The sequence below is a fragment of the Dama dama genome, chromosome 11 (genome assembly GCF_033118175.1).
Source record: "Dama dama isolate Ldn47 chromosome 11, ASM3311817v1, whole genome shotgun sequence".
Lineage (NCBI taxonomy): Eukaryota > Metazoa > Chordata > Mammalia > Artiodactyla > Cervidae > Dama > Dama dama.
In genome coordinates this window covers 93,171,464-93,459,821 of record NC_083691.1, presented here as the reverse complement: position 1 = coordinate 93,459,821, position 288,358 = coordinate 93,171,464, and the positions used below count along the sequence as shown (strand labels likewise).

The following is a 288,358-nucleotide window of genomic DNA, read 5'->3' as shown; positions in this document are numbered from 1 at the left end:
TAAGCGAAACTGTACTATCTCATGTCTTCCCAGCAAGCTGTGGCAAGCAGCCTATTTCTTTTAGAAAGCTCAAAATCTTGACCAAATTTTTGCTATAATGAAAAAATAAAAGAAACCGAGTGCTTTTCTGACTGGTTTGAGGTTGCAACTCTAGTTTTCCAGGGGGAATATACTGCTTTTGCCATCATACTCCGAAATCCAGGTTTACAAAAGTAACTTTCCCTGTAGTTTCTGAGCAGTGAAAAAGATACCCACTAGGACACACTGCAGTCTTTCACGAGAAAAGATATCTGGGGGGAGTGTTTTATGAGTGTTGTCTGCCATACCTGTTGTTTCCATTTTTTAGATGAAACTGAGCTGTCTGGAGGCCAGAAGCTGACTGTGGCTCAGAGCGTGAGCTCCTTACTGCCAAGTTCAGACTGAAATTGAAGAAAGTGGGGAAAATCACTAGACCATTCAGGTATGACCTAAATCAAAACCCTCATGACTATACAGTGGAAGTGAGAAATAGACTTAAGGGACTAGATCTGATAGACAGAGTGCCTGATGAACTATGGACGGAGGTTCATGACATGTACAGGAGACAGAGATCAAGACCATCCCCAAGAAAAAGAAATGCAAAAAAGCAAAATGGCTGTCTGAGGAGGCCTTACAAATAGCTGTGAAAAGAAGAGAAGTGAAAAGCAAAGGAGAAAAGAAAAGATATATCCATTTGAATGCAGAGATCCAAAGAATAGCAAGGAGAGATAAGAAAGGCTTCCTCAGTGATCAGTGCAAAGAAATAGAGAAAAACAATAGAGTGGGAAAGACTAGAGATCTCTTCAAGAAAATTAGAGATACCAAGGGAACATTTCATGCAAAGAGGGGCTCAATAAAGGACAGAAATGGTATGGACCTAACAGAAGCAGAAGATATTAAGAAGAGTTGGCAAGACTACACAGAAGAACTGTACAAAAAAGATCTTCACGCCCCAGATAATCACGATGGTGTGATCACTCACACTCACCTAAAGCCAGACATCCTGGAATGTGAAGTCAAGTGGGCCTTAGGAAGCATTACTATGAACAACGCTAGTGGAGGTGATGGAATTCCAGTTGAGCTATTTCAAATCCTAAAAGATGATGCTGTGAAAGTGCTGCACTCAATATGTCAGCAAATTTGGAAAACTCAGCAGTGGCCACAGGACTGGAAAAGGTCAGTTTTCATTACAATCCCAAAGAAAGGCAATGCCAAAGAAGGCTCAAACTACCACACAATTACAGTCATCTCCCATCCAAGTACTAACCAGGCCCGACCCTGCTTAGCTTCCGAGATCAGACGAGATCGGGCGCGTTCAGGGTGGTATGGCCATAGACACACTCATCTCACACGATAATAAAGTAATGCTCAAAATTCTCCAAGCCAGGTTTCAGCAATATGTGAACCGTGAACTTCCAAGATGTTCAAGCTGGTTTTAGAAAAGGCAGAGGAACCAGAGATCAAATTGCCAACATTCGCTAGATCATCGAAAAAGCAAGAGAGTTCCAGAAAACATCTATTTCTGATTTACTGACTATGCCAAAGCCTTTGACTGTGTGGATCACAATAAACTGTGGAAAATTCTGAAAGAGATGGGAATACCAGACCACCTGACCTGCCTCTTGAGAAACCTGCATGCAGATCAGGAAGCAACAGTTAGAACTGGACATGGAAAAACAGACTGGTTCCAAATAGGAAAAGGAGTGCGTCAAGGCTGTATATTGTCACCCTGCTTATTTAACTTATATGCAGAGTACATCATGAGAAATGCTGGGCTGGAGGAAGCACAAGCTGGAATCAAGATTGCCAGGAGAAATATCAATAACCTGAGGTATGCAGATGACAGCACTCTTACAGCAGAAAGTGAAGAAGAACTAAAGAGCCTCTTGATGAAAGTGAAAGAGGAGAGTGAAAAGGTTGGCTTAAAGCCCAACATTCAGAAAAGTAAGATCATGGCATCCAGTCCCAACACTTCATGGCAAATAGATGGGGAAACAGTGGCAGACTTTATTTTTTGGGCTCCAAAATCACTGCAGATGGTGATTGCAGCCATGAAATTAAAAGACGCTTACTCCTTGGAAGGAAAGTTATGACCAACCTAGACAGCATATTAAAAAGCAGAGACATTACTCTGTCAACAAAGGTCCATCTAGTCAAGGCTATGGTTTTTCCAGTAGTCATGTATGGATGTGAGAGTTGAACTATAAAGAAAGCTGAGTGCCAAACAATTGATGCTTTTGAACTGTGGTGTTGGAGAAGACTCTTGAGAGTCCCTTGGACTGCAAGGAGATCCAACCAGTCCATCCTAAAGGAGATCAGTCCTGGGTGTTCATTGGAAGGACTGATGTTGGAGCTGAAACTCCAATACTTTGGCCACCTGATGCAAAGAGCTGACTCATTGGAAAAGACCCTGATGCTGGGAAAGATTGAGGGCAGGAGGAGAAGGGGACAACAGAGGATGAGAGGGTAGGATGGCACCACCGACACAATGGACATGGGTTTGGGTAGACTCTGAGAGTTGGTGATGGACAGGGAGGCCTGGCGTGCTGTGGTTCATGGGGTTGCAAAGAGTTGGACACGACTGAGCGACTGAAATGAACTGAACTGTCTGATGACTTCCAAGCAAGTAGGGGAAAGTGGCCTATTTCTTTTTGAAAATTCAAATGCTTGACCAAACTTTTGCTGTAATGAAGAGATAAATGATCCAGAGTGTTTTTCTGGTTGGTTTGAGGCTGCAACTCTCTAGCTTTCACAAGGGAAAAAAACCTACTTTTGCCATCTGATCCCAAAATCCAGGCCGCAAAAATCAGCTTCCCCTGCAGTTTCAGAGCAGTATATGAGACATACCTAGGACACACTGCACCTTTCCATGAGGAGAGATGTATAGGGAGAGAGTTCTGTGAGTGTTGACTGCCATACCTGTGGTTGCCCTGATTAGTCCGAACTGTACTGTGTGATGACTTCCCAGAGAGTAGTGGAAAGCAACCTGTTTCATTCAGAAATCTCATATTCTGACCAAAGTTGTTGCTATAAAGAAGTGATAAAAGAACCAGAGTGCTTTTCAAGGCCCGCTGGAAACTGCAACTATCTAGCTTACAGAGGGTGAAATTAATGCTTTTGCTATCAGGTACCAATATTGAGGCTCACAAAAGTAGCTTTCCTACAGTTTCTGAGCAGTGTGCAAGACACATTTAGGGCAAACTGAACATTTTCATGAGTAAATACGTCTGAGGAGAGTGTTCTGAGAGTGTTGACTGCCATACGTGTTGTTACCCTGATTAGGCAAAACTGTACTGCACTGTTAGGTTCATGAACCAAGGTAAATTGGAAGTGGTCAAACAGGAGATGGCAAGAGTGAACACTGACAATTTAGGAATCAGTGAACTAAAATGGACCGAAATGGGTGAATTTAACTCACATGACCATTGTATCTACTACTGTGGGCAAGAATCCCTTAGAAGAAATGGAGTAGCCCTCACAGTCAACAAAAGTCCAAAATGCAGTACTTGGGTGAACTTTCAAAAACGATAGAATGATCTTGGTTTGTTTCCAAGGCAAACCATTCAATATCTCGGTAATCCAAGTCTATGCCCCAACCACTAATGCCAAAGAAGATGAAGTTGAACTGTTCTATGAAGAGGTACAAGACCTTCTAGAACTAACACCAAAAAAAGAAGTCATTTTCATCATAGGGGACTGGAATGCAAAAGTAGGAAGTCAAGACTTACCTGGAGTAACAGGCAAGTTTGACCTTGGAGTACAAAATGAAGCAGGGCAAAGGCTAACAGAGTTTTGCCAAGAGAATGCACTGGTCATAGCAAACACCCTCTTCCAACAACACAAGAGATGACTCTACATATAAACATTACCAAATGATCAATACTGAAATCAGACTGATTATATTCTTTGCAGCCAAAGACGGAGAAGCTCTGTATAGTCAGCAAAAACAAGACCAGGAGCTGACGTGGCTCAAATCATGAACTCCTTTTTGCCAAATTCAGACTTAAATTGAAGAAAGTAGGGAAAACCACTAAGCCACTCAGGTGTGACTTCAATCAAATCCCTTATGATTAAACAGTGGAAGTGAAAAATAGATTCAAAGGATTAGATCTGATGAGTGCCTGAAGAACTATGGATGGAGGTTTGTGACATTGTACAGGAGGCAGTGATCAAAACCATCCCCAAGAAGAAGAAACACAAAAAGGCAAAATGGCTGTCTGAAGAGGCCTTACAAATATCTATGAAAAGAAGAGAAGCAAAAGGCAAAGGAGAAAAGGAAAGATATATCCATCTGAATGCAGAGTTCCAAAGAACGGCAAGGCGAGATAAAAAAGACTTCCTAAGTGATCAATGTGAGGAAATACAGGAAAACAATAGAATGGGAAAGACTAGAGATCTCTTCAAGAAAATTACAGATACCAAGGGAACATTTCATGCAAAGATAGCCACAATAAAGGACAGAAACGATGTGGACCTAACTGAAGCAAAAGATATTAAGAGGTGGAAGGAATACACAGAAGAACTATACAAAAAAAATTTTAATGGCCCGTATAACCACAATGATGTGATCACTCACCTAGAGCCAGACGTCCTGGAGTATGAAGTCAAGTGGGCCTTAGGAAGCACCACTATGAACAAAGCTAGTAGAGGTGATGGAATTCCAACTGAGCTATTTCAAATCCTAAAAGATGATGCTGTGAAAGTGCTGCACTCAATATGCCAGCAAATTTGGAAAACTCAGCAGTGACCTCAGGACTGGAAAAGGTGCTTTCATTCCAATCCCTAGGAAAGGCAATGCCAGAGAAGGTTCAAACTACTGCACAATTGCATTCATCTCACACACTAACAAAGTAATGTTCAAAATTCTCCAAGGTGGGCTTCAACAGTATGTGAACTGAGAACTTCCAGATGCTTAAGTTGGATTTAGAAAAGGCAGAGGAACCAAAGATCACATTGTCAATGTCCATTGGATCATAGAAAAAGCAAGAGAACTTCAGAAGAACATCTACTGCTGCTTCATTGTCTATGCCAACTCCTTCAACTGTGTGGATCACAACAAACTGAAAAATTCTTCAAGAGACAAGAATACCAGACCACCTTACCTGCCTCCTGAGAAATCTGCATGCAGGTCAAAAAGCAACATTTAGAACCAGACGTAGAGCAACAGACTGGTTTCAAACTGGGAAAGGAGTACGTCAAGGCTAGATATTGTCACCCTGCTTATTTAACTTATATGCAGAGTACATTATGCGAAATGTCGGACTGGATGAAGTTCAAGCTGGAATCAAGATTGCCAGGAGAAATATCAGTAACCTCAGATATGCAGATGACACCACCCTTATGGCAGAAAGCAAAGAGGAGCTAAAGAGCCTCTTGATGAAAGTGAAAGTGGAACAGTGGGGAAAAGTGAAAGTGAAAAATCTGGCTTAAAGCTTAACATTCAAAAAACTAAGATCATGGCATCTGGTCCCATCACTTCATGGCAAATAGATGGGGAAACAAAGGAAACAGTGCCTGACTTTATTTTCTTGGGCTCCAAAATCACTGCAGATGGTAACTGCAGCCATGAAATTAAAAGACGATTGCTTCTTGGAAGAAAAGCTATGACCAACCTAGACAGCATATTAAAAAGCAGAGACAGACATTATTTTGCTGACAAAGGACCATCTAGTCAAAGCTGTGGTTTTTCAAGTAGTTATGTATGGGTGTGATAGTTGGACCATAAAGAAAGCTGAGCACCAAAGAATTGATGCTTTTGAACTGTGGTGTTGGAGAAGACTCTTGAGAGTCCCTTGGACTGTGAAGAGATCCAACCAGTACATCCTAAAGGATATCAGTCCTGAGTGTTCATTGGAAGGACTGATGCTGAAGCTGAAACTCCAATACTTTGTCCACCTGATGCGAAGAGCTGACTCATTGGAAAAGACCCTGATGCTGGGAAAGATTGAGGGCAGGAGGAGAAGAGGACGACAGAGGATGAGATGGTTGGATGGAATCACTGACTCGATGGACATGAGTTTGAACAAGCTCAGGGAGATGGTGAAGGACAGGGAGTCCTGACGTGCTACAGTGTATGGGGTTGCACAGAGTCGGACATGACTGAGCAACAACAACAACAACCAGCATATTTCCCTGCAGTGACCCAGCACTGAAAATACACACTTGGGACAAACTGAAACTTATCATGAAGGAAGTGGTGTGCAGTGATTATTCTCTGTGTGGTGAGTGACATACCTAGACAGTGCATTATAAACCTAGGTGTTCTATTCCCTGAGCTACTAGTCAGGAGATCCAAATACAGTGTTTGCTTCAATAAAAAACTCACTTGCTTGCATCCAGAATTGACTGTACTGAGAAGAGAATCCACTCGTGAAAACCTGCATTGTTTTCAGCCTGGATATAAGGTCTAATTACTGCTTGAATTAGATAGGAACTTGGTATGAGCTCCTAGAATGAGTTGTAAGCACAGAGGCTTTTTTTCACTGCAGCTCAGGTTTCTGCACTGAGACACACGCGCACTGCACTTAAGACCTGCTTGAACTGTGTGTCTGAGGCTGTTTGACACCTGTGGAAGTTTAGCTCTCCAAGGAAGAAGGCAGCACTTGGCTCTTCATTCTGTATACATACAGTTGATCCCAACAGCCTCTGTTTTTTGATGCTTCTCACAAGTTGAAGAAGAGACTTTGGTGTCCATTGTTCTTTCAGGGAAAAATGTGCAGACCAAGAAGCTTTTGATTCTTGCAAGACATACTAGAGTTATTGCACTAGATTTAGCAAGGCTTCTTGGAAACTGCAGCATGCCTAAATTTGTTGGTGGGTAAAGCTGGACCTTAATACTTTAAGGTCACTGATCAGCTTTAGTTTTCCCTTTCACTAGAGAGTAGTGTGAGATAAGATTCTAGCAAAGAGTTGAAAGCACTCTGTTTTTTCAAGAAAACTCACAGGTATTCACAGAAACATTCCTGTGCTGAAGAGAAGACAGGCAAAAACAGTGTTTTTCAGGTAGCTTTGAGGCTACCACTTTCTAGCATTCAGGTGGGGATATAATGATTTTTTCATCAGGCCCCAAATTCAAAGTTGACAGAGCATATTGATCTGCAGTTTCTGACCAGTGAACAGATCCCTGGGACACAGTGAGCCATCCATTAAACTTGTGCCTGCAGGGAGTTCTGCAGGTGGTGAGCGACATGCCTGAGTACTGCCCTAGTTAGGCCTAGCTGCATCTGGATCCTCCCAAGGTCTGACAATGTTCACTGAAAACCTGCATTGCTTTCAGGCTGGATCTTAAGTCTAGTTTCTGCTTAAAGTAGATTGCCTTCAGGTTTGAGTTCCCAGAATGAGTTGTAAGCACAGAATTTCTTTTCACTGCAGCACAGGTTTCCTCACTGAGGCAGACAACTGCTGTACTTAATGGCCTGCTGAAACTGTGTTCCTGAGGTTGTCTGAATGTTGTGGAACTCTAGCTATCCAGGGAAGGAAGCACTGCTTTATTCTTCACTGCGCATACAGAGTGTTGATCCTATTGGCCTTTGTTGTTTGATGCTGTTTAGCAATTGAAGAAAAGGCTTCGTCTCCTAGCTGCTTCCACACAAAACAGTATAGATGTGAGAGGCCTACCAGCCCTGAAAGGCCTGCTAGAGTCATTACACTGGATTTTTATCAAGGTTTCTTGAAAACTGCAGCATGCCTAACTTTGTTGACAGGTGAAATCAGATCTTAGTTTGAGGCTACTGATCATGTTTAGCTTGCCCTTTAGGTGACAGTGCTTTGGGATGAACTCCAAACTCGGAGTTGCAAGTACCCTGTTTCTGTCTAGAAAACTCACTTTATTCTCAGAGGCATTCCTGCACTGAAGAGAAGAGGGGCTCATCAATGTTCTTCAGGCAGCTTTGAGGCCACCGCTCTCTAGCTTTCAAATGGGAAAAATACTACTTTTGCCATCAGGCCTCTAAGGATGACACATACCATACTGACCTGCAATTTCTGACAAGCAAAAATAGACCCTGGAGGTCTGGGAGCTTCTGTGCTTAAACTCTTGTGGGCAAGGAGTGCTGTATGTGGTAGATTGCTACCCTGTTTAGATACTGGTACATTTGAAACTTCCAAAGGCCTATTAATGTTCAGAGGAAAATTACATTATTTTCATACTGGGTATAATGTCCAGTCTCCCCTTGAGGGAGAGAGACATCAGGTATGAGCTTCCAGGATGGCTGAAAACAGCAGTGTTCTCTTATTACTATTTTTTAAATCAGTGCTGCTCAGGTTGACTCTTTAAGGCAAACTGGCACTGCACCTAAGACAAGTGTGTTCTTGACCCTTTTGAAAGCTTTGGAAATCTAGCTATCCAAGGAATAAAGCAGTGCCCTGACCTTAACTCAGCATGAAAAAGAGTTGATCTTAACAGCTAATGTCACTGGATGCTGACTAGAAGCCACAGAAAAGACTTCTGGTTCACAGTGTTCCTTCAGGGAAAACAGTGCTGCAGGGGGAGTCATAGGAATCTTGCAACACATGCTAGTTTTACTGCCCTGGAGTAAGTAAGGCTTCATGGAAACTGCTGTGTGCCTTACTTGGTTGAAGAGAAAAATGGCCCTTACTTTGAGGCCAGTGGTCATGTTTAGTTTGCTCTTAGCTAGAGAGTCTTCCAGGATGAGCTCCTAGCAAGGGCTTGCTTCCTTCCAGAAACCTCCATTGTCCTTCCAGAGGCATTCCAGGGGTTAACACAAGATGGGGAACCACAGGGTCTAGGCAGCTTGAAGGCAATGACTCTTTAGCATTCAAATGAGGAAAATACTGCTTTTGCCATCAGGCTTCAAACTCAAGTTGACACACAGCATACTTACCTTCAGCTTCTGACTAGTGAAAAAACATCTGAGACACACTGGGCCCTTCCACGAATAAACCTGTGCAAGAAGGGAGTGTTGCTTGTAGTGAAATACATGCCTGATCCTGCCCTGGTTAGGCCTAGGTGCCTTAGGCTCTTACAAAGGCCTAGCAATGTACGTGGAAAAACTACACGATTTTCACACTGTGTGATTTCTGCTTGAGGAGGAAAAATATCAGGTATGAGTTCTCAGGATTAATGGAAAGAAGTGTTTTTTTTTTTTTTAATCAGTGCAATTCAGGTTGACTTTTTGAGGCAGGCTGGAATTGTACCTGAGACCAAATACAACTGTATTCTCTGGCTGTTTGGAAGCTCTGGACTCCTGGCTCTCCAAAGGAGAAAGCAGTGTGTTGACCTTCACTCTGGATACAAAGAGCTGGTCCCAAAGCCTATGTCACTTTCTGCTGCCCGGGAGCTGCAAAAAAAGCCTTGTTGTAAACAGTGTTCTTCTAGGGAAAATGGTCTGCTGCGAGAGTCTTAGGAGTCTTGAAATGCAAGCTAAAGTTACTGCACTAGATTCAGCAGGGCTTCAAGGAAACCGCTGCATGCCTACCTTGATTGGATGGAAAAACTGGACATTCCTTTGAGGTTAGTGGTCACGTTTAGTCTGCCCTTTAGCTAGGGAGTGCTGCGGATGAGCTCCTAGGAAGGGATTACAAGCACACTTTTCTTTCGAGAAATCTTACTTGTCCTCACAGAGTCATTCCAGTGGTGAACACAAGATGGCAACAACAGTATTTCTCAGGCAGCTTGGAGGTTGCAGCACTCTAGCTTTCAAACAAGGGGAATACTGGCTTTTCCCATCAGACCCCAACCTCAAGTTGACACATACCATATTTGCCTGCAGTTTCTGAGCAGTGAAAATAGATGCCTGGGACACACCTGACCCTTGCATGAATAAACCTGTGTACACAGGGAACACTGCTTGTGGGGAAATATATACCTGAGTTACTGCTCTGGTTAGGCTTAGGTGTTTTTAGATCGTCCAAAGGACTAGCAAGGTTCAAGGAAATACCGCACAGTTTTCAAGCTGGATCTAATATCTAGTTTCCACCTGATGTACTGCACAGATTTTTTTTTTCCTCCTACAAGGGAATGATAAATTGCATTTGTATTAATTCCTATCTGAAAGAAAACACAAACATTTTGTAGTGCGAAACAAGGCTTTTCTGACACACTATTATGCTTTGAGTTCTATCCTACAGAGCACAGAACTGATAGCATTTGCTCATTCTTTCTTAGAAACAGAGGTCTTCAGGTGTCTAAGACCATTCATCACCTGTGAAAAGATTCTCTCCCATTCTGTAGAAAGAAATGTCACTGGTTATAAACTGCTTTTATCTGAGTTTGAAGAGGCATGTTCTTAGCTTCATGGGGAAACTGACTTCCTCTGCTGTCTTAATGGGTTTCATTCCCAATCACCCTTGAAACACTGGGCTTAAGACAGCTATAACAGAAGCTGTGGAATGGCAGTTTTACAAGTACTACAAACTATTTATGAGCAGCTGAAAACTGTGGGAATAGCTGCCTATTCATAACCACCTTTGTCCTTGACATTGTTTGTCTGGCTTCTTGGGACTTTTCCTCTACCAGGTATAAGCCTCACCAGCAGCCTGAATAGCTTCCACTCAAAATGTTTTTTGAGTGCTATGTCCCGATGAGATTCACTTTTGTGTAAAATATGATGTGTTGTTTCATGTCTCTGGTATAAGTCAACACAAGCTTCTGAAGTCAAGTATATTTTCCCAGGCAAAGAACAATGTGCTTAACATAACCACAGCCTATAAAACAACCAAACTGTCCTTCCTATAAACACATTTAGGGGTGAGGCATGACATTTGGAGGCCTTTGATTACCACTTGTCTTTAGATATTGGAGCTCTGGTCATGTTCACAAGAGCATTAACAAACATTCATTTAAGAGTTGATCAGAGCAGTCCCTAAAGTAATCCCCTTGTGTAGCCCTCTTGTAAAACTGCCAGGACTGCCATGGTATGAGTTCCTCAATTTGGGTATTTCAGAGGACTCCTGGATAATCTGAGAAACTCGCTGCACTCTGCAGATAGAAGAGGTTTTGGCTGCCATTCTCACTTTGAGACCTGGGTACAAGAGAAAATCAACATCTCTCAGGGAAACACCGGGAAGATAGGGTCTTTCCTTAAGGTATTTGGGCCTACAGACAGAGGGTTATGTTTGAGCTCCTACAGGGAAACGATAGATTATATTTCTATAATTCCCATTTTAAAGAAAACACAAATGTCCACATCAAGTGAAACAATGCTGTCCCAACACACAATTAGGCTTTGAGCTCTCCTATCCTACAGAGAATAAATCAGACAGTATTTGCTCATTGCCCCTTAGAAACAGACATCTTTCAGATGTCTCAAACCATTCAAGATTGTCTCTAAGTTCTGTAGAGAGAAACATCCTTGTGTATAGTTTTTTTCAATCTAGGTTGGAGAAGATACTTTCTTCATTCCATGAGACACCTGACTTTTTGCTGTCAGAATGAGTTTCCTTTGAAATTACCCTTGGAATGCAACGCTTAAGGCAGCTATAACACAAGCTGTGGAATGGCAATATTACAGGTCCCTCAAACAGTTTATGAGCTGCTTCCCATTGGAGGCCAAACCTGAATATTCAGAACCCATCCTGTGTCTTTATTGTCATTCCTCTGGTTTGTGAGAAGCTTGGACTTTTTTTCTCCTTGATACAAGGCTTGCCACCAATGAATAGTTTTCAATCCAAATGTGTGTAGGGTGCTGAGTCTAGCACAGGTTCACTCCTGTGTAAATATGGTACCTAGACATCCATGACTGTGATGCAAGTCAATACATGCCTCTGAAGTCAAGTATATTTTTTCCCCTAGCAAAGCTCACTGTGATTAACATAGCCACAGCTTAGAAGATGACCAAACTGCCCTCCCTAAAAAAGTGTCCAGAACTAGAGCATACTCATGACAGGCTTTGATTACCAACTGTCTTCAGCAACTGAAGCTGTGATCAGGTCCACAGGAAAATTAACAAACATTGATTTAAAAGTTGATCAGAGATCTATCAATAGAAACCCTCCAGGCCAGAAGGGAATGGCAGGACGTACTGAAAGTAATGAAAGAGAATAACCTACAACCTAGATTACTGTATCCAGCAAGGATCTCATTCAGATATGAAGGAGAATTCAAAAGCTTTACAGATAAGCAAAAGCTGAGAGAATTCAGCACCACCAAACCAGCTCTTCAACAAATGCTAAAGGATCTTCTCTAGACAGGAAATGCAGAAAGGTTGTATAAACGTGAACCCAAAACAACAAAGTAAATGGCAACAGGACCACACCTATCAATAATTACCCTAAATGTAAATGGGTTGAATGCCCCAACCAAAAGACAAAGATTGGCTGAATGGATACAAAAACAAGACCCCTATATATGCTGTCTACAAGAGACCCACCTCAAAACAAGAGACACATACAGACTAAAAGTGAAGGGCTGGAAAAAAATATTTCATGCAAACGGAGACCAAAAGAAAGCAGGAGTCGCAATACTCATATCAGATAAAATAGACTTTCAAATAAAGGAAGTGAAAAGAGACAAAGAAGGACACTACATAATGATCAAAGGATCAATCAAAAAAGAAGATATAACAATTATAAATATATATGCACCCAACATAGGAGCACCGCAATATGTACGGCAAACGCTAACGAGTATGAAAGAGGAAATTAATAGTAGCACAATAATAGTGGGAGACTTTAATACCCCACTCACAACTATGGGATAGATCAACTAAACAGAAAATTAACAAGGAAACACAAACCTTAAATGACACAATGGACCAGCTAGACCTAATTGATATCTATAGGACATTTCACCCCAAAACAGTCAACTTCACCTTTTTCTCAAGTGCACATGGAACATTCTCCAGAATAGATCACATCCTGGGCCATAAATCTGGTCTTGGAAAATTCAAAAAAATTGAAATAATTCCAGTCATCTTTTCTGACCACAGAGCAGTAAGATTAGATCTCAAATACAGGGAAAAAATTGTTAAAACTTCAAACATATGGAGGCTAAATAACACGCTTCTGAATAACCAACAAATCATAGAAGAAATCAAAAAAGAAATCAAAATATGCATAGAAATGAATGAAAATGAAAACACAACAACCCAAAACCTATGGGACACTGTAAAAGCAGTGCTAAGGGGAAGGTTCATAGCATTACAGGCTTACATCAAGAAACAGGAAAAAAACCAATTAAATAACCTAACTCTACACCTAAAGCAATTAGAGAAGGAAGAAATGAAGAACCCCAGAGTTAGCAGAAGGAAAGAAATCTTAAAAATCAGGGCAGAAATAAATGCAAAAGAAACTAAAGAGACCATAGCAAAAATCAACAAAGCTAAAAGCTGGTTTTTTGAAAAAATAAACAAAATTGACAAACCATTAGCAAGACTCATTAAGAAACAAAGAGAGAAAAACCAAATTAACAAAATTAGAAATGAAAATGGAGAGATCACAACAGACAACACTGAAATACAAAGGATCATAAGAGACTACTACCAGCAGCTCTATGCCAATAAAATGGACAACTTGGATGAAATGTGCGGGGAGCGGCTTGAAAAAGCTGACTCTGGGAGCTGCCTTGATTGATCATCAAGGGTCTGTTCGCAGACATAGCTCTCTGTCCCGCCACCCCTCTGAAATTTACTATCCAAGTTAACTCCTAACAGACCATTAGTGAGCCTTGAATGTACACAAGGTGCAGATAGATGGCTTTGCACGACTGCCCTTAAGATAAGTAGGATGCCTTTGGCGCCATGAGAGAGCTCTGGTTATTGTTATCTTAAAGATGATGTACATGGGGAAGAATTTTCTTTGTGATGCCTCTCTTCTTGGTTTAGTATATATGTAACCCTGAGAAATAAAGAATCATCGTTGACTGCAGCGATCCTCTCGACCCCATCTGTTCTGTCTCCTTTATTTCTTAGCCTAAAGGAACGCGTAGTGTTGCTCGCTGAAATCTTCCGGCTGGCCCGGCAGAAATGGACAAATTCTTAGAAAAGTATAACTTTCCAAAACTGAACCAGGAAGAAATAGAAGATCTTAACAGACCCATCACAAGCAAGGAAATCGAAACTGTCATCAAAAATCTTCCAGCAAACAAAAGCCCAGGACCAGATGGCTTCACAGCTGAATTCTACCAAAAATTTAGAGAAGAGCTAACACCTATCTTACTCAAACTCTTCCAGAAAATTGCAGAAGAAGGTAAGCTTCCAAACTCATTCTATGAGGCCACCATCACCCTAATTCCAAAACCAGACAAAGATGCCACAAAAAAAGAAAACTACAGGCCAATATCACTGATGAACATAGATGCAAAAATCCTTAACAAAATTCTAGCAAACAGAATCCAACAACATATTAAAAAAATCATACACCATGACCAAGTGGGCTTTATCCCAGGGATGCAAGGATTCTTTAATATCCGCAAATCAATCAATGTAATACACCACATTAACAAATTGAAAGATAAAAACCATATGATTATCTCAACAGATGCAGAGAAAGCCTTTGACAAAATTCAACACTCATTTATGATTAAAACTCTCCAAAAAGCAGGAATAGAAGGAACATACCTCAACATAATAAAAGCTATATATGACAAACCCACAGCAAGCATCACCCTCAATGGTGAAAAATTGAAGGCATTTCCCCTGAAATCAGGAACAAGACAAGGGTGCCCACTCTCACCACTACTATTCAACATAGTGTTGGAAGTTCTGGCCACAGCAATCACAGCAGAAAAAGAAGTAAAAGGAATCCAGATAGGAAAAGAAGAAGTAAAACTCTCACTGTTCGCAGATGACATGATCCTCTACATAGAAAACCCTAAAGACTCTACCAGAAAATTACTAGAGCTAATCAATGAATATAGTAAAGTTGCAGGATATAAAATTAACACACAGAAATCCCTTGCATTCCTATATACTAACAATGAAAAAACAGACAGAGAAATTAAGGAAACAATACCATTCACCATTGCAACAAAAAGAATAAAATACTTAGGAGTATATCTACCTAAAGAAACAAAGGACCTATACATAGAAAACTATAAAACACTGATGAAAGAAATCAAAGAGGACACAAACAGATGGAGAAACATACCGTGTTCGTGGATTGGAAGAATTAATATTGTCAAAATGGCTATTCTACCCAAAGCAGTCTATAGATTCAATGCAATCCCTATCAAGCTACCAACGGTATTTTTCACAGAACTAGACCAAAGAATTTCACAATTTGTATGGAAATACAAAAAAACCTCGAATAGCCAAAATAATCTTGAGAAAGAAGAATGGAACTGGAGGAATCAACCTGCCTGACTTCAGACTCTACTACAAAGCCACAGTCATCAAGACAGTATGGTACTGGCACAAAGACAGAAATATAGATCAATGGAACAGAATAGAAAGCCCAGAGATAAATCCACGAACCTATGGACACCTTATCTTTGACAAAGGAGGCAAGGATATACAATGGAAAAAAGACAACCTCTTTAACAAGTGGTGCTGGGAAAACTGGTCAACCACTTGTAAAAGAATGAAACTAGAACACTTTCTAACACCATACACAAAAATAAACTCAAAATGGATTAAAGATCTAAATGTAAGACCAGAAACTATAAAACTCCTAGAGGAGAACATAGGCAAAACACTCTCCGACATAAATCACAGCAAGATCCTCTATGACCCACCTCCCAGAACATTGGAAATAAAAGCAAAACTAAACAAATGGGACCCAATGAAACTTAAAAGCTTTTGCACTACAAAGGAAACTATAAGTAAGGTGAAAAGACAGCCCTCAGATTGGGAGAAAATAATAGCAAATGAAGAAACAGACAAAGGATTAATCTCAAAAATATACAAGCAACTCCTGCAGCTCAATTCCAGAAAAATAAATGACCCAATCAAAAAATGGGCCAAAGAACTAAACAGACATTTCTCCAAAGAAGACATACAGATGGCTAACAAACACATGAAAAGATGCTCAACATCACTCATTATTAGAGAAATGCAAATCAAAACCACAATGAGGTACCATTATACGCCAGTCAGGATGGCTGCTATCCAAAAGTCTACAAGCAATAAATGCTGGAGAGGGTGTGGAGAAAAGGGAACCCTCTTACACTGTTGGTGGGAATGCAAACTAGTACAGCCACTATGGAAAACAGTGTGGAGATTTCTTAAAAAACTGGAAATAGAACTGCCATATGACCCAGCAATCCCACTTCTGGGCATACACACTGAGGAAACCAGATCTGAAAGAGACACGTGTACCCCAATGTTCATCGCAGCACTGTTTATAATAGCCAGGACATGGAAGCAACCTAGATGCCCATCAGCAGATGAATGGATAAGGAAGCTGTGGTACATATACACCATGGAATATTACTCAGCCATTAAAAAGAATTCATTTGAATCAGTCTTAATGAGATGGATGAAGCTGGAGCCCATTATACAGAGTGAAGTAAGCCAGAAAGATAAAGAACATTACAGCATACTGACACATATATATGGAATTTAGAAAGGTGATAATGATAACCCTATATGCAGAACAGAAAAAGAGACACAGAAATACAGAACAGACTTTTGAACTTTGTGGGAGAATGTGAGGGTGGGATATTTCAAAAGAACAGCATGTATACTATCTATGGTGAAACAGATCACCAGCCCAGGTGGGATGCATGAGACAAGTGCTCCGGCCTGGTGCACTGGGAAGACCCAGAGGAATCGGGTGGAGAGGGAGGTGGGAGGGGGGATCGGGATTGGGAATACATGTAAATCCATGGCTGATTCATATCAATGTATGACAAAACCCACTGGAAAAAAAAATAATAATAATAAAAAAAAAAAAAAAGAAAAAGAAAAAATAAATAAATAAATAAAAGTTGATCAGAGTAGTCCCTAAAGTAATCACATACTGTGTAGCCCTCTGATAAAACTGCTAGAACCCCCACAGTACAAATTCTTCAGAGCTGGGTGTTTTAGACAACTCCTGGATAATCTGAGAACCTCATCCTACTCTGTAGCTGGAAGAGGCTTGGGCTACCATTCTAATTTGAGGTCTGTATAGAGGGGAGTGTCAAGGTCTTTCAGGGAAACACTAGGAAGACAGGAACTTTCCTCAAGAAGCTTGGGCCTAGAGTCAGAGAACTAAGTTAGAGCTCTTGCAGGGATATGATGCATTCCATTTGTATGAATTCTTGTTTAAAAACGCAAAACACACGCAAAAGTCCACTTAGTGTGAAACAAGCCTGTCCCAACACACTGATAGGCTTTGAGTCCACCTCTCCAATAAACACAAAGCTGATTCCAGGTGCTCCTTTCCCTTTGTAAACAGAAGTGTTTCAGGTGTCTCAAACCATTCACCTCCAGCTGTAAGACTAAATTTTCTATCCAAATCCTGTACATAGAAACATCACTGTGTATAATTATTTTTTTCAGTCACATTTAAAGAGATTCATTCCTTTCTTACATGGGACACCTGCCTTAGTATGTCCTCTGAATAGGTTTTAGATTGCTGAGTTTAGAGAGCAGGTTCACTTTTGTGTAAATATTGAGATAGTGGCACACGGTTCAGGAAAAAGTCAGTACATGACTCAGAAGTCAATTATATCTTTCATCCAAGGGAGACACACAGTGCTGAATGTGCTTTCAGTTCAGTCGCTCAGTCGTGTCCGACTCTTTGTGACCCCACGGACTGCAGCACGCCAGGCTTCCCTGTCCATCACCAACTCCCGGAGACTACTCAAACTCATGTCCATCAAGTCAGCGATGCCATCCAATCATCTCATCCTCTGTCATCATCCTCTTCTCCTCCCACCTTCAATCTTTCCCAGCATCAGGGTCTTTTCAAATGAGTCAGTTCTTCACATCAGGTGGCCAAAGTATTGGAGTTTCAGCTTCAGCATCAGTCCTTCCAGTGAATATTCAGGACTGATTTCCTTTAGGATGTGCTTTAGCCGACAATACCAAAGTGAATATCTTTCCCATATAATGATCCCAAACTGAAGCCTACCTTCTAAAAATTTTGACATTCACTTGCTTTTAGCCACCAAAGCTGCGGTCAGCCTCTTAGAAGCATTTACAAATACCTCATTTAGGAGTTTATGAGAAAATTCCCTGGAGTAATCATACATCGTGTAGCCTTCTTCCCAATCCTGCCAAACTTACTGTCCAAGTTCTCGTTGTTGGGCATTTCAGAGGACACCTGGATAATCTAAGAATCTCATTATACTTTGTAGCTGCAAAAGGGCTTGGGTTCCATTCTCACTTTGAGGCTGTGTAGAGGAGAACATCAATATCACCCAGAGAAATACTAGGAAGACAGAAACTTTCCTTAAGACTTAAGGGCTTAGAGCCAATAGGCCTAAGTTCGAGCTCTTTCAGGGATATAATATATTTCAGGGATATAATATAATATATTTCTATTATTTCTCATTTAAAAAAATAAAAATTTCCACTTTGTAGGGAAAAAGCCTGTCCCAACACACCAAAAGGCTTTAAGTTCACCTGTCTTCTGGAACACAGATGTGACTACAGTTGCTCTTTTCCTCTGTGGAATCAGAAATCTTGCTGGTATCTCAAACCAGCTACAAGATTGACCTTAAGTTCTATAGAGAGAAATATCACTGTATATAAAATCTTCATCATCCAGGTTTGAAGAGACACAGTCCTTTGCTATATGGGACACTTGCCTTCCCATGCCCTCTGAACGATTTTCACTTCAGCTCACCCTTGGAATACCACTTATAAGGCAGCTGTAACACAAGCTGTGGAAAGGCAGTATTACAGGTCCCTCAAATAATTTATGAGCAACTACACATTGGGGACCCTTCATGGATCACAGCCTTGTTGTGGTGAAGGGGCTTGCATAACTCAATTAAACTATAAGCCATGCCACGCAGGTCCACCCAAGACAGATGGGTCATAGTGAAGAGTTCTGACAAAACATGTTCCAATGGAGAAGGAAATGGCAACTCACTCCAGTATTCTTGCCTGGAGAAGCCCATGAACAGTTGAAAAGGCAAAAAGGTAAGATGCCAGAAGATGAGCCCCCCAGGTCAGAAGATGCCCAATATGCTACTGGGGAATATTGGGGAAGAGCAGAGGGCATTACTAATAGCTCCAGAAAGAATGAAGAGGTTGGGCCAAAGCAGGAATGACGTTCAGTTGTGGATGTGTCTGGTCGTGAAAGTAAAGTCTGATGCTGTAAAGAACAATATTGCATAGGAATTTGGAATGTTAGGTCCACAAGTCAAGGTAAATTGGATGTAGTCAAGCAGGAGGTGGCAAGAGTAAACACTGACATCTTAGGAATCAGTGAACTAAAATGGATGAGAATGGGAGAATTTAATTCAGATGACCATTATATCTACTACTGTGGGCAAGAATCCCTTAGAAGAAATGCATCCTTTTCATCACAGGGGCTTGGAATGCAAAAGTTATCCAGAATAACAGGCAAGTTTGGCCTTGGAGTACAAACTCCTAATATGTCAGCAAATCTGGAAAATTGTCAGAGGACACAGGACTGGAAAAGGTCAGTTTTCAATCCAATCCCAAAGAAAAGCTATGCCAAAGAATGTTCAAACTATTATACAGTTATGCTTATTTCACATGCTAGCAAGGATATGCTCAAAATCCTACAAGCTAGTCTTCAGCAGTACATGAACTGAGAACTTCCAGATGCACAAGCTCAGGTTTAAAGAGTCAGAGGAACCAGAGATCAAACTGCCAACATTCCTTGAAATATGAATCAAGCAAGGAAATTCCAGAATAACATCTACTTCTTTATCATTGATTATGCTAAAGTCTTTGACTGTGTGTGTCACAACAAACTGTGAAAAATTCTGTGAAAAAAAGAGATGGGAATACCAGACCAGCATTCCTGCCTCCCGAGAAACCTATATGCATGTCAAGAAGCAGCAGTTAGAACTGTACATGGAACAATGGACTGGTTCCAAATTGTGAAAGGAGTAGGAAAAGGGTGTATATTATCACCCTGCTTATTTAACTTCTATGCAGAATACATCATGTGAAATGCTGGGCTGGATGAATCACAAGCTGGATTCAAGACTTCTGGGAGAATGCACCTATGGTCAATTAATCTATGACAAGTAAGGCTACACAATTTTGGAAAGACAGTCTCTTCAACAAATGGTGCTGGTAAAATGACAGCAACATGTTAAAAAAGTGAAATTAGATTATTCTTTAACTCCATACACAAAAATAAGCTCAAAATGGTTTAAAGACCTAAATATGAGGCCAGAAACTATAAAACTCCTGGAGGAAAACATAGGCAGAACACTCTCTGACATAAATCACAGCAATATCTTTTTTGATCCATTTCCCAGATTAATGGAAATAAAAACAAAAGTAAACAAATAAGACCTACTTAAGCTCAAAAGCTTTTACATATCAAAGGAAGCAATAAGCAAAATGAAAAGACAACCCAAAGATTGGGAGAAAATATTTGCAGATGTTGTGATCAGTAAGGGATTAGTCTCCAAAATTTGCAAACAGCTCGTGATGCTTAACCACATCAAAGCAAAGAATCCAGTCAAAAATTCTCCAGGCCAGAACACTGGAGTGGGTAGCTTTTCCCTTCTCCAGGGGATCTTCCCAACCCAGGGATCAAACCCAGGTCTCCCACATTCTTTACCAGATTCTTTACCAGTTGATTCTTCTTTACCAGGCAGATTCTTTACCAGTTGAGCCACAAGGGAAGCCCAAGAATACTGGAGTGGGTAGCCTTTCCCCTTCTCTAGGGGATCTTCCTGACCCAGGAATCGAACCAGAGTTTCCTGCATTGCAGGCAGATTCTTTACCAACTGATCTATCAGGGAAGCTCCCCCCAAATGGGCAAAAGACCTAAATAGACATTTCTCCAAGAAGACATGTGAGTGGCCAAGAGGCATATGAAAACACATTCAACATTGCTAATTACTAGAGAAATGCAAATCAAAACTACAATAAGATATCACCTCACACCAGCCAGAATGGCTATCATCAAAAAATCCACAAACAATAAATGCCGGAGAAGGTGTAGAGAGAAGGGAACCCTTCTATTGAGTGTTTATAAATTGGAACAGTCACGATCGAGAATGGTACGGAAGTCCCTTAAAAAACTAGAACTAGATCTACCATATGACCCAGCAACCCCACTCCTGGGCATATATCCAGAGAAAGACATGATCCGAAAGGAGACACGCACCCCACGTGTCACTGCAGAATCATTTACAGCCGCCAAGAAGTGGAAGCAACCTAAATGTCCATCAACAGAGGAATGGATAAAGAAGATGTGGTACATATTTACAATGGAATATCACTCAGCCATTAAAAATAAGGAAATAATGCCATTTGTAGCAACATTGAATAACTTAGTATCCTACAGAGTGAACTAAGTCAAACAGAGAAGGAGAAATATTATAGGACATTCTTTACACATGGAATCTAAAAAAAAAAAAACAAAGACACAAGTGAACTTAATTACAAAACAGAAAGAGACTCACAGACTTAGAGAATGAATTTACGGTTGCCTGTGGGAAAGGGATAGTTAGGGATTTAGAGATGGACATGTACACACTGCTATATTTAAAATGGATAACCAACAAGGACCTACTGTATAGCACATGGAACTCTGCTCAATATTATGTAGCAGCTGGATGGGAGGGGGGTTTGGGGAAGAATGGAGACATGTATATGTATGGCTGAGTCCCTTTGCTGTTCCCCTGAAACTATCACAATATTATTAATCAGTTATACTCTAATATAAAAGAAAAAGTTAAAAAAAAAAATAAAGATTGCTTGCAGAAATGCCAACATCCTCAGATATGCAGATGATACCACTCTACTAGCAGGAAGTGAAGAGGAACTAAAAAGCCTCTTGATGGGAGTGAAAGAGGAGAGTGAAAAAACTGGCTTGAAATTCAGCATTCAAAAAACTATTAAATAAGATCATGGCATCTGGTCCCATCACTTTACTGCAAATTGAAGGGGGAAAGTGGAAGCAGTGATAAATTTTGTTTACCTGGACTCCAAAATCACCACGGACGGTGACTGCAGCCATGAAATTAAAAGACTCTTGCTTCTTGGAAGAAAAGCTATAATAAACCTAGATGGTGTATTAAAAAGCAGAGACATCACTTTGCCAATAAAGGTCCACATAGTCAAAGCTATGGTTTTTCCAGTAGTTATGTATGGATGTGAGAGTTGGACCATAAAGAAGGTTAAGCACCAAAGAATTGATGCATTTGAACTGTGGTATTGAGAAGACTCTTGAGAGTCCCTTGGACTGCAAAAAAATCAAACCGGTCAATCCTAAAGGAAATCAGCCCTGAATATTCATTGGAAGGACTGATGCTGAAGCTGAAGCTCCAATACTTTGGGCACCTGATGTGAAGAACTGACTCATTGGAAATGACCCTGATGCTGGGAAAGACAGAAGGCAAGAGAAGTGGATGAGAGAGGACAAGATGGTTGGATGGCATCACCGACTTGATGGATGTGAGTTTGAGCAAGCTCTGGGACGTGGTGAAGGACAGGGAAGCCTGGCGTGCTGCTGTCCATGCGATTGCAAAGAGCCAGACAGGACTGAGCGACTGAGCAACAGACAACAACCATACTGTTCTCCATAGTGACTGTACCAGTTTACATTCCCACCAATAGTGCAAGAGGGTTCTCTTCTCTCCACACCCTCTCCAGCATTTATTGAAGACCACTCACAGTTTCAGTTGATTCTGTGGTTCATTAGCATAGTCAGAATATAGGAAGACACACCCATATCTAGAGGAGACCATGAGAGCATCACATCTAATGTACTGTGGACAAGACAGCTACAATGTCTAGAGTGATGGTCCAGCTCTTGGACTAGAATTGGGCCCCAGAAATTGTGTCTGTTTCATTCACTGAATTATTTTAGTGTGTAGAAAATATCTGCATGTAATAGATACTTAATATCTTTTGTTGAATGAATAAACCCCAGTCAGAACATTTCAGTTATCCAAGTGGGCTTGGGGCTCCTCTATCTACCCCCAGAGATCCCTAATCTGGCCACATCAAGGATAATGGCTAGGAGTAGCTAGGTAGAATCTCAAGTAAGAAAGCAAGTTGCTTTCCATGAACTTTTCCAAGCTCAGAAAAGCCACAGGCCAAAGAGGGATGAGGCAGAAAGCAACTTCATTTGGGAGAGATATAATAACCATGAAGATGTACTGTCATGACCAGCAGCCTTCACTGCAGAACCAAATAGCAAGTAAGTACCTATCATAGGTTATGCCATTTTCCTACAGTAACCCTATGAGGTTTGTTCTTTCACCACCCTACATATCAAAGAACAAAGTGAAACTCAGAGAGATGTGATGAGACTCCAAAGACACAGTTAAAGGTGGTTACTCACCATGATGCTATGAATGAGGCAGACACTCATCTAATTAACTATTGGTGCAGGACCTGTTGGGCAGTAGTGGAGGCCTCATAGGAGTACAGGAAGGAGGTGAGATAGGTGGTGTTTCTACTCCAGAAGGTTGGTAGCAGTGACTCTATTAGCTTCTTCACTTTGCCTTCATTGAGGATCATCACTGTGTAGGTCTCATCCAGAGACAAAGTTGTCTCCTCTTCGTACCAGGCAGATGATGAGGGACAGTAGTTAGTAGCTTCACCATGAGCCACCAGGAGAATCAAGATCTGGAGCTGAGACCAGAAACTCCTAGCACCTCAAGAACTTGTACAGGGAAAGAACATGAGTATGTACTTTGAAAAAGTTTCTAGTTTTAAAAGCACAATTTGATTTGGCTGGACTGATACACACTTGGTACCTTCAATGCATTCTGTTATCTGAGAAACAATAACACTCCCTGTTTTAAGAGCATTAGGCAGTGAGTCATCAAGAAATGTCCCACTATAGACATGAGAAAACAAAAGATGGGAACTTCAAATGACTGTTCAAATCACACAGGTCAGAAATGAGAACTGTCCAAAGCAGGGATGGCATGACATTCTCTCCAAAATACACAAAGCTTGATTTGCTCCTGATGTGAGGCAGAAGGCTCTGGGGAAACCAGGCTCTGGGCCCTTTCTTAGAGTCCCCCCAGGGAGTTGTCAGGTTTGAATCTGGGTTTCAGGCCCACCCTGATTGTCTCTAGCTCCTGCGAGTTAAGACCCTTTTACATCCATTCTTACCTCAGACCAGCATTGGATGTTGATGATGGCCTGGTTCACCTGTCAATTGTCTTAGGAGATGGAGTGGTTGAACCTGTCAACCAGCTCCTCTAAGATGTCATGGATGGAGTTCTACAAAGAGAGAGCCTGATATCCTGACTAGTAAGCATCAGGGCCCTTTCCAGTCTGTGATTCTATGTTATATCAGGTCTAGAAAACTAATGCAGACTATTAAGATGAGTCTAAGATATTCCCTGCAGCACCAATGAAATGGCAACAAAATTGAATCATTGAGTTCTACTTGTCTGGCCTTATATTTAGAGCCTTAATAAGGAAAACATAGGCAGAACACTCTCTAACTTAAATCCCAGCAAGATCTTTTTTGAATCATCTCCTAGAGTAACAAAAATAAAAACAAAAATAAACAAACAGGGCCTAATTAAATTTGAAAGCTTTTGCAAAGCAAAGGAAACCATAAACAAGATAAAAAGACAACTTCAGAATGGGAGAAAATATTTGCAAGCAAAGCAACTGACAAGGGATCAATCTCCAAAATATACAAACAGCTCATGCAGCTCAATATCAAAAACTAAACAACCAAATAAAAAAATGGGTGGAAAACCTAAATAGACATTTCTCCAAAGGAGACATACAAATGGCCGAGAAGCACATGAAAAGCTGTTCAATATCACTAATTATTGTTGTTATTCAGTGGCTAAGTCGTGTCTGACTCTCTGGGACCCCGTGGACATCAGCAGGCCAGGCCTCCCTGTCCTTCACTTCCATCGCCCAGAGTTTGCTCAAACTCATGTCCATTGTATTGATGAAGTCATCCAACCATCTCATCCTCTGTTCAGTTCAGTCGCTCAGTCATGTCCCACTCTTTGCAACCCCATGGACTGCATCATGCCAGGCTTCCCTGTCCATCATCAACTCCTGGAGCTTGCTCAAACTCATGTCCATCAAGTTGGTGATGCCATACAACCATCTCATCCTGTGTCATCCCCTTCTCCTCCTGCCTTCAATCTTTCCCAACATCAGGGTCTTTTCCAATGAGTCAGTTTTTCGCATCAGGTGGCCAAAGTATTGGAGTTTCAGCTTCAGCATCAGTCCTTCCAATGAATATTCAGGACTGATTTCCTTTAGGATTGACTGGCTTGATCTCCTTGCAGTTCAAGGGACTCTCAAGAGTCTTCTCCAACACCACAGTTCAAAAGCATCAATTCTTCAGGGCTCAGCTTTCTTTATGGTCCAACTCTTACATCCATACATGACTGCTGGATAAACCATAGCTTCGACTAGACTGACCTTGGTCAGCTATTAGAGAAATGTAAAACAAAACTCAAAACTTAAAAAAAAAATAAAAACAGTACATCCTCCATTAGAGAAGTGTAAATCAAAACTACAATGAGGTATTAGCTCACCCCAGCCAGAATGACCATCATCAAAAAAACCTACAAATGATAAATGTTGGAGCTGGTATGAAGAAAAGGGAACCCTCTTACACTGTTGTTGGAAATGTAAATTGATACAGCCACTATGGAGAACAGTATGAAATTTCCTTAAAAAACTAAAAAAAAAAAAAACTAAAAATAGAACTACCATATGATACAGCAATTCCACTTATGGGTATATACTCAGAGAAAAACCTAATTCCAAAAGATATATGCACCCCAATATTTACTTCAGCACTATTTACAAGAGCTAGGATAGAAGCAATCTAAATGTCCACTGACAGAGGAATGAATAAAGAAGATGTGACACATTTAGCCTTTTAATATTATTGGATGTTTCAGCAGCATTAAATTCAGTGATTCAATTTTCAAAAAAAATTTTTTGGTGTACAGTTAACTGCTTTACAATGTTGTATTATTTTCTGCTGTATAGCAAAAGTGAATCACCTATATGTATACATATATATCCTCTGTTTTAAATGGTTGAATTGCTGTGGCAATTGACTGACTTCCTTTATGGGGTATTTTGAAGACAAGTTAAAACACAGCTCCTGAATGCTTGAGCCTACAATGAATTGATGTGTCTGTGACATAACAAGTTGCAGAGAAACTTATGAAACAGCTTAACCCCATACCCTTTTATGTCCCTACTAAGAGCTGATTTGCAAGGCTTGGACCATGTCTGCCAGGCAGTGGAGCTGATGGCTGCTAGAATACCTATGGTGTATACTTGAAAAATCAAAACAGTAGCAATATGCAAGGGTATATATGACCTCCTGGAAAGTAAAAAGAACATTAAATAATTCCTTACAATTTCAACAAATATGTGAAAAGTGTCTTTCTGCACTACTGCTGGTGCAAAGGAGTGGAGATCCAGATTCTTTGAGAGTGGTGCTGGGGGACATTCATATGGAAAAGTCTTAAAAAGGCCTCAAGGAGCCCCCCAGATTTGAATCTGGGTTTTAGGCTTACCCCAGTTATCTTCGGGTCCTGAGTATGGAGCGACCTCTATGCCCTTTCTTACCTTAGACCAGCACTGGATGTTGTTGGTGTCTTTGTGTACCTGCCCCCTGCAGAAGAATTTGGAGTAGTTGAAACCATTTGACCAGCTTCTCAAAGATCTCCTGGGTGGAGCTCTGCAAAGACACTGCCTGGACATTGTCACAGGGAGACACCCTTGCGAGAAATTCTGTTCCCCCATTAGAGGACTGTAGGGGCATTTTCAAAGTCATCTCGCCTGTGACCAGTGGGGGGGAACCAGGTGAACCCTCTGAGGCTCAGGATTAACATATGGGTTAGCTGAACTTGGTCTCTAGGACTGATCGTATGCCCCAGCTATGGCCTGGGGTATGAACATGACACGTCCACTAGGCCTCCAACAACTAACAACCTGCTTTGGCCAGGAAGGACAGTCCCTTCCTCCTCTGCTACTACGCCCCCAACACACACACAATGAAGAAAAAGGGGATTGGTGTCAGGGTGATTACATGTGTGGCCTGGCCTGCTTTGGGCTGCCTTGGCTTATGTTTGGGTGCCTCCTGCCAAATGGCCAGAGTTGTAGGTGATGAGGGCTGAGCCAAAGTCTATAGCAACAGAAAAGTCTCTCATTCCGGACTTTTCTCAGCCCAGTCTCTGAATGTTTGGATACAACAGAACATCTTGCTCTTTTCAGTACTTCTGGTTAAGTGAGTTGATTAGGCAGCTGACTCTAGAATGTGGGTGCCTGGTTCTAAGTTCTGCTGGACCCTATGACCAAGGAAGTAAGGTTTCTTTTCCAAGATTCCATTTCTTATGCTCCATCTTTCAATCAACTCTACTTATTTCTGAAGCAGGGGGACACACACACTCTTTCTGCACCAGTTCCTCCTGTGAAGCTTAATGGGCACCAACGTCATAGCATGCTGCCTGCCTCTTGGTGGCCAGTGCTAGAAATACAAGCCCAGACAGGAACACCACCAGACAAGCTGGCACCTTTGCTTGGGTATCCTTAAGTCGGTGGCTCTCCTTATTCACCAGGGCAAAGGAGTAGAATCTACAGGCTCCACGTGCAATCAACTTTAGGAGCTTCCTTTTCCCACTTTTCTGTCCATCTGTGAGGTGTCCTCTTTCTTCATGAAGTATCACCTTACCCGAAACAATTATACCCTCATATATTTAAATAAAGACCCTGAGGGTCCAACAAGGAGTAGTCTTTTCCCTGGATCCCAGACTTTGATTTCCAGAGTTGTGCTATATTCTTCTCTGTCCCAAGTTCCTAAACCTCCTGGTAGTAGGAAGCATTTTTCCAAAGACTTCAGAGCACAGTGGGTCACAGATTGGTGATTGGTATTGTCAAGGGGATCATGTTTGTGGCCTGGCCTACATTGGGCTGCCCTGGGTTATGTTTGGGTGCCTCCTGCCAAATGGTCAAAGGTGCAGGTGATGAGGGTTGAGCCAAAGTCCACAGCAAGAGAAAAGTCTGTTAAGAGCCAAGGCCAAGAGACAATCTATGAGCATGTGAAACCCCGGGGTTCACCCCCTTTAAGCACCCCTATTGATACGAAAGACACCAAGGCGTTCTCTCCTATAACCACTGTCTCCTAGGGAGTGTGGGCTTGGAGTCTCAGGTGCTCACACCGGTGAACTGCAGAACACAAGTCCTATCCTATTGAGCCTGGACCAAGAATGTCCTGGACCACACAGATCCCCAGGAACCCTAAGAATTCCTCTTCCTATCTCTGGGGCTGTGAGCATGTAGCTAGGAAAACAGATGCCACTGCCCCATTCCAAAGCTACCCCCGACCTTTCTTCTTTCCCTGTTGTTACTACTTCTCCAGCGTCTGCCTTTACTTAACCACACTCCAGTTTGCAGGCTTCTGTGTACCTGTGGGGATGCACAGAGGACCCTGACCCCAAATGGAGACGAGATGGGTAGCATTCTCCCTGGGACCTTTGATCTTTCATTTTTTCATGGTGTGGGCTGAGCCCTGGCCTACATAAAACTGCAACACTTGCTAATCTGAACTCTTACCACCTCTTGGTCAGTTCCGTTCAGTTCAGCCGCTCAGTCGTGTCCGACTCTTTGCGACCCCATGGACTGCAGCACGCCAGGCCTCCCTGTCCATCACCAACTCCTGGAGTTCACCCAAACTCATGTCCATTGATTCGGTGATGCCATCCAACCATCTCATCTTCTGTTGTCCCCTTCTCCTCCCGCCTTCAAGCTTTCCTAGCATCAGGGTCTTTTCCAGTGAGTCAGTTCTTCGTATCATGTAGCCAAAGTACTGGAGTTTCAGCTTCAACATCAGTCCTTCAAATGAACACTCAGGACTGATCTCCTTTAGGAGAGACTGGTTGGATCTCCTAGCAGTCCAAGGGACTCTCAAGAGTCTTCTCCAATACCACAGATCAAAAGCATCAATTCTTCACTGCTCAGCTTTCTTTATAGTCCAACTCTCACATCCATACATGACTACTGGAAAAACCGTAGCCTTGACTAGACGGACCTTTGTTGGCAAAGTAATGTCTCTGCTTTTTAACATGCTGTCTAGGTTGGTCATAACTTTTCTTCCATGGAGCAAGCGTCTTTTTATTTTATGGCTACAACCACCATCTGCAGTGATTTTGGAGGCCAAGAAAATAAAGTTTGTGAATGTTTCCACTGTTTCTCTATCTATTTGCCATGAAGTGATGGGACCAGATGCCATGATCTTAGTTTTCTGAATGTTGAATTTTAAGCCAACTTTTTTACTCTCCTCTTTCACTTTCATCTCTTTAGTACTTCTTCACTTTCTGCCATAAGGGTGCTGTCATTTGCATATCTGAGGTTGATATTTCTCCCAGCAATCTTGATTCCAGCTTGTGCTTCATCCAGCCCAGCATTTCTCATGATGTACCCTGCATATAAGTTAAATAAGCAGGGTGACAATATACAGCCTTGATGTACTCCTTTTCCAATTTGGAACCAGTCTGTTTTTCCATGTCCAGTTCTAACTGTTGCTTCCTGACCTGCATACAGGTTTCTCAAGAGGCAGGTCAGGTGGTCTGGTATTCCCATCTCTTTCAGAATTTTTCACAGTGTATTGTGATCCACACAGTCAAAGGCTTTGGCATAGTCAATAAAGCAGAAATAAATGTTTTTCCCGAACTCTCGCTTTTTTGATGATTCAGCGGATGTTGGCAATTTGAGCATTCTTTGGGATTGTCTTTCTTAGGGATTGGAATGAAAACTGACCTTTTCCAGTCCTGTGGCCACTGCTGAGTTTTCCAAATTTGCTGGCATATTGAGTGCAGCACTTTCACAGCATCATCTTTCAGGATTTGAAATAGCTCAGCTGGAATTCCATCACTTTCACTAGCTTTCTAGTAGTGATGCTTTCTAAGGCCCCACTTGACTTCACATTCCAGGATGTCTGGCTTTAGGTGAGTGATCACACCATCGTGATTATCTGGGTCATGAAGATCTTTTTTGTACAGTTCTTCTGTGTATTCTTGCCACCTCTTCTTAATATCTTCTGCTTCTGTTAGGTCCATACCATTTCTGTCCTTTATTGAGCCCCTCTTTGCATGAAATGTTCCCTTGGTATCTCCAATTTTCTTGAAGAGATCTCTAGTCTTTCCCACTCTATTGTTTTCCTCTATTTCTTTGCATTGATCACTGAGGAAGCCTTTCTTATCTCTCCTTGCTATTCTTTGGAGCTCTGCATTCAAATGGGTATATCTTTCCCTTTCTCCTTTGCTTTTGGCTTCTCTTCTTTTCACAGCTATTTGTAAGGCTTCCTCAGACAACCATTTTGCTTTTTTGCATTTCTTTTTCTTGGGGATGATCTTGCTCCCTGTCTCCTGTACAACGTCACAAACCTCTGTCCATAGTTCATCAGGCACTCTGTCTATCAGATTTAGTCCCTTAAATCTATTTCTCACTTCCACTGTATAATTGTTCAGGATTTAATTTAGGTCATACCTGAATGGTCTAGTGGTTTTCCCTACTTTCTTCAATTTAAGTTTGAATTCGGCAATAAGGAGTTCATGCTCTGAGCCACAGTCAGCTCCCAGTCTTGTTTTTCCTGACTGTATAGAGCTTCTCCATACAGTCTGCAAAGAATATAATCAATCTGATTTTGGCTGCAAAGAATATAATCAATCTGATTTCGGTGTTGACCATCTGGTGATGTCCATGTGTAGAGTCTTCTCTTGTGTTGTTGGAAGAGGGTGTTTGCTATAACCAGTGCGTTCTCTTGGCAGAACTCTATTAGCATTTGCCCTGATTATTTCTGTAGTCCAAGGCCAAATTTGCCTATTACTCCAGGTGTTTCTTGACTTCCTACTTTTGCATTCCAGTCCCCTATAATGAAAAAGACATCTTTTTGGGTGTTAGTTCTAGAAGGTCTTGTAGGCCAGTATTCTGGCCTAGAGAATTCCTTGGACTGTATAGTCCATGGGGTTGCAAGGAGTCGGACAAGACTGAGCAACTTTCACTCACAAGCAAGTGACAGCCAGGAGAGATTGTCAGGCTTCATATATACTGGATGGAATGTTAGAGTGGAGAGCTACTCAGGCACGAATACTGGAGTGGGTTGCCATGCCCTTCTCCAGGGGATCTTCCCAACCCAGTGATCGAACCCAGGTACCCTGCATTGCAGGCAAATTCTTTACCATCTGAGCCACCAGGGAAGCCCAAGAATACTGGAGTGGGTAGCCTATCTTTCTCCAGCAGATCTTCCCAACCCAGGAATTGAACCAGGGTCTCCTGCATTGCAGGCAGATTCCTTACGAGCTGAGCTACCACAGAAGTCCCCTCTCAAGGATAAAAGAGAATAAAAACAGTGGAAACTGTGAGTATTCTCTTACTTACAGGCTGAAGAGGAAGAGAGGATAGAATTGTCGGACAAACGGGATACTTTTTTCTCCTATCACAGCCTCTCTTTTCTAGTTTTTAAATCCATTCACATAAAACAAAAAGGTATCACCATAGGGAGTGGCTGTAGTCTGATGGCTACTAGTTGGGGTATTCTTTTCCTTGCTGACTTCTCTTAGGGCTCACCAGCTCACTTTCCTTGGTGGCTGCAATTACGGATGACTGTGACATCCTTGTTTACTGATATGGCAGTAAATATTCCATTTCTCAGATATATAGGAGTTTTGCAATAAAGAACAGGTAGTTGGGAATATAACAAGATTACTAGTAATTAAAGAAAACCAGAATGAAATATTGAAGGCAAGAAAAGGGGACGACAGAGGATGAGATAGCTGGATGGCATCATCGACTCAATGGAAACGGGTTTGAGCAAGCTCTGGGAGGTGGTGATGGACAGGGAAGCCTGGCATGCTGCACTCCATGGGGTCGCAAAGTGTCAGACGTGACTGAGTGACTGAACTGAAAGAAAACCAGATATAGCAAGCTGCTACCAAGTCCAAGCTCACTCTCCTTGCTGCATGACAGGACAGTTAACCGTGAGATGAGGTGTTGAGGGGTTGGAAAGCTGGCTGACAAAGAATATGGCAGACAAATGTCTCAAAATAACCATCTTATTGGGGTCTGGTTGCCAGGTTCTTTTATAAAACAGAGAGTGAGGGAAATGAGGAAGTTAAGTAAAGTGAAAGTTGTTCAGTCATGTCTGACTTTTTGTGACCTCATGGACTATACAGTCCATGGAATTCTCCAGGCCAGAACACTAGAGTGGGTAGCCTTTCCTTTATACAGCGGATCTTCCTAACCCAGGTCTCTCCCATTGCAGGTGGATTCTTAACCAGCTGAGACACTAGGGAAGCCCAAGAATACTGGAGTGAATAGCCTATCCCTTCTCCAGCAGATCTTCCCAACCCAGAATGGATCCGGGATCTTCTGCATTGCAGGGGGATTCTTTACCAGCTGAGCTACCAGAAATCCCAAGTAAAGTAAAAGGTCATTAATACCGAAAATTTCTCCTGGAGTGGCCAGCCTTGGGGAGGGATGTATTAATTTCTTCCTTCCTGTAGCCATCCACAGGTAGACAGGGTCTTAAACAAGGCATTTCGGTTTAACATTCAGGCAGGGGGCAGTGTACCCTGAGGCAGACCATTATGTATGGACAGTGTGTCTTCAGTGAACAAAAGCAACAGGAAGTAAAGTCAAAGAAACAGATCCAACAGGGCGTCATACCTGGCTCGTCCCTATAACAAAAGTTGAGGAATTTGGCACTTTTCTATGTATGGGAAGATGCCAGGCTTTGGGGACACTGAAATCATCCCATTGATACGCACCTCACCTGTCTGGGGCCAGTATCCCATGTTTTCACACCCTGAGTTTCCTCAGGGCTCACCTCTCTGGGCCCAGTTTCCTGGGCTTTCACACCGGGTTTCCTCAGGGCTCACCACAAGGAGTGGCTCCAGTCTGATGGCTGCTAGATGGCAGACATTCTTTTCCCCCCTGAGTTCCCTCCATGCTCATCAGCTCCCTGTTGGCAGTGGCTGGGATCACATCAGTGACTCTAACACCTTTTGTTTACTGATATGGCAAGCAACATTCCATTTATCATTATGGGCCTCTCAACATATTGCCAGTGGAATGGAGGGCTCTGATCCATGACGGAGCTATCTCCAACCTCTTTCTCCTTTCTCTCGTCACTTACAGGCTCTCTTCTTCCTTACCCTTGTCACTTACAGGGTCTATTCTGCCTTAATCACCCTCTCATGGTGCCCAGTGGCAAAGTCTATTTCAGCACACCTATGTGCTATATCTTAGGGTCTTTCATTTCCAAACTAAACTTAATAGAAGGGATTGAGTACTGGCTGAGGATGATGGAATTCTTACTTTTCTTCTGGGTTCTGCCCATATACTGTGCCCTAAACCAGCACCTCTTTCTGGGTCTCCGCTTTCCAGTTATACAAACAGAGTTTATTTGGATGCAAAATTGCTTAAGCGTGTGAATGAGTGTGAATGTGTTAGGCTCCACCAACACCAGGCGGGTTGTTGGTGTAAGGGAGCTCAGGCAGGCACAGGCGCACAGTTTTCCTGATGTGGACCAGAGTAGGTGGACATGGAGCAGGAGAGGCTAGGACTCCTGTCACCAGCACCATTAGCATCATGGCATCTGGTCCCATCACTTCATGGCAAATAGATGGGCAAACAGTGGAAACAGTGACAGACTTTATTTTTGGGGGCTTCAAAATCACTGCAGATGATGACTGCAGCCATGAAATTAAAAGGCTCCTTGGAAGGAAAGTTATGACCAACCTAGACAGCATATTAAAAAACAGAGACATTACTTTGTCAACAAAGGTCCGTCTAGTCAAAGCTACAGTTTTTCCAGTAGTCATGTATGGATGTGAGAGTTGGACTATAAAGAAAGCTGAGCGCCAAACAATTGATGCTTTTGAACTGTGGTGTTGGAGAAGACTCTTGAGAGTCCCTTGGACTGCAAGGAGATCCAACCAGTCCATCCTAAAGGAGATCAGTCCTGGGTGTTCATTGGAAGGACTGATGCTGAAGCTGAAACTCCAGTACTTTGGCCACCTGATGGGAAGAGCTGACTCATTTGAAAAGACCCTGATGCTGGGGAAGATTGAGGGCGGGAGGATAAGGGGTCGACAGGATGAGATGGTTGGATGGCATCACCGACTCAATGGACATGAGCTTGAGGAGGCTCTGGGAGTTGGTGATGGACACGGAGGCCTGGCGTGCTGCGGTTCATGGGTTCGCAGAGTCGGACACGACTGAGCGACTGAACTGAACTGGGGACACTGACGTTGAGAGATTTATGATCCGAGCACCCAGCGCTGCCTTCAGTGGCCAGCAGGCGGCGCACGAACCCACCCTTCCGTCTGTGTGCAGGGGCTCAGGCGACACCTGCCCACACGCTTGGTAGCCACTCTACTCTGAGCCCAAGAGACATTCCCCCCACCCCCGCTCAGGACCGGCTGAGGGGACAAGTGGCTTTGGGACAGGTGCCTGCATGTGGCCACATCTGCAGGAAAAGAGTGCTCCCTATCTGTGCCCTGACGTCTCAGGAAAGGCCCTGCCAACTTTTATCCAGGCTGGTTTTTTTTTTTTCTTTTTTTCTTAAATAGCAGCATAGAATCAACCTTTTCTGGAAGTTCCTACGTGGGTTACTTTATTTTCTTGGGTAATATTTTAACGGAGCTTATTTTTCAGCAGGCCCGGGTCTTTAAAGGGCTTAGTGGGAGGTAATGCATGTTGTGGGATTTGTCATAGACTCAGAGTTGTTTTGTGGGAGAAAACTTTGCACATATTTAGAGAGACAGAAAGACATGTATAAGGAAAATGCAGGTTATAAACCTTCTAGTCCAGTGAATTGAATCATCTGGGGACAGGGATGTGCCTCCTAAGATCTACAGTATCTCTGGGTGAAAGGAAAGTTTATAACTATGAACATGCTTTCCTCATTTTCTCCTCATATGACTTCTGGAACGTTATAAATAGTCAATCTCATTAGCGGCATAGAAGAGTATTTGCCTCCCCTTATCATCACGGGGCACTGAACACATGTTCATTGGTGCATAGATCACTAGTAAAATACTTTTTATGAGCAAGCAATATAGAAAGACTGTAAAAGTAGTTGGAAAAATAATGAAAAAGTAAAGAGGGAGTGTATTAAGACACATTAGTTTAAGTTTCATATCTTAAGTATGTCAAAACCAGAATTTACTACAATTTTACTTTCCCGGCTTTAAAGGAATACCAGTTATCTATAATATATTTAAAATATTCTTCTTATCTTGTTTTCAAATTAAAATATTGCCATGCTTGATATTTCTTCATAACATAGTGACAATCTTATATATTTATAAATATTAGCCCATCGAAACTTCTTCTGTATGATTTCAGTGTGGCTAGTATTATTAAAAATAATAATATTCAGGTCACTACCAAATTTTTTATGAGAATGTTATAAATATATTGTGAATCACCTTTAGAGGATCGAAACACAATTGTTATTTTTAAAATACTAGCCATTGCATACTACTTAAGGTCATTTAAGCTGAATATATTAAAATCTAAAACTTCTACATATTTAAGAACCAAAGCAATTGCTGCTTTTTGTAAATTAGGTACATTCATTGCAAATAAACTTTCTCCTAACAAATTCAAAATATGAAGACATTTATCTTAATTTTGTATGAAAGTGTGTTAATCTCTCTGTTGTGTCCAACTTTTTGTGACCACATGGACTATATAGCCCGCCAGGCTCCCCTGTCCATGGAATTCTCCAGGCAAGAATACTGGAGTGAGTAGCCATTCCCTTTTCTAGGGGATCATCCTGACGGAGGGATTGAACCCAGGTCTCCTGCACTGCTGGCGGATTCTGTGTTTGTCTCTGTTCAAATGGTACAACAGATACCTATGATTTCCTTTTTTAAAAATCAAAGTCCTTTCCCCATACAAATTGATATTTTTCTTTGTTGATTTTTTAATTGCCCATTTCTTTACTTTTCCTTTTTGCTCATTTTCTATTAATATACCAGAAAGTATATTCCTGTATCTTGTTAAAGATTTTTGTTCCTATAACGTATTTCAAAGGTACTTTTTCCCATTGTAAGCCAGAGGAGAGAGCTTCTAATAAGCATGCATTTCATATGTAGTTGGGCTTCCGCAATGGCTCAAGTGATAAGAATCTGCCTGCAATGCAGAAGACACAGGAGACGTGGGTTTGAAACCAGTCCCGATGTCATGAAGTCACAGAGTGTAGGCTGTACCTGAGCTCATGGCTCTTGCGAGGAGAGAAATCCCCTCACTGAGCCAGGAAGATCTGGGCAGATAACAGAAACCACTCAAGACCTGTGGTTAAGAAAGAGAGTTTATTGAAAGGAAACAAAGAAGACTTCTGACATGGACCTAAGAAGGGGATAAAAGAGAATACACCGCTTGTTAACTGGAGCAGAGCTTTATATACTTTTTGATTGGTTACGAGCAACAGTTCAAAAGAATATCTCAAGGTTGTAAAAGTTTCACCAGATCCCTTTCCCATGGCCTACATCCTGAGATAACATCAGTACAAGATTAGCCAAAAGGAACAGATTTCTGTTAAGAAGGAAAAACATGCCCTCAAGCCAGATATATTGTTGTCATATAATCATTAGCACAGGACTTAAGGAAAAACATGTTCTCAGGCAAGATATATTGTTCCTATATGATCATTAACACAGAGCCTAAGGAAAACATATCCTTGAGTAAGATGTATTGATTGGTGTTTGTGGGGCCTACGCCACTCAGGCAAAGACTGTATACCTACCTCTTCCTTAAGGGGGCCTTGGACTACTTATCAACCTGCCTAAAGTTAATTATATGAGGTTCAATCCCTGGGTCACAAAGATTTACCCTGGAGGAGAAAATGGCAACCCACTCCAGTATTCTTGCCTGGAAAATCCCATGGACAGAGGAGCCCGGCTGTCTATAGTCCATAGGGTTGCAAAGCTTGGGATGTGACACACTCCTTATATATAGTCAGGAATTTTTCATGGAGAGTTTTCTTAACAATTTCCACTTGGTTAACAATACCATCCCATCATGAAGCCTGCATAAATATTTGTAATCTATTTATAACATGATGCTTCTGATTTTACCATGGTACAACACTAACATGATTTTATTTTAAATATTATTATAATGATATAGTATTAGATTTTATGTATTATATACTTACATATGGTTTTAATATATGGATACACATATTAATATTTGTTAAATGTCATTAATTTGCATGGGACAGTAACTGGTTACATTTCATCTTGATGATTATTAGGTATTCTTAAAAGTGTTTTAAGTACTTTTTAGAATGGACGTGAAAATATTTAACTTACTTGTTGAATTCAAAAAACATGTTTATAAATTGTACAATATTTTAAATGTTATTGTATACTAACTTATAGGAGCAGAAATTTTGTCTCTTAGGAATATGACCTGAACAAGTCACACATTTGTCATTTTCACATATAGTTGAGGAATAATGGCTTCTACTTCTTTGTACAACTGCCACTGTTACTTACGTACAGTAGTTGTGGTGATAATTATTTTTATGTCAACATTATCTTTTTTCCAATTTACAACATTTTGTGTTTTTTTTTTTCTTTCATTTTAATACAATCAATAAATCTTTCTTCTGTGTTAACTGAGGTGTTCTTAAAATTAATATATCTTGCCAGGTGACATATTTGTTTAACATGGGCTATTTCTTTTGTACAATCAAAGCAAGGAAAAATATTTGCTTTTTATACTTTCAACAGTATTTGAGATCTAACTTGATTTCTTAGGAGCACTATTTATTTTTTTGAATTATATTAATCATATAGGAAGATATCACTTTTTTCTTAACTTATGTTGCTAACTATATGGACATTGCCATAACATGCAATTTTGACTAAGTAAAGAAACATACCAGGGTTTGAAAGTTGAGTAATTCCATGTGATCGTCTACCAGGCAACTTATTTCTGACAAAAATACAGCAGCATCTGAAATCACTTGCAAGACGAAGTCTGAATCCTAACCTATATCTGTGGTAACAAAGTTTTTAGAGAGAGAATCCAAGACACAGCTATAACAGTGAAACAACAACAACCAGGAAAACTCCTAAATAACACAATTTATGACAAATAATTATACACTGTGCATTAATGATTTAAAATGAAATATGTAATACAGATGCTGCTGGAAATTATGTATTAGCCTGCATTATTTACTTCACTGTATTATAAATACAATTTTTAAAAAAATAAAGCACTAGAGCTAGGTGAAAGGGGATATTATAGTGATAATAATAAATAGTAAGGGATAGAAATAGTACTTGCTAGGAGGCAGAGCCAAGATGGAGGAGTCGGAGGACATGGGATCTGCATATCCTCAGAACTAGGGCACCTACCAGACACTGGTGGGGGACCTCGACATGCACGTGGATGGGCGGAACCCCTGAGCAAACTCGTAGGACATGTAGGGGAGCAAAGAAAGGGGGGAAGTGGAGGTAGGATGAGACAGGCACCTCTGAGGGATGGCTGGGGGATGTGAGGGGTTCCTACACCTGGAGAGGCCCATGTACCTCAAGAGGATCAACAGGAATGGGGAGAGACACTCTGGGATTTGGAGGATTGGAGGGGGACATGGCTAGCTTCTCCCTCTGCCCACTTAGGCGCCATGGAGCCTGCCAGGGTCCTGAGGCTGGTCTTCTGCCCTCTGAGGCCCTTTCTGGCTCCCTGGATCTTGGGGCATGAGGAGGGGAGGGAGGGAGAGCTAAGGCAGATGGAGAGGGACCTTAAGGGGTCAGAGGATCATGAAAAATGCAGCTAGCATACCCCCTCAACCTCCATCCATGTGGGCCCTAGAGAGCCTTCTGAGGTCCTGGGCCTGATTCTCTACATTCTTGGCCGAGGGCCCCCTCCAGCTGTGTTGAGCCTAGGGCCTGCCCCCCAGGCCCCTCAGGGCCTTTTCTGGCCACGTGTTCAGTGATGCTCAGCCACTCGGTTATGTCTGCCTTTTCGTGAGCCCACGGGGAGCTCACCGGGCTCCTCTGTCCATGGAATTTTCCAGGTAAGAATACTGGATTGGATTGCCATTACCTACTCCAGGGGTTCTTCCCTACCCGGGGATCAAACCTGCATCTCTTGCATCTCCTGCATTGACAGACGGTTTTCTTTACCACTGTGCTACCTAGCAAGCCCCTTTGGTCAGAACAAAGGCCCACCCCCTCAGACCCTACCCTGACTGAACCCCACAGCCCCGCCTGAGCTCCACTCCCACGCCCCACAGATAGGGACTTTTCAGGCTGTGTATTTGTTTGTTTGCTACTGTGGCTCTGTCTTACCTTCCAATGGTTGTTTCATTTATACTTTCAATTTTCTAATGTCTTTGCTAGTTTTCCAAATTTATGTTTTTTAATTCTTTGTTATTGTTCTACTCCTTTTTTTTTTTTTTTTTTTAACAGCACCACATGACTTGTGGGGTCTTGGTTCATGGCCTGGATGTTGGGCATGAACTTCCATGGTGGGAGTTCTCAGTCCAAACCACTGGACAGAGAACCTCAAACCACAGGGTATATTAATCAGAGTGAGGTCTCCCACAGGTCCTCATTTCAGCACCAAGACTTGGCTCCACCCAACAGCCTGTAAAGTCCAGTGCTAGAAGCCCAGGAAAACAACCAGTAGACAATATTTCAAGTTTCTCTAGCTCATAAATTGATTTTAGGTTCAATTCATTTCACTGTAGCTATTTTCTTATGCAGTGGAAACTCAGCACACAGTACAGACATTCTCATGACTGCATGAGAATTCGAATGGGTATGTGGGCTCATTTAACCATTTGTAAAAATTAAAGAAGTATTTGGTTTTTTTGGGTACTTAGTATGTTTTGTCAACTATTGGCCATGTTACAGTTTCATTTGATTTTTGGTCTTGAACTTCTTAGTTACAATATTATTACAAAAAATGATGATTTACAGCTTTGCATAAGACCTTGATTCTGTTTTGTTTAAGTAAATATTTTCAGAATACTTTTCTATCATGCATTAGAAAAGTAGGTCTGTTCCTTTTAAGATAAAGAGTGTTGTGCCAGACTGATAGGGAAGGAAAGAACAAACAGCTGGAAGCCATCTAAATTGTTAGAAAAGAGGTTAATTTTATGTAAATGTAAGTAATTAATCAGCAATCACCTCAAAAATAAATACCTGATGTGAGGAGCTTTCTTCTGAGAGGGGAAAATTGCTCTCCTCTATTTAAAGTAGATTGTTGGACAGAATTTCAGTAGAATGTGTTCCCCCTCCCACCCTGTTCTGATACAAAGAGAAAAGAGAAGCTGCAGGACTTGAGCTGACATCTGGCTAAAGCCAGGGCTAAAGAGAAAGTAAAGAGCTGTCCAGGGAGCTCAGAGCTGCGGACTACCATCAGGGACACATGTCACAACAAGTAATAGAACATGCAAAACTATTAAGAGAAAGATCTAGCATGTCTATCTTCCCCTTTGCCTGACCCAGTATTCATTTCCTTTTCATCCAAGACAGACTCTCCAACCTGTTGAGTGTGAACGCTGGTGATGGTGGAGGGCAGCTGCTCCATATTTATTCTGCTAATGGGATGTGAATATGTCCTGGGAGTGGAATCATCTTCCCCTCCTCAGGACTTGAGTCACAAACGGGTTGATTTGAGCCCTCCCTGGTGGATTTACTGGGATTCCTGGCTGGTAGGCCACCTACACTTCGAGCTGCCATAGCTGTATTTCCTAGCATGGGAAGAGGTCCTGACAAAGAACAAAGCCAATCTGCAAGAAAGAAGATTTAAAAGATGAAATGAAAATGATAGGATCCTGATAACAATTTTTGTGATCCTGACATATTTGCAGATGAGCTGTTCAATGCACAGACCCTACCCCTAACCTCCTTCTATTTTCTCAAACCAATTTGAGTTTCTATTACTTGTAACAACTGTTACAGACAGAGTTTTCCAAAGATTCCATGGGCATCTGAAGCTGAGTTGTCTATTGGTTGCTTTTTTTGTGCTTAATTAAAATTTTATGTAAATGTATGTGCCCATACCTATGAGATTCTTGGAGGATACAAAAAATATAAAGGTTAATTTTTTGCTTTCATAGTATGGGGGAAGAAAACATTTTTCTCAACTCTCTTATGGTCTCTGGCTGGGTCTGAAAATTAAACTGTCAGAAACAGGGTAATAGGAAAAAAGAATACAAATTTGTTTAGTATGTTTCACATGACATAGGAGCCGTCATAAGGAAATGAAAACCTGAAGAAACATTTAAGCCTGAGTATTAATACCAGTTTGGTGAAGCTGAAACTCCAATACTTTGGCAAAGAGCTGACTCATTGGAAAAGACCCTGATGCTGGGAAAGACTGAGGGTGGGAGGAGAAGGGGATGACAGAGGATGAGATGGCTGGATGACATCACCAATTCAATGGACATGGGTTTAGGTGGACTCCAGGAGTCAGTGATGGACAGGGAGGCCTGGCGTGCTGCGGTTCATGGGGTTGCAAAGAGTCGGACACGACTGAGCGACTGGACTGAACTGAACAGTCCATGATAGGCCAAAGAATAAGTAAGTATATTAAACAGAAAGAAACTTGGCTAAGCCCATTTGTTCAGGTCCCTGTAGGTATCTATTTGTCTTCAGATATGAGGCTGCTCTTTTCTTCCCCATATAGGGAGAACGCCTCTCACATGAGAATTTTATGACCCATTTCAGGAATGTGTGTGTAGGGAAGGGCAGAGTAATCTTCCTACTTCTCTTGTTTTCTCAAACTCATTTAGCTTAAAACATTCCGTATGCCAAAGTACCATATTTTCGAGTAGCATGTTCTTGACCCTCATTAACATGTTACACAATTGGACAAAATAAATCAGCGTAATCAGAACAGCAAAAAGAAAAAGCACTTTAAAAAGAGTTTAAGAGACCTCTGGGACAATACCAAACATGCAAAAATTTTCAACATGGGGTCCCAGAAAAAGAAGAGAAAAAAGTAACAGAGACTCTATTAGAAGAAAAAATAGCTAAAAACTTCCATACCCTGGGGAATGAAACAAACATACTCGTCCAGGAAGCATAGAGGGTCCCAAACAAGATACATTCAAAGAGGTCAACACCAAAACACATTATAATTAATATGTCAAAAATCAAAAGACAAAAATTTAAATGCTGCAAACGAGAAGACAGAAACTTAAATGCAACAAGTGAAAACTAGTTATATAAAAGGGAACTATCAGCTGGTTTTTCAGCAGAAATTTTCCAGACCAGAAGGGCGGGGCGCAATATATTCAAAACAATGAAATGGAAAAACCCTAAAATCAAGAACACTTTGTTTATAAAGGCCAACATTCAGATTTGTAGGAGAGATTGAGACTTTTACAGACAACCAAATCTAGAAGAGTTAAGGAAATGGCAACCCACTCCAGTGTTCTTGCCTGGAGAATCCCAGGGACGGCAGAGCCTGGTGGGCTGCCGTCTATGGGGTCGCAGAGTCGGACACGACTGAAGTGACTTAGCAGCAGCAGTAGCAGCAGCTAACTGGCTTTATAATACATGTAAAAGGGAATCCTCTAGGGAGGAAAGACTACAACTAGATACTTGAAAATTACAAAAGTAAAATCTCATCGGTAAACTGAAACACAATAAAGGTAATGAATAGCAGGGAGGTTAAAAACAGAAGTAGCAGCATCACCTACATCTGCAACAAATAGTTTCATGATAGAAAAAAAGCCAAGAAAAGAAAAAAAGACAAAATACAATGCCAACATATTAAAATTGGAGAGGGAAGGAAAATGCAGGGTTGTTAAAATACATTTAAACTTAAGGTAACATAAACTCAAAATCATCGTGTGTGTGTGTGTGTGTGTGTGTGTGTGTAATTCAAGATAACCCTAAACCAAAAACTTTTAATAGGAATGCACACGAAAAAGGAGTAAGAATCCAAACAACACTAAAGAGAGTCATCAAATCACAAGAGAGCAAAAGAACAAGAAAGTAAACAATAACAAAACAAATAAAAGAAACAGCAATAGTACATATCTATCAATAATTGCTTTAAGTAAAGATGGATTAAATGCTCCAATCAAAAGACATAGAATGGCTGAATGGGTAAAACACAAGAATCACACACAGGCTGCCTCCAAGAGATTCACTTCAGATCTAAAGATATACAGAGACTGAAAGTGAAGGTCTGGAAAAGGTATTCTATGAAGCAGCAATGAAGAAAAGTTGGGGTAGCAATGTTTGTTTCAGATAAAATAAACTTTAAAATAAAGACAGTAGCCATAGACAAAGAAACTACATAATGATAAAGAAATAAATTAAGTAAGAAGACATAACAGTTGTAAATGTGTATGCACCCAACACAGGCTTCCCAGGTGGCTCAGTGGTAAAGATTCTGTCTGTAATGCCAGAGATGTGGTTTCAACCTTTGGGTCAGGAAGATCACCTAGAGAAGGAAATGGCAACCCACTCCAGTATTCTTGCCTGGGAAATCCATGGACAGAGGAGTCTGGCAGGCCACAGTCCATGGGTTGGCAAAAGAGTCAGACACGACTTAGTGACTAAACAAAAAAACAATGCACCCAATATAGGAGCACCTAAATATATAAAGCAAATTTAACAAACACAAAGGGAGAATTTTACAGTAATAATAATATTAGTAGGGGATTTAAAAATCCCACTTATATCAATGGACAGTACATTCAGAGAAAATCAATAAGAAAACACTGACCTTAAATGACATCTTAGATCAGATGAAATAAACAGAAAATGGGTTGGCCAAAAAGTTTGTTCAGGTTTTCCCATAACATTTTACAGAAAAACCCAAAAGAATTTTTTGGCCAACCCAATATAAGCAGAACATTTTATCCAAAAGCAGAAGAATGCACTATTCTTTTCAAATGCACATAGAACATTCTCTAGTATAAACCACATGCTAAACCAAAAAATGACTCAACATAAAATTAATATTTATAAATATATATTTATTTCTAAACCATAAATTTGTGTTTAGGAAGATTTAAATCATGTCTAGTATCTTTTCTGACCACAGAAGTATAGGACTGGAAATAAGTACTGGAAATAAACTGCAAAAAGCACAAACACACAGAGGTTAACCTATGTATAAGCAAGCAATGAGTCACTGATGAAATTGAGGGGGAAATCAAAAACTACCTGGAAAGATAAAGCACCAAACAGGGAATATAAAAATATTTTATAATAACTTTAAATTTAGTATAATCTGTAAAAATATTGAATCACTATTTGTACATCTGAAACTAATGTAACATTGTAAATCAACAATACTTCAGTAAAAAAAAAAACAATACCCGAGACAAACGAAGATGAAAACACAATGATTAAAAATTCACGTCTGTGCATATGCTCAGTCGCTCAGTCATGTCTGACTCTTTGCGACCCCATGGACTGTAGCCCACCAGGCTCCTCTGTCCATGACATTTTCCAGGTAAGAACACTTGAGTGGGTTACCATTTTCTTCTCCAGTGAATCTTCCTGACCCAGGGATCGAACCTGCATCTCTAGCCTACATTGGCAGGCAGATTCTTTACCACTGTGCCACCCTGAGACGCCCAGGGTTGTAACAAAAGCAGTTCCAAGAGGGAAAACTATACTGATAATAGCCTACCTCAGGAAACAAGAAAAATATAAAGTAAGCTATCTAAACTTATGTTTAAAGGAAATAGAAAAAGGACAAACAAGACATAGAATTAGTATAAAGGAAAAAATGATAAAGATCAGAGCAGAAACAAATGAAGACTAAAAAAAATTAGAGAAGTTCAATGAAATTAAGAGCTGGTTCTTTAGAAAGATAAACAAAATGGAAAACCCTTTAGCCAAACTCATCAGGAAAAAAAGAGTGGGTAAATCAAATAAAAGCATAAAAGAAAAGAAAGTTGGAACTCTCAGAAAAGAAATAAAAGGATCATAAGCAATTATGGTCAATATAGACCAATAAAATGGACAATGTAGAAAAAAATGGATCAATTCATAAAAATGTACAAACTCCCAAAAGTTAATCAAAAGGTAATACAAAATATGAACAGACCAATTACCAATAATGAAATTGAATCAGTAATAAAAATCCCAACAACAAAAGTGTAGTAACAGAAAGCTTCACAGGTGAATTCTACCAAATAGTTAAAGAAGAGTTAATGTTTAGCCTAATGAAACTACTCAAAAAAATTGAAGAGTAAGGAACACTTCTGAGCTCATTTTGTGAGATCAACATCACCCTGATACCAAAAACAAAGACATCACACTAAAAAGTAAATAGACCACTGTCACTGATAAACATAGATACAAAAATCATCAATAAAATATTAGTAACTGAATTTAACAATGCATTTAGATGATTATAAATCATAATCAAGTAGGATCTATCCCAGGGATACAAGAATGGTTCAATACCCACAAATTCATGTTCATGTGTTATACCACATTAACAAATAAAGAATAAAAATCATATAATAATCTCAATGGGTTTCTCAGGTAGCTCAGTGGTAAAGAATCTGCCGGCCAGTACAGGAGACATGGCTTTGATCCCTGGGTCAGGAAGATCCCCTGGAGAAGGAAATGGTAACCCATTCCAGTATTCTTGCCTGGGAAATCCCATGGACAGAGGAGCCTGGTGGGCTGAAGCCCATGGGGACATAAATGAGTCTGACATGATTTTGCAACTAAACAATAATAAAATCATTTCAATAGATGCAGGAAAGGCTTTTGACAAAACTCAACATCCATTTATGATAAAAACTCTCAAGAAAGTAGATCTAGAGAGAACATACTTCAACATAATAAAGACTGTATAAGACAATCCCATAGCTAACCTCTCACTCAATGGTGAAAAGCTGAAGTGTTTCCCCTGAGATTAGGAATAAGACAGAGAATAACACTTTCACTTCTATTTAAGATAGTATTGGAAGTCTTTGGGGCTTCCCTGGAGGCTCAGACAGCAAAGAATCTGCCTGCAATGCAGGAGACATAGCTTTGATCCCTAGGTTGGGAAGATCCCCTGGAGAAGGAAATGGCAACCCACTTTAGTTTTCTTGTCTGGGAAATCCCATGGACAGAGGAGCCTGGTGGGCTTCAGTCCATGGGGTCACAAACAGTTGGACATGCCTGGGTGACTAACACTTTTAGTTTTGATTTTTTTGGAAGTCTTTGCCACAACAACCAGACAAGAAAAAGAAATAAAAGTATCCAAATTGGGAGAGGAAAAATAAAACTGTTACTGTTTATAAACAACATAATAATATATACAAAACCTCACAAATTTCACAAAAAAAACTATTCAAACTAGTAAATGACGTTAGTGAAGTTGCAGGATGCAAGATTAATATATAGAAATCTGTTGCATTTCTATACACTAATAATGAGCTATTAGAAAGAGAATTTAATAAAACAATCCCATTTACAATCAAATCAAAAATAGTAAAATACCCAAGAATAAAACTAATTAACTAAGAGTAAAACTAAGGAAACACCTGTACTCAGAATTCTGTAAGATGCTGATGAAAGAAATTGAAGAAGACAAGAACAAATGGAGAGATACATATGCTCATGGATGGAAATAAACAATATTGTTAAAATGACTACACTACTCAAGGCAATCTATAGCTTTAACACAATCCCTATCAAAATGCCAGTGGAATTTGTCAAAGAACTAAAACAAATAATTATAAAATTTGCATATTTTCTATAAAATTTGCAAATAATTAAAACATTTGAAAAACAAGACCCTGAAGAGCAAAACAATCTTGTAAAAGAAGAAAAAGGTGAAGATATCGTGATCTCCGACTTCAAACTATTCTACAAAATATAGTAATCATAAGAGTGTGGTATTGGCACACAAAAAAGTGCGTAGAACAATAGAACAGAATAGAGAGCTCAAAAATAACTCACAGTTATATGATGACGCAAGTATGCAGCAAGGGGAAAATCTTCTTCAGCAAATGATTGTAGGGAAATCATTTGTTGAACTGGACAGCAACATGCAGAAGAATCAAACGGGACTGCTTTCTTACACCATATACCAAAGTGAAATCAAAGTGCTTTAAAGAACCAAGGTAAAATCTGAAATCACAAAACTTTTAGAAGGCAGCATAGGCAGTATGCTCTTTGAAACTAGTCTTAGCAGTAATTTGTTGGGTATGTCTCGTCAGGCAAGAGAAGCAAAAGTAATAATAAACAAATGTGACTGCATCAAACTAAAATGCTCTTGCACAGCACAGGAGACTGCCAATAAAATGAAAAGGAAGCCTACTGAATGTGAGAAAATATTTTCAAATGATATGTCTGATAAGGGATTAAGCTCCAAAATATAGAGAGAAATCATACAACACAACATCATAAAAAACTGAACAACCGAATTTAAAAATGGGCAGAGGAGAAAAATAGACATTTTTCTTAAGAAAGCATACAGATGGCCACCAGTCACATGATAAGATGCTCAACATCACTAATTATCAGGGAGATACAAACCAGAACCACAGTAAGATACCACCTTACACATGTCTGAATGGCTATTATCAAAAACACAACACATAACAAATATTGGAGAAGATGTGGAGAAAAGGGAACCCTTGTGCACTGTTGGTGGGATTGTAAATTGGTGTAGCCACTCTGGAAAAGAGTATGAAGTTTTCCAAAAAATTAAAAATATAACTTATATATGATCCCAATACTCCTTGTTATTATTTAGTTGCTAAGTCATGTCCAACTCTTTTGTGACCCCATGGACTGTAGCCCACCAGACTCCTCTGTCCATGGGATTTCCCAGGCAAGAATACTAGATTGGGTTGCCATTCCTTTCTCCAGGGGATCTTCCCAACCCAGGGATCAAACCTGTGCCTCCTGCATGAGCAGGCAGATTCTTGACCATTGAATCACCCGGGAAGCCCAACAATTCCACTTCAGGGCATTTTCCCAAAGAAACAAAAACACTAATACCAAATGATATATGCATCTCTATGTCATTGCATTCACAATAACCAAGATATGGCAGGAACCTAACTATCTATCAACAGAGGAATGGATAAAGAATATGTGAGATTATACATAGATGTATAAATAAGAATACTACTCATCCATAAAAAATGAATGAAATCTTGTCATTTGGAACATAGGTGGACCTATAGGGTATTAGGCTAAGTGAAATAGTCAGACAGAGAAAGACAAACACCATATGATTTCATTTATATGTGGAATGTAGAAAACAATTCAAATGAGCAAACGCAGAAAAAACAGAGTTACAGACACAGAGAATTAACAGTTGTTGTTAGAGTGAAGGGCAGTAGGGGGATGAATGAATTAAGTCAGCTAGATTAAGAGGTGTAGACTCCCGCTTCCAAAACAAGTGAGTCAAGAAGATAAAATACACAGCATTTTGGAATATAGCCAACAATAATATAATATTTTTGTATGGTGACATCATTTTAACTTAACCAGTTAAACTTTATAGGTTTAGACTTAGCATGGTGATCATTTAGTAATGTATAAGAATATCAAATCACTATGTTGCATACCAGAAACTAACATAATGTTATAGGTCAATTATACTTCAAGAAACAAAGTCACAGAAACAGAGATCAGACTACAAGTGGGCTGTAGGGGAAGGGGACCAGGGTGAAGGTGGCCAAAAGGTACAAACGACCAGTTACAAGGAAGATAAGTACTAGGGAGGTAATAGATAATAAGAGTAATATAATTGACATAGTTTTATGTTATAGTAAAAGCTAAGAGAGTAAATTATGAGTTATCACATGGAAAAAGTATTTAAAATTTTTTTCTTTCATTTTGTGCCTATATAGATGACAGTTCACTAAACTTATTGTGATAATCATTTCATGGTAAGTCAAATCATTATGCTATACATCTTAAACTTACACAGTGCTTTATGTCATTTGTATCTCTAAAATTGGTAGAATATTTAAAAATACAAAAAGACTTGAAATTAAAAATATAGCAAAATCATGTAATTTTGTAAAGTTAACACTTTTCCCCCAAATTTATTTATTCCCATATTTTTCGGTTGAAATTCTAAAGGGAGAATTTAGAAATTTGACATACTTAGATCTTTCTGAAGGAAGAAAAAGCCAAGACTACCTAATAACATTTTGAAAAGAAAACTAATAAAATGATTTGTCTTACAAAATAATAAAAGTTCTTTTGAAAATAATTGTTATTATGGATTTTAAAATATTTTTAATCTACAAGTAGTCTATTCATACTATAGGAAAGATCACTTTTATATGAAGATCATTTTTATATGAAGATTATTTTTATATGAAGGAAAGGAAGTTTTATAGTTTTATATTTATACTAATATAATTGCTTTAAGCAACAATTGTTTTAGTAATTTTTAAAAAGGCCTTTACATTTTTCACATCTTATATTTGATAACAACAACATAGGCATTGTTATAAGATTTTCACATTCTGAAGTGATTAGATTAAAACATGCTTATTTTTATATATATGCTTACATATATATTTTTCAAGAATCAAAGTACAAACAGAAACCACAGCAATGATTTTATTCTTTTTTTCCTGCTGACTAAAGTACTCAGTTTCCTCCAGCAATTTAAAGAAATATTGGCAGTTCTTTCAGGGCTGGTAAGAACTTGAAGAGGGAGATAGATTTATGAGAATAATGCAAATTGTCACTCTTTCAGTATGTCTTTAAAGTTCATTTTGCCTGTTGATAATGGTTGCACTTTCCAAAGAGTCCACTTAGAAAACTGTAAAAACTCTTTCTGTGAAAGGATGCTATTCTATTGACTGTCCCTTTGGAGATAATGAAACAAATCACTTCTTTTTACAGGGAATGATTTACCAAACAAGGCAATAAAGCATATTCAGAAGAAACTAAACTCAGCATGCCCAGTCATCACGGCTTGGCTCTGCAATTTCAAGTCTATAATTAGATATACTGTTAGGTTTTTCCAGGCTTTAATAGCTTCCATTCTGTTTATGACAAATGCTAGAGAGCCACCTCCTAGGGGAATTGCTGGGGAGCAGGGCAGGGTTGGGGGTGGTGAGGAGAAACAAGAGCTGACGAGAGATTGTTTTATTGGAGATGCAGTTTCCTCATCTTCAGGTTGTTCAGTATTCCGGTAGGTCAGAAAAAGTGTAGGTGCATTGTCTGTGGATGTGTGTGGTGGATAGCATAGGTGGAGAATGTGGGATGCTTAGGGAGTTGTTAAACTGAAACACTAAACAAAGCAAAGTATGGGATGGAAGTTTCACCTAGATGCTTCTCCTTGGGGCTATGCACTTCACTGTTGTTCTTTCATTCTCATGAGGTGGTTAATGAATAGCTGGGCACAAATATGTTTAGTTATGGCTATTAATAACTTGACAAACATTTATTGAGTACCTAGTACATGTGAAGTTGTGTGCCGGAAGTTTGAGGGACAAAGCAACTCTTCATAATCTACTTGGAAAGAAAACACTGTCGAAAACAAAATCAATAGTGGTGAAGCAGGCAATGAAAGCTGCTCAGGGGAGCTGACCTCTCTAGCCTCAACCAAATCTTTGTCCAAGTGTTATTTTGATGCTTCGTACACTGAAATGACTTTTTTTTTTTTGTACACTTGCTTTATTCACTAGACAGTGAGGTCCTTGAGAATGGATTGGTTTTATGGATATTCCACTTCTTAGTGTCTTACATGATCCTGACATGAAGTTTGTACTCAGAAAATGGGAGTGAGTGTGTCAGTTAATGAACATTGAATAGAGCCTCCTCTGTATTGGAGAAATGGTACCAATGGCTGTTGGTAGAGAAGCTCAGAGAAGGAAGTCTGTGAGGGCGGCTAAGGATGCACAAGGAAGTCTTTGTATCCACTCTAGATGAAAGTGCGCTGGCTAAAGGAGTGATATAAGTGTAATATACTTTCAATTGTGTGGAGTTGTTGTGTTAAGTCACTTCCGTCATGTCTGACTTTTTGTGACCCTATGGACCTTAACCTGTCATGCTCCTCTGTCCATGGGGTTCTCCAGGCAAGAAGACTGGAGTGGGTTGCCATGCCCTCCTCTGGGAGATCTTGCCAACCCAGGGAATGAACCCACGTCTGTTAACTCTCCTGCTTTGGCAGATGGATTCTTTTAGTGCCACATGGGAAGCTCCCAAAAGAAGTGAAGGTGTTGGGCTCACTGAAATCTTTCCTTTCATACGCATCTCAGCTATCTGGGGGCCAATATCCTGCATTTTTCACATCCTGAGTTCCTCAGTGCTCACCATAGGAAGTGGCTGCAGCCTAATGGCTGCCAGTTTGCAGGTATTGTTCTCCTTCCTGGGAGCCCTTAGGGCCCAGAAATTCACATTTGGAAAGTCAGAATCACTGATTACTGTGACATCTTTGTTTACTGATGTGGCAGGAAATACTCCATTTCTCAATACACGAGGGCCCTGTCATTTGGGGGTTTGTACTTAAACTCTTGCCTAAACCTAGAGATAAGGGAAGCTATATCAGACAAAACTTTCTGACATTTCTTTTACATCTCCATTCCATCTTTACAGATAACTAATAAAAGTTAGTAAGGAAAAAAAGAGCTTAATTAAATAAGGAAAACATCAGTTTAAATAAGAAACCAGAAATAAATAAGTAAATCCTAGTCTCACCACTGCCCAAATCTCTCGTATCCTAGATCTCCTCTGAGACAAAAAAGAGATTTGGGTTCAAGTCTTTTTCTTTCTCCTCTTGCTTCTCCCTTGATTCACCTGCAGCAGAATATGCTTCAGGAAGCAGGAAGTAGACCGTTACATTAATGAGTACAAGTAGTTACTTAGAGATGGGAGGAACTCAGGCAAAACCTTGACACAGAAATGAGAAGGCATATAGAGAATGGGGTCTAAGCTTTGGAATCTGGAATAGGGATAAAAGAAGATGAATAAAAGAACTGAGGGATTGAGAGGGAACTCCAGAGTACAGTGAGAAAATTTATGGAGTTCCTGAGGTGGGCTAATAATTTGACACCCTTTCAAATGAATGTACTGGCTTTAGCTCACCCTGATGTAACCCACTCTATCTGAACTTAACAGCTCTTGTAACATGTCAGCAAATTACACTTGTTTATATTTACAATTTCATTATATACTCAAATAACCTCCTTTTTTTTTCTCAGTTACAACTTCAAGAAAGCCAGTGACAGCTCTTGAAAACCCCACAGAATGGTTTCAGCAAATTCATTCAAAAGTCTGCCTTTGCACCTTGATGATCATTGAGAAAACAAAGCAGACAAGGTGTTCTTTTGAATAAGGCGAACATTTTTGCATCACACCTTGAAATGCAAAGTTCATGTGACAGGAGAGGATTCTCCAAGCCCACCTCAGCGCTTGTTCTTCCAGCCCTTTTCTGTTATTTCTTCTCTGTTGATTACAGACAGTTGGTTACTTATATCTGTTTCTCTTTTGGAAAGGGAAACGGAAAGTCTCTCAGTTGATGTCTGACTCTTTGAGACCCCAGGGGCTATACAGTCCATGGAACTCTCCAGGCCAAAATGCTGGAGTGGGTAGCCTTTCCCTTCTCCAGGGGATCTTCCCAACCCAGGGATCTAACCCAGGTCTCCCACATTGCAAGCAGCTTCTTTACCAGCTGAGCCACAAGGGAAGCCCAAGATTACTGGAGTGGGTAGGCTATCCCTTCTCCAGAGGATCTTCCTGACCCAGGAATCAAACTGGGGTCTCCTGCATTGCAGGAGGATTCTTTACCAACTGAGCCATCAGGAAGCCTCTCTTTTTAATCAACCCATCACATTTGGTGATTCTTTTCAGTTTTGATGGTTCTTTAGTTTCCAGTTTATCCTATTTTATAGAGTCTTACTTTATCACCATGTTCTATTTTTCACTGGCTCATCATTTTCAGTGCTTGGTAGTGAACAGGCACAAGTGTCTGAGTAATCATGAAAAACTTTAGGCATGAGACATTATGCCTAAACTTTCAGGAAGCATACCAAACCACTTGGTATGTACAGATAGTTATTCAGTTTTTAAAACTGAAGGTGAGGTAAATTTACCACTAGTACATTGCACCCCATTTTTTATTTAAAAATAAGAAATTTATTGCAAGTCATTTGCATATTAGGCCTATTATGATTTTAGTTAATAGAACTTATCACTTTAACATAGGTATGAATCACTCAGTTTCAGACTTGCAGTTCACCTGAATCCTGGCTTTGTTGATCTCTAAGTTAGGGGTGCAGCCTTAGGCTACCCCATGCAACTCAAATATCTGCTTTGTAGAAATAGATAAGGACAACAGGAAAAAGTGCTGGAGAGAAACACTTTTCTAAAACTTTCGTGAAGGCTTGTGGAAAGAGATTCCAATCTAGATTTCCCTACTTGGGAATTTGAATTAATTGACATCATTGTTCAGATTTGCATCAGCAATTTTTTAGAAAGATATTATCTGTCAAAGTACTGCTGAAGTTGACTAACTGTTTTATCCAAAATATCAGTTTTAATTAAATACTCCACCAGAAAATTAGTCTCATCAAATCACCTTTGGTTGACTCCAGTGGATTTTGTAAAGTATAGAAATATTCAGCCATTTCAACGTTTTTTATAGAAAGACTTCATGAAAATATTTGAAAAATTTTCCTCCCTTTTAAAATCATCATCTCCCAATCCTGAACCAAATGTGACTACATTGATTTCAAATAAAGCTTAAATCTCTTGGAAATGTAAACATTTATTCTTTAACACAGTGAGGAATTAGCAGCTGCTGATTCTGCATATTTAAACTAAATTTAAGATACAAACTTTAAATTTATTGCTATCTCACAGCTACCTCAGTGAGTGATGACAAGGGGCCAGTCACCTTTTACTCCCATACTGTCCCTATTTAGGCTGCCTACCCAATGGATTTTACAAATAAAGAGGAGAAAAGAAAAAGAAAAGAGATTCAGCTCATCATTGAAAAGGTTTGTGAGTAAATCTGGTTGACATCCTTACTTTCTGATCATGTGTTGAGCAAGATTGAGTTCCACTATTGAAAATGGTAAACTATCAATGGAGATGGGGTAGGGTGGGGGGTGATGTGATTACGCTCTTGGTGTGTGCTTGTTTGGGGAACCTTTTGGTTCTTTCAGCAAAAATCAGGTCCTGTTGCTGAGAAGGTGTTTACCAATGCCACTGTAATGTGAAGGTTGCAAAACTGGTGTTTTGGGGTCTTTGTCCAGCCCATCAGACTTGCTTGTTTGACCTTCACAGTCTTAAAAACCTGATCCCAGACTTACAGATCAGATAATTTTATATAAAAACTCTCATTTCTTGCTCTCTTGGAAAATCAAAATAAGATAAAATTTGATAAGACAGCAATGGTCTGTATTTCCCCAAAATTTGAATTGCATAAAACTGAATAGCAGTTGTATATCCCAGTCTGTCCTAATCTCATCATTCACGGCTCTATCCTTGACACTGAGTTTCATTTCTATTTAGCATCATGCTTACACTGCTGTTTTTCACAGTAATAGTGAAAAAAAGCTTGAAGTGGAAAGATGAATAGCAGGCTAAGAATTTTTTTTCCACCAAGACAAGCAACAAGCCATGTTTATTTGTGCAAGTGAAAAAAAAATATCCATATGTTTAATAAGCTAACAAGGGTCTACATCATAAGAAGACAACTCAAGCTGCCAAGCCATCATGTTAATTTATGTTGCCTTCATGCCCTGTATAGGCACTGCAGTTGGAACCCCTGAATTTATTACATTCTTTACATCAGTGGTTCTCAACAAAGGGTGTAGAGGAATATTGGAATCACAGAATGACTTTTTCAAGTACATATCCTTCCACATGGGCATTTCTGGGGTGCCAGTCCTTTCTGGAGGACTTATCTCATTGCAAAAGCTGTCTAGGGAATTCTGATATGATTATCTGGTGGAGAACTCCACATCTGGTGTATTGAAAAGCATCATGATGCTTTTATCATAATTTCTCTTCCCTGTCAATCCAAAAATAATATGCTCGACAGCCCTAGTGTTCAAGCCTCAGGCTCAATGCCCTTAATAGAGCTAAGATTACGTGTATACAAGTTGAGAAACTGCCAAGAAGATGCTTCTGACTGTGAAGTTCTTGCTTAAATGGTATTTGCAGGTTAAGATTGGTGTAAAAAGTACCTGACATCTTTGAAAATGCATTAGAATAGTTAGCTTGAAGTCAGGATCTCTCTAGATGGGGGGTTCACAGATTTTCAAAACTGAGGAGCTTATTACAATACCAATGTCCAGGCCTCATGTCATTGCTTCTGCTTGGTAATTTTGTGTGGCTGTTGAGAGACAACTGACAACATCAACATCAGCCACAATATATAAAAATAGAGCTCTGACCCACAACCACTGCAGCAACCAGTCCAGGAAGCCAAACCATGACTTCTTTTATGTCTGCTTCCAACTTAACAGTAACCTGAGAATGCCAAATATGCTCTCCTAAATAACCTCATAGGATGCCCCAGTTCTAGTTAGATGACCTCCAACTTCCCTGTGCCAACAACTTTCAAACAGCTTATAACAGAATCTTTCCCTTTTTCACTATAACCTTTTACATTGCCCTGCCTACCTTTGTGTTTCTGCCAAATGCAAATGATGGTGTCTAACTTCTTTACTACAGTAAACTCTGAACAAATAACCTTTGTTTGTTCTGAGAAATGGAATATTTCCTGCTGTGTTAATAAACAAATTATGCCACCATCATCAGCAATTGCAGCCACCATGGATGGTGAACTTGGTGAGCCCTGCGGGAACTTAGGAAGAAAAAAATATCTGCCATCTAGCAGCCATTAGACTGCAGTAATCCCCATGGTGAGCCCTGAAGAAACTCAGGAAGTAAAAACACAGAATATTGGACCCAGGTAGGTGAGGTGCATATCAAGGAATTATTTCAGTGAGCCCAAACTCCTGCATCTTCCCATACATAGAAAAGCACTGAATTCCTTAACTTGAGATATCTGGTTTTCCTTTATTCACAATGATCTTTTGATGTTCAGATTACTGGTCTTTGTTGCATAACATCTATATAACCTTGCTCCCCACTCACATCCTTGGAGCGATTCTCTCAGGGTTACTTGAGATGCTGTCTCCCAGGCTCAAAGTCTTAAAAATTCCCACTGAATAAAACATAACTGTGATGCCTTTGAACTGTGGTGTTGGTGAAGACTCTTGAGAGTGCCTTGGACTGCAAAGAGATCCAACCTGTCCATCCTAAAGGAAATCAGTCCTAAGTGTTCATTGAAAGGCCTGATATTGAAGCTGAAACTCCAATACTTTGGCCACCTGACACAAAGAGCTGACTCATTTGCAAAGACCCTAATGCTGGGAATGATTGAAGATTGAAGGCAGGAGGAGAAGGGGACAACAGAGGATGAGATGGTTGGATGGCATCACCTACTCAATGGAGATGAGTTTGAGTAGACTCCGTGAGTTGCTGACAGACAGGGAGGCCTGGCATGCTGTGGCCCATGGGGTCGCGAAGAGTCAGACATGACTGAGCGACTGAACCGAACTGTCAACTATTAGACTGTGAATATTTTTTAAGCCCACTGTTCTCTTTATTTTTACAGGTTCCAGATAACTAACATTTCAGAATCTCTTGTATGTATATGTGTATGGAAAGGGGGCACTGATTCTCATGTGCCCCAAACCCTACTCATAGTCTCAATTGATACAGAATCTCTGGGAAGAGAACTGGTAAGTAAAAAAAATAAAAATAAAAATCTTTCTCCATCATAATGATCAAGGAAATTAGGGACACTCTAGACTATGCTGCTGTCCACAGGTTTGTGCCAAGTTGGTGGGATATAAAGCACCTAGAAAACTTATTCCAAATAGAAATTTCCAGGTTCCATCCTTGGAGATTCTAATGTTACAAGTCTAGGCTCCCCTAGTGATTCTGATGAATAGCGTGTTTTGGGAAGCAACACTCTACCTATGTGATTCTCAAACAGCAACATGCATACAAATCTCCTGGAGATTTTGTAGAAAGGCAGATTCTGATTCCATAGGTCGGAGGTAGGGCTGAGATTCTGCATATCTAACAAGCTCCCATGTGATGCTTCTGTTGCTGGCCTGCTAACTCTACACAGAGCAGTCAACGTTGGCTCACAACAGAGCCAAACAGCCTTGGGGGTGAGACTCAGGCCCCAGCAATCCCAATGTACAACCAACAATAACACTTGTTCATCTGCATATCGCTGAGCCACGCGACTGGAGCAGTGTTTCCACAGGACTGTCAGCACAAGCAATCTGATTAGTGTTCTGTTGAAATCATCACTGACATGTCACTCACATTTCAGGACGGTTTTGTGGTTCTTGCAATTGCCTGTAGGCATGAAGGTGCCTGGAAGGCCACCAGATGCGCTGAGGAAAGTCTATTTCACAGAATACCTGTTCAACGACCTGGTTTTGATTTTTGAGGGACTTCCTGCTAAGGGGAAGGTCTAACAGTGATTTGAAATATCCCATGTGGGATTTTGAGAGATTTCCAGAAGTTAAATTTTGTTTTCATCTCAGAGTTGGGTGAGATTGGGTGCTACCAACTTAGACACACACACACACACACAACACTGGTGATCAGATTTTTCATTTTCCTTTTCTAGGGTTTCATGCTTGTAAGGATGAGGAAGATGATAGTGTGGTAGTGTTGTCGACGAGAAGGAACATTTGCATGGGTTATAATTATAATTTATCGTTCACCAGATGGCTTCATCCTGTTGCCAGGCATTTGATGAGCTATTTCATGAATACTGTTGCTGGGCTGTATTAATGCCTGAGAGATTGCTCATTTAGTAGACAAATGTGAAGGTGCTTAACAGATCTTTGGATGCTTAGCTCGTTTTTGCTTAGAGGATAAATGAGCTCACGCATAATTAAATCTAAGAGAGCTACTCCAGAAGAAAAAGTACCTCATACCAAGGATTGTATGGGTTTCAAGAAAGCATGGATGACAAGAGAATTGAGCAAATTTGTGATAACAGTCTTGGAACCACTTTATCATGAGTTAAATGGACACAAGATTTTAAAAATCATCTATTCAAAATGCACCATAACAGGTCTCATGGCTGATAAATATTCTCACCTGCCTGTGCTCTGTAATTATTCAGAGTTAAACAACTCTGTATAATGAATGTCTGTTATTTTCAATCATATCTTGGTGTATGGACAGAAGATACCTCTAAGAAATATTCAGGCATCTGAAAACTGGGTCTCATTAGAATCAACCAAGATGAGCAAAAGGCTCTGTTTAATTACTGTGATTTAGTACCCAATTCTCAGGCGGAGGCTGGGAACTCAGCAGGAAGAAGGCAGCAAAATACCCAAGTGAAAAAAATCTTTATCATCGACAAACCAGAGCAGGTCTGCTTTCAAAGGATAGAGTTAGCTCAGTGGTGTGCCTAGGGGCTGTGAGTCTTGTCCATGAGTCATGGACAGTTTTATATGTATATACACACACACACATGCACACACACATATATATAGCCAATGTCTTAACAATATACCTTCAGTTCAGTTAGTTCAGTTGCTCAGTCATGTCCGACTCTTTGCGACCCCATGAATCGCAGCACTCCAGGCCTCTCTGTCCATCACCAACTCCCGGAGTTTATTGAAACTCATGTCCATTGAGTCGATTATGCCATCCAGCCATCTCATCCTCTGTCATCCCCTTCTCCTCCTGTCCCCAATCCCTACCAGCATCAGGATCTTTTCCAATGACTCAACTCTTCCCATGAGGTGGCCAAAGTATTGGAGTTTCAGCCTCAGCATCAGTCCTTCCAATGAACACCCAGGACTGATCTCCTTTAGGATGGACTGGTTGGATCTCCTTGCAGGCCAAGGGACTCTCAAGAGTCTTCTCCAACACCACAGTTCAAAAGCATCAATTTTTCGGCGCTCAGCTTTCTTCACAGTCCAACTCTCACATCCATACATGACCACTGGAAAAACCATAGCCTTGACCGGACAGACCTTTGTTGGCAAAGTAATGTCTCTGCTTTTTAATATGCTGTCTAGGTTGGTCATAAATTGCCTTCCAAGGAGTAAGCATTGTTTAATTTCATGGCTGCAGTCACCATGTGCAGTGATTCTGGAGCCCAAAAAAATAAAGTCTGACACTGTTTCCACTGTTTCCCCATCTATTTCCCATGAAGTGATGGGACCAGATCCATGATCTTAGTTTTCTGAATGTTGAGTTTTAAGCCAACTTTTTCACTCTCCACTTTCACTTTCATCAAGAGGCTTTTTAGTTCCTCTTCACTTTCTGCCGTAAGGGTGGTGTCATCTGCATATCTGAGGTTATTGATATTTCTCCCAGCAATCTTGATTCCAGCTTGTGCTTCCTCCAGCCCAGCATTTCTCATGATGTACTCTGCATATAAGTTAAATAAGCAGGGTGACAATATACAGCCTTGACGTACTCCTTTTCCTACTTGGAACCAGTCTGTTTTTCCATGTCCAGTTCTAACTGTTGCTTCCTGACCTGCATATAGGTTTCTCAAGAGGCAGGTCAGGTGGTTTGGTATGCCCATCTCTTTCAGAATTTTCCAGTTTATTGTGATCCACATAGTCAAAGGCTGTGGCATAGTCAATAAAGCAGAAATAGATGTTTTTCTAGAACTCTCTTGCTTTTTCGGTGATCCAGCGGATGTTGGCAATTTGATCTCTGGTTGCTCTGCCTTTTCTAAAACCAGCTTGAACATCTGGAAGTTCATGGTTCACGTATTGCTGAAGCCTGTCTTGGAGAATTTTGAGCATTACTTTGCTAGCGTGTGAGATGAGTGCAATTGTGCGGTAGTCTGAGCATTCTTTGGGATTGCCTTTCTTAGGGAATGGAATGAAAACTGACCTTTTCCAGTCCTGTGGCCACTGCTGAGTTTTCCAAATTTGCTGGCATATTGAGTGCAGCACTTTCACAGCATCATCTTTCAGGATTTGACTTCCCTGGTAGCTCAGATGGTAAAGCGTCTGCCTACAGTGCAGGAGACCTGGGTTCAATCCCTGGGTCAGGAAGATCTGCTGGAGAAGGGAATGGCAACCCACTCCAGTATTCTTGCCCACCTCCACGCCCCCCCCCCGAAAAAAAGGGGCTCAATGGAACAACGTACCTTACTTTAACAAAATACCTTTATATATATGTGTGTGTATATATATATATGTATATATATGTATATCATATATATATGTATATGATATACCAGGTACCTTTATGTTAACAACAAATTTGATGTGAATTCAAAGCTTTACTGAGCAGAGAACTCTAAAACATAAAATGGGCAACAAATTGGCTGACTTTTATATCAATGTTTAGCCAATTGTGATGTAGCAACTCCAAATCAAATAAAGGAAACAAATTTGAAATTAGCATCTTACATTATAATGTAGTGGTAGGCGAATACTCTTTCTTTCATCATTGTATTTTAATACCCAAGGAGAAAACTAACAAAGGCACTAAATCTGAAGATAAATCCATACGACATAATCTGGAGAATTTCTAATGACTACCTTATCAATGGGTTTAGCTTGAAAAACACAATATTGAACTGCATATACCCAGCTTTACTTTATCCCCACCATCCACCCCAATGACAAACAAGGATCCCACCACTGACCACACACTAGGCATTTCTTCTAAGGGCCCAGGGTCCAGTCCCCTCCATTGCACCAACTGCAGCATGTCTATTTCCATTCAGACTCAACTTTGAGAAAAGGGCTCAGGTAAAAGAACTGACTATTCCACTTGTTTCTGGAATATGTAGTCATCTCAGAAAAGCCTGGGAACTGTGAATATTGGTGTACTACATATGTAAAGATAAGAGCTACAGATTAGAGCTGACTCTTTTTCATGTTTAGAGAACTCTTATGAACCAAATTTGGGTCCACTTATGCATATGCAGTAAAGTCAATCTACCGACACTGGGTTGTGGTAAAGGAAAGTTCAGGGTTATTGCAAGGCGTAATACAAGGAGTTCAGAACAGCTGGTGCTCAAAGACCTAGAACTCCCCGAGGGTTTCAGCAAAGCATTTTTAAATTAATTAATTTTTAAAAATTCAAGTATAGTTCTTTTACAATGATTTGTTAGTTTCTGGTGTGTAGCGAAGTGTTGCAGTTAGACACACACACACATACACACACACGCAGATTTTTTTCTTTTTCATAGTCATTGCCATTAATATTATAAGATATTGAATAAAACTCCATACGCTATATAGTAACTCCTTCTCATTTATTATACAGATAGTAGTGTGTATGTGTCAATCACAAGCTCCTAATTTACCCCTCTCCTTTTCCCCTTTGGTAACCATAAGATTGCTTTTTATGTCTGTGAGTCTGTTTCTGTTTTATAAGTTCATTCATGTTATTTTTTAGATTCCACATACATGTGACATCATATAATATTTGTCTTTGTCTGGCTTACTTCACTTAGTATGATAATCTCTAGATCCATCCATGTTATGCAAACGGCATGATTTCATTCTTTCTTATGGCTTATTAATATTCCATTCTGAGTGTGTGTGTATGTATACATGCACAGTGGAATATTGTCTATATATATATGTATGTTATATATATGTATATACAATATATACATACAATGTATTATATATAATATATGTACTATATACAATACTATACATACAATATTCCATTGCATATATATATATAAATACACATATACACATCTTATTTATCCATTCATCTTTTGATGGACCATTTGGTTGCTTCTATATCTTAGTTACAGTAAACATGCTGCAGTGAACATTGTGTTGCATGTATATTTTCTAATTATAGTTTTCTCTGGATGTATGCCCAGGAGTGGGATCCCTGGATCCTACGTAACTTTATTTTTTAAGGCGAGGTGAGAAGAGGAGTCCTGGCTATGTGAGCAGCCTGTGCGCAGTTCTCTGGGTTGAGGCCGAGGTAACAGGGTGGTGTTCAGGGGTTAACCCTGTCGATCCTTAGGCTCCAGCAGGCCTCGGTCACGGTCAGCAAGTGCTCATGGTCAGCAAGTAAACAGTCTTTCAATACGTGGGGGTTTTAGCACCTGTAAAACAACTCAGGAAATGGGCTTCAGATACTATTGTCTAGATACTTCAGAGAGGAGCTAAAGCAGAGGATATGGGGAAGGGGTCTGTCCTAGGAAGGCCCCATAGGGTCCTTCTCAGTTACAACTTGAGAGAAGAAGGTTAATCTCAATCCAGTAGGATGCTTTAGGGACATTTCTGGCCGATCCCAAGAATTTGGGCCAGGAACTCCCTAAAACAATACACTCTAAAATTCTGTGGGTAGCCGCTTCTTAAAGCATTAGCTAACTAAAATATAATAGTAATATGATAAATTTATCAAACGAAGGCCCTAAGGAGAATTCAGGTAAACAGAAGTATTTGAAGCTATAGAAAGAGTAAATATTTGCAAATTGGTTGTTACAGGAAGCAGAATTAAAACTTAAAAGACATTTGTCTGAGTGTTAATTGACAAACCAGTAGCTTCCAGGGCTCAGAGGTTAAACACTGTGCTCAGTCTCTTAACACTGATATCAAGCTGGGCAGTGCTATTTACCAAAGACATTCCAACTAACCAGTGTAAGTCCTGACACACACACACACAACAAACATGGCCCCACAAGCAAAATACCAGACAAGATGTAGTCCAGAGATTTAACTTCCACTCCCAGACTGCGGACTCAAAGTGGCTCCCAATAGCAGGTAGAGTTTTCCCATCCTGCACCAGCCTGAGAAGCTCACTGCAAAACAATACACAGAAAAACATACCACAGGTAAGAGGTGGCTGCACAGATAGAAAAGTCAGAGGAAACATAATTTAAAAATCCTATTTCCATTCCCAGTCAAGGGTTTTCAGACAGACTGGCTCAGGGTCAACTTGCAGCTCTCACGTGGTACATTTTTGAAAATCAACAGGATGAACTCAGAGTTGACTCCGAGGGAGCCTAGACTGACTCAGTTCCTGCAAGAGAGTGAGCCCTGAGTGGCTAGCCCAGATGGAGTGGAGTCTTTCTATTCCTGTAACAAGATAGTTCTAACTACCGTACAAAGGATATCTTTCCTCACATTTAAGAATATATATTGGCCAAAGAGAATTACAATAAAATCATGGGTTCATAATGAATACGTTGGCCAGTCTGCCATAATTTCCCCCAGGGTGCTGTCAGATGGAACTAAAGAAGCACTGCCCATATTCAGTTGAAAAACACTCATGTGAAGACTGAAAACAAACCAGAACCCTTGCCAGCAGATGTCTCCTTGCCAGATGGAAGACTTACACCAGGAAAAACAGCAACAACAAAGAACAAAAATTAAGAACACAGGGGAAAGACGAGATGTTGAAAGTGTAAGTGGACACGAACTACATCTTTCTCCACAGATGCAAAAGGAATGTATCTTTATACACAGAAGACCTCACAGAGCACCAGCTGAGAGCTGGCAGCAGTCCTTGGCCACCAGAAAGGAATATACGGATACATACAAAACTTGGTAGAATGAAGGAAGTAAGGGGAAAAGAGGAGGAGAGTGGGTGAACTGAACCTGCACCCATGCTGTGTGGGAGCTGAAGCAACGGGGAGACCCCCAGTGGGCAATCAGTTGGGGCAGAGAGAAAGCATTTGAGGCTTTCAGGGGGTAAAGCAGCTGATCTGTGGCAGAATGAGTGGAGCGAGAACCACACGGACAATCCATGCCATGGCCCTACCTACCATGGACAGGGACATGAGTCCACCAGAATGTGTAGCTGGGAGCTGGAGCATGGGGATTGGAGAGAAATCCGAGGGTGAGGACGGCTGTTGACTGCAGGTAGACAGCCCAAGGACAAGAGGAAGGAGACAGCAGTGGGGAATGTCTTTGGAGGAAAGACAGGCAGCCACGGAGGCAGGGTGCCATTGCTGAGTCACACATGGAGGATGGAGCCAGCACTATAGCCCCTCTCTCTCCACATGCTTGCTGCTAGCCGCTGACTTACAGAGCAAGACCCCAGAGAGGATGGCCCATTGATTGCCTGCTGCACCGAGCAATAGAGAAGGACCAGCCAGGGAGGCCCTTTGAATGTCAACTGCCAGAAGCTAGGAAAAGGTTCTACTAGCACCATATCTTCTGTACCCAGGGCCGCTGGCTTCCCTGAACATTTGGAGCCATCAGGGTCCCTGCCATCCAGGAGCTGTGCTACCTCCATGCTCAGTTCTTACTGGGGGCAGAGCTGCCAGAGGCTAGAGGAAAACCTAATAGCACCGTATTTCCTGCACTCATGGCTCCTGGCCTCCCTGCGTACTTGGCATCACCAGGGTCCCTGTGACCCAAGCAGCTGCACCACATCCACACTCAGTCCTCACTGGGGCAGACACAAGTCCTCCAGGGCAGCCTCAAGAGCAAACTCCTATAGATGACCCACAGAGGAGGTGGGAATGAAACCACAGTTGAGCTCCAGGGGTGGAGTGGCTATAGAAGAGAATCAAAAAGCTTTCCTCCAGCAGTACAAGCTAGAGATTAAATCCACATGATCAACTAGGTAGACCACCTGCAAAAAGACATGATTGTTCTCATGAAAGAAAAGGCCCTAGCTCTGGCAGCTGTGGACAGTGGTGGCAACAACATGTGTAGGTCAGGTCAGATTAGAGTTTGAGTTGTCTCCACAGCAGGTCCAGAGACTAGTCCCCCCCCCGCCCCCCCCCCCACCCCCCAGTATTGGAGGGCCTCCTAGCAAGGTGCAGGTGGGTCATGAATCACAAAGGGGGAAAGATGCTGACATCTGAGACCCGAGAAAAATATTATTCTTATATTTTGATTTGTTCTGTAGTTTATTCTGGACTTCCTTGCTCTTTCTTTCCCTCTGTTGCCGTGGCTGTTGTTTTTATTATTATATCTATTTAAGATTTTAAGCTTTTGAGATTTTTTTTCTTATTAATCACATTTTTAATTTTCTTTAGATGCTTCTACCTCTGCATTGAGCTTTTGTGATTCTGTGGGGTTTTGGTGTTTTGGTTGTTTTCACTTGTTTTGTTTTCCTATTGTTCATTGCTGGTGTAGTGATTCTTTAATATATAAAAATACTTTTTACATATCTCTATTTAAATTTCCTTTTCTATTTTTTTTCACCATGTTTGCTTTGTTTTCCTGCTTTATTTCTCATTTGGCTTGCTGCTTTGGTCTTGTTTTCTGTTTTGTGTTTTAGTCAGTTTTGTTTTCAATTGGTTGATATCATTTTTGCTTTCCTTTGCTCGCTGAATCACTCTCCTGTACTTTATTTTCTTTGGACTGTTTTGATTTTTTTTGTGTGTATGTGTTTGTGTCTACATATTCCTTTGTTCTATTTGTCTGATTTTGCGTTAACCATTTGTCTAGGGTACATTTTTTTCTAGCTTTTTTTTTTACTGTGTGTGTGTGTGTTTCATTTTAATCCCCTTTATTGCCATTACATCCCCAGATGGTCAATACTGAAATTAGATTGGTTATATTCTTTGTAGCTGAAGATGGAGAAGCTCTATATAGTCAGCAAAAATAAGACCAGGAGATGACTGTGGCTCAGATCATGAGATCCTTAATGTAAAATTCAGACTTTAATTGAAGAAAGTAGGGAAAACCACTAGACCATTCAGGTATGACCTAAATCAAATCCCTTACAATGATACAGTGGAAGTGAGAAATAGGTTCAAGGGATTAGATCTGATATACAGAGTGCCTGAAGAACTACGGACAGATATGCATAACATTGTACAGGAGGTGATGATCAAACCCATCCCCAAGAAGAAGAAATGCAGAATGGCTGTCTGAGGAGGCCTTACAAATAGCTGAGAAAAGAAGAGAAGCGAAAGGCAAAGGAGAAAAGGAAAGATATAACCATTTGAATGCAGAGTTCCAAAGAATAGCAAGGAGAGATAAGAAAGCCTTCCTCAGTGATCAATGCAAAGAAGTAGAGGAAAACAACAGAATGGGAAACACTAGAGATCTCCTCAAGAAAATTAGAGACACTAAGGGAAAATTTCATGCAAAGATAGGCACAGTAAAGAACAGAAAAGGTATAGACCTAACAGAAGCAAAAGATATTAAGAATAGGTGGCAAGGATACACAGAAGAACTATACGAAAAGACCTTAATGACCCGCATAATCATGATGGTGTGATCACTCACCTAGAGTCAGACATTCTGGAGTGTGAAGTCAAGTGGGCCTTAGAAAGTATCACTATGAACAAAGCTAGTAAAGGAGATGGAATTCCAGCTGAGCTATTTCAAATCCTAAAGAAGAAGTGAAGTCGCTCAGTCATGTCTGATTCTTCACGACCCCATGGACTGTAGCCTATCAGGCTCCTCCGTCCATGGGATTTTCCAGGCAAGAGGACTGGCGTGGGTTGCCATTTCCTTCTCCAGAGATCTTCCCGACCCAGGGATTGAACCCAGGTCTCCCTTATTGTAGGCAGACACTTTTACCATCTGAGCCACCAGGGAAGACCTCAAATCCTAAAAGATGATGCAATTAAAGTGCTGCACTCAACATGCCAGCAAATTTGAAAAACACGGCAGTGGCCACAGGACTGGAAAAGGCCAGTTTTCATTCCAACCCCAAAGAAGGTCGATGCCAAAGAACGTTCAAACTACCGCACAATTGCACTCATTTCACATGGTAACAAGGTCATGCTCAAAATGCTTCAAGCTAGGCTTCCACAGTACATGAGCCAAGAAATTCCAGATGTACAAGTCAGATTTAGAAAAGGCAGAGGAAACAGAGATTAAATTGCCAACATCCATTGGATCATAGAAAAAAACAAGAGAATTCCAGAAAAACATCTATTTCTGCTTCATTGACTACACTAAAGCCTTTGACTGTGTGGATTACAACAAACTGGAAAATTCTTAAAGAAATGAGAATATCAGACTACCTTACCTGCCTCTTGAGAAACCTGTATGCAGGTCAAAAAGCAACAGTAAAAACTGGACATAAACAATGGACTGATTCCAAGGTAGGAAAGGAGTACATCAAGGCTATATATTGTCACCCTGCTTATTTAACTTATATGCATAGTACTTCAGGCAGAATGCCTGGCTGGATGAAGCGCAAGCTGGAATCAAGATTGCCGGGAGAAATATCAATAACCTCAGATATGCAGATGACACCACCTTATGGCAGAAAGTGAAGAGGAACTAAAGAGCCTCTTGATGAAGGTGAAAGAGGAGAGTGAAGAAGAAAAAAAAAAGAAAAGTGAAGAAGCTGGCTTAAAACTCAACATTCATAAAGCTAAGATCATGGCATGTGATCTCATCTTCTCAACTGCACGTGGAACATTCTCCAGGATAGATCACATCTTGGCTCAAAAATGAAGCCTTGATAAATTTAAGAAAATTGAAATCGTATCAAGCATCTCTTTCTGACCACACTATAAGACTAAATATCAATTACAGAAAAAAGGCTGTAAAGAACACAAACATCTGGAGATTAAAAAATACATTTCTAAATAGCCAACGGGTTACTGAAAAAATAAGACAGGAAATTTTTCAAAAAACCTAGAAACAAATGACCACCAAAACATGATGACTCAAAACCTATTGGATGTGGCAAAACGGCTTTAAGAAGGAAGTTTATAGCAATCCAAGCCCACGTCCAAAAACAAGGAAAACATTGCCTAGAGAGCGTAACCTCACACCCAAAGCAGCTGAAAAAAGAATTAAAAAAAAACCAAAGTGAGCAGAAGGAAAGAAATCAAAGATGAGAGTAGAAATGAAAAAGAAATACAGGAGATTATAGGAAAGTTCAATAAAACGAAAAGCTGGTTCTTTGAGAAGATAAACAAAATCAACAAATCATTAGCCAGACTCATCAAGGATAAAAGGGAGAAGCCTCAAATCAACACAATTAGAAAGAAAAAGGAAAGATTACAACAGAAATCTCAGAAATATGAAGGATCACGAAACTGTTATGAGCAACTATATGCCAATAAAATGGACAACCTGGAGAAAAGGACAGATTCTTAGAAAAGATTCAACGTCCCAAGACTGAACCAGAGAGGAATGGAAATTATGAACAAGCCAGTCACAGCACTGAAATGGAAACTCTGGTCAAAAATCTCTCAAAAAATAAAAACTCAGAGCAGATGGCTTTACAGGTGAATTCTATCAAACGCATAGGGAAGAGCTAATGCCTATTCTTCTCATTCTCTTTCAAAAAAATTACAGAGGAAAGAGCACTTCAAAACTCATTCTATGAGGCACCACCCCGATACCAAAACCAGACAAAGACATCATGAAAAAGAAAATTACAGATCAATATCACTGATATTGGTATATTCATGCATATTTATGAAAACTAGAAAAATGGTACTGATGAACCTATTTTCAAGTCAGGAATAGAGACATACAAAGATGAGACTTGTGGTCATGGGGCATGGGGGGTGGGGGAGAAGAGATTGGGACAAACTGACAAATTAGTATGAAATACATACATCGTCATATGTAAAATAGATAGCTAATGAGAAGTTGCTGCATAATACAAGGTGCTCAACCTGGTATTCTGTGACAACCTAGACAGGTGGGATGGGGTGGGAAAGGAGTTTCAAGAGAAAGGGGACATATATATACTTATGGCTGATTCATGTTGATGTATGGCAGAAACCAACACTTATTGTAAAGCAACTATCCTCCAATTGAAAAGAAATAAATTAAAAAAAAAAAAAAACAGGCAGCACAAATTTCAGAGTGGCTGCTTCCAAGTTCCATTAAACCACTGAACTTCATCTAAAAGTGGTGCTTTACAGATGCAAGTTCCAAAATGAAGAATCCCAAATGGGAAACAAATGTTCCTCAGATGGAACCAAAAGTTCTTCAGATGGACAAGATCGAAGAAGCCTGGGAGTGTACTCCAGGGGACTTATTCAGATTCTGGCACAGGGGTCATGACTTCAGATGCTATTTTTAATCTTCCTAAAAATAATTCCTTGGAGTAGAAAGTTTGGAATGGCTGGGGAAGGAGGAATAAGGGAGTGTCTTCAAGGCAAAAGTGGCCTTGGCAGCTGCCCACTCCCACCTTGGAGTTCTGACTACCAAGACCAGGTGTGACCAGGGCTTGGCCTTTCCAGGCAAGGGTTCCAAGCAATCTGGCCTCTAAAGAAATTCTTTTACACTCTACTCTCACGAGATACTGGCTTGGAGAAAATCTTGGAGTGTCTGATGTAGCCAGAGGAAACTCCTGAGGCCATCCCCAATTTGGCCCTACATTGGGTGCCAATTTGAAGACAAATCCAGCCTCTGTACTCTAACACTGAGTTAAATCTTGGAGACAAAGTTTTGGCTGAAGTAGAAAAAAATAGCTTTATTTCTTTGCCAGGCAAAGAGGGCCACAGCAGGCTAATGCCCTCAAAACTGTGTGTCCCAGCTTGGAGAGTGTAGTGAGAAGTTTTATAGTAATGGCTCAAAGAGGGTGTAACCAGCTTGAGGGCATTCTTCTGATAGGTTGGTGGTGAGGAAAATAGAAGTCAGCATCATCAACATTCAGCATCCACCTGGTGTGGGGTCTGCATGCTTATGGACAGCATAGCACCATCAATCATTAACTTCTCACACAAGGAGGAGGTTTCTGTATCTGCAAAACAACTCTAAGATATTGTGTGTGTATCCATTGATGGGGAACCAGGACCTTGCCCCAAGACTGCATTATTGTTTCTCTTGACTGTTTGTTTCTCCCTTGTCTGCATCCCCTCCCTTCCCTAATCAACAACTGCTTGAATCTGCCCATTGGAACTCAGTGAAGGTCATGCAGGCTGAAGAAAGCTATGGCTTATAATCAAGAAATGGGTGACACAGGAAGGCTTTGTGCACAGGCACCCCACAAGACCTTGCTCATTATCAGCATCTATGATTTAACACACTCTGCAAGGAGATCAAACCAGTTAATCCTAAAAGAAATCGACCCTGATATTCATTGGAAGGACTGTTGCCAAAGCTCCAATTCTTTAGCCATGTGGTGTGAAGGGATGACTTATTGGCAAAGACCCTGATACTGGGAAAGATTGAAGGCGAAAGGAGAAGGGGATGGCAGAGGTTGAGATGGTTAGATAGTCACTGAGATGGTTAGGGAGTCACTGACTCAATGGACATGTCTTTGAGCAAACTCTGGGAGATAGTGGACACAGCAGCTGGTGTGCCACAGTCCATGGGGTCACAGAGGCAGACACAACTTAGAGACCAAACAACAGCAAGGAACCAATAAGCCCTTGTCTAGTGCCTGTGAGTCAACTGTCTAACCCAGAGGCTGGCAGAGAGAAGGCAACAGCCATCACAGAAATCAGACGCAGTTGTGGAAAACCAGGGAGAAATCAGGATTTGAATTCGGGCTTACTTTACTCACAAGCCATTTCTGCCACACACTCTCAAAACAACACAATCCCACTTATCTGTCTTCTGGTTAAATTGATCTCTTAGGCAGAATTACAGTTCTTAGTTATTTCCCTTAATGGCTCCCTTTTCTAAATCTCGTGGGTCAGTTTGCTATGCCTATTTGAGCCTATATTCCGAAAGTCATTTTTCCTTGGCACACATTCACTAATTAGGGCCAGTCACAATTGGCTGGTGATTGTCAGACAATTAGTAACCAATTATCATCAACCTAATAGCAATTCACCAGATGAAGAATATTAAGGTAATATCAAGGAGAGAAAAATGTGCCCTTGCTTTCCAGTCTCTATCATAGAAAAAATTTCAAGGAAGTTTCTTCCGTGACTTTGACAAGTCACCTCAATAGATATGATTTCAAATGATTTTCTAAGAAAATCAAATCCACTTTCAAAGGGCAAAAGATTGGCATAACTCAGATAGTCAAAGGAATGCAATGCAGATTCTGAAAGTAATTCAAAGTTAGCTTAAAAATAAACTCTGAGCAATGATGGTATGGTTGGACTAAATACAAAGTCTTTCAAAGTAACCATGTTAAAATGCAACATTCTTTGGAATACAAGTTTTCTGGCATGTTGTTAAAAATGTCCTTATTTTTTTATTCTTTCAGCACGTAAAAATGATCCTTACCATTCCAATAAATATTGCTTTATGCCTAAACTGAACAGAGTTGCCTTATGTTACTTAAAATTAAAAACACTAATTGATACACAATTTTGAAACTGAAGAGTTCAAGTGACAGACCTTAAAATATGGCCTTAAGTATAAAATTTGCATTACTCAAAGCATGCAGTGTGATCCATCGTATTCTGTCTCAGATTCATTTAATGCACTACAGAAAGAAAATGGTCAGACTCTTATATGTTTACTGGAATTCAACGGTGTTTTTGTGATTCAGATCATATACCTCATGTAGAGCTTCAGGGGACTTGGCAGAAAATGTTGCATTATTAAGGGATATTGGCTACTTCTTGTGACTTCCAGAAAGGGTGCTATTCACAGTTGGGTTAACAACAGGTATATCCCTGGGCTCATCAATCAGAATGGATGCTGGGTGTGGAGCTGAGTCCCTGCAGAGCCACACATCAGCCTTTAGCCACTGATCATGATGTCCTCTAAGAGTTCCTGGGGATGGGCCACGGAAGGATGGAGGGTAGTAAAGGTACTAGAAAGAGGATTAAAGCTATAATTCTTATAACACTTTACCAATAGTTTTGGCAAACTAATTGAATTTCACTTCTGGCCTTCAAGAAGATCCTGCAAGAAAAAACTCTTGTCTAAGTTGACACATTTGATAGGAGCAGAAAGAGATAATAATGCAACTGAACTTTCTCTACTGGTCATAGACCAGTAATCCAGGACCTCTGAAGATGAGAGTTAAACTGATGAGAAAATCCAGCTTAGGCAAAAAGCCTATGATACTCAATTCCTAAAACATTTCCCAGGCTCCAAAATCATCAGGGAGGCGATTGTTGAAGAAGTTCCCTGAAGAAGAATCTTTCCTCCATGTTTTTTAGTCACAGTCCTGAAAGTCAAACATACACGGGAAACTTCACCAGGATAAGAATCAGGGACCAGACACAGGAAGAGAGGATATATTATGAACCAATATGGCACAGATCATGCATTTTCAGTTTTCTCCTCCATAGATGGGGGCTCCTGTTGGGGTTATCCTGCTTTTCCTCCACTGTTGGTTATTCAAGTTAGAGGTGATTAAATTTATCAGTTAGCCATAAAGTAGCAGACAAAAGCCAAAACCAGACAATACCTATCACCTAGAGGTCCTGGTTTTAAAGCAAGAGGAGGATCTGCATGTGATTTGGGGTGACCTCCCTTTCAGAGGATAGTGGTGAATGTGTATGTGATGTCACATGAGACAGCTGTTACACTGGGAATTCTGTATTGTGAGTATGGGAATAAAATCCTGGGCAGCCATGAGGTGGAATGTAACAGCCTACAGTAGCTGCCTTTATCTGCCCAACAAACCTTTTCTTCTGTTAAGAGCTTCTGCTTCCACGGTCACCAAAGCATCCAGTGAGACAATGCCTGGCTAACCAAAGCCCTCATGGCCCAGTGAAATGATCCCTCCTGGTGAGGTCACTTGACCCAAGTAGACATGGGGAGAAATTGGAAATAAAAACAAAAATAAACAAATGGGACCTAATTAAACTTAAAAGTTTTTGCACAAACAAGGAAATTATAAGCAAGTTGAAAAGACAGCCCTCAGAATGGGAAAAAATAATAGCAAGTGAAACAACTGACAAAGAATTAATCTCCAAAATATATAAGCAGCTCATGCAGCTCAATATCAGAAAAACGAACAACCCAAACAGTGGGCAAAAGACCTAAACAAACGTTTCTCCAAGGAAGACATCCAGATGGCTAAAAAACACATGAAAAGATGCTCAGCATCACTCATTAGAGAATACAAATCAAAAGCACAATGAGGTATCATCTCACACTGGTGAGAATGGCCGTCATCAAAAAGTCTATAAACAATAAATGCTGGAGAGGGTGTGGAGAAAAAGGAACCCTCTTACACTGTTGGTGAGACTGCAAACTGATACAACCAAACAGTGTGAAGATTCCTTAAACAAACTAGGAAGAAAATTACCATACAATCAGCAATCCCACTGCTGGGCATACACCCCGAGGAAACCAGAACTCAAAGAGACGCATGTACCTCATTGTTCACTGCAGTGCTATCTACAATAGCTAGAACATGGAAGCAGCCTAGGTGTGCACTGGCAGATGAATGGATAAGGAAGTTGTGGTACATATACATGATGGAATACAACTCAGCTATAAAAAGGAATGCATCTGCATCACTTCTAGAGAGGTAGATGAACCTAGAGCCTATTATACAAGTGAAGTAAGTCAGAAAGTGAAAGACAAATACTACATGTTAACCCATTTATATGGAATCTAGAAAGATGGCACCAATGAGCCTATGTACAGGGCAGAAAGGAGACACAGACATAAAGAACAGAGTTTTGGGCCCAGTGGGAGAAGGAGAGGGTAGAATGATTTGACAGAATAGTATTGAAACATGTACATTACCATATGTAAAATAGATAACCAGTGGGAGTTCGATGAATGGATGATAACCTAGAGGGATAGGGTGGGGAGGGAGGTGTGAGGGGGATTCAGGATGGAGGGGACACATGTATACCTATGGCTGATTCATACTGATGTATGGCAAAAACCATTACAATATTGTAAAGTAATTATCCTCCAATTAAAATGATTAATTTAAAAAATAAAGCTTATTAGAACGGAATTAATATACAATGTGTCTTGCCCTGTTGGCCTTCTGATTAATGGTCTTTTGCCTTCAGAGCTGGGCACTCATCTCCAATAAATATCCATTTGGTCCAACTTGGTGTGTGTAATCTTCTGAACCAGGACGTTGTCTTCAAGGATATCTGCTGTCTCGAAATCCACTTGCTGTAAACTTGGAGGTAAGTTACTGCCACTCAACAGCACCAAGAAAACACTCTGATTTTATTGAAAGTTAATTCTCTATGATTTCTTATTTGCTCATAGCTTCTCATATTGGTTTCTCTGACGCTGCTTAACTTGAATGTTCATGTGTGAAGTGGACCCCACTAGACAGCGTGTAAGTTCTGAGAACCAGTGGGGAGAATGTGCCCACTGATGGATGCAAATACTGACCTGGTTGCCTCTGCTCATCCCCTCTTCCTGCTTTATAAAAGTGTCTTCTCCCTCAGGGGAGATGAGAATTGCCAACTAAAAATTGGCCTTTGCCATTTGTCTCCACAAGGATTAGGTCACTAGCCACAACAGTTGCTGATTTTCAGCACACCCTGAAAGTTTAGGGTGGAGAACAGGAATGAGGCACTCTGTGCTCCAGGGAAAACTGGCAGAACAGACCTTCCTACAGTTACATATTTTCAGGAGAATATTTTATAAAGCCAAATTCTTGCATCTTCTCATGTATAGAAAAGTACTAAAATCATTAAGGGAGACTTCTGCTCCTCAAGACTAGCAAGTAACCTTCAGGAGAGGGCAGCGACTTTCTGCGAAACTCTGTGCTTGATTGCATGTATCATCCTTCACTAAAATAATGTATCAGGTTGGCCAAAAAGTTCCTTTGTTCTGTTAAGTAAAAATAAAATACACATTTTTCATCAAGAACTTTATAGGACAATGTATTCATTGCTTGGGCTTCCCTGGTAGCTCAGCAGTAAAGAATCTGCCTGCAATGTAGGAGCTACAGGAGACACGAGTTTGATCCCTGGGTCAGGAAGATCCCCAAAGGAGGGGATGGCAACCCACTTCAGTATTCTTGCCTGGAGAATTCCACGGATAGAGGAGACTGGCGGGCTATAGTCCACAGGGTCTCAAAGAGTCGGACATGACTGAAGCGACTTGGCATGCATGCAGGCATTCACAGTTTTGTTCCACTACCTTCTGCCATTTTTCAGGCAATTAAAAAATTCCATCTTCCCAAAACTTTTAATCTTTTTGAGCAAACAACTCTTTCAGGTACCTTTTACAATCTTCCATGGAATTGAAGTTTCTTCCATTAAGAGAATTTTGTGGAGACCAAAATAAGTGGATATCTGAAGGTGCAGTGTCTGGTGATTTCAGTGGATAAATCAGAACTTCCCACCCAAGCTGTAATAGCTTTTGCCTGGTCATCAAAGAAACATGTGGTCTTGCGTTGTCCTGATAGGAGATTATGCATTTTCTGTTGACTAATTACAGATGCTTTTCATGGAGTGCTGCCTTCAGTTGGTCAAACTGGGAGCAGTACATGTTTGAATTAATTGTTTGGTGTTGCAGAAGGAGCTATTCATAATAGAGGATTCCCTTCTAATCCCACCATATACACAACAGCACCTTCTCTGGCTAAAGACCCGACTTTGGTGTGATTGGTGGCAGTTTATTTTGCTTGCCCTGTGCTCTCTTCCATTCTACACTATTGTACAATATCCGAGCAATCTTGATTCCAGCTATTGCTTCATCCAGGCCATCATTTTGCATGATGTACTCTGCATATAAGTTAAATAAACAGGGTGACAATATACAGCCTTGCCGTACTCCTTTCCCTATTTGGAACCAGTCTGTTGTTCCATGTTCAGTTTTAACTGTTGCTTCCTGACATGCATACAGATTTCTCAAGAGGCAGGTCAAGTGGTCTGGTATCCCTGTCTCTTTAAGAATTTTCCAGAGTTTGTTGTGGTCCACACAGTCAAAGGCTTTGGCATCATCAATAAAGCAGAAGTAGATGTTTTTCTGGAACTCTTTTGCGTTTTCAATGATCCAGTGGATGTTGGCAATTTGATCTCTGGTTCTTCTGCCTTTTCTAAAACCAGCTTGAACATCTGGAAGTTCATGGTTTATATACTGTTGAAGCCTGGCTTGGAGAATTTTGAGCATTACTTTACTAACGTGTGAGATGAATGCAATTGTGCGGCAGTCTGAGCATTCTTTGGCATTGCCTTTCTTTGGGATTGGAATGAAAACTGACCTTTTCCAGTCCTGTGGCCACTGCTGAGTTTTCCAAATTTGCTGGCATATTGAGTGCAGCACTTTCACAGTATCAACTTTTAGGATTTGAAATAGCTCAGCTGGAAATCTGTCACCTCCACTAGCTTTGTTCATCATGATGTTTCCTAAGGCCCACTTGACTTCAGGCTCCAGGATATCTGACTCTAGTTGAGTGATCACACCATTATGATTATTTGGGTCATGAAGATCTTCTTTGTATAGTTCTTCTATGTATTCTTGCTACCTCTTCTTAGTGTCTTCTGCTTCTGTCAGGTACATACCATTTCTGGACTGGATGAAGCACAAGCTGGAATCAAGATTGCCAGGACAAATGTCATAACCTCAGATATGCAGAAGACACCACCCTTACAAGTCTCTGTGTGGACGTAGTTTTAATTTCTCTGGGGTAATAACCCAGGCTGGGACCTCTCGGCCATATGGTTAGTGGTCAAGAAGCAACAGTTAGAACACAACATGGAACAACAGCCTGGTTCCAAATTGGTAAAGGAGCACATCGAGGCTGTATATTGTCACCCTGCTTATTTAACTTACATGCAGAGTACATCATGGGAAATGCTGGGCTGGAAGAAGCACAAGTTGGAATCAAGATTGCCGGGAGAAATATCAATAACCTCAGATATGCAAATGACACCACCCTTATAGCAAAAAGCAGAAAAGGACTAAAGAGCCTCTTGATGAAAGTGAAACAGAAGAGTGAAAAAAATGGCTTAAAACTCAGCATTCAGAATACGAAGATCATGGATCTGGTCCCATCACTTCATGGCAAATAGATGCAGAAATGATGGAAACAGCGACAGACTTTATTTCTTGGGACTCCAAAATCATTGCAGATGGTGACTGCAGCCATGAAATTAAAAGATGCTTGCTACTTGGAGGAAAAACTATGAGCAACCTAGACAGCTTTTTAAAAAGCAGAGACATTACTTTGCCAATAAAGGTCCATCTAGTCAAAGCTATGGTTTTTCCAGTAGTCGTGTATGGATGTGAGAGTTGGACTATAAAGAAAGCTGAGCGCCGAAAAATTAATGCTTTTGAGCCGTGGTGTTGGAGAAGACTCTTGAGAGTCACTTGGACTACAAGGAGATCCAACCAGTCCATCCTAAAGGAAATCAGTCCTGAATATTCGTTGGAAGGACTGACGCTGAAGCTGAAACTCCAATACTTTGGCCACCCTGATGTGAAGAGCTGATTCATTTGAAAAGACCTTGATGCTGGGAAATATTGGGCAGGAGAAGAAGGGGCGACAGAGGATGAGATAGTTGGATGGCATCACTGACTCAATGGACATGAGTTTGAGTGAACTACAGGAGTTGGTGATGGACAGGGAGGTCTGGCGTGCTGCAGTCCATGGGGTCGCAAAGAGTCGGACACATCTGAGCAACTGAACTGAACTGAATTGTACAGTATTCACTTTTCATTGCCCATCACAATTTGTTTTAAAACAGGACGTCCTTGTTACTCAGGATGTTTTTGTTACATTTAAGTAGAGAATTGCAAGCAGAAATACACTCAAGAGGTTTTTTTTTTTTTTGCTTATGTGGAACACAAACATTAAAGTGATTAAGGAAATCAAGCTGGTACAAGTAGTTTTAAACCTTTGATTTGAATATTTTGAGTATGTAGGCTATCTCCCTCATTGTATAACATTGATTGTTCTCAATTAATGTCTTGACTTGATCACTATCAACTTCAAGTGGTCTACCTACCCATGGAGCATCATCCAGTGAGAAATCCCCAGCACAAAACTTTACAAACCACTTTTGACACTTTCAATCAGTCACAGCACCATCTCCATGCACTGACAAATCTTTTTTTCTTGTTGGTTTCAACTGTGATTTTAACTTCCTGGAAATAATAAAGCATATTATGTCTAAAATTTTACTTCTTTTTTCCATTTTCAATATTAAAATGGTTACAAAAATTCATCAATTTTGATAAGCTTTTTATTGCATGTTGACAAGGCAGCTGTCACAATACAGTCTAACAAAATTAATTCAAATGAAGCTAAAGACAAATAAGCACTTGTTCAGTCAATTAATCTTGTCCAACTCTTTGGGACCCCAGGGACTGCAGCACATCAGGCTTCCCTGTCTATTGTAGTCTCCCAGAGCTTTCTCAAACTCATGTGCATTGAGTTGGTGATACCATCCAACTATCTTGTCCTCTGTTGATCCCTTCTCCTCCTGCCTTCAATCTTTTCCAGCCTTAGGGTCTTTTCCAATGAGTCGGCTCTTCATAGCAGGTGGCCAAACTATTGGAGCTTCAGCTTCAGCATCAATCCCTCCAATAAATATTCAGGATTGATTCCCTTTAGGATTGACTGGTTTGGTTTTCTTGCAGTCCAAGGGACTCTCAAGAGTCTTTTCCAACACCACAGTTCAAAAGCATCAGTTCTTTGGTGCTCAGCCTTCTTATGGTCCAGCACTCACATCCATACATGACTGCTAGAAAAAAATCATAGCTTTGACTATACAGACCTTTGTAGGCAAGGTAATGTCTTTGCTTTTTAATACACAATCTAGGTTTGTCATAGCTTTTCTTCCAAGGAGCAAGTGTTTTTAATTTCATGGCTGCAATCACTATCTGCAGTGATTTTGGAGCCCAAGAAAATAAAATCTGCAACTGTTTCCATTGAAGTGAAGTGAAACTCAGTCATGTCCAACTCTTTATGACTCCTTGGACTATATATAGCTGCCAGTCTCCTCTGTCCATGGAATTCTCTAGGCAAGAATACTGGAGTGGGTTGCCATTCCCTTCTCCAACTGTTTCCATTGTTTCCCCCCTATTTTCTATGAAGTGATGGGACTGGATGCCATGATCTTAGTTTTCTGAATGTTGAGTTTTAAGCCAGCTTTTTCACTCTCCTCTTTCACCTTCATCAAGAGGTTCTTTAGTCCCTCTTCGCTTTCTGCCATAAGGGTGGTGTCACTTGCATATCTGAGGTTATTGATATTTCTCCCAGCAATCTTGATTCTAGCTAGTGTTTCATCCGGACTGGCATTTCGCATGATGCACTCTGTATATAAATTAAATAAGCAGGGTGACAATATACAGCCTTGATGTACTACTTTCCCAATTAAGAACCAGTTGGCTGTTTCATGTCTGGTTATAACTGTTGCTTCTTGTCCTGCATACAGGTTTCTAAGGAAGCAGGTAAGGCAGTCTGATATTCACATAGCTTTAAGAATTTTCCACAGCTCATTGTGATCTGCACAGTCAAAGGATTTAACATAGTCAGTGAAGCAGAAGTAGATGTTTTTCTGGAATTCTCTTGCTTTTTCTATGATCCAATGGATGTTGGCAATTTGTTACTCTGCCTTTTCTAAATTCAGCTTGTACATCTGGAACTTCTCAGCTCACATACTGTTGAGGCCTAGCTTGAAGGATTTTGAGCACAACTTGGCTAGCATGTAAGATGAGTGCAACTGTACAGTAGTTTGAACTTTCTTTACAATTGCCCTTCTCTGGGACTGGAATGAAAGCTGACTTTTTCCAGCTCTGTGGTCACTGCTCAGTTTTCCAAATTTGCTGGCATACTGAGTGCAGCACTTTAACAGCCTTATCTTTTAGGTTTTGAAATAACTCAGCTGGAACTCCATTACCTCCACTAACTTTGTAGTGGAGTTTCCTAAGGCCCACTTGACTTCACACTGCAAGATGTCTGGCTCTAGATGACTGATCACACCATTTTGATTATCCAGATCATTAAGGTCTTTCTTGTCTATGGGAATGGGTGAATTTAATTCAGATGACCATCTACTACTGCAGGCAAGAATCCTTTAGAAGAAATGGAGTAGCCCTTATAGTCAAGAAAAGAGTCCAAAATGCAGTACTTGGGTGCAATCTCAAATGACAAAATGATCTCGGTCATTTCTAGGGCAAACGATTCCATATCAAAGTCATCCAAGTCTATGCCCCAATCATTAATGCCAAAGAAACTAAAGTTAAATGGTTCTGTGAAGACCTACAAGACCTTCTAGAACTAATACCAAAAAAAGATGTCCTTTCCCTCATAGGGGACTAGAATGCAAAAGTCGAAAGTCAAGAGATACCTAGAGTAACAGGCAAGTTTGGCTTTGGAGTACAAAACAAAGCTGGGAAAAAGTTAACAATGTTTTGCCAAGAGAATGCACTGGTCATAGCAAACATCCTCCTCCAACCACACAGGAGACAACTCTACACATGGACTTCACCAGATGGTCAATACTGAAATCAGATTGGTTATATTCTTTGTTGCTGAAGATGGAGAAGCTCTATACAGTCAGCAAAAACAAGTCCAGGAGCTGACTGTGGCTCACATGATGAACTTCTCATTGCAAAATTCAGCCTTTAGTTGAAGAAAGTAGAGGAAACCACTAGGCCATTCAGGTATGACCTAAATTGAACCCCTTATGATTATTCATTGGAAGTGACAAATAGATTCAAGGGGTTAGATCTGATAGAGTGCCTGAGGGGTTATGAATGGAGGTTTATAACAGTGTAAAAGAAATAGAGGAAAACAACAGAATGGGAAAGACTAGAGATCTCTTCAAGAAAATTAGAGATACCAAGGGAACATTTCACACAAAGATGGGTTCGATAAAGGACAGAAATAGTATGGGCCTAACAGAAGCAGATGATATTAAGAAAAGGTGGCAAGAATACACATAAGAACTGTACAAAAAAGATCTTCATGACCCAGATAATCACAATGGTGTGATCACTCACCTAGAGCCAGATATCCTGGAGTCTGAAGTCAAGTGGGCCTTAGAAAGCATCACTATGATAAAAGCTAGTGGATGTGATGGAATTCCAGTTGAGCTATTTCAGATCCTGAAAGATGATGCTGTGAAAGTGCTGCACTCAATATGCCAGCAAATTTGGAAAACTCAGCAGTGGCCACAGGACTGGAAAAGGTCAGTTTTCATTCCAGTCCCAAAGAAAGGCAATCCCAAAGAAGGCTCAAACTACCGCACAATTGCACTCGTCTCACATGCTAGTAAAGTAATGCTCAAAATTCTCCAAGACAGGCTTCAGCAATACGTGAACCATGAACTTCCAGATGTTCAAGCTGGTTTTAGAAAAGGCAGAGGAACCAGAGATCAAATTGCCAACATCCGCTGGATCATTGAAAAAGCAAGAGAGTTCCAGAAAAACATCTATTTCTGCTTTATTGACTACACCAAAGCCTTCGACTGTGTGGATCACAATAAACTGTGGAAAATTCTGAAAGAGATGGGCATACCAAACCACCTGACCTGCCTCTTGAGAAACCTATATGCAGGTCAGGAAGCAACAGTTAAAACTGGACATGGAACAACAGATTGGTTCCAAAATAGGAAAAGGAATACGTCAAGGCTGTATATTGTCACCCTGTTTATTTAACTTATCTGCAGAGTACATCATGGGAAACACTGGGCTGGAGGAAACACAAGCTGAAATCAAGATTGCTGGGAGAAATATCAACAACCTCAGATATGGAGATGACACCACCCTTACGGCAGAAAGTGAAGAGGAACTAAAAAGCCTCTTGATGAAAGTGAAAGTGGAGAGTGAAAAAGTTGGCTTAAAGCTCAACATTCAGAAAACTAAGATCATGGCATCTGGTCCCATCACTTCATGGGAAATATATGGGGAAACAGTGGAAGCAGTGTCAGACTTTATTTTTTGGGGGCTCCAAAAATCACTGCAGATGATGACTGCAGCCATGAAATTAAACGACACTTACTCCTTGGAAGGCAAGTTATGACCAACCTAGACAGCATATTAAAAAGCAGAGACATTACTTTGCCAACAAAGGTCTGTCCGGTCAAGGCTATGGTTTTTCCAGTGGTCATGTATGGATGTGAGAGTTGGACTGTGAAGAAAGCTGAGCGCCAAAAAATTGATGCTTTTGAACTGTGGTTTTGGAGAAGACTCTTGAGAGCCCCTTGGACTGCAAGGAGATCTAACCAGTCCATCCTAAAGGAGATCAGTCCTGGGTGTTCACTGGAAGGACTGATGTTGACGCTGAAACTCCAGTACTTTGGCCACCTCATGCGAAGAGTTGACTCTTTGGAAAAGACCCTGATGCTGGTAGGGATTGGGGGCAGGAGGAGAAGGGGATGACAGAGGATGAGATGGTTGGATGACATCACTGACTTGATGGACATGGGTCTGAGTAAACTCCGGGAGTTTGTGATGGACAGGGAGGCCTGGTGTGCTACGATTCATGGGGTCTCAAATAGTCGGACACGACTGAGCGACTGAACTGAACTGAACTGAACTGAACTGAACAGGATTTTAAGGATTGCTCAGGATTAAAAAAAAAAATTTGAAGTTATCAATAACTCTTTCTCCCATGCATATATCCAAGCTATTGGTAAATTTGGTTGGTGCTTTATTCAAAATATATCCAGAATAAGAACATTTCTTCTTACCTCTATGTGGTGGCTCAAGCCACTGTCATATGTTAGATTATGCAGTAATCTCTTGACTGGTCTCCTTGCTTTCACCCTTGTCTTCATCTCAATTTTTCACATAACTTCTTGAGAAATTAATCTAAAAACAAAGTCCAAGTTGCCCCTCTGCTCCAAATCTTCCAGTGTCTTCTCATTTCACAGAGTAAAATCCAAGGTCCTTGCCAGGCCCCCAAAGACCAGCTTCTGGTCATGTCTACATATTCATTCCCATTCCTCCCCACCCTCACTAGTTTCCTTCCCATTCCTCAGACAGTTGGCCAGGCTCTTATCTGAGGCTGTTGTACTTGCTTTTCTACCTGTTTGGAAGTTCTTCCAGCAGGTCTCAAATGGCTGACTTTTTCATTTCTTTATATAACCACAGTTTTCATCTTCTCAGGAAGAACTTGCCTAACTCCCCTGTGTCAAATAACATCCTCTCCCTATCATCCTACTGTGTCTTTCATCTCTGCCTTATTTTTCTGCATTGCGTGTTTCACTGCCTAAAATGTAAGGTTTTCGTTTACTTGGTTATTGTCTCTCTTTCCTATGCTGGAGTAAAAGCTTCACAAGAGCAGAAACTTGGTTATGTCACTGCTATATTTTCAGCCCCTGGCTCATAGGAGACTCCCAGCAAATGTTTGCTGGATGAATGAGTAACCCTGCAATAAAGAGGACAGGTTCCTGGCCTATTGAAATACCTGGCGCATTTCACCCCATACCCGGCCCTCTCCAATTGTCTTCCTTTATATGGACCACTTTAACCCTCCAGCTCTTGGTGATATCTCACTGAAAGGGACAGCAGTATGCAATCTTTATCCCTGTAGCTTGCCTTGATGGTTGTGAAATGAAGCCAACGTATTTGCGGAGTCTAACAAAGTACTCGAGTCATTGAGTCCAGAATTCAAATGCATCTTTTGTTTTCCTATAACTGAACTTAGAGCTGTTAAGACTGCATTTCCACTAATGGTTGAAAACTTAATCTTATCAATTCAAGGTAGCTCAGATAGTCTGGCTTTATGGCAATTCAAGATTTTATACCTCCTTTTATTTTTGTCCTTCTCTTTAGGACAAGATGGGGGGTTGGGGAGGCTGAGCTATCTTCCTGTCTTTAAGGAGGGACCTTCGGCTCTGTGAGCCATCCTCTCTCCTGTGGGCCCTGGTAAGCTTCTCTCGTCAGATCCATACTCCTGCCTCGACCTCGGGCCAAAAACACCACGTGTGTTTCTCCTTCCCCAGCCCAAGCGCAGACCTCTCTGGGACACTGCCTCTCAGAACTTCTTGCAGTATTTTGCGTGGCTCAGTAAGTCTAGGCTGAAAGCTATGGATGTATTCTGGTTTTATGTAGCCTATACTTTGTATAATTTGGGAATGGGGGCTTTTTAAAGAAAAAAAGCATATGAAATTAGGAAAAGTGTGAATTTTTACTTAGAATGAGGAAAGAAACAACTTTCACATTTTGAAAAGTTGAGATACCACAAACATTGCAAAATCTAGAAAAATACTTTTACTTAATTTACTCTCTTAGCTTAGTAGTGCTTTTGTCCCATTTTTTGGCATGTTCTTCCATTACCTAAGTGAAAACAATTTTAGATTATTTTTTAATAAGTAGAATAGAAAGATAATTCAGTGTTTCCTTTAGAATGGTTGATAAAACATGTGGCTTCACATGTAAACATATGTTCTCTTGAAAGTATTAATACAAGCTGTGCCTTACTAAGAAATTCTGGTAAATTTTATTTTGTGTCATTCTCACTTTAAAAAAGAAAGTTGAGTATGTTTCCAAGAGGAGGGTATGTCTATATTAACAAGATGGCAATGAGAGTCAAACTCTTGGTTTACAGTTTTGCACATTGCTGTTTAGAATTTCCCACAGATTAGCTTCTGGTGCCATCCATTTCAGATACGGTTTCTTCTCCACTACTCAAATTTTCCAGTAGTTCTGGGCACTCTAAGAGATATTCATATTATAAAATGTTCTTTGACCCCATATCTTCCCTTCATGGTGGCAGAGTGGATGGCACATTTTAAGGTAATGAGTCTTCCTGGAAGTTATTTATGTACTAGGATGACTATACCCAAACCCTTCCCTGGACACTGCCACTCCACCATTCAAGAGCAAGGCAGGATGAGGTCTGAGTCTCCCAGGCTACGCTCTGACAAACAAATCCCAAGGATATATCCTCTGCTCTCATATTGGCCCTAAAATATATCTTAAGTTCCCATCACATATGCAGCACCTGAAACTTGAGAAGGCCTGAGTCTATTCTTGGATATCCCAGCAGCATCAAAATTCTCATTAACTTGCCTCTAATTTTCCCTTATTGCTGACTGGAACTCTTACCTTATTCAAAGAAGAAAAAAACAGAACACTACATCTTTTCTTTTTCTGACTCTGTATGTTGTATAAATGCCACATCTTTTCCAAGCTCAGTTCTTGTTCCTTCTATACTAGACCACTTTTTTAAGAATTCAAAATAAAACATTCTCTCTCATAAACCTTAGTTCTTATAATCAATAGTGCTTTGACTTTCAAGACTATTCTCTTAACCAAAGATTTGAAAGTCTGTTTGAGAACCCTTAAGTCTGTTTGAGAACCCAAAAGTCAAGAAAATGACTTTTCGTTGTCTATGTGTTTGCTTCCTCTGAATGCTCTTCAGAAAGAAAGAAAGAAAACAGAAAAAAGCTACTTCTGAAGCCTAAAGTTATGGGACAGGGAAAAGCAATCTATCAATATCTCAACATATGTTTCTGTTCTAGAAAGTACTGATTTAGAATTCTAGATACCAAAAAGACCAACTAGAATAATTGCGATAAATTATTATCAATGGGGGAGCTATCAGTAAGTAAACTATCAGATATCATCAGTAAGGATCCCATTAGACCTAAATAGAAAGGGATTTAAGTGCATACATGTTTTTGGAATGGTTTAAAAAAGCAGGTTCTAGGCTAGAGCTATAGCAATGACTTTTGGAACAAGACTGACTAAAAGATCTATACTTGTGCCATAATTAGAAATTTGGTAAGTCAGAAAGCCATTGTACCCTCTGCTGGCTCTGGAATCACACAATTCCGTGTCTAACTGAGGATCAAACAGCTGCCACCAGAGGAATGGGCTCCTGGGCACTTCACGTGCCTGTTAGACCAACATGAGTAACACGGATGTCTCCCTTGCTGCTGTCCTATTTTCCTCTCAGAACTCAATTTTAAATTCAGGATTCACATGGATGTGTCATATCATTTTAGTGCAGAGAAGTCTGGAACATGTGATTTTCAGCTTCTTAGGTTCTGTAGCTGAAAAGAGGAAAGCACATTAGGAGGAGGCGGAAGAGGTGATAGCATCCCAACCTGTCATCTATCTGTCAGAGCTGTGTATATCATCCTACCGGTGGGAGACACATCTTTGCCTCATCCCTTCCATTTGGCAAATAACCCTTTCCACCTTGGCCCTTCACTCAGGTAAGCCTATGTCTTCTTTCAACTGATGAAATTTCTACAGATAGCCCTATGATTGTTCATCCTCATGAGATAACCTTGAATGTAGATGTGTTCTTCCACTTCCAGCCAATTTGTCTTCATTTTGGGGGTGTAACTTACTTACAACCACATTTTGATGCTGGAAATAATCTAGCTTTACTTTCCAAATAACAAGCTTTTAAAAAAGTTTATTTTGCTACCAAAAATGCTGTCACAGACAGGTCCTAACATCCATGATTGAAATTCTGATTTCTTGAGGACAAATTAGGAGGTTCATCCTATTGGTCATTTACACTGTGAGAATCTTTCCTCGATAAACATGCATTGTGGCTATAAAATATTGTGTGGGATCATGATCCTATTAAATTCTGTAAATTAAATTTCAATTGTTTATTATAATAAATGATGTCAGATCAAGATTAGATGAGTCTGTAGAAACAATCATTATTCAATCATAGAGGAACTGAAAGCATTTTATTTGTGACTGAGCATAAATAACATGTCTAGATTTCATTATTTAATAAAAATTGGTATAAATTACCTTTTCTCCTAATTTAGTCTCATTCAGGCATACTATTAAACTCCTCTTCATTCATTCCTAGAGTCAGTACAGAAAAGTAAGAAATATGTTCATCTTAATCTCATAATAATTTTAGCAAAATCCCTTATTCGTGGCTGGGTAGTATTTTACTTCCTTCCACTGTGACATTAAATTAAACTCAGTATGTTGGTAGGATATGTGGTAGGAGAAATGGACACAGGTTGCAACGATGCATGTGATTACCTGGGATCTCCCAACAATGTCATCCGGTGTCCTCTGGGACATGACCATCTTTCCATCACCCTCTACCCCTGGCACTCAATAGGAGGGCCATACTCACATGAAGGAATTTCCCATCCTCCTCCTGACTACAGCACACAGGGACCCTTTGTGACTGTGCCCAGAAGCTGCTGCCTCCTGCGCTTCTCTATTGTCCAGATCAACCTGCCGTTCTGCCCTGGGCCTTCTGATTCTTGAGACTGTCCTTGAGTGGTGTGCCCCTCAGGAACTATGTGAGTGTCCCTTGGAAGAGGGAATCCCACCTCCGTGTGGATCAGGACTCTTGCCCATTTTTTCCCTTCTGGCTGGCGCACGGCCGCTGCTGTATTTCCTACTGTGGTTCTCTCCCTTGTCCGTGAACAAGGACACGGAGCCAAGGCATTACTGGGTAAGGAAAGGCTGAAAGGATTCGCCTCTGTACCAGTGAGGCAGAAACCAGACAGACCCCAGGTTGGACGTGTACAATCAGTCAGCCTCCACTTCGCGTTTCCTGAAGTAAGGCACAGGGGGGCTCCAGTTGAGGAATTTACAACCAGTCTCCTGTTTGCCCTCAGAAATGGAAGTGACAACAGAAACAGGATAAACAGCCAGTCTTTGTCTCTTGTGAACACCTCAAGGGTATAATCATGGCGAGGACGCAGAGAGGCAAAATCCTGGGAGACTCGACACATGCACAGAGAGGCTCCTTGGAGGCAAAGGTCAAGGGACAACCCCAGGCCATATGGAGCCTTCCTCCTCCCAGAAGCCTTTACTTCGAGATCCATCTTGGCTTAGCGGTGCGTGCCCACCCCAGGGGAGGGTCCCAGGGTGGGTCAGGTGTGGGAAAAGAAACCAGATAACTGGCCTGAAGGAAGACAAACGTCTGGAAGAACTGACCCATATAAATGACTCACCAGCCTCTTTTCTGTGCTCCTCCTCACTAGAGGGGATGCCCACACCCTTTCTCTCTGGGTCTGCACCTCTGCCTTGCCGCTATTTCAACTCAAAAAACTGTCTGTGTTTTCCCACTTGTTGCTATGTCTCTAATAATGGATTTGTACCTGCTTTTACAGTTTCGGTCTCTGTAATAAATGCATTTTTCACTGGAGGCAAAGATCCAGGGAAAAACAGCTTCTAGCCTCTAGCCCTTGCTGGTCTGGTGGCTAGGATTCTTGATTTTCATCCAGGCTACCCAGGTTCAATTCCTGGGCAGGGAATTAAGATCTTGCTTCATGCCACTGCTCCCTGCTGCCTCGCCAAGATCAGAGCCAGGCTATATACAAATCTGCAGCAAGGGGCAGGTAATCTGAATATTAAAAGATTACTGTTAGTTAGGGAAACATCTCATCCTCTGTTATACCCTTTTCCTCTCACCCTCAGTCTTTCCCAGCATCAGGTTCTTTTCCAATGAGTCATCTCTTTGCATCAGGTAGTTGAAGGATTGAAGCTTCAGCTTCAGCACCAGTTCTTCCAAAGAATATTCAGGGTTGATTTCCTTGAGGATTGACTGGTTTGATCTGCTCATAGGCCAAGGGATGCTCAAGAGTCTTCTCTAACACCACTACTGGATTTCTTACATTAAGAGATTTAGCGTTCTTTTATGTATGGGACGATGCAAATATCTGGGCTTACTGAAATCATTTCTTTCATAGGCATCGTGGCTATCTGAAGCCAAATCCTGCCTTTTGATTCTTCACATCCTAATTCCTCTTTCACTGTAAGGGGTGGCAGGTGTGGCGGATGACTTCCCTTTGTGCGTCTCACGTCTCCCCAGCTCCTCAGTGCTTACCACGGAGGAAGTGGTTGCTGGCTGCCAAGTAGCTGGTGTTTTTTTTTTACCTGGGCTCAGGAATTTACATTTGAAAGGCTAGAATCCCAGATGGCAGTGACATGGCTTATTTACTGGGATAGCAGAAAATATTTCATTTCGCAGAAATATTTCATTTTACACCACCTACTCCTGAATATACACATACACACACACTCACACAGCTCCATAAGCTATGACAGTAGATAATTTTGAAATCTCATATACCAGAGCAGTTACTGGGTGACAGTGGGAGCTGATACCTCTGCTATATTTTTTTTATTGAGGTATAATTGATGTACAATATTATATAAGTTACAAGTATATGACATACTGATTCACAATTTTTAAAGGTTATACTCCATTTATAGTTATTATAAAATACTGGCTATATTTCCTGTATTATAAATATAAAGATATGTTTATTCTTATAGCTTGTTTCATACATAATAGTTTGTACCTCATAACCTCCTACCACTACATTGCCCCTCCTCCCTTGCCTCTTCCCTTTGGTAACAACTAGCTTGTCCTCTTGGAGAAGGCAATGTCACCCCACTCCAGTACTCTTGCCTGGAAAATCCCATGGACAGAGGAGCCTGGTGGGCTGCAGTCCATGGGGTCGCTAAGAGTCAGACATGGCTGAGTGACTTCACTTTCACTTTTCACTTTGATGCGCTGGAGAAGGAAATGGCAACCGGCTCCAGTGTTCTTGCCTGGAGAATCCCAGGGACGGGGGATCCTGGTGGGCTGCCGTCTTTGGGGTCGCACAGAGTTGGACACAACTGAAGCGACTTAGCAGCAGCAGCAGCTTTCCTCTATATCTGTATGACTGGTGTGTTGTGTTTTTTTTAAGTTTTAGTTTGTTGAATATTTTAGATTCCACACATGAGTGGTATCACATAGTACTTGAAACATTATTTTTCAAAAGTCCATTTGCTGCTTTCAGTCAACATATGCTAATATTTGCACATGACCTCACTGTTACTCTCTTACTAACTTACTTTTGCTTGGCTTTGATTTAAAGCACTGTTTTCATTTTACATGGAAAATAAAAAACAAAAAAACACAAAAAAGAAATATCTCTAAATTCTTCCATCTATCTCTTGAGCCCAAGAAGTCACAGTTCTTTCACAGATTATTGCTTCAGCCTAGAGTACTTTGCTGTTCACTCACTAAGCCTTGTCCAATTCTTTGAGACCTCATGGGCTGCAGCATTTCAGGCTTCCCTGTCCTTCACTGTCTCCTGGAGTTTGCTTAAACTCATGTCTATTGAGTCAGTGATGCCATCTAATCACCTCATCCTCTGTTATACCCTTCTCCTCTTGCCTTTGATCTTTCCCTGGATCAGGGTCTTTCCCAGTGAGTCACCTCTTTGCATCAGGTGGCCAAAAGATTGAAGCTTCAGCTTCAGCATCAATTCTTCCAAAGAACATTCAGAGTTGATTTCCAAGAGGATTGATTGGTTTGATCTGCTCAGGCCAAGGTTCTCTCAAGAGTCTTCTCTAGCACCACAATTTGAAAGCATCCATTTTTCAGCACTCAGCCTTCTTTATGGTCCAGTTCTCACATCCATCCATGACTAATGAAAAAACCATAGATCTGACAATCCAGACCTTTGTCAGCAAAGTGATGCCTCTGCTTTTTAATATGCTGTCTAGGTTTGTCATAGCTTTCCTTTCAAGGGGAAAGTGTCTTTTAATTTTGTGGCTGCAGTCACAATCCACAGTGATTTTGGAGCTCAAGAAAAGAAAATCTGCCACTGGTTCCACATCTTCCCCATCTACTTGCCATGAAATGATGGAATCAGGTGCCACAATCTTTGTATTTTGAATGTTGAGCTTTAAGCCAGCTTTTCACTCTCCTCTTTCACCTTCATAAAGAGGCTCTTTAATTCCTCTTCAGTTTCTGCCATTAGAGTGGTATCATCTGTATATAGGAGGTTATTGATATTTCTCCCAGCAATCTTGATTCCAGGTTGTGATTCATCCAGCCCAGCATTTCACATGATGTACTCTGCATATATATTAAACAAACATGGTGACAATATAGAGACTTGATGTACTCTTTTCTCCCACTTTGGAACCAGTCCATTGTTCCATGTTTAGTTCTAACTGTTGCTTCTTGACATGCATACAGGTTTCTCAGGAGGCAGGTAGGGTAGTCTGATATTCCCATCTCTCTAAGAATTTTCCACAGTTTGTTGTGATCCACAGAGTCAAAGGCTTTAACCTAGTCAATGAAGTAGAAATAGATCTTTTTTCTATTCAGTGGATGTTGGCAATTTGATTTCTGGTTCCTCTGCCTTTTCTAAGTCCAGCTTGTACATCTAGAAGTTCTTGGTTCACATACTGCTGAAGCCTAGCTTGAAGGATTTTGAGCATTACCTTGCTAGCATGTGAAATGAGTGCAACTGTGTGGTAGTTTGAGCATTCTTTGGAATTGCCTTTCTTTGCTCAGGAATGAAAACTGACCTTTTTGAGTCCTGTTGCTATTGTTGAGTTTTCCAAATTTGCTGGTATATTGAATGCAGTACTTTATCAACATCATCTTTTAGGATTTGAAATACCTCAGCTGGAATTCCATCACTTCCACTAACTTTGTTTGTAGTAATGCTTCCTAAGGCCCACTTGACTTAACAATCCAGGATGTGTAGCTGTAGGTGAGTGATCATACCATCATGGTTATCCAGGTCATTAGTACCTTTTTTATACAATTCTTCTGTGTATTCTTGTCACCACTTCTTAATCTCTTCTGTTTCTGTTAGGTCCTTGCTGTTTCTGTCCTTTATTGTGCCCATCTTTGCATGAAATGTTCCCTTGGTATCTCCAATTTTCTTGAAGAGATCTCTAGTCTTTCCCATTCTCTTGTTTTCCTTTATTTCTTTGCACTGATCATTGAAGAAGGCCTTCTTATCTCCTTTTTATTCTCTGGAACTCTGCATTCAGAGTTCCTTTTCTCCTTTGCCTTTCATTTCTTTTCTCAGCTATTTGTAAGACCTCTTCAGACAACCACTTTGCCTTCTTGCATTTCTTTTTCTTTGGGATGGTTTTGGTCACTGCCTCCTGCACAATGTTATGAACCTCTGTCCCTAGTTCTTCAGGCACTCTCTCTACCAGACGTAATGCCTGGAATCTGTTTGTTACCTCCACTGTGTAAATCACAAAGGATTTTATTTAGGTCATAACTGAATGGTCTAATGGTTTTCTCTACTTTCTTCAATGTAAGCCTCAATTTTGCAATAAATAACTGATGATCTGAGTCACAACCAGCTTCAGGTTTTGTTTTTGCTGATACAGAGCTTCTCCATCTTTGACTGCAGAGAATGCAATCAATCTGAATTCAGTATTGACCATCTGGTGATATCTATGTGTAGAGGTGTCTCTCGTGCTGTTGGAAAAGAGTGTTTGCTATGACCAGTATGTTCTCTAGGCAAAACTCTGTTGGCCTTTGCCCTGCTTCATATTGTACTCCAAGCCCAAACTTGCCTGTTATTCCAGGTATCCCTAGACTTCCTACTTTTGCATCCCAATCCCCTATGATGAAAAGGGCATCTTTTGTTTGTGTTAGTTCTCGAAGGTCTTGTAGGTCTTCACAGAATGGTTCAACTTTAGCTTCTTTGGCATTATTGGTTGGATCATAGACTTGGATTACTGTGATGCTCAATGGTTCCCTTAGAAACAAACTGAGATTATTCTCATTTTTGAGATTGCACCCAAGTACAGCATTTTGTACTCTTTTGTTGACTATGAGGGCTACTCCATTTCTTCTAAGGGATTCTTGCCCATAGTGGTAGATATAATGGTCATCTGTATTAAATTCTCCCATTGCCATCCATTTTAGTTCTCTGATACCTAAAAGAATGTGGAGGCTGGGCGAAAGCAGAAATAATGCTCATTGTGGATGCATCTGTTGGTGAAAGTAAAGTCAGATAAGCAGAGTAATATGTCTTTTTAAAAATTATGAAATATTCCAGTGTGAAATGAAACATTTCTTACCGTATTGGTAGACAAGGACATTATAGTCATCAGAGATTCTAGCCTTTTAAGTGTAAGTTACTGGGGCCAGGAAGTGATACCAGCTATCAGGCAGCCATCACCTGCCTTCCCAGTAAACGCTGAGGAGCTGGGGGTGGGGGTAGGGACGCAGGAAAGCACGAGAGGCAGCCGTCTGCCACAACTGCTGCTGCTCCTGGTGACTGAGGAGTCAAGGATATGAACACGCAAAAAGCAGGAGTTGGCCCCAAAGAGACGAGATGCCTATGAAAGAAATGATTCCAGTAAGCCCAGACACTTGTATTCTCCTGTATAGAGAAGTGTGCTAAATCTCTTAAGGCAAGGTATCTAGTTTTCCTTAATTAACAATAATCTTTTAATATTCATGTTACCTTCCTCTTACTGCAAAAGTTCTATATAGCCTGACTCCTCCCCAGACATGTTGGAAGCAGTTCTCTCAAGGTCCTCTGAGATGCTGTCTCCCAGGCTTGAAGTCCTCACGATTTGTGCTGAACAAATCTAACCCTCAACTTTTAGGCTGTATGTATTTTTTTCAGTCAACCTGACACCCAGAGAGGTATAACGAATGGCCAAGTACCTACCATTTATCTGCCTTAAGATGTAAAATATTATCAACACATTTGAAGACTCCTATATACTTCCTGATGAAATTTTCCTCTCCCCTACAACTATTTTGATTTTAGTGACACATATTTCTTAACTTTTCCTATGCATTTTGGTCTATTTATTTCTAATAATTCAGTTAAACTGAATATCCCTTGGTGCTCCTTTGCCCCAGTATCTGGTTTCAGCATGGACCTGCATAACATCAGGAAATAGGGGGAGGTATGGTCTTGACTTACAACTGAAAACCTGATGTCTAGGGTATCTCACCAGATCCTCACACTTGTCCACTTTCTAACAGGAGAACATTGAGATACCTATATATCTTACCAAACCCTTGACAGTTTGGATACCAAACTGTGCCCTCTGCTGGCCATGAACTTCTCCAGGACTCAGGGCTCCGTTTCAAACCTCTCTGATAAAAATCTCTTTTGAGAATGCTCCAGATGCTCCGGGAGGCATCCTCCCTGATTGAACCAAAGTTTCACAAACTGTGCTTTGCATTTCCATCTGAAGAACATTGGCTTTGATTTAAAAAAATAGGCCAAAGAAACAGAGCTATTTAACTTCCATTCTTGCATATGCGTATACTTCTGTATGTACAGATTAGTCCAGAGTATAAATTCCTGGATATAAAATATCAGGATTAAAGATATATATTTCAAAAATTTTTGTACATATTACCAAATTACCCTCTGTAAAAGTCATGCCTATGCACACATCAATGTTTAAGGGCATCCACAGATTGATTATTAGGTTTAGGTTATGCCCTTTACTATGTATCAATTATGTACTCAAGATTGCCAGGAGAAATAGCAATAACATCAGATATGCAGATAACACCACTCTTATGGCAGAAAGTGAAGAAGAACTAAAGAGCCTCTTGATAAAAGTGAAAGAGGAGGGTAAAAAAGTTGGCTTAAAGCTCAACATTCAGAAAACTAAGATCATAGCATCTGGTCCCATCACTTCATGGCAAATAGATGGGGAAATAATGGAAACAGTGAGAGACTTTATTTTTGGGGGCTCCAAAATCACTGCAGATGGTGACGGCAGCCATGAAATTAAAAGATGCTTGCTCCTTGGAAGAAAAGCTATGATGAACCTAGACAGCTTATTAAAAAGCAGAGACATTACTTTGCCAACAAAAGTTCATCTAGTCAAAGCTATGGTTTTTCCAGTATTCATGTATGCATGTGAGAGTTGGACTATAAAGAAAGCTGAGCACCAAAGAACTGATGCTTTTGAACTGTGGTGTTGGAGAAGACTCTTGAGAGTCCCTTGGCCTGCAAGGAGATCCAACCAGTCAATCCTAAAGGAAATCAGTCCTGAATATTCATTGGAAAGACTGATGCTGAAGCTGGAACTCCAATACTTTGGTCACCTGGTATGAAGAACTGACTCATTTGAAAAGACCCTGATCCAACTAATAAAAATAAATGAAAAAAAGAAAAGACCCTGGTGCTGGGAAAGATTGAAGGTGGGAGGAGAAGGGGACGACAGAGGATGAGATGGTTGGATGGCATCACCAACTCAATGGACATGAATTTGAGCAAGCTCAAGCCTGGCATGCTGCAGTTCATGGGGTCACAAACAGTTGGAGACAACTGAGCGACTGAACTGAACTGCACGGACATCTCAATTGACTTAAATGTATTGTTTGCATTATTAAAATTCTCTAACATTGGTTTACCAGATTGATTGGTGGCATGTCAAACTATCTGGCTATTTTCTTTCATCTTATGTTTATCTTACTAACAATGTACACTATTTGCACAGAATGATTTTTATAACTTCATGTGACCTATTGTTGTTGTTGTTTAGTCACTGAATTGTGTCCGAATCTTCGCGACCCCATAGACTGCAGCACTGCAGGCCTCTCTGTCCCTCACCATCTCCCGAAGCTTGCCCAAGTTCATGTCCATTGTTTCAGCGATGCCATCCAGTCATCTCATCCTCTGACACCCTCTTCTCCTTCTGCCTTCAATCTTTCCCAGCATCAGGGACTTTTAGAATGAGCTGTTTGCATCAGATGACCAAAATGCTGGAGTTTCAGCTTCAGCATCAGTCCTTCCAAAAAGTATCCAGGGTTGGTTTTCCTTAAGATTGACTGGCTTGATCTTACTGTCCAAGGGACTTTCAGGAGTCTTCTCCAGCACCACCGTTTGAAGGCATCAATTATTCAGTGCTCCGCCTTCTTTACAGTCCAGCTCTCACAACCATACATGACCATTGGGAAGACCATAGCTTTGACTATACAGACCTCTGTCAGCAGAGTAATGTCTCTGCTTTCCAACACACCGTCTAGGCTTGTCATAGCTTTCCTGCCAAGAAGCAAACGTCTTCTGATTTCATGGCTTCAGTCACCATCCGCAGTGATTTTAGAGCCCAAGAAGAGGAAATCTGTCACTACTTCCACCCGTTTCCTTTCTACTTGCCATGAAGTAATGAGGCCAGATATCATGATGTTAGTTTTTTTTTTAAATATTCATTTTAAGCAGGCTTTTTCACTCTCCTCCTGCACCCTCATCAAGAGGCTCTCTAGTTCTTCTTTACTTTCTGCCGAGTGGTCTCATCCACGTATCTGAGGTTTTGATGTTTCTCCCGCCTATCTTGATTCCAGTGTGTAACTCATCCAGCCTGGCATTTCTCGTGATGTGCTCAGCGTGTAGGTTAAGCAAACAGGGTGACAGCAGACAGCCCTGGGTACTCCTTTCTCAATCTTGAACAGATCGGTTGTTCCATTCAGGGTTCTAACTGTTGCTTCTTGATTGGCATACAGGTTTCTCAGGAGACAGGTAAGATGGCCTGATATTACCATCTCTTTAAGAGCTTTCCACAGTTTATTATGATCCACACAGCCAAAGGCTTTGGTGTAGTCGATGAAATAGAAGTAGATGTTTTTCTGGAATTCCCTTGCTTTCTCTATGATCTAACAAATGTTGGCAGTTTGACCTCTGGTTCCTCTCACTTTGTCTAAACCCAGCTTGGACATCTGGAAGTTCTTGGTTTGCATATTGCTGAAAACTAGCATGCAAGATTTTAAGCATGACCTTACTAGCATGAGAGATGAGTGCAATTGTCCGATGGCTAGCCCATGCTTTAGTACTACTCTTCTTGGAAATTGGATGAGGATTGCCTTTACCAGTCCTGTGGCCACCGCTGGGTCTTCCAGATTAGCTGACATATTGGATGCAACACCTTGATGCCCTATACATGTCATCAACTATTAAATGATCTTATGTATTCCATTTCATGTGTTTGAGCTTGAATTCATGTGTGTGTGTATGTGTGTGTGTGTGTATACTGTAAGTGTTGAAGAAATAAATGACAGTGCCTAGCCAAGTTCTGAGTGTGAGGTACATTAGAAACAAACCCTACCTATAGACTTTGCTGGTGGCTCAGTAATAAAGAATCCACCAGCCAATGAAGAAGATTTGGTCCCTGAAGCAGGTTTGATCCTTGAGTCAGGAAGATCCCCTGGAGAAGGAAATGGCAGCCCACTCATATTCTTGTCTGGGAAATCCCAGGGACAGAAGGAGCTTGGTGGGCTACACAAAGAGCCTAGCAGACAACTACAAAACCACAAAGAGTCAGACATGACTTAATGACTAAACAAAAACATTTCAAGAGTGCTTTCTGTTATGAGAGTGGGCTGTCTCCCTTTATAATAAACTCTTTGAAAATCTCCCACATTTTGAATGTGATTTCCTAATCTTCACATTCTGGAGCCCTATACCAAGGTCACAGGGGTGGAACCTTGTAGTGAGGTCACAGGGGTGGAACCCTGTACCAACATCACAGGACAAAAATCTCTGGAACTGACTGAGCCCCATAGCATCTGTTGGCATGAGCCTCCAGATTTAAACTGGCCAGTTAGTTCCCTAACTCCATCTTAGCTAAAATACCCACCCTCTAGCATCCTCATCAGTCACCTAATGCTGCCCTTCCAATAGGAATTTTCTCTCTTGAGCTAATAAAAATTGGCTACTAGCCCACAAATCCTGTATATAGATCAAGAAGCAACAGTTAGAAAAGGACATGGAATAACAAACTGGTTCCAATTGGGAAAGGAATACATCAAGGCAAGGCTGTATATTGTCACCCTGCTAATTTAACTTAGTACATCACGCATAGTACATCATGAGAAATGCCAGGCTGGATGAAGCACAATCTGGAATCAAGATTTACCAGAGAAATATCAATAACCTCAGATATTCACATGATACCACCCTTATGGCAGAAAGTGAAGAACAACTAAAGAGCCTCTTGATGAAAGTGAAAGAGGAGAGTGAAAGAGCTGGCTTAAAACACAACATTCAAAAAAAGAAGATCATGAAGATCATGGCATCTGGTCTCATGACTTCATGGCAAACAGATGGGGAAACAGTGACAGGCTTTATTTTCTTGGGCTCCAGAATCACTGTAGATGGTGCTACAACTATGAAATTAAGAGATGCTTGCTCCTTGGAAGAAAAGCTGTGACAAACCTAGACAGCATATTAAAAAGTAAAGACATTATTTGGCCAATAAAGTTCCATCTAGTCAAACCTATGGTTTTTCCAGTAGTCATGTATGGATGTGAGAGTTGGACTATAAAGAAAACTGAGTGCCAAAGAACTCATGCTTTCGAACTGTGGTGTTGGAGAAGACTCTTGAGAGTCTCTTGAACTTCAAGGAGACCAAACCAGTCAATACTAAAGGAAATCAATCCTGAATATTCATTGGAAGAGCTGTTGCTGAAGCTGAAGCTCCAGTACTTTGGCCACCTGATGTAAATAGCTGACTCATTTGAAAAGACCCTGATGCTGGGAAAGATTTGAAGGGAGGAGAAGAGGATGACAGAGGATGAGATGGTTGGATGGCATCACCAACTCAATGGACGTGAGTTTGAGCAAACTCCGGGAGATGCTGAAGGACAGGGAAGCCTGGCATGCCGCAGTCCACGGGGTCACAGAGAGTCAGACATGACTGAGTGAGCAACAACAGCTTACAAAAGATGTCAGCTCTCCCTTGAGCCAGCCCGCTGTTCTAACAGCATCTCCCACGCTAACAAGCGTTATTCTCCTCTTGTTCGGCCTCACGTCTGGAAATTATTTTCCAACCCATGTACAGAACATGACACATATGAGTGGTTCCTCCTCCCTTGTATTCTTCTTTCATATTCTTTAGGCTCTTTTATCTAATCAAAAGGTGAGATAAGGCTAACCACCTTCCCACTTTGCCAACCTGAAATTTGAGACTTTGGTGGCTGCTTAGAAAGCAGGAATGAAGACCCTGTGGGCATTGGTGTTATAACTTACTGTGTAAGAATCGCCCAGAAAGCTTGTTAAAGTTCAGAGTTGTGGGCCTCCCCACTATAGAAGTTAATTTTTTATTTTGAGAGTTGGACCCTGAAATCTGTATTTTAGAGCACAGTCAGGTGTTTTTGACATAAGTGGTCTTCAGATGACACTTTGAGCAGCACTCTCCATAGGACCCAATTTCTCCCACTATTTGGGGATTTCAGGAGTGCCAAAGCTTGGTAGTTCAGTTTCAGTTCAGTTTCCCTTCATTAGTATCTCAGATGACTTACATTTGCTAATTTACAAGGGTAACCTTAATCTGCAAAAGAAAATTAATCTCTGAAAGCTAATTAAGGGTGTTATAATCCTGCCTTCAGACACCAACAGCTGTAGGGATCTACTCTTCTAATTAGTGAGCTCAGGCCAGATTGCCTTTCCAGAGTATCTGCATGGGATACTGGTTTTGTTTTGTTCTGTTTTTCATTTATTTTTATTAGTTGGAGGCTAATTACTTTACAATATTGAAGTGGGTTTCGTCATACATTGACATGAATCAGCCATGGAGTTACATGTATTCCCCATCCCGATCCCCCCTCCCACCTCTCTCTCCACCCGATTCCTCTGGGTCTTCCCAGTGCACCAAGCCCGAAGCACTTGTCTCATGCATCCAACCTGGGCTGGGATACTGGTTTTAAAAGCCAAAGAGGAACCTAGGGAATTTGACGTTGCAGCAGAAGTTTCTAAAATACAAGATACTGATAATTAAGTCATAAGTTTGGGCTTTAATTATTGCTGTAAAGCAATGTGCCACCTTACAGAAGAATGACCATTTCAACATTCAAAGCTTGTTGGGAGAATGGGGCGATACCAGAGGGCAAAGAAACAAATCACACTGCCTGTGTCTGGCACCTGAGTGGAGGATGGGGTCATCTGTACATCTGAAGAAAGAAAATGGGGGAGCAATCCAGAATTACAAAGCCGTTGAGGCCAAATGGTGAATCCTATAAAAGTTCTCTGATTCCTCCCAAACATCTTTTGTACCACATGGTGAATGCTTGATTAGAGTCACAAAGACAAGTGTTCTTACTTTTGCTGAGAACATGCATCATACACAGACAAGAGTTTTGAAAGACAACAGTGTTTCCACGTTTCTAGAATTAACTGGTCACACTGAAACACTGTAATTCCACATAAAAACCTGGGTTTCTGGTTTCCCCTGGAAAATGGGAGTATCTGACCACTTTGAACCCTAACTCTGTCTAGTAACCACAGATGGAGCTGAGGAACCAGCTGTCTCCGAGAGAGGCTTCTCCATCTGCCACATCTGCATTCCTCGGCTACTGCTTTCCCTACCTGTCCCTTCACGCTTTCGGATTTACACATAATATTTAAAAGCTGCCTTTCACATATGCTGAATTCTTCACAACTCATCCGAGGGGATGTGATTTCACAGTCTTACAGTGAAGTTCCTGTCTTCTAGTCACGGTCTCCATGGAAAAGGCCAAGGGGACCCAAGGTGTTCCCAAGTCAGCCCTTGCCTGCCTAGCAGAGATGCCCATCAATCCCCTCCTTTTCTGCCCTAATAATGACCTCCAGCAAGCATGACTTCCAGCAAGCGTGACCAACACATCCTGGTTTGTGGAGTTATTCCTCATCTGAGCACTGAAAATCCCACTTCCTGGAAAATCCTTCAGTCTCGGAAATCTGGCACAGTTGCTTAACCTATCTCTAGTAGGTCCAAAGGGGTTTTGGAATTTGGAGTTGTGGGCATCAGGCTCTGAAGCGCATTCTTGAGCTCTACCTGCCCTAGCTTTGGAAAGCTCAAAGAGTTGTAGGGAGAAGTTCTGAGCAGCCTATCATAAGAACTCTTGTATGCTGGCAGGGGGGAAGCAATTTAGGATGTGCTCTGTCTTTCTGTAGGAACAGGAACATTAGGTTTCTTTCTATCCCTTTTATCTTTCATGCAACTAAACAGGAATTAATGGTTGAAGATGGCCAACCATCTTACCTGGCCTGGGATTGTCTGCATCTGCCTCTTGCCCAGCTAGACACTCAATGTGTATCTGGTCTCCTGGACCCAAAGGAGAGGGCTTTTTCTATAAATTATAAGGATGGTAAATAGAGATTGTGAAAAAGACTGCCTTCATGACACTCGCATCCAACTTTTGACTCTTAGACATTTGCCTTTCAATTGTTTTTAGGGCTAATATATATGAAAGTGGAGGTTAGCCTGAACCAGTTTATAAGATCCAGATATATAGTAGGGTATAGTATAAACCAATGACTGTATCCATCTATGAGTTTTATTTTGTTCACATTCTTATATTTTTTTTATGGTCATAAAATTAGCATGTGCTTTTTATGGAAATATCAAAAAAGTTCAGATGAAGTGTAAAAAGAAATTATCCATTATTTCCCACATAAACTCAGCTTTATCAAATTTATAATTTTATTTAAATTTTTATTGAAGTATAGTTGCTTTATAATGTTGTGTTAGTTTATGGTGTACAGTGAAGTGATTCAGTTATGTTGTAGGAAGGGGGCCCCCCTTCCAGGGCCCGAAGTTGGGCTCTTGTCTAACACTTGGAAAAGAATTGTCCGAGGAGACACGTGCTGACAAAGCAAGAGATTTTATTGGGAAAGGGCACCCGAGTGGAGAGCAGTAGGTAAGGGAACCCAGGAGAACTGCTCTGCCGCGTGGCTCGCAGTCTTGGGTTTTATGGTGATGGGATTAGTTTCCGGTGGTCTTTGGCCAATCATTCTAATTCAGAGTCTTTCCTGGTGGCGCACGCATCGCTCAGCCAAGATGGATGCTAGCAAGAGGGATTCTGGGAAGTGGACGGACAGGTAGTGTCTCCTCTCGACCTTTCCCGAACTCTTCCGGCTGGTGGTGGCCTATTAGTTCCATATTCCTTATCAGGATCTCCTGTCATAAAACAACTCATGCAAATGGTTACTATGGTGCCTGACCAGGGTGGGCGGTTTCAATCAGTGTGCTTCCCCTAACAACTCCCCCCTGAGAGACTTCATACTCAAGATGCTTCTTGGGAATTGGGGCAGAGGTCTCTTTCTTCTGTAACTTCTTCCTGCTGTGTCGGGGTGTAGGCCTGCCTAGCAGAGCAGAAGTCTCTCTCTACCTTTCCTGAAGCTTGAGGCCTCCAGGATGAGTGGAGCCGGTATTTTATGCCTAAGCATGCGGCTAGGTTTTGGGATATCGTGGCTGTAAATGAGGGCCCATTGTCACTCTGAAGTGACCGAGGCAGCCCAAACCTAGGCACTATCTCCTTCAGCAGAGCCTTACAGACTTCTGTAGCTCTCTCTGTCTTAGTAGGGAATGCTTCGATCCATCCTGTGAATGTGTCAATAAAGACTAGCAAATAAGAAAACCCTTGGGTCTTTGGCATGGCTGTAAAATCTACTTGCCAGTCCTCTCCTGGGTATGATCCCCGATGTTGGACAGGTTTAATTAGAGGAGGTGGCAAGGGTCTGGTTTTTGGATTATTTCTTAGACAGGTATCACAATTCTGTGTGACCTGTCTAACAACCTTAGCTAACTGGGGATGGTAGAGAATAGACTTAAGCAAGATTTCTAGATTATCTCTTCCAAAATGGGTGCTCTTATGTAAGGAGTTAGTAATTTTCTAAACCTGAGAATCAGGGAGTATTATTTGGGCCTGATCAGTCTGAAACCACCCATGTGACCCAATCTCCCACCCCCGCTCAGCATATCGGGAATGCTCCTCTGGGGTATAATCTGGAGTCAGGGTTTCTTTGGGGAAAAGGGGGCAGATAGCAGTGGCAGGGGTAGCTTCCCTGGCAGCTCGTTTTGCCTCTTGATCAGCTTTCCTATTTTCCTGGGCCTCTTTTTCTTGCCCCTTTTGGTGACTCTTGCAGTGGATGACAGCTAATTTTGCAGGAAGTTTGACTGCCTCCAGGAGCCTGAGAATGAGCTCTTTGTGTTTAATAGGAGAGCTTCGGGCACTGAGCATCCCTCTTTCTTTCCAAATTGCTGCATGGGCATGCAGAATGAGGAAAGCATACTTAGAGTCCGTATACACATTAATCCTCTTTCCTTCTCCTAACTCCAAAGCTCTTGTCAGGGCAAAAAGTTCAGCTTTCTGGGCTGAGGTGTCTGGGGGAAGAGACCCACTTTCTTTAGTTTTTTCTAGGCTCACTACTGCATATCCTGCTTTCCTCTCTCCTTTTTCTACAAAACTGCTGCCATCTGTGTACCAGTTTTCCTCTGGGTCAGATAAAGGTGTCTCTGATAGGTCCGGGCGAGAAGAGTATAACTTGTCTATGATTTGTATGCATTGGTGATCCAGAGGGGAAGTAGGGGGATCTGGCAGTAAGGTTGCTGGATTTAAAGTCTGGCAGACCCTCAACCTTATTTCTGGAGTGTCAAGGAGGAGGGCTTGGTATTGGGTGATCCTTCCCCCTGTCATCCACCTGTCCCCTTTAGTTTCCAAGACTGCTTGCACCTGGTGAGGCGTATACACTGTGGTGGGCTGACCCAGGGTCAGCCTAGATGCCTCCTTAACCATAAGAGCGGTGGCTGCTACTGCCCGGAGGCAAGTGGGCCACCCTCTGGCCACCTCATCTAGTTGTTTTGAGAGATAAGCCACGGGTTGTAATACGGGCCCCATCATCTGCCCTAACATCCCAAGAGCAGTTCCTATCCTTTCAGAAACATAGAGTCTAAAAGGCTTCTCCAGGTTTGGGAGGCCTAAAGCTGGGGCTGTAGTGATGGACTCTTTTAGGGCATTAAAGGCCACCTTGCAGGTCTCATCCCAGTCTAGTGGCTCTTCCTCTTTCCCCCTTAACTTTTCATATAGGGGTTTGGCCAGATTGCCATAATTAGGAATCCAGATCCTGCAAAACCCGGTCATTCCTAAAAATCCCCTAAGCTGTTTTTTTGTTTGGGGGTACGGGGTATTTAAGATGAGGGATTTCCTCTCGGGGTCAAGCATTCTTTTTCCTTCTGTAATTATAAATCCAAGGTATTTTACTTGGGTTAAGCTAATCTGAGCCTTCTTGGGGGATACTCGATAACCCTTTTCATATAGGAAATTTAGAGTTTTAATAGTGTCCATTTGAGAGCTGGTAAAATCTGGACTAGCTATGAGCAAGTCATCCACATACTGTATTAGACTACTGTTCGTTAAAGTTAATTCCCTTAGTTCTCTCCCCAAGGAAGTCCCAAAGATATGAGGGCTATCCCTAAACCCTTGTGGTAGTCGAGTCCAGCAGAGTTGTATGGTCTCCCTCGTTTCCAAGTCCTGCCACTCAAAAGCAAAGAGTTTTTGGGATTCAGGATGGAGAGGAATGCAAAAGAAAGCATCTTTAAGATCCAAGACTGAGAAGTACTTGGCTTTTCCTGGGACTTGGGATAGGAGGGTATACGGGTTTGGGACTATGGGGTGGATGGGAACCACAGCTTCATTAACAGCTCTTAGATCCTGGACGAATCGATAAGATCCATCTGGTTTTTTAACGGGCAAGATTGGAGTATTGCAGGGGGACTCACAGCTGATTAGAATTCCAGTATCTCGGTATTTGTTAACTAATGGTCTAAGACCCTCAAGAGCTTCTGGTTTTAAGGGATATTGTCTTTTCCAGGGGTAGGGAGCATTTGGCCTCAGAGAAATCTTTACCGGTGGAACATTTATGGCTAAACCAGGGCTGGAGACATCCCACACCTGGGGATTGACCTCATCTAGGAAAGGGACAGACTCTTCCTTTTCTACCTCTGACTGTAAATATTCAGACACTAGGCAAAGAAAATTATCGACTTCTACCTTTCCCCAAGTCACTTTGGTTTGGAGGCGGCAAAGAAGGTCTCTCCCCAGTAGGGGAGCAGGGCAACCAGGGATGTATAAGAAGGGGTGGGTTCCTTGCCAATTTCCCACCTTACAATGGAGGGGCTTAGTAAAATTCCGGCTTTGGGGTTTTCCATCTACCCCTATCACCATTTTAGTCTGGGAGTCTAAAGGTCCTAATCGGAAAGGAAGAACGGAGAAGGCAGCCCCCGTGTCTAGAAGAAAGTTCACATCCTTACCTTCTATTTGTAGAGTCACCCAAGGGTCGAGAGGAGTGATCTGGATCTCACCATTCGCGGGGGTTTCTCGAGCCGCTGGGCACCGTCAGTCCTGGTCGCCCAGAACTAACACAGAGGGAGCAGGTGTAGGGGTCGCCATACGCCTTCCCTTAGGGCGATATGGACACTCCCTTTTCCAATGTCCATCCTCTCTGCAGTAGGCACATTGGGTGCGGCTGAGCCGCGGTGGATTGTTAAGATCTTTTTTTCTTCCTTGCTCTCCCCGGGACTCTCGCATAGTGGCAGGATGAATCAAGGCCAGGATTTTAGCCTGTTTTTGGGCCAAGGCCTGGGTCTGCCTCTCTATTCTCCTATCTTTTCGGACTTCTTTTTGCTCCCTTCTTGCTTCCTCCTCCCGGTCCCTGTTCAAAAACACCCTATTTGCCTCCTCCACCAAATCGGAAATTGGGGTCTCTGGTCCTTTCCCTAGTTTTTGTAATTTTCTCCTTATGTCTGGGGCTGCCTGTGTTATGAAGGAATGGGCCAACAGGACTCGTCCTTCCATACTTGTTAAATCTGTCTCGGTAAAGTTTTTAAAGGCTTCTGTGAGTCTGCCCAAAAAAAGAGCTGGATTTTCATTCTCTCCCTGTGTAACCTCTTTTATCTTATTATAATTAACAACCTTTCGCACACCCTGGGTCATTCCCTGTAGTAGGCAAGTAATGAGGTGTCTTAGGGATTCCTTTCCTGCCCTTGTATTAGGATCCCAGTCTGGCTCTGTCGAGGGAATTGCCTCTTCGGCAGGGGCCAGACTGACATCTACTCGCTGTCTTTCATCAGCCACTTTTCTAGCCTGATCTAGGATTCGAGCTTTTTCCTCATCATTACAACACCGGGTGAGGATGACCATTATATCCCTCCAGGTGAGGGAGAAGTTAAGGCTAAGACGCTCAAATTCATCCTTAAATTTTTGGGGGTTCTCGGAATATGAACCCAATTGTTCCTTGCATTGGGTAATGTCTTGCATAGAGAACGGAACATGAACGTGCATAGTTCCCCCCTCCCCATCTGGTATCTCTCTTAGGGGGCAGATTTTGTCTGAGGATGACCTTTCCTTCTGTAGAGGACAAAGCTTACTTCCTGATCGTAACCCCATGGGGGAGGGGACATATGGAGGAGGAGCCGAGGCGACTGGGAGTGACTCCCCTTCTGATCTCATGTCATGCTGGGCTCCTGACTTCCGGGCGTGTCTGACCCTCCCTTCCTCGTGGCCTCTCTGCTGAAGCAGGGGAGGTCAAGAGAAGGTCAAGGGGATCTTCTGTTTCAGGCCTTGCTAAAAGGATTTTGGAAGAGCATTTATCGAAGTCCTCAAGCTTATATTTTCCCTTTTTTTCAGAATCCTGGTAGAGGGCCATAAAGGCCTGAACATAGGGAACTTCCTTGTATTTACCCACACGTTTGCAGTATAGACTGAGCTGTAAAATGGTGTTGTGTCCAAGTGATCCTGACTGGGGCCATTTTTCCCCTCCTCCCAGGGAGTAAGTAGGCCAGTACTGAGTACAGTATTTGATAAGTTTTTTCTTTTTTAACCCTCCCAGTTGGTGTCCCTCCCAGTTGGCCAAAAGACAACCGAGCGGGGTGTCTAGAGGGAAGCGAGGCTTATTTCCCATTTTAGCGATGGTATAGCCTATATCTCGTTCCCAAGGGACCAGTACTGGGGCGGATGCCTCTATATCTGACTCTAGAGAGATTGTAAACTCTCTCCTGGTCCCAAAGGGCCTGATTGTATAAGCGCCAAAGGAAATGTTCGGTAGTAAGCACAATCAATGGGGCTGTAGGGCTGGTCCCAAAAGGTAAATTAACCCCTAAGGATGTATCTAGGGTGTTAATTTTCACCCAAGACCAGGTGCGACTATACTGAACCCCGTCAATCACTTCCACGTGGAAGCACTCAGCCAAATGCGCAATTAAATGGCTGAATTTATAGAAACAGGGCACCCGATGGAGGGCTTCTAACGCCCGATCGTCTCCCCAGGAACAGAAAGCACAGTTGATGGGGAGCAGAGGGCGTAGCCTCTCTGAAAATCTCTTACAAAGACCCAGAACTTCAGGTCCAAGTATTGACAGACAGAGTAAGCGGAAATAACTTGGGTCTTCAAAGAGAGGGAAGAGGGCCAGGTTGAGAGAAAAGGAGTGGGACGAGACAGGAGGTCTAGGAGTGGGGGAGAGAGAGAAAAAAAGGGGTGGCCTTACAGACGTCTCCTGCCACCTGCAGACACCCAGGCGTTACGGGACTTTTCCCTGGGCTTCCAGAGAAGGGAGGACTGGAACTCGGCCCTACCAGAACCAGAGTTCGAGTTCTCTGCCAAGAGGAGGTGATCAGTCTCCAATCCTCAGCTTAAGCTGAGGCCCTTCGACCAGATTCCTGCGTCCAGGACCGGGGGACTAGAAAAACAGGATAGGTTGAAAAGAGGGGTGGGAAAAGAAGGGTCAACAAAATCTCTTGTTCCTTACCCGGTTGGGGCACCCTGGCCAGTTGTCTGCGTCAGGAGGAGACCAGGGACAAACGAGTCCCAGTTGCGGCCGCTGGGTCAGGTCCGTCAGCAGGCGAGCTGGTCCTGGAGTACCCCGAGCGGTCTGGATGTCAGCCCCAGTAGAAATGGGGGAGTCCCTTCGTGGTCGCCAGTTGTTGTAGGAAGGGGGCCCCCCTTCCAGGGCCCAAAGTTGGGCTCTTGTCTAACACTCGGAAAAGAATTGTCCGAGGAGACACGTGCTGACAAAGCAAGAGATTTTATTGGGAAAGGGCACCCGAGTGGAGAGCAGTAGGTAAGGGAACCCAGGAGAACTGCTCTGCTGCGTGGCTCGCAGTCTTGGGTTTTATGGTGATGGGATTAGTTTCCGGTGGTCTTTGGCCAATCATTCTAATTCAGAGTCTTTCCTGGTGGCGCACGCATCGCTCAGCCAAGATGGATGCTAGCAAGAGGGATTCTGGGAAGTGGACGGACAGGTAGTGTCTCCTCTCGACCTTTCCCGAACTCTTCCGGCTGGTGGTGGCCTATTAGTTCCGTATTCCTTATCAGGATCTCCTGCCATAAAACAACTCATGCAAATGGTTACTATGGTGCCTGACCAGGGTGGGCGGTTTCAATCAGTGTGCTTCCCCTAACAGTTACACACACATTTTTTTTTCTTTTTCACAGATTTCACATTCCTTTTCCATTTTTTCCATATACACTATTATAAGATATTGAATATAGTTCCCTATGCTATACAATAATGCCTTACTGCTTATCTATTTTGTATACAGTAATATTTGTTAATTACAAGTTCCTAATTTATTCTTCTCCTTTTTCATTTCCCCTGTGGTAATCATAAGTTTGTTCTCTATGTCTGGAAATTGACTGGCTGTGATCTGGTCCAGGATGGTCTTGGTACAACTGGGATCTCCTGTATATGGCCTTTTATCTACCAACTGGCTAGAGTGGGCTTGTTTTAATGTGGTTAGCAGAGTGTGTGTGCATGTATATGTGTGCGAGAGAGAGAGAAAGAGAGAGAGAGAAAAGGAGTTCACAATGAGGTTTAAGCTCAGAACTGTGTCTGCCTCCCTTTAAGAAACAAAAGGCTTTGCAGACCACAGAGTCTGTTCCTACTGTGGCTGAGCAGACCACATTGCCCACTCCCACCACCTTCAGTTCAATTTAGAGGCATCTCATAACCCAGAACACCATGAGGATCAAGGGCCTGTGCGGGAAATAGTCGCACTGAGAAAAGTGTTTTTCATGCCTGGAGAAGTAGGAGAGGAATAACATCCACCAACAATTATAATCATAGTACTGGTGTTGTTATGTAAGAAGTGCTGACACAAGATCAAATAAAGTGACTTTATGTGCAGCGCATGGGACGTTGCCTGGCATATATTAATTACTGGTTAAATGCCAGAGATCCTCCTCTTCTTCTCCCTGCCTCCTGTTATTATTATTGTTTATTGCTATTTTGTGGTGAGAAGATTTATAGTTTAATGATTTCTGATCTGTTGTTGACTCCCTGCATTTCTAAATTCCACCATTTTTTTGGAATTCAACCCAATTAAATACATATATATAAAATGAAGGACGGAGAAGCCTGGCATGCTGCAGTCCATGTGGTCACAAAGAGTCGGGCTTGACTTAGTGACTGAACAGTAGCAATAGATCATCCGCTGTGGGCAGAACACTGTATGGAAGAGAGTACTAACAAATACATAGTTAAATAATATTTTTCCTGCCTTCTGAGAGCTAACAATCTAATTTGAAAGAAGTATAATGCACACCAGTTTGTCTTGTGAAAGGATGGCTGAAGAAGGGAGCCAGTGACTAACCATAACTGATCAACACTTGAAGCAGGGGAGAAGACGCTTCCATTCTAGTGGTTTCAGGGGATCAGTGTTTATGGGGACCTGAAGGCAACTGCCTTCCCTTTCTCAGCCAATTCCAGTGTCCTCTCTCATTGTCTAAGTGGCTTCAGGTCTTAAGGGTAGCTGTTGATGAGTTGCTCACTTATGTCAGACTCTTTGTGACCCCATGGACTGCAGCACACCAGGCTTCCCTGTCCATCACCATCTCCCAGAGCTTGTTCAAACTCATATCCATTGACTTGGCAATGCAATCCAACCATCTCATCCTCTGTCATCCCCTTCTCCTCCTGCCTTCAATTTTTCCCAGCACCAGGGTCTTTTCTAATGAGTTGGCTCTTCACATCAGGTAGCCAAAGTATTGGAGCATCAAAATCAGCGTCAGTCATTCCAATGAATATTCAGGACTGATTTCCTTTAGGATGGACTGGTTTGATCTCCTTGCAGTCCAAGGGACTCTCAAGAGTCTTCTCCAACACCACAGTCCAAAAGCATGAACTCTTCAGCGCTCAGCCTTCCTCGTGGTCCAACTCTCACATCCATACATGACCACTGGAAAAACCATAGCCTTGATCAGATGGACCTTTGTTGGCAAAGTAATGTCTCTTCTTTTTAATATGCTATCTAGGTTGGTCATAACTTTCCTTCTGAGGAGCAAGTGTCTTTTAATTTCATGGCTGCAGTCACCATCTACAGTGATTTTGGAGCCCAAAAAATAAAAGCGTCCATTTTTCCCCCATCCATTTGCCATGAAGTGATGAAACCAGATGCCATGATCTCAGTTTTTTGAATGTTGAATTTTAAGCCAGCTTTTTCACTCTCCTCTGTCACCTTCATCAAGAGGTTCTTTAGTTCCTCTTCAGTTTTTGCCATAAGGGTGTTGTCATCTGCATATCTGAGGTTATTGATATTTCTCCCAACAATCTTGATTCCAGCTTGTGCTTTATCCAGCCCAGCATTTCACAAGATGTACTCTGCATATGAGTTAAATAAGCAAGGTGACAGTGTACAGCCTTGATGTACTCCTTTCCCAATTTGGAACCAGTCCATTGTTCAATGTCCAGTTCTAGCTGTGGCTTCTTGTCCTGCAGACAGGTTTTGCAGGAGGCAGGTAAGGTGGTCTGGTATTCCCATCTCTTGAAGAATTTCCCACAGTTTCTTGTGATCCACACAGTCAAGGTTTTAGTGTAGTCAATGAAGCAGAAGTAGATGCTTTTCTGGAATTCTCTTCCTTTTTTGATGATCCAGTGGATGTTGGCAATTTGATCTCTGACTCCTCTACCTTTTCTAAATCCAGCTTGAACATCTGATAGTTCTCAGTTCATGTACTGTTGAAGCCTAGCTTGGAGAATTTTGAGCATTATTTTGCTAGCTTGTGAAATGAGTGCAATTGTGCAGTAGTTTGAACATTCTTTGGCATTGCCCTATTTTTGGACTGGAATGAATATTGACCTTTTTCAGCCCTGTGGCCACTGCTGAGTTTTCCAAATTTGCTGGCATATTGAGTGCAGCACTTTTACAGCATCATCTTTTAGGATTTGAAATAGCTGGAATTCCATCACCTCCACCAGCTTTGTTCACAGTGATGCTTCCTAAGACCCATTAGACTTCTCACTCCAAGATGTTTGTCTCTAGGTGAGTGATCACATCGTTGTAGTTATCTGGGTCATTATGACCTTTTTTATATAGTTCTGTGTACTCTTGCCACCTCTTCTTAACCTCTTATGCTTCTGTTAGGTCCTTACTTTTTCTGTCTTTTACTGTACCCATCTTTGCATGAAATATTCCCTTGTAACTCTAATTTTCTTGAGGTGATCTCTAGTCTTTTCCATTCTATTGTTTTCCTCTATTTATTTGCATCGTAGGAAGGCTTTCTTATCTCCCCTTGCTATTCTTCGGAATAAAGTAAATCCTGGGGCTCTGTTGGAGGTTGAACTGAGATAACAATAGAACTGGGCAGAGCTTCCTCTAGCAGACAAGACTTTGTTGGGAGATCAGCATGAAAACTTGGAGGAAGAACTGAAACAGGAATCTGAGTACTCAGATCTGCAAACAGAGGCAGTATCTGCCCCAGGCTGGTGTACCAGGGAGTCTCCCTGATGCTCAAAAGGCCTCAAGGAAATAGAAAGGATAAGGTAGGTCTCCCTGCCCCTGAGACAGGAAATGGAAGCCGTGGGCTGGGAGAATGGAAGACAGGGAGTCTCCCTGGTGGTATCACAGCAGAACTTTGATAGCCCAGTGGTGAGGGGAGGGAGTGGCTAACCCTAACCATAATCCCACAGCTTCTTTGATGACCTGGGTAACCAGTAAATGTCCACAGTTTAGATGCTTCAACCTGAGCCCTGGTAACATAAGAAACAAAACAGCAATCTATGCAAGGGAATCTAGCAGCCAAAAAAATTCGAAGCTAGACAATCAGAAAACAAGCTCAGGTAAGACAGCTGCTGAAGGAGTTACATAAACACTTGAATAAAACACTATAATAACAGTAAGTATCCATAAGGAGATTCAAGAAACTAAGCAAAAACATTTTGGCTAAGATATTCTGCATCTGTATTAAAAGACACAAGGGAAAGAAAATCAAATACAAGAAATACATCTAAACACAAAACAGAAAAATAAAACAGATAGAAACCATGAGAAAATTTTAAAGAAACTTTCAGAATTCCTTTCAAACTTAAAAAAAAAAACAAAACAAACTTCAATCCACACAGGGCTATAATGGAAATAAAAATTCACAAAACAATACTTACCCTTCCTTATCCTACATGTTATGCATTCTGACATTCTCTATTTTGTTATTTCATTTTTTAAATTCTAGTTACCACCAAGAGGTGAGACATTGTTTTTAAAACATTTTAAAACATTTGTAGAATGTAGAATACAGGAGACATAGCACCCCAACAATAAGAGTCCCAAAGGAGAAAAAAAGGACTAATGGAGAAGAAGTAATAGTTTCCAAAAACATTAGAAGAAAACTTTCATACTATGAAGAAAGGACTCATCTAGTTTCATACTGGATTTTAAATAACAGACTCATTTAGTTCCAAAACTTGCTTAAATAGAAGACTGACCCAAAATACTTCATAAAAATGCAGAGCATTGAGCCCAAACCCAGACCTACCAATCAGATTTTTCAGGGAGAAAATTATAATATGTACATTTAACAAGTAATTCAAGATATTCTTATCATCTGAGAAGTTTGGATAACACTTAGGCTTATTTTAAGTTCTCTAAACTCTAATGTGCATATGAATTGACTACAGTCTTATTAAAATGTCTCCTTAGATTTTTAGTTCTGTATTGGTCCAGGAAGTTACATTTTCAGGTAGCTTCTGGGTAATGTCAGTGCTTCTGTTTCAGGTATGATCACTAATATTTCTGGCCACAGTTAAAGATAAGCTGCTTCATGTTTCATTTTTTGATGTATAATACTGAGACTAAAACTGCTGCTGCTGCTAAGTCGCTTCAGTCACGTCCGACTCTGCGACCCCATAGTTGGCAGCCCACCAGGGTCCTCCATCCCTGGGATTCTCCAGGCAAGAACCCTGGAGTGGGTTGCTATTTCCTTCTCTGAGACTAAAACTGATACCATGATTAAAAAAAAAAAGGAAAAGAGGGGGGAAAGCTATACATCAGTCTCACTTAGCAAATAGACACAAAAATGTTAAATAAAACATCAGCAAGTTGATTCCAGCAGTATATCAAAGGCATGATATAGTCTTGGCCAAGCAGAATATAGCCCTGGCCAAGCAGAATTTCCAGGCTGAGTTTGGAAAACTCAGCAGTGGCCACAGGACTGGAAAAGGTCAGTTTTCATTCCAATCCCAAAGAAGGGCAATGCCAAAGAATGTTCAAACTACTGCACAATTGCACTCATCTCATATGCTAGCAAAGTAATGCTCACAATTCTCCAAGCCAAGCTTCAATAGTATGTGAACCATGAACTTCCAGATGTTCAAGCCAGATATAGAAAAGACAGAGGAGCCAGAGATCAAATTGCCAACATCCACTGAATCGTAGAGAAAGCAAGAGAATGCCAGAAAAATATCTACTTCTGCTTTATTGACTATGCCAAAGCCTTTGACTGTGTAATACCAAACAACCTTAGCAGCCTCCTGAGAAATCTGTATGCAAGTCAAGAAGCAACAGTTAGAACTGGACATGAAACAACAGACAGGTTCCAAATAGGAAAAGGAGTACATCAAGGCTGTATATTGTCACCCTGCTTATTTAACTTATATGCAGAGTACATCATGAGAAATGCTGGACTGGATGAAGCACAAGCTGGCATCAAGATTGCTGGGAGAAGTACCAATAAGCTCAGATATGCAGATGACACCACCCTTATGGCAGAAAGTGAAGAGGAACTAAAGAGCCTCTTGATGAAGGTGAAAGAGGAGAGTGAAAAAGCTGGCTTAAAATTTAGCATTCAAAAACTAAGATCATGGCATCTGGTCCCATCACTCCATGGCAAATAGATGGAGAAACAATGGAAACAGTGAGAGACTTTATTTTTTGGGCTCCAAAATCACTGCAGATGGTGATTGCAGCCATGAAATTAAAAGACGCTTGCTCCTTGGAAGAAAATACCTAGACAACATATTAGAAAGGAGAGACATTACTTTGATGACAAAGGTCCATCTAGTCAAAGTTGTGGTTTTTCCAGTAGTCATGTATGGATGTGAGAGTTGGACTATAAAGAAAGCTGAGCACCAAAGAATTGATGCTTTTGAACTGTGGTGTTGGAGAAGACTCTTGAGAGTCCCTTGGACGGCAAGGAGATCCAACCAGCCCATCCTAAAGGAAATCAGTCCTGAATATTCTTTGGAAAGACTAATGCTGAAGTTGAAACTCCAATACTTTGGCCACCTGATGTGAAGAAATAATTCATTGGAAAAGACCCTGATGCTGGGAAAGAGGGAAGGCAGGAGAAGAGGATGACAGAGGATGAGATGGTTGGATGGCATCACCGACTCAATGGACATGAGTTTCAGCAAGCTCTGGGAGTTGTTGATGAACAGGGAAGCCTGGTGTGCTACAGTCCATGGGGTTGCAAAGAGTCAAACATGACTGAGCGACTGATCTGAACTGAACTGAAGCAGAATTCATGTCAGAAAGGTTAGGGTAGGTCAGTGTTTGGGTCAGTGTTAGGAAATCTATCCAGTTAATCGACTGCACCAAGTTAGTGAAAAAAAAATGACACATTCATTTCAACAAATCCTGAAAAAGGCGTTTAAAAAAAGAAATTACAAGACATTCGAATGCAAATTTCAAGGCAAAGTAAAGTAGAAGGAAGCTATTTAAACATAAAAGACTACTTAGCCAATTTAACAACAAATATCTTAAATGTTAAAAAAATCAAAGACATTCTAATTATCTTCAGAAACTGTATGAAAATACCTGTTATCACTGTTTTGAATTCAACTGTGTCTTGGAAGCAAAAGGAAATTCAATAAGACAAGCAAAAGTTAACGATGTGATTGAAAACTAAAGAAATTCAAGTGAAAAACACTAGAATGAACGAAAAATTTAGAAAGATGCCTAGGACATACACACAGACACATACAAACCAGTACATATACGCAGAAGTTAATAGCTTTTCTTTAATCTAGGGCAAGAAAGGAAAATACTTTACATGGGAAAAAAGCACATGGAAATACACTTAATCAAAAGACTGGATCTATTGTAACCAAAATTATAAAACCTTTTTGAAAGGAATAAAGCAAGACTAGAAGAAATGGAAAGGTATCTCATGTTCTTCAAAGAAAAAATTTAGAATAAAAAATGTCAATTTTGTCAAAATTAAGTAAATTCAAGGCAGTTCCAGTTAGAATACCAATGTAGTTTATTTTGTTTGGAATCTTTTAAATTGGATTAAAAATACTAAAATTTAAATATGATCCCCCCAAATAGATAAGAAAAGCAGGAAGTAAGCACCTATGTGAACTTGCCTTATTTTATTTCTGTATTAGTCAGGTTAAGCTACTATATCAGGATGAGCAACAAATTAACCCCAAACCGTGGTGGGGTTTATTGGTAACTATTTTTTTTATTCGAGTATAATTGCTTTACAGTGCTGTGTTAGTTGTGTTGGTACATATGTACAGTGGAATATTAGCCATAAAAGGGAACAAAATTGGGCCATTTGTAGTGATATGGATGAACCTAGAGTCTATCATGCATAAGTCAGAAAGAGAAAAACAAATGTTGTGTATTAACACACATATACATGGAATCTAGAAAAATGGTTCTGATGAACCTAGTTTCAGGACAGGAATAGAGACACAGATGTAGAGAATGGACTTGCAAACCCTGATGGATTCTCAGGTGGCAGAGAGTTAAAGAATCCTCCTGCCAGTGCAGGAGACACAGGAGACGCGGGCTCGATCCTTGGGTTAGGAAGATCCCCTGGGGAAGGGAATGGTTACCAACTCCAGTAATCTTGCCTAGAGAATCCCATGGACAGAGGAACCTGGCGGGCTACAGTCCATGGGGTTCCATAGAGTCGGACGCAACTGAGCATGCATACACGGTGTATTAACACAACAAGAATTCACTTCTTGTTTATGCTACATGTCCAGAGTGATTTGGCAGGGGCCTGTGTTACACAGTTGTCCAGGAATTCCAGGTGATCAGGACTTGTCCTCATGTAGCTGCATCATTTGGGACTTAGCAGGTGGCACCATATGGAGAAGTCTCTCTCTCTTACTCTCTTTTTCTTTTACTGTCCCCTAAATGGCAACCCACTTCAGTATTCTTGCCTGGAGAATCCCAGGGACAGGGAAGCCTGCTGGGCTGCCGTCTATGGGGTCGCACAGAGTCGGACACTACTGAAGCGACTTAGCAGCAGCCTTCACATACTTCTATGCATCAGCCTGAAAGTGACATATATCATTTCCACCAACAATCTATTGGCTGAATTAGTCATAAAGTAAAGTGATAAAGTTGCTCAGTCATGTCCGAATCTTTGTGACCCCATGGATTATACAGTCCATGGAATTCTGCAGGCCAGAATACTGGAGTGGGTTGCCATTCACTTCTCCAGGGGATCTTCCCAACCCAGGGATCGATCCCAGGTCGCACATTGCAGGTGGATTCGTTACCAACTGAGCCACCAGGAAAGCCCGAATTAGTCGTAAGGCTCTGCCTAATTGCAAGGGGGCTAGGAAAACTATATTATATGTATAATGTTACTCTAGGAATGCATAAATAGATCAGTCGGAAAGACTGGAGAATATAAATATTAAATCACATATATTCAAAAATTTATTCTGTGACAAGGATAATTATTTAATTCACTAGGAAAATGGAGCTGTGAAAATGAGCTTGCAATATGAAAAAAGTATTTTACATAATATAAAATAAGAAACTCCAGGTGAATTAAAGACCTAAATGTCACCAGAAAAAATATTTGAAACACTCATGACATAAAAAATGTTTATACATATAACATACAAGGAGCACTTAGAAAAAAAAAAAATGACCAGAAAGCAATCCAACACAGAAAGGAAAAAAGGAATATGAATAGACAGTTTAGAGAAGGGAAAATCCACACAGTCAAAAAATATTAAAGAAGTTCAAATTCTCTAGTAGTCAGAAAAATAAACACCATGTATTAACAAAGCTATCATACTTTGCATATTTCAGACTGACAAAACCCTTAATATATATATTACTGTAGGTGATGTGGGAAAATAGTGATTTAGTCATTAGTGATATTAATAGTATAATATCCTTTTAGAATGTAATCTGGCAACATAAAATAGAAACACACAACACATATGCACATGTGCATATAAATATAAATACAATCCATTACCTAACAATTCCACTTGGAGTTTATCCCATTGAAATAAAGTATGGAATTGCAAAGACGTAAAAATATTTATTGTAGCCTTGTCTTTAGTAGCTAAAACTGGAAGCAAAGTAAATTTTCATATAACTATAACTGTGAAGCATCCAAATAACGTTTTGAGTGAGAAAAATAAGATTCAAACAATAGTGAAATTCCTATATTGTATATTATGGATATTGTGGTTTGTAGGTCTGTCTATATAGTGTTAAAGGGTCTGGACTAATAAGAAAGAATTTATACTAGGTTGTAAGCAGAATTTTCTTTGAGCCTGATGGGTCTGTATTGTGTGTCAAAGAGGAAGTTGAGTAGAAAAGGGAAAATATCAACTCTTAGAGAATAAAAACATATATAGGATCTTATTGATACATTTTTGCAAAATTATTCCTTATTTGGGTAAGGGGCAATGCCAGAGAAAGTCACTGCTTAGAGGGTATGTGTGTGTGTGTGTGTGTGTGTGTGAATTAAGCACACTTCTTGCTATTGTATGGCTGAGTCATTTTATTAACATGAAACTGTCATGAACATGCTTTGTTTTTCCTGGGAAGGAAATTAGCAAGTCATATATAGGACATACTACATGCCATGAGGATCCAAGAACAGGAAGGAGCCACCCAAGCCAGCTTCACCCACTCTTTAGGGCCAGGAAGGCAAACCCTTGAAGGCCAGAATAATAAATGTAGGTGTTCTTCTAAGTGAGCTGCATCTATGAGATTTCAAGGAGAGCGACATGATTTGACATATGAAACATAAATGGTATATCATCCTCCCTTTCATCCTCATTTTCTTCTCACCCTTAACATTCTTCAGGCTTATCCACAGAGGCGACTTTCTACCCTGTTCCCCGCTCCCCTCATTGTCAGGGTTAGATACCTCCCTCTTCTCCAGGCTCAATAGCTTTGCTCATCATAATACTGCCTGTTGTGTAGGTAACTGTCTCTTTTCTGTCACTAGACTGTAAATGTTTGTGGGGCTATGTCCATAGCACAGAAGTACCTGGTTCAAGGTGTCATCTTGCCCCACAAATGGAGGATTAATAGATAAATTCCTACTTTTTAGCTTATTTTTAAAATTGTTTTATATAACATTTATTATATACTTAGGGTTTATTCTCTTCCTTCCAAACTACCCTCAACCATTGAGTAAAATTCCTTTAGAAAAAGTCAGCCTGTCTCCACCAGACAGGGAGAAAAAAGAAAAGATAGCTTTAAGACAGCTTGGGAGGAAAAATTAGAGGTGGAGACACATGCACATTCACACTCTGTCAACTCTGGGAGGTGGTGGAAGCAGCAATGACAGATCCAGAGTGGACAAGATGGTGCTCCCTTCCACAAAAAGGCTCTCATTTACTGCTTCTCTGAATAAGGGGGCACTGTTCTCTTCAAGGTATCACTAGAGTTTTCTTTTCAGGGTTTAAGGGCGCTTAGAGGACCAGACAGTGCATGATGAGATCCATGTAAACACGGAAATGTGAGAATGCAACAAAATCTGAGTTAAGTAGCAGATTCCCTGAAATCATCTGATTTTAGCCCAGTATAAACCCATATAATACATTTCTGAACATTAAAGCCCTTCCTGGAGGTATTCTGCTTGCTGGAAGGAGAGATATATCTGAAAGGAAATATCTGAAAAAAAAAATCAGATATATCTGAAAGGAAAGATATACCCATTTGAATGGAGAGTTCCAAAGAATAGCAAGGAGAGATAAGAAAGCCTTCCTCAGTGATCAATGCAAAGAAATAGAGAAAAACAATAAAATGGGAAAGACTAGAGATCTCTTCAAGAAAATTAGAGATACCAAGGGAATATTTCATGCAAAGATGGGCTCAATAACGGACAGGAATGGTATGGACCTAACAGAAGCAGAGCAGATTAAGAAGAGGTGGCAAGAATACACAGAAGAACTGTACAAAAAAGATCATGATCCAGATAACCATGATGGTGTGATCACTCACCTAGAGCCAGACATCCTGGAATGCAAAGTCAAGTGGGCCTAAGGAAGCATCACTATTAACAAAACTAGTGGAGGTGATGGAATTCCAGTTGAGCTATTTCAAATCCTAAAAGATTTGCACCTGTGAGAGTGCTGCACTCATTATACCAGCAAATTTGGAAAACTCAGCAGTGGCCACAGGACTGGAAAATGTCAGTTTTCATTTCAATCCCAAAGAAAGGCAATGCCAAAGAAGGCTCAAACTACTGCACTGTTGTACTCATCTCACACGCTAGCAAAATAAAGCTCAAAATTCTCCAAGCCAGGCTTCAACAGTAGGTAAACCATGAACCTCCAGTTGTTCAGTCTGGATTTAGAAAAGGCAGAGGAACCAGAGATCAAATTGCCAACATCCACTGGATCATCGAAAAAGCAAGAGCGTTACAGAAAAACATCTATTTCTGCTTTATTGACTACACCAAAGCCTTCGACTGTGTGGATCACAACAAACTGGAAAATACTTGAAGAGATGGGAATACCAGACCACCTTACCTGCCTCCTGCAAAACCTGTATGCAGGTCAAGAAGCAACAGTTAGAACCAGACATGGAACAACAGACTGGTTCCAAGTCAGGAAAGGAGTACATCAAGGCTGTATATTGTCACCTTGCTTACTCAACTTAAATGCAGGGTACATTATATGAAATGCTGGTCTGGATGAAGCACAAGTTGGAGTCAAGATTGTTGGGAGAGATATCAATAACCTCAGATATGCAGATGACACCACCCTTATGGCAGAAAGCAAAGAGGAACTAAAGAGCCTCTTGATGAAAGTGAAAGAGGAGAGTGAGAAAGTTGGCTTAAAAGTTAACATTCAAAAAACTAAGCTCATGGCATCCAGTCCCATCACTTCATGGCAGATAATTGGGGAAACAATGGAAGCAGTGAGAGACTTTATTTTTTGGGCTCCAAAATCACTGCAGGTGGTGACTGCAGCCATGAAATTAAAAGACGCTTGCTCGTTGGAAGAAAAGCTGTGACCAAACTAGACAGCGTATTCATAAAAGCAAAGACATTACTTTTCCAGCAAAGGTCCATCTAGTCAAATATATGGTTTTTCCAGTAGGCATGTGTGGATGTGAGAGTTGGACTATAAAGAAAGCTGAGCGCCAAAGAATTGATGCTTTTGAACTGTGGTGTTGGAGAAGACTCTTGAGAGTCCCTTGAACTGCACGAAGACCAAACCAGTCAATCCTAAAGGAAATCAACTGTGAATATTCATTGCAAGGACTGATGCTGAAGCTGAAACTCCAATACTTTGGTCACCTAATGTGAAGACCTGACTCACTGTGAAAGACCCTGATGCTGGGAAAGATTGAAGGCAGGAGGAGAAGGGGACGACAGATGATGATGGATGGCATCACTGACTCAATGGACATGAGTTTGAGCAAATTGAGGGAGATAGTGAAGGACAGGGAAGCCTGACCACGGGGTCGCAAAGAGTCAGACACTACTGAAGGAATGAACTGGAAGGAGAGATGCAACCAGGCAGGACTAGTGCATAAAGGCCGGTCCCAGGAGAGTGCTGCCTTACGCACAGCCGAGCCTCCGCACCCATCCCAGCCCACATCCCGCAGTTCGAGTCTCTGCAGTGAAAGGTGGGAGATCGGGAGGGGGGCAGATGGACGCTAGAAAGGCTTGGAAGATTCAAGTGCCCGCGGAACCTCACCTCCCAAGTAGTCTGACTAAAACACTCTCCGAACCTTAGTCCATCTCAGTTTCTGCGAAATGAGTGGCACCTACTGGGGAGCCCTTCCTACCTCCGCTCTGGACCATGTGCCAGCTCAGCCATTTGAAAGACCTTGGAGTAGGAGACAAGGTCTTAAAGCCCGCCAGGGCTGGGTATGGAGTGGGGAGCGAAGACTGGCAGACCTGTTCTCCGTGTTTATGCAAACTCGGCAGCGGGGTTGGGGAGAGGAGGACGATCCCCGACGCTACCCGGGGATGGGCTCTGGGCCCGGGAGGCTCAGAGGCAGAGACTGCAGGTCGCTGGACCGCAAACGCGAGACAGGGGCTGCTGGCAAAGAGCCCAGAGCTGCGCGTCTGGGAAACACACTAGTTAGCAGAGAGCTCAGTCCAGTCCCCACTGCCTGCGCAGGGGCCTCATCTGGAGAGCTTAGCTGGGGCTTTTCACGGAGCAAGGGGCCAAGTTCCCAGGGGAGCTGAGGAAGATGTTCTCCAAAGCTTAGAACCTATCACTGCCTCCCAGGGATTCGGTCTACTAGGGAAAGGAACTAAGTATTTGCGGAGTGTTTCGGGCTGGAGCGAGGTGGGGAGCGCAGCGTCGGCACCTTACCCCCACACAGCGCCAACTCCAACCGCCAGAGGCAGGGGCCTCTGCAGAGTTAGGGCAGCCTTCCCGCCCTCTTCGGATGCTGGGTGTCCATCCCTGTAGCTCCTTCCCAAATCCTTCTTTTCCCCTTTGGTTCATCTGTGCCTCCAGCTGCGGACCCCATCTGGCGCAGTTACTCCAAGGCGACCTAGCTAGCGCCCCCTCCAGGACTGGGTTGGGAGCACGCGCGGTTTGCAGACTCCCGCAGCAGGTAGCAGCAAAAGGCTTGGTGGCTGCGATGGTGCAGTGAGCCGGTTGTCCACGGATAGTGCAGCTGCGGCGGCCCTGTGAAAGAGGGCTGGCGAGTACGCAGCGCAGGTACGGCCCCTTCTCGGTGACGTCACTACAGCCTGTTATAAAGACCCCGGGCGCAGCCTGCCAAGGTTCTGCTAACTCCCAAGCTGAGCAGGACTTGAGCCAACAGGCGCCTGCAAAGCTGCAGGCGGCGGCGGCGGCGGCGGCGGCAGCGGCGGCGGCGGTAATGAAAGCGGAGGAAAAAAATCTCCAGCTGGACCCAGGGCCCCAGAATCCCGGCCATAGACTCTGACTTTTATAGGTCGTGCTGTGACTAACACCTCCCAGTCTTATCTTCGCCCCCCAGGTCCTCACGCAGCACAGGGTTTTGCCTTTCTCGCTGCAGGCAGGAAGAATAGCAATTGCAAGCAGCAGCAGGTGCAGTAAGGTGGAGGGGTGTCTCCTGCTTCCCGGAACCGTGACCCGTGGAATTTCTTTCTCTGTTCCAGCTCAACGCAGGAGAGACGCTGTTTTGCAGATTACAGAACTCAAGCGCTTCTGAAGCTTAAAAGTGGAGGAATTCAAAGCCAAGGATATACAGCACATCTAGAAGATTTTATTTGAGCGTCAAGTCTTCTGCTTGTAAGGAAAGGGTTCTGTCCAGAAAGAGCCTGCGAGCCCACCCGTCTGAGTTAAACAGGACTTTTTGACCTCAGGCGCTGGCTCAGGACCCTGCTGCAAAAGGGTCTGTGTGTGTTTAGAGAGGAGGGCTTAATCGCTTAGCAGAAGAATGGATAACGTCCTCCCAGTGGACGCAGACCTCTTCCCAAACATCTCCACCAACATCTCGGAGCCTAACCAGTTTGTGCAGCCGGCCTGGCAAATTGTCCTTTGGGCAGCTGCCTACACAGTCATCGTGGTGACCTCCGTGGTGGGCAACGTGGTGGTGATGTGGATCATCTTGGCCCACAAGAGAATGAGGACAGTTACCAACTACTTTCTGGTGAACCTGGCCTTCGCAGAGGCCTCCATGGCTGCATTCAACACAGTGGTGAACTTCACCTACGCCGTCCACAACGAGTGGTACTATGGCCTGTTCTACTGCAAATTCCACAACTTCTTCCCCATTGCTGCTGTCTTTGCCAGTATTTACTCCATGACGGCTGTGGCCTTCGATAGGTGAGCTTGACCTTTGTGGAAAAAGGGGAAAAGTATCTTGAAAGGAAGGTAGCATTGCTATGGAGCTTCAGGGTTGAGTAGTGCATGATTCAAGGTGGAGATTGACCACTTGTACCCTGCATTTGTACTGACAGCTAGCTGGGTCAGTTGTTGATGGGGGATTTTAATCTTATCTGATGCTTTTCTATCTCTCTTTTCTTTTCTTCTCCTTTTCACTGGTCACCTGTCTCCTTTCCATTACATGTACATATGTGTGTACAATCACTCAGTCATGTCTGACTCTTTGCAACCCCATGGACTGTAGCCCACCAGGCTCCTCTGTCCATGGGATTTTCCAGGCAAGAATACTGGAGTGGGTTGCCATTCTCTTCTCCATCTTTCCCACATAGGGATTGAACTTGCATCTCCTGCATTGGCAGGTAGATTCTTTACTACTGAGTCGCCTGGAAACATCCCACCCCCCGCCTTTTTCCTTCATTTAACTCTCTTTTTCCCCTTCTCCACTCATCTCCCTGAGAGTTTTCCTTTCAACTCCTGCTTTGCTTCTTTCCATATATTCCTCCTCTCTCTGCCTCTACAGCCAGACAGGGGTCTCCAGGGTGTAGCCAAGGGCTCGGCCCTGACCGGGCACTGTGAGTCCCTGCAGGTCTGCGCTTCTGCCGTGCAGCCTCTTGATGCTTTCCAGTTTTGAGTACCTGTAGGAAAAATTCCTCATTTTCACTTTTTTCCTGAAGATTCAGGGGCTTTCTGCTCCCATCACCCCTCTAATACTATTTGGATGTTAAGAGCATTCCATTAGAATCATAAAATGCAGAATTTTAATTAAGGTCTGTGTGTGCTGCTAGGAGTTCTCAGTAATGAGAGGCAGCTATGTTGTTCTTAAGGAACTCCACATATAGGATCCAGGAGTTTTTCAAAATTTCTCTTGCCATGTAAGGCCACTGTTTCTAGACTGTCTGTATCCATAGAGAAACATGCTTGGCAAAGGCAATCAAAGGCAATTGAGAGCTCTTTCCTGCATCCAACAGGCTAGGGTTCCAGAAGCCGATTAATAGTGAAAATGTTGGCATTTTCAAATGGGTCCTAAGGTGGCATGATGGAAAAACTAATTATTAGAGCATAGCTCTATTTGTATTGACTTTTTGTGAGTGCCCTAGGTCTCTAATGTGTATATCTATGGGTTCACAAGTGTTAAATGTTTACCTAGGATGTGGAGGTATGTTTAAAAGACCTGCCACTGTGATTTTGAAATGGGTCCTTCTGATGGCCTTGCTGAGATAAATAAATATGAGAAAACCAAAGAAGAAGCTAAGAGAAAAGCTTCAAAAATTTTTCCCAAAATTATTGAACTCTTTTGCATAAAATTTGTAATTGATTTAAGCGGGTTCTATAGCCAAATCTCTTTTTAAATCAGAGAAAACTATGTTTCTTTTACAGTGATATCCAAATGCTGATTTTTAAGTTCCCTTTATGCAACTCTTATGTGCTTAATATGTAATGTGTAAAATAAATTATGGTGAGTGGTTTTATATTTTAAATGTAGAAGAGAAACCAATTACTCAAAGTGATACTGAAATGAATTGTTTTGAGAATTTCTTTCTTATGCTACTCTGGTTTTTAGATATTTGTTTTGCTGGATGTCAGGTACACCTGTTAAGTCTTTCTGCAGTGACTTGCTCCTTTAACTTCTCAGCCCCTTTAAACTTAGAAAACTCACAGCGTGGTGTATAACTGATTTTATGTGCAGTGAAGCCTGATGCCATTTCAGCTTTACACATGCTATCCTGATTATCCCTAACTTAGAGGGAAAGTTGATATATTTACTTCATTGGATACTTGTGAGCTCAAGGGAGACCTGATGGTCAGCGTGAGCCCAAGCATTCAGTAGCTGATGGAGCCCCAACGGACAGCTCTCCTGCTTTGGCTGATACAGAAATGACATGTTCCAAGCACCTCTCTCTCTCTTTGCGCTTAGAAGGTGAGGGGTAGGATTCAGGGTCAAAGTCTTCACAGTGGGTTGTGAAAGGAGCCAGATTTTGGCTGCCTTGACTCTGACACCTCAGGCTCTGCTCTTTGTCTCTAGGCAAACCACACACAGGACCCTGACCCGCTGTGACACCCTCAGTAAAATCAGACTCTGGTGTCAGAGCTGAGGGAAATGACAACAAAAAAATGCCCCTTGTGCCTGACGTGCAGGTTATCAGGCATGCTCAGGGTCAGAGTTCAAGTACAGTCAGGGATGCTGCTTCAAGGCTGTGTCTCTAGGTTCTCCAATGCTCCTTCTTGTTTTTCCTTTTCTGCTTGTGAGCGGAGTGAATTAATCCCCTTAGGCCCTGCAATGAATCTAGCTCTCCTACAGGCATGGTCATCCATTCTTTCCCTAGATTGTTTTAGAAAGGAAGAGGCTTCCAGCTCTCCATATGAATGATCTCTTCTTTACTCTGCCATGGCAATGCCAACCTGGAGGAAATGTTAAATTACCTTTTTGTATGCTCCTTGCATTTTTAACAGATAATCTTTGAATTATCTTAAAAAATAAAAGCAACATGATTTTCCTCATTATAAAATTAAACTTCATTCATGAAGAACATAGACACAAAAATACAAATCACCCACTACTCCACCATGCAAAAGTAACAGCTGTTAACATTTGAATTTCTCTTTTTATGACTATTTCACTACATTACTGAAGTAAGATTCTAGGTAATTTGGTGGGTTATTTTTTTCCATTGATATTAATGGAAAACATTAATAATATTTTCTGTTATTAAAACTCTTCAGTAACATAATGGTAGTAGCTTCCTAGTAATATTATTCCATTACATGAATATGCTATTATTACTTTAACCATCTCCCTACTGTTGAGAATCTACTAATTCTGTATGATAATTTTATTTTGTTTTCTTGATTATTTCCTTAGGGTAGATTCCCAGAAATAAAATTACTGGGCCAAATGAAATGAAATTTTAAAGAATGCTTCTTCCTAATTTTAAAGGATTCTAAACCCTGGGCAGAGCATGGAACATGTCTTTTCTGTTTTGTTTACTTTATTTCCTCAGAACGAAGAAGAGTGCTTGGTACTTAACAGTCACTATATGCTTATTGATTAAATGAATGAACAAATAAAATAATACATGCTCCTATAGAAACATTGGAAGAACATTATCAATGGCATGCTCAGGGTTTATAACTATGTTCAAGGTAGAGTTAGGAATAAGGTCTCAAGGCTGTATTTCTAAGACCTCCATTTTAAAAAATGTACAAATCTACCATTCCACTACAGAAAACTGGATAAAGGTCTGGAATGCTAGCTTATACTTGCTTTTTCTCTGTTATTTATGCCACATAGAGTCATTCATATTTAATACACATTTTGGATTTTGTAATAAAAACAGTTTCAATGGTTGTTTTTTCGTGTGTTTTGTTTTGTTTTATTTTCCAAATCATGAAGTAGTTTTCAAAATAAGATTTTTAAAGGATGCATTATACTGCATAGCTATAATCATTTATTTCACCATTCCTCTATTTTTAGATGTATGTTGTTTCTATCTTTAATGATTACAAGTAACTGTGAAATTAATATCCTTGACAGAAATCTGAGAGCATCCTTTGTTCTTTTCATAGAATAAACTCCTTAAAATTGAATAGCTGGGTCAAACTGTCTTGGTAAACTTTGCCAAATTTCCTTCTAGAAACAAAGTGTAGGCAGAGAAAAAGACTTCAGCTGCAGATTGTAGAACTAATTTGAATCTTTCCTGTAAACTTTCCATAGAGTGAAGGGAGAGAGACAGAGAGAGATAATGAGATTCCCTTCAGAAGGAATACACATTTACTGAAGGCAATGGCTACCTAGAATTTTTTAAGGTTGCAGAGACAAATATACTAAATAATATTAGGTTTACTAATTAAACTCCAACAAATACCAAGGATTTTTCTTTTTAAAAATCTGTAATTTCTCCCACTCAAAACAAAATTTTAAAACTCCTTCATATTTTAAAAACTAAAAGGTATGTGTGTGATGTTTCATGAAATTAGAAGTTGGAAGACCCTGAGAGATGACACTTTCATTTTTTAGGAGCCAGTCATGATGACTGGTTCTAGTTCTGTGGAGCAGCATCTAAGAAGAGAGGAGGGGGGAACCAATCCTTAAGCCCCACAAGAGGGGCAATAGAAGCAAATGGGAACCTGACTTGGAACCCAGCTCACAGCAGCCAGAGGCTCAGAAAAGTGCTGGTCTGATAACACTGTTTCTTTACCTGTCAGGGGCTGTTATAATTTCAGCGAATGAAAGGTAAATGTTGCTTACTTCTCAGACTGGGTCTAAACAGATTGTATTTGAGGGAAAGAGAACATCCAAATGATGATGGTCTCTGGACAATATGAAATTTGTTCAGGACCAAAAAATAGTTCCTCATTTGAAGGTAAAAGAGGGAATGAATTCTCTGAGGGATTAAAAGAGGAATCAAGACACAACAAAACTCTGCTTACTGATTCCCTGGTATCCATCCCACTCTGTCCCAGTCATACTCAGCTGCTAGTCTAAATAGCCTGCTTCCCAAGTCTCTGCTAGATCTGCAGTCTGTCCCTGAACCTCACCTTGTTGACAGACTTGGATCCCATTGTATATCTCAGGGCAGTCCTTCTCCATCACATCCGGAGGCAAGTCTTAGATCCCAAGATCCTTTCCACTAATTTAGATAGATCTTACAGTCCATGACTAAGCACCCAGCTGTTGCTGAGAATGTTCATTCACTAGAAGCTCATCCATGGTAACTGACCCTGTCTTTTCAAACCATGAATCTTGAATATAAGGGTTGATTCAGATCTTCTTGAGTTTTTTGCATCTTGGATGAATCATTTTGGCTGCAGGACCTTTCCTGGAGAGGTCTACTGCCCACCTACTCTGGAGTTCCCCCACTGATCTTGTCACATCCTCTCCCAACTCATAGGAGCCCCCAGAGTCCTGGATGGTCAAAGCTCTTGTTTGGTGGGGGTGGGGGGGTTGGCTGTCAGAAACATATATGGATTCAACTGGGGGAAAATAAAGAGTAATTTTCAATGTAAAAGCACTTCATAGGACCAAAAGACTTGACCACTATTACTATTGTTCAATTAGAAAATAGTAGAATAAGGATCATGAGGGAGAAACACTCACTGTTAAACTGGACAAAGATCTCCAGTCCATCAAGGGATAGTGCCACCAGGTACGTGGTACCTGAATCAGGGCCTCATGCTTTCCCTTAAAGGGCTTCTGATACATAATGATTCAAAGGTAACTATAACATAAGGTGTTATATGATAGGTTTCATAAGTATTGTACAAATTCTATAGGACTGAAGAGGCAGGAGGTAATCTAGCGGTGATGATCAAGGAAGGCTTCAACAAGTGGTAACTGATTTGGGCCTTGAAGATTGGATAAGATTTGTAAAGAAGATGATAAAGAAAGGTGATATTCTAGGTAAAACAAACCATACAACAGCAATATGGAAATAAAAAGTTGTGACGTATTTGGGGAGAATGACAGGCTGACTCAACTTGGGTGAATTCACAGGTGAATCAACGAGTTGGTCAGAAGAAAATGAATATAGTTTTTGTTGGATTTTATGTGAAAATATAATGATTAGTCTGAAATGCCCAACAAGCAAATTGAGAGGTGGGGCTAGGGAATAAGAACCTAGGGAAACAAAATCTACATTTAGGAATTTTCTAAACAGGTGGCTTATCGGAAATTTGAAAGTAGAGAATATCTCTTTTACCTATATACGTATTTCCAGAAAAGAAGCCAAAGATTCATGGAAATGTTCTACCAGGTATTAGAAGGGGAAAAAAAAAAAAAAAAGAAACAGAGAGTTAGTGGAATAATCAGGATATATGGAGTGACAAAAATTAAGAGAGATGAATTATGATGGGTTATATTAATTATAGCGTCATTAGAATCCAAGGATAATGACATTAGTTTTGGCAATTAGAGAACATTGGCGAGCTGTTAGAGACAGTGTCAGCACAGTATGATGGGGGCGGGGGGAGGGATAAAATTAGATGCAATGAGGGAAATGGCCTCTTCTTCATCCATTTGTCCATTCAGCAAAGCTTTATTGAGCACTTACTCTGTACCAGATGCTAATGCAGTAAAATATTGCCTTTGCCGTTCTGCTCTCAATCTTCAACTATCAACAAAGTTACGAACACCATAGTAACCCAATGCAATTAGTACCATGCAGAGGGAGTTTGAAGACAAAGGAAAGGTCTACCCTTGGGAATGTGGGAAAGACAGTAAAATAAAGAAAAGGAAGAGGAGAGGAAGAGGAAATAAACAGCAAAGTACAGAGAAAACAATGTGAAGTTTGGGTTTTTTAAAATAAACTTCAAGAGCATTGGATTGGGGATTATCATAATGATTTATTCATGTTTGTTACCTGGAAACTAGAAAGAGGATTTTATATTAATACAGTTTATAATGATACCTTATGATGCCTTTTCTCCAATACACTGTCTCATCTAAGCCTTGATACCAATGGGGATTTTGTTTCCACTTTGGATAGACTATTAGCAACAATTTCTTTTAGCATCATCCTCATACTTGCCACTTCCTAGTAACTTGGAGATCCATGCAATTTGCATTCATGTGCCTTAGACATCTGCCTGTACACTCCTGCTCAAGGTGGCTTTTGAATTCTATATAGTCTAAGGAAAGTGATATAAGGGTCCTACTGTTTCAGAGAGCATGTTAGAGCCCTTTTGACAAATTTTCACTCAAATAATAATTCAACCCCACAACCTTCTAGACAGCATCATTGTAAGAGGATCAAATTCTGCTTAAATATTTTACTCAAGTTGTCTCAATTGTTAAATTCATTCCACTTTGAATCATTATAAAACCATTCCTTTTGTTGAAGGAATAATGACCCTGATTTGGGGCTGCTCTTACTAATATAATGCCGCTTCCATGTGGCCGTCTCTCTGACAGATCCATCCTGAAGCTTCTCTATTTTGGTTAACTGTCCCTAGTTCCTTCATCTTTGCATCCTCATTAGTCTCTGCTTGCTATTCCCATTTGCTCAAGTCAAAGTCGCTCAGTCGTGTCCTACTCTTTGTGACCCCACGGGCTATACAATCCATAGAATTCTCCAGGCCAGAATACTAGGGTGGGTAGCCTTTCCCTTCTCCAGGGGATCTTCCCAACGCAGGGATCGAACCCAGGTCTCCCACCTTGCAGGCGGATTCTTTACCAGTTGAACCACCAGGGAAGCCCAGTGGTCCTTTTAACTGAGAGTTTAAAAAATGCCCAGAACTGAGCCTTACCCTATTACCATTACTTTGTTCAGATCCACCTGCTGTAGGGCTGGTGTACTACCTCTTGACTTTGTCTTCTTAGACTTAGTTCAGGTGCTACCTCCACTAAGAAGCTGACCTTAATCTGCAGGTCTAGTGAGGTGTCCTTCTTGTGTATTCCTGTCATTCATGCAGGATATTCGTATATTGTTTATGCAACTCTCTATAACTGGTTGATCTTTCCCACACCCTCCCACCCACTAAATTGCAAGCACCATGAAAGCAGGAATGCTTATCTGGTTTCCTGTTACCTGGCACAGAATAAGAACCGATTAAAGTGTGTATATAGTGGTTGATATGACTGTACTTCTCTTCTGCACACACCAACCAAAATCTGAAAACCAGACATCAGACTTCAAAGCACACCTATCATCCTATGCCTTGAAGCAAAAGAAAAAGTCAGACCAAATTTCTGTCTACCATGATGTTTTGCTACAAAATAGAAAACTTCTTATTTCAAACCCCTGTTCAAGAATAACTACATGTTCTGATTCCCCTGTCTCTTCCAGACTTCACTTGACTGGTCCCCACTGGATTCCCAACCCACACCCTGTCCCCAACAGGTATTATACTCCAGAAGAATACCTTTGGTTTAGAGAGGTGTTTATCCTTTCTGTTGCTGCTGCTGCTAAGTCATGTTCAGTCGTGTTCGACTCTGTGTGACCCCATAGACGGCAGCCCAACAGGCTTCTCTGTCCCTGGGATTCTCCTGGCAAGAGTACTGGAGTGGGGGTGCCATCACCTTCTCCAGTTTATCCTTTCTACCTTGGTGTTTATCCTTTCTCCTTTAGCTCCAATCTATCAAGGCATACTGAAAACTCTGAGATATTTCATGGACCCTTTTGTGGTCCAACTATTGCAATCCCACTGGCTTTTTCTTCAACACCTTTGCTAGCAAGAGGAAGTGAACTCTCTGCTTTACTTATCTTTCCTGAAGCAGGATCAGCAAAATCTGTCCTCCATCCAGCCTTCCAGGTCCTATATCTACAGTATTTGTTGAACACCTAGACTATACCATATTAAAATACCATCATAGACACAGGAAAATTTCAGCAGAGTGGCCTGAGAAAGTTATAGACCTCGAGGACAGACTGGGAAACTGACTTACTTTAGAAACTGATTTGCCACCTTTAGAAGCTGTGTTTCCAACTTTCAGAAGGAGAAATCTGAGGCTCTATGGATAAGGAAACCCAGGGATGAAAAGATGCTTTAATGACAGCTGTGTGACATAAACCTCAGTGTGAATGTTAATGTGTGAAGTGCCCGTTTAATATTTGGGACTCTCCGTGGAGTGCGTTTCATGTCTTTCGCATATGAATGTCTTTCAATAACCTGACATCTGACTTTTGATAATGGAGTTCAGGGTAGGAGAGGTTCCAACAGTGGTTCTACACTTACTAGCTTTGTGAATATGGGCAAGATACTTAGCCTCTCTGGGCCTCAATTTTCCCACCTGATTAAAAAAAAAGGGATATTAATAAAAGTTACCCTGTGGAGTATTGTGGCAAGGAGAGAGGGAAAAGGAAAGGAATGGAACTGCATGAAAAGTTCCTAATCTGTAATCTCTAATAACCCATGACACACCATTATTCTGTCACAGCATCCCTTGGATGCTTCTACATCAGGTGTAACAGCAGCAAGGTGAAACATTTATGTCCTTCCCCTCTACCCCCATAAATATAAACTATAAAATACTTCTAATTGAGTCAGTAAACCCGTTTCCAAATGCCATACAGCATCCTTCCCATCTGTGGAGATGCACATACTCTTCACCAGAAGCCAAGTATTTGGATATTATATACAGCTGACTCTTGAACGACAGGAGTTTGAATTGCATGGGTCCATTTATACCCCAATTTTTTCAATAGTAAATAATATAGTTCTACACGGTCAGTGATTGGTTGAATCCACAAATATGGAGGAATAGAGGGCAGGCTATAAATAGTACTGTGGATTTTCAAGGGTTGGTGCCTCTAATCCCTGCATTGTTCAATAGTCAACTGTGTTACAGCCCAAAAAAAACAAATCATTTTCTTTTATACCATCTCCAAAATTACATGTCATGTCCCACATCCTACATGTCCCACATCCTACATGTCCCAAAGACACCACCCTCACATTAAGCTTCATTTGTGTGTTTTATGTTTGAGGGAGAACTTGGTCATAGAAAAAACGTTAACTTGCTGCATGTGTTTTCACTGATATTCAATTTGTTAAAGTTGTGTTTCTTTCACCTTTGAACACTTCTCAATCTTGGAAGTTTTCTGATAAATCTAGTTTGTGTGTGTTAAATATCAACTTTCTCTTGTCCTGTGACCAATGCTCCATTTGGTGGTGTTTTTCTGTTGCTAAGTCCTGTTTGATTCTCTGCAACCGCATGAACTGCAGCAAGTCAGGCTTCCCGGTCTTTCTCCTGGAGCTTGTTCAAACTCATGTCCATTGAATCAGTGACACCATCCAACCATCTCATTCTCTGTCGTCCCTTCTCCTTTTGTTCCCAATCTTTCCCAGCATCAGGGTCTTTTCCAATGAGTCGGTTCTTCACATCAGGTGGCCAAAGTACTGGAGCTTCAGCACCAGTTCTTCCAATGAATATTCAGGGATAATTTCCTTTAGGATAGACTGGTTTAATCTCCTTGCTGTACAAGGGACTTTCAAGAGTCTTCTCTAGTATCACAGTTGGAAACCATCAATTCTTCGGTGCTCAGACTTCCTTCTGGTCCAACTTCCATCTCTGTACATGATAACTGGTAAAACCATAGCTTTGACTATATGGAATGTTTTTTGGCAAAGTAATATCTCTGCTTTCAAATATGCTGTCTAGGTTTGTCATAGTTTTTCTTCCAAGGAGCCAGTGTCTTTTTTAAATTCTGTGGCTGCAGTCACCATCCACATTGGTTTTGGAGGCCAAGAATGTGAAATCTGACACTGTTTCCACTTTCCCCCTATCTATTTGCTATGAAGTGGTAGGACCAGATGCCATGGTCTTCATTTTTAACTGTTAAGTTTTAAGCCAGCTTTTCACTCCCCTCTTCTACCTTCATCAAGGGGCTCCTTAGTTCCTCTTCACTTTCTGCCATTAAAGTGGTAGCATCTGCATATATGAGGTTGTTGATATTTCTACAGGCAATCTTGATTCCAGCTGGTGAGTCCCCCAGCCCAGCATTTCATATGATGTACTCTGCATATAAGTTAAATAAGCAGGGTGACAATATACAGCCTTGATGTACTCCTTTCCCAATTTGGAACCAGTCTGTTGTTCCACATCCCGTTCTAACTATTGCTTCTTGTCCTACATACAGGTTCCTTAGGAGGCAGGTAATGTGGTCTGCCTCCACATTATGAATATTCCTGCCTCCTCCTTTATGAATACTCCATAGTTTGTTGTGATTCACACAGTCAAAGGCTTTAGCGTAGTCAGTGAAGCAGAAGTAAATGTTTTTTGGAATTCCCTTGCTTTTTCTATTATCCATCAGATTTTGGCAATTTGATCTCTGGTTCTTCTGCCTTTTCTAAATCTAGTTTCTACATCAGGAAGTTCTCAGTTCACATACTGCTGAACCCTAGCTTGAAAGATTTTGAGCATAATCTTGCTAGTATGTGAAATGAGTGCAATTGTATGGGAATTTGAACATCCCTTGGCATTGCCCTTCTTTGGGATTGGAATGAAAACTGACCTTCCCCAGTCCTGTGGCCACTGCTGAGTTTTCCACATTTGCTGGCATATTGAGTGCAGCACTTTCACAGCATCATCTTTTAGGATTTGAAATAGCTAAGCTGGAATTCCATCACTTTTACTAACTTATTCGTAGTAACGCTTCTTAACGTCCACTTGACTTCACACTCCAGGATGTCTGGCTCTAAGTGAGTGACCACACCATCATGGTTATCTGGGCCATTAAGAGTTTTTTCGTAAAGATGTTCTGTGTATTCTTGCCATCTCTTCTTAATCTCTTCTGCTTCTGCTAGGTCCTTGCCATTTTTGTCCTTTTTTGTGTCTATCTCTGTATGAAATATTTCCTTGGTATCTCCAGTTTTCTTAAAGAGATCTCTCGTCTTTCCCATTCTACTGTTTTCTTCTATTTCCCTGCATTATTCACTTAAGAAGGCTTTCTTATCTCTCCTTACTATTCTCTGGAATTCTGCTCCAATTGGGTATATCATTAAGCAGAAATTATTATCTGTTTAGTGTACACAGACATATAAACAGAAAAACTAGATATCCTATGGTTTCATGTTAAAAAATTAAAATGTTATGAATCAGGTATTACAAGAAAAACTTACAAGTTTACAAACAATAGCTGCAATAGTTAAATTCACTTGCTCAGATAATTAAGGCTTTACTGTTTGTGGTAAGACTTTTAAGATTTATATTTGTCCTTGATAGATCCTAAGGGAGCTGGGAATTAGATTTTGGGTGATGGAACCTTTCCCGTAGTTTGAGTTTTAATACTTTCTCCTCCTTTTATTTCCCTCAGTTTCAGGTCTTACCTGATGGAGCTAGTTTGGCTTAGTCTCAGATTATTGTGTGCTGTGTTTGCATTTCTGATTTACAGAGATTTGCAAGACAAAGACAAAGACAGTTGTTTTATTTCCCCCTAAGAACTGGTCTGCCAACTAAATGACATTAAAAGAATGATTTGCCCAACAATATTTTTTTTTTACTTTTTTTATATCAGTGAGAAAATTTTCAACTAAACTGCAAATCAAGGGTTCTATTTGCTACAAAGTTAGGGTTCAATTTATCATGCTTTCAAAAGTTAGCACAAGACATTCAACAAAGACCGTCTTAAGCCCAGAGCAAAAATCATTAATATTATCTTTATTAGCCCCTGAATATGAACTTTCAATTTTAATTTCATATTATGAGGGTTCAGGTAACACTGTTGGTTTCTTTTGGTATATTTAATTAATGTTTTTAAGGGGCAGATTTATATGCCTTGTCTTATAATAGGCAGGGGAAGCATTCCCCAATGAGAGTCATAATGTTTATCCTACATTATAATTAGGCACAAGAGATGTAACCATCTTATATAAATCCATTTAAATATACCAGTTTATATAAACTTTCATTTTATTTGTATCAATTATTATGCCTTCAACTTTTGTTTCCATTAGAATCCCATCAGCAAGTTTTTTCCAGTCTTAAAAGATGTATGTGTTTATATATATACATATATATGGGACAAATTTTGTTGTTTACTTGCTAAGTCATGTCTGACTCTTTGCCATTCCCATGGCCTATAGCCTGCCAGGTTCCTCTGTTCATGGATTTCTCCAGGCAAGAATACTGAAGTGAGTAGCCATTCCCTTCTCCAGGGGATCTTCTCTACCCAGGGATTGAACCTGCATCTCCTGCATTGACAGGCAGATTCTGTACCACTGAGCCACCAGGGAAACCCATGGAACATACATGTCTACCCATAGATGTGAAATGTACTTGACTGGTGCCCTTTAATGTTGGGGGCTAATGGGAGGTTTCCTTTCGGTTCATCCAACCATAGTGTTGTTGCCAGCAAAACCTTGGCTTTCTCTGCCACTGAAGTTGAATAAAAAATACAGAGACAGAATTTGGAAGAAATAGAAAGAATCCTTAACTCTTCAACCAGTAGGGGAGAGAACACAGTAGGCTAGTGCCTCAAGAACTGTGCCCCGCCTCCTATGAGAACTGAGAGACTTTCTATAGCCCGGGTCTCATGGTCTTAGAGTAAATGATAGGCTCATAGTAATGAAAGTCTTGCAGTCTTCTTATTTTGTTTCAAAAGTCATAGCTGGCATCAGGTAACCCAGTAATTGGATTTGTTTTCCTCTGGTGTATTGTACTATGGCTTTCTTTCTGAAATGAAAAAATAAAGAACTATAAGGGAAAGCTGCGGTAAAGGTAAGCACCAGGTAATCAGCATAGATGTAATTAGCATAGAATTAAAGGGTAACAGGGACAGGATGTAACTTGCAGAGTTAGGGAGGTGATAGGAGCTGGAAGTAGCTTATATAGTAGCAGGTTGGTTTTGAGAAAAGCAAACTTAGTTACAGACTACAGTTTAGGAACAGTTAAGGTAAAAACAAGAAGTGATCAGGCCTGCTCACTGTTCTCTATATCTTCTTTGTTCTCAGGAAAGGGAAAGAAACCAAAGAAAAATTCATTCCTCTTCTTTTCTATTTCACTGCAACAAATTCCCTCTGTTAGTTTATCCCCTCGATATCAATGCAGGAAGGGAAATAGGTATCATTCTTGCTTGGCTGAGGACAGAACCTCAGTTTTGCTCGATTTGATGATCACCAGCTCTCGGGCCCAGGGGCTCATCTGTCGCCTACTTCAAATTTCCCTGTAAAGACATGAATCGCAAGAAATCTTTATTGGGGGGATGAGGGATAATAGTCTGTCTTCTGTAGCTTCTTCAGGCTGGCACACAACTTATAGGTCCTACCTAGGTGGGGTCATGGAATTCTTGCCCTGTTCATTAAGGGTGAGTTTTGCAGAATCTGTTCTGTGGAGTGGCTGTGATGTCTGCATCATTGTTATCTTGAATTGAATCTGTTGTAGTCTGGAGGAGACAAAACTTAACAAGTGGTTTAAAAAAAGACAGAGGCCAACCATCAGTAAAAGAATTATTGTAACTAGTTAGGGGTCAGAGAAGGAGTAATAACCAAGTTACATTTGATAACAATCTTGATTGTTGTCACAATAGAGTCAGTGCTTGAGTTATCCTGTACAAACAAGTGGAGACATTTGGAGTCAGTAGTTGGAGGAGTGACAACCAGATATTAAGAGACAAAATAGATCTTATTTCCTTTTAGGAAAATAGGCCTGATTCCTAATCTAGACTTAACACTTTAAGGAGATGTAGCCAGTTATCTAGGTTTATCCAAGTAAGTTTTAACCTTTAATGAGGCTATTGGTCACTACATATGTGTTCTTTTCTTCTTGCTAACATATGATCTAAAGCAACTTCATCATCTAAACATATAAGATTTACATGGGGACCCCTTTCAAAGGTAGGATTGTAGTCACCAGCTGCTAGTAAACATTGCTTTGAGAATGCCTAATGGCATTCCAAGTCTGACACAGCTTAGAAAACTGTTCTTAACAATACAAGGGCTTGTCTGAAATCACACCATAGTGTCACCTATTTATTTCCGAGATGTCTGAACAACACTCTATTTTGACTTTTAATGGTAATTTCCCCCTTAATAGCCAAAGCAGCCATTACTGTCATTGATGTTAGTATTTCTCTAGATATGAGAAGATGTAAGAACCAGAGCCCATACAATCTTCTCTTAAAAGTATCTTTCTGAAGGCCTGTTCTACCAGTTTTTCCAGTGCACAGAGGGTCTCATTCCTGATCTCCACATGGAAATCCTTTTGGGGGTATTCATGGTTGATAACTGTAGTGACCATGATTTAATCTTTGTAGAGGTAGATGGTGAATGCCAATTTCCAGTTGGAAGAGCCTCTTCTGGGTCATAAACTTGACCATAGTTTGGGGAGCATTTCTTGACAATTTTGTCCCATGGTGCTAGGAATGCTCATTCCCAAATCTGGTGAAGATTTCATGGACAGGGCACTCAATGCTCTGTTACTGGTTTAGTCCATTAAACAGTATTCAAAATTTTCTGGGCTACCTGTCCTTCCTAGTCCCTTGTGGTCCAGGAAAATACTCGTTTTTGTTGCTTCTTCTCATATCTAGAGTTACCCTGTGACAATCATTGATCTCATACAGAACTACATATCTAATCAACTGCTTCAAGTCACCTAGTTATCATTATTATCCTGCTTACACACTGGGTACTGTAAGAGACAATAATTTTATAAAATAGGCAGGATATAAGTAATGTAGCTAGTAACATTGGCAAAGCCATAGTGTAGCAGGGAGACAGAAGCATAAACAATTTGAAAACAAAGAACAAGTTAAAACAATGACTAGAATGACTAACTATAATCCAGTTGCAGTAAACCATCAAGTCCATAGGAGAGCCAGTTGGAGAAGCCAAATTCTGGCAGGATCAAGGCAGAGAAAAAGATAAATTTTTCATCTTTGTTTACAAAGGCATACTTTGTCAATTTGTTGTAAGCCATAGCATAAGAGAAAAGGTTTTTCTGAAAAACAAAGATTCAAGCTAGTATATTTTCCAAAGTCATAAAGTTATAAGTCATATTCATCAGTTCTTTCGGTTGCATGTTGATCCTGTTGATCTAGATGAAGTAATCAGGTTTTCCATCAGAATTTTGTCAATGGTATTTTTGTCAGTTCAGTGGTATTTTCTAGAGGCTATCAGAAACTTATATTTGCTTAGAAAGTTCTTTTTATGAGTCTTCCTGAAAATCTTCATTTTTGTAAAATCATCAGTATAAAATAATTGTCTATAAAGGACACAACTTAAAATAGCATGGTTAAAGATTTGATGAGCAGGAAATTTGGATATTTATGAAACATATAGCAAAGAGTGAAAAAGCTGGCTTAAAACTCAACATTAAAAAAACTAAGATCATGGCATCCAGTCCCATCACTTCATGGTGAATAGAAAGGGAAAAAAGTGGAAATAGTGACAGATTTATTTTCTTGGGTTCCAAAATCACTGCAGATGGTGACTGCAGCCATGAAATTAAAAGATGTTTTCTGCTTGGGAGGAAAGCTATGACAAACCTAGACAGTGTATTAAAAAGCAAAGACTTCACTTTGCTGACAAATGTCTGTATAGTCAAGGCTATGGTTTTTCCAATAGTCATGTATGGATGCGAGAGTTGGACCATAAAGAAGGCTGAGCACTGAGGAATTGGTGCTTTCAAACTGTGGTGCTGGAGACAACTCTTGAGAGTCCCTTAAGCTGCAAGGATATCAAACCAGTCACTGCTAAAGAAAATCAACCCCGAATGTTCATTGGAAGCACTGGTGTTGAAGCTAAAGCTTCAGTACTTTGGCCACCTGATGGGAAGAGCCAACTCACTGGAAAAGATCCTGATGTTGGGAAAGACTGAAGGCAAAAGGAGAAGGGAGTGGCAGAGTATGAGATGAATAAATAGCATCACTGGCTCAATGGACATAAATTTAAGCAAACTTTGGGAGATAGTGGAGGATAAATCAGTCTAGTGTGCTTCAGTTCAAAGGGTGGCAAAGAGCTGAGTGTGACCTAGCAACTAAATAAGAGCAACAAATCACATTTTATGTTAACAACTAGAATTGGGACTGATAACATACATCAAATCTTAGGGATTTTATATAAATTCTGAAATATCTATATTAATGATATTTATCCATACACTATAGCCTAAAGTTCACCTCCAATCATTTGGCAATGTTTACGAATTTAAAATACCAAATAAACTTAAACATTCCTCTCTGAGATGTCTCAGAGATGTTTCTTCGAAGCATCCCAGAGTCAGCTGGAAGTTAAAATAGCTTTAGTTAGATTTTGATACTTGGGAAGTTTGTTAGGAACATCAAAAAGGTTTTAAAACAAAACAGGGTCATAGGTCACTGAAACAATACATTTTAAATCAAAGCCACAAAATGTTTAAAAGAAGACAAATGTGAATCCTTCAAGGGCACAAAAAGTCACACAATAACTTATCAAAGAGGAGCATTTCTAACACAGAGAAATCAAACTCCAGTCTTGCATTAGCTTATTTAACAAAATCCATTAACTTAGTTAACTTCGATCTAAATTTAGTTAATCCTGACCATGTATGAAACTTTTCCCTCCTCATCACTTTTTATATCCAGCCTGTCTCTCATTTTCCATCCAAATAAAATCAACCAGATCATTTTTCTCTCACTAAAATATCCTTTCATTCTCCATACCTTCTTTACTGAAAATATACACTTTCAGTAAACATACATTTTCAGTCTCTTACTGTACACTGAAATGTCTGTTATTCCACTAGCTTTAATTATATGTTTAAATTAGAATCTTCAACCCTTAAGACCCTAATTTTTAATGAAAGCTAAGAAGTAAACAATTATGAACTCTCTTTTACATTTGCATTCTATAGGTTGGTAAGCACAAATATCAGTGATAATTTCTTAAAACACTTGTTTTCTTACAGAGAAGAACATCTCAGGCTAACACCAAATATTTTCATTTATATTCCTAAATACATTAATTTCTCTGTTTAGTAATTGATGTTTCAGTATCCTCTAGCTATTTAATAAACTTTCATCACTTAAATTAACATAACTCTAGAACTTAAGGTTACAAAGTACCTGGAAAGATCATCTTAAGCAGACATTTCTAAAATGCAATTATTTAATGGTTTACCCCAAATCTTTTATCTTGTTTACATTTAAAGTTTTATCAAAGCAAGTTATTTTTCTTGCAACAGATATAATAAGGTCTTGTTTATTAAATCTAGGTAAAGTAGTATACCTAATTTTGATGACTTTAAAGATGACTGTATCAATTGGACCCACAAACTTAAACTTTAATACCAGGTATCCAGTTAATTTTGAGTATTTCTGAGTTCATGGGAACCTGAAATTCATTTAGGCAGGTTTCTTTACATTTAACTTGTGAGCATTTACTTTTTAATTGAATAGAGCCTTTTATAAATTCAGTTTTGATAATACTTTTCAAAAGTAGAGTTATTGCATATGTATGATGTGTACACAGACATAAACAGGCAAAGCTAGAGATCTCATGACTTCACTTTAAAAAAAAAAAGAGTTATAAATTAGGTATTATAAACTTGAAGAGATTTCTAGTCTTTCCCATTCTATTGTTTTCCTCTATTTCTTTGCATTGTTCACTTAGGAAGTCTTTCTTATCTTTCCTTGCTATTCTTTGGAACTCTGCATTCAGATAAGTGTATCTTTCCCTTTCTCTTTTGCCTTTTGCCTCTCTTCTTTTCTTAGCTCAGTTGGTAAAGAATCCGCCTGCAATGCAGAAGACACCGGTTCAATTTCTGGGTCAGGAAGATCCCCTGGAGAAGGGATAGGCTACCCACTCCAATATTCTTGGGTTTCCCTTGTGGCTCAGCTGGTAAAGAATCCACTCACAATGTGGGAGATCTGGGTTCTCTCCCTGGGTTAGGAAGATCCCCTGGAGAAGGGAAAGGCTCTACCCACTCCAGTATTCTGGTCTGGAGAATTCCATGGACTGTATAGTCCACGGGGTCGCAAAGAGTCGGACACAACTGAGCGACTTTCACTTTTTCTTTTCTCTTCTTTTCTCAGCTATTTGTAAGGCCTCCTCAGACAACCATTTTGCCTTTTTGCATTTCTTTTTTTGGGGATGGTTTTAATCACCACCTCCTGTACAATATTACGAACATCTGTCCATAGTTTTTTAGGCATTCTATCAGATCTAATCCCTTGAATCTATTTGTCATGTCTACTGTATAATTGTAAGGGATTTTACAATTACACAGTAGAAGTTTACAAACAGTTTACAAACAGTTGGAGTACATTAAAGTTGCTTGCTCAGATGACTAAGGCTTACTATCTGTAAGGATTGACTGAGGGAGCATCCCAAAAGTTTGAATTTTAAACTGCTACTTTCTTTCTTTGCTTTTAGGTCTTATCTGTTTGAGCTAATTAGGCTTAATCTCAGGTCCTTGTGGCCTGTTATCACTCTGGTTTGTAGAGATTTGCAAGAGAAAGTGGAGAAGGCAATGGCACTCCACTCCAGTACTCTTGCCTGGAAAATCCCATGGACGGAGGACCCTGGTAAGCTGCAGTCCATGGGGTTGTGAAGAGTCAGACACGACTGAGTGACTTCACTTTCATTTTTCACTTTCATGCATTGGAGAAGGAAATGGCAACGCCCTCCAATATTCTTGCCTGGAGAATCCCATGGACTGTGGAGCCTGGTGGGCTGCCCTCTATGGGGTCGCGCAGAGTTGGACACGACTGAAGCGACTTAGCAGCAGCAGCAGCAAGAGAGTCAGTTGCTTTTAGTTCCCCAAAGAACAGCTCTGTCACCCAAAAGATACTAAAAGATTTTATCAGTGATAAGATTTCTAATTAAACTGAAATTAATTTTATAAGTTCTATGTTCTACAATTTTAGAGTTTAATTTGTCATGCCTTCCAAGATTTGTATAAGGCATCCAGCAAAGACCTTCTTTGTTTACAAATTAAGCCTAAAGCTCAATCATATTTTATTTTTATTAGTCCTTGCATGTTAGTTCCCAGTTTTTACTTATTTCATATGGTTCAGTAACTATTGATTTCCTCTAGCATGTCTGGTTAATATTTTCTGAGACACAGATTTATATGCCTTGTTTTATTCATATAATACTGTTGCAGGAAGGGGGACCCTTTCCAGGGCCCAAATGGGGCACTTGTCTAACACTCGGAAATGAATTGTCAGAGGAGACACATGTGCAGACAAAGCAAAACATTTTGTTAGGAAGGGGTGCCCAGGCAGAGAGCAGGAGGGCAAGGAAACCCAGGAGAACTGCTCTGCCACGTGGCTCAGAGTCCTGAGTTTTATGGTGCTGGAATTAGTTTCCAGGTTGTCTCCAGCCAATCATTCTGACACAAGAATCCTTCCAGGTGGTGCACACATTACTCAGCCAAGCTGGATGCCACTGAGGATTCTGGGAGGTGGTCAAACATGTGGCATCTCCTTTTGACTTTTCCTGAGCTCTTCTGCTTGGTGGTGGCTTATTAGTTCCATGTTTCTTACTAGGACCTCCTGTCATAAAACAACTCTTGCAAATGGTTACCATGGTGCCTGGCCAGAGTGGGCAGTTTCAGTCAGCGTGCTTCCCCTGACAACTCCTCCCAAGAGACTTCATACTCAAGATGCTTCTTGGGAATTGGGGCAGAGGTCTCTTTCTTCTGTAACTTCTTCCTGCTGTGAATGGGCGTAATCCTGCCTAGCGGAGTAGAAGTCTCCCTTTACTTGATCTAAGTTGAGGTATTCTGTATCTGAAACCAGCTTCCACCCTTGTAGGAACAGCAATTTAGCCTGAAACTGTTCAACCCTAACAGGGGTCAAACAGGATGGTCATCACTGGTCCCCAGAAAAGAAAGGCAAAATTTGGGGTGAGGGCTACAAGATGTGTGACTTTCTTATCATTGGTTGGTGGTGAGGCAACAGGGAGGCGCTCCAGGGATCTTGCGCTTGGCCTGAAGTTACCATCCTCCACCTGGGTGGGGGTCCTAGTCCTGCAGAAGAACTTGAAGATTTTGTTATGTGTATTTCTTGAGAAGAAACCAAGATCCTGCCCCAAGGCTGTACCGTCACTTGATTCTTACTCTGTATGTTTCTGTATTCCTTCCCTTTCCTGATTAGCAACTGTTTGAATTTTCCCTTTGGAACTCAGGGAAGGTCAAGAAGGCTGAATGAAGCTTATATCCTACAGACAAGAAACAGAAAAGATCTGTACTTCAAAGCCCCACAGAGTCCTGCTCAGTTTTTTTTTTTTTTCCATTTATTTTTATTAGTTGGAGGCTAATTACTTTACAATATTGTAGTGTTTTTTTTGCCATACATTGACATGAATCAACCATGGATTTACAAGTAATCCCCATCCCAATCCCCCCTCCCACCTCCCCCTCCAACCTGCTCAGTTTTAATTCAAGGAACTAGGTAACTCTGGCTCTGGTAACTTCCTTTCAAAATGGGACATAGTGCTGCCTTAATTTGGAGAACAGACACTGAATCAAAAGTATTTCTGAGTTCCAAGTCCTAAATCTGAATCTTGTATGACCAAAATCTGAATCTCTTGGTCTGCCATTTTGGTGTTAAGAGACCCAATGAGAAGTACATAGAGGAGAGACAACTGGAATTTTAATAGACAAAATAAATCTCATTTCTTTTCAAAAGAATAAGCCTGAAATCCAATCTGGATCTGGCACTTCAGGTCCAGGCAATTTGTAGCCGGGTAGCCAGCTGCCTAGTTTTATAAAAAATGTAAGGTTGTAGTTACTAGCTGCCAGCACAGACATTGTTTTGAGACTGTCCGGTAGCATCCAAGTTGGTATAACTCAGAAAGCTACAAGAGCTAGTATGGAATTGCATCTATAGTGTCACCTAGTTATTTTCTTGGATGTCTGAGCCATAGAGACTCTATTTTGACTTTTAATTGTAATATTCTTCTTAATAGCCAAAGCAGATGTCACAGTTAACACTGTTAGTGTTTTTCTAGGTGTGAAAAGATCCAAGAATTGGGACTTCTAAAATTTTTTTTCCTCAAAATAGCTATCTGAAGGCCTGTTCTGCCAGCTTTTCCCGGGGCACAGAGTGCCTCATTCCTGATTTCTGTCCTCAACTCCTTCCAGGTATGCTGAAGTTCAGCAGCTGCGGTGGCCATGAATTTATCTTGGTAGAGGTCAATGGCAAGTGCCAGTTTCCAGTCAGCAGAACCCCTTCTTGGTCATAAACTTGACCATGAATTGTTTTCTGGGGGGGGGAGGAGGGGTGGCATTTCGTGACTATTTCATCCCATGGAGCTGAGAATGCTCACTCTCAGGTCTGGCAAAGATTTTGCTGATAGGTCACTCCATGTGCAGTTACCGGACTAAGCAATAAAACAGCATCCAAAATTCTTTGGACCACCTGTCTTACTAGCCTCTTAGTCCAGGAAAGCATTTCCTCTTGTTACTTCTTCCCATATCTAGAGTTACACTGATACCATCATTGATCTCATATGGAACTATGTATTATTTTGTCAGAGACTTAGTCACACACTTGGCAGTATAAGAAACAGCAATCTGTAAAACCAATGAACTACAAATAGCATAGGCCAGCAGTATTAGTAAAGTCTTAAGTAAAAATTAAGCCAAAAACTTCCATTAGGTGCAGCCCAGTAATATCTCAAGCCATCTGACTTAGTCTATTCTGTACCAATCCTTATCTTCCAGGGAAATTATATATTGGCACTGTCTATAAGGCACACAGCCCAGTTTTCTAATGTTGTTAGACTGATTATCCTTAGTATGATTGAAGTGTTCCCAACATAGAGGAGGCTTTAAACTTAAATTACCATAGCATGGTGTTATCTACATAAACCCATCCCATAGTTGTGGCAGTTTTCCTTTTAATAGATGAGAGTTTAGTTTTTTGATCAAGACTTAGTTTGTCACTGAGTTTGAATGACCCTAAGAGAAAACTAAATCTATGGCCAGGGTCAGAGCAGGTATTATGAACTTTCCAGGTGAGAGGAATATCAATAGTGACCTGAACATGACTATAATTTTCATTTTAAAGTAAATTTCCTTAGGGCCAATCAATTAGAGCCTTTGAGTATAGAAATTCACCAAGATAACACAGAACTAGACACAGGTAATTGGCCACAAACCCAACAATTGGTTTGATTTCTAAAACTAGCATAGGAACGTGCCTATGATAGAAAAACATTTTATTCATGTGCAATGGTCCAAGAAGTCAAGAAAACATTATAAATGATCTTATGAGTCATGTCAAGGATCTTGGGCAAGCTGTCTACTTCTGATGTCATCTTCTTGTTCTAGTATAGTACAGTTTCTTCTATATGAGTGTTCTTTTAAGGTGAATTCAGCTTGGCAGTCCTCTCTATAGATTAGTCCAGTGTAGGGGCCATTCAGTTCAGTTCAGTTGCTCAGTCACATCTGACTGTTTGCGACCCCATGGACTGCAGCACGCCAGGCCTCCCTGTCCATCAGCAACTCCCAGAGTTTACTCAAACTCATATCCATTGAGTCAGTGATGCCATCCAACATCTCATGCCCTGTCATCCCCTTCTCCTCCTGCCTTCAATCTTTCTCAGCATCAGGGTTTTTCTAATGAGTCAGTTTTCCACATCAGGTGGCCAGAGTTTCAGCTTCAGCATCAGTCCTTCCAAAGAATATTCAGGACTGATTTCCTTTAGGATGGGCTGGTTGGATCTCCTTGCAGTCCAAGGGACTCTCAAGAGTCTTCTCCAACACCACAGTTCAAAAGCATCAATTCTTTGGTGCTCAGCTTTCTTTATAGTCCAACTCTCACATCCATACATGACCACTGGAAAAACCATAGCCTTGACTAGATGGATCTTTGTTGGAAAAGTAACGTCTCTGCTTTTTAATATGCTGTCTAGGTTGGTCATAACTTTTCTTCCAAGGAGCAAGCATCTTTTAATATCATGGCTGCAGGAAGTGGGAGTTAATCTAAGAGTCAATTTCCCTTCGATTTCACAGTGCATGAGCTAGTTAAGAGTACCTGATAAAAAGGTCTGTCTATCCAGGTTGCAGACAGGCCCTTAAATTATGTCTTTTCCCAGTCCTGGTTGCAGGTTGTGAGGCATCTGATCTTCCTTCAAAGACAGAGTACTGAGATAAGCTTCAGAAGCAAACTTAGGGTATTTTTAAGAATTTGATTAAATTTTACAGTTAATATCGCATAATAGAAAAGAACTACCCAGGACATGAGTCTTAGTAGATACAGACCTCCAACAACAAACTGGAATTTAACATTCATTGAAACATCTTTTTCTCCCCAAAATCAACCTCATTTTTTTTTTTTACCAAATATAACCAAATTAAGACTAGTTTGTTTGCAAAGTAGGTCTGGTCTCAGTAAATTTGGCTTGATAATTTATATAACCATAACTGATCATAGACCTTTTTGCTTTGCTGAAACTTTTGAAAAGTCTCAGATTGAACTTTTAAAATAAAACTTTCAGGGCTAGGAAAGTCACACCAAAAGCTTATCACAGATTTCATCTAACAGATCTATGTGAATTCCTCCCTTCTCAAGTTCTCAAGTATTCATTGAGGTTTCTGTTAATGAGACAACCTTCCTAACTTATCTGATAAAGTTACTGGAAACCTAAGAGCTTCCAGTCTCTGGAGAGGTCAGGTAGAGAGGAAAGATAAATGTTTCAATTTGCTTATAAAATATAATTTTACCAAATTACTATCATAATTAGTTTGAGGGGAAAGTTTTCTTTACTCATGGGAAACACAGATTCAAACCCATAATTTTTCAGATAGAAACCATAAAATTATAAGTATAATTGCCAATTCATTCAGTCCTTTTGCTAACCTTTGTAAAATCATCAGGTTTCCCATTAGAATACCAGGACATATCAGAATTTTAGGAATCCATATAATTTCTAGGATGTCTATACAAGTAATATTTACCATACAATATAACCTGAGAGGATCACTCATTTGATAATATTCCCATGCAATTTAACCAACCAAATAAACTCAATTCATTTAATATCTGTCTTTGGGAATGTTTCAGGGGCCCTTTGAAGCATCCCAAAGGTAGCTAGAGGTCAAAAGAACTTCAGTAGAATTTGATTTAGGAAGTTTTGTCAAAAAAATCTAGGGGTTTAGAACACTCAGTCAGATTTAGCCTGTGCTGGTTAGTGTATCACTTAGCTTGCTGATATTCCACAATGGGCATACATACTGAGGCTCAAGGTCTAGTGACAGTTGACTCCGCCATCTTGGATCTAGTTGGCTCTAACCAGTTTTCCTATGGCTGTGTCATTCCCAACAAAATCCATTTACCCAACTAACTGTAATCCAATTTTAGAAAATACTGATTATGCATAACTCACTCATTTTAATACTTTTTCATTTCTCACTCCTTCATTTCCTGAAAACACTTCCCTTAAGTTTTTTTTCCACAGCGAGTTCCTTTTCTTGTTGACAAATTTGTAACAGAATACAGTATTATTTGAACTCTTGTAAACCTAGGTACAACTGAAGTATTATATTTTCTGATGACTTTAAAGACATGTGTATAATATTTCCTAGTTCACATGAATCTGAAATTCATTTGGCTTAATTTGGAATTGTTTGAGTTGTAAGCACTTATTTTTCTTTAGGTCAGTTAAATAGAGTTCACTTACAAATTAATCTCAACAATATTATCTAGAGATAAAGACACATACTGAGACACACACATATCCATACAGCCACAAGAGATTTATCTTTGTTTTCTTAACTTAGTCGTGAATCAGATATTACAATATAAAATTTACTATTAAAAAAAATTTACTATTTTATAACAATTGGAATAAATAAATTTTTAAAGGCTTCTACCCATTTCCCCCCCAGTGTCAGGAGTTACAGATGGTCTAGGTAAGTGTTCCTGAGAGCCCTGGTCTCAAGGCACAGGGAGAGAAAATTAAGTTCTTCTTGGTTTTCCAACCTCAGGGTCAGAATTCTAAAAAGCTGTTTGATCAAGCTTGCTTTTACTAATTGTATATGCAGAAGAAAACAGTTTTGGAACCAATTTTGAAGATTTTTGCTTAAACTTACTTTCTCTGAGGTATAAACAAATGGTGGCAGGTCTAAACAAAATGGCAGCCACATAAAGCAAACTAGCCATCACAAATCATAACACAGAACACAGAGTATAAAACACACACATAGACCCAGCAGTCCTAATCAAGCACTCCCTTAAATACAAGATTATGGTCTCTCAGTAAAACTCCTAAAGAGACAAAGAACTTCAGATCCAAGTACTAACAGAGTAAATGAAAATATCTCAGGTCTTCAGAGATTTCAAAGGGAGGAAAGGAAGCCAGGTTGAAAGAAGTGGGGGACGGAGGCGAGAGAGTGGGGCAAAAGGGGTGGCCTTACAGAAGCCTCTTGCCATCTACAGATACCCAGGCATTACAGGACTTTACCCTGGGCCTCCACGGAACAGAAGACTGGAACTCGGCCCCACCAGAAACCAGGCCAGAACAGAATAAGAATTAACCAAAAACCAGACCAGAACAGAGCTAGAATCCGAGATCTGCCAAGAAGAAATGGTCAGCCTCCTATCCTCAACTTAGGCTGAAGCCCTTCAACCAGATTCTTGCATCCAGGACCGGGGTGGTGGCGGGGGCGGGGCAGAAAAATGGGTAAGTTAGGAAAGATTAGGAAGAGGAAAGGGAGAGGGAAGGGGAGAGAGTTCAATAAAGTCTCTTGTTTCTTTAGCCAGTTGGGGCACTCTGGTCAGTCATCTGCAATGGAAGGATTCCAAGGAAAAAAGGGCCCTGTTGCAGCCATTGGGTCTGGTCCATCAGCAGGTTAGCTGGCCCCTGAGTACCCCGAGTGGTCAGGATGTCAATTGCAGTGAAGAAGAGTCCCCACCAGATTCGCCATTTGTTGCAGGAAGGGGAATCCCTTCCAGGGCCCAAGAGTGAGCTCTTGTCTAGCACTCGGAAATGAATTGTCCGAGGAGACATGAGCTGACAAGGCAAGAGATTTTATTGGGAAGGGGGGCCAGGCAGAGAACAGTGGGGTAAGGGAACCCAGGAGAACTGCTCTGCCATGTGGCTCACAGTCTAGGGTTTTATGGTGATGGGATTAGTTTCCAGGTTGTCTTTGGCCTGTCAACCTGACTGAGAGTCACTCCTGGTGGTGTACGCATTGCTCTGCCAAGGTGGATGCCAGCAAGGATTCTGGGAGGTGATCAGACACATGGTGTCTCCTTTCAACCTTTCCTGAACTCTTCTGATTGGTGGTGGCTTATTAGTTCCAAGTTCTTTACCAGGACCTCCTGTCATAAAGTAACTCATGCAAATGGTTATTATGGTGCCTGGCCAGGGTGGGTGGTTTCAGTCAGTGTGTTTCCCTTAATAATACCAAGCAGGGGAAGAATACCCCTGTGAAACATGTCTATCCCATAATATAGTTAAACAAAAGAGATGTAACTATCTTTTAGTTCAGTTCAGTTCAGTAGCTCAGTCGTGTCCTACTCTTTGCCACCCCATGGATTGCAGCACACCAGGCCTCCCTATCCATCACCAACTCCCAGAGTTTACCCAAACTCATGTCCATTGAGTCAGTGATGCCATCCAACCATCTCATCCTCTGTCGTCCCCTTCTCCTCCTGCCTTCAATCTTTTCCAGCATCAGGGTCTTTTCAAATGAGTCAGTTCTTTGAATCAGGTGGCCAAAGTATTGGAGTTTCAGCTTCAACATCAGTCCTTTCAATGACCACTCAGGGCTGATCTCCTTTAGGAAAGACTAGCTGGATCTCCTTGCAGTCCAAGGGACTCTCAAGAGTCTTCTCCAACACCACAGTTCAAAAGCATCAATTCTTTGGTGCTCAGCTTTCTTTATAGTAAGCTTTATAGAACTATCTTTTGAAGCCCACTTAAATATACCAATTTTATATACTTTCATCTCAAATCTGTCAACTTTTTATCTTCAACATTAGTTTTCATTAGGATTTAATCAACAAGCTTTGGTTTAATCAACAAGCTTTGGTCTTACAGGAGGAGTTTTAAAAGCTTTTTTTTTTCTTAAATTTTATTTTTTGTTCCCTGTCCATATTATCTATTTGTATATAGAAGCTCTGGGATTAAGAGTGGGCTTGAGCTGAGGAAATCAGGCCCTTTGGCCTAACTGTTGCCCCAAATAATTGTTGATCAAATATTCAGTGTAAATTTTTTTAGCTCCTCAAATATAAACTTAAAACTGGGGTAAATAGAACAGACTTATTTGGCTTTTAATGCTGGGGAACAGTAGGAGGTCCCTTTTTCCCCATTTAACCTTAGGTTGTATTGTTCAGTTGCTCAGTTGTGTCCAACTCTTCGAGACCCCATGGACTGCAGTGTGCCAGGCTTCCCTGTCCTTCACCATCTCCCAGCGTATGCTCAAACTGAAGTCCATTGAGTCAGTGATGCCATCCAACCATCTCATCCTCTGTCATCCCCTTCTCCTCCTGACCTCAATCTTTTCCAGCATCAGGGTCTTTTCCAATGAGTCGGTTCTTCCCATCAGTTGGCCAAAGGATTGGAACTTTAACATCAGCACTTCAGCATCAGTCCTTCCAGTGAATATTCAGGCTTGATTTCCTTTAGGATTGACTGGTTTGGTCTTCTTGCAGTCCAAGGAACTCTCAAAGGTCTTCTCCAACACCACAATTTGAAAGCATCAATCAATTCTTTGGTGCTCAGCTTTCTTTATAGTCCAACTTTCACATCCATATGTGACTACTGGAAAAACCATAGCTCTGACTATATGGACCTTTGTCAGCAGAGTGATGTTTCTCTTTTTTAAATACTATCTAAGTTTGTCATAGCTTTCCTTCCAAGGAGCAAGTGTCTTTTAATTTCATAGCTGCAGTCACCATCTGCAGTGATTTTGGAGCCCAAGAAAATAAAGTCTGTCACTGTTTCCATTGTTTATCCATCTATTTGCCATGAAGTGATGGGACCATATGCCATGATCTTCATTTTTTGAATGTTGAGTTTTAAGCCAGCTTTTTCACTCTCCCCATTCACCTTCATCAAGAGGCTCTTTAGGTCCTCTTTGCTTTCTGTCATTAGTGTGGTGTCATCTGCATATCTGAGGTTATTGATATTTCTCCTGGAAATCTTGATTCCAGCTTGTGATTCAGCCAGCCCAGTGTTTCACATAATGTACTCTGCATATAAATTAAATAAGCAGGGTGACAATATACAGCCTTGATGTACTCCTTTCCCAATTTTGAACCAGTTAATTGGTCATGTTTGTGTGTGTGCTTAGTCGCTCAGTTGTGTCTGAATGGTTGTGAGTCCATGGACTGTAGCCTGCCAGACTCCTCTGACCATGGGATTTCCCAGGCAAAAATATTTCAGTGGGCACCCAAGTCCTTCTCCAGGGAATCTTCCCAACCCAGGGACTGAACCTGGGTCTCTTGCATTGCAGACGGATTCTTTACTGTCTGAGCCACCAGGGAAGCCCTCGTTGGTAGTGTGTGTGTGTGTGTTAGTTACTCAGTTGTGTCTGACTCTTTGTGATCCCATAGACTGTAGCCTGCAAGGCTCCTCTGCCATGGAATTCTCCAGGCAAGAATGCTGGAGTGGGTTGGGTTGCCATTTCCTTCTCCAGGGGATCCTCCCATCCCAGGGATCGAGCCCTGGTCTCCTGCATTGGAGGCAGATTCTTTACCATCTGAGCTGCCAGGAAAGCCGTGGAAGCTCAGACAGTAGAGTAGTGTACTACATGCTGGTAGTGTAGCAATATCAAATCTTATTTTAATCACATAAATGTCCATTTTATTTATCCCATCCTAAATAATTATATATCTAGAGATTTCTTTATCCATTTAGGATAATTCCTTTATCAGCTGAACCACAAGGGAAGCCCAAGAATACTGGAGTGGGTAGCTTATCCCTTCTCCAGTGGATCTTCCCAACCCAGGAGCTGAACCAGGGTCTCCTTCATTGCAGGCGGATTCTTTACCAACTGAGCTATCAGAGAAGCACTCAAAGATTACTTTATCCATTTGAAATAATTCCTTTAAATTTTTTACCTTGCTGGAAATAGTAGCTAAACTTTCCAAGTTTTTTAAAAAGTTAACATTAATTATTCTAATGCTCTTATTAGCATCTGTAGAACTCTGTGAGGGGAATAAAGACCACAAATGAAGCTTCCCAAAGTAGTATTCTTACTTGTTTTAAGCAATGATTAGATTTAATCATTTGGCTAATGATTAGATTTTTTTCTCACCATTAATTTGATTTTTTTTTTTGTTACAGGTGTCATTAAAACAGGTGTTTATGATGAGTCCTCTAGATTCACTAAATTGTTAGTTTCTCAAATTATAAAAGTATTAATCATTTGAAATCAATTATATGTACAGGTATACTTATATGTATATACATATATTTACATATACATACACACACACACACACACACATATATATTTTATATATATAAATAGATAGATAGATAGATCCCTGGAGAAGACATGAAAACCCACTCCAGTATTCTTGTCTGGAAACTCTGATGGACAGAGGAGACTGGTGGATTACAGTCCATTGGGTTGCAAAGAGTCAGACAGGACTGAAGTGACTTAACATATAGATAGATAGATAGATAGTGATTCAAACCACTAAGAGGCCTCCCCATAAGAGACTGGTGAATACAATTTGTATGGAAATACAAAAAACCTCGAATAGGCAAAGTAATCTTGAGAAAGAAGAATGGAACTGGAGGAATCAACCTGCCTGACTTCAGACTCTACTACAAAGCCACAGTCATCAAGACAGTATGGTACTGGCACAAAGACAGAAATATAGATCAGTGGAACAGAATAGAAAGCCCAGAGATAAATCCACGAACCTATGGTCACCTTATCTTCGATAAAGGAGGCAAGGAGGCAATGGAAAAAAGACAACCTCTTTAACAAGTGGTGCTGGGAAAACTGGTCAAACACTTATAAAAGAATGAAACTAGAACACTTTCTAACACCATACACAAAAATAAACTCAAAATGGATTAAAGATCTAAATGTAAGACCAGAAACTATAAAACTCCTAGAGGAGAACATAGGCAAAACACTCTCTGACATAAATCACAGCAGGATCCTCTATGACCCACCTCCCAGAATATTGGAAATAAAAGCAAAACTAAACAAATGGGACCTAATGAAACTTAAAAGCTTTTGCACTACAAAGGAAACTATAAGCAAGGTGAAAAGACAGCCCTCAGATTGGGAGAAAATAATAGCAAATGAAGAAACAGACAAAGGATTAATCTCAAAAATATACAAGCAACTCCTGCAGCTCAATTCCAGAAAAATAAATGACCCAATCAAAAAATGGGCCAAAGAACTAAACAGACATTTCTCCAAAGAAGACATACAGATGGCTAACAAACACATGAAAAGATGCTCAACATCACTCATTATCAGAGAAATGCAAATCAAAACCACAATGAGGTACCATTACACGCCAGTCAGGATGGCTGCTATCCAAAAGTCTACAAGCAATAAATGCTGGAGAGGGTGTGGAGAAAAGGGAACCCTATTACACTGTTGGTGGGAATGCAAACTAGTACAGCCACTATGGAAAACAGTGTGGAGATTCCTTAAAAACTGGAAATAGTACTGCCATATGACCCAGCAATCCCACTTCTGGGCATACACACTGAGGAAACCAGATCTGAATGAGACACGTGCACCCCAATGTTCATCGCAGCACTGTTTATAATAGCCAGGACATGGAAGCAACCTAGATGCCCATCAGCAGATGAATGGATAAGGAAGCTGTGGTACATATACACCATGGAATATTACTCAGCCATTAAAAAGAATTCATTTGAACCAGTCCTAATGAGATGGATGAAGCTGGAGCCCCTTATACAGAGTGAAGTAAGCCAGAAAGATAAAGAACATTACAGCATACTAACACATATATATGGAATTTAGAAAGATGGTAACGATAACCCTATATGCAAAACAGAAAAAGAGACACAGAAATACAGAACAGACTTTTGAACTCTGTGGGAGAAGGCGAGGGTGGGATGTTTCGAGAGGAATCGGGTGGAGAGGGAGGTGGGAGCGGGGATCGGGATTGGGAATACATGTAAATCCATGGCTGATTCATATCAATGTATGACAAAACCCCCCCAAAAAAAAAAAAAATAAAACATTCATGTAAGAATCTAAAAAAAAAAAAAAAAAAGAGACTGGTGAATAATATAACCTAAATCTGATATAATCTAAATACTTTCAAAGTATTACGGCAAAAGTCATGTTTTCAAAACACATACACATTCACACACAGAATGTCCTAGGATCAGGTAAAACATTTACATCTCAAAGACACAGGAAGAGAAGTGCAAGTCCCCACTCCAAGAAAGCCTTTTTTTAAAGTCAGAATTCTGAACAGATATTATTATTATAAAGCCAGATTTTTTTTTCTTTTTTTTTTCCATTTATTTTTATTAGTCGGAGGCTAATTACTTTACAATATTGTAGTGGTTTTTGCCATACATTGACATGAATCAGCCATGGATTTACATGTGTTCCCCATCTCGATCCCCTCTCCCGCCTCCCTCCCCATCCCATCCCTCTGGGTCTTCCCAGTGCACCAGGCCGGAGCACTTGTCTCATGCGTCCAACCTGGGCTGGTGATCTGTTTCACCCTTAATAATATACATGTTTCGATGCTGTTCGCTCGAAACATCCCACCCTCGCCTTCTCCCCCAGAGTCCAAAAGTCTGTTCTGTACATCTGTGTCTCTTTTTCTGTTTTGCATGTAGGGTTATTGTTACCATCTTTCTAAATTCCATATATATGTGTTCGTATACTGTATTGGTCTTTATCTTTCTGGCTTAGTTCACTCTGTATAATGGGCTCCAGTTTCATCCATCTCACTAGAACTGATTCAAATGAATTCTTTTTAACAGCTGAGTAATATTCCATGGTGTATATGTACCACAGCTTCCTTATCCATTCATCTGCTGATGGGCATCTAGGTTGCTTCCATGTCCTGGCTATTATAAACAGTACTGCGATGAACATTGGGGTACACGTGTCTCTTTCAGATCTGGTTTCCTCGGTGTGTATGCCCAGGAGTGGGATTGCTGGGTCATATGGCAGTACTATTTCCAGTTTTTTAAGGAATCTCCACACTGTTTTCCATAGTGGCTGTACTAGTTTGCATTCCCACCAACAGTGTAATAGGGTTCCCTTTTCTCCACACCCTCTCCAGCATTTATTGCTTGTAGACTTTTGGATAGCAGCCATCCTGACTGGCGTGTAATGGTACCTCATTGTGGTTTTGATTTGCATTTCTCTGATAATGAGTGATGTAGAGCATCTTTTCATGTGTTTGTTAGCCATCTGTATGTCTTCTTTGGAGAAATGTCTGTTTAGTTCTTTGGCCCATTTTTTGATTGGGTCATTTATTTTTCTGGAATTGAGCTGCAGGAGTTGCTTGTATATTTTTGAGATTAATCCTTTGTCTGTTTCTTCATTTGCTATTATTTTCTCCCAATCTGAGGGCTGTCTTTTCACCTTGCTTATAGTTTCCTTTGTAGTGCAAAAGCTTTTAAGTTTCATTAGGTCCCATTTGTTTAGTTTTGCTTTTATTTCCAATATTCTGGGAGGTGGGTCATAGAGGATCCTGCTGTGATTTATGTCAGAGAGTGTTTTGCCTATGTTCTCCTCTAGGAGTTTTATAGTTTTTGTTCTTACATTTAGATCTTTAATCCATTTTGAGTTTATTTTTGTGTATGGTGTTAGAGAGTGTTCTAGTTTCATTCTTTTACAAGTGGTTGACCAGTTTTCCCAGCACCACTTGTTAAAGAGGTTGTCTTTTTTCCATTGTATATCCTTGCCTCCTTTGTCGAAGACAAGGTGTCCATAGGTTCGTGGATTTATCTCTGGGCTTTCTATTCTGTTCCACTGATCTATATTTCTGTCTTTGTGCCAGTACCACACTGTCTTGATGAGTGTGGTAAAGCCAGCTTTTTAACCTTCAGTTCAGTTCAGTAGCTCAGTCGTGTCCGACTCTTTGCGACCCCATGGACTACAGCATGCCAGGCCTCCTTATCCATCGCCAACTCCCAGAGTTTACTCAAACTCATGTCCATTGAGTTGATGATGCCATCCAATCATCTCATCCTCTGTCCTCCCCTTCTCCTCCTGCCCCCAATCCCTCCCCGCATCAGGGTCTTTTCCAATGAGTCAGTTCTTTGCAGCAGGTGGCCAAAGTATTGGAGTTTCAGCTTCAACATCAGTCCTTCCAATGAATATTCAGGACTGATATCCTTTAGGAAGGACTGGTTGGATCTCCTTGCAGTCCAAGGGACTCTCAAGAGTCTTCTCCAATGCCATAATTCAAAAGAATCAATTCTTTGGTGCTCAGCTTTCTTTATAGTCCAACTCTCACATCTGTACATGACTAATGGAAGAACCATAGCTTTGACTAGACAGACCTTTGTTGACAAAGTAATGTCTCTGCTTTTTAATATGCTGTTAGGTTGGTCATAACTTTCCTTCCAAGGAGTAAGCATCTTTTAATAAGGTTTTTAACCTTAATTTAACTTAATTGTGTACACAATAAAAGAGCCCCCTCAGTTTTTAGGATGTGATTTCCTTTAGTTAAGTAAATAGGTCTATCAGTCAGAATTTTCCTAGGGGACTCTGAGATGGAACCTTAGACGAAGCACTTCCCATTCTAGCTTGAGCATTTAGTGCCAGATGACTGTGCACTCAAACCAAAGTAAACAGACTAAACCAAACAGCACCAGTGGGAAGTCACTAAAAACAAAGCAAATGGCAAAGAGATGCCCAGAAATCAAAAATAAAGGGGCAGAATGTGCCTCAAAAGGAAGGCAAGAGATACCCACAAATGAAAAAGCCAAATGACGAGAATGCCCCAAAGGTCACCTCCAAGTCCCACTAAACCTGTGATGTTTGTTCAAAGTGGTGCTTTGCAAAAGGGATTTCCCAAAGTGGAATGCAGCAGTTTCCTAAACAGGAAATGTCAAGAGGTCTCCAAGGGCACCTTGGGACAGGTCAAAATGGTGGCCAGTGTGGCACACTGTACCAGATGCCCTCCTTCTGATCCTCCAACAGAGCTCATGTGTTTGGGAGTAGAGGTCCGGGTCAGAATGGACCAGGGAAGAGAAGGCAGACTCGAGGCAAAAGACACCTTGGCAGCTTCTTGGACAGCCTTCCCTCATTCTCCACCACAGCCTCCGAGTTCTGCACCCAAGTTGGCAGGTGGGGCACAGCCCTCCTGCAGGGAGTCCCTGGTGATCTGACCTCAGGAAAGTCAACCTGTTAATCAACCTAATTAACACTAATCAACCTCAGTTATACTAGCACCTGCAAGATTTATTGAGGTGAAGTGAAGACCAAAAGTAAGGCTTCTTAAATAATATTTCATTTGTTTTAAACTAAGAGTTTTTAGGTTAGCTGTTATATATGTATATATATGAATGCGTGTATATATTTATACTGCATATATATATATATATACACCTTCTAGGGCTTCCCAGGTGGCTCAGTGGTAAAGAATCTGCCTGCCAATGCAGGAGACACAGGAGATGTAGGTTTGATCCCTGGGTCAGGAATATGCCCTAGAGAAGGAAATGGAAACCCACTCCAATATTCTTGCCTGGGAAACCCCATGGACAGAGGAGCCTGATAGGCTACAGTCCCTGATGTCAAAAAGAGCTGGGCACTGCTTAGTGACTACACAACAACAATTCATCTTCTATTTTTTTTCATAGGTTCTAATAAAAGTTGTTTATAATGAAAACTGTCTAAAAATTTACCAACTTAGAAGTTTCTCCAATTTAAAAGATTCATCCTTCAGCATTCATCCTTCAGTTAAGATGAGATATAGATTAACAATGATTTAAACCAGTAAGACTCAAAGAAAGTCCTCATGACAGAATGCAAAAGATAGAGCCTTCACAATATTTAGAAAGTTTATTCCTAAAAACAGTCTAAGAAAGTGAAGGGCCTTCATTGCACAGGTGGAAACAATGAAGGTTAAGATGACAAAGGCTCCCAAGAGTTGGCTCCACCAGACAAAAAAGATTGTTGGGAATTCCACTGTATTTGATTGGCTGCCAACTGTACACCATTTATGTACCTTCTGGATGGCAGAAACTGAGCTCCGAAAACAAAGGGGGGAAAAGCCTATGAAGTTCAAGTAGAATATTTACACCTCAAAGACAGGGGGAGAAAACACAAGTTTCCCCTAGAAGGGCTTCTTTTCCTTTAAGGTCAGAATTCCCAGTTTATCAAGCAGCTTTTTTAGCATGCGTGTGTGCAAAGTCACTTTAATCTTGTCCAACTGTTTGTGACCCTATGGACTGTAGACCACCAGCCTCATCTGTCCATGGAATTCTCCAGGCAAGAATACTAGAGTGGGTGGCCATGCCCTCCTCCAGGGAATCATCCTGACCCAGGAATCGAACCCCTATCTCAGGCATCTCCTGCATTGGCAGGTGGGTTTGTTTGTTTTTTTTACCACTAGCGCCACCTGGGAAGCCCTTTTATTTTTTAGCTATTCATGCAAAAAATAATAATTTCGATATGTCAAGAGAAACCCAATTTGGCTATTTTTAGGACAAGATTTCCTTTAATTCCTGATAAAGCAAGTATTTGTAAATGTAAATTCTGTATATACATAATAAAATTTCTCAATGTCTTTCCAACGAGAATAATCCCAATACCTCTTCTTGAAACTGTTCAAAGGAAAACTTACTCCTTCAAAGAGAGGAGCTAAACATCACTGAATAAAACTTAGAATCATCTGACCATAGGAGAAGATCCAAGACCCAGGAAAGACACAAATTCATCAAGCCTCTCCAAGTAAGCAGACAGACACAAGAGGCCTATGCTAGTACCAAGGGCCTGTTCTTCATAGAGTTCAGGTGAGGGAGAGAAGTCTGCTATGGTTTTTGCCATTGATTCCAAAACTATTGACTGAAAAATATTCACAACCTAAAAGTTGAGAATTATGGTTTATTTAGTGACCTATCGAGGTCTGTGACTTCCCTTATAGCTCAGTAGGTAAAGAATCCGCCTGCAATGCAGGAGACCCTGGTTCGATTCCTGGGTCGGGAAGATCTCCTGGAGAAGGGATAGGCTACCCACTCCAGTGTTCTTGGGTTTCCCTTGTGGCTCAGTTGGTAAAGAAGCCGTCTGCAATGCAGGAGACCTGGACTTGATCCCTAGGTTGGGAAGATCCCCTGGAGAAGGGAAAGGCTACCCACTCCAGTATCTTGGCCTGGAGAATTCCATGGACTATATCCATGGGGTCGCAAAGAGTCGGACATGACTAGCGACTTTCACTTTCACTTTCATTGAGGTCTGTAGTCCAGTATACAGCCTCTCAGATAACTCTGCGGAACTGTTCCAAACAGGAAAGAGAGGAGTCGGGATATACAGGAGTTTATGCTTAAAAAGAAACACACGTAGCTAAACATCAAAAGATTATTGATCACAAAAAGTAGACATCTCAAGTAAATTATTTTAGTGCTTTTCTATATATGGGAAGATGCAAAAGTCTGGGTGCAATGAAATTATTTCTTTGATATGCATCTTAACTATCTAGGGCCAGTATCTTGTTTTTCTCTATTCTGAATTTCCCACAAAATGCAACATTGGGAGATGTTGATGCCTTGATGGTGGGGCAACATTTACTGTTTACTGAAATAACAGAAAACATTGTTTTTATCCATACTACTGTCGACTTTAAAAATAGTCACAACCTAAAGGTTAAGATTTATGTCTTATTTTGTGGGAATTTTTAGAACTTCAAGCCCAGATAACAAAATTTCAGGTGACCCTGAGAGAACTGTTCTGAGGAGGCAAGGGAAGGAGTCAGGTTATATGGAAGCTTGCAACAGGTGCAGTTAGTCTGAACATCAAAAGATTATCAAGAATTAAGGAAAATCAGATACCTCAAGTTAAGGAATTTAGTGCTTTTTTATGTATGGGAAGATGTAAGAGTCTAGGCTTAGGGAAACAGTTTTTTGGTTTTTTTTTTCATATGCATCTCAGCTATCTGGGGCCAGCATCCTGCAATTTGATTATTCATGTACTTAGTTCCTTGACACCATAGACAGTGGCAGCTGGGAGAAGACTGGGGCAGCAGCTTGGTGGCTGAAAGATAGCAGGCGTTGTTCTTCCTGGGCTCAGAAATTCACTTTTGGAGGGCCAGAATCCCTGATGACTGTGACATCTTTGTTTATTGTTATGGCAGTAAATACTCCATTTCACAATCCCTTTCCATGGTAAGAAATTCAAACAATATTTTGGAGACATTTCATGACCATTTTTTTGGTCTCCTTGTACTGGGAGTCTCATCCCAGATTAGGCAAAAATTTTTGTTGATATGTCACTCCAGGTGTTAATTTCTGGATTGGGCCCATAATAAAAGATTCTCTGGATCCTCTATCTTCTAACCTATTATGATCCAGGAGGTATTTCTTTTGTTGCTTCTTCCCATACCTAGAATCACACTATTGGAATTATTAGTTGTATACAGAACTATATATCTGATCAATTTCTTTAAGTTGCCTAGTCACCATTACATTTACTGGAGGCCTGGTTACACATTGTTTAAGAGCCAACAAACTTATAAAATAGATATAAGTAATGTAGTTAGTAACATTACATGACAAAGCTATACTGTAGCAGAGAGACAAAGGCATAAACATCTTGGAAACAAAGAACAAATTAAAACAACTATTATAGCTAGTTGTAATCCAGTTGCAGTAAACCATCAAGTCCACAGAAGAGCTAGCTGGAGAAGCCAAATTTTGACAGGATCAGGTAGAGAGAAAAGACAAATGTTTCATCTTTGTTTACAAAGGCATACTTTATCAACTTGTTGGAGGTCACAGCATAAGAGAAAAAATTGTTAACTAGGAAACAGTTTCAAGTTTCTAGTATGTTTTCTAAATTCAAAATTATAAATCATATTTATCAGTTCATTCAGTCCCATATAATTGATTCCTGTTGATCCACATGAAGTAATCAGGTGTTTCATTACAACTTGCCATTTGTTGCCCAGATCAGTGTCCTCTGGGCTTCCCTTGTGGCTCAGCTGGTAAAGAATCCGCCTGCAATGTTGGAGACCTGGGTTCTATCTCTGGGTTGGGAAGATCCACTGGAGAAGGAAAAGTCTACCCACTCCAGTATTCTGGCCTGGAGAATTCCATGGACTGTATAGTCCATGGGGTCACAAAGAGTCGGACACGACTGAACGACTTTCACTTTCACTCACTCAGTGGCCTTTACCAAAAGGCTATCAGAAACTTATATCTATTTAAAAGTACTTTTTATGAGTCTTCTTGAAAACTTTCATTTTTTAAAGGCAATGTTAAAATTATGATAATCTATAAAGGACAAAATTTAAAATAGCATGGTTAAAGATTTGAGCACAATACAATTAGAAAACTTGGCTGTTTCTGCAACATGTAACATTTTAGTATAATCACTAGAATTGTGACTGATAACACTATAAAATTAAATCAGGACATGTTGGATGTTAGGGACTCCACATGAAATTTGAGGATATCAGTATTAATGTCATCAATCCATACATTACAACCTAAAGTCTACCTCTAATCATTTGCCAAAGTTTCTGAATTAAAAATATCAACAAAACTTAGTTTAACATTCCTCTCTGAGATGTCTCAGGGGTGTTTCTTCTTAGCATCTGTCCCAGAGTCAGCTGGAGGCTAAAAGAGCTTAGATTTTGATATTTAAAAAGTTTGTTAGAAATATCAAAAAGGTTTAAAAACAGAATAGAATCATAGGTCACTGAAACAATACTTATTCAACCAAAGTCACTATTAAAAGAAAACAAATATAGTTCACTTAAGGCCACAGAAACATACAATTTGTTATCAAAAAGAAGTTTTGTTATCAAAAACTTCTAACAGAAAGAGAAGTTAAATTTCAGCCTTGCACTAGCTTATTTAATACAATCCAGTTAATTAACTTTAATCTAAATTTAGTTAATCCTGACTATGCATAAAAGTTTTCACTCTTCAGGGTTCTTTTTCCACAATCTCTCATTACTTTCCATATCCAGCCTATCTCTCATTTTCCATCCAAATAAAATTAACCAGTTCATTCTTTCTTTTTCCTCAGTAAAATGTAATTCCATTTATCATACCTTCTTCTGGTCAAGATGACTTTCAGGTTTATGTGAACTGGAAAAATATTCAATATTAAGTTGATATCTGATATTAATGTTTGTTTGTTGATCTATTGTGTTAGGTCCATGAATCAAGATAAATTGGATGTGATCAAACAGGAGATGGCAAGAATGAACACTGACATTTTAGGAATCAGTGAACTAAAATGGATGGGAATGGAGGAATTTAATTCCGATGATCATTATATATTATATCTACTACTCTGGGCAAAAATTTTTTGGAAAAAATGAAGTAACCCTCATAGTTTTGCATTTCACAAAAGAGTCTGAAATGTAACATGTGGGCACAATCTCAAAAACAACAGAATGATCTTGGTTTTTTTCCAAGGCAAACCATTCAATATCACAGTAATCCAAGTCTATGCCCCAACCACTAATTCTGAAGACGAAGTTAAGTGGTTCTATGAAGACCTACAAGACCTTCTAAAACTAACACCAAAAAAAGATATCCTTTTCATCATAGGGTACTGGAATGCAAAAGTAGGAAGTCAAGAGATACCTGGAGTAACAGGCAAGTTTGGCTTTGGAGTAAAAATGAAGTAGGGCAAAGGCTAACAGAGTTTTGCCAAGAGAATGCACTGGTCATAGCAAACACCCTCTTTCAACAACACAAGAGACTACTCTACACTTGGACATCCTCAGATGGTCAATATTGAAATCAAATTAATTATATTCTTTGCAGAGAAAGATGGAGAAACTCTACACAGTCAGCAAAATCAAGACCTGGAACTGACCGAGGGTCAAATATTGAGCTCCTTACTGCTAGTTCATATGGTAGTTTTAGCTCTAGTCTTTTAAGGAATGTCCATAGTGTTCTCCACAGTGGCTATATCAGTTTATATTACCACCAAACACGCGAGTCAGTTTCCTTTTCTCCACATCCCATCCATTATCTATTGTTTGTTTAGGTTTTTCCTGTATGTGTTTCTTTTGGGTTTTTCTCTGGGCTTCCTGAACATAAGTGGAGGCTTCTTTTCCCATGTTAAAGAACTTTTCAACTGCAATCTCTTCAAATATTTTCTCACACCCTTTCTTTTTCTCTTCTTCTTCTGGGACTCCTATAATTTGAATGTTGGTGCATTTACTATTGTCCAAAAGGTCTCTGAGACTGTCCTCAATTTTTTTATTCTTTTTTCTTTCTTCTGCTCCTCAGCAGTTATTTCTATCTTCCAGTTCACTTATTTGTTCTGCCTTAGTTATTCTGCTATTGATTTCTTCTAGAGTATTTTTAATTTCAGTAATTGTGCTGTTCATCACTGTTTGTTTATTCTTTATTTCTTCTAGGTCTTTGTTAAATGTTTCTTGTATTTTCTCCATCTGTTTTTCATATCTTGAAATTTCTTTGTTATCATTACTCTAAATTCTTTTTCAGATACGTTGCCTATTTGCTCTTCATTTATTTGGTCTTGTAGGTTTTTACATTGCTCCTTTGTCTGTAATGTATTTGTTATCATTTCTTTCTTTCTTCTTTTTTTCATTGAGTGGGACTGTGTTCCTGTCTTACTAGTTGTTTGACCGTAGGGTTCTAGCAGTGGAGTTTCCAGGCAGTTTGGTAGAGGTGGGTCTTGGTAGTGAGTGTGGTCTTTTGCTATTATTAGTAGATCCAGAACTGTTGGCCATTGACCCGAATTAGTTAATGTATGCTTCACTGTGTGCCTCTACCACATTTTTGTAAAATACTGTAATTTTTCTTAAAGATATGGCCAGACTGGGTCATGAAAACATGACTTGGGGATGACTCTGATCTTTATAAACTTTTAATTTCATGGCTATATTCCAAATCTGTAGGTATGACAAGTGTCCTACCTCCACTTCCCTTTCTCAGGCCTGTAAGTTTTCTCAGAACCCTGGTTAACAGAAATTCTTTGTTTCCTGGTGTATACTCAAGGAATATTAATAGTTTCCAGCTTTAATAAAACCACTTTCTTGGAGTTGAAGTTGGAGGAGAAAAAAACCCCATAATTTATTAGATTTAAAAGATAACACAAAAATTAATAATTATTTAGATTTAACTGAGTTCTATGTTTACTTCTATACTTTCATAACACAACTTCCCCATTTGAATTCTTTACTTTGATTTGTGTCTTAGCTGGTCCAAGTACTTAATACTTTCAATGATGTAACAGGAAGGCATACTGTTGGGATCTGCTTTCTGAAAGCTTACAGGTCTAGAATTAGTTAATAGCCAAACTGGACTAGAAATCATGTCTCCTATTTCTTGGCCTTTCCTACCAAATTAGCTGCTTTACTTATCCCTCGGGGGTGGGGGGGAGGGGCGGGGAAGGTACCAATAAAAAGTCTTTTTATCAGCTCTTTTAAAACCTGTATGAGAAAATATGTCTAAAGCACTTAGTACAACACCCTGAGAGGTGCTATCTCTCTTATACAAATGCAGTAACAGATGCTCAGAGACTGACAGCTTGCTGCAAGCCACAAAGGTGGTCAGAGGCAGAACCTGGGCTTGGACATGGGACCATCTGAATTCGGAGCAGAGGCTCAAATCTCACTACATAGCCAGCGAGCATCTCCCAGAACACCGGCTCCTTTTTTCAGTCCTGCCATCCTCCAGCATGTTAATTTAAGGAATACTCAGCTTTCAGGGCTCAGCTGCCAAATTAGATTATGTTGCAAACAGTCAGCTGTCTCCCTGTGCTACAGCACACACTCAGCAGGCATTTCAACAAAAATTAATTGATGAAAAGATATGACAATCACCCAAAGCTGACAAAAACAACTTTTATCCCTGCTGATAAAAACTAACAGATTGTAAGGTTAGAACTTTATTTGAAGCTTGGGTTAGAGACCAACTCAAAGAACACTTCCGTTTATCTATTTAAATATGTATTTTATCTTGGCTAATAGCTGTGTTGATGCTTCCCCTTATAGTAATCCCTTTTGTTAAGTCAGACCCTAAAAATATACAATATGCCTGCTCTACCTGGGAAAAAGGCAGAGAATAAGGAAAGTTAGGAAACCTTGGAAATCTTTCCTTGTCCACTATTTCTAATCAAAATTATGCTGATTAGGTAATTAACGGGAATAATGGTTTCCCCCACAAATGCCTAGGTCTTCACCCACTTGAAGATCTCTGAGACATTAACCAAAGTGAATTAGATCCCAAAACAGTAAGGAGTATTGAAGAACCAAATTGGGTCATAGAACCGCTTGTTGTCTCTGTCCTCAACGATCTCTGTGATCTTAGATAAATTCACATAGGTAGGCCTCCATTTTCTCATACGTAAAATAAAGTTCAGACCTAACGTATGTCTGTGTGACTGTCCAAGTTCTCTGAGAAACCAGTTTTGAACTAAAGCTTATTTCCATGGGAACTTGGACTCAGAAAGCTCCTATTTCCCTGTCTCCAGTTAGAAACACCATAAATTGCTTCACTGTTGTGAATTCTGTCTCAGTAGTAAGACAGTTTTCATTCAGGCTCCTTCCCACATCCTCCTGATTATGGCCAGTAACCAGAACTGAAAGAACAGAATGAAATCTTTAAATTATTCACTTCTTAAATTACTTATCTCTTCCTGAATAACACACAGTTATTTTTCTGTCTTTTTTTTTTTTTTTGGAAGGAGAGTTCCCCTAGGAGTGAAGGCAGTGCCTAGCCTCTGCTTGGGGTTCCGATTGATGTCATTTGCCATGATCCTGGCACAGGGCTATTTGGGAGCAACCTGGTGTACTTTCCTCCCCTTTCATGGTGCATCATACGTGAACAGGTGGGGAACCAGGTGAACGTAACCTTCCTTCTCAGCTCTTACCCATACCTTCTCCGAGCCCACTAAGTCAAACACTTGTCTTTGCAGGTCCTCATCCTGTCTGACTCCTCTCTCTTGGGAGCGTAAAGGAGAGAAATGTGGGTACCTAATCAAGTAGCCAGGTGGTATTTACTTCCATGAATGGATGAGGAAACGACAGTGGTCAGGTGGTACAAAGGAAAATAGAAGGAAAGATGATTTGTTCAGACCCCCAGGTGGAGTGGGGGTCTAGTCTGCCTCCATGTCTCAGCTACCAGTCTTTCCAAGTTAGCACCCTTCTTCATTCATTTTCCTCCTTAATACTTTCCCAAGCCTCATCCTAGCACTAGTGCAAAGTTGAATAAAATCTGGGGAGAAAATCCCTTCCAGCTTCTCTTCCAGTCACCATTGATCCAAGGCAGTGGCTGATATACATTGAAGAATTGAGTTCTTTGGAGAGATGGATGGAACACTCAGCGCCCACTTCCATTCCCACAATGAGGAAAGAAAGGTATCAGCATCACCCTGTGGACATACAAAGGTTTTCTCATTTTCTTAATCAAATTAATAGAAGTGCAATGTATCCTTACATTGTGTTATCTCTTTACTCCATTTTGGAGAAAACTAAATTTGAATGAACATAAAAAAATACTATATAAAAATACAAATTGAAGCAAGTGTTGGCAATATTTCTGGCAAAGGTCAGTGTATTAGTTTCTTAGATTTTACCACAAGCTGGATGGCTTAAAACAACAGATACTAGTTTCTCGCAGTTCTGGGAGAAGCTGAAAAAAGAAGAGAAGTGAAAAGTAAATGGGAAAAGGATGCATTAGCCATCTGAATGCAGAGTTCCAAAGAATAGCAAGGAGAGATAAGCAAGTCTTTTTAAATGAACAATGTAAAGAAATAGAGGAAAACAATAGAATGGGAAATACTAGAGATCTCTTCAAGAAATTTAGAGATATCAAGAGACTATTTCATGCAACGATGGACACAATAAAGGACAGAAATGGTATGGACCTAACAGAAGCAGAAGATATTAAGAAGAGGTGGCAAGAATACACAGAAGAACTATACAAAAAAGATCTTCATGACCCAGATAACCACGATGATGTGATCACTCACCTAGAGCCAGACATCCTGGAGTGTAAAGTCAACTAGGCCTTAGAAAACATCACTGCGAACAAAGCTAGTGGAGGTGATGGAACTCCAGTTGAGTTATTTCAAATCCTGAAAGATGATGCCGTGAAAGTGCTGCACTCATTATGCCAGCAAACTTGGAAAACTCAGCAGTGGCCACAGGACTGGGAAAGGTGTTTTCATTTCAATCTCAAAGAAAGGCAATGACAAAGAATGCTCAAACTATTGCACAATTGCAGTCATTACACAAGCTGGCAAATAAAGGTCAAAATCCTTCAAGCTAGACTTCAACAGTATGTGAACCAAGAACTTCCAGATGTACAAGCTGGGTTTAGAAAAGACAGAGGAACCAGAGATCAAATTGCCAAGTTCTGCTGGATCATAGAAAAAGCAAGAGAATTCCAGAAAAACATCTACTTCTGCTTCATTGACTATGTTAAAACCTTTGACTGTGTGCATCACAACACACTGTGGAAAATTCTTGAAGAAGTGGGAATAACAGACCACCTTAGCTCCTGTGAAACCTATATGCAGGTCAATAAACAACAGCTAGAACCGGACATGGAACAAGGGACTTGTTCCAAATTGGGAAAGGAGTACATCAAGGCTGTATATTGTCACCCTGCTTATTTAACTTATATCCTGAGTACACCATGAGAAATGCCAGGCTGGATGAAGCACAAGCTGAAATCAAGGTTTCCAGGAGAAATATCAATAACCTCAGATATGCAGATGACACCACCCTAATGGCAGAAAGTAAAGAGGAATTAAAGAGCCTCCTGATGAAGGTGAAAGGGGAGAATGAAAAAGTTGCCTTAAAACTCAACTTTCAAAAAAATGAAGATCATGGCATCTGGTCCTATCACTTCATGGCAAATAGATGGGGAAAGAATGGAAACAGTGCCAAACTTTATTTTCCTGGGCTTCAAAAATCACTGCAGACTGTGACTACAGCCATGAAATTAAAAAATGCTTACTCCTTGGAAGAAAAGCTATGGCAAACCTAGATAGTATATTAAGAAGTAGAGATATTACTTTGTCTACAAATGTCCATCTAGTCAAAGCCTGGTTTTTTAGTAGTCATGTGTGGCTGTGAGAGTTGGACAATAGAAAAAGCTGAATGCTGAAGAATTGATGCTTTTGAACTGTGGTGTTGGAGAAGACTCTTAAGAGTCCCTTGAACTGCAAGGAGATCAAACCAGTCCATCCTAAAGGAGATCAGTCTTGAATATTCATTGGAAGGGCTGATGCTGAAGCTGAAGCTCTGATACTTTGGCCACTGAAGTGAAGAGCCAACTCATTGGAAAAGACCCTGATGCTGGGAAAGATTGAAGGCAGGAGGAGAAGGGGATGACAGAGGACAAGATGTTAGAATGGCATCACCGACTTGATGCACATGAGTTTGAGCAAGCTCCGGGAGTTGGTGATGGACAGGGAAGCCTGGCGTGCTGCAGTCCATGGGGTTGCAAAGAGTGGGACACGACTGTGTGACTGAACAACAACAGCAGCAATACAGTTCTGGGAATCAGAAGTATCAAATCAAAGGTTAGCAGGTGTGCATTTCCACCACACCCCAGGTCTAGGACAGAAATCCTTAACTGCCCCTTCCAGCTTCTGATGGTTCCAGGAATTTCTTGATTTGTAGATAATTTCAGTTTCAGCCTCCATTGTCATATGGCCTTCTTCTCTGTGTCCACGTGCATCCTCACCCCTATCTCTTATGAGAACATTTGTCACTGGATTTGAGGCCCACCTGAATAAATCTAGGATGCTCTCATCTTAAGATCCTTAATTCCATCTGCAAAGACTTTTTAGAAATTAGGTGACATTTGCAATGACTGGATACCAGGGTGTGAACGTGTCTTTTGAGAGGCCACCATTCAACCTGTTACAGACAGATAGTAAGTATGTTAGGCTTCATGGGACATAAATGTTGCAACTACATTATGTCCCAGCTACTTGACTCTGCCATTGCAGCTAAAGGCAGACATAAACAATCTAGAAATAAATGTTTAGATATAGTCCAGAAAAATTTAATTTATGAACACTGAGGTTCAAATTCCGCAGATTTTCACATTATGAATATTTTTTTAATTTTTATCAGTCATTAAAAAATATAAGAACTATTCTTTGCCCATAGATCATACAAAAAACAGGCAACAGGTCAGATTTGGCCCGTAGTCTGTAGTTTGTTGATTCTGGGTTGGAGTTATAGAATATATTTCAAATCACCTTGATTTCTTTTTTGAAGGCTTCCATTGACCTTCAAATGAGGCCAACTATCTTTTCTGTATCTTCATTATTCTAAAAGTTTCCATGTCTTTTGACACACTTCGTGGTTGCTCTCCTTTTCAAAACCCTTCCTCTAGCCATGTGGATATGATAAAATATAAAAGTGTCTTCACAAGAAATATGATAATGGAAGGTAACACGGTGACTTTTGAAGGCAGGAAGGTGATGGTCCTGACCTCGTTTCTGTGTATCTGAGCTATGTGACCCCTAAGAACAGGTGACTACTCTGGAAGGAATAGAACCTTCCTCAAATGAGCGTGGCCAGATGTGCCATTGTGGGTGGAAGATGAGTGGAGTTAATGACATTAGAGAGAGACAGACAGAGAGAGGAGAAAAAGGGGAAAGAAGGGCATGTAAACAAAGGGAAAGGGAGATGGGAAAAGAAGGGAGAGACAGAAAGATAAAACAAGGTTGCTAGAGGCAGAAGAGGAAGCTAAGTTCAAATGATGCTAAGGTAGCTTGAAACGTATTAGGCCATCACAGGAGAGAAGGCAATTAGACACTTAGCACTTAAAAGAATTAAGAATTTTAGGAGCTGAAATCTCAAGAATGAATAGAACATCCTTAAAGGCCAAGGACAGAATGCACAAGAACACTGATCTGTTCCTTACTGTTTGGACATTTGTTTTCATTAGTTTTTACATAGCAGATGAGGTGTAAAGCATCTTTCCAAAATTAACAAAGTCAATTATATTTAGTAGCCCTTTCCTTTGATATGGAGAGGTAGGGTCCAGGAGGATTGTGCTTGGCATGAATTTCTGTGAGCAAAAGAATGGGGAGAACATAGATTTCTGGGGGGAAGGGTGCTTCTTTAGGCTCCTGTGACTGAGGTGGGAGTGGACTGGACATGGCCTCTGCAGCCCACAGCACGGAGTGGGCCAGAAGAGGTGGTGGGCTCATAACAGGAGCTGAGCAGCGCTTTGGAGACAGCCTCAGGGCATTCTCCAACAACAAGGGGGTGAAGGGTGGATGGACAAGGAGAGACTGATGCAAGAAAACCAGAGAACATAGGACAATTAGGAGTGCTGGGGAGGAAGGAATTTTCTTCAACTCTTCCAGTTTCTCCTGGCTGGTCTAAGAGTTAAGTTGATACGAGACAGATTAACAAGAGAAAATAAAAGAAAAGTTTAATAATAGGTATACATGGAAGAGATCCAGGAGAACTGAGTAACTCCCCAAAATGGCCACAACTCTTACCTTAAATACCATCTTCAGCTAAAGACAAAAGAGGATATTGGGGGTAGGGGTTTGGGACTTCAAAGGGGAGGAAGGCCATTCATATGGAGATGTAAAAGATAATGTTTGAGAAAAAAATTAAAATGTCTGCTGAGCCAGGCAGAGATAACGGGACACAGGGAAGAATTTTAACAGATGGACTTTGCTAGGTTCCTCCCTGTCTACACATTTAGTTCATTCTATTAGTATAATTATCTATTAGCTCTTTTCCTAGAACAGGTCGTCTGTCTACACTCGTTTAGGCAGTTAGGGGGAAGGTCAACATTTCTTACTGATTCTTTTGAGATTTGAATGTTTTCAGCTTGATATAATCTGCATGTCAGAGATATTTGGGGTGGCAAGTTTTGCTTCCCTACAGTGCAGGCAGGAAAACTTAAGGGCCTGACTCACAGGTGATGAAAGGAAGAAGATGGGAAAGCCTTTTCAAAGAGGGAGCATAGCTGGGTGGCTAACAGGCTGGCATTTTCACTCAGCTATTCCGGCTTTGGTCCTGAATCCCCAGTGGTTCTTGCTCTACTGATTATCTCCATGGGGCCAAACTTCCAATTAGAAATCTCCCAGAGCAGCTGGCTTCAGCAATGCAGCACCCCGCTCACGACATGCTCAGTCTGGAGGGTCTAACTACTCCCCAGTGGGCTTCTCAGAAGTGGTGTTGTTTGGCGGTTTTCAGGAAAAATACATTCATAGCTCAGCAGCAATGGTGTGAACCTGACTGTTGGAATCCTAAGGAAAGCCAGGAGCCTGGGATGAAGGCAGTGTCAGGCTCGGCATTCCTATGGGCCAAGCACTGTTTGGGGCATTGTTAGGGGCACCCAAGAGAAATAGCATTCTGCACCGTCAACTCCCAACCCCCACTCTTCAATTAACCTCCATCCTTCAGTTAACCAGCAAGCTTAGCCTTTATTGAAATCGTCCAGCCAGGCTAGCCCTTTACCAAGGCTCATGATGTCCTTGTATAGCAAGGACCACCCTAGTTGTTTTCTCTGCACAACACCCTAAATAAAACTGGATAGTACTGTACACAGTCAGAAGCTTCAGTAGAAAGTTTAATGAGCCCGGATAGAGTATTTACACGATACTGATGACCTATAATCAGCATGAGTAGGATAAAGAATGTGCAAGGAGTCATATAGGAGATGAAACCGTCTCTGCTTCACTCCCTGGGTTTTCCTGCCTGGATCTTCTGCCCTCATAAGTTAAAAGGATTAGCAGCCATGTGAAAGGAAATGAAGGATGCATTAGGTGAATTTTAAGGATCTTGCTCCTGTTTCTTCCCCAGTTGTATACACCTACTCTAAGAATTAAGAGATTTGTTGTAATAGTCTTTGTTCTGATTCTAAAATAAATCCTAGGTTCATAGATCTGGAAGAGATCTCAGAGCACATCCAGCCAACATTCATATCTGATAAATAGGGTCAGATTCTCAGAAAGGAGTAACCTGTCCTGGGTGAGTAACCTCATTTCAGTGTCAGGACTGTCTTCCTTTCGGGCAATCTTTCATAATGCCCCACTGAGGTACAGGTGATGTCAGAAGATTCCTGCCAACTTCTGCTTTCATGCCACATGACGGTATCTCCTTAGATTCAGTCAAAGTGACTGTGACATTTGCATCATTCCTAGTCTGCAATCCTATTGAACTTCTGCTTAAAACAACTCTTTCGAGAGGTTTTGGCCTCCTCTCTCTTTTTGAAGATGGCAGACTGTGTGTTATGTAGTCTGCTCTCCTAGGGAGGATGTCTATCCTCTTAGAAATGAATTATACCAATGGGAAAGAGTTCAGTGATGAGGAGAGCTGCCATCTAAAGTCACATTTAGTGGTATTGATCAATTATACTCTATTTTCAGAATCAGAAGGAGTCAGATTGACACTCGGACTTTCGGCTGAACTGGGAGTCTGGATGGCCATTTCCAGGGTTCCCATAGTCCTCTGGGAGATAACAAGGGAAGATTTCATGCAAGGATGGGCATGATAAAGGACGTAAATGATAAGGACCTAGCAGAAGCAGAAGAGATTAAGAAGAGACGGCAAGAATACACAGAAGAACTAAATGAAAAATGTCTTAATGACACAGATACCCATAATGGTATGGTCACTCACCTAGAGCCGAACATTCTAAAGCGTGATGTCAAGTGGGCCTTAGGAAGCATTATTCCAAAGCTAGTGGAAGTGACAGAATTCCAGCTGAACTATTTAAAATCCTAAAATACAATACCATTAAAGTGCTGCACTTAATATGTCAGCAAATTTGGAAAACTCAGCAGTAGGTTAGTTTTCATTCCAATCTCAAACAAGTGCAATGCCAAAGAATATTCAAACTACTGTACAATTTTGCTCATTTCACATACTAGCAAGATTATGCTCAAAATCCTTCAAGCTAGGCTTTAGCAGAATGTGAACTGAGGAATTCCAGATGTACAAGCTGGGTTTATAAAAAGCAGAGGAACCAGAGATCAAATGGCCAACATTTGTTGGATCATGGAGAAAGCAAGAGAATTTCAGAAAACCATCTACTTCAGCTTCTTTTACTATACTAAAGCCTTTGACTGTGTGATCACAATGAACTGTGGAAAATTCTTCAAGAAATGGGGATACCAGACCACCTTACCTATCTCCTGAGAAACCTGCATGCAGGTCAAGAAGCAACCAGACATAGAATAACTGACTGGTTCTAAACTGGGAAAGGAGTAAGACAAGGATGTATATTGTCACCCTGCTTATTTAACTTATATGCAAAGTACATCATGCAAACTGCTGGGCTGGGTGAATCACAAGCTGGAATCAAGATTGCTGGGAGAGAGATCAACAACTTCAGACATGTAGATGCCTAATGGCAGAAAATGAAGAGGAACTAAAGAGCCTTTTGGTGCAGGTGAAAGAGGATGGTGTAAAAGTTGGCCTGAGACACAGCATTCAAAAAACTAAGATCATGGCATCTGGTCCCATCACTCTGCCCATGGGAAGGGGAAATAGAAGGGGAAAATAGAAAGAAGAGATTAAGAGATGGCAAGAATACACAGAAGAACTATACAGAAAAGGTCTTAATGACCCAGCCATAACCATGATGGTTCAGTTCAGTTCTGTCTGTCAGTTTAGTTCAGTCTTGTCTGACTTTTTGTGACCCTATGGACTGTAGCACGCCGGGCTTCCCTGTCCATCACCAACTCCTGGAGCTTACTCAATTTCATATCCATTGAGTTGGTGATGCCATCCAACAATCTCATCCTCTGTCGTCCCCTTCTCCTCCTGCCTTCAATCTTTCCCAGAATCAGGGTCTTTTCCAGTGAGTCAGTTCTTTGCATTAGGTGGCCAAAGTATTGGAGTTTCAGCTTCAACATCAGTCCTTTCAATGAATATCCAGGACTGATTTCCTTTAGGACTGTCTGGTTTGATCTCCTTGCAGTCCAAGGGACTCTCAAGAATCACTCAAATAAAGGTGGAAAAGTGGAAGCAGTGACAGGTTTTATTTTCTTGGGCTCCAAAGTCATCGTGGATGGTGACTGCAGCCATAAAATTAAAAGACGTTAGCTCCTTGGAAGGAAAGCTATGACAAACCTAGACAGTGTAATAAAAAACAGACACATTTTGCTGACAAGAGTCTGTATAGTCAAAGCTATAGTTTTTACAGTAGTCATGTACAGATGTGAGAGTTGGACCATAAAGAAGGCTGGGCACTAAAGAATTAATGCTTTCAAATTGTGATGTTGGAGAAGACTCTTGAGAGTCCCTTGGACTGCAAGGAGATCCAACCAGTCTAGCCTAAAGAAAATCAGTCCTGAATATTCATTGGAAGGACCGATGCTGAAGCTGAAACTCCAATAATTGGCCATCTGATGCTGGGAACTGACTCATTGGAAAAGACCCTGATGCTGGGAAAGATTGAAGGTGGGAGGAGAAGGGGACGGCAGAGGATGAGATGGTTGGATGGCATCACTGACGGACCCAATGGACATGAGTTTGAGTAAGCTCCAGGATTTGGTGATGGACAGGGAAGCCTGGCGTGCTACAGTCCATAGGATCACAAAGAGTCTGACACGACTGAGCGACTGAACTGAACTGAACTGAACCGGGAAATAGTGAAGGACAGAGGAGCTTGATGTGCTCAGTCCATGGGACTGCAGAGTTGGACAGGACTTAGCAACTGAACAACAACCACAACAACAAATAGCCAACATACATTTATTAAATTTCTTATCCCACTGTATTGTAATTCAGTGCTACCATGTTTCTTTCTTTCTTTTTTTTTTCTGACTAGACTTCAAGTTCTTCAAGAGCAACTCAGTTGTCATTCATCTCTGTGAACCTTATCCCTACAAAGTGCCTGGTATTTAATAGATGATTAATGAATACATTTTGTAGGAATGGATGAAAGAATGATGGATGTGGGACTAAGCCCATTATGTTATTACTACTTGACACTTGTCATTGAAATTAAGGGTTTGGAGAAATGTCAGTGTTATGAATATTTGAAATCACAGTAGAGGGGAAGGACAATTGAAATGTCATCTGGTTTGGGCCATGTGCCAAACAACCTAGGAGGTGTTTGGTGGGGATGCTTTCCAGCTAAGTTCTGGGAAGGAATACAGTATTTATATAAGTGCAGGCGTCTGTTTACACAAAAAGAAAGTGCTCCACCACTTCACTTGACTGGAGCTGGAATTTTGGTCTCCATTTGATGACTGAAACAATGCAGGGCATTGTAAAACATTTCAGATCAGTTGGTTTCCCTGGCAGCTTAGTTTGCGTCAGTGCAGAAGCACAGAGCAGATCATGTGTCTGTGTTAACAAGCCTGCAGAACCTGCCTTGGGTGGAAAAACTGTAACTGCAGAGGAAGTGATGGGAAAATTTTTTCAGAACCATCAGGTAACACATTTCACGTTAAAACATTGCCTGGAAGTTGGCCAGAACTAAAAATAACATCATCTGTTGTATAATGGTTTATAGTTTAAAAAATATTTCACAATCATTATCACACTTCTTTTTTTTTTTTTTTCCTGGTAACTGCAACTCCACTTTATAGAAGAGGAAATTGAGACTCATTAGGATTTGTTGACTTCACACGATAACTGGTAGATTCCATGTATACTAGGGACTTCCCTGTAGCTTAAACGGTTAAGAATCTGCCTGCAATGCAGGAGACTTGGGCTTGATCCCTGGGTTGGGAAGACTACCTGAGGTGGACATAGCAACCCACTCCAGTATTCTTGCCTGGAGAAACCCATGGACAGAGAAGTCTGGCGGGCTACAGTTGGTGGGGCTGCAAAGAGTCGGACACAGCTGAGCGACTAACACTTCGCTTCACTTCCATGTATACTGTCTTGTCTGTGGTTGTTAGCATCACAAAAAATTCAAGTATCTTTGTCTCAACTTTTGTTGTTGTTGTTAGTTAGTCTCCAAGTTGTGCCTGACTGTTTTGTAACCCTATGAACTCTAACCTGCCAGGCTCCACTGTCCATGCGATTTCCCAGGCAAGAATACTGGAGTGGGTTGCCATTTTTTTCTCCAGGGGATCTTCCTGACTTAGGGAGTGAATCCTGCTTGACAGGAGGATTCTTTGGCACTGAGCCACCAGGGAAGTCCTTATCTCAAATTTGTTGTTCTTTTCTATGATTTGGTCTTTGGCCCTTTTCTCTTTGCACCCCATGCTTTCCTATATGATCTCATTTGTGTTCATGGTTATAACTATTAACTTCTCAGTGGTAATTCCCAAATTTCTCTTGCCAGACCTCTTATCTTAATTCAAGTTATATAACCAATGTGATTTCTTCTTTTTTTTTCCATTTATTTTTATTAGTTGGAGGCTAGTTACTTTACAATATTGTAGTGGTTTTTGCCATACACTGACATGAGTCAGCCGTGGATTTACATGTGTTCCCCATCCTGATCCCCCCTCCCGCCTCCCTCCCCATCTCATCTGCTTCTCCCCACCTAGATGTGCAGATCCGGCACAGTAGCTTGTTCTAACGTAACAGTATTTGATATGGCCATTGAGCAGGGTGTAATGTTTCTTCACTTATTCAACTTTTTATTATTTCTTTCAGTAAAGGAATATTAAACAGTTTTCTTCATATAGATTGTACATAACTCAATTTTCTTCGAGGTATTATATACTTTCATGACCATTGTGATATGATCTTGTCTATAGACAAATCATTTGGCATGACATTAAAAATTTTGCCTGCAATGCAGGAGACCAAGGTTCGATCCCTGGGTCAGGAAGATCCCCTGAAGAAGGAAATGGCAACCCACTCCAGTATTCTTGCCTGGAGAATTCCATGGACAGGGGGTCCTGACAGGCCACAGTCCATGGGATCTCAAAGAGTCAGACATAATTGAGTAAAAGAATATTAAGTAGTTTTCTTCATATAGATTTTACATAACTCAATTTACTTCTAAGTATTATATACTTTCATGACCATTGTGATATGACTTTATTTCCATATGCTTATAAACAGCTATTCTAAAATGTAAATGTGTAATTTTTACACATTTTGTAAACCATGGTTTTGAAATCATCTTCTGAAATGTCAAATTAGATTTACCTGTTTTTCAGTTGATTCTTTTTGGTTTTGTAGCTACACTATTATCTGAAAATAATGATAATTTTCTCTTACTTTACACTACTTAAGCCTCTTATTCGTTTTCTCATCTTAATTGCATTGGCTAGCCTAGAACAATATTACCACCAGCAGTAGTCATCATTATGTGACTTCAGTTTCTCATCATAAAACTTAATAGCTTTTCACCACTAAATAAAATCTATGTAGATATTTTATTGATAGAATATCAATATGTTTCAATTTTACATTAGTTCAGCTCAGTTCAATCGCTCAGTCGTGTCCGACTCTTTGAGACCCCATGAACCGCAGCACACCAGGCCTCCCTGTCCATCACCAACTCCCGGAGTTTACTCAAACTCATGCCCATCAAGTTGGTGATGCCATCCAACCATCTCATCCTCTGTCGTCCCCTTCTCCTCCTGCCCTCAATCATTCCCAGCATCAGGGTCTTTTCCAATGAGTCAGCTCTTCACATCAGGTGGCCAAAGTATTGGAGTTTCAGCTTCAGCATCAGTCCTTCCAATGAACACCCAGGACTGATCTCCTTTAGGATGGACTGGTTGGACCTCCTTGCAGTCCAAGGGACTCTCAAGAGTCTTCTCCAACACCATGGTTCCAAAGCATCAATTCTTCAGTGCTCAGCTTTCTTTATAGTCCAACTCTCACATCCATACACGACCACTGGAAATTGTTAATTTTTCTGTGTGCCTTTTAATTATCCAAATGAAAAATATTTTTCTCCTTTGATCTAGTCATATGATAGATGATATTAATAGAATTTCTGATATTGAATTTTCTTTTTAGTAATTTTTTTCTAGAAAACTCCCCATTTAATTTAAAAACAAAATTTTATTTAGTTCAGGGACTACATTCTAAATTTACTAATTATTGCTTCCCCTTCTAGAATTCTGATTATACTAACCTAGAATTCCTATTATACTATGTTTTATTTCCTAAATCCACTTCTCATATCTCTTACATTTTTATGTATTATATTTGTTTTATCTTTTACTTATGGGTTTTGGGAAAATTTCTCAAGCTGAACTTTTGAATCACTGATGTGATTTTCTATAATGTCTAATCTGTTACTCACTACTATCACTGGCAAATAAAATTTGAAATTTAAAACTTGAATTCAGAAACATAAATGTACATTAAAAAATTAAATTAGTTTAAAATTTTAAATGTTTAAAAACAATATTTCCTGACCTCTGATCACTGCTTTTAGATGGAGTGGGTGCTTAAATCCAAGTTTATTGAGAATGTGAATCAATTTTGTTTTGTTTCTTATCATAACTTACTTTTTGGAGTAAACTTCCTTCAGAGAACATTTCTGATTGTTCAGATGTATTTTCTTCATTCAGAATTTTGAGTCATTTCATATATCTGGTTTTTCTGTGTTTGCCCAGCTTTCCTGAGGAGGTCCTTTCATATTTGTGAGTTATAATGGTTTCTGTCAGAAATCATGGGGATACTTATTCCTATCTTAAGTTTAGAAAAAGAGAAAAGGAGAAGCCTGCAGTTCTAGTTTTATAGGACTAGAGTTGACTGTGAAGACTGGGAAAAGGTTCCACCTAGAAACATCTGCACAAAAGAGAATCTCTTGTTGTGATAAATAATTTCTTCCAGGCCATAGCGAAGTCCATGGTTATCTCAGAGCCCCACAGACTATGCCCGTACTTTTAATTTCATATCAGCTCCCACTGTAGTTCCTGAACACTTATGAAAACCATGCCTTTTGTCCCAGTCATGGCCTCATAGAGTCCTGGGCCTGCTACTCAAAGTTAGGAACATTTGTGGCAAGTCAGATTTCTCCTAAACTGTTGAAACTAAGAAAGTAATTACAAACAAAGGCAGTTTCATGGCAGGGAGCTTCACTGATAAGCAGATGTCTGAAACTAAAAAAGATCTAAGACCCACAAAATTCAAAAATATTTACTGTTTAGCCTTTAAAGAAAAAGTTTTCCCACATCTGGGTTAGCAGAAGGAGACTGAGTTTAGAGAAACAGATTCAAGTTTTCACTCCAGTATTAAGTGTGAGGAATTGGCTTACCTTACCAGGTGGTGCTAGTGGTAAAGAAACTGCCTGCCAATGCAAGAGACACAGGAGACCCAGGCTCCATCCCTGGGCTGGGAAGATCCCCTGGAGGAGGACATAGCAACCCACTCCAGTATTCTTGCCTGGAGAATCCCATGGACAGCAGTGCCTGAGGGGCTATATTACATAGGGTCACAAAGAGTCAGACACAACTAAAGCGACTTAGCACCCATGCATGCACATTGAAGGGGCAGAAATCTTACTGAGCCAAAGTTTCCTTATCTGTCAAGTGATAATAATACTACCAGCCTCAAAGGGCTGAGTTGGCATTAAGCAATATAAAATATATAAGGTCTCTCAGCATTTTGAAAAAACTCTGGTTCTTCTTATACTTCTTTTAATGGATAAATGTAAGAAAAGATAAAAATCATAATTTTGAATCAAGATCTTAGAAGTAATCTGCTTCAATCTTGAAACTCTTCAAAAGTATCAATTTCTGAAACTCTTCCCAGAAATTCTGATTACGATAGGTCTGAGTAGAGAGGATGGTGTTTATCTTTTGTTTACAGTTCCTTGGATCATTGTTGACCAGGTGGGGAAGCTAGTCAGCAAATACAAAGTTATTGCAGTCTCCAAGGAACTGGGTCCCTGGGTCAGAGGCAGTCAGAGGTATGGAGAATGCAGATGTCCCCTCTGTTTGTCCCTCCCATTACAGTGAAAAGACATGGTGGATGGACTTTTTAATGCCTGCAGAGGTTCATTCAGACCCTTGGGATCTGTACCCTCTGTAGTTCTTAAAGCCCTAAACTCCAGAACCCTGAGTCCATAGGATTTGGGAGACTGCAGTTTTATAACAGAGCATAATTCTTACCTCATGTGCACATGTCCTAGGAGGGCATGTAGACTACAGGCAGAGGGTCTAAGATGAACTCAAAGCTGTCATTCACCAAGCGGAGTTCAGTGAGCCAGAAGAGACTCTTCAGGGTACAGACCTGGCCGCCTCACCCCTTGACTGGAGAAAGTACAATGACTTCCCATTCCCATGGGATAGATACCTCCCCATCCTGCTCACTACTCGGGAGTTAGGCTATCTGAAGATTCAAATGTATGACTTTGGGTACATTACTTAATCTTTCTGTGACTGTTCTCTCATATGTGAAATGTAGGTCATAATAGCATTTATCTCTTTGGGTCTTTACAAAGATTAAGTGAGTTCATGTATATAAAACCTTTAGAAAAACACCTGGTATGTGGGAGACCTGGGTTTGATCCCTGGGTTGGGAAGATCCCCTGGAGAAGGGAAAGGGTACCCACTCCAGTATTCTGGCCTGGAGAATGCCATGGACGTTCGTCCATGGGGTTGTAGAGAGTCGGACGTGACTGAGCGACTTTCACGTTCACCGGGTGAGAACGCAATGGTGTGAGCTACAGTCGTCATCCTGCTCCATTCTCCCCCTCACTCCCCATGTTCCAGTTTTTCCTCAACCATAAGGGCTTTGAACATGCAGTTCCCTCTTCCTCTCTGGAATGACTCCACCTGCATGTCATCCCTCCCCTATCAGATCCAACTCATCTTCAAAGATTTCAGCTCAAATGCCACTTCCTCAGAGACTCTTTCTCTGACCTCCCTGGCTGTCTAGGCCCCTTGTTACGTGAACTTCTGACTTTTCTTCTTCATAGAATTTAACACAGTTATAGTTGGACATTTATTTGTAGGTTTAGTTGATTATCATCCATCTCTGTCATATAGCTAGAGCTCCCTGAGATCAGGGGTGATAGTCATGATCTCTGCCTTTACATCTGTAGCCCCTTCCATAGTACCTCTCTCTAATAAGCATTCAGTAATTATCTGAATAAAAGCATCCAGGATGCCAACCAGTGATGGGTAAGGACCTCAAAAGAAGCCAACGGGGAGAGGCAGATATCATACCCTTAGACATTACTACAATCCTGCATCAGTTTGTTTGCCATAGTGTGTAGTCATGTGTACAGGCCAAGGCTGCATGGGATGTCTGCAATGGATGTCTTCAAATACCCATTGCTCCCCCGCCCTCAATTTTGGGTCAGTGAAATGGATCAACTCTTCCTGGGTGAGAGATCATTCCAGCCCTGAAATCTATTCCTACTTGAGTAGCAATCGCCTTCCTTGGGAAGAAAGCAAAAGTTCGAGGTAGGTAGCTTCAGCTGTGGGTAAAAAGCAAAGCCTGCAGCAAACTTGTTCACTTACTGCTCTACCCAAAGTAGATCCCTCTCAGGGCACACACAGTACCTGGCAAGTATCTCAAATAAATAACTGCCAGTGCTAAAATCTGTGACTGTGTCATTTCCAGTCCTGTTTATTTTTTATGGGATCTTTGAACTGGGGAGGACTCTGCATTTCTCTTACAAAGCTTGGGTTTTGAAATGGGACAGAACTAATGGGCAGGGGCCCTATCTTTACTATTTAACTTCTGTATATCTGTGAACTCCAGTTTTCTCACATACTGTCAAAGGATAATGTAATCGTAAGTACATTCATCTTTCCCAGTACTGGTGTTTGGAGCCATTTTAGTCAAAGCTATTAAGTTGTCTTAGATTTGTAAATGTCCTGCAGCACTGGTGAAATCCGGCATTGTATATTTAATACTCTACAATGTTTAATGTCAAAGATCCCATTATGAACAGACACATTAAAGATCTAGTGGCATGGAGCAACTGGATATGTACAGTAAAGACAAAGACACCCTAACATATCAATCATCAGAAGATATTTTGAGCCAAAGTTCTCCATAAGCAACCGAATCTCTAACAAATATTTTCTTCTTAAACCTAGAGGAGAAAGGGAGTTAGAGGTAGCAACACGTGTGGCCACTCTCCCTACATAGCTAAGATTTTGTTTATAGAAACTATTCTGTAAATAATAATTTTAAATAATGTGTAGAGATGGACTAAAATAAGCAGTTCTTCCTACTGGAAAATTTGGCCTTGCTTTTAAGCTCTGTAAAGCCCTGGGGTGAGTTGTTTGACATCCTAAGGATGTCAGAGATGAAAATTCTGGGGACACCTATTGTCTCCTCAAAACACCAAACTGGTCCGTGGGAATTGGTGTCTAGGTTAAGACTTGGGCTTACCACATAAGTATGGCAGGACAACAATCGTATCACTTTCCAAGGATGCAGTTGTACATCCACCACTTGTAATTACTTCACTTGAGTCCAAGAGCAGTTGATGATTTTCAGCCCAGCAATGTTTCAAATTACAAACCTCTCATAGCAAAGCTGAGTTCCATCTTAGTTCTGTGTGTAGCTTCTCTGGCTCTTGCCTGAGTTCATTGCTCTCATAGGACTTTACAAAAACAGCAAGAAGGAAACCCATAAATGCCTAATGCCTCAGGTTGTAGAAATGGACCATGTATTGACCAAATATGTTTCTGCTGCATAAAGAGAGTCACCAAGTTTTCCACCTGCAGTGACTGAGTCCTTAATATCTGCTTTCCCTTTCTCTGATTATCAGATGTCTTATTTTCGGTTCTATTATTTATAATATCCAGGGGCTTCCTGGGTGGCTCAGTGGTAAAGAATCTTCCTGCCAATGCAGGAGCTACAGGAAATGCAGGTTCAGTTCCTGGATCAGGAAGATCCCCTAAAGGAGGCAGTGGCAATCCACTCCAGTATAACTGTCAGGAAAATCCCACGGACAGAGGAAACTGCGGGGCTACAGTCCATGGGGTCACAAAGATTCAGACATGACCGAGAGACTGACCATGCACACATGTATGTAGAGTGTCCATTCATAAGTGCTGCAGGCTGCTGTCAGAATTCAAATCAGCTGAGGGTAACTGAGACCCGACTGCTGTGTCCTAAACACAAAAGGTTTAAAACAAACAACCTCAGTAGGAGGCAGGTCAACATTCTAAGGATGCCAGAGACATGCAAGTGCTGCTGCTGCTGCTGCTAAGTCGCTTCAGTCGTGTCTGACTCTGTGCGACCCCACAGACGGCAGCCCACCAGGCTCCGCCATCCTTGGGATTCTCCAGGCAAGAACACTGGAGAGGGTTGCCATTGCCTTCTCCGATGCAAGTGCTAGACTTATCTAAAGCCATGACCAGAGTAGGACAGGTATGGTGGTTCTGTGAAAGCATCAGACACCTGGGTTCCTTCTATCTTTTTGCTCCCTCACACGTGTCTTCCATTCTCAAGTCATCTCTTGGTCGAAAGTGAATGCTGAGATTTCAGACACTGCATCCACTTTCTAAGCAGCAAAAGGGATGAAGGAAGAAGGGAGAAAGGTGCCTCCTTATGGAATTCTTATAGAAACTTCCACTAATGTCTCTTTAAAAGATGATGCTGTTAAAGTGATACACTCAATATGCCAGCAAATTTGGAAAACTCAGTAGTGGCCACAGGGCTGGAAAAGTTCAGTTGTCATTGTAATCCCAAAGAAGAGCAAGGCCAAAGAATGTTCAAACTACTGCACAATTGCACTCATTTCACATACTAGCAAGATAATGCTCAATATTCTTCAAGCCAGGCTTCAACAGTATGCGAACCGAGAACTTTCAACTGTACAAGTTGGATTTAGAAAGGGCAGAGGAACCAGAGATCAAATTGCCAAAATCCAGTGGATCACAGAAAAAGCAAGAGAATTCCAGAAAAAACATCTACTTCTGCTTCATTAACTACGCTAAAGCCTTTGACTGCATAGATAAAAACAACTGTGGGAAATTCTTAAAGAGATGGGAATACCAGACCACCTTACCTGCCTCTTGAGAAGCCTGAATGCAGGTCAAGAAGCAATAGTTAAAACCAGACATGGAACAACAGACTGGTTCCAAATTGGGAAAGGAGTGCATCAAGGCTGTATATCGTCACCCTGTTTATTTAACTTCTATGCAGTGTGCTGCAGCCCGCGCAGCAGGTAGGGATCGAAAGTGGTCGATGCACACTTTGGGGAAAGGAAACTAGAGACAGAATTAAAGTTTTAAAGATGGGACCGGGGGACTCAAGACCTCTTGGATCAAGAACCCTGTTCCTCGGAGCCACATCACTCTTATTTAGTGTCTTGGCAAGCAGGAAGTATCTGTTGTGCTACGATGAAGTCAGCCTCCTGTGTCCCCAGTCACGTCTCCCATTTTACTGATTCCTTTAAACTATCTTTGTTATTTTCTGGTACAAGGGCTATCACCTAGCTGGAGGTCACAGACCCACATATGAATTGGGAAAACGTCTTAGTGTGTGCACAAGCCGTGTTCTGAACTTGCACTGACCCACCGTTCCAAGATCCACACTCTGTTTTTCCTTAGCTTAGCAGGGTATACTGACCCCAGCTGATCAACCCGATGTACTTTTATTTGGGCTATGCTGTTTTGCTCTATTTTGCTTTTATTCTTTTCCCATGGTGATTTTCTCATGGCTTAGCCAGAGAAACAGGTGGCTGACTACTAACCCTGGCATATCCCACCTTTTGTTTTTATAGGAGAAGATATGTTGATCTTGCAACTTGTTTCTTTATTAATTTTCAGAGGGCTTTTTGTGTGCATCTGAGGACTAAAGAGAAGATTATAGTGAAACAGCAAAATATGGTTAGTATTTTAATGAGACCACCTCCAATACCTTTGATCCACTCAAGAGGACTCAGTGAGTTAAGACCCTCGGTTATTCCTTGAAGTGTATCTGTATCTGGTAATAGTCTAAGAGAAGCATGCTACTTGTCAATGATTCTTGTTTTGGCTTTTTAACACCTAGAGTAAGGTTGTCAGCCGTATGGCCCTGCAAGGACCGTCTAACATTTTTCCAGGTATGTTCAGATTGGCTAAATTTCTGCGGGGTTACACAGAAAGTAGTAATGTTCCAGTCACACTTTAAATGTATTTGTAATTTAAGATTTTTGTACTTCTTTTCCTAAGAGTAGCACTGCATTTTCTAATGCACCAACCTGTTGTTAATCTCTTCATCTATATGAGTTTAGGCTCCCCAGTGATTTTTGTATATGTCTGGAGACAGTCTTTTTTACCTTGATGAGGCTGTTCAGAACTCAAGTGTATCCAATTTCCGGAGGGATGAGGCAGAGAGAAAAGAAAAATATTTTAATTTTACCCACAGGCATAAATCACTAAATTGTTTTAAGTCATCAGTGACTTGAGGAGAAGAGTTTTTTTAATATCTGAAAACAAAGATTAGAAGCCAGTAATATGTCAGACAAAAAGTCATGAAAATTGTATTCATATTTAGCAGTCTGTTCAATCTCATGTAACCAGTTCCTTTGTTCTGTGGTCCTTGTCTGACAACAAAGGACGTCAGTGAAACTGATAGTCTCCAAGAAGCTCGAGAAGTTTTTGCCAGTGTCTGTACAACCTATTTAGCAAAGTGGGTGCCCTGGCCACTGGAGATTGCAGAAAATGCATTTTAACCATTTTTTCCATTGTGAGCTATTAACCCTGCAGCCAGGAAAGGCTTTATCCTATCAAATAGAAGTAAGGCTTGTCAGGGAGCTGGGAAAAGCAAAGTGTCAGTCTTGGACTTCCCATAGCCCTGATTATTTGGTTTATAGCCATTGTTTATCCTTTTTAAATTGTCTGATGACAGGTTAATTTTGTAGAAGCAGAATGAGCTTTGTCTATGTGTGCCATAGTTTCTATAGATCATTGTGGATTAACACTCATTTATTTTATCAAAGTAACAAAAGATTTTAAAAGCAAGTATGAATCACTTAAAGACAAATTTACATAGTCTGTTATCAAAAGCCATATTTCAAGAAAACTTTGTTTTTAACAAGAAGAGAAAACCAAACTCCAGATGGGTACCAGCTTATATTCACTGTGAAACAATAATTATTTACTTAGTCAAAGTGACAATAAGGCTTTAAAGGCAGTTTAATGTCTTAAGAAACTTGTACTGTGCACAAAACTCTTTTTTCACTTGTCATAAACCTTTTCCTACATTTTCTGTAGTCATCACTTCATTTATCTATTTAGAGACTATTTCAGGATGGCACCAAATATATTTATTAACAGTCCAAAATCTCTTTAGTTTCTCTGTTACTGTTCAGTAATTAATGTTTCAAAATCTTATTTTATTGGAAATGACCTAGCTATTTAATCAACCTTATCATTTAGTTTAGTACAATTCTAGAAATTTGTTACCCCAATCCTCAGAGATTATTTTAGATAGACATTTCTAAAATATAATTATTTTTAATAGAGTTTGTCTAAAAGTTTTCATCTCCTTTATATATATTTATATATATATAAAGTTACTTTCTTTGTTGACAAATTTAGTTTACCTTAAACCTAGGCACAATAGAAGTATTACACATGTTGATGACTTAAGACATGTTTTAATTAGATTAGCAAATAAACATTAATGTTAGATATTTAATATTGAGTATTTTTCAGTTCATGTGAACCTGAATTTAAATAGAGCTCATTTATAAATTAACCTCATATTATCCAAAAACAAAGACACACACTGAGACACAGATAAATTTAGACAGACAGAGATATCATAGTTTTCCACTTGAAATTTAAAATGCCTCTTTGTCCCTTCTTTTTTTTCTTGGTTTGAGTTCTACCAGTTTGTTCATGACTGGAGTTGCAGACAGAGTGAGCTATGATCTATATCCCAAGGACATGTTAACTTCAGATTTTTTCCCAGGTCTGTTTTTGTTTCTCAGGAAGAATTGGAGCTCCAAAAAAGTATTTTAACAGGTCAACTTTTTCTTAATTGCACGTGCAAGAAGAATTGGTTTTGCAATTTCAAAAAAGATTTTATTTTACCCAGTTTTCTTCAGAGTCTAAAGAATATCATGGCCATTCAGTGTCAAAAATGTCATCTCTTTTTTTTGTAGTCATAGTTTTATAACTAAATATTAAACCAGGGAATGCTCAATTTGGCTCTGATAACAGGGGTAGCCTGACTGATAAGATGTTATCCGGGCAGGGATTGTCTCTCCGGGGAGGTGAGGTCCTCTCTTAAAGTAAAGGAAACCTGTCCTTTAACCTCTATTTTCTCCCAAGCTCTTATGTAGTATCGCCTCACCTGTTCTATAGCCTGATCTTCCATAAGCACTTGCTCTTGAGTTCTCCCCCAATTTCCACTGCCTATCAATTGATCTAAAGAGATGGGGCTCTGCCTGGCTTGGTCATGAGCCACTATAATCCAATGGGAACCCTCAGCTAGTCCCTGCACTATTCCCAAGGTAAAAGGAGAATTTACTCCATAATTCTGAACAGCTTGCTTAAGTTCCTTTAGTATTTTGAAGGGAATCTGTGTGCACAGCCTCATATACCCCATTAAGATTATTAGGATCTGTCCCAGGAGCTATCCGTCCATGTATTGTTGTCACTGGAAATGCCATAGTCATAGCGTCCAAGTCACCCTCCTGTCGAGTCTGACAAATCCCTTTCTGGAGGGGTGACAGAACTGCTGTCTGATGTAAGGAAGGAGAAGCTCCAGCCTCTCCTCTTAAGCCAGGAGAGGAAGGGAGAGGAGGCAAAGGAAGTTCATCTCCCCCAAACAAAGGCGCAGGAGGAACTGCAGTTTTAAGAGCCTCCTGGGTTTTTTGTTTTACCCCCTTGGGCTCTGCATATTCAGGTCCTCACTCTGCTGGGGTTTTACATTTATCTTTATTCCCTTTTGAGCTTTCAGGGGTCTGAAGAGATTCCAAAATGGATTTTATCAGTGTCCAAATTGACCAGATAGATACAGGCAAGGGCACTTCCTTGCAAAGAAGTTTCTTTAATTCACTACCTACCTTCTCCCATGTTCCTAAACCTAAAGTACTTACCACAAAGGGGGATTTTTAGATGCCTCATCCCACTCTTCTTCAGGACTGTGCACGGATATTTTAACTTTAGCTTTGCTCTCGGTGATCCTTCACTTTTGAGCCCCACGATGGGCACCACTTGCTGCAGCCAGCTCAGCAGGTAGGGATCGAAAGTGGTCAACACACAGTTTGCGGAAAAGAAACTAGAGACAGAATTAAAGTTTTAAAGATGGGACCGGGGGACTCAAGACCTCTTGGATCAAGAACCCTGTTCCTTGGAGCCACATCACTCTTATTTAGTGTCTTGGCAAGCAGGAAGTATCTGTTGTGCTACGATGTCTCCTGTGTCCCCAGTCACGTCTCCCATTTTACTGATTACTTTAAACTATCTTTGTTATTTTCTGGTACAAGGCCTATCACCTAGCTGGAGGTTATAAAGCTGCATATGAATTGGGAAAATGTCTTACTGTGTGCACAAGCAGTGTTCTGAACTTGCGCTCACCCGGAGTTCCAAGGTCCACACTGTTTTTCCTTAGCTGAGCAGGGTATACCAACCCCAACTAATCAACCCAGTGTACTTTTATTTGGGCTGTACTGTATTGCTATATTTTGCTTTTATTCTTTTCCCGTGGTGATTTTCTCATGGCCCAGCCAGAGCAACAGGTGACTGAGTATTAACCCCTGCAGCAGAGTGCATCATGAGAAATGCTGGGCTGGATGAATCATAAGCTGGAATCAAGATTGCCGGGAGAAATATCAATAATCCCAGATATGCAGATGATATCACCCTAATGGCAAAAAGCAAAGAGGAACTAAAGAGCCTCTTGATAAATGTGAAAGAAGAGAGTGAAAAAGCTGGCTCAACATTCAAGAAATGAAGATCATGGCATCCATTCCCATCACTTCATGGCAAAAAGTTGGGGAAAAAGTGGAAACAGTGACAGACTTTGTTTTCGTGGGTTCCAAAATCACTGCAGGCAGTGACTATAGCCATGAAATTAAAAGATGCTTACCCTTTGAAAAGGAAAGCTATGTCAAACCTAGACAGTGTATTAAAAAGCAGAGACATCACTTGCCAACAAAGATCCATAGAATCAAAGCTTTGGTTTTTCCAGTAATCATGTATGGATTTGATAGTTGGGCCATAAAGAAGACTGAGGACCAAAGAATTGATGCTTTTGAACTGTGGTATTGGAGAAGACTCTTAAGAGTTCTATGGACAGCAAGGAGATCAAACCAGTCAATCCTAAAGGAAATGAGTCCTAAATAGTTGCTGGAAGGACTGATGCTGAATCTGAAACTCCAATACTTTGGCCATCTGATGCGAAGAGCCAACTCATTGGAAAAGACCCTGATGCTGGGAAAGATTGAAAGCAGGAGGAGAAGGGGATGACAGAGGATGAGATGGTTGAATGGCATCACTGACTCAATGGACTTGAGTTTGAGCAAGCTCCAAGAGACGGTGAAGGACAGGGAAGCCTGGCATACTGCAGTCCATGGGATCACAGAGTCAGATACAACTGAGCAACTGAACAACAACATAAAAGTCAGAACTTGCCTTACTCAAATTAGAGTTTTGTAACTGAAGAAGAAAGGGAGAATAGAGATTTCAGTGAGTCATCAGCTGGCTGTACTCCAGACAGTGATTAGCTATTAATTATATCCCAGAGGATGGTGAATTAGATATCTGATATAAAAGGCAGCATTCTCAGAGAATCTGAGGGAAGCACTCTTTCCCAGAGGAGAACTGGGTGGTGGATTACCCATTAGCTATCTAGGAGTAAACAATTATAAATGGATAAATCTTGACAGCAAAGACATGTTGATATTACTTGAAATCAAGCCATTATTTATCCAGGTGTTTTAATAGGCTTCTTCATCCCCTTCCTGGACCCCATCCCATCTATCCCCCCCACATCATCACCAAACCTCCCTTAAAGATAAAGCCTGAGAGATGTAGGGGTAATGGAGTGGGACTTGCTTGGATATGAAGAAGTAATTTTCTGCACATTACTTGATATTAGAAAATCATTTCAACATGGTGACCCCACCATGTTAAAGCAGTCATATAAACCTGTTGAATCAAACTGCCCTGCTTCATTTAAGTAAGGTACAAGCTCAAAGACAGGGCTTCAGTGAAATTTCAGGAGCCACTTGTACTGTAAACCATCCAGTTCCATTTAAGACGTCAGATGTGTAGGTATGCAATAACCTCAAATATGCAGATGGCACCACCCTTCTGGCAGAAAGTGAAGAGGAACTAAAGAGCCTCTTGATGAAAGTAAGAGTGAAAAAGCTGACTTAAAACTCAACATTCACAAAACGATCAAGGCCTCTGGTCCCATCACTTCATGGAAAATAGATGGGAAACAATGTAAAGAGTGACAGACTTTATTTTCTTGGGCTCCAAAATCACTGCGGATGGTGACGGCAGCCATGAAATTAAAAGACGCTTGCTCCTTGGAAGAAAAGCTATGACAAACCTAGAGAGCATATTAAAAAGCAGAGACATTACTTCGCCGACAAAGATCCATCTAGTCAAAGCTATGGTTTTTCCAGGAGTCAGGTTTGGATGTGAGAGTTGGACCCTAAAGAAAACTGAGAGCCGAAGAATTGATGCTTTTGAACTGTGGTGTTGGAGAAGGCCCTTGAGAGTCCCTTGGACTGCAAGGAGATCCAATCAGTCAATCCTAAAGGAAATCAGTCCTGAATATTCATCAGAAGGACTGATGCTGAAGCTGAGGCTCCAATACTTTGGCCACCTGATGCAAAGAACTACTCTTTGGAAAAGACCCTGATGCTGGGAAAGACTGAAGGCAGGAGAAGGGGGTGACAGAGGATGATGGTTGAATGGCATCACCGATTTGATGGACATGAGTTTGAGCAAGCTCTGGGAGGTGGTGATGGACAGGGAAGCCTGGCATACTGCAGTCCATGTGTTTGTAAAGAGTCAGACATGAATGAACGACTGAACTAAACTTGTCTTTGTCAGTTGGCCAGTCACCCAGGAGACTTGCCATCAGGCAGAATAAATGGTCAAAAAAAGAAAAGAAAGAGAAAGTTGGGAGGCAAAGCCTCAAATTTGGCTGGGTAGCCATGAAACAAAAAAAGCCATTGAGGATGGTCAAACAAATGTCTTTAATCTGTTCATGACATCTGCCTTAGGAACAGAAAAGGCCCTGAAAGGTCAAGAAACAGCAGGAGCAAGAAACCTTCTACCATTTATCTCCACAAAGGCATTGTACATCTGGGCATAAATCATAATCTTTTCTGTTTATAATTATTACCATCCGTAAAATCCCATTTTAATGAATTCTTTCAGCCTCCAAAATTTTTGGTTGTAGAGGTTGGTACTAATGAATCTATTGCTAGAAATCACTTCCCCTTTCTCCTAAATCTGGGCATAAGATATAGATACCTGCATGTCTCTGTACTGAACATCTATTGCCAAGGCTGGAACCAACTCTGCTCCTCACCATTGCTTCCCTGTGTCCTGACCTGCCTCATCCAGAGGGTGGGCTGATTGCTATGTGGATCTGCCTTCTTCTCCCTTCATCTAAAAATGTTCATATGGCCACATATAGTGGAGAAGAGTATGGGAAAAGAGTTCTCGGTCATCAAGCTGTGTTGGTACCAAAGACTGGATTTAGTTCTCTCCCATCTTCATGAGCTCTTCCCTTGTATTTTTTATAATAAACTTTGACAATTTTTCAATCGTATGTAAAATCTTTCACAAAAGCAGCTTCAAGACAGCCTTCTCCCATTCCCTAAGCCTGATTTTGTCCACTAGCCCTTCCAATACAAAAATTCTGGAGCCACCACTGGTTTCAAGCACAACTTGACCTCAAACTGGACCTTGGTTATTTATGCTACCTCTCTGGACCCCAGTGTCCTCATGTGTCTAGTGAAGGGACTGGACTACACAACCTGTAATCCTTCTTCTCATCCTAACAGCCTGTCTAGTCACTGAGGTCCTGTGTGTCATCAGCATGCAAGGAACACAGATACACTCAACCTGATTCCTGGGTTAAGCTGCTTCTCAGTTCAGTTCAGCCATTCCTTTCAGTCACTCAGTCATGTCCAACTCTTTGCAACCCCATGGACTGCAGCACACCAAGCTTCCCTGTTCATCACCAACTCCCAGAGCTTGCTCAAACTCATGTCCATCGAGTCAGTGATGCCATCCAACCATCTCATCCTCTGTCCCCTTCTCCTCCTGCCTTCAGTCTTTCCCAGCATCAGGATCTTTTCCAATGAGTAGTTCTTCACAACAGGTGGCCACAGTATTGGAGCTTCAGCTTCAGCATCAGTCCTTCCAGTGAATACTCAGGGCTGATTTCCTTTAGGATTGATTAGCTTGTTCTCTTTGCTGTCCAAGGGACTCTCAAGAGTTTTCTCCAGCACCACAGTTCAAAAGCATCAATTCTTCAGCACTTAGCCTTCTTTATGGCCCAACTTTCACATCCATACATGACTACTGGAAAAACCATAGCTTTGACTAGATGGATCTTGTCAATAACATCCGTCTGCTTCAAGGATAGTGAAGTACCACTGACCTAATAATTTCTCTTTGAAGTCCAGGCTAAGGGGTCGTTATCAATTAATGGTTAGGACATCCTTATCTGTTGAGATCTGCTCTGCCGTCTTCCACCCCAGATGTCTGTGATCTTTCTAAAGCTCTGAATGTGACATAACTCACCTTGATGAACTTCTTCATATCTTTCCTGGGCCTGAATATCTGTTTGGTAAGTCTTCCCTAACAATGCTTCACATGACAATCAAAAATCCTAAATTTTTGTCCTATTTGGTCCTCACAATATTTACATGAAATGGAAAAATTAAACTGCTAGTTAGGAATTTGGCCATTTCTGATTGGAGTAAGGAAATTTTGAGAGACAGTGGCTGAGAGGTGCCATAAAATGTGGCAAAGATGAGGGAAGGAAGAAACCTCACAGCAGCTAAGAGAAGCAGCCCAGCTCCCTCCAGGGCCAAGACTCACAGCTAAACTAGTACTTGGACTTTACAGAACATCTACAAAAATTGTTCACCAGTAAGGAAACCAAGACTCAAGAAGAGATGACTTTCCAGAAACTCTCACTAGTCAGTGGCAGAAAAAGAAAAGACTACAATTCAGTCCTTTCTGACTTGTTGTCAGAGAAGTAGTGCAATATTGTTGGACTACAGTGGTAAGTGCAAATTCCGCATTTCTTCTGCTGTGGGTTATTGAATGAAGAAGTGAGTGCCAAGTCCCTTGGAGCTTGGATCTATCTGTTAAAGGAGCAACCACTGCCCTTTCTGCCCAGGGCAGAAGGAATGGCCAGAGAGATAGTTGTGCGGAGGACTGCAGAAGCCCAAGGAGCCGGAGCTGTGCCCTGCCAGACGGCGTGCCTGGGCCCCTGCCCCAATCCCTGCCGTCTCTGTGCACATTCTTCTTCCCTGTGATGTGCTCTCCTTCTCTTGGGCAGTCCTGCACGCAAGGCTATGTGTTTAGTCCTCTGACGATGCCCCCGGTTGTTCCTGGTGTCACAATAGCTCTCTCGTGAGCCTCTAACAAAGAAATGAGATCCACAAAAAGGCAGTGAGGCAGGATGCTGGATAAAGGAGGAGGATGGGCTACGTGGGGGAGGAGGGAGAAGGTGAATCAGGTTCCTGCTTCATAGGGGAACCTGATCTTGGTGTCCCCTGAGGGGGGTACAGTTTATTGCAGCAAACCTTATAGGAGGTCTGATGTGTAGTTGTCTACACTTTCGTGCCCTTTTACCAGTCTGTGACAGCATGTTTCAGCAACTGTCATGCTTGAATGTCTCAGTGGAATCCACATGTGGGGACTGGGGGATGAATAATACTACTCCAGTGTTTTTTTCAACTATGAAATATGATTTAAGTTGTAAATTGAGTACTTCCAAGCTTGACAGCAGCTATTAAACTGATGCCACTGCTTCACTGTTGTTTTGCTATTTGAGCATCCTTTGGGTGCCTGGTCCCGGATTCAGCCAGTCACACGATTTGCATAGTTTGAGTGTCTCATGCTCTAGGTACTGGGGTTAAGCTAGATACTGAGCCTCTGAGAAGATATGCTGCCTCTGGTCACGTGCCTTACTAAGATGCTGGGGAAACTATGAACCCGCGTCATGTACCTACCGTGCACCAGGCTCTGCCCTTTTCTTTATCCATGCTATCTCAGCCTACCATCATTACCCAGTAAATAGTATGTGGCATGAGAAACCATTTCAGGAGAGATTAGGTAGCAGAAAAAATGATAAGTGAGAGAAGGGGAGGGGGAAAGAGGCATGTTCTGTGCCGTGAGCCCCATGGGAGGAGGAAAGTCATTACTCAGACAACAAGGGCTCTGGTGCCCAGGAATGCAGACCGAGCAAGCCCTGGATCACCAGCAGAATGGGCCAGCCACAGGATGATCCATAAACACAATCCTGGGAAGAGTTTACTTTCTGGAAAGCATGTTTTCCTCTCCTGAGCTCTTACTCTGTGTTTGACGGGCCTGGTCCCAGCATCCATCATATGTTTCCTTAGAGGGTAGCATTCTCCCTGGGCACTTTCCCCAGCAGAGACTGAAAGACCATGTCCTTCTTCATCCAACTTTCTATCCTTGTTTTCCCATCAACAGCTGGAAGAGGCCAACATCTGCATGTTTAATAGATGGAGTCGTTAAATTAATTAGATGGTAGTCCCTATGGGGCCATGTTTATCTGGCCAGGTGTCATGGGAACACAAAAGAAACAGCACTTGGTTATTCCTGATAAACATTTAATAGCATGTTAGAAATTATTATAAACAAGCCATTACTTTTCAGGTCCCTAGAGCTTTGTATATTCTGAGGCTTCCTCCTAGAAACCATAGAGTTCTCCAGAGATGTACATAACAACTCATTCTTCAAGGTCAAATTCAAATACCACCTCCATTAAGATGTGATTTTCATGCCCAGACAGAAATGGCCTTCTGTCTGTGTTATGCTTCCTATGCATTGTAACTCTCCTGCAGCACGCAGCACCATTGTATCTTCATTATTACATAAGTGTGTGCCTCTCCCACAAGACTCCTTCAAAAATAAATATACTGAGCTCTGATCTGACACATAGAAGAGGCAAAATATGCTTATTGAATAAATGAGTAAAAAAGAAATTAGGAAATATATGCATATATAGGTCTGAATGTGCAAAGAAAGAAAGATTTCACTCATTACTGACAGTGAATGTGAGAGTCCTGGATAGTGTTATGATTAAAAGCAAAAAAAGCAATGAAGAGAAGGCATGTAAAGGTTCTGAAGCCACACTGACTGCCAAGTTCAAACCCAGCCCCATCACTTGGTGGATGAGTCATTTAAATTCTCCAAGCCTTGATTTCTTCATATGAAAAAAGGGAGTCACAACAGTAGACTATCAAAGCGATAGTAAAAGATAAAATGAGTTAATAAACAGAAAACACATATAATAAAACATTTCAGTTCCCAAGCATGTTAGTGTGTTAGCTAGGTATTTGTATCAGGAAATGGAAGTAAGAAAGAGGCTTTTCCCTTTATGTTTTCCTGTATTATTTAAATGTTCATTTCAAATATCTAGACAAGAAAAAGAAAACTAAGACAGCAGAACTTCTGTTTCCAGCAAAATGGCAGACTAGATATTCTGATTTATGTTCTTGAAATTAACCAAAAAATTCTGTATGAGATCGCACCATCATTAAAAAACCCCCTCCTTTTTTTTTTTTTCAATTATTTTTATTAGTTGGAGGCTAATTACTTCACAACATTTCAGTGGTTTTTGTCATACATTGACATGAATCAGCCATGGAGTTACACGTATTCCCCATCCCGATCCCCCCTCCCACCTCCCTCTCCACCCGATTCCTCTGGGTCTTCCCAGTGCACCAGGCCGGAGCACTTGTCTCATGCATCCCACCTGGGCTGGTGATCTGTTTCACCATAGATAATATACATGCTGTTCTCTCGAAACATCCCACCCTCGCCTTCTCCCACAGAGTCCGAAAGTCTGTTCTGTACATCTGTGTCTCTTTTTCTGTTTTGCATATAGGGTTATCATTACCATCTTTCTAAATTCCATATATATGTGTTAGTATGCTGTAATGATCTTTATCTTTCTGGCTTACTTCACTCTGTATAATGGGCTCCAATTTCATCCATCTCATTAGAACTGATTCAAATGAATTCTTTTTAATGGCTGAGTAATATTCCATGGTGTATACGTACCACAGCTTCCTTATCCATTCATCTGCTGATGGGCATCTAGGTTGCTTCCATGTCCTGGCTATTATAAACAGTGCTGCGATGAACATTGGGGCGCACGTGTCTCTTTCAGATCTGGTTTCCTCGGTGTGTATGCCCAGGAGTGGGATTGCTGGGTCATATGGCAGTTCTATTTCCAGTTTTTTAAGAAATCTCCACACTGTTCTCCATAGTGGCTGTACTAGTTTGCATTCCCACCAACAGTGTAAAGAGGGTTCCCTTTTCTCCACACCCTCTCCAGCATTTATTGCTTGTAGACTTTTGGATAGCAGCCATCCTGACTGGCGTGTAATGGTACCTCATTGTAGTTTTGATTTGCATTTCTCTGATAATGAGTGATGTTGAGCATCTTTTCATGTGTTTGTTAGCCATCTGTATGTCTTCTTTGGAGAAATGTCTCTTTAGTTCTTTGGCCCATTTTTTGATTGGGTCATTTATTTTTCTGGAATTGAGCTGTAGGAGTTGTTGTATATTTTTGAGATTAACCCTTTGTCTGTTGCTTCATTTGCTATTATTTTCTCCCAATCTGAGGGCTGTCTTTTCACCTTACTTATAGTTTCCTTTGTAGTGCAAAAGCTTTTAAGTTTCATTAGGTCCCATTTGTTTATTTTTGCTTTTATTTGCAATATTCTGGGAGGTGGGTCATAGAGGATCCTGCTGTGATTCATGTTGGAGAGTGTTTTGCCTATGTTCTCCTCTAGGAGTTTTATAGTTTTTGTTCTTACATTTAGATCTTTAATCCATTTTGAGTTTATTTTTGTGTATGGTGTTAGAAAGTGTTCTAGTTTCATTCTTTTACAAGTGGTTGACCAGCTTTCCCAGCACCACTTGTTGAAGAGGTTGTCTTTTTTCCATTGTATATCCTTGCCTCCTTTGTCAAAGATAAGGTGTCCATAGGTTCGTGGATTTATCTCTGGGCTTTCTATTCTGTTCCATTGATCTATATTTCTGTCTTTGTGCCAGTACCATACTGTCTTGATGACTGTGGCTTTGTAGTAGAGCCTGAAGTCAGGCAGGTTGATTCCTCCAGTTCCATTCTTCTTTCTCAAGATTACTTTGGCTATTCGAGGTTTTTTGTATTTCCATACAAATTGTGAAATTATTTGTTCTAGTTCTGTGAAAAATACCGTTGGTAGCTTGATAGGGATTGCATTGAATCTATAGATTGCTTTGAAAAAAAACCCCTCCTTTTTTAAAGTTAATTTTTATTGGAGTACAGAGGAGCCTGGCAGGCTAAAGTCCATGGGGTTGCAAAGAGTCAGGCACAGTGTAGTGACTAAACAACTACATGGTTGTTTTACAATACTATGTTAACTTCTGGGTTGTTTTCTTTTAAAAAAAATTTTTTTTAAACTAAACCTTCTTATATGAAATAATTATCTGCTAAGAAAGTGAGGACTACCCAGGTCAAATTTAAATGAAGACAAGATTTCTGAGTATTGGATAGAGCAGCAAAGCTACCTTTGGTCTCCAGGCATTTGACCTTGTTTGGCTTACAGGGTGTGGGGACATGACAGGACGCACCTTGGACTTGCCCAAGATGGATTGTCTAATAGGATACCTTATCTTAAAGTTGGGAAGCAAAGGGAAACACTCGTAAGTGTTTAAAAGAGCTATACAGGTCTACCCTGCCAGGGACTTCAAGGAAATTTGCTCATCCCAACCTTGGTGCTCAGTCAATAGTCCTTTATTGTGCCCATTCTTTCATGATGTGCTTCCTTGGTATCTCCACTTTTCTTGAAGAGATCTCTAGTCTTCCCCATTCTATTGTTTTCCTCTGTTTCTTTGCCTTGTTCATTTAAGAAGGCCTTCTTATCTCTCCTTGCTATTCTCTGGAGCTCTGCAGTCAGTTGGACATATCTTCTTCCCTTTCTCCTTTGCTTTCCACTTCTCTTCTTTCTTCAGCTATTTGTAAAGCCTCCTCAGACAACCACTTTGCCTTCTTGCATTTATTTTTCTCTGATTAATTGATCATATAATTGTGAAATCAATTAGGGCTCTCTATTCTGGTCTATCGATTAATGTTTACTTTTATGCCAGTGCCATATAGTTTTGTTTACTGTATCTTTCGAGTATAGATTGAAATCAGAGAGCATTATACCTTCAACTTTGTTCTTCTTTCTCAAGATTGTTTGGGTTACTTGGGATCTGTTGTGTTTCCACAGAAATTTGCAAGTTACTTGCTCTAGTTCTATGGAAAATGCCATTTGTGTTTTGAAAGAAATTGCATTGAATCTGTAGACGTCCTTGGATAATAGGATCATTTTAACAATATTATCTTTTCCAATTTGTGAACATGGTATATTTTTCCATCTGTGTCACCTTCAATTTACTCCATCAGAGTTTTGTAGCTTTTGGAGCAGAAACCTTCCTTGGTTAGGCTTATTCTTAGCTATTTTATTCTTTTGGATGTTATTTTAAGTGAGATTGTTTTCTTAATTTCTCTTTCTGATAGTTCATTGTTATAATATAAAAACATAGCAGATACCTGTATTAATTTGGGGCTTTCTCCTCTGCTGAATTTATTTAATAATTTGAATATTTATTGGTGGTGTCTTTAGGATTTTCTACATAGTATCATGCCATCAGCAAACAGTGACAACTTCATTTGTTCCTTTCCAATTTTTATTTATTTGATTTGTTTTTCTTATTTGATTGCTATGTCTAGGACTTACAATGCTACTTTGAATGTAATGGGCAAAGGTGGACATCCTTGCCTTATTCCTGATCTCAGAGGAAATGCTTCCAGCATTTTACCATGAAGTATGATGTTAGTGGTGGGTTTGTCATATATGGCCTTTAATATACTGAGGTATATTTCCTCTATACACAGTTGTTGGAGATTTTTCTTTATCATAAATGGATGTTAAATTTTGCAAAAGATCTTTCCTCATCTATGGAAACGATCTGATAATTTTTATTCTTCTTTTGTTAATACAGGTGTCACATCGACTGATTTGTTGATATTGAATCATTTTGCATCCCTGTGATAAATTCCACTAGATCATAGTGAATGAGCCTATGAATCTATTGTCCTATTAGGTTTGCTAATTTTTTGCTGGGACTTTTGTATCTATGTTCATCAGTGATATTGACCCTAAATATAATTTTCTGTGGTATCTTTGGTATCATGATGATGTTAGCCTCATATATGAATTTGGAATTGTTTCTTCCTCTTCAGTATTTTGGAATAATTTGAAAAGGATAGGTATTAATTCTTCTTTAAAGGTTTTGTAAAGTTCATATGTGAAGCCACCTGGATATGCACTTTGGTTAGCTGGGAGTTTTAAAATTTTCAGAGAACCAGATCTTAGTTTCATTGATCTTTTCTATTGTTTTTCAATCTCTATTTCATTTATTTCTGCTTTAATATTTTTTTATTTCTTCTCTATTACCAACTTTGGATTTTACTTATTTTCTTTTTCTGGTTCCTTTAAGTGTAAATTTTAAGTCAAAATTTTTCTTGTTTCCTGACTTAGCCTTCTATATACTTCCCTCTTATAAATGATTTTGCTATATCTCATGGATTTTGGATCACCATGTTTCCATTTTAAGTTTCTCTCCAGATATTTTTCATTTCCTCTTGGATTTCTTCAGGGACCCATCAGTTATTTTCTAGCATGTTGTTTAGCCTCCATGTGATTGTGTTTTTACAGTATTGTTTTCTTGTAGTTGATTTCTACTCTCATACCACTGTGGTCAGAAGAGATGCATGATAGGATTTCAATCTTTTTAAATTTATTGAGACTTGATTTGTGGCTCAGTATGTGACTGATTTTTAGAGAATGTTCCATGCGTACTTGTAAAGAATTTGTATTCTGCTTTTGGATGGAATGTTATATATATATTATTAGAGTCATCTGATCTAATGTATTGTTTCTCTAATGTGTTGTTGTCAGTGTTCTCTTGTTGATTTCTGTCTCAAAGATCTGTCCATTAATATAAGCGGGGTTTTAAAATTCCCTGATATTATTGTGTTAGTATCAAGAATTTGAACCATATATTCAGTGCTTTGATGTTCTCCACTACAGCTATTTCTTTTTCTGGAGTTTTAACTTGTTCCATCATTTGGAACATTTCTTTGTTGTCTTCCTTTGCCTAAGACTCTATGTTTATTTGTATATATTTGTAAGGTCAGTTACTTTTCCCAATCTTAGAGAAATGAACTTTTGTAGCAGATTCCAGTGTGTCCCAGCAACACACTCCCATCTGGATGCCAGAACTATAATATCTTGGTATGTCTTCTATGTGGGCTGAATGGGCCTGTCTGTCATGGTGGGACCAACCACTATGAATGCGCTGGTTGGCAGGGCTGTTTTCCAGCCAATCCTGTCTCATGTGTAGGCTACCAGCCGCTGTTGAGTGACTCCTGGTCTCAGGATGGCTGACTCCCTGTGCTGGACTGTGCCAGTCCTGATGCTGGCCCACTATTGTATAGGACTAGGGCTTTGGCTCTCCTGGGGCTGGTGCAGGCCTGCTGGGTAGTTCTGGATCCCTGAATGGCTGTGTGTCTCAGGAGGTCATGGGGCTGTTTCTAGTACACAGATGGGTGGTATAGGGCCTAGGAATGGCTGGTTATGTGGCCCAAAGTGTCCCTGGGCTGATCCCATCTTACTGGTGGGTACTGTTGGATCCTGGTATAGTTGACTGCATAGGTCTCAGGGCTGATCTTGGACTACTGGTGCATGGGGCCTGGTCCCAGGGCTAACAGGCTGGAAGGAAGAGGCCAAATCGTGGTAGACAGCACCAGTGTTCTTGTGGTAGAGTGAGCTATCAAATATAGCTGCTTTGGAGACTTGCCAGCAAGGTAGAGTAGAAGGATGTCAGTTCACCCCTTCTTACAAAAACATCAAAATCACAACTACTGCTAAACAACCATCATCAACAAAAAGAATGCTGGAACCTACCAAAAAGATATCTTATATCCAGGGACAAAGAAGAAGTCACAATGAGATGGTAAGAGGGATACAACTGTGATAAAAGCAAACCCCATACCTGCCAGGTAGGTGACCTATAAACTCAAAGTAATTATCCCAGAAGTTATCCCAGAAGAGTGAAAGCCCTGAGCCCCACATTAGGCTTCTCAGCCTGGGGATCTGGCAATGGGAGGAAGAGCTACCAGAGAACCTGGCTTTTAAGGTCAGTGAGGTTGGATTGCAAGAATTCCACAGGACTGAGAGAAAGAGAAACTCTATTCTTGGAGGGTGCACACAAGGTCTAGCGTGCACCAGGACTGGGAGAAAAACAGTGATCTCATAAGAGACTGGGCCAGTCCTACCTGCTGGTACTGGAGGGTCTCCTGCAGAGGCAAGAGGTGGCTATGGCTATGTCAGGGACAATAGTGGCAGCAGCAGCTCTGGTGAGTGATCACTGGCATGAGCCCGCCTAGAGACTTCCATTTCCCACCAAGACCAGTCCCTACCCAATAGTCTGTAGGGTCCAGTGCTGGTTCACCTCAGGCCAAACAACCAACAGGGCAGGAACACAGCCCAACCCATCAGGAGACAGGCCACATAAAATCTTCCCAAGCATGGCTCTGCCACCAGAGGGATAAGATCCTGCTCCACACACCAGCAGGCAGGAACCAGTTCCTCCCACTAGTAAACCAGTACAAGGCTCTTCAACAGCTTTATCCACCAGAGGGCAGACTCCAGAAGCAAGAAAAACTACAATCCTGCAGCTTGTGATCAGACAGATAGACAAGATGAGATGGTAGAGGAAGACATCCCAGGTGAACAATGATATAAAACCACAGAACAACAACTAAGTGAAATGGAGACAGGCAATCTACTCAAAAAACAATTAAGAGTAATGATAGTAAAGGTGATCCAAGATCTCAGAAAAAGATGGAGGCACAGTTGGAGAAGATACAAGAAATGTTCATGAAGACCTGGAAGAACTAAAGAACAAACAAGCAGAAGTGAAAAATACAGTAATCAAAATGAAAAATACACTAGAAGATATCAATGGTAGAGTAACTGAGGAAGAAGAGCAAATAACTGCCCTGAAAAATAGAATGGTGGATGCCAATGCCATGGAATAAAATTTGAAAAGGGATGAAAGGAAAACAGTCTAAGAGACTTGTTCTGTGCTGTGTTTGGTCGCTCAGTTGTGTCTGACTCTTTGTGACCCCGTGGACTACAGCCCACAAGGCTCCTCTGTCCACGGGGATTCTCCAGGCAACAAAGCTAGAGTGGGTTGCCATGCCCTCCTCCAGGGAAGAGACTTATGGGGCAACATTAAATGCACAAACATTCACATTATAGGGCTCCCAGAAGGAGAAGAGAGAGAGAAAGGACCTGAGAAGATATTTGAAGATAATAACTGATAGTTTCCCTAACATGGGAAAGGAAACAATCACCAAAATCCAGGATGCACAGAGAGTCCCAGGCAGAATGCCCAAGGAGGAACACTGTGAGACATATAGTAATCAAACTGACAAAAATTAAAGACAAAGAAAAAAATTTAAAAGCAACAAGGGAAAATCAACAAATAAGATACAAGGGAATCCCATAAGGTTATCCTCTGCTTTATCAGGAGAAACTCTGCAGATCAGAAAGGAAGGAAATAATATATTTACACTGGTCAATGAGGGGGAAAGCTACAATAGAATACTCTACCCAGGAAAGCTCTTTTTTAGATTAGACAGATAAATCAAAACATTTACAGACAAGTGAAAGCTAAGAGAATTCAGCACCACCAGACGAGATTTGCAACAAAGGCTAAAGGAACTTCTCTAAGCAAAATAAAAGACTACTACTAAAAATAACAAAATTATTAATAGAAAACTCACTGGTAAAGGCAAAAAAAGTAAATGTAGGAAGTCATCTGCACACAAATAGGACATCAAAACCAGCAATTGTGAAAGAGTACAAATGGAGGATATTCAGAATGCATCCAAAATAAAAGGCCAGCAACTGAAAATGATCTTGTTTATTTATAGACTGTTAAATCCTCTACAGAACTGCAAACTGAAAATCTACAACAGACAGAAAAAAGAAAAATGAGTCAAAACACGTCATTAAAGTTAGTCATCAAATCACAAGAGAAGGAAACAAAAGAGGAAAGGAAGGAAAAGACCTAAAAAAATAAAAAAGAAATAAGAAAATGGCAATAGGAGCATTGTCGTTGCTGTTGTTCAGTCGGTAAGTTGTGGCCAGCTCTTTGTAGTCCTATGACTGCGGCATGCCAGGCTCTTCTGTCCTGCACTATCTCCCAGAATTTGTTCAGATTCATGTATATTGAGTCTGTGGTGCTATCTAACCGGCTCAACCTCCTCTATCCCTTTCTCCTTTTGACTTCAGTTTTTCCCAGCATCTGAGAAAAATTGTGAGTTGCTCTTTGCATCAAGTGGCCAGATTCAGCTTCAGCATCAGTCCTTCCAAATGAACATTCAGAGTTGATTTCCTTTAGGATTGACTGGTTTGGTCTCCTTGCAGTCCAAGGAACTATCAGGAGCCTTCCCCAACATCACAGTTCAAAAGCATCAGTTCTTCAGTGCTCAGCTTTGTCTATGGCCCAAGTCTCACATCCATACATGACTCCTGGAAAAAGCATAGCTTTGACTATATAAACCTTTGTAAGCAGAGTGATGTCTCTGCTTTTTAACACGCTGCCTAGGTTTGTCATAGCTTTCCTTCCAAGCAGCAAGTGTCTTTATTTTCATGGCTGCAGTCAACACCCACAGTTATTTTGGAGCCCCAGAAAGTAAAATCTATCACTGCTTCCAATTTTTCCTCTTCTATTTGCCATGAAGTGATGGAACTGGATACCATGATCTTAGTTTTCGTAATGCTGAGTTTACCAAGCTAGCTTTTTCACTCTCCTCTTTCACCTTCATCAAGAGCCTCTTTAGTTCCTCTTCTCTTTCTGCCATTAGAGTTATATCATCTGCATATCTGAGGTTATTGATATTTCTCCTGGCAATCTTGATTCCAGCTTATGATTCATCCAGCCAGGCATTTCATATGATGTACTCTGCATATAAGTTAGATAAGCAGGGTGACAATATACAGCCTTGACATACTCCTTTCCCAATTTTGAACCAGTTCATTGTTCCATGTCAGATTCTAAATGCTGCGTCTTAACCTGCATACAGGTTTCTCAGGAGACAGGTAAAGTGGTCTGGTACTCCAACTTCTTGAAGAATTTTCCAGTTTATTGTGATCTACACAGTCTAAGGCTTTATCAAAGTCAATGAAGCAGTTTTTCTTGAATTCCCTTGCTTTCTCCATAATCCAACAAATGTTGGCAATTTGATCTCTGATTCTTCTGCCTTTCCTAAACTCAGCTTGTACATCTGGAAGTTCTCAGTTCAAGTATCACTGGAGCCTAACTTGAAGGATTTTGAATATGACTTTGCTAGCATGCAAAAAGCATGCAATTGTGTGGTAGTCTGAATATTTTTTGGCAATAAGAACATTATTGTTCAGTTGCTCAGTTGTGTCCAACTCTTTGCAACACCATGGACTGCAGCATGCCAGGCTTCCTTGTCCTTCACCATTTCCCAAAGCTTGCTCAAACTTATGTCCATTGAGTCAGTGATGCCATCCAACCATTTCATCTTCTGTTGTCCCCTTCTCTTCTTGCCTTCAATCTTTCCAAGCACCATGGTCTTTTCCAGTGAGTTGGCTCTTCCCACCAGGTGGCCAAAGTATTGGAGCTTCAGCTTCAGCATCAGTCCTTCCAATGAACACCCAGGACTGATCTCCTTTAGGATGGACTGGTTGAATCTCCTTGCAGTCCAAGGGACTCTCAAGAGTCTTCTCCAACACCACAGTTCAAAAGCATCAATTCTTTTGTGCTCAGCCTTCTTTACTGCCTAACTCTCACATTTGTACATGACTACTGGAAAAATATAGCTTTGACTATATGGACTTTTTTGGCAAAGTCATGTCTCTGCTTTTTAATATGCTTTCTAGATTTGTCATAGCTTTTCTTCCAAGAAGCAAGCATCTTTTAATATCATGGCTGTAGTCACCATCTGTAGTGATTTTTGGAGCCCAAGAAAATAAAGTCTGTCACTGTATCCATTTTTTTCCATCTATTTGCCATGAAGTGATGGGACCAGATGCCATGATCTTTGCTTTTTGAATGCTGAGTTTTAAGCAAGCTTTTGCAAATGTGAAATAAAACCATGAATATCAATAATTACATTAAATGTAAATGGGTTAAGTGTTCCAACCTAAAGTTTACCTGAATGAATACAAAAATAAGACTCATATATATGCTGCCTACAAAAGACCCACTTCAGATATAGGGACACATACTGACTGAAAATAACAGGATGGAAACAATTAGTCCATACAAATGGAAATCAAAAGAAAACTGGAATAGCAATACTCATATCAGGCAAAATAGATTTTCAAATAAAGACTGTAACAAGAGACAAAGAAGTATACTACATAATGATCATGGGATCTGTTTAAGAAGAAGATATAACAATTGTAAATATCAATATATATGCACCCAACATAGAAGCAATCCAATATATAAAGCAATTACAAACAGTTGTAAATGGAGAGATTGACATTAACACAATAACAGAGGGGGGATTTAACACCCCACTTTCATCAATGGACAAGTCATAAAGACAGAAAATCAATAAGGAAACACAGACCTTAAATGATACATTAGATTAGATAGACTTTTCCAGGTGGCACTAGTGGTGAAGAACCTGCTTGCCAATGCCTAAGACATAAGAGATAGAGGTTTGATCCCTGGGTTGGGAAGATCCCCTGGAAAAGGGCATGGCAACCCGCTCCATTATTCTTGCCTGGAGAATCCCATGGAGAGAAGAGTCCAGCAGGCTACATCCAGAGGATCACAGAGTTGGATACGATAGAAGCAACTCAGCAAGCACACTATAATTATGGAGCCTTTGATCCCAAAGCAGAAGAATATACATTCTTCTCAGTGGCACGTGGAATATTCTCCAGGATTGGCCACATGCTGAATCACAAAATGAGTATTGGCAAATTTAAGACGATTGAAATCATATTGAGCATCTTTTCCAACCACAACCCTGTGAGATTAGAAATCAACTACAATATAAATGCAAAAACAACAACACAAACACGTGGTGGCCAAACAGTATGCTACTCAACAATGGATCACTAAAGAAATAAAAAATATCTAGAGACAAAAGAAGATGAAAGGACAATAATACAAAACCTATGGAACATAGCAAAAGCAGTTCTAGGAAGGAAGTTTAGAAAACTCACAAATAAACAACCTAAACTTACACTTTAAGCAACTAAAGGAAGAACAAACAAAATCCAAAGTTAGTAGGTGGAAAGCAATTATAAAGATAAGAAATAAATAGAAATGAAGAAAACAAAAGAAAAGATCAATTTAAACTTTTGGTCAAAAGATCAAAAGCTGATGTTTTGAAAAAAAAAACTGACAAATCTTTCTTTAGCTAGGCTTATCAAGAAAAATCAATAAAATTAGAAATGAAAAAGGAGTAAGTTACAATGGACACCACAGAAGTACAAAGGATTGTAAGAGGCTATTAGAAGCAACTCTACACCAATAAAATGCATGACCTGGAAGAAGTGGACAAATTCTTAGAAAGATATAATCTCCCAAGAATGAACCAGGAAGAAATAGAAAATATGAACAGGTCAGTCACAAGTACTAAAATTGAAACTGTGATGCAAGAAACGAAAGTCCAGGACCAAATGACTTCACAGGCAAATTCTATCAAGCATTAAAGATGAGTTAACATAAATTCTTCTGAAACTGTTCCAAAAAATTGCAAAGGAAGAAATACTTGCAAACTCATTCTATGAGGCCACCATTACTATGACACCAAAATCAAAGATAATACACACAAAAAATTACAGGCCAGTATCACTGATGAACATATGCAGGAAATCCTCAACAAAATACTAGCAATCCAAATCCAACAATACATTAAAAGAATCATACACCATGATCAAGGGTGATTTATCTCAGGGATACAAGGATTTTTCAACATCTGTAAATCAGTGTGATATACTACATCAAAATTTGAAGAATTTAAGCCATATGATCATCACTAGTTGCAAAAATCTTTTGACAAAACTCAGTACTCCCTTATGACAAAAAACTCTTCAGAAAGAGGTCATGGAGGGAACATACCTCAACACAATAAAGGCCATGCATGTCAAACCTACAGCCAGCATCATAATGGTGAAAAGGTGAAAGCATTTCCTATAAGATAAGAGATGAGACAAAGATGTCCACTCTTGACAGTTTTATTCAGCATAGTTTTGGAAGTCCTAGCCATGGCAATCAGAGAAGAAAAGGAAATAAAAGGAATGCAAACTGGAAAGGAAGATGTTAAATGGTCACAGTTTGTAGATGCCATGATACTATACATAGAAAAGCCTAAAGATGCTACCAGAAAACTAGTAAAGCTCATCAATGATTTTTGTAAAGTTGCAGTATACAAATTTAATACAGAGAATTGGTTGTATATCTATACATTAACAACAAAAGATCAGAAATAGAAGTATACCTACCTAAGAAGACCAAAGACCTGTACTCTGAAAACTATTAGATGCTGACGAAAGAAATCAGAGGTTACACAAGCAGATAGAAAGATATACCATGTTCTTTGACTGGAAGAATCAGTATTGTCAAAATGATTATATGCCTGTCCTCTGAAAGTCAGAACATGACCCATAGCTATGTCCCACCCATAGAGGGTGGGACGAATTGACAGAGTAGCATTGACATATAAACACTGCTGCTGCTGCTAAGTCACTTAGTTCAGTTCAGTTCAGTCGCTCAGTCGTGTCCGACTCTTTGAGACCCCATGAATCGCAGCACGCCAGGCCTCCCTGTCCATCACCGACTCCCAGAGTTTACTCAAACTCATGCCCATCGAGTCGGTGATGCCATCCAGCCATCTCATCCTCTGTCGTCCCCTTCTCCTCCTGCACCCAATCCCCCCCAGGGTCAGGGTCTTTTCCAATGAGTCAGCTCTTCGCATCAGGTGGCCAAAGTACTGGAGTTTCAGCTTCAGCATCAGTCCTTCCAATGAACACCCAGGACTGATCTCCTTTAGGATGGAGTGGTTGGATCTCCTTGCAGGCCAAGGGACTCTCAAGAGTCTTCTCCAACACCACAGTTCAAAAGCATCAATTTTTTGGTGCTCAGCTTTCTTCACAGTCCAGCTCTCACATCCATACATGACCACTGGAAAAACCATAGCCTTGACCAGACGGGCCTTTGCTGGCAAAGTAATGTCTCTTCTTTTTAATATGCTGTCTAGGTTGGTCATAACTTTCCTTCCAAGGAGTAAGTGTCTTTTAATTTCATGACTGCAGTCACCATCCACAGTGATTCTGGAGCCCAAAAAAATGAAGTCTGACACTGTTTCCACTGTCTCCCCATCTATTTCCCATGAGGTGATGGGACCAGATGCCATGATCTTAGTTTTCTGAATGTTAAGCTTTAAGCCAATTTTTTCACTCTCCTCTTTCACTTTCATCAAGAGGCTTTGTAGCTCCTCTTCACTCTCTGCCATAAGGGTGGTGTCATCTGCATATCTGAGGTTATAGATATTTCTCCCGGCAATCTTGGTTCCAGCTTGTGCTTCTTCCAGCCCAGCGTTTCTCATGATGTACTCTGCATATAAGTTAAATAAGCAGGGTGACAATATACAGCCTTGACACACTCCTTTTCCTATTTGGAACCAGTCTGTTGTTCCATGTCCAGTTCTAACTGTTGCTTCCTGACCTCCATACAGGTCTCTCAAGAGGCAGGTCAGGTGGTCTGGTATTCCCATCTCTTTAGAATTTTCCACAGTTTATTGTGATCCACGAGTGAAATAGCCAGCTAGTTGGAAGTTGGTGTATAACCCAGGGAGCTCAGCCTGGTGCACAGTAACGACCTAGAGGGGTAGAATAAGAGGCTCAAGAAGGCGGGATATATGCATATTTATGGCTGATTCATGTTGTTGTATCGCAGAAACCAACACAGCATTGTAAAGCAATTATCCTCCAATTAAAATTTTTAAAAAATCTGCTGACACCAGATATCCTGGCCTCTTTTAAAGCTTTCATTATAGAAAGTGGGATTTCTTAAAAGCCCTCATTACAAACAGCTTGGTATATTAAAATATCAGTGTGCCTACTGACATCAGGTGGTGTGTGGTTTTAACTTGTTTGGTTGCTTTTTATTTGTTTGCCTTTAGTATGGAATAAACATCATTGTTCATTTTTATTTTTTATTTTTATTTATTTATTTTTTGAGAGCACAACCGATATTTTATTTTTCTAGCGAAATTATAATAATTGTTGTAGGAAAAAAATAATAATCTCAAGCGAAATTAGAGTCCTACTAATCAACATCAAGAATCGGGACCCTGCCCGCCCCACCCTGCTTCCCTACACAATGGCTTTGGCTCGATGCACCTAATATTTACAGATTTGAGCCATATCTGTGCCGTTTTCAGACCTGCTGCACATTTCAGCGCCGTCTCCCAGGAGGATGCTGTTAAAATAAAAAAGCTTTTAGGTAGTTTCTAATAGTTTAGGAATAGCTCTTCAAGTGTTTTCTGTTTCACAAAAGTGCAAGCCTCTCACAGTTCCTGAAGAATGAACCTGTTTTCTCTGCAGTACTGTATTTACTTTCTTCCTTTCAGCAGGGGGGTTTTAGCAGAGTTCAGAACAATGTTAATTAATAGTTCTAGGAAGAAAGAGATTAGATGATGCGGTCTCTGGCTCTTTGGTAAAATTCTTGCATAAATATTAATGGTTTTGGAGCATTTGTTTTTTAGAGCAATTTTGATTACTTCATGTGTATAACCCTCCCTATTATTTATCAGAAGTCATGTCTGTAGTATTCCATTTTTTAATTTATAATGGTAACAGAAAAGACAGTCCTAATGGGACTTTATTTTTTCTTACTCTATTAGACAATTTTTTAAATTTATTTATTTTAATTGGAGGCTAATTACTTTACAATATTGTACTGGTTTTGCCATACATTGACACGAATCCTCCATGGGTGTACACGTGTTCCCCTGAACCCCCCTCCCACCTCCCTCCCCATCCCATCCCTCTGGGTCATCCCAGTGCACCAGCCCCGAGCACCCTGCCTCATGCATCGAACCTGGACTGGCGATTCATTTCACATACAATAATTTACATGTTTCAATGCCATTCTCCCAAATCATCCCACCCTCGCCCTCTCCCACAGAGTCCAAAAGACTGTTCTATACATCTGTGTCTCTTTTGCTGTCTCACATACAGGGTTATCATTGCCATCTTTCTAAATTCCATATATATGCATTGTTATACTGTATTGGTGTTTTTCTTTCTGGCTTACTTCACTCTATATAATAGGCTCCAGTTTCATCCACCTCAGTAGAACTGATTCAAATGTATTCTTTTTAATGGCTGAGTAATACTCCATGGTGTATATGTACCATAGCTTTCTTATTCATTCGTCTGCTGATGGACATCTAGGTTGCTTCCATGTCCTGGCTATTGTAAACAGTGCTGCAATGAATATTGGAATACATGTGTCTCTTTCAATTCTGGTTTCCTCGGTGTGTATGCCCAGAAGTGGGATTGCTGGGTCATATGGCAGTTCTATTTCTAGATTTTTAAGGAATCTCCACACTGTTCTCCATAGCGGCTATACTAGTTTGCATTCCCACCAACAGTGTAAGAGGGTTCCCTTTTCTCCACACCCTCTCCAGCATTGATTGCTTGTAGACTTTTGGATAGCAGCCATTCTGACTGGCGTGTAATGGTACCTCATTGTGGTTTTGCTTTACATTTCTCTGATAATGAGTGATGTTGAGCATCTTTTCATGTGTTTGTTAGCCATCTGTATGTCTTCTTTGGAGAAATGTCTGTTTAGTTCTTTGGCCTATTTTTTGATTGGGTCTTTTATTTTTCTGGAATTGAGCTGCAGGAGTTGCTTGTATATTTTTGAGATTCATTCTTTGTCAGTTGCTTCATTTGCTATTATTTTCTCCCATTCTGAAGGCTGTCTTTCCACCCTGCTCATAGTTTCCTTTGCTGTGCAAAACCTTTTAGGTTTAATTAGGTCCCATTTGTTTATTTTTGCTTTTATTTCCAGTATTGTGGGAGGTGGGTCACAGCGGATCCTGCTGTGATTTATGTCAGAGAGTGTTTTGCCTATGTTCTCTCATTATTCTTAATTCTTTTTCGGGTAGACTCCCTCTCTCCTCCTCTTTGGTCTGGTTTGGTGGGCGTTTATCATGTTCCTTTACATGCTGAATATTTCTCTGCCTTTTCATTTTGTTTAGATTGCTGTGTTTGGGGTGGTCTTTCTGTAGGCTGGAAGTTTGTGATTCCTCTTTACTGTGGAGCTTGCTCCCCGTGGGTGGGGTTGGACTAGTGGCTTGTCAAGGTTTCCGGGCTAGTGGAGCTTTCGTCTGTGTTCTGGTGGGTGGAGCTGGGTCTCTTCTCTCTGGACTGCAATGAAGTGTCCAGTAGTGAGTTTTTGGGTGTCTGTGGGTTTGGCTTGGCTTTGGGCAGCCTGTATTTTAATGCTTAGGGCTGTGTTCTTGCATTGCTGGAGAATTAGCGTGGTATGTCTTGCTCTGGAACTTGTTGGCTCTTAGGTAGAGCTTGGTTTCAGTGTAGGTATGGCAGCTTGTGGATGAGCTCTTGTCTATTAATGTTCTCTGGAATTAAGAGTTCTCTGGTGTTCTCAAATTTTGGATTTAAGCCTCCTGCCTATGGCTTTCAGTCTTATTCCTACATTAGCCTCAAAACTTCTCCATCCACACAGCACAGATGATAAAACATCTAAGTTAATGTTGAAAAACTTATCCACAGTGAGGGACACCCAGAGAGGTTCACAGGGTTACATGTAGAAGAGGGAGGAGGGAGATAGAGGTGACCAGGAGGAGAAGAGGGGGAGTCAAAAGGGGAGAGAGCAATCTAGCCAGTAATCAATTCCCTATGTGCTCTCCACAGTCTGGAACACCCAGAGAGGTTCATGGAGTTACATAGAGAAGAGAAGAGGGAGGAGGGAGAGAGAGGTGACCAGGAGGAGAAGAGAGTGTCTCCTGCTTCTTTATATATTTAGTTATGGGAAATCATGCCACTATCACAGACAAATGTCTCTAATTTTTGTGTGCCCATGGGAGGAGTTGAGCTCAGGGTCTTCCTACTCTGTCATCTTAGCTGCTCCTCAAAACACTCAGGATATTATATTTGGTTTAGACATTAACTGCATTTTACTCATAGTTTATTTCAGGCCTTAGTCATGTGTACTTTTATGGTAGCCCTGGTTGAAAACTTTATATCTGAATCATCTTTGAACTACATTGGTCCTTCTTTGATCACACCTGAACAGGAAAGTTTGGACAAGAGTGAGCCACATCCCCTCCTTCAGTTCAGTTCAGTCACTCAGTCATGTACGACTCTTTGCAACCCCATGAACCGCAGCACACCAGGCCTCCCTGTCCATCACCAACTCCCAGAGTCTACCCAAACCCATGTCCATTGAGTCGGTGATGCCATTCAACCATCTCATCCTCTATCGTCCCCTGATCCTCCTGCCCTCAATCTCTCCCAGCATCAGGGTCTTTTCCAATGAGTCAGCTCCTCTCATCAGGTGGCCAAAGTATTGGGTGTTCCAATGAACACCCAGGACTGATCTCCTTTAGGATGGACTGGTTAGATCTCCTTGCAGTCCAAGGGGCTCTCAAGAGTCTTCTCCAACAGCACAGTCCAAAAGCATCAATTCATCAGCGCTCAGCCTTCTTTATAGTCCAACTCTCACATCCATATCTGACCACTGGAAAAACCATAGCCTTGACTACAGAGACCTTTGTTGGTAAAGCAATGTCTCTGCTTTTTAATATGCTGTCTAGCTTGGTCATAACTTTCCTTCCAAGGAACAAGCATCTTTTAATTTCATGGCTGCAATCACCATCTGCAGTGATTTTGGAGCCCAGAAAAATAAAGTCAGCCACTGTGTCCACTGTTTCCCCATCTATTTGCCATGAAGTGATGGGACCAGATGCCATGATCTTAGTTTTCTGAATGTTAAGCTTTAAGCCAACTTTTTCACTCTCCTCTTTCACTTTCATCAAGAGGCTCTTTAGTTCTTCTTCACTTTCTGCCATAAGGGTGGTGTCATCTGCAGATCTCAAGTTATTCATATTTCTCCCAGCAATCTTGATTCCAGCTTGTGCTTCTTCCAGCCCAGCGTTTCTCATGATGTACTCTGCATATAAGTTAAATAAGCAGGGTGACAATATACAGCCTTGATGTACTCTTTTTCCTATTTGGAACCAGTCTGTTGTTCCATGTTCAGTTCTAACTGTTGCTTCCTGATCTGCACGCAGGTTTCTCAAGAGGCAGGTCAGGTGGTCTGGTATTCCCATCTCTTTAGAGTTTTCCACAGTTTATTGTGATCCACACAGTCGAAGGCTTTGGCATAGTCAATAAAGCAGAAATAGATGTTTTTCTGGAACTCTCTTGCTTTTTCGATGATCCAACAGATGTTGGCAATTTGATCTCTGGTTCCTCTGCCTTTCCTAAAACCAGCTTGAACATCTGGAAGTTCATGGGTCACGTATTGCTGAAGCCTGGCTTGGAGAATTTAAAGCATTACTTTACTAGCGTGTAAGATGAGTGCAATTGTGCGGTAGTTTAAGCATTCTTTGGGATTGCCTTTCTTTGGGATTGGAATGAAAACTGACCTTCTAAGTCAATGAAACTAAGTCATGCCGTGTGGGGCCACCCAAGATGACAGGTCATGGTGGAGAGGTCTGACAGAATGTGGTCCACTGGAGAAGGGAATGGCAAACCGCTTCAGTATTCTTGCCTTGAGAACCCCATGAACAGTAGGAAAAGGCAAAAAGATAGGACACTGAAAGATGAACTCCCCAGGTTGGTAGGTGCCAAATATGCTATTGGAGATCAGTGGAGAAATAACTCCAGAAAGAATGAAGGGATGGAGCCAAAGCAAAAACACCACCAGTTGTGGATGGGACTGGTGATAGAAGCAAGGTCCGATGCTGTAAAGAGCAATATTGCATAGGAACCTGGAATGTTAGGTCCATGAATCAAGGCAAATTGGAAGTGGTCAAACAGGAGATGACAAGAGTGAACATTGACATTCTAGGAATCAGTGAACTAAGATGGACTGGAATGGGTGAATTTAACTCAGATGACCATTATATCTACTACTGTGGGCAGGAATCCCTTAGAAGAAATGGAGTAGCCATCATAGTCAGCAAAAGAGTCCAAAATGCAGTACTTGGATGCAGTCTCAAAAATGACAGAATGATCTCTGTTTGTTTCCAAGGCAAACCATTCAGTTTCAAGGTAATCCAAGTCTATGCCCTGACCAGTAATGCTGAAGAAGCTGAAGTTGAACAGTTCTATGAAGGCCTACAAGACCTTCTAGAACTAACACCCAAAAAAGATGTCTCCTCCTTCAGTTCACTCTAAATTGTCACAAGCTGTTGACTCCATCTTGTCTTTGAAATCTTCCCAGGCTTCCCAGGTAGCTCAGTGGTAAAGAATCCACCTGCCAATGCAAGAAATGCCAGAGACTTGGGTTCGATTCATGAGTCAGGAAGATCCCCTGGAGAAGGAAATGGCAACCCACTCCGGTATTCTTGCCTGGAAAATCCCATGGGCAGAGGAGCCTGACGGGTTACAGTCCATGGGGTCTCAAGAGCTGGACATGATTAAGCATGCACATTGCATGCCTCTTGAAATTTTGTGGTCTTGTTCACTGCAATCTTGTCATTTACTACTTTTTGAAATGAGTTCACTAACAGTGTTACAAATCTACTTGGGCTTGGAGGCAAAAAACTCAGGCTATTTGGAGTTATGTATAGCATAGCAGGGTGAATGTGAGGGGCTCTGCCATTACCACAATGCTTTAGTAGGTGTGTGAACTCTGGTCATCTCTATTGGTTGCTCAAAACCTCTTCATTTATAGGTTTTGAGCTTGGTCTTAGTTAAACAGACAAAGTTTCTGGTCAAGTAATCTGGCTAAATGAGGTCCCTGAATTTTGTATTTAAAGAAATGTCCTAGAAAAAACCCAAACTGACAAAATATTAGTGGCCTTGGGTAGAAAACCGTATGTTCCTTACAATGGAATGGTGTTCCTTATAATGGAATGGAGGGGAGTAGGAGAAAGGATCAAGTGACCTCTTGTTCAGAGGAAGAGCTAAGGCAAGATACCATGTAGAAAGACTGAGTTTTGTACAGTTTCCAACAAAGTGGTCAATGAGAAAGTTATTTGACAAATACTTACTGAGAATTTAAGAGTTAAATGTTAAGAGCTAGGAGATTCTGAAAGACCTGGATCCAGTGGGGTCACTCCTGTAAGGATGATCTCAAATGTCTGTATGACAGAAACACGTTATTCTCACACATGTTCATACTGTGAGAAACAAAGGTATAATATGCACGTGCTTTTCCTGCTGCATGTATTATTATTCAACAACCTTTATGGAGTCCCTGCTATGTGTCAAGAAATTTACACATTCATTTATTCAATGAACTGTTCATTGAGTGTTTACTACATTCTAGGCACTGAGAAAGCCAAAGATATTAGCATGCAACTACCATCCTCAGAAAATCTGTGGAGGATAAAGAGAGAGGGTGTAGCCGTGCTCCTCTCAGCTGTCACTCGTTCTGGTCATTTGAACCCAGGGAGATGCAGTCCCTTAAAAACAAACTTGGACCATCACAGGAAGAAGTGCATGGGAATAAGGAGGGCAAGGACCAAAATTGGAGGGGATAGTGTAGAAGAAGGACCTGGTAAGACAGATCTCTGAGCAAAGGAAAAACCTTCTCTTTGCCAAATGACTAAGGGCTAGCATAGGAGACAGTTATGATGATACTGCAGCTTGTTAGAAGAATCCTTTCTAATAATAAGGTTGTTTCACTCTGTGATTTTTAAGATATGCAAACTTATATTTTGCCAGATTTAAGGGGTTAGACGGAGAATTCTTTTTATAAGCAAAATCATGCAAAAGGAAGATAGAACCTCAAGTTTTCATCTGAGAGGCCACATACAATTCAAATCAGAGCCGATGGCCCTCATGGGACCGAAACAACCTGAAGTGGAGAACACAACCCACCTCCCACACAGCCTCTGGACAGTCTCTGACAGCCTGATGATTAATGCATAAACTGGAAAGACATTTCATTGACTGCCTTGTAGTCTCATGAGCACAATGCAGTCAATAAATATTTATTGAATGTAATTTCCTGGGGCTTGCAGCACTTACTCTGTGATAACTTACAACTGAATAAGCAAGAATTATTCAGGGTGGTTACAAATAAATATATAAGTATATGTTAATAGAATCCAACTACAAATGGACTGCTAGAAAGAAAATGTGCAACCATCTGCAGACAAGTCATCCAAGTGGTACTAGACTTGAGATAATTAAGAAAGAAGTGTGTTTGTCACATTAGCCCCAGAAGTGAGAATTGAAAGAGAAAGAATAAAGGAAAAAAGAAAGGAGAGGAGAGAGATTTATAAATAGCTCTATTTCGTACAAATGAAAATATATGCGTTTGACTTTAAAAGTTAATCTTTTTTTCCTCTGGCTTTCTATGTACAATACTTTCATCTGTCACTGAAATATCTCCTACACTCAAGAAATGGCAGAGTTAACCGAAATGGGCTTCCAAATTGCAGTTTTTGCAATAAAAATAAAATATGGCTTTCTGCCACCTATTTGGAGCTACAGCACCAATATGCTGATGCAATCCCCGCTAAGCCCCAGTCACATTACATTCTGAGTGGTATATCACCAGTTTGGGCATGAGAATGAGTATTAGATTACATTCACTTATGTTTTAACATTTGTTCTGAGTTAAAAGTAAATTAAAACTTTGTATTTGAGATAACATCCGAAAGGGACAATGTAATTACTACGTTCTCCCTTATGCATTCTCCCTAAGCTCCTGTGAAGTCTGAGAATGCACAGCCACAGTGAAAGCAGGAGCCTGGGAGATGCTGAAGCTGAGACAGGCATCTTCATGGCTGCAGGTCCAGCTTCAGAGAGGAAAGATCTTTCCTCTGGGAAATGCTTCAGTAAACAATTCTACAACGATAATGTAAACACTCAAAAAGACACTAGCCATGACCATGCAGGTTCAGCCATTGGCCAAATTTGAAAGGAGACAACAGTAATTGCACAAATCCACCTCTGTTGGCTCTGATTCCAGGGTTGCCACAACCATTCCATGACCTAAGAGGAAACCAAGACTTTATTGCTGTCAGGCAGCAAAAAAGAGGCAGAACCAAGAGAGAATTCAAGACTTCTCGAGATTCTTTTTAGAATACCACCGCAAGTATGGAAGTTATCAGTTCTGCAGTACGCTGAACCTCCCTTGGAAGTAGCCAGACAATGTTTGATTCACTGCATGTTGAGAGTTGTTTTTGCCCTTTTGATGCTCTGTAGTTGGCAGCTGAGTGACAGATTTTATAGCCACCAACTCACCCAAGGAAACATCCCCAGAGATTTATAGATTATTACTCACCTCCACCACAGTATCTTTTGCAAGTCTCTTTCTGACTCAACCCTCTCCTGACTTCAAGACTACCTCCCCTTCGTGTCTTTTTGTTAAGGCATAGTTTTATTTCCCAAATAGGTGACAAAGTTTTCAGGGTCATGCTGACACTTTGTGTTTGGCAAAGCAGGAGCACAATGACTGTGATATTTAAACAAGAGTAGAGACATGGGGAGTCAATAATTATGCAATATATTTGTATGTGACTCATTGTAACCAGATTTCTTAAGGTTATCATTTTAAAGTGCACAGAAATATCCAATCACAGCATTGTATACCAAGAATGAACATAGTGTTGTAGGTCAATTATACTTCAAAACAAACAAAAGCAAACTCAGAGAAAAAAATGATAAGATTTGTGGTTATCAGAGGTGGAGATTTGGGGAAAGAAGGAATTGGATCAGCCTAGAGATTCTAGATTCCAAACACTGTGAAAGAGAATTACAGGGAGCCAGCTGGCAGCTATTCTATTTGTCTGCTCATTTCTGTCTCCATTGACTTTTCAGTCCCATGGAAGTCAGAAACACCTGCATGTCAGAGAATTAAATACATGATTCTGAGATTTTCTTGGATACTTAAATCCCAAAAGCAGTATAAGACATAATTCAAAGGGATGGATCCATGAAATTTGCAAGAAAGGAAGTTGTTTTTCAGTGTAGACAGTAGTTATTGGAGGGTATTAAGAGTACAAAATAGTAACAAAGGGATGGGAAAGGATGTGAGGCATGCCTCCTCTTCCCCCTGTGAGGACTCTGTATCTAGGCCAGTAAGGTAGGAGTACTCGACAGTGGCCACTTTGAGTCCAGCACCCCCTCAAGAACAAGCTTCCTGACTTCCAGGAAGGGAGCAGCACCCCAGAAGGGACATGGGCTATGTTCCACCCCAAGCTGCTTGGTTCCTGCCTACCATACACCTCAATAGCTCAGGGTAGTAGTGTTAGGGGACTGGGCTAAACCTATTCTTTTAAAAGGTATTTGACTTTCTGAATGCAGTAGGCAGAATTGATATGATTATAACTGATATCAAATGCTGATTGGAATATTTGTTATTTCTAAAATCTCTGCTGAATTTGAAAAGCAACACACAAACCTGGACCTGGGCACTCTTTCAGATAACACCATTCAACGCTCAATCCCAAGCAAGAGATGGAGAAATGGCTCCAGGCCTGAAGTCATCCTTCATTTTCCTTCACTCTTCCTGCAACAGGTTTCATCCACCCTAGCCTTTAATATGCTAAAGTGTGTCTGTCTCAGAAGGTGGAGAGTCTCTTTCTTCTCATGAAGCATACGTTTTTCTAACCACACACTGAAGTGGTGAAGTTTTCTCCAGGAACTATTGCTTTTTGTTGGCTTTAGGACACTGCTTTCTCATTCATACACATTCACTTGCCTTCAAATTGTATGGACCTGTACAGGATTGCTAGCCTTTTAAATTGTTATACCAGGACTTTAAAAACTACTATTTCTATCACGATTATTCCTTAATCTAAAAAAGATAAAAGATAGACTTTATGTTGAATAAATTCACAAATTGTTCTTATTTTTCTGATTTTACTGTAAACCACCAACCTATACTGGGGCATCACGTGCCTAGCATTAGAGTTACAAGGATGAAAATTTCCCTCCTTGGATATTGCCAGATGGGTTCTAAAATGTTAAAATATCTGGCTGATTTTTCTTACAGGTTTTTGCACCCATGTCATAAAAATCACAAAGCTTAAGGTTAGAATAGTCGTAAAAATCACCAGGACTCAAAGGGTTTCTAAGGAATTCTTCACTGGGCAGGAACAATGCATAATCACTAATGCAGATCTTGGTGACCAAATTGGAATTTTGTCTTTTCTTCTCCATTCCAGGTACATGGCCATCATCCACCCCCTCCAGCCCAGATTGTCAGCCACAGCCACCAAGGTGGTCATCTGTGTCATCTGGATCCTGGCTCTCCTCCTGGCCTTCCCCCAGGGCTACTATTCAACCACGGAGACCATGCCCAACAGAGTGGTGTGCATGATCGAATGGCCAGAGCATCCCAACAAGATTTATGAGAAAGTGTGAGTAGAGATGACTCCCAGTGCCTTCTTTGCCCTCTCTTGTTCCCTTCTTTCTTTCCATGGTCTTTTGTTGATTAGGATTTAATTTGTATCTGTAAGTATTGCTCACAACCACTCTGATTTCAGGATGGTATGTCCATAGTTATGAGGGAACAACTATGTCTCAAATACTGCTCTGGACTTTGAATGAAAAGTTTTAAAATATAAGACCTGGGTCATTGGGGTGCACTTCCATTTTCCTCCTGCCAATGAACCAAATGAATGCTAAAAAACCAATTACTTTGCCCTGCCAATGTCTGCATTTGTTTGCCTTGAAATCTCTTCTTCACCTAGAGAACGCCACTTTGCCCTCTTGCACAGCATGCCAGAGAGTGAGGGAATTAACACCAACCCTTACTCCCAGCAGTTCTCAAAACATGACTGATAGGAGTTGGCAGATGAACACGCCAGCTCCCTCACCCTTCAGGTGGGATGCCTCTGTGGGGTGTGTGTTTACTGTGTTCAGGGTTTCCTCTTACAATTAAGCTCCAGTCACCCTGGTGATAGCTGGCTCAGTGACACAGCCTTTGATATCCACTCCCTACTTTTGTTTCTCCTTCTACATAAGTCATTTGCACTTGAATATTTGTCTCAAGATCTGTCTCTGGGGAAAACTAAACCAAAACACCTACCTTTCAGGATTTTTCAGCTGGAAAAATACCTATGCAAGTGAAATGCATGGAAGGCAAGGCTAGCACATTGAGACCATATGAGTTACAAAAATCCCAAACAGGCAGACCTACTTCTCTTCCAGGGACTTGACTGGTCACATTTAGGGTTTTTTGAAGCTATTCTGGCATATTTTTCCAAGAGTTCTTGTCTTAGAGGCAACATTAAAATGGCCTTTTCTTTGTTTTGTTCCGAGTGAGCAGCAATATGACATTTATATTACACCAGTTTTCTGGACTCAAAGCACATTGATAATGTGATTTCTATTGAAAGACCTCTATAATTTTCCAATCTTGGGTTTATTAAGGGAATTGTAAGAGACCACTGGTTAGGATCCAGAAGATCTGGGTTTAATTACAAGATTGCCAGTTACTAGCTGCGTGACCCTGGGCAAGATCACAGTCTCCCCTGGTTGTTAAATGGAACATAATAAAGTGCTACTTCCAGTAAACAATCATTTTGAACAGCAAACAAGATAATATATTCTCACTTTGTAAGCTATTCAGTGCCATATGCAAGATATTTTTATTGAAACAAATTCATTAGGTAGTATAATCATTATAGACCTTTGAACTTCTTGAATGGTAAAATGAAACACTGCTCCTGTTGGCCTCCTATATTGAGGGTCCAAAAGCCTGTTGCACACAGAGGTATACTGCTGTTCCATGGAACACTGTTCCTGTTCCATGGGACACTGAAACGTGGCTTACCAGAAAGCAATATATAAAGCTCAGACTTTGCCTTCCAGACACAGGCAGTGGGATTTAATTGATCAAGCAGTGGGAGGATTAACTCTCAGCCTAGGAGACAGTGAACATTTTTCTTTCAAATGAAACTACCAGCCTGAGCAGAGTCCCAGCAGGAGAAAGAACACAGCTTTACAAGCTGTTCGGGACCCATGAACATGTTCACGCCAGACGGTTCCCTCCAAGGTGGGGTGGCCCTCTGAAACAAAGCTCTTTATAAAAACTGCGTCAGAAATTGCCATCAACGTCATGAACTGGACCTCAGTTCTTAGCTCTTGTGATCTTCTCAAAGTCTGATCACCTTCCTGCAACTTTTGTTTCAAATAAGCACAGTTCTTCTGTCTTCTAACAAACTCAAATTTTAACTTGGAAATAAAGGTTTCTTTTCTTATAGATGTCTATGATCTCATCCAAGAAACAGTAGTGTTTAGTGTTTTGCCTTTAAACACTTTGCTGTTTTATGCTTACTCATGAATAGAAAGTCCCTCTGAGACTCAACGTTTCAGACCACCCTTTCAAGTGACCTTTTAAGAATTTAGGGTAACTGCTATTGGACTCATGGTTAGGTTTGCTGCTATTGGTTATTTGATAATTTTAAACTAAAATATGAGCCTAAATTAAGAGAATCTGATTTTATCTATTCAAGATGTATAAAATGTTTATAGATGCAGTAACAAGTTGAAAGAGTCCATATTTGCCATGCACATATTGTCTTACAAACATAAGTGTAAGCTTTATGCCAACCTATTTTGTTTTTGTCAGTATCTGCCATAATGCATTATGATATATTTTTAGGCAACTTAAATTTTACCAGTTCTAAACTAAGCACATAGTTATGTTCTTTACACTTCTATTAAAACTAATGATTGCAATTTCCACAATACATGATAATTCCAAACTTGAAACCTGAAGGAAACTTTGCTCTGAGACAAAGTAATAATTAGGGTAAGAGGATAGGCTCCAGTTAAATGAGGGATCAACTCCCAGCTACATCACTCTCAAATTGGGTTATAATGGTCAAGTTATTCAAGCTTCTAAGACTAATAGTATAGTCCATATAAAGGTGTTAAGAGAAGTAATTAAGATACGTGCTTAGCTAGTGCCTCGCACGTGGCAAAGAATCTAGTGAATGTTATCTACTGCAGTTAGCATCACTCACTGATCTGAGTACATGTCATTGGCAGATGGTGGCAGACAGGCAGCAGACAGTGTGGTGGGCAAATGTTTAGGCCCATCTTGTCTGATGAATAACTTCTGTCAGATAATTATACTAAAAGATTTTGTGAAAATCTTGGTTTGCTACATTTGCCTTCTGGCTGCATGGTTAACCTCTAACCCTGATCATTTATCATTTAGACTCTTTTTAATACATGGATTAAATTAGGCACTTTTAAAGAAAGATAACCCTATAAAAGAATGGGCAAAAGTGTTGAACATGTGCCTCACAAAAAGAGATATCTAAATGACCAACTAATTTATAAGGAGGCACAAAACTTCAATTGTCACCAGTGAAATGCAAGTTAAAACCATAATGAAACCTTCCTGCCTACTCATTAGACACAAATGTTCAGAAGTCTGACTAAGCTAAGCGTTTAGAACTTTTGGTGAAGAACCTATTGTAGACTGCTAGAAGCATAAAGCCACATTGGAAAACATTTTGTGGTATTTAGAAAAGAAGAAACTATTAATTCCATAAATAGGTAGTAATACTACAACTTCAAGCAAAGAAGTAGTCACCATGAAAGTGAAGACTATGATTATCTCTCAAGGGAAGGAAAGGAATATGATCAAGAAGAGACACATAGAAGTGCTTCTGAGGAAATGGCATATTTCTTCAGTTCAGCGACAGGTAGTAGCATGAGCGTTTGCTTTAAAATTACTCATAATACCAGGAAGTTTGGTTTATGCACTTTTTCTGGAATGTATGTTTCATTTTTTAAAATATTTATTTATTTGGCAGCATAAATCTTTAGTTGCAGTATGCAAGATCTTTAGTTGCAGCAGGCAAACTCTTAGTTGCAGCATGTGGGATCTAGTTCCCTGACCAGGGATTGAACCTGGGCCCCCTGCGTTGGGATCATAGCAGTCTTAGCCACTGGAACACAAAGAAAGTCCTATGGAATGTATGTTTCATTTTTATTTAACTTAAAATTGAATGCTATTTAAAGGCTCTTGCTTTTACAAACTCTCAAGAAACTGCTTCCATGGGGATAACCCCAAAATTCCCTCCATAAGAAATTTCTTCTAAGGTGTGGGCTTTGCCCGGGAGTGACGATCATAGGTGCTCATCTCTGGATGAGCCGAGGGGTCGGTGGGCCCACTGCACTCTCATGTGTACTTGCCTTTTGCCTTGCTGACTCCTGTGTTGCAGTGATTTGGAATTTTTCCAATTGGTCTAAGGATTTTAAAACAAATTATTGAGCCTGGAGGGATGTGACAATGTTAATAAGGGAACAAGCCCATAGGCTCTCCATAGTACTCATCCCCTCCTGCTATTATTCATAAGCACATACATCTGGATTACAAAATGTTACACATAAACTTGGTTAATCTTCCTTGGAAATCATTTAAAACTTTACAAGTAAACTACAGAGTATGGTGAAAACTCTAACAATTTCTTTAATTACCCATATTCCCATCATTTATAAAGGCTCAGACATTTTGATGAATTTCCATCCAGGGAATTATTGTTCTTAGTTTCTTTTGAAGTGTCTTGTGTACATACAGGTCAACACAAATATAGACTGTTGCCATTTTTGTAACACAAATCAAGCTTATTATTTATATTGTTCTGTACCCTGCTTTTTATTTAACTTAATACATTCTTAGAGATCTTTCGATAAGAGTTCATAAAGAGCTTCTAAATTGCCAGTATCCATTGGATCATAGGAAAAGCAAAAGAGTTCCAAAAAAGCATCTACTTCTGCTTCATTGACTATAAAGCCTTTGACTGTGTCGATCACAACAAACTGTGGAAAATTCTTCAAGAGATGGGAATACCAGACCACCTTACCTGCCTCCTGAGAAACCTGTATGCAGGTCAAGAAGCAATAGTTAAAACAAGACAGGAACTGGTTCCAAATTGGGAAAAGGGTATGTCAAGGCTGTATATTGTCAGCCTGCTTATTTACCTTATATACAAAATACATCATGTGAAATACTGGGCTGGATGGAGCACAAGCTGGAATCAAGATTGCCAGGAAAAATATGAATAACCTCAGACATTCAGATGACACCTCTTTAATGGCAGAAAGAGAAAAGGAACTAAAAATCCTCTTTATGAAGGTAAAAGAGGAAAGTGAAAAAGCTGCCTTAAAACTCAACGTTCACAAAACGAAGATTATGGCATCCGGTCCCATCACTTCCTGGCAAATAGATGAGGAAACAATGGAAACAGTGATACACTTTGTTTTCTTGAGCTCCAAAATCACTGCAGGCAGTGCCTACAGCCATAAAATTAAAAGATGCTTGCTTGGAATAAAAGCTATGGCAGTGTATTAAAAACCAGAAACATTTTTTTGCCGACAAAGGTCCATATTGTCAAAGCTATGGTTTTTCCAGTAGTCATGTGTCAATGTGAGAGTTGGACCATAAAGATGGCTGAGCACCAAAGAATTGATGCTTTTGTGTTTTGTTTGTTTTTTTTTTTTGGTCTCTGAAATATTAATTTTTATTGCAGACAAAATTACATTTGTGTAAAATGTAATTTATGCAATATTCTGATTCATCCTCATATTAATTTTTAATAAAAATTTCTATCCAAAGTAAATTTTCTATATCACTGATGTGGCTTATGGCATAATTTTTTTTTCCATTTATTTTTATTAGTTGGAGGCTAATTACTTTACACTGTTCTAGTGGTTTTTGCCATACATAGACATGATGCTTTTGAACTGTGGTGTTGGAGAAGACTCTTGAGAGCCCTTGGACAGCAGGGAGACCAAAAGAGTCAATCCTAAAGGAAATCAATCCTGAATGATCATTGGAAGGACTGATGCTGAAGCTGAAGCTCCAATACTTTGACTACCTGATGTGAAGAGCCAATTCACTGGAAAAGACTGTAATACAGGGAAAGATAGAAAGCAGGAGGAGAAGGGGACAAAAGATAGAAGGCAGGAGGAGAAGAGGATGACAAAGGATGAGATGATTGGATGGCATCAGTGATTTAATGGACATGAGTTTGAGCAAGCTCCAGGAGATGGTGAAGGACAAGGAAGCCTGGTGTGCTGCAGTCCACGGGGTCACAAAGAGTCGGACACGACTGAGAAACTGAACAACAACAACAAATTCTCTTTTCAGCTATAGAGTATTCCATGTTATAAGTGTACAATATTATGTAACCAATAACTTTTGGTGGACTTAGGATTGCCTCCAGCCTTTTGCTGTTGAAGTGCTGCCATGAATAATCACGTAAGGCTATGTGGATCATAAAAGTCCCCAAAATGAAATTGCTAAGTCAAATTTATATAGTTGTCCCCCATACTAATTTACACTCCAACCAGAAATGTGTGAAAGTCCACAGCCTCAACAGACTATATTATCAAGATTTTAGATTTTTGCCCACTAAAGTTAAAATTTTACTTAGCTAGCGTGTGAGACAAGTACAATTGTGCAGTAGTTTGAGAATTCTTTGGCATTGCCTTTCTTTGAGATTGGAATGAAAACTGACCTTTTCCAGTTTAGAAAAGACAGAAGAACCAGAGATCAAATTGCCAACATCTGCTGGATCATCGAAAAAGCAAGAGAGTTCCAGAAAAACATCTACTTCTACTTTATTGACTATTCCAAAGCCTTTGACTGTGTGGACCACAATAAACTGTGGAAAATTCTTCAAGAGATGGGAATACCAGACCACCTGACCTGCCTCCTGAGAAATCTATATGCAGGTCAAGAAGCAACAGTTAGAACTGAACATGGAACAACAGACTGGTTCCAAATCGGGAAAGGAGTACATCAAGGCTATATATTGTCCCTCTGCTTATTTAACTTACATGCAGAGTACATCATGAGAAATGCTGGACTGGATGAAGCACAAGCTAGAATCAAGATTGCTGGGAGGAATATCAATAACCTCAGATATGCAGATGACACCACCCTTATGGCAGAAAGCAAAGAAGAACTGAAGAGCTTCTTGGTGAAAGTGAAAGAGGAGAGTGAAAAAGCCAGCTTAAAACTCAACATTCAGAAAACTAAGATCATGGCATCTGGTCCCATCACTTCATGGCAAATAGATGGGGAAACAGTGGAAACAGTGACAGACTTTATTTTGGGGGCCTCCAAAATCACCACAGATGGTGACTGCAGCCATGAAATTAAAAGACACTTGCTCCTTGGAAGAAAAGTTATGACCAACCTAGACAGCATATTAAAAAGCAGGCACATTACTTTGCCAACAAAGGTCCATCTAGTCAAAGCTATGGTTTTTCCAGTAGTCATGTATGGATGTGAGAGTTGACTGTAAAGAAAGCTGAGCGCCAAAGAATTGATGCTTTTGAACTGTGGTGTTGGAGAAGACTCTTGAGAGTCCCTTGGACTGCAAGGAGATCCAACCAGTCCATCCTAAAGGAAATCAGTCCTGAATATTCATTGTAAGGACTGATGCTGAAGCTGAAGCTCCAATGTTTTGTCCACCTGATGCGAAGAACTGACTCATTTGAAAAGACCCTGATGCTGGGAAAGTTTGTAGGCAGGAGGAGAAGAGGACGACAGAGGATGAGATGTTTGGATGGAATCTCTGACTTGATGGACATGAGTTTGAGCAAGCTCCAGGAGATGGTGAAGGACAGGGAGGCTTGGTGTGCTGAAGTCCATGGGGTCGGAAAGTCGGACACAACTGAGTGACTGAACTGAACTGAACTGAAAGTTAAAAATGCAAGTCTCTTATTGGGAGTGGGGTTGAATTTTCATAATTTGAGTCATTAGTATATTTATCTTGTAATCTGTAAATTAGTATATGTATCTTGTAATTCATTTACCATATCATAAAAATTTTTCTATTATTTTCATGTGTCATTAAACATGTTTCTACAATGTGATGTGAATATATGTGTGTGTGCATATGTAAATAATAGTGTTGTTAACTAAACTGCTATGAAAATTGATTACTCCAGTGGCTTCTCATAGCTGACTAGTAAGATAAAATAGTAAACTTCATAAGTAAGCCACTTCTAGCTATATCCCTAGACCCCTGCAGGGACAGGTTTAATGTCCTCAGCCATCATTGTTTATGTCTACAGTCTGCAACTACAGAATGTTATTCTAACGTTCTAACATTCATGAAAGTGAAGACTTGGGCTTATTATTAATGCAATATTGTCATAGTTTACAATTGATTCCTGCCATAATTTTAGCAAGTTAGTAGCTGTGGCTCCTCTAATGAAACTGTGATACTACATAGGAACTTATATAATGATGGAGTGATTGACTGGTGAGGAAAAAAAATTTCATGGGTAACCAAAAGTGATTCTTCTTGGTGGAGGAAAAAAGCACAGTAAAAAAGAAAAGAAAGTGTAAAGATGAAATATTTGGCTTTGCAAAATGCAAATTCAGTAATTTTCAGAGTTATTTGGACCCAAGTGCACTCTTGAGGATGTTATATAGGCTGTGAAGTTGCCGTGGTCCTGTAGGGTTATAGGCAATACCCCTGAGGACTAGGAAGATGAATGAGGACTCTTCATCAGAGGGTCACCAACATGGCCAAGAAATAAGGATGAAAAATGAGAACTATACCCCCAAAGAATGAGATTTAGATAGCCTGGGGGAATTTTGGCTTCCCTGAATCATTTATAATATTGGTTATATGTCATTTTCTGTTAATTAAATTTTTTTACACATAACTTTGTGGTAAAGCTTTAGCATGAAGTAAGATGTGGCTATTCTGGATTCCAAATATCATCAGTAGTTCTGGAAAGGGAAGCTATGTCAGAAAAGAGCATCACTCAATGACTCTAATTGCCTGAAGATTTTGTGGAAATGTATATGAATGTGGATATATTAACTCTAATATAATTCTCTATTAGAACCAATGATAACAGAAGACTGTCTTTATTTATAGCATTTGGTCTTTTGTATGTCATGACTCATCATCTTACCTGAAATTTTTATTTTTATACATATTTTTTACTTTCATTAACAATATTGAAAATTAAAAATCAACTAATTGATAGAGAATAAAAAGAAAAGAAGAATACTAGAAAAAGTACCTGTGGTGTTACTCCCTGGTTTTCCACATTCTTCATTATTTCACAAATGTGAAATAGTGCCAAAAAGAAAAAAAAAATGTAGCTTCTTTGCCAAGCTGCTCAAGTCCTCCGCCAAAAGGGTGTCAGCATATTTGTGGTTCCAGGATTGTTTATGCTAGCTGCTGTGATTAATCTCTTCCCTGACACCTATTACATTTATACAGCTCAGCATTCCTGGTGTTGTCACCAATGTTGACGGAAAGCAGTTAATTCAATAATGAAAAGTGCATTGACGTTTTAGGGGGAAAGGGTTGCATGAAAACAAGACTTTAACTCTGACTCTCAGAAAAAAAGCTACAGAAGGAGGAGGGAAAAAAGCCTACACTGATGTAGAAACTAGAAAGGTTGTCATAAAACTGCCACAAATTTCACTACTGATAGTGAAATTACACAGATATTACACAGATAGAGACAAATGGGAGGCAGCAGCCACCATGGACAATCAGGGGCAATACATATGGCAATCCCTAATTAGGAGGCGAAAGTATACCTGAAAAAGATAGGACTACCAAACGTGGGAGTCTTCTGTGCCGTCATGATAAGTTTCCAGAGGTAGCTGAACTTACTGGGAAAGAGAAAGCAAAACCAGGCCTAAATGCATATTTGAGTGTAAGATAAAAATGCACTATTTTCTGCAAACCTGTAAATAATCACACTGATGAAGCTTGAGAGGAGAGGAATGAAAATACTGCTAAAAAGTTACATTTATAAAAGGCAATGGAATCAAAATCTGTGCAGTTTCTTTTAAATACCTCATAAGCTTTTAATGAGTTCAGAACCATATGGACAACTTGCTAATTTCTATGATCTAAATGTAAATGTAAGATACAAAAATAAACATTCAGCTTAATTCCATTACAAAGTATAGATACAAGATTCACACCAAAAATTCAAAATTATGTTAAAATAGCAATGTTTTATTTTTTGAGCATGACTTTTCCAGCAAATAAGGTTAGTAAGTTATCAGGAAATTGTTATTTTATTTTATCAAATTAATTGGTCAAAGGGAAGTATTACATATTTGCCTCAATAAATGACAAAAAGAAATTTGTTAAAATGTAATATTTATTAAAGAAAAATAGCTTATCTCAGCAATAATCTTTGAGAAAATTAAAGTGAATAACACATCTCCTTTACAACAAAAACAAAACTCAGAAAATTAAGAAATAGGTATTCTATGAAGAAAATTTTAAAATCATCTGATTTTATACTTTTGTTGTTGTTCAGTCCCTCAGTCATGTCCAACTCTTTGCAACACCTTAGACTGCAGCATGCTAGGCCTCCCTGTCCTTCACTGTCTGCTGGAGTTTGCTCAAACTCATGTTGATTGAGTCAATGATGCCATCCAACCATCTCATCCTCTGTCATCCCCTTCTCCTCCTGCCCTCAGTCTTTCCCAGCATCAGGGTCTTTTCAAATGAGTCAGTTCTTCACAGGTGGCCAAAGTATTGGAGCTTCAGCTTCAGCATCAGTCCTTCCAATGAATATTCAGGACTGATATCCTTTAGGGTTGACAGGTTGGATTTCCTTGCAGTCCAGGGGACTCTCAAGAGTCTTTTCCAACACCACAGTTCAAAAGCATCAATTCTTCGGTGCTCAACCTTCTTTATGGTCCAACTCTCACATCCATACATGACCACTGGAAAAACCACAGCTTTGACTACATGGATCTTTATCAGCAAAATAATGTCTCTGCTTTTTAATATTCGGTCTAGGTTTGACATAGCTTTTTTTCTAAGGAGAAAACATCTTTTAATTTCATGGCTGCAGTCACCTTCTGTGGTGATTTTGGAGCCCCCCAAAATAAAGTCTCTCACTGTTTCCATTGTTTCCCCTTCTATCTGCCATGAAGTGATGGGACCGGATGCCTTCATTTTTTGAATGTTGAATTTTAAACCAGCTTTTTCACTCTCCTCTTTCACCTTCCTCAAGAGGTTCTTTAGTTCCTCTTTGCTTTCTGCTATTAAGGTGGTGTCATCTGCATATCTAAGGTTATTGATATATCTCCCAGCAACCTTAATTTCATGTTGTGCTTCATCTAGCCTGGCATTTTGAATGATGTACTCTGCATATAAGTTAAATAAGCAGGGTGACAATATATAGCCTTGATGTACTCCTTTCCCGATTTGGAACCAGTCCCTTGTCCCATGTCTGGTTCTAACTGTTGCCTCTTGACCTGCATACAGGTTTCACAGGAGGCAAGTAAGGTGGTCTGGTTGGTGACGTTGGTTATTTCCATATATCTTTAAAGCAATTCTAAGAGGTAAAGAATACTCCTATTATTTCTGTCTAGAAGTATGAAACAATGAAACACTTACTCAAGTTCACAGGATTAGTGAATAGAAGAGCCAAAATTGAAGGTCTGGTCTTCTGTCCTCTAGAATTAAGTGTTTTCCTCAGTAAACCAATGACTCTAGACAGCTCATCATCTTCCTGAGCCGGCTAATAATGCTATTGTATGGTGGGTAATTCAATAATTTCTAAAGTTCTGAGTTAGAAATATTATAAAGTATAGTTGTAACTGGCCCAATGGATGAGTAATTTTGCACATACTGAAAGTCCAAGTGAATAGCTATTTCTGAGTATATCAGTGATGAGTGTTCAAAGAAAAAGATGACGGTGTATGTGTGTATGAGTGTGTTTTTATACTTGTGCTCTGTGTGCCCTTGGGGAATTTAGCTGTTTTCTCAAGATAGAGTTACTGAGCCCTGCATTTTTCTTCCTCATCTAATACAAAAAGACATTCAGTGTTTTAGCCATTTGAAATATGCGTTATGCTCCTATAAATATCTATACTGTTAGAAAGCTATAATCACATTTTGATTTCTAAATTCAGTAAGGATTATCTTTGTCTCAATCCTGAAACATGAGTAATAGGTTGGAGAGCGACTACTTTGTCTAATGCTGTGATCTGTGGACAGATCAGCTTAACTACTTCAAAACCAGCTTCTGTCACAAACATAGAAAACAAATTAATGGTTACCAAAGGGGAGAGGGAAGGGGGGAAGGATAAATTAGAAGTATGGGGTTAACAGATACGAATTACTATATATATATTATATATATAATATATGTATAATAGATATATATATATAATATGTATATATAATAGATAAGCAACAAGGATCCATTGTATAGTGCAGGGACTATGGCCCACTATATAATTTATAACAGAGTATAAAATATTCTAAAGCTACTGAATCATTATGCTCTACCCCTGAAGAGCATATATTAAGCTAATATAATATCTCAAATCAACTATACTTTAATAAGTAGATTGATAAATAGATAAGGACACCAACTTCTAGCAACCTGCACTGCACTTTGTGTTGCAATAACTTGCCTGAGGTGACACAGCTGCTTAAGAAATGTAAAAATTTTCATTTTCTTCGGATATATACCCAGAAGTAGATTGCTACTTCTATTTCATTTGAGGAAGCTCCATACTGTTTTCCATAGTGGCTGCACCAATATACATTCCCACCAACAGTGCACAAGAGTTTTTCTCCACATCCTCTCCAACACTTGCTGTTTCTTGCTTTTTTGATACCAGTTATTCTAATGGGCATTAGGTGTTATCTCATTGTGGTTTTGATTTGCATTTCCCTGATGATTATTGATGTTGAGCATCTTTTCATATGCCTGATGGCCAGCTGTGTGTCTTCTTGGAAAAAAATGTCTATTTAGGTCCTCTGACCACTTTTTAATCACATTTTTTACATTGAGTTGTATGTGCTCCTTATATATTTTGGATATTAACCCCTTGATGGGTACATGATTTGCAAATATTCTATCTTGTTTGGTAAGGCCTCGAGCAAAGACAGGATTTTGATGCCTTAATACATTTGTCAGAGAGTTCGTGGGCATATGATTCAATGTTTATGTTCACTTTACATGAAGATTAGAATTAGTTTGCCTTATTTTCCCCATAATAATCCTGAGAATCTGCAAGACTTGTTACTAAATAGACTAAAAATATGGTAGATAGTGGAAGAACTACAAAAAAAGAAAAAAGAACTCTCACTAAGAAGCTATAGGAGACACGTCACGGTGCTAAACGTTTTGCACACAGTATGGGTATCAGAAAAGGAACAAATGAAGCCAAAGAATATTTATGGTTTGAAAAGCATATAGAGTTACTATTTGCTTTTTTGATGCTCAAAGAGGACCCTCAGTTCCCCTGAATACATCCCGACTAGGGCCCTGGCTGCATCTCTGTGCTACCTCCGTGATTTGGAAAGTGGCATAGATGGTGTAATTGGAACATATTGGAGCAGAACGTGGAAAAGCAAACCAAGATGTCTTTGGACATTTTGCCTAGAAAAAGAGTCTTCATAGAAAGGGAAATAATAAAGTGGAGGTAAAGGGAAACTAAGAGAAATGAACATCTCATTAGTTTGAATGACATTAAGTTTTTGTCAAGTTCTTATATGAGCCAGGTACTGTGCTAAGCACTTTAAGTGAATAATCTCTGTTCTTTCCTCCGCGGTGGTGGTCAGAGGCCTTCCTTGGGGGACCTAAGGGAGCCCTTCTCACTCCCAGTTGGGAACATTTCCCTGCTCTAATAATGGTAGCCACACCAATAGAGCAGTGGTTCACTTGCCATCAGGAGGCCCAGGTTAAAATTCAGACTTTCTTCTTAGAAGGGGCAGTGCAGTAGATGTGGATGAGCTTTCCAATCTGAGTTGGTTGATGTGAGTTTGATTTTTGGAGGGAAGAGAGATGAACATACAGCTGAGACCAAAAAGTTGGACATAATAATGAGAAAGGAAAGAGGATGGACTGTTAATGGATTATGTTCCTGGGAGCTTTTCCTGAACTCTCCATATTGTCTCCTGTGTGTGTGCTCAGTGGTTTCAGCTATGTCTGACTCTTTGCGACCCCATGTAGCCCACCGGGCTCCTCTGTCCATGGGGATTCTCCTGGCAAGAATACTGGAGTGGGTTGCCATGCCCTCCTCCAGGGGCTCTTCCCAACCCAGCAATGGAACCCAGGTCTCCTGCATTACAGGTGGATTCTTTACCAGCTGAGCTACCCAGAAAGCCCTGTCTCCTATATAAGTACTCTGTAATTCATTTATTCATTCTCCTAATTGTTATCACTTAGGTGGTATCCAATATCTTTTTTACTGTGAAATTCTTGTGAATGATTCCTAAGGCCCAAGTATAAGAGTTTCTCTAGGGCATCTTAAAGTGAAACTAACTTCAGTTTGCACATGTTCAACTTTATAAGAGAATGTTTATATGATAACTATTTTTCAATTATCGGTGGGTTCATACGTACCCACCAGCAGTAAATAGAATTCCTAGTGTTGCATGTCCTTGTCAACACTTGGTATTGTCAGACTTCTTTATTTTTTGCCTTCTCTATTTTTTACATTTAGTAAACATAAAATGCTATCTTGTTGTGATCTTAATTTGCATTTCCATGAGGAAGAAGACAATGGCTTCGAGGAGGAAGTGATTAGCTGTGTAGAATTCTGCTTCCAGCTTTAGAAGAATGGGTCACCTCTCTCAAAGATGCTTACATTTTAATATGGGACAATGTTTTGACTCAAAGGAATGGATTTGAAATCGTGTACAATCAGCTCTATTATAGCCTGTGAAAGAGGGGACAGCTGGAAAGAGGAGCAGGTTCACAGCAACCCTAAATCTAGGGTGAACAACCATACTCATTTGTCTAGAACTGAAGGGTTTCCCTGAATGTAGGACTTTTCATTTTAAAATCAGGAAAATTCCAGGCAAGCCAAGCCAAGTTGGTCATCTACTTACAGTACACATATAGATGCTCTCCAGCCTTATTAGTACTAAAGCATTTCATTGCATGCAGAAAGACTAATCCTACACACACACTCCAAATCAGCCTGGCCTCTGTATGGCAGACAGCAGCATAGAGACTACAATTTGAAGCTACCATCATGCCTGAAAATATTGTTTTTTATTAATGAATAAGGCAAGTGAAATAATGTTATTTCTCACTTTAAAAGAGAAATCTGGCGGGGGGGGCGGGGGATGGAAAACAGAAATCTGGATCGTATTGCATTTATATCAGTGCATTCCTCAATAGCTATTTTTGCATAAATTCCTATTTCCCCATACTGGGGAAAAACATTGCAAAATGATACAGGTTCCAGGCCAGTCTACCTGGGAAAATCAGCTATGTTCTACAAAGTCATGTTACTTTCTATAAAGTTACATTCTACAGAGTTATGTTACACTCTATAGAATCATGAAGTTTGAGTTTGGTTTCCCCTACAAGGCAGAGTATTCCTAAGAGCTCCCGATGGACTGTTAACAGGACTTAAGAGTTAAGAAGCATGGAAGGGTGGCTCAGATGGTAAAGTGTCTGCCTGCAATGCGGGAGACCCAGGTTCGATCCCTGGGTCAGGAAGATCCCCTGGAGAAGGAAATGGCAACCCACTCCAGTACTCTTGCCTGGAAAATCCCATGGACAGAAGAGCCTGGTAGGTTATAGTCCATGGGGTCTCAAAAAGTCAGACATGTCTGAGCTACTTCAGTTTTACACAGGACTGGGGAAACAGACTCTGGGAGGGCACAAACAGAACATTGTGCACACCAGGACCCAGGAGAAAGGAGCAGTGACCACACAAGAGACTGACCCAGACTTGTCGGGAGTGTCCAGGAGTCTCAGCAGAGGTGTGGGTCAGCGGTGGTCTGCTGCAGGGTGGGGGGCACTGAGTGCAGCAGCGCATGATGGGACCTTCTGAAGGAGGGCGCCATTATCTTCATTGCCTCCACCACGGTTTGGCCTCAGGTCAAATAACATAGAGGGAACACGGCCCAGCCCTTCAACAGAAAATTGGATTAAAGTTTTACTGAGCATGGCCCCGCCCATGAGAACAAGACCCAGTTTCCCCCTCGGCCAGTCTCTCTCATCAGGAAGCTTCCATAAGCCTCTTATCCTTCTCCATCAGAGGGCAGACAGACTGAAAACCACAATCACAGAAAACTAACCAAACTGATCACATGGATCACAGCCTTGTCTAACTCAATGAAACTAGGAGCCATGCCATGTAGGGCCACCCAAGACAGACGGGTCCTGGTGGAGATTTCTGACAAAACGCGGTCCACTGGAGAAGGGAATGGCAAACCACTTTAGTATTCTTGCCTTGAGAATCCCATGAACAGTATGAAAAGGGGAAAAGATAGGACACTGAAAGATGAACTCCCCAGGTCGTTAGGTGCCCTATCTGCTACTGGAGATCAGTGGAGAAATAACTCCAGGAAGAATAACGGGATGGAGCCAAAGAAAAACAGCACCCAGTTGTGGATGTGACTGGTGATGGAAGTAAAGTCCAATGCTGTAAAGAGCAATATTGCGTAGGAACCTGGAATGTTAGGTCCATGAATCAAGGCAAATTGGAAGTGGTCAAACAGGAGATGGCAAGAGTGATCATTGACATTTGAGGATTCAGTGAACTAAAATGGACTGGAATGGGTGAATTTAACTCAGATGACCATTATATCTACTACTGTGGGCAAGAATCCCTTAGAAGAAATGGAGTAGCCATCATAGTCAGCAAAAGAGTCCAAAATGCAGTACTTGGATGCAATCTCAAAAACAACAGAATGATCTCTGTTCATTTCCAAGGCAAACCATTCAATATCACGGTAATCCAAGTCCATGCCCTAACCAATAATGCTGAAGAAGCTGAAGTTGAATGGCTCTATGAAGACCTACAAGACTTTCTAGAGCTAACACCCAAAAAAGATGTGCTTTTCATCATAGGGGACTAGAATGCAAAAGCAGGGAATCAGAAATACCTGGAGTAATGGGCAAATTTGGCCTTGGAGTACAGAATGAAGCAGGGCAAAGGCTAATAGAGTTTTGCCAAGAGAATGCACTGGTCATAGAAAACACCCTCTTCCAACAACACAAGAGGAGACTCTACACATGGATATCACCAGATGGTCAATACCAAAATCAGATTGATTATATTCTTTGCAGCCAAAGATGGAGCAGCTCTATGCAATCAGCAAAAACAAGACCAGGAGCTGACTGTGGCTCAGATCATGAACTCCTTATTGCCAAATTCAGACTCAAATTGAAGAAAGTAGGGAAAACCACTAGACCATTCAGGTATGACCTAAATCAAGTCCCTTATGATCATACAGTGGAAGTGACAAATAGATTCAAGGGATTAGATCTGATAGGCAGAGTGCCTGAAGAATGATGGACAGAGGTTCGTGACATTGTACAGGAGGCAGGAATCAAGATCATCCCCAAGAAAAAGAAATCCAAGGTCCTTGGCTAAGAGGAGACTCTGCCTTGGGCCCGCCGGTGTAATAAACTGCACTCCACTATCGGCATGTCCTTCTGAGTGAGTTTGTTTCCCGGAAAGCGTGGCTATAACATTTGGTGCATTGGCCAGGAAACTCCTGGCTTTGAGGAGACAGGTCTCATTTGAGGCCACCCCGAGGCTTTGTAGCTTGAATCTCCTAGAGGGGGGAAGGCGCCTCGCCCCTCTGGAAGGATTCTGCTTTTCAACACCCAGACCTTTCACGTCAGCAGGTAGTGGACGGCAGCAGGGAAACTGAGCGCTCAGTTAAAGTTGCAGGTATTGTCCCTTGATCCATCACACCAGAGCAAAGAAGGCATACCACGCTGACCCGGAGGACGCCAAGTGGACCACCCAGAAGGACCCCACCGACTCACGGGAAACCAAGATCATTCTGAGGAGGAAGAAGAAAACGAGGTCCCGGACGAGCCCTCTACAGGATGGAGCTGGGTAAACGACTCCTGCTGCTCGGCCTCACCAATGCAATTCTGAACCTGACCACTGCTCCTGCACAGGACAACGTCTTCATCTCGTGGGCCACAACTCTGCCAACTGTTGGGTATGTGGGGCTATGCCCCTGTCAGTAATGGACAGACTCCCCTGGTGGGTATCGCCACTCCGTTCCTCTCTCTCACCAACCATAACCTTTCTTTGCTCTCCTGGTATAAGAAGAAGCCATCAATGGGCCAGGGACATAGGGTTACATTTAACATGAACACCAGCCTTATGGAGATAACAAAGGCTTATACCTCATATATGAAAATTAAAGAAGAAAAGGGCTCCCTTAACAAAAGGGGGACAGGCCTCCTGGTACTTTGAGCAATACTACCAGGTCTGGGATGAATATTTCTGGATGACTCCTGAGAAAGGACTGTTGATTACCCCTGCTACTATTTGCTGGGAACAAAAAGAACAGAAAGTTGGATTTGGAGACCACCCCCTAGACCCAAAAGAATTAAAATATATGGGTTATTTGTCCCTTGAACAATGTAAACAAATCTTGGAAGTTACCTATCACCCCAATCAGTCTGTTCAGTGGCCTGGTTCCTACTGGAAATATAATCCTGGAATGCGCTGGGTAGCCCCCAATGGGACCCAGTGGCTCTGTGGGCTTAACTTATGGCCATGGTTACCAGTTGGCTGGGTGCGGCGTTGCACATTAGGATTTGCTTTCGCCCATGGCAGAATTAAGCCTAGCCTACACCAGCCTCCAGTAAACCTGCCTTATCTGCATGCAAGATGGACACGATCTGTGTTCCAATGGTATGACTATCTTGCTGCCTTGTTTGTACCCTCTGTAGGGACAACGGATATCATGGGTAAGGTAGAGGCCTTAACTAATTTCACTAAACAGGCCCTCTTAGACAGTACAAAAGCCATTCAAGCTTTGAACGAGGAACAAATTCAGTTGAGAAAGGCAGTAATTCAAAATAGGATGGCATTAGACATACTCACAGCAGCCCAAGGAGGGACTTGCGCTGTAATTAAAGTCGAATGTTGCGTGTACATCCCTGACCTGTCTGGAAATGTATCTACTGCCTTGGAGGATACACAAAATCAAGTGAAAGTCATGTCTAATGAAAATATTCCCTTTTGGACTTCAGTCCTCTCCTGGGTAAAGGGAGACTGGTGGAAAACCATTGTAACTGTTGTTATAGTAATCTTGATCATACTGCTTTGTGGGCCCTGCTTCCTACAATGCCTTGTGAATTTTGTGACGCAGAGGTTGATAGCATTCTCTCATGTGGGTGGCAGGAGGGTTAAGGTACAATATGTCTCAATGAATGATGCTCGTTACGGAAACTAAGAGCATCAAGAGGGGGGAATGAAGAAGGAATTCATAGGGCCTGGACTCCATCTCAGGCCTGTCTGTGCTGATCGTGCTCGGCCACCTCTCCAGTGGACTCTGAACTCTCTGCTTAGTGCCTGTGGGAACGACAATGGAAAGATAAGACCCCCTCCGGACAGGGGAACCTTGAAGATCATATCCAAGTTACTCATCACCTAAGAGAAAACAGACACTAATCACCCCTGCCTCCGGACACTATCTATCAGAATGTAAGCACAGGCTTATCAGTTATTAACTATTTGGAATGTAACTGCGGGCTTATTGATTATTGACTGAACACATAACACGTGAATGATGGGGTTATTGTAGTTGTATTTACCCTTCCTTTGTTTATGTAAGTCTCAAGGGAATTGGGGTAGTGGGTTTGGACACATACACATCATACACATGGGGTATAAAAGATTTTCACAAATGCTGGTCGGGGTCCTTGGCTAAGAGGAGACTCTGCCTTGGGCCCACCGGTGTAATAAACTGCACTCTACTATCAAAAAAAAAAAAAAAAAAAGAAAAGAAAAGAAATCCAAAAAGGCAAAATGGTTGTCTGAGGAGGACTTACAAACAGCTATGAAAAGAAGAGAAGCGAAAGGCAAAGGAGAAAAGGAAAGATATTCCCATTTGAATGCAGAGTTCCAAAGAAGAGCAAGGAGAGATAAGAAAGCCTTCCTCAGTGACCAATGCAAAAAAATAGAGGAAAACAACAGAATGGGAAAGACTAGAGATCTCTTCAAGAAAAGTAGAGATACCAAGGGAATATTTCATGCAAAATGGGCACAATAAAGGACAGAAATGGTATGGACCTAACAGAAGCAGAAGATATTAAGAAACAGTGGCAAGAATACACAGAAGAACTATACAGAAAAGATCTTCTCAATGCAGATAATCATGATGGTGTGATCAGTCACCTAGAGCCAGACATCTTGGAATGTGAAGTCAAGTGGGTCTTAGGATGCATCACTAGGAACAAAGCTAGTGGAGGTGATGGAATTCCTGTTGAGCTATTTCAAATCCTAAGAGATGATGCTGTGAAAGTACTGTATTCAATATGCCAGCAAATTTAGAAAACTCAGCAGTGGCCACAGGACTGGAAAATGTCAGTTTTCATTCCAATCCCAAAGAAAGGCAATGCCAAAGAATGCTCAGACTACCACACAACTGCACTCATCTCACGCACTAGCAAAGTAATGTTCAAAATTCTCCAAGCCAGACTTCAACAACAGTACATGAACTGTGAACTTCCAGATGTTTAAGCTGGATTTAGAAAAGACAGAGGAACCAGAGATCAAATTGCCAGCATCTGTTGGATCATCAAAAGAGCAAGAGAGTTCCAGAAAAGCACTGTTTCTGCTTTATTGACTATGCCAAAGCCTTTGACTGTGTGGATCACAACAAACTCTGAAAAATTCTTCAAGAGATAGGAATACCAGACCACCTTACCCACCTCCCGAGAAACCTCTATTTGGGTCAAGAAGCAACAGTTAGGACTGCACATGGAACAACAGACTAGTTCCAAATCGGGAAAGGAGTATATCAAGGCTATATATTGTCACCCTGTTTATTTAACTTACATGCAGAGTACATCATGAGAAATGCTGGACTGGATAAAGCACAAGCTGGAATCAAGATTGCTGGGAGGAATATCAATAACCTCAGATATGCAGATGACACCAGCCTTATGGCAGAAAGCAAAGAACTGAAGAGCCTCTTGGTGAAAGTGAAAGTGGAGAGTGAAAAAGTCGGCTTAAGACTTAACATTCAGAAAACTAAGATCATGGCATCTGGTCCCATCACTTCATGGCGAATAGATGGGGAAATAGTGGAAACAGAGACAGACTTTATTTTTTGGGCTCCAAAATCACTGCAGATGGTGACTGCAGCCATGAAATTAAAAGACACTTGCTCTTTGAAAGAAAAGTTATGACCAACCTAGACAGCTTATTAAAAAGCAGAGAAGAGTTAAGAGACGAAACAGGGTTCTTGCTAGAGCCTGGAGTTTCAAGGGAAAAAATGACAAAAACAAAAAACAACCCATTGTCAGTTTTCCTCCTTAGCAACAGCACTTTATGACAGCACCTGGCAACATTTGTGTTGGTAGTTTCTTATCTTGCAAATAAGCTGCATGCTCCTCGTGAGCTGGACTGGCATTCAGCAGAAGCACACAGGCAACAGCGGCATGGATTGTTAAAATATTTTGACACTTTCTTTCATTTAGAAAATCGTATAACACCTGGGCTTCCCAGGTGGCCCTAGTGGTTAAGAATCCGCGTGCTGATGCAGGAGACTCAGGAGATGCAAGTTTGATCCTTGGGTTGGAAAGATCCCCTGGAGGAGGAAATGGCAACCCACTCCAGTGTTCTTGCCTGGTGAATCCCACGGACAGAGAAGCCTGGTGAGCTACAGTCCATAGAGTCGCAAATAGTTGGACATTACTGAAGAGACTTAACATGCATGCATGCATAACACAGTAGGTGTTTTTTCTTTTCTTTTCTTTTCTTTTTTAAAGCTACTTAATAATATAAACTCTAAAATGTGTGGTTTATCTCAGACACTATACATGCCATGTAATTCCAAGAACTGTTTTGGGTTTGGACAGAACACAAAAAGAGGTGAAGTTGTCCTTTATTTCAGGGTGAGTGAAAATGCCTTCAGGTTCAAAGCCCTTGAGTAGGAAAGGGTCTCAAAGCTGAGCTGAGAAGAGCCTATTCTGTAAATGCCTCACCCTGCCCAGCAGAAATTGTCCTCTAGGTGGGTTTGGGGACTCTTGCTTTATTTGGAAATAGACCTTTTGGGACGAGGCAGCCATTCACATGTAACGCTGGTTTTTTCTGTTAAAGGAAAATGTCAGAGGATTTCTTTCTCTGTCCCATTTCCTCCGTTGACTGGTCTCCAGATAGAGGAGCTTTGTGTCACCCTGCTCTACTCACAGATTGATCCCTCTTCCCAGACCAGCCTCAGTGGGTGCTCACCTAACTCCAGGCAGGGAAAAGCCCATAGCGAATTCTCACCTGTGAGCAAACACCATGCCCTTATCCTTTATGTCCTCTAGTTTCTTTATGTCTTCTGCCTTAGTCACACTTAGTAACTGGACTCAAACCAGTTACTGCCTTACCAGCCAACACCAACACCATGTGTGGCCCCCTGGTCACACACCCGTCCACAAAGTAAAGATGCAGATTCCAAGTCCTGGTGATCAGTACCAGCCAGTCATCACCCTTCTCCTCAATTTACCTTTCTTCCTCTTGGAAATAAAGTTACCCTCTGGGACCTCCACTGGGAGCTTCCACACACAGAGGATGCTGAAGCTGTCCTTACATCAGGAGCTTGTCTGTAAAAGTGACCCTAGCCAGTTTGAGAACACCATAGGGCTTCCCAAGTGTTCTAGTGGTAAAGAATCTGCCTGCCAACGCAGGAGACACAAGAGACGCCTGTTTGATCCCGAGGTTGTGAAGTTCCCCTGGAGTAGGAAATGGTAACTCACTTCAGTATTCTTGCCTGGAAAATTCCATAGACAAAGGAGCCTGGCAGGCTACATAGTCCATGCAGTCCAAAGAGTCAGACACAACTGAGCAAATGAGAACACACACAAAACCTTAATCAGGGTGATCACAAAGGTGGGACTGGACTGTGATTGTGAGTAGATGGAAATGAAATCACCCTGATTGTAGCTTGTCTGGAGTGTGACTGCAGGCAAAGAAAGAGAATGATTGCCCAGATTCCCAGGTGTTTCAGAAAACCAGGTCTGTGTATCTGTGGGTAGCGAGGTTTACTTTCATTTGTTGTCGTTCAGTCGCTAAGTCACGTCCGACTCTTTGGGACCGTACGGACTGTACCACGCCAGGCTCTCTGTCCTCCACTATCTCCCAGTTTGCTCAAATTCATGTCCATTGAGGTCAGTGGTGCTATCTAATAATCTCATCCTCTGCCACCCCCTTCTTTTGCCTTGAATCTCTCCCAGGATCTGGGTCTTTTCCAATGAGTCAGCTCATTCCATCAGGTGGCCAAAGTATTGGAGTTTCAGCTTCAGCATCAGTCCTTCCAATGAATATTCAAGGTTGATTTCCTTTAGGATTGACTAGATTGAACTCTTTGCAATCCAAGGGACTCTCAAGGGTCTTCTCCAGCACCACAGTTTGAAAGCATTAATTCTTTGGTGCTCAACCTTCTTTATGGTCCAACTCTCACATCCATACATGACTACTGGAAAAACCATAGCTTTGACTATATGGAGCTTTGTCAGCAAAATGATGTCTCTGCTTTACTTAAAATTTATTTATTTTAATTGGAGGATAATTACTTTACAACATTATGATGGTTTTTGCCATATATCAACATGAATCAGCCATGTCTCTGCTTTTTAATACTCTACTGAGGTTTGTCATAGTGTTCATTCCAAGCAGCAAGGGTCTTTTAATTTCATGGCTGCAGTCACAGTTCATAGTGATTTTGCAGCTCAAGAGAATAAAATCTGCCATTGCTTCCACCTTTTCCCCTTCTATTTGCCATGAAGTGATGGGAACAGGTGCCATGATCTTAATTGTTTTAATATTGAGCTTCAAGCCAACTTTTCACTCTCCTCTTGCATCTTCATCCTCTTTAGTTCCTCTTCACATTCTGCCCTTAGAATGTGAAGAGGACCTTCACATGCAGATTCCAAACCCTGGTGGAATCAATTCTTTGGCCATCAGCCTTCTTCATGAAGATTGAGGTTGTTGATATTTCTCCTGGCAATCTTGATTCCAGCTTGTGATTCATCCATCCTGGCATTTCCCATGATGTAATCAGTGTAAAGGGCTTCCCTGGTGTCTCAGTGTTAAAGAATCCCCCTGCCAATGCAGGAGATGTAGGTTTGATCCCTGGGTCAGGAAGATCCCCTAGAGTAGGAAATGGCAACCCACTCCAGTATTCTAAAGTATTCTAACCAGTAAAATTCCATTGACAGAGGATCCTGGCAGGCTTCAGTCCATGGGGTCACAAAGAGTGGGACATGACTGAGTACACAGACACACACTCTGCATATAAGTTAAATAAGGGTGACAATTTACAGCCTTATTATACTCCTTTCCCAATTTGGAACCAGTCAATTGTTCCATGTATGGTTCTAACTGGTGCTTCTAGACCCACATACTGGTTTCTCAGGAGGCAGGTAAGATGGTCTGGTGTTCCCATCTCTTTAAGAATTTTCCAGTTTGTTGTGATCCACACAAAGGCTTTGGCATAGTCAATGAAGTAGAAGTAGATGTTTCTCTGGAATTCTCTGTTTTTTTCTATGATCCTACAGACATTGACAGTTTGATTTCTGGTTCCTCTGCCTCTTTGAAACCCAGCTTGTACATCTGGAAGTTCTCAATTCATGTACTGCTGAAGCTTAGCTTGAAAGATTTTGAGCATAACCTTAATAGCATATGGGACTTCCCTGGTGGCTCAAATGGTAAAGTGTCTGCCTACAGTGCAGGAGACCCAGGTTCGATCCCTGGGTCGGGAAGATCCCCTGGAGAAGGAAATGGCAACCTACTCCAGTACTCTTGCCTGGAAAATCCCATGGACGGAAGATCCTGGTAGGCTACAGCCCAGGGGGTCACAAAGAGTCAGACATGACTGAGTGACTTCACTTTCACTTTCACTTTAATAGCATGTGAAATGAGCACAATTGTATGGCAGTTTCAACATTCTTTGGCATTACCCTTCTTTGGAATTAGAATGAAAACTGACCTTTTCCAGTCCTGTGGCCATTGCTGAGTTTTCCAAATTTGCTGACATATTATTGAGTGCAGCATTTTAACAGCATTATCTTTCAGAACTTTAAATAGCTCAGAAAAATTTCATCACCTCCACGAGTTTTGCTAGTAGTAATGCTTCCTAAGGCCCACTAGACTTCACATTCCAAGATGTCCAGCTCTAGGTGAGTGACCAAACCATTGTGGTTATCTGGGTCATTAAGACTCTTTTTGTATAGTTCATCTATATATTCTTGCCACCCCTTCTTAATCTCTTCTGCTTCTGTTTAGGTCCTTATTGTTCTGTCCTTTATCACGCCAGCCTTTGTGTGAAATGTTCCCTTGATATCTCCAGTTTTCTTGAAGTCATCTTTAGTCTTTCCCATTCTATTGTCTGCCTCTACTTCTTTTCATTGTTCATTTAAGGCCTTCTTATCTCTCCTTGCTATTCTCTGGAACTCTTCATTTAAAGGTCTGCTTTTTATGCTTAAATTATGCCCACTCTTCTTTCCTGTTAGTATTCTTTGCCAAATGTACCATATATGATAAACCTACAACAAACATTATTCTCAATGGTGAAACACTGAAAGCATTCCTCCTAAGATCAGGAACAAGACAAGGGTGTCCACTTTCCCCACTATTATTCAACATAGTTCTGGAAGTCCTAGCTACAGCTATCAGAGAAAAAAAAGAAATAAAAAGAATCCAGATCAGAAAAGAAGTAAAGCTCTCACTGTTTGCAGATGACATAATACCCTAAAAATAGTGTTATAGAAATAGTACATAGAGAACCCTAAAGATAGTGTCAGAAAATTACTATAGCTAATCAGTGAATTTAGCAAAGTTGCAGGATACAAAATCAATACACAGAAATCACTTGCATTTCTATATACTAACAATGAAAAATCAGAGAGAGAAATTAAGGAATCAATCCCATTTGCCATTGCAACAAAAAGAATTAAATATCTAGGAATAAACTTACCTAAGGAGACAAAAGAACTGTACACAGAAAATTATAAGACACTAATGAAAGAAATCAAAGATGACATAAACAGATGGATAGATATTCCATGTTCCTGGGTAGGAAGAATCAATACTGTGAAAATGACTAAAACCATATGCAATCTACAGATTCAATGCGATCCCTATCAAATTACCAATGACATTTTTCACAGAACTATAACAAAAAATTTCACAATTCATATGGAAACACAATAGACCCAAAATAGCCTTCACAATTCATATGGAAACACAATAGACCCAAAATAGCCAAAGCAGTCTTGAGAAAGAAGAATGGAGCTGGAGGAATCAATCTTCCTGACTTCAGATTATACTACAAAGCTACAGTCATGAAGACAGTATGGTACTGCCACAAAAATGGAAATATAGACAAATGGAACAAGATAGAAAGCCCAGAAATAAACCCATGCACTTGTGGGTACCTTATTTTTGACAAAGGAGGCAAGAATATACAATGGGGCAGAGAGAGCCTCTTCAATAAATGGTGCTGGGAAAACTGGACAGTTACATGTAAAAGAATTAAATTAGAACACTTCCTAACACCATACACAAAGACAAACTCAAAACGGATTAAAGACCTAAATATAAGACCAGAAACTATAAAAAACTCTTAGAGGAAAACATAGGCAGAACAATCGATGACATAAATCAAAGCAAGATCCTCTATGATTCACCTCCTAGAGTAAAGGAAATAAAAGCAAAAGTAAACAAGTGGGACCTGATTAAACTTAAAAGCTTTTGCATAGCAAAGGAAACTATAAGCAAGGTGAAAAGACAACCCTAAGAATGGGAGAAAATAATAAGAAATGAAACAACTGACAAAGGATTAATTTCCAAAATATACAAGCATCTCACACAAGTTAGGAGAAGGCAATGGCACCCCACTCCAGTACTGTTGCCTGGAAAATCCCATGGACAGAGGAGCCTGGTGGGCTGCAGTCCATGGGGTTGCTAAGAGTCAGACACAACTGAGCGACTTCACTTTCACTTTTCACTTTGATGCATTGGAGAAGGAAATGTCAACCCACTCCAGTGTTCTTGCCTGGAGAATCCCAGGGATGGGGGAGCCTGGTGGGCTGCCGTCTATGGGGTTGCACAAAGTCGGACACAACTGAAGCAACTTAGCAGCAGCAGCAGCATACAAGTCAGTTCAGTTCAGTTCAGTCGCTCAGTCGTGTCCGACTCTTTGCGACTCCATGAACCGCAGCATGCCAGGCCTCTCTGTCCATCACCAACTCCTGGAGTTTACCCAAACTCATGTCCATTGAGTTGGTGATGCCATCCAGCCATCTCATCCTCTGTTGTCCCTTTCTCTTCCTGCCTTCAATCTTTCCCAACATCAGAGTCTTTTCAAATGAGGCAGCTCTTCACACCAGATCAATACCAGAAAAACAAACAACCCAATCAAAAGGTGGGAAAAAGACCTGAACAGACATTTCTCCAAAGAAGACATACAGATAGCTAACAAATACATGAAAAGATGCTCAGCATTGCTTATTATTAGAGAAATGCAAATCAAAACCACAATGAGATATCACCTCACACCAGTCAGAATGGCCATCATCAAAAAGTCTACAAACAATAAATGCTGGGGAGAGTGTGGAGAAAAGGGAATGCTCTGCACTGTTGGTGGGAATGTAAATTGATACAGCCACTATGGAAGACGATATGGAGATTCCTTAAAAAACTAGGAATAAAGCCACTATATGACCCAGTAATCCCACTCCTAGGCATCTATCCTGAGGAAACCAAACTGAAAAAGACACATGTATTACATTGTTCATTATAGCACTATTTACAATAGCTAGAACATGGACGCAACCTAGATGTCCATCAACAGATGAATGGATAAAGAAGTTGTGGTACATATACACAATGGAGTATTACTCAACCATAAAAAAGAATGCATCTGAGTCAGTTCTAATGAGGTGGATGAACCTAGAATCTATCATACAGAGTGAAGTAAGTCAGAAAGGAAAGATATATGGAATCTAGAAAAATGGTACTGAAGAATTTACCTTCAGGGCAGCAGTGGAGAAACAGACATAGGAACAGAATTGTCGACATGGGGAAACGGGAGGAGAGGGTGAGATGTATGGAAAGAGTAACATGGAAACTTGCATTACCACATGTAAAATAGATAGCCAACGGGAATGTGCTCTGTGGCTCAGGAAACTCAAACAGGGGCTCTGTATCAACCCAGAGGTGTGGGATGGGGCAGGAGATGGGAGGGAGGTTCAAAAAGGAGGGGATGTAGGTATACCTATGGCTGATTCATGTCGAGGTTTTATAGAAAACAACAAAATTCCGTAAAGTGATTATCCTTCAATAAAAGATAAATAATTTTAAAAATATATACACATATACTTTGCCAAATGTAGTGACAGTGATAATCAGCAGTAGCTTAGTTTAGCTTAGGTTAATTTTTAACATCCTACTTGACACAGTAAGACACTGAAAAAAAAAAACCTATATCAATTCTCAAATTTTATTTAAAAATTTTCCATGAAATATGGAAGTCTTATAGATCTTGAGATTTTAGGCAAAAGAGTCCTAAAGTTGGCCTCACACTGCTAAGCCACCTTTAGGACACTAATTGTGTGCTAAGCACTAGTCAAGGGCAGGTTTCCCCTCAGGAACAGGTGTGTCCATCCCGCTGACAAAGAGATCCTACTGTGGAAGGGGGTGCACCTGCCTTTTAAGCTCTAAGAGTCTAATGTCAGGGAGGCCCTGGATTGAGCCAGCCAATCCTGCTGGTGCTGAATCTGTTTAATGATCTATAGCCTTTTGATTCAGAGAAGGCAATAGCACCCCGCTCCAGTACTCTTGCCTGGAAAATCCCATGGATGGAGGAGCCTGGTACGCTGCTATCCATGGGGTCGCTAAGAGTCGGACACAACTGAGCGACTTTGCTTTCACTTTTCACTTTCATGCATTGGAGAAGGAAATGGCAACCCACTCCAGTGTTCTTGCCTGGAGAATCCCAGGGACGGGGAGCCTGGTGGGCTGCCATCTATGGGGTCGCACAGAGTTGGACACGACTGAAGCGACTTAGCAGCAGTAGCATCAGCCTTTTGATTAGACCAGCCCCAATACCCAGTTTATTTAGTGGTCATATTTCCCCCGAAAATGGTTTATGAATCAGATTCCTGAGAGGGTGGTTAGTATGTGCATACCTGTGAAGTTATGTGTGCTGACAAAAGGAGGGTTCTGGGGCTCAGAGACTGAGGCCAGCCCCTACACTGGCCTTTTCCAAACTTATTAAGGAAAATGCCCTTGGGAGTCTCTTGGTGCCTGGCCAGTCAGCCTTTCCCTGAGACACATTTGTGTACCACAGACACACACTTTCTTCTAAAATGCAGCAAAGTGCACTAGCGAGTCTGTCTGAAAGGAGGAATTTGGGTAACTGCCCTAAACCAGATGCCATCAAGGACTTAAACTGTTTTTAACTGGTGAATTTGGGTTCCCTCTCAGAGTACTGTCTTTTCCCATGTAGGAGTCACCTGCCTCAGAATCACTGAGGGACTTACTAAAATTCATGTTCCCAGGCTTTCCTTCAGAATTTCTAGGGTAGGGCACAGAAATCAGCATTTTTAAAGCTGACTCACAGTGACTTTTTTTTTGTTTTTTACACATTCTGAGACTATCTGCCATGAAGATGGAAGAAACAGGATTAAATATGATGGAATATCTCTTGTCTTTCTGCTTCTAACCCAGGAAATCACCTCCTTATCTTTAGAAACATTTTTGTTGCTATTGTCAGGGTGGCACCAAAACAATTTTTCAGCAACGGAAACAGGTTTTCACCAGAGAATTGTACTCAGAGAGAGTCTGAAATAAACTGGGGTTACCTTAATTTGGGCTGCTGTAACAAATTGCCATAGGCTAGGTGGCTTAAAAAAACAAATATTTCTTTGCCACCGTTTTGAAGGCCGGTTAAGTCCAAGATCAAGGTGCTAGCCCATTCTGTTCCTGTGAGAACTTTGGTCCTGGTTTGTGGAGGGACACCTTCTTGCTGTATCCTTCATGGCAGAGAGAGATCGTTTCTCTCTTGTTTTAAGAGCACTACTCTCATCATGAGGGCTCCACCCTCATGAGCCAGTTACCTCCCAAAGACTCCTGTCTTCTAATACCAGCCCACTGAGAGTTAGAGTTTCGACAGCCCTTTTGGGGAACAGAAACATTCAGTTCATAACAGAGGTCTTTCTTGGGAGTCATAGCGAAGAGCAAAGGGGTCTCGAGCTTGAACCCTTGCTCATCCCCTTCTCACTCCTGATTTTCTTGTCCTAGGGAGAGGGGAAAGCAAAGAATGACCTGCACTACCCATGGATTCCCCGGGTGGACACAGGTACCCTCAGGGCTCCACTTTTCAGACAAATTCAGCACCAAACAAGCACAACTCATGTGACTGGGTGGACCAGGAGCGGGTAGATAAATAGTGTCACAATGAGGAAGGATATGTGATTTGATAAAAATGAGGATGCTAAAGAATCTTAACCTTTCAATGCTTCACTTATCCCTCCAATCTGTGGTACCCTGGGGCTTCTTGGCACACTATTGCTATAGTATGAAAGTACAATGATAGAGTGGAAAAATAAACAAACATCTGGGTTAAAACCCTAGCTCATACCACGTTAGTCAAGAAACATATTTGAACCTCAAATTAAATTGCAAAATTGGGGTGATAAAACCCAATCTTAACTGAATTGTTTAAACAAAGTAACACATGGTAATTTCTTGAACTGCAGTTGGTGCTAAATCAAGGTAGCTCAACCCAATGTATTCACCCAGGCCTTCCTTGTTCCCAAGGTTTCCTGTGGTTCCATGGCCATCCCCAACCTCAACTCTCCCACCTCATATTTTCTCCTGATATTTTCTCCCCTCTCAAGTCCAGCTCTTCAAGGAATTCTAGGAAACCAGGCTAATTGTGGTCATATTAATTTATTCTGCTTGTTTTAGCACTTCTCTTACTGATGTCATCAACTGCTTTCCTGTGGCCAGTCTTCACAGATCTCTAATTCTGCCCCACCTCCATCCTTGACTCAGTAGACGGCTCATGTCACCCACACTGAGAAAAGAGAAACTGAGCCTTCCTTCTCTCTCTGCCCCTCTGCAGTTGAGCACTGCTTCTGCTCCGTCTGAACTTTTCCTAGCTAACCTCCCCGTCATATTGCGACTGACTCCAGTCATTCACCTGCAGATCCATGCAGTGCTCACCCCAAACTAAAAATTGGCCTTCTGGCTGCCTCCCCACCTTCTCCTTCTCATCACAAGCATCTACACTATGCTTGTACAGTTATTTTTTTTAACTGACATATGTCTTTGTTCTTGCTTTCTGGTTTTGTCCCCAACATGATACTGAAATTGCTCATTACTGACCTCATCATCGTCAAATCCAGAACTCTTCCAATGTTGCAAGAGCATAAGAGAAAGTAAAGTAAAGGAAGACAGGAAATATCATTTCCTGAGCAGCCACTATGTTCTAAGCACTAATGTGGGGACTAGTTCATTGGCAAGATTCAGGGTTTAAAGTTTTAAATGTTGTGGTAAGAAGTCCATGCTTAATCTGGTAGGCAATTGGAAGCCTAAACAGGGAGGTCATTTGTATCAGAGATCACAGCTAAGTAGCAGAAAACTTAATCCATGGTTGATAATATAGGGAGAAGAAAGATATCCATGGTCCCTGCTTTCATGGAGCTTATAGAAAACGTGGAAGACAAAGCTAAGGTGCCTGAAATGAAGAACTATATGAGGCATCAAGTAATCAGAAACTAAGAAGATGTTCAAACCAGTCAATCATAAAGGAAATCAGTCTTCAACATTCATTGAAAGGACTGATGCTGAAGGTGAACCTAAAACTCCAATACTTTGGCCACCTGATACGAAGAACTAACTCGTTTGAAAAGACCCTGATGCTGGGAAAGATTGAAGGCAGGAGGAAAGGGGGATGACAGAGGATGAGATGGTTGGATGGCATCATCGACTCGATGCACATTAGTTTGAGCAAGCTTGGAGAGATGGTGATGGACAGGGAAGCCTGGGGTGCTGAAGCCCATGGGGTGGCAAAGAGTTGGGCATGACTGAATGACTGAACTAAACTAAGTAGATCTTAAGTGGTACAGGAGATTAAAGGAACAGGAGGGATTATGAGGGCTAGACTGCTCCAGAGAAGCTCCCAGTATCAGAAGATGGACCCTGAAGAAGGGTAGGTGTTGGATTGGTGCCAGAAGAAGGGAGAGAATCACAATAGCTTTAATAATACAAGTGAAGGCGCAGTATTAGTCTTACTTCTGTAATCGTAGCTCAGCCTCTTCTCTATGCACCACAGTGAAGAAGAGTAGGCAAAGTTTAAGAGGCCAGGTAATAACTATTTTAGGCTTTGTAGTCCCTAAGGCCTCCGTCACAACTGTTCCCCTCAGCAAAAGGGGGACACAGCTACCAACTAGATTCTCTTTGGCCAACGTAATCTGCAACACTCCCTCATTAAAAAATGTCTGTCCTCTCACATATGACTCACAACAGGCTTTAAACTGATTAATGTAGTCTCCTTGATAATTTCTTGTGAAACACACAAATTGCCTTGCTCAATTTGTTCATGAAAACTATAGACTAGCAGCTTGTGTGGGTCATGTCATAATGTTCTATTCTCTATGCTGAGAAATTTTGGTTGAGGTACAAAAAGTAAAGTATTTGTCTTTCCCATATATCTCAGCCAACTGAGAGTCTTTGGGTTCAGGGTTCAAGATAGGAAAAAGCTGTGGAAATACAAAACTGAATCTAGATGTAAACTGGAAAACAAGGTTTGACCACATTGCAAGTCACTGATGTAGACACAATTAAATAAATTAAATTAAATTCTGTGTCTGATGTTTCAAGCTACTTTTCAGTGAATTATCCACTTTATTAAATGCTGTGAAAATTTTTGTGCTTAACATATGAGCTTACTCTTGAAAAGAGTGTTTTCCCTGCTGTAAGAGAAAAATATCCATTTTCTTCAGAGCTCATCTAAACAGAAATAATAGAAATGTAAAGGGCTGAAATAAGAACAGGTCTGTTTTCTATTCCCATTTCAACCCTGAGTGACTTGAACAAAGCAATTACCTTCCCTGTACTTTAATTTTTCAATTTAAAATAGGGTTAGCAATATCTGTCCCTTACTTCAAGTCCCCTAGAAGTTAGATCCACTTTTCAGAAACGCCTTTACAATGAATCTACTGCACATAGAAAATGTGAAGTTTCTACACCTTCTGCAAGCCAACGGCTGTTTATGTTGTTCCACACTTGATAAACTAAATTTCATTAGACTTTATCACAAGAAAAGAAAATGGCCACTACCTGGCCATTTGTTAGTGGCTACTGTGCCAAGATTTTCTTTGTAGAGAGAAGATGATATCAGGCATAGCAAGGAAAGTGGGCACTCAGCATGAGAGCCATGAGTCTGGGCACTACATCCAAACTCGAGGACATGAATGGTTATTAGTCACAGAATATTGTGACTAGGATTATTTTGGTTATTTTAAATGCTTTCCAGATGCCAGAGACGAGAGTACAAAAACACCCACATTTATAAGCAACTTACTTTATAAAGAAATGTTTACTAATACCAGTAAGCATTAATCAAAGTAATTTTAAACAGTGCCCCACCAAAAATAACAGTATTTTAAATGCTCAACAGAATGGTGAAGTCCAAGCTTCATTTCTGCTGCATGTATATAGTCCTCCTTGACTCAGTGTTCATCACAAGCTCCAGCAGCCACGGCAAAAGCTCATCCCAGATCTGTCCCTGATAGTTAATACAGCAAGGAATATTCCTTGCAGTGATGTCAGTGAAGCTAACCTCAAGGTGAGCAAGACATGTAGAATTAAGTACTATTTAGAGAGGTTGGAGGTGGGTAAGTTACATAAACAAAACATTTATCAATGTCCACTGATACTCAGAAAAAGCAAATCATAGATAAAATGCAATCTTGTTCTTGATGGGATTATAATTATCCGAGGAAGTTTGCAAAGCCCAGGCCATGGTGGTAAAGACTGGAGCAAGGTAAACACCAGAAAATGCCTTCATGATGTGGTAGGGAACTGGCAGGTGGGGTGTGCAGTATACAATTAATTCAAACACATAAAAATGCATGTTGTTTTATTAATGAGTAATTGAAATATCAGTTGCCTAAATGAAATACTGAATGCTCCACATCCCAGCTACAGTTTGGGGCCACCTGGTGGCAATATCTATTCAGACGTCAATTATCTGTGCCCTATGGCTGAGGGCTTAAAAATAGCTGAGAAAAGAAGAGAAGCCAAAGGCAAAGGAGAAAAAGAAAGATATACCCATTGGAATGCAGAGTTCTAAAGAATAGCAAGGAGAGATAAGAAAGCCTTCCTCAGTGACCAATGCAAAAAAATAGAAGAAAACAATAGAATGGGAAAGACTAGAGGTCTCTTCAAGAAAATTAGAGATACCAAGGGAATATTTCATGCAAAGATGGGCACAATAAAGGACAGAAATGGTATAGATCTAACAGAAGCAGAAGATATTAAGAAAAGGTGGCAAGACTACACAGAAGAACTGTACAAAAAAGAACTTCATGACCCAGATAAACATGGTGGCATGATCACTCACCTAGAGCCAGACATCCTGGAATGCAAAGTCAAGTGGGCCTTGGGAAGCATCACTAGGAACAAAGTTAGTGGAGATGATGGAATTCCAGTTGAGCTATTTCAAATCCTCACAGATGATGCTGTGAAAGTGCTACACTCAATATGCCAGCATATTTGGAAAACTCAGCAGTGGCCACAGGACTGGAAAACATCAGTTTTCATTCCAATCCCAAAGAAAGGCAATGCCAAAGAATGCTCAGACTACCACACAACTGCACTCATCTCACACACTAGCAAAGTAATGTTCAAAATTCTCCAAGCCAGACTTCAATAGTACGTGAACCGTGAACTTCTTGATGTTCAAGTTAGGTTTAGAAGAGGCAGAGGAACCAGAGATCAAATTGCCAGCATCTGTTGGATCATCAAAAAAGCAAAAGAGTTCCAGAAAAACGTCTATTCTGCTTTATTGACTATGCCAAAACCTTTGACTGTGTGGATCACAAAAAACTGAAAAATTCTTCAAGAGATGGGAATACCAGACCACCTGACCCAACTCCTGAGAAATCTGTATGGAGGTCAAGAAGCAACAGTTAGAACTGCACATGGAACAACAGACTGGTTCCAAATTGGGAAAGGAATACATCAAGGCTGTATATTGTCACCCTGCTTATTTAACCTATATGCAGAGTACATCATGCAAAATGCCGGGCTGGATGAAGCACAAGCTGGAATTAAGATTGCTGGGAGAAATATCAATAACCTGAGATATGCAGATGACACCACCCTTATGGCAGGAAGCAAAGAAGAACTAAAGAGCCTCTTGATGAAAGTGAAAGAGGAGAGTGAAAAAGTCGGCTTAAAGCTTAACATTCAGAAAACTAAGATCATGGCATCTGGTCCCATCACTTCGTGGCAAATAGTTGGGGAAACAATGGAAACAGTGGCTGACCTTATTTTGGGGGGCTCCAAAGTCACTGCAGATGGTGACTGCAGTCATGAAATTAAAAGACGCTTGTTCCTTGGAAGAAAAGTTATGACCAACCTAGACAGCATATTAAAAAGCAGAGACATTACTTTGCCAACAAAGTTCCATCTAGTCAAAGCTACGGTTTTTCCAGTAGTCATGTACGGATGTGAGAGTTGGACTATAAAGAAAGCTGAACGGCAAAGAATTGCTTTTGAACTGTGTTGTTGGAGAGGACTTTTGAGAGTCCCTTGAACTGCAAGAAGATCCAACCAGTCAATCCTAAAGAAAATCAGTCCTGAATATTCATTGTAAGGACTGATGCTGAAGCCGAAACTCCAATACTTTGGCCACCTGATGTGAAGACCTGACTCATTGGAAAAGACCCTGGTGCTGGGAAAGATTGAAGGCGGGAGAAAAAGGGGATGACAGAGGATGAGGAGGTTGGATGGCATCACTGACTTGGTGGACATGAGTTTGAATAAGCTCCAGGAGTTGGTGATAGACAGGGAAGCCTGGTGTGCTGCAGTCCACGGGGTGACAAATAGTTGGACACAACTGAGCAACTGAATTGAAATGAACTGAACTGTGACTAAATGGGGTTTCCAGAACTACCATAGAAATTCAAGGACTATCTATTTATGTGATCTAATGTTACTGAGTTAGAGTTCACTTTACTCACCACATGATAGGTCAGTAATCTGAGAGATGAGGGGTTGAGGCAAGGAATATGAATTTATTTGGAAACCCAGCAGATTGAGAAGATGGAAGACTAATATCTCAAAATAACCGTCTCATTGGGGTCTGAATGCCAGGTTCTTTTATAGAACAGAGAGGGAAAGGAGGTGACGAAAGAAGTCTTGCAAATATCTCCTGGAATGTCCAGCCTCAGGGATTCTTCTTTCCTACAGCCATTCACGGGTGGACAGGGTCCTGAACTTCAGTGTAACATTCAGGTAGAGGGGCAGGGTTCCCAGAGAGAGGCCATTATGTATGATTATAATAACAAAAGCAATGAAAAACAAAGGTTACACTCAATGAAATGTATCCAATATGGAGTCAAAATTAACTCTTCTCTGTAACAATGTCATCTGCCAGACTGGGAAGTTTGACCAGGGAACATAGTACAGATTCAGGAAATCTGTCTCTGTCTCCCTGCTTCCTGAGACAGAGACTTCATCTCCATCACATCTTCTACCCCAAACAAGGCGGTGGGAACTTTGTGGCCAACACCATCTCTGGCCAGCCCTCTTGGCTTCATTCTGGAAACCAATTCACTTTATTTGTTTCCTCAAAGTCCCACTGACATGGAGTTGTTGGGTGAGGCATATTTTACTGAAGATTTTGTGAGTTGTTAGAGAAATCAGAGATTTATAGCATAGGACAGGATTGTACTTTCTTGAATTTACTCCCAGATACCAGTGTTCCTACAATATATTGAGCAATCCTTGCACAGGAAATTTCTTGCTAGCTGTATCCTTTTGCAAGTCCCTGCTGCCAACCAAGGGATCTCAATCTCTCTTTCTCTCTCTCTCTCTCATTTTTCCTCTCCTTGTTACCTGTATTCTTGACATTCTTCTACCACACAGACACCAGTTTTGCATTTTTCATCCCATCTCAACTTGGCCTATCTTTTCTTATCACAAAACATGTTGAGATCCCCAGCCAAACCAACCACCATCTAATTTGTTCTCCTCTCTCAGATATATGAAGCATATAGAAGACTTGTAACTTATGGTTTGCTTTTATTTAACATATCCACTAAATAAAGGGCTTCTTTGATGTCTCACATAGACAAGAATCTGCCTGCCATGCAGGAGGCCTGGGTATGATCCCTGGGTCAGGAAGATCCCCTGGAGAAGTGGATGGCACCCCACCCCAGTATTCTTGCCTGGAGAATTTCAAGGACAGAGAAGCCTTGCAGGCTTCAGTCCATGGAATTGCACACAGTCAGACACAGCTGAGTGACTAACACACACACACACACACACACACACACACACACACACAAAATAAAATTTTCAGGTGGGATTATTAGCCACCTGCCTCCACCCAAATCCCTGCCTTGACCCTAAGAAGACTGGAAAGAGGAGGGGTAGAGTACGTGAGTTTCTTTCTGCTGGAGTCTAGTGCTTAAGTATTTCTTATTAGAGCATTTCCAAACTCTGAAGACATTCCTGGCAGCACATCTTTTCTCTTTGCCTGAAAGAGCTGACCAAAAAAGAATCTGAAATAAGGACATAGGCACTGAGCAGATCAATAGCATCTGCTAAACTTTATCATAAGAATCAATGTTGGGATGGGCCAAGGAACTCAACCATCTGATATCTTCTGGGAAGCTGCAGGCCTGGCTACAAATAACTGAAACCATCCCCTAATGCTCTTTTAAGAAATGTGTATTGTAATAGACATCCTTTGTTTTTCAGAACTAAGTAAAATAATAAGAGATTTGCACTGCCATGACATTAAAAAAATAATACATACTACAAAGCCACAAAAATTGAGATTGTGTGGAGCTGATACCATAAAGGAGGGATAGGCCTAGGAAACAGAGCAAAAGCCCAGAAATAGAGCTATATGAGTATATAAGACATCTGTGCAATTTTAAAGCATTAGGGAAAGGATGGAATATCCAATAGTGGTACTTGGGAAACTATAAACAATTGTTGGGGAAAGAAATTTGGAGCCTTTTCTCATAATATCAAAGTATATCCCTGATAGCCTGATCAGTTAAAAACAAATAAATAAATAAACCAGGAGAAAGCATAAGTGAGTATTTTCATGATTTTTATATGGAAGAGATATTTTGAGCATTATATGATAGAAGCCATAGAGAATTCTTAGAAAATAGTAAAGATAATATGAACACCTCAATGTAAAATTGAGTAAATTAAGCAGGTGGTCAATTCACAAGAGAAATGACAATGATTAAATAGGAAAATTATAATATTTCAATTTACAATGAATTAAGAATACTAAATGTAAAGTAAGGAATCATGTATAAACTATTATGTTGTCAAAGACAAAAAGACTTACTAATACCCAGTACAGGCATGAGGAGGAAAAAGAAATCTTATAAATTATTGCTGGTTGTATAAATTGGCATATATTTTCTGAAGAGGACACCAAATCCTTAAAAACACAGTAACTTAATCCTGACTAATTCTTAGGAAATAAGAAATAGAGCAAAGACATTTCTGAAGGTGTTAATTATAGTATCGGGTATACATCAAGATATTATAAATGACTCAAATGTTCAAATTAGAATACTGGTTAAACGACCATGTACCTTCATGAAAATCACTTCATGAATCATAGCTTTGTCATGGCAAAGGGGCTTGTTTAATTCAATGAAGCTAAGAGCCATGGCGTGCAGGGCAACCCGAGATGGACAGGTTATAGTGGAGAGATCTGACAAAATGTGGTCTACTAGAGGAAAGAAATTGAGAACCTCATGAACAGTATGAAAAGAAGATATGACACCAGAAGTTAAGCCCCCTGGGTCAGAAGTTGTCCAATATGCTAGTAGGAAAGAGTGGAGAAGTAGCTTTGGCTGGGCCAAAGCAGAAACGACGCACAGTTGCTGACTTGTCTGGTGGTGAAAGTAAAGTTCAGTGCTATAAAGAACAATATTGGAATTCGAATATTGGGTCCATGAATCAAGGTAAATTGGATGTGGTCAAGCAGGAGATGGAAAGAGAAGACACCAACAATTTGAAATCAGTGAACTAAAATGGATAGGAATGGGTGTATCTACTACTGAGGGCAAGAATCCCTTAGAAGAAATGGGGTGGCCTTCATAGTCAACAAAAGAGTCCAAAATGCAGTACTTGGGTGCAATCACAAAAACAACAGAATGATCTTAGTTCATTTCCAAGGCAAACCATTCAATATCATACTAATCCAAGCCTATGCCCCAGGCACTAATGCTGAAGAAGCTGAAGTTGACTAGTCCCATGAAAACCAATGAGACCTTTCAGAACTAAAGCCAAAAAAAAAAAAAAAAAAGTCCTTTTCATCATAGGGGATTGGAATGCAAACATAGGAAGGCAAGAGATCAAGAGACACATGGAATAACAAGCAAGTTTGGCCTTGGAGTACAAAATGAAGCAGGGCAAAGGCTAACAGAGTTTTGCCAAGAGAACGCATTGGTCATAGCAAACACCCTCTATGAACAATACAAGGGATGACTTTACTGCACATGGACATCACCAGATGGTCAATACTGAAATCAGATTAATTACACTCTTTACAGCTGCATATGGAAAAGCTCTATACAGTCAACAAAAATAAGACCTGGAGCAGACTGTGGCTCAGACCATGAGCTCCTTATTACAAAATTCAGGCTTAAATTGAAGAAAGTCAGGAAAACCACTAGGCCATTCAGGTATAACCTAAATCAAATCCTTTATGATTATACAGTAGAAGTGATGAATAGATTCAAGGGATTAGATCTGAGAGATAGAGTGCCTGAAAAACTATGGACACAAGTTTATAACATTGTGCAGGAGGCAGTGACCAAAACCAACCCAAAGAAAAAGGAACAAAAGAAGGCAAAGTGGTCCTCTGAGGAGAATTTACAAATAGCTAAGAAAAGAAGAGAAGCAAAAGGCAAGGGAGAAAGGGAAAGATACACCCAACTGAACGCAGAGTTCCAAAGAATAGCAAGAAGAGATAGAGACCCTTCTTAAGTGAACAATGCAAAGAAGTGGAGGAAAACAATAGAATGGAAAAGACTAAAGATCTCTTCAAATTGGAGGAATGAAGAGAACATTTCATGCTAGGATGGGCACACTAAGGGACAGAAATGGTAGGGCCCTAATAGAAGCAGAAGAGATTGAGAATAGGTGGCAAGAATACATAAAACACAAAAAATATATACAAAATATACCAAAAAAAAGTCTTAATGACCCAGAAAACCAAGATGCCATAGTCACTCACCTAGAGCCAGACATCCTGAAGTGTAAAGTCAAGTGGGCCTTAGGAAGCATTACTACAAACAAAACTAGTGGAGGTAATGGAGTTCCAACTGAGCTATTTCAAATCATAAAAGATGATGCTGTTAAAGTGCTGCACTAAATATGTCAGCAAATTTGGAAAACTCATCAGTGGCCACGGGACTGGAAAAAGTCAGTTTTCATTCCAGTCCCAAAGAAAGGCAATGCCAAAGAATGCTCAAACTACTGTACACTTTTGCTCATTTCACATGTTTGTAAAGTTATGTTCAAAATCCTTCAAACTGGGTTTCAGTTGTACATGAATCTAGAACTTTCAGATGTATAAGCTGGGTTTAGAAAAGGCAGAGGAACCAGAGATCAAATTGCCAACATCTGTTAGATCATAGACAAAGCAAGGGAATACCAGGAAAACATCTATTTCTGCTTCATTGACTGTGCTAAAGATTTTGACTCTGTGGACCAAAACAAACTCAACATTCAAAAAACTAAGATCATGGCATCCAGTCCCATCACATTATGGCAAATAGAGGGGGAAGCAATGGAAACAGTGACAGACTTTATTTTCTTGGGCCCCAAAATCATTGCAGATGATTACTGCAGCCATGAAATTAAAAGACGCTTGCTCTTTGAAAGGAAAACTATGACCAACAAAGACAGTGTATTAAAAAGTAGAGATAACACTTCGCTGACAAAAGTCTGTCTAGTCAAAGCTATGGTTTTTCCAGTAGTCATGTATGGATATGAGACTTGGGCAATAAAGAAGGCTGAGCCTAATGAGTTGCTGCTTTGAATTGTGATGCTGGAGAAGACTCTTGAGAGTTCTTTGGACTTGAGGAGATCAAGTCAATTCTAAGGAAAATCAACCCTGAATATTCCTTGGAAGGACTGATGCTGAAGCTGAAGCTCCAATACTTTTGGCCATCCATAGGAAGAGTTGACTCATTGGAAAAGACCTTGATGCTGGGAAAGATTGAGGGCAGGAGGAGAAGGGGGAGACAGAAGATAAGATGGTTAGATGGCATCACTGACTCAATGGACATGAGTTTGAAAAATCTCTGAGAGATAGTGAAAGACAAGGGAACCTATCTGGCTGCAATCATTGGAGTCACAAAGAGTCAGACATGACTTAGTAACTGAACAACAAGTCTGCTCTGCCTCTAAGGACCATGTTATGTAATCAAGGAGGTAGGGGAGGGAGATAAAGATTGCATAGCAGGGAGACACAGAGCTTACTTCCCCCCACAAACAGATCAAAAATAACATCTTCATTTGGAGAATTCCTCACTTAAAACTAACTGGAAAGTGGGAGAAAAAGTCATGTGTAACCAAAGCTATAAGGAAGATCGACAAAGAATTGAGTAGGAAGGGAAGAAAATCAACCAGGTCAGCCCCTCCTGGGAGGAGAATCAGAAGAAAAGAGCAATTACACAGAGATCCCTCCTGGGAAGTGAGCAGTTTGAATCACATATTAGCCACCCCAACCCTGGGTTCCAATGCCAGGAAGATGAGCCCCCTTGGCTGGTTGGAGGGCTGGTGGGCAGCCCCAGAAGGGCAGAGGAAAGCCAGGACTCTGCTCATGAGGCATGTATAATGGTTTGCTTGCCCCCTGAGGAGGCCTTACAAATAGCTGTGAAAAGAAGAGAAGTGAAAAGCAAAGGAGAAAAGGAAAGATATACCCACTGGAATGCAGAGTTCCAAAGAATAGCCAGGAGAGATAAGAAAGCCTTCCTCAGCGATCAGTGCAAAGAAATAGAGGAAAACAATAGAATGAGAAAGACTAGAGATTTCTTCAAGAAAATTAGAGATACCAAGGGAACATTTTATGCAAAGATGGGCTCAATAAAGGACAGAAATGGTAGGGACCTAACAGAAGCAGAAGATATTAAGAAGAGCTGGCAAGAATACACAAAGAACTGTACAAAAAAGATCTTCATGACCCAGATAATCACGATGGTGTGATCACTCACCTAGAACCAGACATCCTGGAATGTGAAGTCAAATGGGCCTTAGGGAGCATCACTGTGAACAAAGCTAGTGGAGGTGATGGAATTCCAGTTGAGCTATTTCAAATCCTGAAAGATGATGCTGTGAAGGTGCTGCACTCAATATGCCAGCAGATTTAGAAAACTCAGCAGTGGCCACAGGACTGGAAAAGGTCAGTTTTCATTCCAATCCCAAAGAAAGGCAATCCCAAAGAATGCTCAAACTACTACACAATTGCACTCATCTAACACGCTAGTAAAGTAATGCTCAAAATTCTCCAACCCAGACTTCAACAATACATGAACTGTGAACTTCCAGATGTTCAAGCTGGATTTAGAAAAGGCAGAGGAATCAGAGATCAAATTGCCACCATTCTCTGGATCATTGAAAAAGCAAGAGCGATCCAGAAAAACGTCTATTCTGCTTTATTGACTATGCCAAAGCCTTTGTGTGGATCACAATAAACTGTGGAAAATTATGAAAGAGATGGGCATACCAGACCACCTGACCTGGCTCTTGAGAAATCTGTATGCAGGTCAGGAAGCAACAGTTAGAACTGGACATGGAACAACAGACTGGTTCCAAATAGGAAAAGGAGTACATCAAGGCTGTATATTGTCACCCTGCTTATTTAACTTATATGCAGAGTACATCATGAGAAATGTTGGCTGGAGGAAACACAAGCTGGAATCAATATTGCTGGGAGAAATATCAATAACCTGAGATATGCAGATGACACCACCCTTATGGCAGAAAGCAAAGAAGAACTAAAGAGCCTCTTGATGAAAGTGAAAGAGGAGAGTGAAAAAGTTGGCTTAAAGCTCCACATTCAGAAATCCAAGATCATGGCATCTGGTCCCATCACTTCATGGCAAATAGATGGGGAAACAGTGGAAAGAATGGCCGACTTTATTTTTCTGGGCTCCAAAATCATTGCAGATGGCAATTGCAGCCATGAAATTAAAAGACGCTTACTCCTTGGAAGGAAAGTTATGACCAACCTAGACAGCATATTGGAAAGCAGAGACATTACTTTGTCAACAAAGGTCCATCTGGTCAAGGCTATGGTTTTTCCAGTGGTCATGTATGGATGTGAGAGTTGGACTATCAAGAAAGCTGAGCACCGAAGAATTGATGGTTTTGAACTGTGGTGTTGGAAAAGACTCTTGAAAGCCCCTTGGACTGCAAGGAGATCCAACCAGTCCATCCTAATGGAATTCAGTCTTGGGTGTTCACTGGAAGGACTGATGCTGAAGCTGAAACTCCAATACTTTGGCCACCTGATGCAAAGAATTGACTCATTTGAAAAGACACTGATGCTGGGAAAGATTGAGGGCAGGAGAAGCAGGGGATGACAGAGGATGAGATGGTTGGATGGCATCACTGACTCAATGGACATGGGTTTGGGTAGACTCCGGGCGTTGCTGATGGACAGGGAGGCCTGGTGTGCTGCGGTTCATGGGGTCGCAAAGAGTCAGACACGACTGAGTGACTGAACTGAACTGAAGTAGGGCAGAGGGGACAAATGGAAACTGCACCCATGACTGACTGGTTTCCTGCACCCTCCCTGGCTGCCACCCAGCCTGCATGGAGTGAACGTTCCAACACCACTTGCCTGGCATCACAGCTCCACAATGGAGCAAGGACTGGTACAACCAGCCAAAAAGCTGGACAGTGAGATCTGAAGCAGCTCAAACCCCAGGTGGTGTCTGAGCAGCCAAAGGGCAGCCATTATTTGCAATTGTCCAGGCGACACACCAGAGGCAGTCTGGATCTCTGACAGTATCCAGATGGCCACAACCCAGCGCCAAACCTTGCTAACTACCCGCAACAGCCCTTCTTGCTCCAGCACAGCTGGGTGCAGGAGCTGGGAAGGAGAAGAGCACAGACTTAAAGGAAACAGCCAGCTCAGACCCAAAGTTCAGGACTTCTGCTCCAGTGATGAGGTCTGGCCCAGCACCAAGGGGCATCCGCATCCGTTAAGCATAGGGGAAGCCCTGCCTCACACTTGCCTCTGGCCCTAGTCTCCCCAGCTCCAGCTCCACTTCCTTTTAAGGTGATAGTTGCTTGCACACCCTGAGGAAGATGTGACTTGCATTCACATCAAAATCAGCTCTCTGACCAAAGCCACACCTTACCTTGCACCAGTGGTTCTTAAACTTAAACCAGCCTCAGAATCCCATAAAGGGCTTATGCACATATGGAGAGCTGGGCCCCACCCAGTTTCCAATTTAGCGAGACTGAGAATCTGCATTTATAACAAGTTCCCAGGTGATAACTGCTATTGGTTCTGTTTCAGACTTTGAAAAACACTGTCTTAGATAAGTCTTTCTTAAGCTCAGAATCACATGAGAATAATTGGGGGAGATTTTAAAATAATCAGTGTCCATAGATATTCATGTAATTGGTTGTGAATATGGAAGTACAAAACCACAGTTTAGAAAAATTTTCAAGCTATTCTGGAATACGGCTAGCACTGAGCACTACCTTTTCAGATCCAAGGCCTACAAGCCTGTTGGAACTACATTACTGTTTGTAATCGTTTCATTTATTTATTTTTGGATGTACTGGGTCTTCACTGTTGCACAGCAGGCTTTTCTCTAGTTGTGGTGAGTGGGGACTCCTCTCTAGTGGCAGTGCTCAGGCTTCTCGTATGGTGGCTTCTCTCGTTGGGAATCACAGACTCTAGGGCACGCAGGCTTTAATAGTTGCGGCACATGAGCTTAGTAGTTGTGGCTCCTGGGCTTTAGAGCACAGGCTCAATAGTTGTGGCATACATGCTTAGTTGTTCTGCAGCATGTGGGATCTTTCTCGATCGGTGATCAAACCCATGTCTCCTGCACTGGCAGGCAGATTCTTCGCTACTGAGCCCCCAGGGCAGTCTCTGGAACTACACCGTTGTTTCAGATTTAATGACATCACTAAAGTGTGTGTTAACCATATTTTCTAGTTTCTGTATCTGGTGCCTTGATATCTTGGGTCTTGTCGATGATCTAAGAGGGACTGCCTATCCGGGGCTAGATAACTCCTAGGGATAACTCCTGCTAGTGTGCCTTCATATGCAAACTAAGCAACCCAAAGCCCCTACCCATCATCTATCTGCTTTTTCAGGGCTCTTATACTGCAAGACACTATCCTCTGACCTAATCACCCCAGGGCCACGTCTGACATCTATGGGCAGACCCTACACTGGGGCCCACTGAAACGATTCAAACGAGACCATCCTAGCCCTGTTTATCTTGACTCACTGATTCTTCCCCTCAAAAAACATAGTAGAAGACTTTCCTACATTTTCTCCATGCTCTCTGCCTATGACCGTCTGTGAGATGGTATGCCCCTTTCTCTTGGGAAGTATGAGTAATAAACTATCTTTTCAATGGAAAACTTGTCTTGATCTGTCAATGACAGCATTTCTTAGGCAGGTGGATAAGGAGTCCACGGACCCAGTCATGTGTCATCCATGTCCTGGAATTTATGGCCATTTGAAATTTATGGCCATTCACCCACATTAGAAATGGGAGCTAGGGAGCTGGTTAATTGATAACATCAGAGCCATAGGAACAGATTCCTTGGTGTCTTCAGGAGACCGACCTTTGTTACAAGATCTAAGGGAAACAAACTGACCTAATCCTATGCCAAAACTATTTTTAGTAACAGGTCAAAAGGTATATATAATAAGATATCTTAAAAGCTGTATGTGGATCTCTTCCTAACCCTTTTGGTGTCTGTGCCAGAAGCTGTCCCTGTTACTTCCTGACTTTTAATGAAGTTGTTACACTGCTGCAAAGACATGAGCTACTGTGTTCCTTTGGTCCTGGAGTGAATTCTTTCTTTTGAAGACCATGAACTCATAATTGACACCAAACGTCATAGAACATAGGCCTCACTATACATGAATTTAGAAAAGTAAAATTTATACTTTAAAACAACGTGCTGTTTAGAAAATCACAGATCAGACCATTAGGAAAATGCTAAGCTGAATCAGTCAACATAGTTTATCAGTCTCTTTTTTAAGAAGGGAAAGTTATTTTGTTATTCATTTGTGAGCAATAAAAAGTATAGATTTAATTTCAACTAAAAAGAATTATAGACAGGTTCATTCTCTAACATGGATAATTAATAAGTTAATTATTGTTAAGTTATTCTTAATAATAAGACCCAGCAATTTCACTTCTAGATATATACTCAGAATTGAATGCAGGGCCTCAAACAAATACTTGTACACCAAAGAGTACAAAGTTCATAGCAGCATTATTCACAATAGCCAAAAGGTGGAAACAACTCAGATGCCCCTCATTAGGTGAATAGATATTCAAAATGTTATAAATATATATATGGAATATTATTTAGCTTAAAAAAGAATGAAGTTCTGATACATGCTATAACATGGATGAACCTTGCAAACATAATGCTAAGTGAATAAGCCAGACAGAAAAGGACAAATACTGTATGATTCCACTTATCTAAAATACTTAGAATAGACAAATTCAAAGAGACAGAAAATTTAGCTCAGACAAACCCCTTTCACATAGAAACTGCAAACGCTCAATTCAATATCCAAGATTAAATGAATGTAGGTCAAATGATCGATATTTAATCATTAGAAAATATAAAAACAACATTTCTTCCATCTTGACATCTTCTTGGAGAAGTTTTACCATATTCTTGCAGTTCAAACTTACATTTTAATATTTTGCCAAAATCACTATTTTAGAGAATTGATCAATAGAACCTAGTATAATCTTATTTTTGTATAGCTTCATGGGGGGATTTTTTGGCTCTCAAATCTGAGAGTCAGCTCTCAGAATTAATATCAGCCTTGTAAGAAGAGCTCAGAGATCAGGGATCAGGGATGTGCCAAAGTGAGCCAGAGAAAAAATCAAGAGTGACTACAATAGTCTGTGACAGAAGAGACTGCTTGGTTCCCACATGATAAGAGAGATGAGATTTATGCATTGAATTTTTGTGTTTTTTTATTTGGTCTTTTTAAAAGATTGTAGCACAGTTGATTAATATTATATATTTTAGTGCAGCATAGTGGTTCACAATTTTAGAAATTATACTTCATTTATTAAAGTGAAGTGAAATGAAGTCACTCAATCGTGTCCGACTCTTTGCGACCCCATGGACTATAGCCCACTAGGCTCCTCCGTCCATGGAATTTTCCAGGCAAGAATACTGGAGTGGGTTGCCATTTCCTTCTCCAGGGGATCTTTTCAACCCACAGATCAAACCCGGGTCTCCCACGTTGCAGGCAGATGCTTTACCATCTGAGCCACCAGGGAAGCCCATACTCCATTTATAGTATTATATAATATTGGCTACATCCCCTATACTTTGCAATATATCCTTGTAGCTTATTTATTTTATATATAGTAATTTGTACCTCTTAACCCTATACTTCTATCTTGGCCCTCCACCCTTGCCTCTCACCACTGGTAAACACTAGGTTGTTGCTATACCTGTGAGTGTTTTCTTTGTTGTTACATTCATTAATTTGTTTTATTTTTTAGATTCCACATGTAAGGGATAACATACAGCATTTTTCTTTCTGTCTGACTTATTTCACTAAGTACCCTCCAAGTCTATCCATGTTGTTGCAAGTGGCAAAATTTAATTATTTTTATGGCTGAGTAGTATTTCATATTTATATACCACATCTTCCTTATTCATTCATCTGTCAGTGAATACTTAGATTGTTTCCATAGTTTGGCTATGGTCAATAATGCTGCCATGAACACTGGGATGCATGTATTCTTTTGAATTCTTTTTTTTTTTTTTTGGACATACATTCAGGAGTAAAATTTCTAGGTCATATATTAGTGCTACTTTTAGTTTTTTGAGGAACCTCCTTTCTGTTTTCCATAGTGGTCTCACTGATTTACATTCCTACCAACAGTGTAGGAGCATTCCCTTTTCTCCACATCCTCACCAACATTTGTTATCTGTAGATTTTTTGATGATTTTTGTTTAGTCACTCAGTCATGTCCGACTCTTTGTGACCCCATGGACTGCAGCACTCTAGGCTCCCCTGTCCTTCACTATCTCCTGGAATTTGCTCAAACTCATGTCCATTGAGTCAGTGATACCATCCAACCATCTCATCCTCTGTCATCCCCTTCTCCTCCTGCCTTCAATCTTTCTCAGCATCAGGGTCTTTTCCAATGAGTCAGCTCTTCACATTAAGTGGCCAAAGTATTGGAGCTTCAGCAACAGTCCCTCCATTGAATATTCAGGACTGATTTCCTTTAGGATGCCCTGGTTTTACTTCCTAGAAGTCCAAGAGCCTTCTCCAACACCACAGTTCAAAAGCATCAATTATTTGGTGCTCAGCCGTCTTTATGGTCCAACTCTCACATCCATACATGACTACTGGAAAAACCATAGCCTTGACTAGATGGACCTTTGTTGGCAAAGTAATGTCTGCTTTTTAATATACTGTATAAGTTTGTCATAGCTTTTCTTCTAAGGAGAAAGTGTCTTTTAATTTCATGGCTGCAGTCACCATCTGCAGTGATTTTGGAACCCAAGAAAATAAAGTCTGTCACTGTTTCCATTGTTTCCCTATCTATTTGCCGTGAAGTGATGAGACTGGATGCCATGATCTTAGTTTCTTAAATGTTGAGTTTTAAGCCACATTTTCACTCTCCTCTTTCACCTTTATCAAAATGCTCTTTAGTTCCTTTTTGATGATAGCCATTCTGATAGTGGCGAGGTGATATCTCACTATGGTTTTGACACGTTTTTCTGATGATTAGTGATGTTAAGCATGTTTTCATGTGCCTGTTAGCTATCTATGTCTTCCTTGAAATATGTCTGTTCAGGTCTTCTTCTGTCTATTTTTTAATTGGGTTATTTCTTGATATTGAGTTGTATGAACTGTTTATATATTTTGAATATTGAACCATTATCAGTTATATCATTTATAAATATTTTACCCCATTCAGTAGTTTGTATTTTCATTTTGTCCATGGTTCTGTCAGGCGAGTGTGTCATTTCCTCGGTCCTGCCCCGTCACAACAAAAATTTGAAGCAACGGACGTTAAAGCCCTCGGCGTGTCATAGCTCTTGGACAGATCATTGTTACAGCTCTCAGACAGATCTGTACAGAGTGTTACAGCTCCATGTTACAGCTCAGTTTTATTTAGAAAATAAAGGAAAATACATCCTTCAGGCATGAGGGCATGCCAACCCAAAAGACACGAAGAGAAGACAGCGCACGAGAGACCCTCAGCCTTTTGGCTCCTCTTTTTATATGTTTTTTTCCTCCCCCAGTCCTGCCCTATGTAAACTGGGCTAGCTGGAGTGCTGTTTGTTCTACCTGAGGTCCTCACTCGGGTCCTCGGACCTTCCTTTTTTCTATTTTTGTGGGCTTTTCCCTTCCTTGTCTTTTAGCCACCGCCATTCCGGACTCCTATTGCCTATTCTAACTACCTAACAGTTCCTTTTGCAAAACAAAAACTTTTAAGTTTAATTAGATCCTGTTTGTTTATTTATTTATTTGTTTTTCTTCTTTTTTTTTTCCATTTGTTTGTTTTTGTTTTAATTTCTTTTGTCTTGTTTCCCCTTCAATTTGCCATGAAGTGATGGGACCAGATGCCATGATCTTCATTTTTTGAAAGTTGAGTTTTAAGCCAGCTTTTTCACTCTCCTCTTTCACCTTCATCAAGAGGCTCTTTAGTTCCTCTTTTACTTTCTGCCATTAGGGTGGTGTCATCTGCATATCTGAGCTTGTTGATATTTCTCCCAGCAATCTTGATTCCACCTTGTGATTCATTCAGCCTTTTTAATATGTATTGTAAAACCTGAGGTAAGTAGGATAGACTCCTTTGGCTTTTAATGTTGGGGACCAGTAGGTGTCCCTTTGGGCCCATTTAGCTTTAGGTAGTGTAGTAATATCAAATCTTGTTTTAATCACATAAATGTCCATTTTATTGGTCCCATTTTAACTAATCATCCAAATATTTCTTTATTCATTTGAGATAACACCTTAAAGAAATTCTAACTTGTTGGGAATTATAGTCAGACTTTCCTTACAGGTTTTTCATGCTTATATTATAATTATTTTAATACTCTTTTTAGACATTGTAAAACCCACTGAGAAGAAGCACAGACCACAAATGAAGCTTCTCAAGCCAGTTTTTTTTAACTTGTTTTAAATAAAGTATGGAAGTCCTTAGTTTAATTATTAGATACATAATTTCACCTTTAGTTTGATTTTTGTTTATAGGTACCACTGGCTATGATGAGCATACTTTAGATTTACCAGTTAGTTTTCCCAATTTTAAATGATCCATCACTTGGCCACCAATAAAATATATCTCAATAGAAATTCAAACCATTAAGATGCAAAAGACCTCCCCATAAGAGAATGGGAGAGGATGTAACCTAAACCCAGAGAGTTTTACTCTCAAGACCAAGTTTTCAAAAACACAAACAAACAAAACAAAAAAGCACAGAAGGACCTGGGAAGATCAAGTAGAACATTTACATCTCAGAGACAAAGAGAAATGCAAGCTTCCCTCTAGAAAGTCTCTGTTTAAGTCTGAAAATGTATTTTTACTAAGCCAGCTTTTCACAATAATGAAACTTAATTGCATGGGCAATGAAAGAGCCCCCTCAATTTCCATGGTGAGATTTCCTCCAATTTCCAATCAAGTAAATACCTGCAGGTTTTGCATGGGTATTGGCGATTTCTCATTCCTTTTTATTTTGAGACTTTTATTTTCCATTTTGAAGTCAGTTTGTTAAGATAAAATTGCATGTGATGGACCAGTGTGTGCTTTTGGGGAGCTTAAGTTCTCTGGTTTTGCCCCAGAGTTGTTTAAGCCCCATCTTACATGTCTCGGGTTTCCCAGTGGAATATAAGACTTCCATGGGTGCTCAGATTGTGGAATAGCCAAGTCTTTTGTGTGTCCCCTGTTGAGCAGTTTGTTAATTACATGAGTGGGTTTTCCTGTAGGAACAAGCTGCATGGTATGCATGAGGTCTTGCTTCCACCACTCCTGCAAATTTCTCAGTCATCTGAGAAAGCTGTTGCCAGCCAGGAAGAGAGAGTCCTTTTTGGAGGTCAGAAGCTCTAGGAAGATTTCAGTTTTATTTTGACAAACTCTATGAAGGTAGCCAAGTCAAGGAAAAACAACATGCCAGTCTTCCCCCCTAATAACTCAGTCCTACCTTACGCAGTGTTTGAGCAGTCTTCCCAGTTGCTAGACTGAGGCTGACCACTCAGTATACAAAGAGTCTTCCCAGGGCCTTAACACTGAGGATCTCCTGCTTAAGCAAAATCTTCCCAGTGCCTGAACACCGAGGATATCCTACTTAGCACCTAAATTGAGAAAAATCTTCCCACTACTTTGAGGATGTCCTACCCAGTGTCTAAGCTGAGAGATCCAGGTACCTCTTCTTGAAACCAAGTTTCAAGGATAACATTTTCCCCCAAATAAAACTCAAGGTCATCAACCAATATAGGAGATTTGAGATCCTGGAAGATTCACTCAGATCTGTCTGGATTTCAAGAAGGCAGATGGGCACAGGAGGCCTCTGCTGGTACCAAGGCTCCAGATACTCGTAGAGCTCAGGTCAAGGATAGGAATCCATTCTGGATCCCTTTGTCGGTTGCCAAAACTGTCCATTTGAAAAATAATCACAACTGGAAGTTGCAAGTTATGTTTTATTTTATGGAAATTTTTAGGACTTCAAGTCCAGGAGACAGCATCTCAAGTAACCCTGCTAGAACGGCTCTCAGGAGGCAGGAGGAGGAGTCAAGTTATATAGAAGTTTGCAACAAGGGGCAAGTAGTCCGAACAGCAAAAGATTATTGTTAATTAAAGAAAACCAGATATCTTAAGTAATTTAGTGCTTTATTATACGTGAGCAGATACAAGAGCCTGGGCTCACTGAAATCATTTCTTTCACATGTATCTCAGCTATCTGGGGCCAGTTTCTAATGCTTTTCACACACACACACCCCAGTCCTCAGTGCTCACCAGGGGAGTGGCTGAGGCTGCTGGATAGTAGGTATTGTTCTTTCCGGGTGCCCTCCAGGCTCAGAAATTCACAGTTGGAGGGATGGAATTGCTGATGACTGCGACATACTTGTTTGTTGATATGGCAGGAAATATTCCATTTCTCACTACCCTTGTTTTGAGGGTTAAAGAAAATATTGCCAGTAAAGTCCTTGGCATTGTGTTCTTCACTAAATAAAATCTAACTTCCAGTTCTGCCATTAACACTGTCATTAATGTAATTATTAACAGAGTGACCTAGAGTAAACCTCCCCAAATATTAGCTGTTCTCATGTTATTACTATTAGAAAATCTGAGCTTTTGCATTACACTCACATCAGAGGGAAAGCCCTATAACCAGCCGCACCTTCCAAGGGCCCTCTGAGAGAAAATACTCTTTCTCAAAACTCAAATAACTTACTTAAATGTCTAACTTACAATGACCCTCACCTTAAACAGAATAGAACAAGTTGTGCTGTTGTTGGAAACCTCAGAATCTGTGGGCTAACACTGCAAAGGTTTGTTTCTTGTTCATGTTCCAGTCAGACTCAAATCCTTTGGTAACTGTCTTTCAAGCACTAACTCAGACAGCTTCCATCGAGAGATATATATTTAAGAACTATGCTTATAAGTAGCTTAAACTTTGTAAATCTCTCCTACTGATCCTAATTCTGGGATAAGTTTTGTTTCTCTCCAAGAAAATTATACTTATATCCATGAATCCATCTGTCATTTAGAATGGTTTGGCTCAGTGGTAAAAAATTCACTTGCCAATGCAGGACACACGAGTTTGATCTTTGGATCAGGAAGATCCAGTTGGAGAAGGTAATAGCAACCTACTCCAGTATTCTTGCCTGGGAAATCCCATGGACAGAGGAGCCTGGCTGGCTAGAGTCCATGGAGTTGCAAAAGATTAAGACAAAAGTTAGCAACTAAACAAGTCTTATTAACCATCAAAATCGCTCTCATCTGAATGTACTAGCTGGTCTATTGATCCGTGTCCCTGCATCAAAACTAAGCCTAAGTTTAAATCTGACAAGTACAATTGAGTGGTACAATCACCTTCTTTATTCTAGAAAATATCCTCCTATTAATTCAGCCTAAGTTTGCATTTTTCTTTGGAGGGAGCAGTAAGCAATACTGAACTTAACATCAACTAAAACTGCTGTAAATGTTCAACAAATTCAGTTCCCTTTCATTAATGTTTATTCTTTTCATTCTGAACAGGAATCTCCATTACGGAAAAGTCCACAAGAAAAACACGTCCAAAAGATTTGCTTTCTCTACTTTACCTACTAATAGATCACCTACTTATTCATGCAAGTAGCTAGTCTGAGACAGGTAACTGTCAAGGCTTGACCAGCCCTGTTACTTCTTGAACTGACTGCTCCTGTTCACCTTGTTGCAGGTACCACATCTGTGTGACTGTGCTGATCTACTTCCTCCCCCTGCTGGTGATAGGTTATGCTTACACCGTAGTGGGCATCACACTGTGGGCCAGTGAGATACCTGGAGACTCCTCTGACCGCTACCACGAGCAAGTCTCTGCCAAGCGCAAGGTGAGTAAAGGGCTAGCAGCACTTAACCCACCCTGGCACAGGTGGCAGACTGGTAAGCATGTGAGCCCGAGCCTCAGGAGTCCCGGAGGCAGTCCCTGGGTCCCAAGAACCGTAGAAAGGAGGGAAGGGGAAGGGAGGGGAGGAAGAAATCGTCCTTCAATGTGTTTGTAACCTAGACCTGACTGTACAGGCATAAGCCCCCTCATTCTCACCTTAAAACTAACAGAAAACTGTCTACTCATTAAAACACAAGCACACAGATTTAACTACAGAAGCATGAAGAGCTATTCAGTTCTTTTTAGTTATTACAATTTGACAAAATAATACGTTCATTTCGTTCAAACATCAAAAAGTACTTTTTAAAAGAAACAAAACTAGGGTGATGGAGAACAAACTGGGAATTGCCAGGATTAGTACTGGGGGAAGAATCTGCCTACAAAGGGATTGCATGAGTGAATTTCCTTGCGATAATGGAGCAGTTCTGTATCCTCATTACTGTGGATTTTTTACTTATCTCTGCATATGATAAAATTTCATAGAACTATACACCAAAAAAGTGCATGTAAAAGCTGGCAAATTCCAAATACAGCCTGTAGTTTAGTTAATAGTACTGTACTATCATCGGTTTCTTGATTTTAATTGTGTGGCATAGCTAGGTAAGATGGTATCACTGGGAGAAGCTTTGTGATGGGTACCTGAGAATTCTGTCCTATTTTTGCAACTTCTTGGGAGTCTTAAATTGTTTAAAAATTAAAAGTGAAAAAATATATTGAGTCTTACCATGAAAATGCTCACTCCTTTCTAGGTCCTCTGTCTACCGAGTTCCCAAATGTTTATGCACGTATGCACACACACACACACACACACACACACACACACATCATGGTAACCACTGTTATTTGTTATTAATCTTTTCAGATATTGTAATGCATTTATAAGCCAAATAAACATATATTCTTTTCTTTTTTGCATAAATAGTAAATATGCACTTTTCTTCCCCTCATTCTTTAATTTAATAGTATCCACAAAATCTTCAAAACTCAATATAGAAACAGCTTTCTCATTCTTTTTTCCCCTCTTTTAGTACCTCTTTGCGTAGTATTTCATTGTGCAGATGCTAGATAGCTTTTCTTTTTTATTGAAATATAGTCGACTTAAAATAGTATTTAGTTTCAGGTGTATAGCATAATGATGGGCCATTTACATCCATTATCACCACAATAATTCTAGTAACCATCTCTCCCTACACAAAGCTATTAAAATATTATGGACTATATTCCTTATGTGGCTTATTATATCCCCATGACTTACTTGAGGTCTGCACCCCTTACTCCCCTTCACCCATTTCATCCACCTGCCCATCCCCCTTCTTTCTGGCAACCACTCTTTTATTTGCTACATCTGTGAATCTGCTTTTGTTGTGTTTGTTTCTTTGTTTTGCTCTGTGAATCTGCTTTTGTTGTGTTTGTTTCTTTGTTTTGCTTTTAGAGTCCACATATAAGTGAAGTCATGTGGTATTTGACTTACTCTTGGAATAATACCCTCTGGATATATCCATGTTGTCCCAAATGACAAGTTTTTATTTTCAATGATTGAGTAATATTCTATTGTATGTATATGCATTTTTATACCCATTCCTCTATCAGGGGACACTTAGGTTGCTTTCATATCTTCGCTATTGTAATGTTGCTATAAACATCAGGGTACATGTATGTTTTCAAAGTGTCTTTGTTTCCTTTGGATAAATATCCACGAGTGGACATGCTGGATCATATGGTGTTCTATTTTCAGTTTGTTAAGGAATCTTCATACTGTTTTCCAGCATGGCTGCACCAGCTTCTGTTTCCACTAACAGTTTCTCCTTGCGAGCCCTTAGTTGTTGTCTTTGTAATACAGCCTTACGATACATGTGAGTAATATCTCATTGTGGTTTGGTTTGCAGTTCCCTAATGATTAGTGATGTTGGGAATCTTTACATGTGCCATTTGGCCACCTGTATACCTTCTTGGAAAAAAGAAAAACACCTATACATGTCCCTGTTTATTTTTTAATGCAGTTGTATGGTTTTCTTGATGTTGAGTTATATGAGTTCTTTGTATATTTTGGACATTAATCTCCTAACAGATACATTGTTTGCAAATATCTTCTTCAATTTAGTAGGCTACTTTTTTGCTTTGTTTGTGGTTTCCCTCACTGTGCAAAAGCTTTTCACTTTGATGTAGTCCCACTTGCTTATTTTTGCTTTTGTTCCCTTGCCTGAGGAGACAAAAAACCAGCTAAGACCGGGGTCAAAAAGGGTGGTGCTTATGTTTTCTTCTAGAAGTTTTATGGTTTTGGCTCTTTAAGTTTTTCATCCACTTTGAATTTATTAATTCCATGCACTTTGATTTTATGTCCAATCATTATGTGACACTGTGATCCAGTTTGATTATTTTGTATGCAGCAATCAACTTTCCCAACATACCTTGTTGAAGAGGCTTTCTTTTCCCCCTGTAGATCCTTGCCTCTGTTGTCACAGATTAATTGACCGTATGAGTGTGGGTTTTTTTCTGGGATCTCTATTCTATTCTATTGAGTTCTGTGTCTGCTCTGTGCCAGTACCATACTGTTTTTATTACTATAGATTTTAGCATAGTTTTTTGAAATTAGGGGCATCATACCCTTAGCTTTGTTCTTATTTCTCAAGCTTGTTAGGTCTATTTGGAGTCTTTTGTGTGGCCATATAAATTTTAGAATTCTTAGCTCTAGTTCTGTGAGATTGTCTTTGATATTTTGATAAATTACGTTGAGTCTGTATGTTACCTTCAGTAGCATGGTCATTTTAATATTAATTCTTCCATTCTGTAAGCTTGCTATATATTGGTCTATATTAATTTTTGTTTGTGTCTTCTTCAATTTATTCTATCAATGTTTTATAGTTTTCCATGTACAAGTCTTCTAGATCCTTGGTTCAGTTTATCCTTAAATATTTAAGTCTTTCTGAGTAATTGTAAATGGGATTCTTTTCTTAATTTCTCCTCTGATAGTTCATTAGTAGTATATAGAAATGCAACAAATCTGTGTGTATTCTTTATCTACTTCTGCTTAACTTTACACTTCCATTCTTTTGTTCTTTTCTTTCTTTTTCTCACCATATGGTCAGTTTCTTCTGTTTTCATTGTTTTATTCCCCAGTTGGCACCTTGTTTAGTTTGTGCTTTAGTTAGCTTTGTTCTTAACCAGTGGATACCATTTTTGGTTTCCTTTGTTCAGCGGGTCTATCTATTGTACTTTTTTTTTTTTTTTTACTATTTCGGATTTGTTTATGGGTGTATATGTATGTGTGTATATTCTATTATTTTAGTTATTATTTGCCTGATTTTGTAATTGATTTTGGTGTGGGGTGCGTCTTTTGTTTCTCATTTTTGTATATTCATTTTAATCCCATTTAATGCCATACCAAACCATCTCTGGAATCTCTGTTCCCTGGAGAGTCTCCAAACCCAGAGCCTTTGGAGTGGTAGCACTGACTCCAAGACACTAGACTACCAGAGAACTCCTAAACCTCAGTTCAGTTCAGTCGCTCAGTCATGTCCGACTCTTTGTGACCCCATGAATCGCAGCACAGGCCTCCCTGTCCGTCACCAACTCCCGGAGTTTACTCAAACTCATGCCCATCGAGTCGGTGATGCCATCCAGCCATCTCAGCCTCTGTCGTCCCCTTCTCCTCCTGCCCCCAATCCCTCCCAGCATCAGGGTCTTTTCCAATGAGTCAGCTCTTTGCATGAGGTGGCCAAAGTACTGGAGTTTCAGCTTCAGCCTCAGTCCTTCCAATGAACACCCAGGACTAATCTCCTTTAGGATGGACTGGTTGGATCTCCTTGCAGTCCAAGGGACTCTCAAGAGTCTTCTCCAACACCATAGTTCAAAAGCATCAATTTTTCGGCGCTCAGCTTTCTTCACAGTCCAACTCTCACATCCATACATGACCACTGGAAAAACCATAGCCTTGACCGACCTTTGCTGGCAAAGTAATGTCTCTGCTTTTTAATCTGCTGTCTAGGTTGGTCATAACTTTCCTTCCAAGGAGTAAGCGTCTTTTAATTTCATGGCTGCAGTCACCATCCGCAGTGATTTTGGAGCCCCCAAAAATAAAGTCTGACACGGTTTCCACTGCCTCCCCATCTATTTCCCATGAGGTGATGGGACCAGATGCCCTGGAGTATCAAATAGTGAGAACTCCCACAAAAGCAACCACTTGTACACAAGACCAAGCATCGCCCAACTGCCAGTAGCTCCCTGCACAAATGCCTCATCCAAACAGTAAACAAAGCAAAAACATAAACCCAATCATCAGCAGACAGAATTACCACCTCACTCAGCCCTGCCCATCAGAAGGGTAAAAAATTCACCCCCTTCCAAAAGGATGCAAGCACAAGTCACACTCTACATGAAGCTTACACAAATCCCTGGACCAACTTTACAAGGGCAGAAACTAAAGGAAGAAAGAATTCAACCTCAAAGTCTGGGAAAAAGAGACCTCAAATACAAAAAATTTTTAAAAAAAGAAAAGAAAAGGCAGAGAAATACTGTACAAATGAAGGAACAACCTAGAAAGACACAAGTCCAAATAAATGAAGAGGAAATAGGCAAACTACCAGAAAAGAATTCAGAATAATGATAGAAAAGATGATTCAAAACCTCAAAAATAGAACGTAGAAGGTGCAAGAATCAATTAACAAAGATATAGAAGAAATAAAGAATAAACATATGGAGACAAACAACACAATTACTGGTATTAAAAATACTCTGGCTTTTCCGGTAAGTGGTCTGAGCTGACCCTTAAAAATGGTGCGCTATTCACTCGACCCAGAAAACCCCACAAAATCATGCAAATCAAGAGGTTCAAATCTTCGTGTTCACTTTAAGAACACTCGTGAGACTGCCCAGGCCATAAAGGGTATGCATATCCGAAAAGCCACCAAGTATCTGAAGGATGTCACTTTAAAGAAGCAATGTGTGCCATTCCGTCGTTACAATGGTGGAGTTGGTAGGTGTACACAGGCCAAACAGTGGGGCTGGACGCAGGGTCGGTGGCCCAAAAAGAGTGCTGAATTTTTACTACACATGCTCAAAAATGCAGAGAGTAATGCTGAACTTAAGGGCTTAGATGTAGATTCTCTGGTCATTGAGCACATCCAAGTGAACAAAGCCCCCAAGATGCGGCGCAGGACTTAGAGAGCTCACAGTCAGATCAACCCCTACATGAGCTCTCCCTGCCACATTGAGATGATCCTTACTGAAAAAGAACAGATTGTTCCTAAACCAGAAGAGGAGGTTGCACAGAAGAAAAAGATATCCCAGTGTGGAGATTTCTTAAAAAACTGGAAATAGAACTGCCATATGACCCAGCAATCCCACTTCTGGGCATACACACTGAGGAAACCAGATCTGAAAGAGACACGTGCACCCCAATGTTCATCGCAGCACTGTTTATAATAGCCAGGACATGGAAGCAACCTAGATGCCCATCAGCAGATGAATGGTTAAGGAAGCTGTGGTACATATACACCATGGAATATTACTCAGCCATTAAAAAGAATTCATTTGAACCAGTCCTAATGAGATGGATGAAGCTGGAGCCCATTATACAGAGTGAAGTAAGCCAGAAAGATAAAGAACATTACAGCATACTGACACATGTATATGGAATTTAGAAAGGTGATAACGATAACCCTATATGCAGAACAGAAAAAGAGACACAGAAATACAGAACAGACTTTTGAACTTTGTGGGAGAATGTGAGGGTGGGATATTTCAAAAGAACAGCATGTATACTATCTATGGTGAAACAGATCACCAGCCCAGGTGGGATGCACGAGACAAGTGCTCCGGCCTGGTGCACTGGGAAGACCCAGAGGAATCGGGTGGAGAGGGAGGTGGGAGGGGGGATCGGGATTGGGAATACATGTAAATCCATGGCTGATTCATATCAATGTATGACAAAACCCACTGGAAAAAAAAAATAATAATAATAAAAAAATAAAAAAATAAACATGAATATCAGATTAAAAAAAAAAAAAAAAAGAAACTGAAGAAACAAAAACTTATGGCCCGGGAATAAATGCCGCAGAAAATAAATGCAAATAAAAGTAAAAAAAAAAAAATACTCTGGAAGGAATCAATAGCAGAATATCTGAGGCAGAAGATCGGATAAGTGAGCTGGAAGATAGAATGGTGGAAATAACTGCTGAAGAGCAGAATAAAGGGAAAAAAATGAAAAACACTAAGGATAGTCTCAGAGACCTCTGGGACAATATTAAATGCACCAACATTCAAAGAAAAAGAAGAGAAAAGAAAGAGTATGAGAAAATTTTTCAAGAGATTAGAGTTGATAATTTCCCCAGCATGGGAAAGGAAATAGTCAATCAAGTCCAAGAAGCACAGAGTCCCATACAGGATAAACTCAAAGAGAAACATGCCAAGACATATACTAATCAATCTAACAAAGATTGAAGACAAAGAAAGAATATTAAAGGCAGCAAGGGAAAAGCAACAAGTAACATACAAAGGAAACTCCATATATTAACAGTTAATCTTTCAGTAGAAACTCTGCAGGCCAGAAGGGAATGACAGGATATATTTAAAATACTGAAAGTGAAAAAATCTACAACCAAAATTACTCTAAGCAAAGATCTCATTCAAAATTGATGGAGAAATCAAAAGCTTTACAGACAAGCAAATGTTAAGAGAATTTACTACCACCAAATCAGCTTTACAACAAATGTTAAAGGGACTTATAGTCAGGAAATACAAGAGAAGAAAAAGATCTACAAAAACAAACCCCAAGCAATTAAGAAAATGGCAATTTGTTGTTCAGTCACTCAGCCATGTCCAACCCTGCAATCCCATGGACTGCAGCACTCCAGGCTTCCCTGTCCTTCACCATCTCCCAGAGCTTGCTGAAAGTTGTGTCCATTGAGTCAGTGATGCCATCCAACCATCTCACTCTCTGTCATCCCCTTCTCCTCCTGCCTCCAATTCTTCCCAGCATCAGGGTCTTTTCCAACGAGTTGGCTCTTCACATCAGGTGGCCAAACTATTGCAGTTTCAGCTTTAGCATGAGTATTCAAGATTGATTTCCTTTAGGATTGACTGGTTTGATCTCCTTGCAGTGCAAGGGACTGTACTCTCAAGAGTCTTCTCCAACACCACAGTTAAAAGCATCCATTCTTTAGCACTCAGCCTTCTTTATGGTCCAACTCTCACATCCATACATGACTACTGAAAAAGTCATAGCTTTGACTTTATGGACCTTTGTTGGCAAAGTAACGTCTCTGCTTTTTAATATGCTGTCTAGGTTTGTCATAGTCTTTCTTCCAAAGATCAAGTGTCTTTCAATTTCATGGTTGCAATCACCATCAGCAGTGACAAAAACAAACTCCAAACAATTAAGAAAATGGCACTAAGAACATATATATCAATAATTACTTTAAATGTAAATCGATTAAATGTTCCAGCCAAAAGACACAGACTGGATGAATGGATATAAAAACCAGACCCATATATATGCTGTCTACAAGCAACCCACTTCAGACCTAAAGATACATATAGCCTGAAAGTGAGAGGATGGAAAAATATATTCCATGCAAATGGAAATCAAAAGAAAGCTGGAGTAGCAACCATCATATAAGACAAAATAGACATTAAAATAAAGAATATTACAAGAGATAAGAAGGGACACTACACAAAGATCCGAATATATTCAATGCACTCCCTATGAAACTACCAAGGGTATTTTTCACAGAACTAGAACAAATAATTAAGCAATCTGTATGGAAACACAAAAGAGCCCAAATAGCCAAAGCAGTCTTGAGAAAGAAGAATGGAGCTGGAGGAATCAACTTTCCTGACTTCAGATTATACTACAAAGCCACATTCATCAAGACACTATGGTACTGGCACAAAAACAGAAATATAGACCAAAGGAGCAAGATAGAGAGCCCCAAGATAAATCCATGCACCTATGGGTACCTTATTTTTGACAAAGGAGGCAAGATATACAATAGGGCAAAGATAACCTCTTCAATGAGTGGTGCTGTTTAAACTGGATAGCTACATGTAAAAGAATGAAATTAGAACACTTCCTAACACCATACACAAAGATAAACTCAGAATGGATTAAAGACATAAATGTAAGACCAGAAACTATAAAACTCTTAGAGGAAAACACAGGCAGAGCACTCATAGGCAAAACATAGCAGAACACTCGATAACATAAATCAAAGCAAGATCCTTTATGAACCATCTCCTAGGGTAATGGAAATAAAAGCAAAAATAAACAAGTGGGACCTAATTAGACTTAAAAGCTTTTGCTCAGCAAAGGAAACTCTAAACAAGGTGAAAAGGCAATGTTCAGAATGGGAGAAAATAATAGCAAATGAAACAACTGACAATGGATTATTCTCCAAAATATACAAGCAGCTCATACAAGTCAATACCAGAAAAACAAACAACCCAATCAAAACAAGGGGGAACAACCTAAACAGAAATTTCTCCAAAGAAGACATATAAATGGCTAACAAACACATGAAAAGATGCTCAACATCACACATTATTAGAGAACTGCATATCAAAACTACAATGAGATATCACCTCACTCCAGTCAGAATGGCCATCATCAAGAAGTCTACAAACAATAAATGCTGGAGAGGGTATGGAGGAAAGGGAACCCTCTTGCACTGTTGATGGGAATATAAACTGATACAGCCACTATGGAAAACAGTATGGAGATTCCTTTAAAAAACTAGAAATAAAACTTATGACTCAGCAATCCCACTCCTAGGCATATACCCTGAGGCCAAAACCAAAAAAGATACATGAACCCCAATGTTCATTGCAGCACTATTTACAATAGCTAGAACATGGAAGCAACCTAGATGTCCATCAACAGATGAATGGATAAAGAAGTATACACACACACACACACACACACACACACACACGCACACACACACACACAGGAATATTACTCAGCCATAAAAAGGAACACATTTAAGTCAGTTCTAATAGGTGGATGAAACTAGATCCTATAATACACAGGGAAGTAAGTCAGAAAGAAAGATAACTATTGTACACTAACACATATATATGGAATCTAGAAAGATGGTATTGACGAATTTATATGCAGGGCAGCAGTGGAGAGACAGACATAGAGAACAGACTTATGGACATAGTGTCGGGGGAGCGTGGAAGGAGAGAGTGAGATGCCTGGAGAGAGTAGCATGGAAATACATACGCTAAAATATGCAAAATAGATAGCCAATGGGAATTTGCTGAGTGACTCGGGGAACTCAAACAGGGGCTCTGTAACAACCTAGAGGGGCAGAATGGGGAGAGAGATGGGAGGGAGGTTCAAGAGAGAGGGGACCTATGGCTGATTCATGTTGATATTTGGTAGAAAGCAACAAAATTCTGTAAAGCAATTATCCTCCAATTAAAAAATAAATTTAAAAAACAACACACACACACACACACACACACAAAAGACCTAAATGTTAGACTGGGCACTATAAAACTCCTAGAGGAAAACATAGGCAGAACACTCTCTGATATCAGTAATAGCAATATCTTTTTCAATTGATCTCCCAAAATAAGGGAAATAAGAACAAAAATAAACAAATGGGACCAACTTAAACTCAAAAGCTTTTGCACAGCAAAGGAAATGATAAACAAAACAAAAAGACAAACCACAGATTGGAAGAAATATTTGCCAGTGATGTGACCAACAAGGGATTAGTCTCCAAAATTTACAAATAACTCATAATGCTTAATAGCATCAAAACAAGCAACCCAATCAAAAAATGGGCAGAGGACCTGAATAGACATTTCTCCAAACAAGACATATAGATGGCCAAGAGACATATGAAAAGATGTTCAACATTGCTAATTATTAGAGAAATGTAAATCAAAACTACAATGAGGGATCACTTCTCACCAGCTAGAATGGCTACCATCAAAAAAATCCACAAACAATAAAAGCTGGAGAGAGTGTGGAGAGAAAGGAACCCTCCTAAACTGTTGTTTCGAATGTAAATTGGTACAGCCACTATGGAGAGTAGTATGGAATTCCTTCAGTTCAGTTCAGTTCAGTAGCTCAGTCATGTGCAACTTTGGGACCCCATGGACTACAGCACGCCAGGCCTCCCTGTCCATCACCAACTCCCGGAATTTACCCAAATTCATGTCCATTGAGTCGGTGATGCCATCCAACCATCTCATCCTCTGTCGTCCCCTTCTCCTCCTGCCCTCAATCTTTCCCAGCATCAGGGTCTTTTCAAAAGAGCCAACTCTTCACATCAGGTGGCTGAAGTATTGGAGCTTCAGCATCAGTCCTTCCAATGAACACCCAGGACTGATCTCCTTTAGGATGGACTGGTTGGATTTCCTTGCAGTCCAAGGGACTCTCAAGAGTCTTCTCCAAGACTATGGGTCAATGAGGGCTCTGGGGCTGATATCAGCCCACTGGTGTGTGGGTAAGCTCCTAGATCTAACAGGCTAAAAGGATAACTCCAAAATGAGATTTGCCAAAATCAATGTCCTCAAGGTAGAATGAACTCCCTAAAATGGCTGCCACCAGTATTTTCGTCCTTGGAGGTGGTCCCAATTGCCTCCTGCCTCTCCAGGAGACTTTAAGGTCAGCAGGTAGGTCTGACTTGGGCTCTCTTAGGAACAGAATTTCTGTTTCCTACAATCTTCTCGCACTCCTGTGTATAAGCCCTGGTGGCTTTCAAAGTCAGAGAGTCTTGGGTGTTGTCTTCCCAGGTCAGGACCCACTAGGAACCCAGCGTGGGGCTCAGACCTCTTGTTCCTTGGGGAGGAACTATGCAATTGTGATTATCCTTCCATTTGTGGTTTACCTTCCCAAGGGTATGAATCTTCACTACATTGCATCTCTATTTCTCTTACCCATCTCATTGTGATTCCTTCTTTACATCTTTAGTTGTAGAAAATCTTTTCTGCTAGTCTTCAGCTTTTCCCATATATAGTCACTTTGTAACTAGTTGTAATTCTGGTGTGCCCATGCGAGGAGATGAACTCACTACCTTCTTATTCTACTATATTGGCCACACATCTTCTAGGTCATTCTTTCTCTTAAGATTTCTTGGGAATAAAAAGGGATGGGTTATATCACCCTATATTCATAAATCCATTTTATGAATATTCCCTTTAAACATCTGACAATCCCTTGCTGCAGCTATCCAAATCCTACCCATTCTCTTTCCCTCCCCCAGAGTCTTCAAGTCTAGCAGCCTACTCTGACTCATGGCCCTTTTCCTTCTGCTGCTTTCTCCCCATTCCTGGATCTTTTCTTCCTGAACACCCTTTGCTCATTAATCTGGTCTCCCTTGGCTTCTCCAGCCATTGCCCAGAAGTATGATATGATATTCTCAAACATGAATGCACATGAGAATAATCCGAAGGGCTTCTCAAACACTGAATTCTGAGTCCCACATTCAAAGTTTCTGATTCAGTTAGATTGGAATGGGGTCTAAGAATTTGCATTCCTGACAACTTCTCAAGTAATATTTATGTTCCTGGTCCTGGGGCCACTCTCTGGGAATCACTGATATAACCAAAGTCCTTTGGTACCACAAGGCGGTCCTTCCTCCACCTTGAAAGGTGTTGTTATATTGATAGTTACTTTATATTGCATATCACACTGTGCATAGTAAGTGGGCAGGGTAAGAGAGAAAAGAACCATTATAAAGGGAAGATGGGCTGCTAGTCTTACCTGTCTCACTCTCTTGCCAGGTGGTTAAGATGATGATCGTTGTTGTATGCACCTTTGCTATCTGCTGGTTGCCCTTCCACATCTTCTTCCTCCTGCCTTACATCAACCCTGATCTCTACCTGGAGAAGTTTATTCAGCAGGTTTACCTGGCCATTATGTGGCTGGCCATGAGCTCTACCATGTACAACCCCATCATCTACTGCTGTCTCAATGACAGGTAAGACCCTCATCCCCCATACTCTCTCCAGGACAAGAAACTAATAATCCTTCTGTTGAATCCCTGCTGACTGAACCAAGCGATGATTAGTTTTCTATAGTCTGCACCACTCACTCCTCTCTCACAGCCGACTCTGCTCAATTAGGTCACCTTCTTGGGGACTACAAAGACAAACGGTCTTGTCACCATGCAGGAATAGGAGCCGTGAGAAGACCTTTGTTCCTTTGCAAGAGGAGCCAGAAACACATACCACTGGTTACTAAGTCAGTATTGGAGGGTCGGGTGCAGGGCAGATAAAAACTCTCTGTGATTAATACACATAAATCAGGTTGCCAGCTGGATCAAGTTCATGAATTTGTTCAATCTACTCTAAGGATCCCATGTACAGAGAGTAGTGTGTGCAGAAAGAGACAGAGAATCAGAGAGAGAAAGAGTCAGAAAATGAATGAGTCAGAGAGTGAGAGAGAACGAGAGAGAGAGATCGATGCCACTCGAATGTTATCCACCACGTGGCATTTTTTTCCCTTCTCTGATCTCTCATTTTCCTCTTCCCATCCCATCTGGGCAGGGACTTCCCTGGCAGTCCAGTGGTTAAGATTTCACTTTCCAATGCAGCGTGGGTAGGGCGGGTTCAGTTCCAGGTTGGGGAGCTACGATCCTACATGCCTTGCAGTCGGAAAACCAAAACACAAAACAGAATCAATATTGTAACAAATTCAATAGACTTTAAAAATTGTCCACATCAAAAAAAAGTCTTAAAAAAATTTTTTTTGGTAGCTTTGTCCAGTTTCTTCCAGTACTTCCAGCAGGACAGGGTAAGCAAAAAGAAGTCAGAGCCTCAAAGGTCTGATTCTGCCTTTGTTTGGCCACAGGGGCCAGGAGAGCCTTTCCTGGAGTGGAAGCCAACTTCAGACAAGTAAGAAAAGAAAGAACCATCAGGAATGGTGATCAACAACAAGGAATCCACCCCAGTGTGCAGAATCTCCAAAAGGGAGCTGGGAAGCTGTGGTGGCAGTTCAGTCATCTGGAGCACCACCTCAGCCTCTGTGTGAAAAAGGGAGACAGGAGAAGGAGGGGAGGGATAAAAGACTTGTCACATTTATGGCCAACAGTTATCAGCCTATAAGGAGCCTTCTATGAGTGAGACATTCAGGGACTATGACTTTGAAGACAGATATTCCCTGGGACTTGTCCAGATGGTCTTTGTCTAACTCACAGATGTATCTTTCTTCTAAGAGCCTCACAACCCACCTAAATATTTCTAGGTTAAATCTCTCAGCACATCTTTTAAGTAAAAGCTGATTCTCCATGCTGAAAACACAGGGAAACTGAGGCACACTGAAGGGACACGATTGGTAGAAAGTCAGTGAGCTACTTGAAGGAAAGGACTGAGTCTTGACACTGTATTGTACATATAATGAACACTTGGTGAATGTTTTTACTGATGCTGAACTGACCCAGAGCAGATGGAGGCAGAACATTTCAACTACCACCCTCAGTACAGACTTGAATTTCACATGAACTTGGGTTCTAATCCTGGAGTTGACCTTGACAACTGACCTTTGAATCTTTTGCCCTTAGCATCTCCAGTTATCAATTAATTTAAAAAAAGAAAAAGACAGAGTCTCATTTGGGTATATCCTCATATTAAACAGCTTCTGCAATGGTGGGAACACCCCTGATAGCAGGCCATACTCAAGCGTTACTTGTCCATCCACTCTCTTTCCAGGTTCCGTCTGGGCTTCAAGCACGCCTTTCGGTGCTGCCCTTTCATCAGTACTGGCGAACATGAAGGGTTCGAAATGAAATCCACCAGGTACCTCCAGACCCAAGGCAGCATCTATAAAGTCAGCCGCCTGGAGACCACTGTCTCCACAGTGGTGGGGGCCCATGAGGAAGACCTGGAGGAAGGGCCTAAGGCCACGCCCTCATCCCTGGACCAGATCTCCAATGACCCCTCTCACAGCGACTCTAAGACCACGATGGAGAGCTTAAGCTTCTACTCCAACATGCTCTCCTAGACCACGGGGCTTTCAGCAGGCACGGCCACCTCTATCTTTGTCTTGCTTCATTTCATGCATGGATAAAGCTTCAGTATAAAATCCATAAGAAACACCCTTGGGACTTGTGAAAGGCTGAGAATAGTTTGGGGAAAACATTCCATTCTGGAGTCAAAAACCTACATTCTTCTATATCTTTGTCACACACATGCTGTGTGACCAAAAAATCATCGACTTCTCTGAGCCTGTACAATGAGGTTAAACTTGATTTTCTCTGCAATCCATTCCAAGATTCTAGAATTAATTTCAATTGCATGTACTCATTTCAGGGTGATTCCTGCAGTGCAGCAACAGATCAAACCAATCTGTTTGTCTAGAGATCCTGTCTTACTTCAATAAAGGTGTTCTCAGTCTTGCTTAGATTATTTTCCTTTAGCTGGTGGCTCACACTGCATCAGCCTCTGCTTGATAAGGTAACAAAAGGAGAAACCAGATAAAATCTGAATGAAAGATTTAACCTCCTCTTCTAAGCACCAATGAAAATAAGGTATACTTCTGCCCCTTTTGGCATCTCAATAAATCAATGCATCATGGAATTGAGAGTTTCAAATTCATCTGTATTGTGTCCCCATTGACTATCCTGAACCACCAATGCAAATAGAATATGTCCACTGATACTAGTTAATGTCTGTTACGAACCAAGACTCAGAACTGTGCAACACTTAATCTGATCCTCTCTTTCCTTATTTGTAAAACTAAGAGGCTGAATGACATCACCTAGGTGTCCCTTCAAATTTTAACATTCATCAGTTCAATGATTTTATGTGATTTTTGTTTGTGTAACCAAAAATTGAATAATAAGAGCAGTAAGTCTAGTGACTTAATGCCCAGCTCTTAGAGATGTAGCAACTGCTAAGACCATGTATCAGTATCCATATATGACATTCTCTGATTTGTCCTAGAACTATGAGTACTTTCTTTCTCCTGAAAGATTTTTGCCTTTGACAGAGCAGAGGACTTTGTGTCAAAACTTGCATCTTTCTATCAGGCCTTAGCAGGCTAGGTCTCACAGCCAGAGAATGCCACTGGGAAAGACAAACGCATGGGCTTGCTGCTCTGGCCTT

At 40.7% G+C, this 288,358-nt stretch overlaps 1 protein-coding gene across 1 annotated transcript; it reads left to right on the top strand.

Annotated features, from left to right (window-relative positions):
• The first annotated feature begins 121,856 nt into the window (after positions 1–121,856).
• On the top strand, positions 121,857–287,255 carry TACR1 (tachykinin receptor 1). Its single transcript, XM_061156324.1, has 5 exons — positions 121,857–122,352; positions 219,408–219,602; positions 273,095–273,245; positions 285,038–285,234; positions 286,964–287,255. The coding sequence occupies exons 1-5, from the start codon at positions 121,964–121,966 to the stop codon at positions 287,253–287,255; spliced, it is 1,224 nt and encodes a 407-aa protein (XP_061012307.1). The 5' UTR covers positions 121,857–121,963.
• The last annotated feature ends 1,103 nt before the right edge of the window (positions 287,256–288,358 follow it).

Bases quoted from the DNA above. Each gene is read 5' to 3' on its own strand.
- TACR1 (XM_061156324.1), top strand. From the start codon at position 121,964: ATGGATAACGTCCTCCCAGTGGACGCAGACCTCTTCCCAAACATCTCC. The intron at 122,353-219,407 runs GTGAGCTTGACC...TCTCCATTCCAG, and splicing joins ACGGCTGTGGCCTTCGATAG to GTACATGGCCATCATCCACC. The intron at 219,603-273,094 runs GTGAGTAGAGAT...ACCTTGTTGCAG, and splicing joins AACAAGATTTATGAGAAAGT to GTACCACATCTGTGTGACTG.